The sequence below is a fragment of the Phocoena sinus genome, chromosome 7, assembly GCF_008692025.1.
Source record: "Phocoena sinus isolate mPhoSin1 chromosome 7, mPhoSin1.pri, whole genome shotgun sequence".
Classification (NCBI taxonomy): domain Eukaryota; kingdom Metazoa; phylum Chordata; class Mammalia; order Artiodactyla; family Phocoenidae; genus Phocoena; species Phocoena sinus.
In genome coordinates this window covers 63125082-63413439 of record NC_045769.1, presented here as the reverse complement: position 1 = coordinate 63413439, position 288358 = coordinate 63125082, and the positions used below count along the sequence as shown (strand labels likewise).

The following is a 288358-nucleotide window of genomic DNA, read 5'->3' as shown; positions in this document are numbered from 1 at the left end:
AACTACTATTTAGCATGCCCTATAACCATAAAATCTTGAACTTTTATTTCTCCCAATTAAAAAAAAATTTGCCCCCAAACATCGATTCCAGTTATTCATTCTGAGGTTCTGGCCATTGCTGCCCCAAATTCCCTGATTTGCCCCCGACTATTTCCAGTGTTGCCTTACTTTTCACCGAAGGTTACTAAAACCTTGGATTTCTATCTTCTTGGCTGTTCTAAAAATTTTGGGTTTCCCAGAAGAGTTACCACTTGAAATCTATTGTCTATTAATGAGGATTATTTTTGGCAGTTTTTCAAAAAGTCAATTAATTGTTGGATAGTGTGTGAGAAATTGTCTGCTGCCCTCCCTACTCCGCTGGCTGAGTGGTTCATGTCTACCTAGTGGAATTTATCAGTTGGGTAGGGTCAGGGGCCAATTACCTTCTCAGATGATGCCATTTAGTGCCATCTTCAGCATTGTAGGACTTGCTTTGGGGAACCTAATCTCAAACCTTGCAGCCCTAATTGGTTACTCTTGAAGAATATTAAGAAACCAACTCATTATGCTGAAAATTGTTGAAGAGAAGAAAAAAATCAAGCGTATATCCTGCCTTTCCTGTATGAGCTGTACATCAAGGAAACTAAAACATGAACGTGGTAATCTTTTTAAGTAGAATAATTCCAGCTAATTATGTACAGTTCAGTGGTATTAAATACATTCACACTGTTGTGAAACCATCACCACCATCCATCCCCATAACTCTTTTCCTGTGGTGAAACTGAAATTCTACACCCATTAAACAATAACTCCCTATTCTCCCCTGCCTCCAGCCCCTGGCCACCACATTTACACTTTCTGTTTTTATAATATAGGTGGAATCACATAGTATTTGTATTTTTGTGACTGGTTTGTTTCACTTAGCATAATGTCCTCAGGGTTCGTCCATGCTGTAGCATATTGCAGAATCTCCTTCCCTTTTAATTAAAAAAAATTTTGTTTATTTTATTATTTTGGGGGGCTGCGTGGGGTCTTAGTTGCGGCACACGGGATCTTCGTTGCAGCATGCGGGATCTTTTGTTGCAGCGCTTGGGTTCGCTGCAGCACGTGGGCTTCTCTCTAGTTGTGGCGCATGGGTTTTCTCATCTCTAGTTGTGGAGTGCAGGTTCCAGAGCACGTGTGCTCTGTAGTTTGCAGCACGCAGACTCTAGTTGAGGCGTGCGGGCTCAGCAGTTGTGGTGCACGGGCTTAGCTGCCCCGTGGCATGTGGGACCTTAGTTCCCCGACCAGGGATTGAACCCACGTCCCCTGCATTGCAGGACGGATTCTTTACCACTGGACTACCAAGGAAGTCCCTCCTTCCTTTTCAATGTGAATTCCATTGTATGTATTGGAATCTATCCCGTTGCCTGTATATTACACATTTTGCCTATCCATTCATCAGTGAGTGGAAACTTGGGTTGCTTCCTTGTTTTAACTATTGTGGATAATGCTGCTATTAACATGAATGTACTATCTGGATTTTTTAAGTGGCTATTTTACGTCTTGACTTTTTAAAAAAGTTGGATACATTTGGATAGCCATTCTAGGACTAGTCATGGTAACAATCTTCTCAATAAATGATGCTAGAGCTATTAACTTTCTATCCATATAGAAAAAAAGGAACTTGGTCATGTACCTTATACTATATTTCAAAATTAACTTGAGATGAATGGCAGAACTAAATGTGAAAATAATACAATAAATTTCTAAAAGAAGTCAGGGGAGAATATTGTCATGACTTTGGAGTAGGCAATAATTTCTTAAATATAAAAAGCAATAATCATCCAAAGACATCAATAGGAGAGTGAAAAAGCAAGCCATGGCCTGGGGGAGGATATTCACAATACATATATCTGACATAGGATTTGTATCTAGATTATGTAAAGAACTCCTAAAAATCAATTTTAAAAACGGGCAAAACACGTGATAGGCCCTTCACAAAGGAGGATGTCCAAATGGAAAGTAAGCATATAAAAAGTGCTCAATATCAGAAATCATCAAGGAGATGCAAATTAAAGGCACAATGTGATATCACCACACCATCATTAGAATGGTCAAAATTAAAAAGAATGTAAGGGGAATTCCCTGGTGGTCCAGTGGTTAGGACTCTGAGATTTCATTGCCAAGGGCCTGGGTTCAATCCCTGGTCAGGGAATTAAGATCCCACGTGCTGTGCAGCACAGCCAAAAAAGTAAAGTAAAATAAAAAGAATGATAGGATGTTGTCTAGGATGTTTAGCAGTTACATTGCTGGTGCAAGTGAAAAATGATCTGACCACTTTAGAAAGCTATTTGGCAGTTCATAGTAAAGCTAAACACATGTCTGCCCTGTGACTCAGTAATTTCACTCTTAACTATACACCTACAAAAATGAGTGTATTTCATTTTGTTCACACAGAATGTATCTACTGAAAGACATGCACAAGAGTGTTCAGAGAAGCCTATTCATAACAGCCAAATGTCCATCAACAGAAGAATAGGTAAGTCAACTGTGGTACAAACATATACGACATATATATTTACTACATGATTCCAGTTACATGACCTTCTAGAACAGGCAAAGCTAATCTATCCTGGTTACTTTTAAGGAGGCTATTGACTGGAAGAGGGAACTTTCTGGAGTCCTGAAAATGTTCTCTATCTCAGTCTGCGTGGTGGTTACAAAGTAGTGTTCATTTGTGAAACTTCATTAAGCCATACACTTAAAATTCATGCACTTCACTGTTTGTATGTTATAATTCAATGTTTAAAGTTTTTTTTTTTAAAGTTTATCCCCCAAAGACTCCTTCTTTTCCCTTTATGTGTCACAAATATTTTATTTTAGACAAAGTCTTAGTACAGAACCTGTGCTGTTTTATGAATTTCCACTTGTTGTCGCCTATAAAAGGTCTGCTTATACTTTACGTATATACCAACCTGTTCACTGGGTCAAATGTGGCAAATTGACCCAAGAAAATTTGGTTACTCACAATTATTAGATAATTGGGGGGAATATTAGAGGCCTCCAGTTGTCAGATATAGGATTGGGCTCTAGGTTTCCCCTCAAGAACCTCATGCTCAGGTGATCTGTTACAATGAAGGCAGGTCTCAGACAAGATTCTGTCATACATTTGAATATCTATTAGCAGGAAGACAAAAAACCGGTCCTACAACCCATTCCCAAAGCTCAGGGAGACACTGAATTTCTGGCTTTTAGGCACTCTGACATTCATCTTACACACACACAAAAATAGAAAAGTCTAGCACAAGCCAAGCAGCCTCAGAGTGGTGCTCTCGGCCTGGAGCTTTGATTTATTTGAGTATTCTGCCACTTAGTGACAGATCTGTTGCCTAACTGTGACCAAAAATCTAGCAATATTGCTTTTATTTATTTATTTTTAAATCTCGTTTAATGGTAAGTCCATTCTAGGAGGCCATCAGGGCTGGTATGACACTCTAGGCTGTCAGGGACTTGGCTCCCTTCTATTGCTGCTTTGCCATACCTATGGTGTTGCCTTCATTTTCTTGGTCCAATTTTGCTCATGACCACATCCACACCTAGCTAGTGGGAAAAGAACAAACTCAGTCTCTTTAAGAACGACCTAGAAATTGCACACATCACTTTTCCATCTCATTGACCAGACATGGTCTTATTTAGCTGAAAGGGAGACTGGAAAAAATGCAGTTTTAATCTCTGATTGGCCATGCGTTTGGTTAAAAATCAGGAGTGATATTATTATTTATTTATTTATTTATGGCTGTGTTGGGTCTTCGTTTCTGTGCGAGGGCTTTCCCTAGTTGTGGCAAGGGGGGGCCACTCTTCATCGCGGTGCGCAGGCCTTTCACTATCGCGGCCTCTATTGCGGAGCACAGGCTCCAGATGCGCAGGCTCAGTAATTGTGGCTCACGGGCCCAGTTGCTCTGCAGCATGTGGGATCCTCCCAGACCAGGGCGCGAACCCGCGTCCCCTGCATTGTCAGGCAGACTCCCAACCACTGCGCCACCAGGGAAGCCCAGGGGTGATATTATTACAGAGGAAGGGGAGAGCCAATACTGGGGGATAAGTAACAGTCTCTGCCGTAATGACAAAATTGGTCAGGCTGCAACCCTTCTCAGAAGAATTTACTCAGTTGATTATTTCTTCCTTGAAACATCCTCCCCCTTTAGTTTCTATGGCACCATGTTTTCCTAGTACCTCTCAGGCTGTGCTTATTCTAGTTCCTGTACATGCTTCTCTTCCTTTATCCAGTATCCAAAAAGTTGGAATGCTAGAGGGTTCAGTCTTGGGCCCTCTTATCTTCACTGTCTGTACTCTCTCTAGGAGAGCTCATCTAATGCCATGGCTTTAAATGTCTCCTATATGCTAATAACTCCAAAATTTGTATCTCCAACCCTGACTTCTCCCCTAAGTTCCAAACTCATTTACCAACTGTCCACTTGACATCTCTACCTGGATGGCTAACAAGTATTTCAAACTAAATGTCTAACTAAGCTAGAATAATGCCATTATCCTAATTGTTCTTAATATTGGAGGAAGGGCAGCAATAACCATCTCTTAGTATTTAGAAATGTAAGGGGATTTTTCACTGCCACAGTGGCTAGGGGTGCTACTTATATTTCTTCTAAAACTTTTTTTTTTTTTTACTCAGCATCATGTTTGTGAATTTCATCAGTGTTAATGCATGCAGTTTTGGTTTATTTGTTTTCATCATTGTATAGTTTATTATTTCATTGTTTAATTACACCGCAATTTAGTTACCCATTCTTTTTTGATGGACATTTAATGGATTTCCAATTCTTTGCATTTATATACTATGCTGCTATGAATATTCTTGAACATGTCTTCTTATGCACAGATGTAAAAATTTCCCTAGAATATACTTTTAGGAGTAGACTTTGGGGCCACCAGCTATGCATATCATAAACTTTAGCAGATATTACCAAGTTGCTCTCTAAAATAGTTCTACTAAATCTACACTCAAAGAGAAGGTCTTTTAGTATATTATCCTACAAAGTTATGTTATTAAAGAGATGGACATCAGCATGAGAGAGAGTCTTCTTGATGCTTCATCTGAAAAAAGAACCTTCCTGGTATGCAGCCAGGAATCCATTTTCCCTAAAGGGTGGTGGCTGCATGGAGCTTGGCTCCTAGAAGAGAGACAGAGACAGAGACAGAGATAGAGACAGAGACAGAGAAAGAAAAGGAGAAGAAAAGAAAGAGAAAGTAAAGGATCAGGGACCTGACAGGAACACTAAATGTTTTGCAGTAAGTGGTTTCTGGTAACAGACTGTATCTGTGGTTCTACCCAGACATTGTGCAGGCATAAAAGGAGCAGGGTCATTTGTTTAGGTGTCACTGTCTCTAGGCAGAGTCTGGGTCTTTTCATTCCCACTGTCAAGCTCCACACCGGGACATTAGAAGGCATGTAGTAAATACTATGCTGAACAGCTGAGTGGGCATACGCTGACATGCATATGATTTGCCCTGTTAAATACCTATATTCTCACTGACTTGATCAAAAAGTGAATTAAGTTTTTATTTTGTCTGGTACAAAGTAGAGACTAGATAAATATTTGTTGAGTGGATAAAAGAGAACATGATTCATTTGAATTTAAACTACCTCAGCATAACTCTATTAATTTTTTCTCATTGGCTTAACGTTATGTCTGGATTGAACCTATAACTGAATTTTTTTCCAAATAAATTCATTTGATCTGTTTTGGGACTGCCAAAAAACTCTGAAATCACTTAATAGGCTATTTCACCAATACCATTTTAAATTTTCAAGAAAACTCAGGGGAAAATAAAAGATTGCCTCACCACAAGAAAAACCTCCTTTAAGTGACTAAAACTATTGTGCAAAAAGTATACTAATAGAAAAGGGCTCTTGGGAATTCCCTGGAGGTCCAGTGGTTAGGACTCCGCGCTTTCACTGCCGTTGGCCCGGGATTCAATCCCTGGTGGGGGAATTAAAATTAAAAAAAAAAAGAAGGCGTCTCTAGCAGACCAACAGGCTTCTGCACTAGATGGCCTTTCAGTTTTTTAAAATGACGTTTTTTGTTTGTTTTAAATTAATATATGCTGCTCCTCTTCCTATATGCCACGCACAGTTCCCAGCAAGGTACATATGTTGTATCACATTTAATGCTCACGACAACGGTACGAGGTATAAGATACTTAGCATTGGCCCAATTTTATATGTGAGGGATTGAGAAGTTGAGTAACTTGCCCAAGATCACACAGCCTGTAAACTGGAGAGCCGTTATTTGAATGCAGGCAGTCTGGTTTCAGAATTCCAGCTCTTTTTTTTTTTTGGCGGGGCTGCGGATCGTGCGGGATCTTACCTGGACCAGGGATCCAACCGCGTGCCCCCTGCAGTGGGAGCGCAGGGTCTTAATCACTGGACCGCCAGGGAAGTCCTCAGAGTTCCAGCTCTTAAACGATCTACTGTATTGTTTTCTCAACTCTAAGATTCCATGAATTTTTCACTTTTTAAAAATTTTACTTGTCATTTTTTTGAGGGGGAACTATTACGGATAATTAAAACAATTTTTTTTAAAGTATAATCTGAAAAAAAAGTCAACCACTTCATGTGAATGGACAGCCTAAGGAAGGGCTGGAAATACAAGTTCTGTCCAAAAATACTTAAAAATAAATATTTAACGTAATATCCTCCAAGGTCCCGCTGGCCATTTCAACCCAAACTCCTCGAACTGAGGGCGGGACTTCTCCGGCCTTGGGAGCCCGCGGCCGCAGCGCATGCTCAGAGCGCGGAGCCGGCTCGGGCCGCCCGAAGCCCCGCCCACCCTGGCCGCAAGGGCTGCCGGGACAACCCCCATCTTCTTTAGGCGCGTTGGGCAAGCTGGCGGCGCTAGGGATAGGAGACGTCGGTGTCGTTGTTAGTGACCCTCTGGCGCGTCTCTGTGGGACCGGGCACTTGAAGGTGAGGAACTCCAGGCGGCTAAAAAGAAGGTACAAAAGGGTCTGCTTTGCGTGGTGCGCGACGGCGCGTTCCCTTTCCTTGCTGCCTCACGCTGGTTGCGTGCGCTCCTCGCCTTCCTCGCGTTCGGGGCGAGCGCCTCGTGGGCCGCAGCCGGAGGCGGCGCGCTGGGCTGGGGAGTGAGGGGCGCGGGCAGCCGCGAGGTGGGGAGCCGGCCTCTGCGTTCCTCACAGGAGCTAGGGTTCCCCCGCACGTGGTTGGGGCACAGGCGACCGAGGGGTTGCTTTGGGACGGGCTGTGGCGGGTTCTTTGGACCCAGGCTGCCCGCATCCCCACTGCGTCTTTAAGGTTTCGTACCTCCACCGCTTTCCAGTGTCGCCGAAAGCGGATGTTTCTGTCAGACTGTGTATGTTTCTGGAGAGGTCGACGTGGGTTAAACGCCGAAGTGTTCCTTGGATCGTGTGGGACAGATTGGAGGCCGGGGAATCGGGGCCGCAGGTGTTCCCCTGGCGTCACTCTCTTGGGTTTTAATGGTCCTCATTCACTCACATCAAGGCTTCTGAGAGAAATTGGAAAGTGAGGGTAATATTTCACTTCTAGTTGTATGTACATTCTGAGAAAGTATCTCATGAAGTTCCAAAATTGGGTAGGCCAAAGAACTCTTACAAAGACTAAATAGGTCTTTTATCTCACCCTTTGTTTTATAGGGGGCCCTAGATCACAGTAATAACTTAGGAATTATGATCGACAGCCAAAGCGTAAGATTGGCCAAATTTTGTAGTGAGATGTTGCACCATAGGAGAGCTTCCAGTGTGCATCCAGGTTGTATTGCATAGCAATTAAAAATTGTAAAGCCATGCCTCCAAGAAGTGTACCAGTCATAGTTCATCGCTAGAGTTAATTAATGGCAGATATATCCTTGATGAATTCTTTTAAATATACTGTTGTACACGGTGTTTGGATGGTTTTAACGGAGCACTAGAAGCAAGTAATTTGAAGTCAGGAGACTTTGTTATCCCTAGCAAACCAACTTCACAGCTTTATTTTTTCCTACAATGCTATTGTCAGGGATGTGAAACAGGAAACTGGCTGTAAGGTTAATCAATGTATTAGTGAATTAGTAGGCATACGCCCAGTTTAATGTTGTATTAGTGTCCTCAGGTTCTCAAATGATCATTTTCCTATGTTCCTTACCATTAGCATTTATTTACTCTAACCCTGACTGTATGTAGTGTTTGAATTTTTTTTACCTTAAAGTTTTGATACATAATCTTGTTGATAACAAGTTTTTGGTAAGTCAGCTATGACTAATTGTAAACGAAATTCGGCCCACACCAAACAAGACTGAGATCCACAGTAATATACTGACAGATGATGATCTACTTAAACCTGGTAATGATTGGTAAGTGGTTGAATGGAGTTTTTTCCCTCAAAGCTTTCTAGATCAGCTAAATGAAGATAACCACTCACTTTGTTATAGAAGATGGAACAGTGATTTACTGGAAGGGGTGTGGATTATCCATAGATTTTCATCACTAATTTCAAAGTTTTCTTTTGTTGAAATTTGAGAATTGAGTAGAGAAATTGAACCCATGAAATTAAAAATTACTGATTTTTAGGAAAACAGTGGGATATTGATAATTTTAGAACATTCTTTTAATGGTCTTGAGTTTTACGTAAAAAGTAAATAACTTTTTTATGCCAATTTGGGAAATTTTACAGATAGCCAGAATGGCAGAAAATGGTGGTAATGAAAAAATGGCTGCTCTGGAGGCCAAAATCTGTCATCAAATAGAGGTATGATTCCTGTGGTATTACACTGCAAAACCAGGCTCTTTGAGAGGAAATTTAGGGCCTCAAAAAAAATACAGATAGACCATTTAATTTCAGTATATTGACCTATTGAACTTTTGGTTTGTCTTTGATTCTTGGAGTTAGATAAACATACAGTAGTATACAGTTTTATATTGGTGGAGCCTGTTTCTGAAACCCAAGAACAAAGACATTTCAAAAGGTAACACTATAGTGTTAGTTAACTTTTTTCTCCTAGTCTGTAAAGCGAGGATAATAGTGTACCCTCCTCATAAGGTGGTTGTGAGGGTTACATTAGTTCACAAAATGTAAAACATTTGGAATAGTGCCTAGCACATAGTAAAATAATTTTTAAAATCCTTTGTAAAATACCTTCCCTGTTAAATAGCACTTTATTCTTGCAGGTCCTAGTAGTTTTTCCTGCCCAATTAGGTGTTCTCAGCCATTGTAACTTTTTAAAGGTGTTTTTTTGTTTTTTGGGTTTTTCTGTTTTTGGTAGTTTTTTTTTTTTTTTTTTTTTTGATGTGACCATTTTTAAAGTCTTTATTGAATTTGTTACAATATTCTGTTTTATGTTTTGGTTTTTTTGGCCGTGAGGCATGTGGGATCTTAGCTGGAACCTGCAGCCCCTACATTGAAAGACGAAGTCTTAACCACTGGACTACCAGGGAAGTCTCAGCCGTTGTAACTTTTAAGAGTATCTGTTTTCTCTTAACATTTTTTTTGAATTTAGGTATTGTATTTAAGTTGGTGCTTTACAGTATCAGTAATGGCTACATGGGAAATTATCTCTTAATTTATGTTTTATATTCTTAATGAGGAACTTCAGATCATATTGTTTGGTGTTTTTTTTGCAACTCTCAGAACTTTTTCAAAGTTGCACTTCTCTGTTATTTTAAATTTCCTGTGTTACAGCTTTTTTTTTTTTATTAATTTCTTTATAATTGTGAAGAAAACTGTATATAGAAAAAGTTAATAATGTCCCACAACCTGCCACCTCTCAAATCTCACCCTCTTGAGGTAATCAAGGTTAAAAGCCTGATAAATACCTTTTCACAAATTGGTCAGTGCTCACAGTAACATAATTTTTTCCCTTTTCCCCCCACCAAACATAGGATGCATTATGGGGGAGTAGTTTTGTATCATCAGTAATTTACACTGTCCCCTATTTGATATGTAGGACATATCCAATTTTTTAGCTGTAGTAATTCTACGATGAATATCTTTATATATAAATGTTACTAAACATGTTTATTGATTTCTCTAAGATAAAATTCCTAGAGGGAGATGTACTGCCTCAAGGGTTATACATGTTTTTTTAGAACTTTTGATTTTTTTTTTTTTTTTTTTGCGGTATGCGGGCCTCTCACTGTTGTGGCCTCTCCTGTTGCGGAGCACAGGCTCCGGATGTGCAGACTCAGCGGCCATGGCTCACAGGCCCAGCCTCTCCACAGCATGTGGGATCTTCCCAGACCGGGGCACGAACCCGTGTCCCCTGCATCGGCAGGCGGACTCTCAACCACTGGAAGGAAGCCCCCAGAACTTTTGATTTTTGATACTTACTGCCAGTTAACATCTCTACCTGCATGACCATTTCTCTGTGTTCAGGCCAATACTGGGTATTCTTGTCTTTAGAGTTTTGGCTAAATGCTTTTCATTGCTTTAAATTGCATTTATTTGGTTAATAGTGAGCTTGAACTTTTTAATGTTTATAGTACATTTTTATTTTTAGTAATTAAAAAAAAATGTCCTTTACTGGGACTTCCCTGGCAAACAAGTGGTTAAGACTCCATGCTTCCAATGCAGGGGGCACAGGTTCCATCCCTGGTTGGGGAACTAAGATCCTGCATGCAGTGTGGTGTGGCCAAAACAAAAGTGTCCTTTACTCATTTTTCTATTAGGGTTTTCAGAGGTTTTTTTTCTTCTTTGTTGATTTATAAGAAGTATTAATAAGCTTTTGTGTTTGTCTTTTACTTTTTATGCTACTTTTGGCATTCCAAGTAGTCACACCTGGGTTTTTTCATGTACACTTTTTTCTTTGTTTTTATACTAAGGAAGGGTGCCTCTGTGCTTAAATTAGGTAAATACTCACCCAATTTTTTTTAACATCTTTATTGGAGTATAATTGCTTTACAATGGTGTGTTAGTTTCTGCTGTATAACAAAGTGAATCAGCTATACATATACATATATCCCCATATCCCCTCCCTCTTGCGTCTCCCTCCCACCGTCCCTATCCCACCCCTCTAGCTGGTCACAAAGCACTGAGCTGATCTCCCTGTGCTATGCAGCTGCTTCCCACTAGCTAGCTGTTTTACATTTGGTAGTGTATATATGTCCATGCCACTCTCACTTCGTCCCAGCTTACCTAATTTTTTAACTTTTAAATTTTTCTATTTTTTTAAAAATTAGAGTGATTAATCAGATTATTCTAGTTTCTTAAATTTAACAATCTGTTCTTTTCACACTGACTTGAAATAAGAGGCTTTTCATATACCAAATCCTTAAATATGTTTTTGTTTTAAGGCTTTCTAATCTATTGTCACATCTGCTAAATATATTGTTTCAATAATTATTTTTAGTTTTATCTTTCTGTTAATATGTATTATAAATATTACAGTGTATTTAAGAGAAAATGTTTATTGCCAGTTTTTTTTTTTTTTTTATGCGTTACGCGGGCCTCTCACTGTTGTGGCCTCTCCCGTTGCGGAGGACAGGCTCCGGACGCGCAGGCTCAGCGGCCATGGCTCACGGGCCCAGCCGCTCCGCGGCATGTGGGATCCTCCCGGACCGGGGCACGAACCCGTGTCCCCTGCATCGGCAGGCGGACTCTCAACCACTGCGCCACCAGGGAAGCCCGCCAGTTTTTTTTTTTTTTTAAATATTTATTTATTTTGGCTGTGCCGGGTCTTAGTTGTGGCATGGGGACTTCTTAGTTGTGGCAACGACCAGGGATTGAACCTGGCCCCCCTGCATGGGGAGCGTGGAGTCTTACCCACTGACCACCAGGGAAGTCCCACCAGTTAAGTTTTGACATGTATTTTTAAGACTAGGACTTGGTGATGTAATGGTAATTTTTTATACTCAATATTATACAGTGCTCTGCAACATACTGTAATTATCTTGCAGTATTATTTTGGTGACTTCAATTTGCCACGCGACAAATTTTTAAAGGAACAGATCAAACTGGATGAAGGCTGGGTACCTTTGGAGATAATGATAAAATTTAATAGGTAAAAACCTTTTTTAAATTATAAGATTTTCTGCTAACAGCAAGTGCTACTACTAAGTTTTACAATGCTTTTATATATTTTTTTTTGCAGGTTAAACCGTCTAACAACAGACTTTAATGTAATAGTAGAAGCATTGAGCAAATCAAAGGCAGAACTTATGGAAATAAGTGAAGATAAAACTAAAATTAGAAGATCTCCAAGCAAACCCCTCCCTGAAGTGACTGATGAGTATAAAAATGATGTAAAAAACAGATCTGTTTATATTGTAAGTGGGCCTTTAATGCATTTAATTGTATCTTAAATTTATTTAGAAAGCACATAGGGTGGATAAGAATAAGGGCTCAGGAATCATAGCTTCACCACTTACTGTATATCCTTGGGCAATATTCTTAGCCTCTGTAAGCTTTATCTTCATAAATGGGGATAATATTTTTTACCTTATAGAACTGTTGTGAGAATTAAATGAAAAAACCCATATAACATTGGACAAAATCTTTTGACATACATATTGTAAGTACCCAGTGCACATCAACTGTTCTTACTTATCAACAGCTAAACTTGTTAGCTGTTTTCTTTAGCACATTAATTTTTAAGTAGATTTTTTTATTCTGCAAAAATTCAGACATACAGAAGTAGATTGAATATATAATGTACCATTATCCAACTTCAACAGTTACTAACGTGATTAATCTTGTCTTATCTTTGGCCTATCTGGATTATTTTGAAGTGAATCCCAGATAAATGAGTCACTTCTATTGCACTGGTCAACAATGGCTCTTAACCAGAGCTATTAAACATTTAAGAGACAGAGAAAGAGAGATATATATATCCTCGCTTCATTTCAAGACAAAATAAATCAGAATTTCTGACAAATCGTTTACTTGAGTTGTCATTTGTACATTTCTTCCTACTCTTCACAGAAAGGCTTCCCAATTGATGCAACCCTTGATGACATAAAAGAATGGTTGGAAGATAAAGGTCAGGTACTAAATATTCAGATGAGAAGAACATTGCACAAAGCATTTAAGGTATGGTTGTATGATGTAACAGATATTTTCTAGTAGAAAAATAATTGGGATGTAACTTTAAAAAAAACCCCAACTTTTCTTCCACTTCTAATAGGGATCAATATTTGCTGTATTTGATACCATTGAATCTGCTAAGAAGTTTGTTGAGACCACTGGCCAGAAGTACAAAGACACAGACCTGCTAATACTTTTCAAGTAAGTCAACTTGCTGATGTTTTTTTTTTTGGCCACTTAGTTGTCTGGAATTGACACACTGGGGTAAGGAGTATAGCATAACATTCCCTACAGTAAGATCAGTATTTTTAGTATCCTTAGGCATCCTTTGAGAAATGCTTGAAGTTTGCTCACTGGAACTACTAGTCCTTTGAGACTATAAGGAAGTGTTAGGACCTTTTCAAGCACGTAATAAGGGAGGTTAAGTTTTAGTACTTATTTTGCATGTGAAACTTATAGTTAAACTTGATGATAAAATCTGAGCTTTTGGTGTGGTTAGAGAATAAATCACTGTACAATTTTTTTATCTATTCTCGTAATCTATATATGCCTGTATTTTTATACAGTACAAAGGATTATTTAATAGAGATTTGAATCACATTCTTGGTGTGTGTGTGTGCGCACCTGTGTGTGTGTCTAAAAATTAGGACAAACCAGGACATTTTCATGATATGGTTGTGGGGCCATAATCCCCTACTTTTGCATTGCACAGTCTTCTAAATGCTGTATACTAAATCTGATGGACTTAGAGATGCACAGTGATAAATCATGCTGTCAATTAAACTCTCAAAGATTTTTTTAACTTGTGATTTTCATAACTGCTCTTATTCTTGGGTCTCGGATTTCAGAATTTTTGCTTTTGTGAAATTAACACTAAAAAACTATGAAGCAAATTAGTTGCATAACTTTTGGTATATTTTCTTTTTTCTATACATGAAAAATGAAAATCAGCATGAGATTCTTAGCGAATATAGGGTTTCTTTTTTGTGGTGATGAAAATGTTCTGAAATTCATTAGTAGTGATGATGTACAATTCTTAATATACTAAAAGTCATTGAATTATATGCTTTAAAAGAATGAATTTTATGGCATGTGAATTCTTTCTTAGTAAAGCTGTTATTTTAAAAAATAATGTATTTTGAACTTATAGGTAATTTTGTTGATAGAGAGTGTAACATTCATTCTTGTGTGATGTCTTAAATCATTCAATATAATTTGCAGTCCTCTTTGTTCTCATGAACTTATTAGCCTTTATATTTTGTGTCCTTCAGGGAAGATTACTTTGCAAAAAAAAATGAAGAAAGAAAGCAAAATAAAATCGAAGCTAAATTACGAGCTAAACAGTAAGTATGTTGAGCTAATCATAACATTTTAGTTCCTTAAAGCTTTGACAGGTAAAGTTATTGGTTCTGGGAGGTGAGGCTGATGATGAGCTCTGAAATGAGTACAGTAGGCCTTTCTTTTGCTAATGAAACATTGAGGTCTTAAGCTGCCTTGATAATCTTGGGGCCACATTGTGTTGCACTCTAGCATCAGACAGTCAGAAAGCCTAAGGACTGGCTTTGGTTATTAAGTAGTTTAGTCATCATGCTTAAGGTTAACTTTATCAGGGTTTAATTTTCTCATACATGAAGTAAATGGAAATGTTCTAATGATATTTTTACTTGTAGAGAGCAAGAAGAAAAACAAAAGTTAGCAGAAAATGCTGAAATGGTACGTATATATTACTAAGAAATCTGTAATTCAAATTTAGGAGAATAAAAAACCTGGGGACTTTTTAAAGAACATATGTAAGCAAGTCTACAGTTGTCATAGCACTTAAGTATTAGCCAAATATTGCCTAAAATTATTACTTATTCAGCGCAGTAAGATTTATATAATAACTATTATTTGCTGGAGAAGTTAAAATCAGAAGCCATTGTAGAACAAAGGATGATAAAGGAAAATGCACCAACTACTTAAACTATTTAAACTTATACTACTTCAAAATAGCATTTTAGTTTCTAGCTTATTCCTTGTATGTGTGTGTGTGTGTGTGTGTGTGTGTGTATATATATATATATATATATGTATGTATAGAGAGAGAGGGAGGGAGGTATATGCCATTTCTGGTTTGTGGTTGCTTTTAAGAAACTTATCACCTTATATATTTTTATAGAAATCTCTAGAAGAAAAGATTGGCTGCTTGCTGAAATTCTCGGGGGACTTAGATGATCAGACGTGTAGAGAAGATTTGCATATCCTTTTCTCAAATCATGGTGAAATAAAATGGATAGACTTTGTCAGAGGAGCCAAAGAGGTTTGGAAATATTCATATGCTCTTAACCACTCAGTTTAAAAATTCATAGAAACTTATCTTTTAGAAGATGACATTAGTAGAAGAAAGCAAATTTTTGTTAGTATGTTTATGAAAATAGTTTCTACTTGGTTATTTACTTTGTTTTATTATTGCTGTAACTGGATGTGATGTCTGATATTTTCTGAATTGTGCTATAAATAACTGTTGGAATTAGTGACTTCAAGTTTTTTAATAACTTCCTGATGTTCAGTAAAATTCCCTGGCCTTTGTTTTCCGTCTTTGGTGTAGGGAATAATTCTGTTTAAAGAAAAAGCTAAGGAAGCACTGGATAAAGCAAAAGATGCAAATAATGATAACCTACAATTAAGGAACAAAGAGGTCACGTGGGAAGTACTAGAAGGAGATGTGGAAAAAGAAGCATTGAAAAAAATAATAGAAGATCAACAAGAATCCCTAAACAAATGGAAGTCAAAAGGTCATTAATTCTGATTTTCTTTGACTATTTAACTCATTTGCTTGGGTAAAAATTTTAATTGGTGGTAAAAGACATTGACGAGAGGTTTAAAACATTACGGATTTCTCAATTTTGTCTCTACAGGTCGCAGATTTAAAGGAAAAGGAAAGGGAAATAAAGCTGCCCAGGTTGGGTCTGCTAAAGGAAAAGTACAGTTTCAGGGCAAGAAAACTAAATTTGACAGTGATGATGAACATGATGAAAATGGTGCATCTAGTAAGTTTTTTTAAGTCCTTTGGTACTTTGATGAGAAATTATTTGTGGGAGAGAACAGCAATGTGGTTTTACAACTTCTGTGTAAGTGATGTTCTCAAGATTGTGATTGACCCTGGTTATGCTATTTTACATGTGGAAAAGATGTTGGGAAGCTAAGTTTAGAGAGCCAGGTCCATACTAAAGGAAAAGCGTTTTCTCATTGGTGTAGGAAAGTTGTTGCTAATCTGTTTAAACAATTATTTTTTATAGTTATGCTTAGTATTAAGAGTAATGCTTACAGTGAACTTAATGAAAATTAATTGTCATTGTATAGGACCAGTGAAAAGAGCAAGAGAAGAAACAGACAAAGAAGAAGAACCTGCATCAAAACAACAGAAAACAGAAAATGGTGCCGGAGACCAGTAATTTAGTAAACATTTTTTATTCATTTTAATTAGATTTTAAGCTGCTTTTGTCTCTGGAGGCTTTTAAAAAGAAAACCGAATTAGGTCCACTTCAATGTCCACCTGTAAGAAAGGAAAACTTTTTTGTTGTTTAACTTGTCTTTTTTTGTGGTTGTTATTGTTATCAAAATGAGTATTTTTTTATGTATAATTCTGTTTGTGTTCTTTCAGATTATTCAAATATCAAAAGAAACATCCTTCCACTAAATTGCCTTTGTAATATGAGAGTGTATTAGTACAAAGTAATAAAATGTATACTGCATAAAAATAAAATTAGTTTATTTTTTATTTTTGTGCTCAAAGTATTTGAGAATTTATCTTAAACCAGCATATTGGCTTTTGTGGTTATAGGCCCATCCCAGAGTTAAGTATTTATCTTCTAGGCTGGCTTTCTGTATTCACTCAAACAACTTGATAACATTAGAAATATTTACTTACTGTGAAGTTTTTCAGTACTGAATGTAGATAAACTAGAATCAAGAGACTTACTGATTTTCTTTTATGAAACTTGTATGATGCCGGCAGGTCATATCGTAGCTCTACAAAACAAAAGCCACCTAAGGGTAAAAATTATACTTCCAAACATTTACCACCCTTGACTTAAAAAAAAAAAAAAAAAAGAAAAAAATTAAGGAAGTACTAAATGCTGATAAGCCAGACATTTCAGAGCTGTCACTTAATTTATCCAGGACTGATTTGATATATTCCCACAATAAGCCATGGCAAACAGCCTGGCATTTGTTTTGGTCATTTATATCAAAATTTGAGATTATGGGGAAGAGTATAGAAGGTTAACAAGTGGTCACAGTGTATCCCATGAAAATATGATAGTATCTTCCTATTTTTAATTTCCTAAATAATCTATAGCTACCAATTGCACAACAACCATGCTTATTTTAAAAATTTCTGGTTTGGATTTTAGTAATGGTAGTAAGTAGCTAATTATTTTCCTACTGAGCTCTCAAATGAAAAACCACTTTTCATATTCTTTTCTTCTAAAGGATAATGTCGGTTCTCAAAACTTAGCACTGATCAACTTTAGAGGGATGGCAGTAAGTCTACCTACCTATGCTTCATATTTTGCAACAAATTCTAACTAAATCACAGCTTTCAACTTTTAATGTGCAATCAGATCACCTTCAAATCAAATCAAATCCTGTTCAAATGCAGATTATAATTCAGTAGGTCTGGGTGCAGCCTGAAATTCTTCAAGTCTGACAAGCTCCCAAGGGATGTCAATGCTGATGGTCCACATTTGAGGACCACACTTGGAGTAGCAAGGCTCTGGCCTGGTGTGCTACTACTGGAACTATTCTAAGGTCTGCATGTTGCATATTATAATACCTTAAACTAGGTAAGGAGTGACAATACTGAATATACTAGGAAGACAGACTTTTACACATTACATTACTAATTATTATGAAGGCAATAGATCTAGTTATGTGGTTAACACTATTAGTACTAATCCAGTCAGTTTATTATTGTGTAAAATAATTTCCCCCTTATTGTACTCTTATTTCAGGCTTTTCAGAATTACTTGGATTATAGTTAGCTTCTAGTTACATGCTTTTCCCATTCTGATGTTTGTGAATATTATCCAGTTTACTAATAAAAATGTATCAAACATGATTTACATCATGTGGCTGATGATATTCTATCCCCCACTAAAAAAATTAAAAGCTTCATGTTATTTGACTCCAGGGACAATTAGAAAGTTGAAATAGAAGGGTAATCCAGGCATAATCTGGTGGTATTTTCCAGGAATGAATTTCAAACTAAGGCCTGACAAACTCTAAGCCCAAGCTCTTAAGTCACTGTGATGATTATAAGGTTCTGTCTGAGCCTGGAAAGAACAAATACTTGGGTGCCATTAAAAATTTTCAGTAAAATGCATAAATTGGGACAGTCTTGGGCAAACATTGATACCCTGCCTTTACTCCGTTTCCAACCCACTACCAACCACACACATTTTGCCACACTAAAATACATGTTCTACAATATCTTTTCTCAGCACATGTAAAAATTCTGGTTAGTCTAATGCCTGTTGGCCTTCTTAGATAATTAGGGTTGAGATTTGTTTATGAGAAACATAATTGTCTTACCTGCAATAATATCTATCTTGATTTTCCATTCTGCAGCTTTCTTTTGAATATGCTGAACATAAAATAACATTTTAATGTGAGCTGATCTTTAAAGTTTTTTAAAAATTGCTTTTTACTAATACTTGATTTTCAAGCTTTTAAAATTTCATTAGAATTTAATTTAAATTAGAATTTTCATTAAAATTTTTTCAACTGGATGAATATTTTGAAAATACAAAACCAAGCCATTTAATGATCTGAGCCAAATTACATAATTAAAGTCAAGTAATAAAGCTATTATTTCAGAAGTGCATCAAAGTAAATAATGTACTCATGGTTTCTGCAGCGTTATTTCATCAATATATACAGGTATCCTAGAAACCATTCAGCAGAGATCTATGTCCATGAGCAATTCAGTGGCAGTATGGTACAGAGGTTAAGGACATGGTTTCTGGAACCAGACAGCCTGCATTTGAACTGAAGCTCTATTAGCTATGTAACCCTGAGCAAATTACGCATTTTTTGTGTGCCTCAGTTCCCTCATCCGTTAAATGAGGATGATAATGATATCTCATCAGATTGTTGCAGAATGTGAAAAGTGCTTTGAACTGTGGTGGCATACAGAGCAAGTACTAAATGTTAGCTATTTATAGGTCTAAGAATTTTGAACCACTTCATAAAATTTTTGATTACTAATTTGTTATAAAAATTGCTTTATGAATTAAAATATATACACAACACTCCAACATTAATAAAAATGGGAAAAAAAGTTGCCCATAATCCCCTAAGTAAATTTTATGCATAATTTTCTAGAACTACCATAGTAGAGATAGCAATATTTGGTATAAGCATTTTGTTCATGTTGGTAGTGTTCACAGTACTCAAACTGATTGATAAAATACTCAATTATCCGTATGTTTGAGGTTCAAATATTTCCATTATAAACAACACTGACAATATGTTTGTGCTTGTAGTCTGTTCTTGTATTTAATAAATAATCCCAGTTCTGGGCATATTTTTCCCCCTACTTTGAGATCTAAAATTTCTGTATAAGGATACAGACTTTAATACAAATAATATTGTAATTTAATGGAATACTAGGATCTTGGTAAATTTTTGAGAAATAAAGTATGATGACATTTCTTTGCTATCTGAGCCCTAAGATTAGTGAAAGAGGTTTTAGATGTTAGATTATACAATGGAATGTGGTTGGTTCTGGCAGAGATGTCAAAGAATAAATGGGGTAAGCTTGGGATAAACACTGAAAGAACAGTGCCTGGCCTACCTACTTTGCTTTAACTATAAGCCAAGAACTAAATTCTCACAATGCCTAATGAAAGAAGATATGGCAACAGCCGTTAAGAGTCATCCAGATTATTAACATATCTGCCAAGATACGCTTATATTTTACCTAAGTATTTCTATCAAAAAATTCTATCAAATGCACCTCTATTATGAATAGAGGGCCAAGCACTTTTAAAAGACAACGGTCTACAGTTAAGGGGTCTGAGGTAAGCTTCAATAACAGTGTTACTAGTTACATAGAATACTTAAAACAAGCAAAATTATCACAAAGCTTAGAGCAGATGTATCTACAGCATAAACTAAGGACTGTCTTAGTATTAGAAGTTCATTCATTATCATACCTCCTTCACAGTATGCACAATACACACCAGATTAATTTCTCAAATTATTTAGTTGCTGTGCTAATGGAAATACTTCTACACTGCCAAAATAAAAATGGACTTAAGTAAATATTTGCTTAAAATTCTATTAAGCGGATCCAGGACAATGCTGATACTGCTGCCTCCTGGTGGTGGAACATGGCAATACCAAACTGAAGATGGGAGTTCCTTGACTACAGGAATTCATTCAATTAATTAGACTTTGCTGCTTAACTGCACTTTTTATTGGCATATTTTACTTGGTTTGCATGAACTGTATATCAGTAATATAAAATTTATGTTATGCCAAACTGCAGAAGAGTTCATAGCAGGCCTGACTGCTTATCCTTAGAAAGGTCTACATGTTAACTTTGGCCTTTGGCTAGCGTATGGGAACTTAGATTTTGGGAGAGTTTCCACTCCCCAACCCTTAATAATAGTGGCTCACTGTGCTTAAAATGTTTATGGTGACTACCTGTTTTGTTACTGGGAGTCTGGAATTTGGGTATGTGCCAGGCAGGGGGTGCCTATGTGATGAGTACCCAATAAACACCCTTGGCACCAAGATTCCAGTGACCTTCCCTGGGTGACAACATTTCACATGCCTTGTCACAAAACTTCTTTGCTGGAAGAATTAAGTGCATCCTGTATGACTTCACTGGGAGAGAACTCTAGAAGCTTGCACCTGGTTTCTCCTGGACTGTGACCAATGCACCTTTCCCTTTGCTAAGTTTGCTCTGTATCCTTTAGCTATAATAAATCCCAGTCAAGAGTATGATGATATGCTCAGTCCTATGAGACTTCCTTGTGAATCATCAAACCTGAAGATGATCTTGGGGACTTCCTCAACACAGGCTTTTTAGATACCAATCATTCCTGGTGTTTGTTTTCACTTACTGAATGGGGATTTATTTACCAGTAAAGTCATGTTGTGTTCTGCTCCTTACCTGCAGGTACCACTACTAATTGTTTAACAGTATACAGGCATACCTCAGAGATATTACAGGTTTGGTTCCCGACCACCGCAATAAAGTGAATATCACAAGAGTGAGTCACCTGAATTTTTTCTTTCCCAGTGCATATAAGGGTTCTGTTTACACTATACTGTAGTCTATTAAGTGTGCAATACTTTATTGCTAAATAATGCCAAAACAATTATAATAGTAATATCAAAGATTACAGATCACCGTAGCAAATATAATAAAAAAGTTGGGAATACTGCAAGAATTACCAAAACATGACACAGACACAAAGTGAGCAAATGCTATTGGAAAGATGGTGCTGACAGACTTGCTTGATGCAGGGTTGCCACAAACCTTCAATTTGTAAAAAATGCATTATCTACACAATGCAATAAAGCAAATGGCAATAAAACAAGGTATGCCTGTATATATTTTTAGCTATGTAATTTGATATATTTTTAAAGGTTAGTAGATTACCATATATTCATAATTTGTTTCCAGCTGAATTCAAGTACACTGCATTTATACAAATAAAATATTTTTCCTACAAAACTACTTTAAAATCTCTTAATACGTGTCTGATTTAAAATAACAGCTAACATGACAATTGCCAGACACTTATTTAAGTGCTTTATAAATATTAACTCATTTAATCCTCACACCAACCCTGCAAAGTATAAGGTGCTCTTAGTTCCTCATGATGTAAGAGTATAGGTGAGTGTAGGTGACGAAAATGAACTCAAGTACCTTGACCAAGAGAAGACAGCTGGGAAGCAGCCGAGTTCAGATTTGAATCTAGGTAGGCTGGCTCTATAGTCTGTGTTCTTGATCACTATGTTAAACTGACACTAAAAAAAGGTACCGCACCACCCCCAATTTTCTGGAATACATCCTACACAGCCTTATGTGCTATGTGCTGACAGTGAAGAACAATGGAAGAAGTGGGTTCTGAACTCAGATCAGTTTAGCCTCCCAGGCTCAGTGTTCTGAAAAACCAGGCCACCCTTGCCTCCCTTATGCACACCAGGCCACACCAGGACACTGGGATGCACCAACCAGGGCTTACGCAGGCAAACAAGGACATACTGGAACCACTGTTACACCTACTCCTCTATTCCTGAATTATATAATCACTCTCCTGTTAACAGCTCCTGCCTGAACAAACCTTTGACAAAATAAAGCTAATCACAAATGCTAGCTAGTTAAAGGGAAAATTTATTTTCTAAGTGCCAGATGTTTTAAAAGTTCAGGAGAATTAGATACCCTGGTATTTAGTATTCACAGTAAATCCTTAAAATACTGTCATGAATTTAAAAATAAATGACACAGAATATTGTGATGATTTGAACTTACTTCTCTAGTTGAGGATTTGTGTAAAGAATATACTGCTGTTCTTGCCATTTCCAAAGCAGTCTTCAGAAAGGCCATATCTGTCCCTGTTAAGAGTAGAAAAAGCCCCTATTTACATTATATACCTGTTACCAAAATAGAAGATTAAAGGAATACTAGGTATTTAGAAACATTTTTTTCCAAACTCCAAAATAGCCATTTCAAATTCTGTAACAAGACAGAGTACAAATAACCAAGATATCTAAATATATTTTAAGGTTGATGGAATAAAACCAGAATTATACTGTCCCATTTAAATAAGGCTAAAGTAAAAATTTTAAATATTATATTCCAAATTAACAACTTTCAAAGAGGGCAGAAGCAAACAAAGTAGTAATCAGAATGGTGGGGGCAGGTGGAGGGAGGACTTTTTAAACTATGCATGTCTTTTCCTCTTCTTACTGACTTCTTACCCTCCTTGCCCCCAAAATACATAAAATAAATAGCCACAGTGAATCACTGTTACTTACTGATGGACACATGTTGAAACCTTCAAATGTTGAGACATTAAAAAGAGGTTCTAAAAATATAAAAGCCTTTATGGGATTCATACTCATTCATAAGGGTTAGGTAAATCATTCTAGAAAGCAGATGAAGAATAAGTAATAAGTGGATAAATTTGTTCACTTAGCACAAACTTATGAAAACAAAGATTGAAAAATTCAATTCCCTAGCCATGCATTAAACAAACTGAAATTCAAACTGTAATAACTATACAGGTAAGAGATTGGTTTATTTAATAAACAGTGATAAAATCACTTAACCCAAACAATCAATGAAAAAATGGTTTTTAAAACTTGCTTTTCCACAAAGACACCAGTACACATGATTCTTCTTACTAACCTTTATTATTTTTGGTCCCAAAGGGAGGATTCATAATTACTGTATCAAATGACTTGGACATTCTGTTAGATAATGAGCACACGTCACACTGAACCATGTCAACATTTGTTAACTCAAACTCTTCTACATTCCTACTAAATATTTCCAATGCATCTTCATCTATGTCAAATCCAACACACAACCTATAAATATAAAACACAAAGTGACTACTACTTAAAGCTCCCCAGTCAAAACAACAACAAAACCAAAACCATGTACCTTTTAAACCCAACTGACCAAGTGACAGTGAGTGTTGTCTTTTAACAGCATGATTTCCCAAACTGTCAAGGGTTGGAAACTCAGGTTCATATAAAAGAGGGGCATATGACTTCTGCTGTTACTGTTTTTTGTTGTTGTTGTTTTTTTTTTAGTTTGTTTTGATGTTCTGCCCATTCTAAATGTACTCAGTATTAGATTCTTGCTCCTCTCATCTCACACTATAGAGTCCCATAAATATAAGTCAGTTGATTTTATTTACTCTTCTTATTAAAGCCATCCCATACCCAAATAGTATGTACTGGATCACATACCCTGCTCCCAGCATTGCAGTTCCGATGCTAAGCACTCCACAGCCACATCCTAGATCTGCAACCACTTTATTTTCAATGTCATCATATGTGTTATGAATTGTATAGAGCATACATGCTGAATGATCAAAAAAAAACAGATTAAGGAATAAGTAGGCAAGTTGATGAACAAAATCCAATTTGTGCAAATGACTCTTTGTAAAACAATTTCTTATCTTTCATTATTTAGACCTCCCCTAAATCGTGTTCCAGATTATTAAAAAAATAGTAAGGTATAATAACTTGGTATGTAGTAAGGATAATAACACATACCAGTGGTTCCACCAAACTAGTCTCTGCTGACAATGCCAAAACTTTGAGGTAAAATGAGAAAAATAAGGTCAAAATGTTTTATTTTTTCTCAACCTGTTCAAAACATTGCCATACACATATACATATATCAGTTTTTCTTTGATGTTGAAATTTCACTTTTATGAAAGGATGGTAAGAGTAAATAGGTTTAAAAAATTTCTTTCCTTGGACTTCCCTGGTGGCGCAGTGGTTGAGAGTCTGCCTGCTGATGCAGGGGACGCAGGTTCGTGCCCCGGTCCGGGAAGATCCCACATGCCGCGGAGCGGCTGGGCCCGTGAGCCATGGCCGCTGGGCCTGCACATCTGGAGCGCTCCGCAACGGGAGAGGCCACAGCAGTGAGAGGCCCGTGTACCGCAAAAAAAAAAAAAAAAAAAAGAAAATCTTTCCTTGTCAAAATATAGACCTGGGAACCCTACGTCAGTTTCCAAAATTGTTGTGAAATTTTACTGATCTTTGAAATCTGTAAGTCTGGGAACCACTAATACTGAACAAGCATTAACATTAAAACAGAACTTTTTTTGCAGCAAGTTTGTCACCATAACACAGGTACTGTAAGTTCAAGCTAGAATGGGAAAGGAAAAGACCTATCCACAATATAGCCTTTAGATGCATATGTTCACACATATATATTCATGATCTACAGACACATGTATCTACTAATGAGACCTGATAAGAGAACTATTGAGGAGCAGAACAGAAGCTGCTGAGATGAGAAAGGGATCTTTCAAATACACGAAGGTTGGGGCTATACTGAAGGTTAAGCATGAGTAACTTCACTGATACCTCCCTGTGGATATCTGAACCCACCAAGGGCTGCTGGCCATCACTGATGCCCCAGGATCCAGAGGTTTTATCAAAAACACAATTACAGGGATGTGTCAGGCTGACTGTGCTGTTCTGATTATTGCTGCAGGTGTTAGTGACTTTGAAGCTAGTATCTCAAAGAATTAGCACAACCATGTGTATATTACACACTGGCTTTGAAACAACTGATTGTTATTTGGGGAAAAAGAAAAAAGGATTCCACTAAGAAACCCTGCAGCCAGAAGACATTAAAGAAATCATTATCTAAATTGAGAAAACTGGTCTTACCTCAGACACAATTTTGTGCAATTTTTGGTTGGAATTTTGGTTGGAATTATGACAATATGTAAGTGCAGGTATACTTTTTCCTTGACTTTCTTTGGCAGCTTAGAAACAGAACTATGTTGAAGTTAGGAGGACTCCTCCTTGCAGATGTTCCCAACAAAATTAATTTTCCTAAGACTCCCTCAATGACTTTGGTAATATGTTTATTAAATGTAAATGGTTTTTCCTGTGTTATTTTACTTCCAGTATCAATCTCTCACATCAAGCAACACTGTTGATTCTCTGATCATTTGTTAAAATTGAAATGCATCCTCATCTTTAATATAGCACCTATTATGGATTTGTTAAAACTCAGTCCTTCCACTACCAACTCTAGTAATTCATTTCCAGGGCAGAGTATAACGCGTAGGAATCCTCGTACTGGCAATTCGTTACACCGGGAAATGGATCCTGATTTAGCAAGTATTTACTGAGCTCCTGAGTGGTACCAGGAACTCTTCTAGGCTCTGGGAATTGTGTGTACAAGACCAGCACATTTTTGTCCTCAAGGAGTTAATAGTGTAATAAGATTAACAAACACATTAAAAAGTGTCTGACAGTGTTGAGGGGTATGCAGAAAAACAAACAGTAAAACGATAGAGTGTCTCGTGCTTGGGATGTTTTCAGGTGCAATGTCAAGGAAGTCCCCTCTAACGCAACATGAAATCTTCGAGCAGAATTCCTCTAGACTTTCTCTGTATCCAAATAACTGTTCTATTTTCACAATGGAGTGGGTAGACAGGACTAACCTGCGAGACAAGGGCATGGTCAGCTGCCGCCCTACCTGCAATGTGCGGCCTGGTTGGATACTGTTCTAGAAGGAGCTTGGGCTTTTCGAATCCATCCACTTGTTGCAGGCGACTCTCTAGTTCCTTAAGCCTTAATTTCTTCATGTTTTAAAAAGTGTGCGTTCGCAGGGTTTAACGGCGCTGGATCTGCAGAGAAACCTACTTCACCTGGATCTCCCCGCCAACTCCGATCCCCCGCCCCTTTTTCAGGGCCGCGGGCTGAGGGCCAGGCTGGGAACGCAGGGCGCGAAAGGTACACCCGACTCAGGCGGTTCTCGCTCTCCTCCCCGGGCCAGCGGTGGGCAGAGTCCTCGACCAGCCTTCGGTCCGCCTCCAGGGTACCCCGCGCCGATACTGGACTGGAGTCGCCGAGGGATCCTCATGCCGCGTCTCCGCCCTTCCACAGGCTGCTCTCGCCTCGCCCGGGACCGGAAGCGCCGTCACGCACGCGCACAAGCGTCCGCCATCTAGCGGCCCCACGCCGAGCTGCAACCGCGGGCCCGCGCACGGGTTCCGATGGCAGCCGAGCGCTTCCTTCGCTTCCACAGCGGTGCGGTCGGCACCCGCAGGAAAGCCCGCCTTTCTCGCCCGCAGGGGCCGGCCCCTGCCACCTGTCGCGTGGCCACTACCGTCTAGTGTTTCCTTGAGTACCGTCAGGTCCTTGAAGGAAGTGGGGAGAAAGAGGGTGAAGTTGAGGGTGAAAGTCACGGTCGATTTGTTTTAATGCCCATTGTGGTCCTTTCTGCCTCCTGTCTCCTAAGCTCCCTCTCAAAGAGCAGCAACCTCCACTCACCTTTGCTTTCTTTGCCATTCGCATGCCCTACTTTGTTTCCCTCTTTTTAGGTCAACTGTGTCACTTACCTCAGCTCTTACAGCGTGGTGATGTCCGAGAAGCCCAAGCAAGAGAGAGTATAGATTAAGGAATGGGAAGTGGTGTCAAATGCTGGAAAGAAGTTAGAAGCTTTCATAGAGTAGGAGCAGAAGCTGAGTTGTCGCGGTTGGAGAACTAAATGGAAGTTAACTAAATGGAAGTTAAGGAATTAGAAAGAGTAAATGGGAACAATTCTTAAGAAAAGTGGCTAAGAGGAGTCAGAATGGCTGATGCTTAGTAAGGTTGGGGGAAGTTTTTTATTTATCTTTTAACTGATAGAAGGATTTGTGAACATACCTAAATTCAGACAGAATAGAGGTAGTTGAAAGGCAGGGGTTCAAAACGCAAGAAAGAGGATATTGGATGGAGTTAGCATCCTGAGAAGGAATGATCCAGTGCTTAAGTGAAAGGATTGCCCTCAATTTGGGGAATGGACCCTTCTTTTCATTATCAAAGGAAGGGGAAAAAAAGGAGTGGATGGGTGAGGATGAAGTAGAGTGGTGTCTGAGGCTGCTACGTCCTATGAAAAACAGAATTCAAAGTTATTTGTTATGAGGATTAAATGAGTTAGTACATGTAAAGTTCTTAGCGCATGAAGTTAGTACATAAAGTTCTTTGTCACATAACAAATGCCCAGTAAATGTTTGGTGGTGGTGGTATCCGTTGAGAGGAAGGAGCTAGAGTGAGCAGTTTGAGCTAAATGGATGATCCAGACTAGCCGAGTATATGGAAGGACAGTTGACCCATCTGAGGCAAAGGCTTTTTTTTTTTTTTGAGGTAATTGTAGATTCATACATAATCGTAAAAAACAGCACAGAGATACTGTGTATCTTTTACCCCGTTTCCCCTAACAATAACATTTTGCAGAACTGTAGTACAGTATCACAACCAGTATATTGACAAATACAGTCAAGACAACATTTCCATCACCTTGAAGATCATTCATGTTGCACTTTTGTAGCCACACCCACTTCACTCCAGCTCCCCCACTCCCTGTTTAACTCCTAGCAACTACTAATCTAGTCTCCATTTTTAGGATCTTGTCATTTCAAGAATTTGATATAAATGGAAGTATACAGTATATAAACTTTGGGGACTGGCTTTTTTTTTACTCAACATAATTTTCTGGAGATCCAAGTTGTGTGTATCAATAGTTTGTTCCTTTTTACTGCTATGGTATGGATGTACCAGTTTGTTTAACTGGTAGAAGATAGATATTGAAGAATATCTGGGTTGCCTCAGCTTTTTGTCTATTACAAATAAAGTTGCTATGGAAACTTCTGTAAAATTTTTGTGTGAACATAAGTTTTCGTTTCTCTGGGATAAATGCCTAGGAGGGCAATTGCTCAGTGCAACTGCCCTATGGTAATTGCATGTTTAGTTTTTCAAGAAACTGTCAAACTGTTTTCCAGAGTGGCTATAACATTTTACATTCCCACCAGTAATATATGAATGATCCAGTTTCTCTGCATCCTAGCCAGCATTTGGTGTTACTACTATTTTTTTTTTTTTTTTTTTTTTTGCTGTACGTGAGCCTCTCACTGTTGTGGCCTCTCCCGTTGCAGAGCACAGGCTCCGGACGTGCAGGCTCACCGGCCATGGCTCACGGGCCTAGCCGCTCCGCAGCATGTGGGATCCTCCCAGACCGGGGCACGAACCCGTGTCCCCTGCGTCGGCAGGCGGCCTCTCAACCACTGCGCCACCAGGGAAGCCCCCGTTACTACTATTTTTAATTTTAGCTATTCATATAGACATGTGGTGATATCTCGTTGTGGTTTTAATTTCCACTTCCTTAATGGCTAATAATGTTGAACATTTTTTTCATGTACTTTGCCATCTGTATATCCATTTTGGTGAAATATCTGTTCATTTCTTTTGCTCATTTTCTAGTTGAATTGTTTGGTGTGTTTTTGTTTTGTTTTGTTTTTTAATGTTATGCTTTGGGATTTCTTTATATATTCTAGATACTAGACCTTTGTCAGATATGTATTTCTCTCAGTTTGCAGCTTGTCTTTTTTTTTTTTTTTTTTTTTTTTTTTTTGCGGTACGTGGGCCTCTCACTGTTGTGGCCTCTCCCGTTGTGGAGCACAGGCTCCGGACGCACAGGCTCAGCGGCCATGGCCCACGGGCCCAGCCGCTCCGCGGCATGTGGGATCCTCCCGGACCCGGGCACGAACTCGCGTCCCCTGCATCGGCAGGCGGACTCTCAACCACTGCGCCACCAGGGAAGCCCTGCAGCTTGTCTTTTAACTTCTTAGAATCTTTTGGAAAACAAAAGTTTTAAATTTTGGTGAGGTCCAATTTATCAAGTTTTCTTTTCATATATAGTGATTTTTTAGAAAATTAATTAACTAATTAATTTTTGGCTGCCTTGGGTCTTCGTTGATGCGTGCGGGCTTTCCCTAGTTGTGGTGAGCGAGGGCTACTCTTCATTGCGGTGCGAAGGCTACTCGTCATTGCGGTGTGCGGGCTTCTCATTGCAGTGGCTTCTCTTGTTGCGGAGCACAGGCTTTAGGCACGTGGGCTTCAGTAGTTGTGGTTCACAGACTCTAGAGCGCAGGCTCAGTAGTTGTGGGCTTAATTGCTCCGCAGCATGTGGGATCTTTCCGGACCAGGGATCAAACCCATGTCCCCTGCATTGTCAGGTCGATTCTTAACCACTGCGCCACCAGGGAAGTCCCTCACATACACTGCTTTTGATGTCAAGCCTAAGAACTCTTTGTCTAATCTCAGAACCAAAAAAGATTTACACCTATGTTTTTATTTCTTGGTAAAGGTTTTATAATTTTCCATTTTCTATTTAATCCATTTTGAGGTATTTTTTTGTATAAAGTGTCATGTTTAGGTAGAGGATTTTGTTCCCTTCGCTATGAATGTCCATTTGCTTCAGCACCATTTGTTTAAAGGGCTATACTTTCTCCATTATTGTTTTTGCACCTTTGTGAAAATTCATTTCAGTGTATTTGTTTGGGTCCATTTCCGGGTTTTCTAGACTGTTCCATTGTTCCGTGTATTCGTACATCCTCCAATACCACACAGTCTTGATTACTGAAGCTATATAATACACCTTGAAATTGGGTAGGCTGATTCTTCCCACTTTCTTCTTCTTTTTTAAAAAACTTTTTAATGATTTTTTTGATGTGGGCCATTTTTTGAAAGTCTTTATTGAATTTGTTACAATATAGCTTCTGTTTTGTGTTTTGTTTTTTTGGCTGTGAGGCATGTGGGATCTTAGATCGCTAACCAGGGATCGAACCCACACCCCCTGCATTGAAAGGCGAAGTATCAACCACTGGACTTCCAGAGAAGTCCTTATTTTTCTTTTTATAAAGTATTTTAGCTATTCTAATTCCTTTGCCTTTCCATATAGATTTTATTTTATTTTTTAATAGTTAATTAATTAATTGGTTGTTCCGGGTCTCAGTTGCGGCTCACGGGCTCCTTAGTTCCAGCTTGCTGGCTCCTTAGTTGTGGCTCCAGGGCTCCTTAGTTGCGCACGCCGTCTCCTTAGCTCTGGCATGTGAACTCTCGGTTGCGGCATGCATGTGGGATCTAGTTCCCCAACCAGGGATTGAACCCAGACCCCCTGCACTGGGACCGTGGAATCCCAACCTCTGCACCACCAGGGAAGTCCCTCCATATAGATTTTAGAGTAGTATTGTCTATATTACAGAAAATGTTCTTGGTATTTTAATAGGAATTAGGTTAAATCTGCATTTCAGTTTGTGAAGAATTGATATGTTAACAACATTGAATCTTCCAGTCCATGAACACAGTCTCTTTTCATTTATTTAAGCCTTTGATTTATTTCATCATTGTTTTGTAGTTTTCTGCATATGTGTTCTACATATTTTGTTAGACGTACACCTAAGTATTTAATTTTTATTTTGCACAAGTGTAAGTGGTATTGCGTCTAAAATTTTGTTGTCCGTGTGTTCATTGCTGATATATAGAAATATTGGGTTGGCCAAAGAGTTCAGTTTTTTCTATAAGATGGCGCTAGTATCTCTTAGTTGTCTTTAACTTCATTCAAAGTTTTGTTTTTGAATTTTGTTAGATTGCATTGTGACAGCTGTCATATCAGCATGCATTTTTAAAAAAACTTATCAAAATTGGTGAATTTTTGTGTAGCCATTTTAATATTGAAGATGGAAGAAAAAAAGCAACATTTTCGGCATATTATGCTTTATTAATTCAAGAGAGGTAAAAACGCAACTAAAACACAAAAAAAGATTTGTGCAGTGTATGGAGAAGGTGCTGTGACTGAATGTGTCAAAAGTGGTTTGCCAAGTTTCATGCTGGAGATTTCTCACTGGATTATGCTACACGGTCGGGTAGACTAGTTGAAGTTGATAGCGATCAAATCGAGACATTAATTGAGAACAATCAACGTTACACCACACGGGAGATAGCCGACATACTCAAAATACCCAAATCGAGAGTTGAAAATCATTAGCACTAGCTTGGTTATGTTAATCGCTTTGATGTTTGGTTTCCACATAAGTTAAGCAATAAAAACCTTCTTGACCGTATTTCCGCATGCGAGTCTCTACTTAAACGTAACGAAAATGTTACGTTTTTAAAACAAATTGTGACGGGTGATGAAAAGTAGATACTGTACAATAATGTGGAACAGAAGAGATCATGGGGCAAGGAAAATGATCCACCACCAACCACACCAAAGGTCGGTCTTCATCCGAAGAAGGTGAAGTTGTATATATGGTGGGATTGGAAGGGAGTCCTCTATTATGAGCTCCTTCCAGAAAACCAAACGATTAATTCCAAAAAGTACTGCTCCCAGTTAGACCAACTGGAAGCAGCACTAGACGAAAAACATCCAGAATTACAGAAAACGCATAATCTTCCATCAGGATAATGCAAGACTGCATGTTTGTTTGATGACCAGGCAAAAACTATTACAGCTTGTCTGGGAAGTTCTCATTCATCTGCCGTTTTCCTTTTATTCTTTATATTTTTTTCTTTATTTCTTTTTCTTTTTTTTTCCTTTTTTCTTTATTTTTTAAAATTTCTGAGATATACATTTTAAAGTAATAACTAGAATTATGACTTATAGCATTATACCAGAACATATAAGATCTTTAGAAATTTCATGTAATGTCTGAAACATTTATATTAACATATTTCCATACAAATAACCCAAAGAAAGTTTAGTTGTCTTTTGTTTGTTTGTTTGTTTTTTATACTGCAGGTTCTTATTAGTCATAAATTTTACACATCAGTGTATACATGTCAATCCCAATCGCCCAATTCAGCACACCACCATCCCCACCCCACCGTGGTTTTCCCCCCTTGGTGTCCGTACGCTTTCTCTACATCTGTGTCTCAACTTCTGCCCTGCAAACCAGTTCATCTGTACCATTTTTCTAGGTTCCACATACATGCATTAATATACGATATTTGTTTTTCTCTTTCTGACTTACTTCACTCTGTATGACAGTCTCTAGATCCATCCACGTCTCAACAAATGACTCAATTGCGTTCCTTTTTATGGCTGAGTAATATTCCATTGTATATATGTACCACAACTTCTTTATCCATTCGTCTGTCAATGGGCATTTAGGTTGCTTCCATGACCTGGCAATAGTAAATAGTGCTGCAATGAACATTGGGGTGCATGTGTCTTTTTGAATTATGGTTTTCTCTGGGTATATGCCCAGTAGTGGGATTGCTGGATCATATGGTAATTCTATTTTTAGTTTTTTAAGGAACCTCCATGCTGTTCTCCATAGGGGCTGTATCAATTTACATTCCCACCAACAGTGCAAGAGGGTTCCCTTTTCTCCACACCCTCTCCAGCATTTGTTTTTTGTAGATTTTCTGATGATGCCCATTCTAACTGGTGTGAGGTGATACCTCATTGTAGTTTTGATTTGCGTTTCTCTAATAATTAGTGATGTTGAGCAGCTTTTCATGTGCTTCTTGGCCATCTGTATGTCTTCTTTGGAGAAATGTCTATTTAGATCTTCTGCCCATTTTTGGATTAGGTTGTTTGTTTCTTTAATATTGAGCTGCATGAGCTGTTTATATATTTTGGAGATTAATCCTTTATCTGTTGATTCATTTGCAAATATTTTCTCCCATTCTGAGGGTTGTCTTTTCCTCTTATTTATGGTTTCCTTTGCTGTGGAAAAGCTTTGAAGTTTCATTAGGTCTCAGTTGTTTATTTTTGTTTTTATTTCCATTACTCTAGGAGGTGGATCAAAAAAGATCTTACTGTGGGCTTCCCTGGTGGCACAGTGGTTGAGAGTCTGCCTGCTGATGCAGGGGACATGGGTTTGTGCCCCAGTCCGGGAGGATCCCACATGCCGCTGAGCAGCTGGGCCCATGAGCCATGGCTGCTGAGCCTGCGCATCTGGAGCCTGTGCTCTGCAACAGGAGAGGCCACAGCAGTGAGAGGCCCACGTATCACACACACAAAAAAGATCTTGCTGTGATTTATGTCAAAGTGTTCTTCCTATGTTTTCCTCTAAGAGTTTTATAGTGTCCGGTCTTACATTTAGGCCTCGAATCCATTTTGAGTTTATTTTTGTGTATGGTGTTAGGGAGTGTTCTAATTTCATTCTTTTACATGTAGCTGTCCAGTTTTCCCAGCACCACTTATTGAAGAGACTGTCTTTTCTCCATTGTATATCTTTGCATCCTTTGTCATAGATTAGTTGACCATAGGTGCATGGGTTTATCGCTGGGCTTTCTATCTTGTTCCACTGACCTATGTTTCTGTTTTTGTGCCAGTACCATTTTGTTTTAATGACTGTAGCTTTGTAGTATAGTCTGAAGTCAGGGAGTCTGATTCCCCCAGCTCCGTTTTTTCCCCTCAAGACTGCTTTGGCTATTCGGGGTCTTTTGTGTCTCCATACAAATTTTAAGATGATTTGTTCTAGTTCCATAAAAAGTGCCATTGGTCATTTGATAGGAATTGCATTGAATCTGTAGATTGCTTTGGGAAGTGTAGTCATTTTCACAATATTGATTCTTCCAATCCAAGAACATGGTATATCTCTCCATCTGTTGGTATCATCTTTAATTTCTTTCATCAGTGTCTTATAGTTTTCTGCATACAGGTCTTTTGTATCCCTAGGTAGGTTTATTCCTAGGTATTTTATTCATTTTGTTGCAATGGTAAATGGGAGTGTTCCCATAATTTCTCTTTCAGATTTTTCATCATTAGTATATAGGAATGCAAGAGATTTCTGTGCATTAATTTTGTATCCTGCAACTTTACCAAATTCATTGATTAGCTCTAGTAGTTTTCTGGTGGCATTTTTAGGATTCTGTATGTATAGTATCATGTCATCTGCAAACAGTGACAGTTTTACTTCTTCTTTTCCTATTTGTATTCCTTTTATTTCTTTTTTTTTCTGTACGTGGGCCTCTCACTGTTGGGGCCTCTCCCGTTGCGGAGCACAGGCTCTGGACATGCAGGCTCAGCAGCCATGGCTCATGGGCCTAGCTGCTCTGCATCATGTGGGATCCTCCCGACTGGGGCACGAACCCGTGTCCCCTGCATCGGCAGGTGGACTCTCAACCACTGTGCCACCAGGGAAGCCCCCTTTTATTTCTTTTTCTTCTCTGATTGCTGTGGCTAGGACTTCCAAAACTATGTTGAATAATAGTGGTGAGAGTGGACATCCTTGTCTTGTTCCTGATCTTAGAGGAAGTGCTTTCAGTTTTTCACCATTGAGAATGATGTTTGCTGTGGGTTTGTCATATATGGCCTTTATTATGTTGAGGTAGTTTCCCTCTATGCCCACTTTCTGGAGAGTTTTTATCATAAATGGGTAAAAACAGTGGTTAGATGCCACGAAGTAAATGGCAATGCCTTAACTGTATGCGTGTTGTTAGGCCCGAAGGCCTCTTCCATCCTTGTCAAGGGGAGTGCTAACCTTCTGTCCTTTCATACAACACCATCTGCCGTTTTCACCAGACCTTGCACCTTCGGATTTCCATTTATTTCGGTCTTTACAAAGTTCTCTTAACAGAAAAAATTTCAGTTCCCTGGAATATTGTATAAGACACCTGGAACAGTTCTTTGCTCAAAGAGATAAAAGGTTTTGGAAAGATGGAGTTATGAAGTTGCCTGAAAAATGGCAGAAGGTAGTGGAACAAAACGGTGAGTACGTTGTTCAATAAGTTCTTGTTGACAATGAAAAATGTGGGTTTTATTTTTATTTAAAAACCAAAGGAAATTTTTGGCCGACCCAATATAATAGATTTTTGTGTTTATCTTGTATCCTGCAATCTTACTATACTCACTTGCTCTGGGAACTTTTTGTTTTGTTTTGTTTTGCTTTTGGTAGGTTCCTTGTAATTTTCTATGTAGAAAATCATGTCATCTCTAACTAGGGACAAATTCATTTTTTCCTTTCTCATCTACATGCCTTACATTTCCTTTGCTTGCCTTACTGCACTGACTAGCACTTCTAGTGTTATGTTGAACATCTAGAGATGAGAGTGGACATCTTTGCCTTACTTCCAGTTTGGCAGGGAGAGCATTCATTCTTTCACCACTAAGTATAGCATTAGCTGTAGGTTTTTTGTAGATGTTTATCATCAAGCTGAGGAAGTTCTCCTCTATTCCTTGTTTTCTGAGAGTTTTGATCATGAATGGGTATTAAACTTTATGAAAGGCTTTTTCTACATCAATTGATATGATCATGTGATTTTTTTTTTTCATCTTTATCCTTTAATATGGTGGATTACATTGATTGATTTTCAAGTATTGAACCAGACTTGCATTCCTGGATGAAATCCTACTTGGTCAGGATGTAAAATTCTTTTTATACATTGTTGAATTCTATTTTCTAATATTTTATTAAAGATATTTGCATCTATATTTATGATTACTATTTGTAATTTTCATTTTTTGTACTGGCTTTGTTTGGTTTCAGTAGCAGGGTAATACTAGCTTCATAAAGTGAATGGAATATGTTCCCTTCTATTACTTTTTCTGGAAGAGATTGCATAGAATTAGTGTTAATTCTTCTTTAACTGTTTGGTAAAATTCTCAAGTGAAACTATCTGGGCCTGGAAATGAGGGAGTGTTAACTTACGGATTTAATTTCCTTATTAGCTATAGCGTTATTCAAATTATCTATTTCGTATTAGATTGTAGTAATTTCTATTTTTCAAGGAATTGGTTCATTTTATCTAAATTGTGAAATCTATGTTTGTAAAGTTGTTTATTAAGATTTCCTTATTATCCTTCAAGAGCTATAGTGATATCCCATGTTATATTCCTTATTATTGTCAAATGGGGATGGAAGTGTCATCTCCCTATGTGGTCTCCACTAAAAATGGGATTGGGAGGAGCAGGGGATGGGGACCTTGGCACAACCTGAGTAAGGTGGAAGTCTAGGCTCCCCACTTGGCCTTTACTAGTGTGGATGTGGCTGGGACCACAGTGTTTTCTGTGGTGTTTGGCTGGAATAGAGTGATTATTGTCTGAAAGTTTTCCTTCTTGATAGACTGCTCTTTTTGTCTGCATCTATTGGTGTTTATGAATTGCTGGATTCTTCAGCTCCAAATCTGGACTATATGAGACCAAAAGAACACTCAGGGAACTTACCCACTGTGTTCTTCCTTTGACCTTAGGGCCCGAGCCAGTCTGCCTTTTTCTCTCCCCTTTCAGAGTTTTTTCATGTTTGTTTTATATATAATGTCCAGGGTTTTCAGTTGTACTCAGGGGTGAATAAAGAAAAGTACATCTACTCTCTCTTCCTGGAAGCAGAAATATTATAGGCCATATATGTATATTTTTAATTGAGGTCAAATTTGTCACTTGAAAGTATAAAATTCAGTGATTTTTAAGTAGATTTACAAGGTTGTATTACCAACAGCACTAATTCTAGAACATTTTCATCATTCCAGAAAGAAGCACCACACCCATTAGTAATACTCCCAATTCCTCCTCTTCCCCTAGCACCTGGCAATCACTAATCTGCTTTCTGTTTCTATGAATTTGCCTGTTCCAAACATTTCATGCAAATGAAGTCATATGCATCCTTTTGTTTCTGGCTTCATCATTTAGCACGTCTTCAAGGTCCATCCATGTTGTAGCATGTATCAGAATTTTGCTCCATTTTATGTCTGCATAATATTTCATTGTGTGGATATACCACTTTTGTGTATCCATTAATCAGTTGATAGACATTTAGGTTGTTTTGACTTTTTGGCTATTATGAATAACACTGCTATGAACATTAATGCACAAGTTTTGGCATGAATATGTCTTCACTTCTCTAGACTATATATCTGGGAGTGGAATTGCTGGGTCATATGTTAATTTTATGTTTAACTTTTTGAGGAACACCGAACTTTTCCACAGTGGCTGCACTGCATTACCTTTCTACAAGCAATGTATGAGGATTCCAATTTTTTCTGTATTGTCAACAACACGTGTTTTCTATTTGTTAAATTATAGCCATCTTAGCAGGTGTGAAGTGGTATTTGCATTTTCCTGATGACTGGTGATATTGAGCTTTTTTTTCATATCCTTCTTGGCAATTTGTGTATCTTTTTCAAATAAATGACTATCCAAATCCTTTGCCCATTTAAAAATTGTATTATTATTGTTTTTATTGTTGAGTTGTAAGAGTTTTTTGCATATTCTGGATACTAGATCCTTATCTGATAGATGGTTTGCAAATATTTTCTCACACTCTGTGGGTTGTGTTTTACCTTTCCCTTAACATGCAAAAGTTTAAAATTTTGATGATATCGAATCTATTTTTAAGTGTTATTTCTAAGAAACTGTTGCCCAATTCAAGGTATGAAAATTTACACCTATGTGTTCTAAGAGTTTTATAGTTCTAGCTCTTTCATTTAGATCTTTGATCTTGAGTAGACTTTTTAATATAGTATGATGTAGAGATACACATTTATTCTTTTGTATGTGGATATCCAGTTAACTAAACACAGCTTATTGAAAAGACTATGTTGTCTCCCATTGAGTGATCTTGGCAGCCTTGTAGAAATCAATTGAACATAGATGTATGAGTTTATTTCTAGACTCCCACTTATATTTCATGATCTATATGTGTCTCCTTATGTCAATACCACATTGTCTTTATTACTATAGCTTTGTAGTGAGTTTTGAAATGGGAAGTATTAGTCCTTCAACTTTGTTCTTCCTTTTCAAGATTGTCTCAACTCTCTGGATCGCTTGCATTTCCATATGAATATTAAGACAAATTGGTAAATTTCTGCCAAAAACACCCTCAAAACAAAACAGTTGGGACTCTGACAGGAGTTGCAATGAATCTGTAGATCAATTAATAATATTAAATCTTCCAATCTATAAACATGGGATGCCTTTCAATCTTTAAGACTTTCTTTAATTTCTTTTGACAATATTTTATAGTTTTAAGTGTATGTCTTGTACTTTTTTGTTAAATTCATTACTAAGTACTTTATCCTTTTTGATGCTATTGTAAATTGAATTGTTTTCTTAATTTTATTTTCAGATCATTCGTTGCTAGTGTATAGAAATACAATTGATTTTTGTTATTGGTCCTGCAACTTTTCGGAACTCATTAGCTCTAATTGTGTGTATGTGTATTTCTTAGTATATAATGCTTAGTATATAATTTCTATATATAATGCCCTGTCATCTGCAAATAGGAATAGTTTTACTTCTTTATTTTCAATCTTGATTTTTCCCCCCTTGTCTAATTACTCTGGGTGGAACCTCTAATACAATATTAATAACAGTGGTGAAAGTAGGCTTTCTTCATCTTAGAGGGAAAACTTTCAGTCTTTCACTATTAAGCATGGTGTTAGCTGTGGGTTTTTCACAGATGCTCTTTTATCAGGTTGAAGAAATTTCTTCAAAGGCAATAGCTCTAATGCACCATTCTGTAAAGTTATATATTTTTTCTCCTGAAATATTGAGGCAGGGGCAAGGGAGGCCTTAAAGTTGAACAGATTCAGGATAGTAGTTTTGACAACAGAAGCATGAGGGGTGAGAGTGTGGGTGGAACTGGCAGGACATTGTTTGTGGTGATGGACCAGGGAGTACGTGGCTAGATGGAGAAAAAAGGGACAAGGAAGGGGATGAAATTGAGGGAGACAGTAATATAGGGGTAAGGACTTAATCAAGTTAATAATAGTTTTTGGTTTTGGTTTTTTTTTTTTTTTTTTTTTTTGCGGTACGCGGGCCTCTCACTGCTGTGGCCTCTCCCGTTGCGGAGCACAGGCTCCGGACGCGCAGGCTCAGCGGCCATGGCTCACGGGCCCAGCCGCTCCGCGGCAGGTGGGATCTTCCCGGACCGGGGCACGAACCCGCATCCCCTGCATCGGCAGGTGGACTCTCAACCACTGCGCCACCAGAGAAGCCCAGTAATAGTTTTAATGGAAGAAAAGGAGTAAGAGATCTAGAATAATAGAGGTTGAGTTCAAATAAGGGAATATTGAGGTTTAATATTTGTAAATAGCACATGGGGCTGGAGACAGGAACAGTGATTGACTGGAAAGAGAATGAGGGATCTTTTTTTTTTTTATTTTATTTTATTTTTGGCTGTGTTGGGTCTTTGCTGCTGTGCACAGGCTTTCTTTAGTTGCGGCGAGCAGGGGCTATTCTTCGTTGCGGTGCGTGTGCTTCTCATTGCGGTGGCTTTTCTTGTCTTGTTGTAGAGCACAGGCTCTAGGCACATGGGCTCAGTAGTTGTGGCTTGTGGGCTCTAGAGCGCAGGTTCAGTAGTTGTGGCACACGGGCTTCGTTGCTCCACTGCATGTGGGATCTTCCTGGACCAGGACTCTGACCTGTGTCTCCTGCATTGGCAGGTGGATTCTTAACCACTGAGCCATGAGGGAAGCCCGAGGGATCTTTTTTAAGATGATGAAAATGTTCTAAAACTGGATTTTGGTGATGTTTGCACATCTCTTTAAATTTACTTAAAATAATTTGAATGTTTAAAAAAGTTAGTCACTAAAATGTGGGTACAAAATACATTAATATGTGAATCAGTTCTAAGAAATGACAAAGCTGAGGGTGAGTCCATGAGAATGGGTGGCTGCAGGGGAGTAGAGGGAGAAGATCAGTGTCCGGTATATTATCTGCACAGACGTTGAACTCTCCATAGTGGTGACAAGATCTTGAGATGTAGAAGAAAGCTGCTTTTCTATTGCTGACTTTAAAAAAGTATAGGAGCAAGATTGATTTGTACAGGACATTGATAAAGAGGATTAAAGAGTAATTTAAATGGATACCACAAGACTTAACAAGCAAATACTTTCCCCACACCAACAGGAGACCCGTTCGCTTAAAATTTATTTGATGGAATAGTAAAATCTGCCATTGGTTCTATGTAATAGACACTTTTTTAATGGTAACTGGGAGCTACATAGATGTGTAACTCCTTCCGCTAGACAGTTAATAATTTACTTGAGGAAACCAAAGATAAATCTTTGAAAAGTTTAGCAGCAACTATTACCATCTATTAGAGTGGCTAAAATAAAATAGGAGGAAAAAGAGAAAACTCACAATACCAAGTGCTGGAGAAAATACAGAACACCTGGAATTCTCACACATTGCGTATAGGAATGCAAAATGACTTCCTTGGAAAATAGTTTGGCAGTTTCTTATAAAGTTAAACATACACTTATCATGACTCAGAATTTCACTTGTGGGTATTTACCTCAGAGAAATGAAGACACATGTTCACGTAGACACCTGTATATAGATGTTTATAACAGCTTAATTCAAAATTGGAAAAAAGGGGTCTTCCCTGGTGGCACAGTGGTTGAGAGTCCGCCTGCCGATGCAGGGGACACGGGTTCGTGCCCTGGTCCAGGAGGATCCCACATGCCGCGGAGCGGCTGAGCCTGTGAGCCTGCGCGTCCGGAGCCTGTGCTCCGCAACGGGAGAGGCCACAGCAGTGAGAGGCCCACGTACAGCACAAAAAAAAAAAAAAAAAGGAAAAAAAATGAATCTAAATGTTCACCGACTGGTGAATGGATAAATTTTCAAAAATATTTGGTTGCGTTGGGTCTTAGTTGCAGCACGTGGGATCTAGTTCCCTGATCAGGGATTGAACCTGGGCCCCCTCCATTGGGAGTGCAGAGTCTTAGCCACTGGACCACCAGGGAAATCCCTGAATGGACAATTTGTGGTACATCCATACATACCATAGAATACTGCTCATCAGTTAAGAAAATTAATTACTGATAAATGCAACAATGTGGGTGAATTTCAAAAGCATTACATTCAGTGAAAGAAGCCAAAATGATACAAATGAACATATTTACAAAACAGAAACAGACTCACAGACTTAGAGAATGAATTTATGGTTACAGGGTGGGGGGGTGGAGCGGTGCTGAGGGGAGAGAGGTAGGGAGGGATAGATTGGGAGTTTAGGATTGACATGTACACACTGCTATATTTAAAACAGAAAACCAACAAGTACCTACTGTATAGCACAGGGAACTCTGCTCAATACTCTGTAATAACCTAAATGGGAAAAGAATTTGAAAAAGAATAGATAACATGTATATGTATAAATGAATCACGTTGCTGTACACCTGAAACTAAAACAACATTGTTAATCAACTATGCTCCAATATAAAATAAAAACTTTAAAAAAAAGTAAAAGAAGCCAAACTCAAAAAGCTACATATTGTATAATTTCATGTATATGATGCTCTGAAAAGGCAAAACTATCAGAAGTGAATGCAGATCAGTGGATGCCAGGGACTGGCTTTGGGAGGGCTTGACTATAAAAGGGATATGAAGAAACTTTTGAGGATGATGGACTTTGGTGATTATATGGGTATTCATTTGCCAAAATTCATAGAATGTAACTAAAAAGGGTAAATTTTACTACATGTAAATTATACACTAATAAACTTAATTTTACAAAAAAGTTTATGACAATATCTAACCTGTTATTTATACATTATTCTTAGAGTTTTCAAACTTTTGGGTGTCAGGACAGTTTTATACTCTTTCAAGTTATTAAGGATCTCAAAAAATATTTTGTTTATATGGGTTGTATATGCTGATATATCTATTTACTGATATATTTATATTACTGGAAATTAATACTGAGAAAGTAAAAAAAAATTTTTTTTGGCTGCACTGCACAGCATGTGGGCTCTTAGTTCTCTGACCAGGGATTGGACCCTGGCCCTTGGCAGTGAAAGTGTGACGTCCTAACCACTGGACCACCAGGGAATCCCCAATAACTCTGTTTTTCAAAACAAAAAATATTAGTGAGAAGAGAAGCCTTGTTTTATAATCTCTGTAATATGTGTCTTAATAGAATGCAGTTGGATTCTCATATCTGTTTTTGCATTCAATTTGCTGTGATAGGTTGTTTTGGTTGAAGTACTTGAAGAAAATTCAGCCTGACAAAGATATTTAGTTGGAGAAACCAGGAGTATTTTCATTGCCTATTCAGATGATTGTAGATATTCCTCTTTGTTGTGACACAATTTGAAAGAGGTAACTTCTTGAGGTTTAGTTGTGGAAACCTTAGCCGTATCGAGGAACTTATACTAGTAAGTTTCAATCCGTTAGTCTTTCTTGGACTTTGAATAGATTTTTTTACTCACACCCAATTTAGTAACATGTATCAATCATTTGGAAAATATTGGTTCACTGAATTTTCCAAGTCTTCTGACATGTTTTTTTATACAATATCAAAAAATCTCATTTATTAATATCACCACTGATCTCCCCAGAAAAAAATTTTTAAGTGTTAGAAACACTGTCAAGCTCATGGTGGTGTATACAAATTTTCCAAAATATTAAATTTTGCTTGAAATTCTTTTCATTGGCAAAAAATACTTCCAGGTGTTTTCTATGAAAGTAAAGGCTTACTTCATCCATTTCAGAAAATGGCTGTCAAATACCAAGTCTGAATAACCATAGTTAGTCTGTCAATCATATTTGCAAGTAAAATTGTGTGATTACTATCCAGAACATGTAAAGAATTCCTACAACGCAATAACAAAATGACAAACAAGCCAATTCAAAAATGGGCAAAGGATGTGAGTAGACATTTCTCCAAAGAAAGTATATAATAGGCCAATAGGCACGTGAAAGGATGTTCAACATCATTTGTCATTAGGGAAATATATATCAAAACCACAATAAGCTCACACACACGTTAGGATGGCTATTATCAATAGAAAATAACAAGTGTTGGCAAGGATATGGACAAATTGGATTTCTTATGCAATGCTGGTGGGACTGTAAAACAGTACAGCTGCTGTGGACACCAATTAACTTCTCATAAAGTTAAACATAGTGTCATTATAAGATCCAGCAATCACACTTCTAGATATATACCCCAAAGAATTGAAAGCAGGAACCCAAACAGACACTTATACACCAATGTTCATTTTAGCATTATGCTCAATAGCCAGAAGGTGGAAACAACACAAGTGTGAATAATAGATGAATGGATAAACAAAATGTGGTGTACATATAATGGAATATTATTTAGCCATAAGAAAGAGTGAAATTTGGATACTTGCTACAACTTGAATGAACCTTGAAAACATGCCAAATGAAAAAAAGCCAGACACAAAATGTCAGCTATTGTGTGATTTTGCTTCTGTGAAATATCTAGAATAGGCAAATTCATAGAGACAGAAAGTAGAATAGAGGTACTGGGGGGCTAGGGAAAGAGGGAAATGGGGAGTTATTGTTTAACAGGTACAAAGTTTTTTTTGGGCTGATGAAAAAGTTCTGGAGGTGGGTGGTGATAGTTGCTCAACATTGTAAATGTACTTAATACCACCTAATTATGCACTTAAGGTGATTAAAATAGTGTTATGTGTATTTTGCCACAATTTTTAAAAAAAATTTGAAATTGAAATATAGTTGACTTATAATATTGTGTAAGTTTTAGGTGTACAGCACAGAGATTCATATATATATATATATATAAATTATTTATTTAGTTATTCTTTTTCAGATCCTTTTCCCTTATAGGTTATTACATAATATTGAGTATAGTTCCCTGTGCTATACAGTAGGTCCTTGTTGGTTATCTATTTTATACATAGTAGTGTGTATATGTTAATCCCAGCCTCCTAATTTATCCCTCCCCTACCCCCCTTTCCCTTCAGTAACCATTAGTTTGTTTTCTGTGTCTGTGAGTCTCTTTCTGTTTTGCAGATAAGTTCATTTGCATGTTATGTATATTTTGCCACATTTTTTTTTTTTTAAAGCTGCTGGTTCAGCTTACAGCATTGCACATGTGCTGTTTCCTGGAGACTATGAGGATATTTCAGTATGCAATAAAAGTGCTTTATGTGAAATCACTAAGTCATTGAGAATTTTAAGATGCATCCTCATGGATCAAAATGTAATCAAATTAATGTTTTTTGCTGCCTTATTGAGGCCATTTTAAATGGAAGCTGGCTTGTTTTTCTGCAAATATTTAACAGAGACAAATGTAATGTCAACTAGATAGTTTAGTGCCATTGCCTTGATTCATATTAAGTTACAGTTTTGTCCATCGTTGGCTTTTGCAACATCAGTGCAAATGTCAATGCAGTTGTTCCAGGATACACCATGAGGTTCAAGAAAGTTATTCAATACTCAGAGTGTTTCAACATAGAATGTGTTTACTGTCTAACATTCACATTGAAGATCCTGTTTGATGATTATATGGCACTGAATCTGCTCAAATACGAGGAAAATAGCAGGTCTAGCCATGTTTGTAGATTTAATCTCCCCCTTTTAAGCCAAAGAGTCATTCTTAAATGTTAAGTCTTCTATTTTAGAAAACAATATTAATTCTAACTTCTTAAAAGCAACAGTTTTAGATAAAATAAAAAATTTAGAAATGTTTTCAAGTTTGAAAAATTGTGAAAAATGAGAACAAATAGTACTAACGTTTTTTTTGTTTGCATAGGTGCAATAAATTAATAATTTCAAAATAACAATTTAGTCCATGATAATGAGATTGCAGAGACTATAGCAGAAATAACTGAATAAAGCCAGCAAGAATATGATAGAAGTACTGAGGAAAAACTTAATATCTGAAAATACACATTTAAATTCTAATCCTACTACCTCAGAGAATTCTAAAAAACATAAGAATACAAAGAACACATTTCATGGCCAGAATGATGACATCATCATATATCCTGTAGCATCTGGAAAATTCCACTGTATGCTCCTGAAATAATGAGAGTTTAAAAAGCAAATAATGTATTATTACTATTCTGAATATAATCTTGACTTCCTGCAAGGGTCTCGGTCCCCTCAAGAGTCTGCACTCCATATTTTGAGAATTGATTAGTAAATTTTCAAATATTGAATGTTTGGAATTTGTAAGATACTGTGTTAAGTTCTGGAAAATATTTAATTAAGACATGCTTCCTGGGACTTCTCTGGTGGTCCAGTGGGTAAGACTCCACGCTCCCAATGCAGGGGGCTGGGGTTCAATCCCTGGTTGGGGAACTAGATCCTGCATGCATGCCACAGCGGAAGATCCCGAGTGCCGCAGCTAAGACATGGCACAGCCTAAAAAAAAAAAAAAAAAGACATGCTTCCTGGTTCTCAAGAAACTCAAGTTACATTATCAAATCATATTTGATGAACTGCCCAAGTCAGTGTGATTGGACAAGTAGTGTGAATTGTCCAAACACAGTTCAATTGTGCTAGGGGCCCGGGGCATAACCTCAGGGACTCTTATAGTAGAAAGCCTCCTGATCATTACCCAAACATCCTTCTATGAATATTTATCTCAGGCTTTGTTCTACATATCCTAGTTGCTTCCTTTTCTCTTTCTACACTACTTCAATAATTTAATATTCTTTCCTTTTTCTCTTTTTAGGGAATTCTACCTGCTTTCTGTAGCAGGCAAAAATATGTGTTCTAAGTATATTTATGCATGTGTTCTGCAGGGGCACATTGGAGATAGGAACTCTTTTTGAATTTTCACTCTGACTCTTGATCATATTGTGTTGTTGTCAGGAAATGACCTTTATAGTCTCTCCTTTATATGTGTGAAAGAGAGGCAAAGAGGCTCACTGAAATTTAAATATGAACTATTCTAATATTTCTAATATTAGAAAGTATGTTTCCTAATATTTCAATTTAAGTAAATTCATAATCACATTTAACTTTCAAATTTGGGATGTTTCTTTCTCTCTCTCTCTCTTTTTTTTTTTTTGGCTGCACCACGCAGCATGCAGGATTTTAGTTCCCTGACTACAGATCGAACCTGTGTCCCCTGCAGTGGAAGCACAGAGTCTTAACCACTAGACAGCCAGGGAAGTCCCTGGAATGTTTCTTATTCAGTGCTGAAGACTCATTTACTTATTCATAAGTTATTAAGTGCAAAATATGTATCTTCCTCACCAGTAGTACTAATTAAAAAACTTTGTTGACATATAACATATATAAACACAAATTATAAATGAATAGCTCACTGAACAAGTGAATATAGTGAACAAATCTGTATAACTACCATCAAGAGATAGAAGAGGGGCTTCCCTCATGGTGCAGTGGTTAAGAATCCGCCTGCCAATGCAGGGGACACGGGTTCGAGCCCTAGTCCGGGAAGATCCCACATGCCACAGAGTAACTAAGCCCGTGCGCCACAACTACTGAGCCCACGTGCCACAACTACTGAAGCCCGCACGCATAGAGCCTGTGCTCTGCAGCAAGAGAAGCCCCCGCAATGAGGAGCCCGCGCACTGCAATGAAGAGAAGCCCCCGCTAGCCACAACTAGAGAAAGCCCGCGCGCAGCAACAAAGATGTAATCCAGCCAAAAATAAATAAATAAATAAATTTACTTATTTAAAAAAAAAAGAAGACATAGAAGAGAAGAGATTGAATACTATCAACACCTAGAAACATCCCCCTCAGGTTCCCCTCCAATCACTCCCCCGCCCCACTCTTCGAAAGTAATCACTCTCCTGACTTCTAACATCATAGATTAATTTTGCCTTTTTAAAAATTTTATACAAGTGAAATCATACTCACTATGTCAGATTTCTTTTGCTCAGCATTGTGTCTGTAAGATTCATCCATGTTTGCTCATTTTCATTGTATAGTGGTTCATTATATGAATATACTATATTTATTCTACTGTTTATGGATATTTAGTTTCAGTTTTTAAAATTAAGATATAGTTTACATAAAATGCACAAATCTTATGTACAGTTTGATGAAATGCGAATAACAAATGTACCATGTAAACAACACCCCAATTAAGATACAGTTCCATTCATCACAGTAATTTCCCTTCTGTTCCTACCAGTCAATTACTGCCATCCCACAGGCAACCACTGATCTGATTTTGATCATCATAGCTTACTTTTGCCTATTATAAAACTTCATATAAATGGAATCATGCAAACATACTCTTTTGTGTTTGCTTTATTTCACTTAGTGTAGGGTTTTTGAGCTTCACCCTTAATGTACGTCATTCATTCCCCTTCATCGCTGAGCAGTATCCACTGTATGAATATACCACAATTTGTTTATACCTTCATCTGTTGATGGATATTTGGATTGTTTCTACTTTTTGGCTAATATAAATAACATTACTATGAATATTCTTGTATAATTTTTTTTCTGGATATATATCTTTTTGTTTCCCTTAAGTGTAATTTTAGGATCATAGAGTAGGTGTTTAACTTTATAAGAAACTGCTGAACTTTTTTCGAAAGTGGCTGAACCATTTTGCACTCCTTCTGGCACTAATTGATAGTTTTAGGTACTCCACATTTTCACCAATATTTGGTATTATTAGTCTTTTAAATTTAAGCCATCCTGTTGAATGTATAGTACACTCAATATGGTTTTAGTTAGCAATTTTCTGATTACTAATTTCACATGTTTATTTGCCATCTAGATATCTTCTTTTATGAAATGTCCATTGAAGTTGCTTGTCCAATTTTCTATTGGGATGATTCATTTCCTTTTTTTTTTTTTCAATTTTTAGTTATTTTCCTTTTTTAAAAAATTTAATTTATTTATTTATGGCTGTGTTGGGTCTTCGTTTCTGTGTGAGGGCTTTCTCTAGTTGTGGCAAGCGGGGGCCACTCTTCATCGCGGTGCACAGACCTCTCATTATCGCGGCCTCTCTTGTTGCGGAGCACAGGCTCCAGACGCGCAGGCTCAGTAATTGTGGCTCACGGGCCCAGTTGCTCCGCGGCATGTGGGATTTTCCCAGACGAGGGCTCGAACCCATGTCCCCTGCACTGGCAGGCAGATTCTCAACCACTGCGCCACCAGGGAAGCCCTCATTTCCTTTTTGATTGGTAGGAATTCAATATATATTCTAGAGGAACATCCTTTTTGGGTCAGACGTTGCAAATATTCTCTCCTACTCTTTAGCTTGCCTTTTTACTTTTTATTAACAGCTTTCTTGAGACATAATTTACACGCCATACGATTCACCAATTTAAAGTGTACAATTCAATAGTTTTTGGTATATTATTAATTTTTTTAAATTATGGTAAAATATATATAACAAAAATTGCCATTTTTACTATTCTTAGGGTAAAATTCAGTGGCAATAATTATGTTCATAATATTCAACCATCACTACTATCTGTTTCCAAACTTTTTCATCATCCCAAACAGAAACTCTATAACTCTTTTTTTTCCTGTTTTTTTCTTTTTTTTAACTCTTAATGGTGTCGTTTAATGAACAGAAAGTTACAATATTGTGACCATTTTGTTAGTAAGCCTTTTCTTTTGTGGTTAGTACTTTTTGTGTCCATTAAAAAAATGTTTTCTCACTCCAAGATCAGAAGTAATAATTGTAGCAACAGTAATAATGTATTTATAGATTAGGTTACAATTCATAATATGCTTCCATCAGTCTGTAAATTCCATGTCAGGAGCATTGTATTCTGTGTGAATGGTGCCCCCTGGAGTTGTGCCATGCCAGACCATGCCATGGACCATGTCTGTTTTGTTCACAGTGCTATCCTCAGCTCTTGCAGAGAGCAACTTAGTAGGGGTTCAATAAATATGAGTTTAATTAATTTGTTGCATGAATAAGGCAGTGGGTGAAAATCTTCTAGTCTTTAGTAGAGATGCACAGATGGAAAATTTCCTCTGTTTAAAAAAAAGGAAGGGGGGAGAAAATTAGGTTAGGACAACTTGTAACAGTACTAAATGATAATAAAAAAGTTCCCAGAGCATTGTTAAGCATTTATAACCTTGGAAAAGTTGCACAGACCAGTCTGTAGAGGAGCTAATATAGGTCAAGTCCTTTAGGTACTGTCATGCTTTTTTCCCCCAAATATTTGTAAAGCACGAGTTGAGAAACTTACTAAAAATGTCCTTGTTTTAATATTAAACAAATGAGAGAATCACAGTAAGTATAGTTGCAAGGTCTTAAATGACTCAGTTTTGAAAGAAGGAAGGAAGGAGAGGGAGGGAGAGAGGAGGGAAAGGGAGAAAGAGTGGGAGGAAGAGAGGAGAAAGAGAGACAGGCACACATAGGAACAATGAATGAATTCTCTTCCAGGGTTCTTTCTTATGTTTTGAAGGCCATGAATTGAAGGATATCATTGCTACTTGTAAACTTGGGATAATAATAATTACCTCTCAGGGTTGTCATGAATCTTAAATGTGATCATCTGGCAGAATTCCTTGTACATAGTAGGAACAATGTTTCTTATGGTGTGAATTTCAACAGTTGCCATTAGAACTGGTGAGCTTGCTGTGTACATAGGTTTGGTGCGTATTTGGAGGCCAGGCAGAAATTCAGCAGTTAATACAGTTGTAGGTATCTTGTATGTTTATGTTCCCAGCAGGTATTTCCTCCTCTTCCTTCTGGTGATAGAGGTGGCCTGGGCCTTGAGCTGGGCCAGTCAGAATTCTTCCCCAGGGTTTTAAGTGGATCTGGCAGAGAACAGACCCTTTTTCTCTGTTGTGGGGTTGTGGAGATGTGACCTGGAGCTGGGGACAATGGAGCCAATGCTCACTGAAAGCAAAGGTGGAGATGCATCCAGGTTCACCTCTCCCTTCCCCTAGTTGTTTATATGATCTAATATGATCCTCTTTTTGGCTTAAGCTAAGTCAGGTTTTTGTCTCTTGAAACCAAGGGAGTCCAGATAAATACAAAAACAACTTTGGAGGGAATTCCCTGGCATCCCAGTGGTCAGGGCTCTGTGCTTCCACTGCAGGAGGCATGGGTTTGATCCCTGGTGGGGAACTAAGATCCCACATGCCATGCAGCCAAAAACAAAAAGCAAAAACAAAAAACACCAACTTTGGAGAGTTTACATTCATTTATAAGTTCTCTGATAAGGGTCTCTAATTTTGGAAGCAATTATGTTATTTATCATTTATAGCTTTTACCTTTTCTGTGTGTGCTTTATTTCAATTTGAAAAGCCAATTTAGAAATATCACAAGATTCCTATTCACATAAATTAAGATGCAGTACATAAATGCACATAATGTTTTAGATGGTATTTTGTGGCTTTCTTTAACAGCAGTATGTTGTATTATTATTTATTCAATGTCTTCCATAGAGTAACAGAATGATTCAATGTAATTTTGTGAGGTATAGCCTTTAAATGTATTTAAATGGGTGCAGTTGAATTTCAATCTGGATTTCCCTCATGGAAATGTGATCATTGAAGGAATTCCCCATGACACAGCACGGTGACTTGAGAGGTAATTTAGAAGAAGAGTTTTTATATTACACTAATGAGTTGAAAGAAAAATGTCAGACTTTCTGGATTCAAATGATACAAGCCCCAGACATCCTAGGAGAGGCTAAGATTTGAGAGCCTGTCATGTTGATTTTGAAAGCTAAAGCAGTAATATAGTTTCTACCTAGACAGATATTTGATGATTTCACTCATCTCAAATAGCAAGTATATTAATTATTATTATTAACTGTCTTATTACAGTATAATTTCATACCATAAAATTCACCTGTTTTTAGAGTAGAAATAAATGATTTTTAGTAAATTTACATAGTTGTGCAACCATCACCACATTCCATCTTTAGAACATTCCTATCAGCCTAAAAGGATCTCTGTGCTCATTTGCAGGCACTCCCTGTTCTCAACCCCCAGCTTCAAACAACTGCTAATTTATTTTGTGTCTCTATAAATGTACCTTTTCTGGACAGTTCGGATAAATGGAATAATACAATATACACTTTTTTGTGTGTCTGACTTCTTTCACTGACATAACATTTTTGAAATTCACCCATGTTGTAGCATGCATCAGTACTTCATTTCTTTTTATTGTTAAATAGTATAGCATTATATGAATATGCCACATTTTGTTTATCCATTTACAAATTGATAGACCCTTGGATCACTTCTAGTTTTTGTTTTTGACTATGAATAATACTGCTCTGAATATTCATCTACAAGTCTTTGTGTGGGTATATGTTTTAAATTCTCTTGGGTAGATTCCTAGGGGTGGAATTGTTTAGTTCTACGGTAAATTTATGTTTAACATTTTAAGTACATAGCTGGCAAACTGTTTTCCCAAGAGGCTGTACCATTTTACCTTCCCGTCAATGTTGTGTGAGGGGTCCTGTTTCTCCATATCCTTGCCAACATTTGTTACTGTCTCTCTTTCTGATTATTGCCATTTTAGTGTGTATAGTGGTGTCTCATAGTTTTTTTTTTTTTTTTTTTTTTTTTTTTTTTTTATGCGTTACGCGGGCCTCTCACTGTTGTGGCCTCTCCCGTTGCGGAGGACAGGCTCCGGACGCGCAGGCTCAGCGGCCATGGCTCACGGGCCCAGCCGCACCGCGGCATGTGGGATCTTCCCAGACCGGGGCACGAACCCGTGTCCCCTGCATCGGCAGGCGGACTCTCAACCACTGCGCCACCAGGGAAGCCCTGTCTCATAGTTTTGACTTGCATTTTCTTCATTAAAAAAAATAATTTATGTATTTATTTTTGGCAGCGTAGGGTCTTTGTTGCTGCGCACGGGCTTTCTCTAGTTGCGGTGAGCAGGGGCTACTCTTTGTTGCGGTGCGTGGGCTTCTCATTACGGTGACTTCTCGTGGAGCATGGGCTCTAGGCATGCGGGCTTCAGCACTTGTGGTACGTGGGCTCAGTAGTTGTGGCACACAAACTTAGTTGCTCCGCAGCATGTGGGATCATCCCGGACCAGCGATGGAACCCGTGTCCTCTGCATGGGCAGGCGGATTCTTAACCACTGCGCCACCAGGGAAGTTCCTTGACTTTCATTTTCTTAATGACTAATGATGCTGAGCATGTTTTCTATGTCTATTTGCCGCTTATATATCTTCTTTGGTAAAGTGTCTATTCACATTTTTGGCCCATTTTTCACTTGGGTTATTTCTATTCTTGTTATTACCAGTTATTTTTAATGGTTCTCTGATTTTGAACATATCTGATATCCTCATGGACACAGTTGGTGGGAAATGTGGCAAATGTCCAGATTTCTGTATGTGCACTGCAATGTCTAGGTAACTGAAATAGGGGGTGGCATTTGAAGTATTTTTGTTTGTTTTTGTTACAGAAGAAAAGAGGCACTGGTGACAAGTGGTGGAATTTTGTGGAAATTTGTAGGAATTTCACAGAGCGTGTAGAGACCACTAAGGAATGCTGAAAAGGCTGCATGTGCAGCATGCATCATCGTGGTCAAGCAGAGCAGGCGCCCTTGTTATTCTCCACAGGAAAGCAATCCTGGAGAGATACCAGCACACCTCCCCAACTGCCTGAACCCACAGACACTGATTAGTGAATACACACTAGTTTTACCTTAGTTTGAAATGCTCCTGGATTTTATTTGGTTTATAATTTGGTGATTCATAAAGAGACTTATTGAGCAATATTTGAATTATTTATCACTGTTAAATGATGATTGTGAAATGCTTTACTAATGTAGAGAATCTAGACAATTGATATAGTATGTTTTTGTTATGTTAGGTTCATTTACATCACTGGTTATGGATTGGAAATACTCATTCTACTTCCTTGGATCGCTTCTCCTACAGTTTTTTTCATTCTTGGTTGTCCTCTGCAATGTGTTACTAAGTTACTTTTAATAATACACCCAGCTCTCTGGAGGTGAGCTATAGAAACTTAAAAAGCTGTAGATTTTTAGTTCTGGAAAGATCATTAATGATAATCTTTTTCAAGGTTCAGATTCTGTTAGGTAGGGCAGTGTAACCTCTGGAGATTTTGATACCCTGGGTCTGGGGTGGGGCTCTGGAATTTGTTTTTGTAAGAACTTAAGGTGAGTCTTAGGATCAGGCAGGTTTGGGAAGCATTGATGTGGTAGAAAGAGCAGGACTTTGGATTCAGATGGAGCTGGGTTCTAGTCACATCTCATTTGATTGCCAGCTGTGTGTTTTGGGGACACATAAATCACCTCTGTAAGTTTTAGTTTCCTTACTTCATATGATTATTGAGAGAGTTAAAATAAATAGCATATATAAAGAACGGGGCACATAATAAATATGCAACAAAAATGATCTATTGTAATTATATTCCATTTAACAATAATCAGGCAAATATTTGAACACTTATGGGCAATGATGAAGAAGATTCATTTTTTGCCCTCAAGAAATTTGCCAATTAGTAGTGCAGTGGGGATGAGGTTTTTAGAGCGAAAGCAAAATGTTGTATCATCAAATAAGTTCAGAGCCATTTTTTTTGTGTGTGTGTGCGCAGCAATGCCATATTATTAGTGAAAGATTAAAAATAATTTCAATTCAATATTAGAGAAATGGTTTCATAAATTCAGGCACATCTATACAAGGTAAAAATACATGGTCACTGTAAATTATCTATTTGTAGTCTTTGTTTATCCCACTTCATGCAGATATTCACAAGTTTTGCTGAAGAAATGTTCATGTGTTTCCTGCCCTGTATCTGCTAGAGATGGTACATACAGTACAGTACCCATGCACTGTCTCACCTTTCTAAAGTTTAATAAGCTCTGAGTTCTAAAATGCACGTGGACCCAAGGGTTTCATACTGAGGAATTAAGGATTTCAGACTGAGGAATTATGGACCTATCATTTTCTTGAAGCTTCATAAAGTTTTCTGTAAACACTGCAGCCTGAGTCAGTAGTACTTAGCAGGACTGGAGGGAGGGATGGGCGCCCATGCCAGGTGTAAAGTGAGCCGGAAAGCCGCAGCCAGCTCTTCTCGAACTACTCCTTTACGTAGGCAGCTGTTGGGCCTGGGATCTGGCTCAGGAGGGATGCGCTCTCCTGAGAATGCTCCAGCATCTCCAGGGCCAGCCTCAAGTCCTCGATGAGATGGAGCACCGGGAAGGGGTTCATGTAGGAAGCCGCGGAAGCCAGTGCAGGCTCACAGGTACCATTGCTAATATCCACCCCTGTGTTAGTGCCGGCAATGATCCCGTCCATCTGCCCCAGGGCAGCTTCCAGCACGTGACTCGCATCAGAAGCTATGAGTCTTTTTCCCTGCTTAGTCTCCTCCTTCTCCTACTGGGTGCGGGGATCCTCTCCGGGCAGGTCAGGTGTGCGGGCCTGTCCCGTGTCCCTCCCACCTCCGAACATGAAAGCCGAGAACCAAGCTCTAGGCCACCGACCCACGGACCAACTCAGAGCCATTTTTGAAGAAGGGAAATGAAATGGGCAGACATTGCAAGAACGGGAGTGTGGGGCGACTGTATGGGGTGGAGTAGGGGTGGAACTAGGAACAATAAAGACTACAGGGATAAAGCATCTTTCAGAAAACACTGAAGAGTCCCATTGGTCTCTTTCAAATGGCAAAGAGAGTAGCGCGAGGAGATAATGATAGAAAGATAGGTTGGTGATGGGCATTAACAGAAGATTGAAGGAGTTTTTGACTTTTGTTTCCACTAAAGATTTTGAACAGGAGAGTGATAGTAAGAATATATTTTAATCCTCTAAAAAATGTACTTTAGAAGATTAAACTGGTAATAGCTGTGAGGGTAAGAACTGATACAGGGCGAAAAATTAGGAGGGGTTTTCAATAATAATAGTAATTCAATCGTAATTAAGGGTTTGATAACAGTGGGGATCTACATCTCAGAACGAAATGTAGATGCCTAAAAAACAGCTGAAAGATGCTGTATGTATTCCTGTAGCCCAGGTAAATAGAGGAAAAATGGTCCATATTAAAGATTTTCCATATTAAATAATTTTAAAGTCAGGTCCCTTATTTTAGTGGCTCTCAATTGTAGTTGAGAGCCAAGAGGTCGGAGGAAGAAACAGGAGGTCCGTCCCAAGCGAGAGGGTCGGGAAGCAGGCACCCCAGCGCGAGGGGGCGTGTGCAGGGGCGGGGACACAGGCAGAGGTGCGCGGCAGCCCCGGGATATCGCGAGAGTTGGGAGGGCCGAGCAATCGCAGCAGCCAATTCCCCCACCCTCCCAGGAGGAGCTGCCGGCCCTGGACTCTCCAAATTCTGAGCTCTCATCATGGCGGCGGCGGCGGCGGCGGCGGCTGTCGGGGGTCCGCAGCCACCCCAAGCCGAGATGCCCGCGCCCGGGCTGGCCCTCGACAAGGCGGCCACCGCCGCGCACCTGAAGGCGGCCCTCAGCCGGCCGGACAACCGCGCAGGTGCCGAGGAGCTGCAGGCGCTGCTGGAGCGGGTGCTGAACGCCGAGCGGCCGCTGGCTGCGGCTGCAGACGGCGAGGAGGCGGCGGCGGCCGGCGGCGGGGGCGGTCCGGGGCCGGCCGAGGAGGAGGCCCTGGAGTGGTGTAAGTGCCTTCTGGCGGGCGGCGGAGGCTACGACGAGTTCTGCGCGGCGGTGCGGGCCTACGACCCCGCGGCGCTCTGCGGCCTGGTCTGGACAGCCAACTTCGTGGCCTACCGCTGCCGGACGTGCGGCATCTCTCCCTGCATGTCGCTGTGCGCCGAGTGCTTCCACCAGGGTGACCACACCGGACACGACTTCAACATGTTCCGCAGCCAGGCCGGCGGTGCCTGCGACTGCGGGGACAGCAACGTGATGCGGGAGAGTGGGTGAGTGGAGCTGTTCTCCGGGGCGGGGGGCACCGCGGGAGGCCCAGGCCGAGGTCTGGGGAGGCCTTGGGGAGGGGAGCTTGGAGCCGACCCAGAGCTGTCAAGGGAAAGGAGTGGGGCAGGAGGTTGCAGCCACATGGGGATGGAAGTGACTGAGCTGTCAGCGGCGAAGGGGATGGGGAGGAGGGGGAGAGCGGAGAGCGTATTTAGGGAACAAGGCTGTGACTTTTCGGGGAAGCCAGGGCGAACGAGTGATTGAGAGAAAAGAGCCAGTGCGTGGGGTAGGAGCGGAGAGAAGAGGAGAGGATACTCGGGGAATCTGTTGTCGAGCTGTCAATTGCGTACTTGCTGGGAAAGGCTTTAAAGCTGCCTGTTTCTTGGGAAGAGACTGATGATGTGATTTGGATTGGCTGGGAGAGGGATGATATCGGGGACCGAATTGGGTCGCTGGATGATGCGACTCGGGGAGGTGGTCTTGCAGCTGCAGGGGAGGACAGCTTGTGGAAAGGGACTTCTGAACTGTCAGTGTGTCAGTATGAGGGAAGGAGCTCTTGAGCTGATGGGGGTTGAGGGAGGAGGGAAGGGGAGGGGCCTGTATGAAAAGTGACTGTTGAGCTGTCAGTGGAGTATTTGGTGTGCTGGAATGACATCTAGAATTGAGCTACCGAGCGAGCAGTCAATTATAGAATACCTTCCATACCAGCACAAACAAAACACTGAGCGAATTACGAATCATGTGTTTAGGTCTTCTCCAGTTAAAAGGGCACTTTATGCCCTGACTAATATGTGAACCTCTATCTAAAAGGAAACACTCAAATGCTTTTTCGATAGGAATGATGTACCAGGGTGTTGGGATTTAGGACAAAAGACATTTCAGAGATTGCAGTGAGTTAAAGAGTTGGTGCATGTTGTGTCTTGGCTTGGGACATGATGTCAGTGTCTGGGGAAGTCCCGGGGAAAGAAAAGCTTAGTCAAAGAGAGGAGATTTTGGCTGGTCAGTAGCCAAAAGAATGTTAGCAAATCCAGTTATTCAAGTTTTTCAGTTTTCTGGTCTTATAATTAATGATAGAGTCTAATCCCGTTAGAAATGGTCACTATTTTCTTTGGAGTACTTGTAGGTTACTGTTATTCCAGAATATTTGTATCGACTAGGTACAATCAAGGCTCCTAGGATATTAAAAATGAACAAGACATTGACCTGCCCCTTAAGCCGCTTACACTAGAGTAGAAAATGATAAATTCCTTAAATAGTCTGGGAGTCAGAGAAGGCTCTGTGCAGAGGGAGTAAGAAAAAAGCTTCAGAAAGGAGCTGTTTTGAGCTTGTTAATGACAATAATACTTATAATACTGCTATTGCTAGTAACAACAATAGTAATAATTGCAGCTAACATTTGCCAGCTTAAAGTGTATACCTGACACTTAAAAATACTGTAAAAATTGACAATTGAATAGATATTTGTGTAGCTAAAAAAGCAAAAAAATAAAATAAAAAGATACACAGTTTGAAGTTTCCCTCCCATCCTGTCTCCCATCTGCTCAGTTTCTTCACAGTGTTACTAGTTCCTCTTAGTGCAAAAAGAAACAAGGATGAATATGTATTTTGATATTTCAGCCTCTTTTTTTGCAAAAGGTAACCTATCATGTGCACTGTTGTATACATCTTGAATTTTTCACTTATTTGAGATCTTTCCATGTCAGTAAATCAGTGTACTCACTCTATTAAAAAAAACAATCTGCTGCATAGTGTTTCATGTCATAAATTTGCCATTCTTTATTTAGTCATCACTTTTGATGGACATTTTGGTTTCAGTATGAAATAAAAAACTGGTATACCTCTCTTTGCGTACCTGTGCAAGAATATCAGAGGGATAAATTCTCAAAGTGGGATTTCCAGATTGCCCCCCAGAAGGCTTAGGAGTAAGCAGAACATGTGACTCTCTTTCACACCAGTCTCAACAACAGAGTGCTATTAAAATTTTGGAGTTTTATTCATCTATTTGGAAAATAGTGGTCAAATATTAAAATCTGCTTTACATTAACTCACTTAATCAATAACTCTGAGATTGTTACTGTTATTATCCCCATTGTACAGAAGAGGAAAGTGGGGCACAGAGTTTTAAGAAACTTGCTCAGGATTACACAGGTAGCTGGCTAGGCATGCTGGCTCCAGAGCCTGACAGTTCAGTACTTCTCTCTATTGCCTCTACAAGTAGCATTCCTTTTTTTTTTTTTTAAATTAATTAGTTTATTTTTTGGCTGTGTTGGGTCTTCGTTGCTGCGCACGGGCTTTCTCTAGTTGTAGTGAGCGGGGGCTACTCTTGGTTGCAGTGTGCGGGCTTCTCATTGTAGTGGCTTCTCGTTGCGGAGCATGGGCTCTAGGCGCGCGGATTTCAATAGTTGTGGCACACGGGCTCAGTAGTTGTGGCTCGCGGGCTCTAGAGCACAGGCTCAGTAGTTGTGGCGCATGGGCTTAGTTGCTCCGCGGCATGTGGGATCTTCCTGGACCAGGGCTTGAACCCGTGTCCCCTGCATTGGCAGGCAGATTCTTAACCACTGTGCCACCAGGGAATTCAGTTATTTTTGATTAGTAGTACTGATATAATAAATGTGGCCTATTAACAGGTACACGAATCAAAGGAAGAAAACAACTGAGAATTCATTTGTGGGAAGAGATCACAAAGCCTATAGAAACTGTATTAATAATTGTATGTTGCCACTAATGTAAGTACAGTCATTGTCACAAATGATTAATGGATGGATGAGTTCAAAAAACATAATGGAGAAAAAAAAGAAAAAAAGTAATGGAAAATCTAAACTAATGTCAGACTGGTTTGGGGTTCTGATGTTACGAACCAGAAATTGGAATTTTAAACATTTAGTTTTCAAATTTTGATGCAGAGGATGACCATTTTCATGTTCTATCGTGTATTATTGATTTCTTTTGCCTCCTTATTCTTCCTCACGGATTCTAAACTCCTTAAAAAATAGGAACCTCATCTTGCTATTATTTTTCAAAGGCTCTTGTACTTAGTAGTAAATGTTGAATTAAATTGGATAAAATAGTAGCTGTTATACCTGAAAATTTGCCCTGAGATTACATTGCTTTAGTTATTCAGGGAGTGGCATGGATTATTAAATTTATAGCATCTTTTTTCAGCGTACTTCAGGACTGATTTCTTTTTTAATTTCAAAAGTAATACTTATTGGTTATAACATAAAAGTAGGTGGAAAAGTAAAAAGTAAAAGTTCCTCTTTCCTCCATCCCACACCTCAGTGAGAGATTTCCCTTACTTTTGAGCTTAGTTATACATTTAAAAGATTTTAGTTATAATTTACTCAGCATTTCTAGATGTTGTGTTGTAGGAAGTTTTTAGGTTATTTGATGTGTGACAATGCCAGAAATCAAAGCAGTGAATGTCTGGTTGAACAGTGTTATACTCTTCTGAATCTTGCTTTTTTCCTGTGAACGTACTTATTGGATTCTGTCTCTTACTAGTACACATAGAACCATTTTATTTTCTTTTTTAAAGTTAAATTGTATTCTATTGCATTTTCGTATTTTTGTATTTTACTGTAATTTATTCAGTCAGTTCCCTACTGATAGACATGTAAATTGTTTCCAGTCTTGGGCCTAATATAAGCTTTATTGTAGTCAGTATTCTTGTATACATTTCTTTGTGTATGTGTGAGTATATCTGTGAGGATAAATTATCAGAAGTTATATTATATCTTGGTTAATGGAAATGTGCATTTTAAACTTTGATAGAGCCCTCCAAAGAGATTAATTTACACTCCCACCAACAGTATTTGAATGAGCATGTTTCCACACATCTTGGCCAATGTATATGGTGTTACCAGTTTTTCTGATCTTTGTTTACCTGATAAGTGAAAAGTGATATCTTTTTTATCTATTTTGAAGCAAATCTCAGGTATCTTATAATTCAGTTTATAAATGTTTAAGTATGTATCTCAGTAAAGAGATACAAACCCTGAAAAATAAAACTGAACCCAAATGTCCACTGACAGATGAATGGATAAACAAAATGTGGCATATTCATAAGATGGAATATTATTCAGCCTTTACAAGAAATGAAATTCAGACACATGCTACAAAATGGATGAACCTTAAAAACCTTATGCTAAGTGAAATAAGCCTGACACAATAAGACAAATGTTGTATGATTCTGTTTATATGAAGTACCTGCAATAGTCTCATTCACAGAGACAGAAAGTAGAATGGTGGTTGTCCGGGGCTGGGGGCAAGGGGGAATGGAGAGTTATTGTTTAATGGGTAGAGTTTCAGTTTGGGAAGATAAAACTGTTCTTGAGTTGGATGGTGGTGATGGTTGCACAACAATGTGAATGTTCTTAATACCACTTAAAAATGGTTAAATAATAAATTTTATGTTATATGTATTTTATCACAAAAGAATTACAGTACTGCTACCACAATTATAGTACCTAAAATATTCACAATGATTTTTTAATATCTTCAAATAGCAAGTGAGTATTCAGATTTTCCCACTTGTCTCATAAATGATTTCTTAGGGTTAATTTAGGAGTAGGATGCAAACAATGTCCTAATGTTCTATTTGGTTTTTATTTCTCTTAAGAATCTTAATTTATAGTCTCCCCCTCCCCCTTCTTTTTTCCTTCTTTGCAATTTATTAGTTAAAGAAACCGACATTCTGGGTTTTACTGATTGCATCTCTGTGATATGTAACTTGTTCCTCTGCCCATTATTTCTTGTATACTAGTAGTTGGATCTAGAGTCTTGATCAAATTTTAGGTTCTCTTTTTTTGGGGAGGGGGGCAAGAAAACTTTATCATGGTGTTTTATACTTCCTGTTGAATAATAGCTGGAGCCACAGAATGTCTCCTTGTCTATTCTTTAGTAAATGTTAGGTTGATCAGTGGGTTCAGGTTTGTCAGCCCAATCCATTTGTCATGAAGTTCCCTATCATGTTAAAGATTTTTGCAGCTATCGATTATCATTGTCTAGATCTATTATTTTATTAGGGGCTGCAAAATGGTGATATTCTAATTGTATTATCTTTTCATGTATTAGTGAGTTCTTTGTAGAATACTCTATTATTTTTAATTAATTAATTAATTTGGCTGAGTCTGGTCTCAGCTGCGGCACGTGGGATCCTTCGTTGTGGCCCGGGCTCTTTGTTGACGTGCGGGCTTCTCTCTAGTTGTGGCATGTGGATTTTCTCTCTCTAGTTGTGGCGCACGGGCTCCAGGGCCCATGGGCTCTGTAGTTTGTGGCATGCGGGCACTCTTGTTGCAGTGCGCGAGCTCAGTAGTTGTGGTGTGCGGGCCTAGTTCCCGGACCAGGGATCGAACCCATGTCCCCCACATTGGAAGGCAGATTCTTTACCACTGGACCACCAGGGAAGTCCCTAGAATACGCTATTCTTAAAGTTTCAAGGATCAGCTATACTTTATCTATTTCTCTAGACATGTTTTACAGAGATTTTCTACTACAGAGGGGTGTACTGTGGCCAAGCAAATTTGGGAAACACTTCACGTCGTATCTTCTTGACTGTCTGAAATGTGTAACATCTTAAAGAAATCCTGTAGTAAAGAAATCTGTAACTTTGAATAATCTAAGTTTCATTGGTTAAATCTAGGAAGCTGTTATTTTGAGTCATACCAGTTTGGGAACTTTTGGCCACTTGAATACACTCCCATTACCTTAATGTCAGCATGTCTAAAATTGAATCAATTATATCGCTCTCTAAAATACTTCCATGTAGATTTTCCTTTTTTATTTTCCTATTTATTTATTTTTTATTTTAGTTTTTTTGGCCGTGCTGTGAGGCTTGTGGGATCTTAGTTCCCTGACAAGGGATTGAACCTGGGCCTTTGGCCATGAAAGCACAGTCCTAACCATTGGACTGCTGGAGAATTCCCTTTGTTTCTTTTAAAATTAGTATCATTTTTCCCCCAGTCAGAAATCCCAGCTACTAGTGGCTTAAACCTTGAAGAGATTTACTGTTTTGCATCTCAGGACTAGTTCAGCAGCTTATTAGTGTTATTGGGGACCCAGGCTTTTTATAAACTTTTGTTCCATCACTTAGTTTGTTTACATTTGGTCTTTGTTGTCTCATGTCTGGGGAAAAACAGAGGAATGGATTTTGGGTAGATATCTAATAGTGTCTCCTTGTGTCATTATTGATTCTTCCCTTTCCCTCTCCTTGCATGCTTGGTACCAAGACCTGTTCTTTTGTTTTCTCTTAGATTTGTTCTTTTCATTCTCTGCTGTTACCTTAGGTCAAGCCTTTATCACATCATAACCTATTCCATGATAATTTACTGTTTTCCTGCCTGTAATAATCTCACAGTTCAGTCTAACCTTCACTCATATAAAATTCTGCTTTACATATGTGACTACTTTGCTTAAAATAGCTTCCTTGTGGTCCAGTGGGTAAGTCTCTGTGCTCCCAATGCAGGGGGCCTGGGTTAGATCCCTGGTCAGGGAACTGGATCCCACAAGCATGCCACAACTAAGAAGCCCCCATGCTGCAACTAAAAAGATCCTGCATGCCGCAACTAACAGTCCGCGGGCTGCAACTGAGACCTGGCGCAGCCAAAAAAAAAAAAAAAAAAAAAAGGCTTCCCATTTTTTGTAAGCTAGAGTCTGGCGCCCTTAGCCTGGCATCAGTGTTTTCCACAGCGTGGCCTCTACCTATGTTGCCAACCTTATCATCTCCTTTGCAGTGGCATCCTCTCTTGTTATTTTTTTTTAGCTCACTGTATGTATTCCTGTCCTCAAAGTCTCATGTTGCAAAGTCCAGTGGTGAGTTTTATCTTCACTGTGGAGCTCATGTGTAGGGACAACACTTCTATAGCATAAGTACAGTGTGAAACCATACTGCAGGATTTGATTTTCTGAATTAACAGTTTTTTTTCATTTCTAGTTTATATCGCTACAAGTAACAAACTTTCAATAAAGATTTGATGATGAAGACCTGTGCCATATTTATCTCTTTTATTTATATTCTCTTTGCACATATTCAGAGTTTTAGTATGTTATCTATGTGTTTACATGCATTACTTGTGAAATTTTCTTTCCTATGAATCTGGAATTTTCTCTACAGCAGTATCCATCTAACTCAAGTCACAAATTCAAACAAAAGAGCACAACACTCCTGTTCTGAGAGCTTGGAGGAAGAAGAGTTAAAGAAATCTGTGTTCTCTTTTCTGTGTTCATTGTACTTTTTGTCATTGCTAATTTACTAGAAATAATGTAGACAGATTCTACTTAGTGGAGAAGATTCTCCTTGAGCTGGAAGTGTAGTTTCTAGTCATCTTCATAGTTATGAGGTTTAACTACAACAGAGCAATTTAGAAGTGTTGTTAAATAGTAATTTTTTTCTCATCATTTTTATTTCATATTAAATTCTTTAAAACTATTTTCAACTATGAAACATTTTCAGTATACATAAAAGTATAAAAATAATATAACAAATACCTTTGTACTCACCACTGAGATTAATAGAGGTCAACCTTTCGTCATATTTTCCTTAGAGCTTTTTTCAATCAGAAAAGCAAAGATCATCCTCTTCTCCCTTCCTTCCTCTTTCCCTCCCTAGGGGTTACCATTCTCCTGAAATTCCTGTGTCATATCCATGCATGTTTTACTTTTTTTTTTTTTCGGTACGCGGGCCTCTCACTGTTGTGGCCGCTCCTGTTGCGGAGCACAGGCTCCGGACGTGCAGGCTCAGCGGCCATGGCTCACGGGCCAAGCCGCTTCGCGGCATGTGGGATCCTCCCAGACCGGGGCACGAACCCGCATCCCCTGCATCGGCAGGCGGACTCTCAACCACTGCACCACCAGGGAAGCCCTATGTTTTACTTTTATATTTACTTTTTACATTTACTTAAATGTACTACATTTAAACAATATTTATGTGAAAATTTTACATAAATTATTTTACATTATATGAATCCTTTTGCAGCTTGCCTTTTTTATTTGCCATGTTGCTAAAATAGACTAGTTCATTCATTTCTAACTACTATTAAACATTCTATAGTATGATTAAACCATAGTTTGCTTACCTATTTCTTTGCTGAAGGACAGTTAGATGCTTTACATTTTTCATTGTTTCTAAAAGGGCTGTAGTGAACATCTTTGCATGTGTCTCCTTGTATAGATATACCAGAATGTTTTTAGGAGAGGAATCATTGGATCATAGAGTGTGCATTCTATTCTTCGGCATTACTAGATAGTTAAGAGTTGCCTTCTGTTGGTTTATCCAGTTTACTCCCAATTACACTTCCACTAGGAATTTGAGTTCCTGTTTTTCTACTTACCAAAACTGGTGATATATATATATGTATCTCTCTGTCTCTCTCTCTCTCTATATATAATATTTTGCCAGTCTGTTGGTTATAAACATATTTAAAAATTTTGCATTTCCTGACTGCTAGGTAAAGTTGAACATCTTTTCATTTGTTTTTAGGCCATTTAGTTTCTTCTTTTGTGAACTGCTGGTTCATATTCTTTGCCTGTTTTCTACTGGGTTTTTAAATTTTATTTTACTGAGTCTTAATGTATGCTAGATACTGATCTTTGGATTCCTCACTTCATTGTTTTAGCCTGTGGCTTGTCTTTTCACCTTGTAATATATAATAGTGTTGTAAAAAGCTTGAAATTAAAAATCTAGTTTTACTACTGTAGTTTATATTAGTTGTGTTTTTAAAAAATATTTATATATTTTTTGGCTGCGTTGGGTCTTCGTTGCTGCATGTGGGCTTTCTCTGGTTGTGGCGAGTGGGGGCTACTCTTCGTAGTGGTGTGCAGGCTTCTCTTGTTGCAGAGCATGGGCTCTAGGGATGCGGGCTTCAGTAGTTGCAGCACGCGGGCTCAGTAGTTGTGGTGTGTGGGCTCAGTAGTTGTGGCTCACGGACTCTAGAGCGCAGGCTCAGTAGTTGTGGCATATGGGCTTAGTTGCTCCGTGGCATGAGGAGTTTTCCTGGACCAGGGCTTGAACCCATGTTCCCTGCACTGGCAGGCGGATTCTTAACCACTGCACCACCAGGGAAGTCCTGGAATATATTCTTTAAAGAATCTCAGGAAATCTAACCTGTAATAGTGGAAAGAATTTCCTAGAATGCTGGTTGGCAAGAATATTATAGTTCTGATTTATTCACAGTGATATTTTCATTATCACAGAACTCCATGTAGCTTATCAGTCATCTCTAGAGAACACTCATTTTTTGACCAGGGACCTTTGAAGTTGGTCTTGCTAATTTTCAGTTTAGAATTTGTGAGAACATAACTGTCTATGAGGCCATGTTTTGGTCTCACTTCCCAACATTTGTTATCTTTTAGTCCTTGGGTAAATCACTTAATTTTCCTAGGCTGTAGTTTTTCTCACATGTAAAATGGGGACAGTATTTGACCTGCCTACTTCAATTTTTCTTTTAACTAAATGAGACTAGAAACACATAAATAGAATGGTATTATTCCAATTTTATGTAATTGATTGCCCAGGACTATGAAACATTGGCATGCTATATTAATATTCCATTATACTGGTGATAGAACTGTTAAAAAGCAAAGCCTTTTATCCAAGCATTGGATTGGAATGCTTGACCAAGGCAATTGCATATGATTTTGAAGGCATTTTTTGGAATAGCTTGATTGAGGCATAATTGATTTATAATAAGTTGCACACATTTAAAGTACATTAAGTTTCTCTCTCTATATATATACACATATATATGTATGTATACACACACACACACACACACACACACACACACACACACTTGTAAAACTATCACCACAATCAAGATGGTAAACATAGCAACCACCTGCAAGGTAATCCCTACCTTCTGCCTTTTTTCTTTGCCTCTTCCCCCAGCAACCACTGATCTATATTCTGTTGCTGTAGATTAATTTGCATTTCTAGACCTTTATGTAAGTGGAATATGTGTGTGTGTGTGTGTATGTGCGTATATTTATATTTTGTGATGCTAACACCACATTTATAAATGTAAAAAAATAGTTCACCAAATAACACTCTCTTATGGTGGCTTTTTTTTTTTTTTTTAAATGTTTCCCAAAACCTAAATCAGGGCACCATTTTTAGATAGTCATCAGGAAAATAACAGTGCATAGGAATTCTAGCCTTTCTCAGTGAGAACTTCAGCATCTTGTTTTTACCTTTTAACCCTGAATTATTCAAAAATTAACGCATTATTGCTTCAATTATAGGAGGAAAACACCTTTTCCCATTTCCATTTTTCTTACTTTGTTTTCATGTTTATCAGAGCACCCAAAACATTTTATTATTGATAATACAAATCATCCTCAAAGGCAGGACAAATTAAGTCAGTCTGGTGTGGATATATATACACACACATATATTTGATCTGGTGTCCTTCACTCAGTGTAACTATTTTAGATTCATTCATGTTGTTTTGTGTCAGTAGTTCATTCCTTTATTGCTAAGTAATATTCCACTGTAAGGATATAACACAATTTGTATATCTGTTCATCTGGTGATGAACATTTGAGTAGCTTCCAGTTTTTGGCTATTACAAATTTAGCTGTTACGAACATTCATATTCAAGTTGAGGTTTCTGTATTGATCTTACATCTTGCAACCTCACTAAACTTATTTGGTCTAGTAGCTTTTGATGGATTCCATTAGGTTTTCTATGTAGATGAGCATGTTGACTGTGAATAAAGATTGTTTTACTTCTTCCTTTCAAATCTTAGTGCCTTTCCTTTCTCCCTCCCTCCCTCTCTTTCTCTGTCTCTGTATTTCTTCCTCCCTCCCTCCTCTCTCTCTTTCTTTCTTTCTTTTTCTCTTTCTCTCTCTCCACCTTCCTTCCTTCCTTCCTTCCTTCCTTCCTTTCTTTCTTTCTTTTTCTTTCTTTCTTTTCTCTCTTTCTTTCTCTCTTTCTCTCTCTCTCTCTCTCTACTTCCTCCCTCCCTTCCTGATTGCATGGGGCACAACTTCCAGTAGAGTGTTGAGCAGAAGTGGTGAATGTGTATATCCTTGTCGTGTTCCTGATGCTAGGGGAAAATAAGTCTTTTATCATTAAGTCTGATATTAGCTGTAGGTTTTTTGTAGATGCTATTTATCCAATTGAGTAATTTCTATTCCTAGTTTGCTGAGAGATTTTGTTTTTTTTCCCCCCAATTATCAGCAGTGGGTTGCTGGATTTCGTCAAATGTTTTTTCTGCATCTACTGAGGTAATTGTGTGATTTTTCTTTTTAATCTGTACATATGGTGAATTACATTAAGTAATTTTTTGAGTATTGAACCAGTCTTGCATCCTGGGGTAAACTCTACTTGGTCATGATGTATTACCCTTTTTATATGAGGATTTTTGATATGAGGATTTTTGTATCTATGTTCAAGAGGGATATTGAACTACGGTTTTCTTTTTTAATATCTTTGTCTTATTTTGGTATTAGGGTAAAGCTAGTTTCCTAAAATGAGTTTGGAAGGGTTCCCACCTCTTCTGAATTTTTTTAAGATTTTGTGTAGAATATAATATATTTCTCCCTTAAATGTTGGGCAGAGACTGGCAGTGAAGCAATCTAAGTTTGGAGTATTTATTGTTGGAAGGTTTTTAAGTACAAATTCAATTCCTTTAATGATGTACTACTTATTCAGGTTATGTTTTTGTGTGAGCTTTGGCAGTTCCAATCTTTCAAGGAATTTGACCATTTCATTTAAGTTGTTGAATTTAGGGGCAAAAGGTTGATTGTAATATTTTATTGTTCTATTAGTGTCTGTAGAATATATAATGATATCATCTTTTTCATTCCTGTGTCACTTTTGTTGCTCTTTTTAAGCAACCAGCTTTTGATTTTATTGATTTTCCTGTTTCTTTTCCCATGTGGTTCTCAATTTCAGTGATATGTCCTCTGTATCACCGGTCCCCAACCTTTTTGGCACTAGGGATAGTTTTGTGGAAGACAGTTTCTCCACGGACGGTATCTATTTTTAAAAATATTTTTTCTTGGGAGTTCCCTGGTGCTCCAGTGGTTAGGACTCTGAGCTTCCACTGCAGGGACATGGGTTCGATCCTGGTCAGGAGACTAAGATGCCGCAAACTGTGTGGCGTCGCCAAAAAAACTCAAAAACCAAAACCCAAAAAACAAAGAATGTTTTTCTTTTAAACTATTTGTGTCTTTTTATTTAAAGTCCTTTTCTTGTAGGCAGTTGATCTTGTTGGGCCTATCTTTTTTTATCCAATTTGATAATTTCTGACAGTGGTATTTCGACTACATTTGATATGCTTATTGATATGGTTAGATTTAAGTGTATCATCTTGCTGTTTATTTCCTATTTATCCCATCTACCCTTTGTTTGCTTTTTTCCTCCTTTTTGCCTTCTTTTAAATTATTTTTTATGTTTCCATTTATCTCCTTTGTTGATTAGCTTGTCATTGTTATTTTATTGATTGCCTTACGGTTTATAGTGTACAGTGTATCTTTAACTTATCACAGTCTACCTTCAGTTACATTATACTACTTTATGTATAGTATAAGAATCTTCTAATAGTTTGTTTCTGTTTTTCCTCTCCCAGTTTTTATCTTACTGTTGTCATACATTTTATTTCCACATATATCCTAAACTCATGAATACATTGTTGTTATTTTTATTTAAACAATCAATTTCTGGGCTTCCCTGGTGGCACAGTGGTTGAGAGTCCGCCTGCCGATGCAGGGGACACGGGTTCATGCCCTGGTCCGGGAAGATCCCACATGCCGCGGAGTGGCTAGGCCCGTGAGCCATGGCCGCTGAGCCTGCGTGTCCAGAGCCTGTGCTCCGCAATGGGAGAGGCCACAGCAGTGAGAGGCCCGTGTACCGCAAAAAAAAAAAAAAAAAAAAAAAATTAAAAAATCTATTCTAATTTCTAATAATGATTTAAATGATAATAAAACAATCATACTCATCTAGTTACAATTTCCAGTGTTTTGTTCCTTTGTGTAGGTCCATGTTTCCACCTTATGCGTGAGTGACTTCCTTTAATATATCTTATAGTGCAGGTTTGCTAGTGATGGATTCTTTCTTTTTTTTTTTGGTATGTCTGGAAATGTCTTTATTTTTGCCTTTGTTTTTGAAAGATTCTAAGGATTCTAGTACTTTATGATATACTAGTGTCTTTTTAAAAAATTTTTTTATTTATTTTTGGCTGCATTGGGTCTTCGTTGCTGCACGCAGGCTTTCTCTAGTTGCGGCGAGTGGGGGCTACTCTTGATTGTGGTTGCGGGCTTCTCACGGCGGTGGCTTCCTCTTTTTGCAGAGCATGGGCTCTCGGCTCACAGGCTCAGTAGTTGTGGCACGTGGGCTCAGTAGTTGTGACTCACGGGCTTAGTTGCTCCACAGCACGTGGGATCTTCCTGGACCAGGGCTCCAACCTGTGTCCCCTGCATTGGCAAGCGGATTCTTAACCACTGCGCCACCAGGGAAGCCCACTAGTGTCTTCTTACTTGCATTGTTTCCAAGGAGAAATCTGCTGTCATCCTTTTTTTTTTCTTTTTTGTCTTCTCTGACCTGTCTTCTTCTGTGGCTGCTTTTCACGTTTTCTCTTTATCCCTGCTTTTGAGTAGTTTGATTATGATGTCTCAGTGTAGGGTTTTTTTTGTTTTCTTTTTTTTTGTTCATGTTTTTTGTGCTTGGGCTTGTTGAGCTTCTTGGACTTTGGGTTTATGATTTTAATCAAATTTGGAAAAAAATTTGAACATTATTTTATTTATTTATTTATTTGGCCATGCTGCGCAGCATGTGGGACCTTAGTTCCCCAACCAGGGATCGAAACTGTGCCCCCTGCAGTGGAAACGTGGAGTCTTCACCACTGGACTGCCAGGGAAGTCCCTGAACATTATTTCTTTATATGTTTTTCTACCTTCCTCTACTTTTGGGGACTCTAGTTATATGCATATTAAGCTGCCTGAAGCATAGCTCACTACTGTTCTTTTCATTTTTGGCAGTCTGCTTTTTTCTTGTCTTTTGTTTTTGCTAGTTTCTCTTTCTATGTCTTTAGGTTCACTAATCTTTTCTTCTTCCCTGTCAAATCTGTTAATCCAATCCATTGTATTTTTTATCTCAGACATTGTAGTTTAATCCCTAGAAGTTCAACTTTTTAATATCTTCCATATCTTTACTTAACTTTTGAACATATGGTAGTGTATATATGTTTATTTCTGCGAATCTAACATCTGTGTTAATTTTGGATCATTTCTGATTGATTGTTCTCCTCATCATAGATTGTTTTTTTCTGCTTCTTTATACTCCAGACATTGGATGCCTGTCACTGTGAATTTTACCTTTTTAGGTGCTTGATATTTTTTCTATTTACGAATATTTTTGAACTTTGTTTTGGCATGTAGTTAACTTTTTGGAAACAGTTTGATTCTTTCAAGTTTTGCTTTATCGTTTGTTAGGTGGGTCAGGAGAATTGCTCAGTCTAGGTCTAATTATTTCCCATTACCAAGGAAACACCTTCCCCATTACCAAGGAAAGTACCTAATATCTCATGAATTATGAGTTTTTGCAGGCTGGCTGATGGAAATGACTGTTCTAGGTTCTATATGTGAACATATGCTGTGTTCTAATTTTTTCAATTAAAAAAAAATTTTTTTTTTTCCTGGCCTTGGGTAGTTTTCTCATATTTATGTGCTGATCTATACTCTGGTGAATACTCAGGGATTCCCTGTATAGATTTCTGGAATTATTTCTCTGTGGAATTCTTTTCTGTCTGGAACTCTGTCCTGTTCACTTTAGTGGCATTGATTTTCCTAGACTCTCAGTTCTGCCTCCTCCCTTAACTCAGGAAGCTTGCCTGGCTCCATTTGGTTCTCCTTCCTCGGGTTGTGGCCTTGAAACCCTCAAGGCAGTAAGATTTGACATTTGAAGGGGCTCATTTCATTTGCTTCCCATCTGTTAGAGATCATTGTCTTTCACTGCCTGATGTTCAGTGTCTGAAAAACCACTATTTATGTATTTTATCTGCTTTTCTGGTTGTTTTTGGATGAGGGGATAAATCCAGTATTTGTTACTCTATCTTGGGCTGAGGTACAAAAACACTGACATGCAAAATTTTAAAAAGCCTTTATTCTGATAACAGGTTTTATTTAATTAACTCTTATTATTAAAGTATACTTTTAGAGTAAAGAATAGTATCATTATAATGTTTTTTTACTTTTGAGTTAAATAGTACTTTGCTTGTAAAAAACTGAGGAAAAAATGATATTACCCATCTTTTTTAGAGAATATGTTTTTAAATGGGATGCTTATCTCTAATTATGCACATATTTATAGTACAGTATTATATGCGGTATTCTCATAGCTATATTTACCAGTCACCTAAGTGGACTTTTTTCTGTATATGTGCTCTCAGAAAATCTGTTGGATTTTGCTCTAACTTTGGAAGAGTACCTTTTGCTTTTAGAGAAGAGGGCCCACAACCTGTTAGACGTTTACCCTCATCTGTGTTCACTGCTGGATTTTCCTGAAGACATGTAATGTCAGATTTCTTAATAGTTAAGTTAGGCACTTTGAGCTTGTCATTTATAAGGTTGGTCTGACGTTCATAAGTTAGATAGAATTTGCATGGTATATATCTTTGCTTCCCTTTACTTTTTTTTTTTTTTTTTTTTTTTTTTTTGCTGTACGCGGGCCTCTCACTGCTGTGGTCTCTCCCATTGTGGAGCACAGGCTCCGGACGCGCAGGCTCAGCGGCCATGGTTCACGGGCCCAGCCGCTCTGCGGCATGTGGGATCCTCCCGGACCGGGGCACGAACCCACGTCCCCTGCATCGGCAGGCGGACTCTCAACCACTGCACCACCAGGGAAGCCCTTCCCTTTACTTTTTTTTTTTTTTTTTTTAAATTTTTTATTTATTTATTTTTGGCTGTGTTGGGTCTTCGTTGCTGCACGCGGATTTTCTCTAGTTGTGGCTTGCGGGCTCTAGAGCGCAGGCTCAGTAGTTGTGGCACACAGGCTTAGTTGCTCCGCGGCATGTGGGGTCTTCCCGGACCAGGGCTCGAACCCATGTCCTCTGCAATGGTAGGCGGATTCTCAACCACTGCGCCACCAGGGAAGCCCCCCTTTCCCTTTACTTTTAACTTAAATATATCTTTGTATATTTATATTTAAAGTGCATTTCGTTAAGTAGCTTATTGGTGATCATTTCACAATATACACAAATACCTAATCGTTATACTGAACTCCTGAAACTAATATAATGTTATATGTCAGTAATATCTCAAAGAAAGTGCATTTCTTGTATAGACGATATATTTGGATTTTGCTTTTTGCAAATCACTACGATAATCTCTGTCTTTTAATTGGCATGCTTACACTTCACATTTATTTTAATTCTTGATATGGTTTTATTAACATACACCAGCTTTGTTGTTCTCTATTTTTATTAGATTTTTTTTACCCTTCTCCTCCTCATGATAATTTCTGAGGTAGATATTATTGTCCTCATTTCACGGGGGAGTAATTAATTGGGGTAAGAGTGAGTCTTACTCAATGAATAGTAATTGGCATAGCTGGGATCCAGGTCTTTTGAGTTGGAGTCTGTTGAATAAATCTTGGTTTGAAATGTGAACCACTCTTTTGCTTACTGATTAACCATCTGCGTTAAAACATCTTTTCAGGGACTTCCCTGGTGGCGCAGCGGTTAAGAATCCTCCTGCCAATGCGGGGAATGTGGGTTTGAGCCCTGGTCCAGGAAGATCCCACATGCCGCAGAGCAACTAAGCCTGTGTGCCACAACTACTGAGCCTGTGCTCTAGAGACCGCGTGCCACAACTACTGAAGCCCACGCACCTAGAGCCTGTGCTCCACAACAAGAGAAGCCACCGCAATGAGAGGCCCGTGCACTGCAATGAAGAGTAGCCCCCACTCACTGCAACTAGAGAAATCTGAGTGCAGCAATGAAGACCCAATGCAGCCAAAAACAAACAAACAAATAAATAAATTAAAAAACACCTTTTCAGAGGTGCTCCTATTCCCTATAATTTGCCTTCCATAGTTATTTTTTTCCTGGTAATTATTTATAGTTAGAGGGCAATGTGTTTTAATCTCTTTAGGCCTTAGACTGCCTATTTTTTTAATTAAAAATTTTTTTTATTATTATTTTTTAATATCTATTGGAGTATAATTGCTTTACAATGGTGTTTTAGTTTCTGCTGTATAACAAAGTGAATCAGCTATGCATATATATATAGCCCCATATCCCCTACCTCTTGCGTCTCCCTCCCACCCTCCCTATCCCACCCCTGTAGGTGGTCACAAAGCACCGAACTGATCTCCCTGTGCTAGGCGGCTGCTTCCCACTAGCTATCTCTTACATTTGGTAGTGTATATATGTCCATGCCACTCTCTCACTTCATCCCAGCTTACCCTTCCCCCTCCCCGTGTCCTCAAGTCCATTCTCTATGTCTGTGTCTATTCATGTCCTGCCCCTAGGTTCTTCAGAACCATTTTTTTAAGATTCTATACATATGTGTTAGCATATGGTATTTGTTTTTCTCTTTCTGACTTCACTCTGTATGACAGTCTCTGGGTCCATGCACCTCACTACAAATAGCTCAATTCCATTTCTTTTTATGTCTGAGTAATATGACATTGTATATATGTGCCACATTTTCTTTATCCATTCATCTGTCGATGGACACTTAGGTTGCTTCCATGTCCTGGCTATTGTAAATAGAGCTGCAATGAACATTGTGATACATGACTCTTTTTGAATTATGGTTTTCTCAGGGTATATGCCCAGTAGTGGGATTGCTGGGTCGTATGGTAGTTCTAGTTTTAGTTTTTTAAGGACCCTCTATACTGTTCTCCATAGTGGCTTATTAATTTACATTCCCACCAACAGTGCAAGAGGGCTCCCTTTTCTCCACACCCTCTCCAGCATTTATTGTTTGTAGATTTTTTGTTGATGGCCATTCTGACCGGTGTGAGGTGATACCTCATTGTAGTTTTGAGTTGCATTTCTCTAATGATTAGTGATGTTGAGCATTCTTTCACGTGTTTTTTGGCAATCTGTATATCTTCTTGGGAGAAATGTCTATTTAGGTCTTCTGCCCATTTTTGGATTAGGTTGTTTGTTTTTTTGATAGTTAGCTGCATGAGCTGCTTGTATATTTTCGAGATTAATCCTTTGTCAGTTGCTTGGTTTGCAAATATTTTCTCCCATTCTGAGGGTTGTCTTTTTGTCTTGTTTATGGTTTCCTTTGCTGTGCAAAAGCTTTGAAGTTTCATTAGGTCCCATTTGTTTATTTTTGTTTTTATTTACATTTCTCTAGGAGGTGAGTCAAAAAGGATCTTGCTGTGATTTATGTCATGGAGTGTTCTGCCTGTGTTTTCCTCTAAGAGTTTGATAGTGTCTGGTCTTACATTTAGGTCTTTAATCCATTTTGAGTTTATTTTTGTGTATGGTGTTAGGGAGTGTTGTAATTTCATTCTTTTACATGTAGTTGTCCAGTTTTCCCAGCACCACTTATTGAAGAGGCTAGACTGCCTATTTTTTTATATTATTATTATTTTTAAAAATATTTATTTATGTATTTATTTGTTTGTTTATTTTGGCTGCACCAGGTCTTAGTTGCGGCCCTCGGGATCTTTGTTGTGGCATGTGGGAATTTTTTAGTTGTGGCATGCAGACTCTTATTTGCGGCATGCATGCGGGGTCTAGTTCCCTGACCAGGGATCAAACCTAGTTCCCCTGCATTGGGAGTGCAGAGTCTCACCCACTGGACCACCAGGGAAGTCCCCAGGCTGCCTGTTTTTAAATGCACATGTTGTATTTTAATGCTAGAATGTACCCTAGAGATCATTTACTATCAGCCCTTCATTTTGTAGTTGAGATGTATCTTAGATTTTTTAAGCAGTGATTGAGATCACTGTATTTTAAATACTTTCATAGTCTAAGAGCACTGGCCTCATTGACTAACAGATCAGTGGATTATGGATTAATTTGATTAATGAATAGGTAGACTTGCATTTTTCTATTCCATGGCTATATATCCTTTGGATTCCTCTAGTATATGGAGTTGGTGAACTACTTCCCAGGAATTGGCTGCTTGTTTTTGTAAAAAAGTTTTTTTGAACACACCGCATTCATTTAGTTATATTGTTTATGGCTGCTTTCACTTCACAAAGGCAGAGTTGAGTACTGACAGAAACTGTATGACTCTCAAAGCCTAAAATATTACTATCTGGCCCTTTAAGAAAAAAACGTTGGCTTCTATAATAGAGCTGTGGATTTTTGTGGATCTAAAAATGCCTACTTTAAACCAACTAATTAAAATTATAAGCAAGCCTGTGAATAACTATTAACTTAAATAAGTAACTTGAGATCTCATCCAAACCAAAATACTATGAAAGAATGTAAATTTTCAAGAGATGTGTGTTTGGCTTTAATATTTTCTTTTTTCTTATCATACACTAGTGTAAGCATAACTAAAAATCACTTAGTCACTTGAATTCTGGTTTGAAAGGTGAGAGGGAGGAACTACTTATGGATCCCTGAGAAAATGTTGCTGCCAGAAGCTGAGATAAGGAACCCAGGAGAGGGGAACAGTTTTGGTGAACAGAGATCATAGAGGACTGGAGCTGGGCAAGAGGCAGACAATTTTTGACGACGTTCCATTTTGTCTAGCAAATGACTCACTATCATTGATCAGGGTTTATTGTAAGCTACGAGCACAGTATTTTTGTCAGGTAGGTTACAAAGATGTGCTGGTTCTTAAAATGTAAGTATACTTTTTCCTTTTTTCTCTATAACGGAACTTAGTTTCTTTGAACTCCGCATGAATTTATGTGTGTTGTTTGTGTGTATATATATGTGCAGAGGACGAAGTAAGGAAGAAAGAAAAAGAGGAACCTATTAAATAATTCTGGTCAAAAGATCCCCTGAGATATAGTTTATTTTTTAAACAGTAATAGAAAAAATCCTTTAAGGTAGGTGTTCTTCTTTATCTCTGAGATTATTAACTTAATGTTTTACCATAGTTTTGGTAATTATATTTCTTATCATCTGCTCAATTATCCATCTTGCAGTTAGGTACTCTAAAAGAAAAGAAGTTTAGGTTTTTATAACACTGAAATTTAACACTGGCAATTAAGGTTAACCCTTCTCATTGAGAAAGAGGGAAGTGATGCCTTGCCTTAGGTTTATTTGGAGTAATACTGAATAGGGGTTTTAACTCAGATTCTGAGTATCTGTATAAGTAAGTCAGTGTTTTTTATGTTATCAAATTTACATACACAGGAAAGTATGTATAAAATGTATGTATACAGTATAAAGAATTTTAGTAGAAGGAACACTCATGTACCACTATCTACATTAAGAAATAGATTATTGATAGATATTTTATATTACCTTATTTCTAATAGAAAATGAATTCAAGTTAATCTGAAACTTCAAGGTGATGAAAGTTTTTTTTTTTTTTTTTTTCCTTAAGACCAAAAAAAGCTCTAGAGAGTATTAAGGGATTAAACATTGAGATTAGGAAGAGGTTAGAAAGGGTTAGCCTTAATGCTGGTATTAAAATACTATATATAATAGATTCTTAAAGCAAGAGAATTTCTCATTGTCATTTAATTAGAAGGGCCATGCAACCTAGATTTTCCTCTCTAGCTTTATTGAGGTATAATTGACAAAGTTATATACATTTAAAGTATATAACATGATGATTGTTATATACATGTAACATGATGTATATGTTACAAAATGATTACCACAGTAAGGTTTAGTTAACACATTCATCACCTCATATGGTTACCTTTTTTTCGTGGTAAGAACTAAGATCTACTTTCTTAGCAAATTTCAAGTTATAATACAGTATTGTTAACTGTAGTCACCATGCTGTACATTAGATCGCCAGAGATTATTTATCTTACAACTGGAAGTTTGTACACTGTGACCAACAATCCATTTCCCCCATCCCAAGCCCCTGACAACCACCATTCTACTCTGTTTCTCTGAGTTCACCTTTTTTTAGATTGCACTTACAAGTGAGATCATACAATATTTGTCTTTCTCTGACTTATTTCACTTAGCATAATGCCCCTTAAGTTCATCCATATTGTCACAAATGGCAGGATTTCCCTCTTTTATGGCAGAATAATTTTTTCCATTGTATGTGTATCACATTTTCTTTATCCATCATCTTTTAGCTGACACTGAGTTGTTTCCATGTCTTTGCTGTTGTGACAGTGCTACAGTGGACATGGGGATGCAGATGCTTTTTGAGATAGTGATTTAATTTCCTTCAAATAGATTGAAAAGTGAGGATTGCTGGATCATATGCTAGTTCTATTTTTAATTTTTTGAGGAACCTCATACTGTTTTCCACAATGCTGTACCAATTTACATTCCCACTAACAGTGAACAAGAGTCCTCCCTTCTCCACATCTTCTTCAATACTAGTTCTTTCATGTCTTTTTGAATAAAAGCCATACTACCAGATGTGAGGTGATGCCTCATTGTCATTTTTTTCTTTTTTCAACATCTTTATTGGAGTATAATTGCTTTACAATGTTGTGTTAGTTTCTGCTGTATAACGAAGTGAATCAGCTGTACATATACATATATCCCCATATCTCCTCCCTCTTGCGTCTCCCTCCCACCCTCCCTATCCCACCCCTGTAGGTGGTCACAAAGCACCGAGCTGATCTCCCTGTGCTATGCGGCTGCTTCCCACTGGCTATCTGTTTTACATTTGGTAGTGTATATATGTCCATGCCACTCTCTCACTTCATCCCAGCTTCCCATTCTCCGTGTCCTCAAATCCATTCTCTATGTCTGCATCTTTATTTGTATCCTGCCCGTAGATTCTTCAGAACCATTTTTTTTTTTTTAGATTCCATGTATATGTGTTAGCATACGGTATTTGTTTTCCTCTTTCTGACTTACTTCACTCTGTTTGACAGACTGTAGGTCCACCTCACTACAAATAACTCAATTTCATTTCTTTTTTATTTAAATTTATTTTTGCTGTGTTGGGTCTTCGTTTCTGTGCGAGGGCTTTCTCTAGCTGTGGCAAGCAGGGGCCACTCTTCATTGCGGTGCGCGGGCCTCTCCCTATCACGGCCTCTCTTGTTGCGGAGCATAGACTCCAGACGCGCAGGCTCAGTAGTTGTGGCTCACGGGCCTAGTTGCTCTGCGGCATGTGGGATCCTCCCAGATCAGGGCTCGAACCCGTGTCCCCTGCATTAGCAGGCAGATTCTCAACCACTGTGCCACTAAGGAAGCCCCAATTTCATTTCTTTTTATGGCTAATATTCCATTGTATGTATGTGTCACATCTTCTTTATTCATTTAGTTGTCAGTGGACACTTAGGTTGCTTCCATGTCCTGGCTATTGTAAATAGAGCTGCAATGAACATTGTGATACATGACTCTTTTTGAATTATGGTTTTCTCAGGGTATATGCCCAGTAGTGGGATTGCTGGGTCGTATGGTAGTTCTAGTTTTAGTTTTTTAAGGACCCTCTATACTGTTCTCCATAGTGGCTGTATCAATTTACATTCCCACCAACAGTGCAGGAGGGTTCCCTTTTCTCCACACCCTCTCCAGCCTTTATTGTTTGTAGGTTTTTTGATGATGGCCATTCTGACAGGTGTGAGGTGATAACCTCATTGTAGTTCTGATTTACATTTCTCTAAAGATTAGTGGTGTTGAGCATCCTTTCATGTGTTTGTTGGCAATCTGTATATCTTCTTTGGAGAAATGTCTATTTAGGTCTTCTGCCCATTTTTGGATTGGGTTGTTTGTTTTGATATTGAGCTGCACAAGCTACTTGTAAATTTTGGAGATTAATCCTTTGTCAGTTGCTTCATTTGCAAATATTTTCTCCCATTCTGAGTGTTGTCTTTTCATCTTGTTCATGGTTTCCTTTGCTGTGCAAAAGCTTTTAAGGTTCATTGGGTCCCATTTGTTTATTTTTGTTTTTATTTCCATTTCTCTAGGAGGTGGGTGCAAAAGGAGCTTGCTGTGATTTATGTCATGGAGTGTTCTGCCTATGTTTTCCTCTAAGAGTTTCATAGTGTCTGGCCTTACATTTAGGTCTTTAATCCATTTTGAGTTTATTTTTGTGTATGGTGTTAGGGAGTGTTCTAATTTCATTCTTATGCCTGTAGATGTCCAGTTTTCCCAGCACCACTTATTGAAGAGGCTGTCTTTTCTCCATGATATACTCTTGCCTCCTTTATCAAAAATAAGGTGACCATATGTGTGTGGGTTTATCTCTGGGCTTTCTATCCTGTTCCATTGATCTATATTTCTGTTTTTGTGCCAGTACCATACTGTGTTGATTACTGCATCTTTGTAGTATAGTCTGAAGTCTGGCAGCCTGATTCGTCCAGGTCCGTTTTTCCTTCTCAAGGTTGCTTTGGCTATTCGGGGTCTTTTGTGTTTCCATACAAATTGTGAATTTTTTTGTTCTAGTTCTGTGAAAAATGCCATTGGCAGTTTGATGGGTATTGCATTGAATCTGCAGATTGCTTTGGGTAGTATAGTCATTTTCACAGTGTTGATTCTTCTAATCCAAGAACATGGTATATCTCTCCATCTGTTTCTATCATCTTTAATTTCTTTCTTCAGTGCCTTATAGTTTTCTGCATACAGGTCTTTTTTCTCCTTAGGTAGGTTTACTCCTAGGTATTTTATTCTTTTTGTTGCTGTGATAAATGGGAGCATTTCCTTAATTTCTCTTTCAGATTTTTCATCATTAGTGTATAGGAATGCAAGAGATTTCTGTGCATTAATTTTGTATCCTGCTGCTTTACCAAATTCATTGATTAGCTCTAGTAGTTTTCTGGTAGCCTCTTTAGGCTTCTCTATGTATAGTATTGTGTCATCTGCAAACAGTGACAGCTTTACTTCTTCTTTTCTGATTTGGATTCCTTGTTTTGCTTTTTCTTCTCTTATTGCTGTGGTTAAAACTTCCAAAACTATGTTAAATAATAGTGGTGAGAGTGGACAATCTTGTCTTCTTCATGATCTTAGAGGAAATGGTTTCAGTTTTTCACCATTGAGAACGATGTTGGCTGTGGGTTTTTCATGTATGGGCTTTATTACGTTGAGGCAAGTTCCCTCTATGCCTACTTTCTGGAGGGTTTTTATCATAAATGGGTATTGAATTTAATTGAAAGCTTTTCTGCATCTATTGAGATGATCATATGGTTTTTATTCTTCAGTTTGTTAATATGGTGTATCACATTGATTGATTTGCATATATTGAAGAATCCTTGCATTCCTAGGATAAACCCCACTTCATCATGGTGTATGATCCTTTTAGTGTGCTGTTGGATTCTGTTTGATAGTATTTTGTTGAGGATTTTTACATCTATGTTCATCAGTGATATTGGCCTGTTGTTTCCTTTCTTTGTGACATCTTTGTCTGGTTTTGGTGTCAGGGTGATGGTGACTTCGTAGAATGTTTTTGGGAGTGTTCCTCCCTCTGCTATATTTTGGAAGAGTTTGAGAAGGATAGGTGTTAGTTCTTCTCTAAACGTTTGATAGAATTCACCTGTGAAGCCATCTGGTCCTGGGCTTTTGTTTGTTGGAAGATTTTTAATCACAGTCTCAATTTCAGTGCTTGTGATTGGTCTGTTTATATTTTCTGTTTCTTCCTGGTTCAGTCTCAGAAGGTTGTGCTTTTCTAAGAATTTGTCCATTTCTTCCAGGTTGTCTACTTTATTGGCATAGAATTGCTTGTAGTAATGTCTCATGATCCTTTGTATTTCTGTAGTGTCAGTTGTTACTTCTCCTTTTTCATTTCTAATTCTATTGATTTGAGTCTTCTCCCTTTTCTTCTTGATGAGTCTGGCTAATGGTTTATCAATTTTGTTTATCTTCTCAAAGAACCAGCTTTTAGTTTTATTGATCTTTGCTATTGTTTCCTTTATTTCTTTTTCATTGATTGCTGATCTGATCTTTAAGATTTCTTTCCTTCTGCTAACTTTGGTTTTTTTTTTTTTGTTCTTTCTCTAATTGCTTTAGGTGTAAGGTTAGGTTGTTTGTTTGAGATGTTTCTTGTTTCTTGAGGTAGTATTGTATTGCTATAAACTTCCCTCTTAGAACTGCTTTTGCTCCATCCCTTCAATTTTGGGTCGTTGTGTTTTCATTGTCATTTGTTTCTAGGTATTTTTTGATTTCCTCTTTGATTTCTTCAGTGATCTCTTGGTTATTTAGTAGTGTATTGTGTAGCGTCCACGTGTTTGTATTTTTTACAGATTTTTTTCCAGTGAATATTATCTAGTCTCATAGCGTTGTGGTCAAGAAAAGATACTTGATATGATTTCAATTTTCTTAAATTTACCAAGGGTTGAATTGCACCACAAGATACGATCTATCCTGGAAAATGTTCCATGAGCACTTGAGAAGAAAGTGTATTTTGTTGTTTCTGGATGGAATGTCCTATAAATATCAATTAAGTCCATCTTGTTTAATGTATCATTTAAAACTTCTGTTTCCTTATTTATTTTCATTTTGGATGATCTGTCCATTGGTGGAAGTAGGGTGTTTAAGTCACCTACTATGATTGTGTTACTGTTGATTTCCCCTTTTATGGCTGTTAGCATTTGCCTTATGTATTGAGGTGCTCGTATGTTGAGTGCATAAATATTTACAATTGTTATATCTTCTTTTTGGATTGATCCCTTGATCATTATGTAGTGTCCTTGTTTGTCTCTAGTAATAGTCTTTATTTTAAAGTGTATTTCGTATGTTATGAGAATTGCTACTACAGCTTTCTTTTGATTTCCATTTGCATGGAATATCTTCTTTTATCCCCTCACTTTCAGTCTGTATGTGTCCCTAGGTCTGAAGTGGGTCTCTTGTATACAGCATATATACAGGTCTTGTTTTTGTATCCCTTCAGCCAGTCTGTGTCTTTAGGTGGGAGCATTTAATCCATTTACATTTAAGGTAGTTATCGATATGTATGTTTGTATTACCATTTTCTTAATTGTTTTGGGTTTGTTATTGTAGTTCTTTTCCTTCTCTTGTGTTTCCTGCCTAGAGAAGTTCCTTTAGCATTTGTTTTAAAGCTGGTTTGGTGGTGCTGAATTCCTTTAGCTTTTGCTTATCTGTAAAGGTTATCGAATCTGAATGATAACCTTGCTGGGTAGAGTAATCTTGGTTGTAGGTTTTTCCCTTTCATCACTTTGAATATGTCCAGCACTTGCTTCTGGCTTTCAGAGTTTCTGTGGAAATATTAGCTGTTAACCTTATGGGGATTCCCTTCTATGTTATTTGTTTTTCCCTTGCTGTTTTTTTTTTTTTTTTGCGGTACGTGGGCCTCTCACTATTATGGCCTCTCCCGTTGCGGAGCACAGGCTCTGGATGCGCAGGCTCAGCGGCCATGTCTCACAGGCCCAGCTGCTCCGTGGCATGTGGAATCTTCCCGGACCCGGGCACGAACCTGTATCCTGTGCATCGGCAGGCGGACTCTCAACCACTGCGCCACCAGGGAACCCCCGCCCATTTTCTAATTGGGTTGTTTGGTTTTTTGGTATTGAGCTGTATGAGCTGTTTGTATATTTTGGAGATTAATCCTTTGTCTGTTGTTTCATTTGCAAATATTTTTTTCCATTCTGAAGGTTGTCTTTTCATCTTGTTTATGGTTTCCTTTGCTGTGCAAAAGCTTTTAAGTTTCATTAGGTCCCATTTGTTTATTTTTGTTTTTATTTTCATTACTCTAGGAGGTGGGTCAAAAAAGATCTTGCTGTGGTTTATGTCAAAGAGTGTTTTTTCTGTGTTTTCCTTTAAGAGTTTTATAGTGTCTGGTCTTACATTAAGTCTTTAATCCATTTGGGGTTTATTTTTGTGTATGGTGTTACGTAGTGCTCTCACAAGTAATGAACGTAGAACTGTAATTAAAAATCTTCCAAGAAACAAAAGTCCAGGACTAGATGGCTTCATAGGCGAATTCTATCAAACCTTTAGAGAAGGGCTAACACCAGACCTTCTCAAACTCTTCCAAAAAATTGCAGAGGGAGGAATACTTCCAAATTCATTCTATGAAGCCACCATCACCCTGATACCAAAACCAGAAAAAGATATCACAAAAAAAGAAAATTATAGACCAATATCATTGATGAACATAGATGTAAAAATCCTGAACAAAATACTAGCAAACAGAATCCAACAACATATTAAAAAGGTCATATACCATGATCAAGTGGGATTTATCCCAGGGATGCAAGGATTCTTCAGTATACCCAAATCAATCGTTGTGATACACCGTGTTAATAAATTAAGGAATAAAAAGTATATGATCATCTCAATAGATGTAGGAAAAGCTTTTGACAAAATTCAACACCCATTTATGATAAAAACTCTCCAGAAAATCAGCATAAAGGGAACCTACCTCAACATAATAAAGGCCATATATGACCAACCCACAGCAAACATCATACTCAGTGGTAAAGAGCTGAAAGCATTTCCACCAAGATCAGGAGGAACAAGACAAGGATGTCCACTCTCACCACTCTTATTCAACATAGTTTTGGAAGTCCTAGCCACAGCAATCAGAGAAGAAAAAGAAATAAAAGGAATAAAATTGGAAAAGAAGAAGTAAAACTGTTATTGTTTTCAGAAGACATGATACTGTACATAGAAAATCCTAAAGGTGCTACCAGAAAACTACTAGAGCTAATCAATGAATTTGGAATGTTGCAGGATACAAAATTAATGCACAGAAATCTCTTGCATTTCTATACACTGACAACGAAAGATCAGAACGAGAAATTAAGGAAACAATCCCTTTTACCATTGCAACAAAGAGAATAAAATACCTAGGAATAAACCTACCTAAGGAGGTGAAAGGCTTGTACTCAGAAAACTATAAAACACTGATGAAAGAAATCAAAGATGACAAAAAGATAGAGAAATATACCATGTTCTTGGATTGGAAGAATCAATATTGTGAAAATGACTATACTACCCAAAGCAATTACAGATTCAGTGCAATCCCTATCAGACTACCAATGGCATTTTTCACAGAATTAGAACAAAAAAATTTTGCAGTTTGTATGGAAGCACAAAAGACCCCAAATAATCAAACCAATCCTGAGAAAGAAAAAAGGAACTGGGGGAATATTTCAGCCCACTTTTTCCTGGCTTGTGAGATTTCTGTTGAGAAATCCACTTGTAGATTTATGGGGGCTCCCTTGTGTGATGATTCACTTTCCTCTTGCAGCTTTCAAATTTCTCTCTCTGTCTTTGACTTTTGATAACTTAGTTATAATGTGTGTCAATGAGCCCTTTTTGGACTAAACCTGTTTAGGGACTTCAGGGCCTCAGGAATCTTGATGTCCATTTATTTCCCCAATTGGGGAAGTTTTCAGCCATTTTATCTTTGAGGAAACTTTTGATCCCCTTCTCTCTTCTCTTTTTGTGATTCCCATAATCCATATATTGATTCTTTAAAAAACTTTTTAATTTATTTTTTAATTTATGGCTGTGCCAGGTCTTAGTTGCGGTGTACAGGATATTCGTTGTGGCATGTGGGATTTTTAGTTGCAGCATGTGGGTTCTTAGGTGTGGCATGTGGACTTCTTAGTTGTGGCACGTGAAATCTTAATTGTTACATGCATGCAGGATCTAGTTCCCCAACCAGGGATTGAGCCCGGGCCTCCTGCACTGTGAGCGCAGAGTCCTACCTGTAACTCGACCACCAGGAAGTCCCCACGTACTGATTCTTTGTTTTCCCGTAAGTCCTTTTGGCTTTCCTCATTCGTTCTCATTTCTTTTTCTTTTTGCTCATCTGACTGGATAATTTCAATTTACTTGTCTTTGAGTTCACTGATTCTTTCTTCTGCTTGGTTGAAGTCTCCTGTTGAAGTTTTGTGTTAAATTTTTTAGTTCAGTCATTATATTCGTCAGCTCTAGGATTTCTGTTTATTTTTTAAAGTGGTTTCCATATCTTTTACACTTGTTTTATTCATGTATTTTCACCCTATTTTCAGTTATCTGTGTTTTCTTATAGTTCACAAAACTTCTTTAGGAGTATTATTTTGAACTCTTTGTTGTTCAATTCATAGATCTCCATTTCTTCAGGGTCAGTTATTGGAGCTTTATTAATTTTTTTTGGTGGTTTCAGGTTTAGTTGATTTCTTTGTGATCCTTCTGTCCTTGTGTTGGCATCTGTGCATTTGAGGAAGTGGTCTTCTTAGGTTCACTTTGTCAGGGAGAGACCTCCAGTCAGCCCAGTTTGGGATTCTGAATGGGCCAACTGGTAGTGTACACTAGCAGGCAGCATTTGCTTTCAGCATGTCTAGTGAGGTGGGGCCACTGCCCATGCTTTGAGGTTGGAGTGGCCTGCTGGCTTGGTTCCATAGTTGGATGAATCTACTGGTTAGGCTCCCTGGGTGGGTGGGGCTGCTGGCTTGGATCCATGGTCAAGTGGGGCCACTGTCCAGGCTCCATAATCACCTCTGGTTGTGCAGGGTCACACACTGGGTTCCCTGGCTGGGTGGTGTAGCTGTTTGGACTCTGTGATTGGGTGGGGTCGCAGGCTGGGTTCTTAATCACCGCTGGTTGGGTGGGTCCCAAGGCTGTGCTCCCTGGCCAGATGTCGGTCGTTGGGTCAGATTTTTTGAATTAGCCCTGATTTTGATATTCTCTTTGATTGTTTCTTCAAACCATTGAAAGCTAAGGGAATTACAATATTTCATTATTTTGGCTAGCCTACATCTTCCAGCTTATCTCTTTTATCTGGACACCATATGAGAATTCTTTCTTTGACTGTGGTTTGAGAAAATGTCTTCATAGATATGGTGGAAAAGAGTTCCAGATTAGAAATTAGGCAGTCCTGACTCTAATCTCCCATGGATTATTGGGTCAAATGGATGTGCATTTATACTTTTGGTAGTCCTCATATTTGGTATGTTAATTTGCACTCTTTCCAACAGTACAATCAGAATATCCGTCACTTTATTACCTGGTCAGGACAATATATCATCAAACTTTTGGTCTTTGCAAATATGATAGGTTCAAAAAAGTTGTCCCAATGTAGTTTTTTTTCGTTTTTGGTCCATGTGTTATTCACAGGTGTGTTATTTAATTTCCAAATTTGGGGAACTTTTTTAGGTATGTCCGTTACTGATTTCCAGTTTAATGTGTGGTCTGAGAGCATACTTTATGTAATGTCAGTTTAAAATGCTTCAATTCCACAAAGTTGATAAGATCCATATATCCTTTTTTTTGATATTTTCTGCTTGTCGGTATTGCCGTAAATCTCTGGTCTGGTCTAATTTCAGTTCCAGTGATAAGACTGGATCCATTGTGTGTTTAGGCAGTCATGTCTTATTGAGGGAGTGTAGTAGTCTACTCACTGCCATAACATATTACCACAGCCTTGGGGGCTTAAACAACAGAAATTTATTTCTGGAGGCTGGATCAAGGTGCTAGCGGGTTTGGTTTCTCCCGAGGCCTCTCTCCTTGGCCTGCAGATGACCACCTTCTCTCTGTATACCTGGTGTCTCTTTCTCTTCTTATAAGGACACCAGTCCTATTGGACTACGGCCCCACCCTGTGATTTCATTTAATTACCTTCTCAAAGGTCCTGTTTCCAAATACAGTCACACTGGGAATTAGGACTTAAATGTATGAATGTTAGGAGGCCTCAACTGAGTTCTTAATAACAGGAGGGGCATGGAGAGTGGGTATATGCATTGGAAATATTTGTCTTGTGCTAATCCTATGCAATGTAGTCAATGTATATGTTGATAAATGTATACAATGATTATTTGGAAATACTATCTGTATGTTTAAGTTAATTATATAATTCTGATTCGATAATATGTTTCCTTCTTAAAAATCTAAAATGAAATGAGATATTTTATGAGCAGTGGAATGAGCGTCCAGCTGTTGTAGGGCGTAGTGTTCTGTTAGGTCTAATTGGTTGATAGTATTTTTAGTAGTTATCTATTTCTGTGTAACGAATCACTCCCAAACTGAGCAGCTTAAAATGACAAACATTATTTTATACTTTCTGTATGCCAAGGATTCTGAAGTGGCTTAGGTGTGTGGTTATGGCATAGTGTCTCTTAAGAGGTTGTAGTCAAGATCTTGGCGGGGGTTACAGTCTTCTGAAGGCTTCTTGGGATGGGAGGATCCACTTCTAAGATGGGTCACCCACATGGCTGTTAATAGGAGGGTCAGTTTCTCAAAATGTGGGCTTATCATAGGGCTGCTTATTAGACTTACTTTCATTTTTTGTGCAGGTGTGATGACAATGAATTTTCCTAAATTTTTTCTGAAAAGTTTTTATTTCTTCTCAGTTTAGAAAGTTATTTTGTGTTAAGAATTCTGGATTTGCAGATTTGTTTTCTTTTAGCACTTTAAATGTGTCTCTCTGTTGTGTTCTGGATTGTGTGATTTCTGATGAAAAGTCTGCTATCTTTTGTATCTTGGTTGCTCTGTACATAATGGATCGTTTTCTGGTTGCTTTGAAGATTTTCTTGTTGTCACTGGTTTCAGCAATTTGATTATGATATGACTTGGTATGGCTTAAAAAAAAGTGTCTTATGCTTGGGGTTTGATAAGTTCTTACATGTGTGATTTTATGGTTTTCAACAAATTTGGAAAAATTTCAATTTTTCAAAAAAATTTGGAAAAAACATTCTTCACATGTTTGTTCTGTCTCATCTTCTCCCCTTTTTGGGATTCCAATATAATGCAATATTGCTTGTTATTATCCCACACCTCACAAAGACTCTGTTCTTTTTCTCAGTCTCCATGCTTTATTTTGTATAGTTTCTTATTGCTTCGTCAGTAAACTACTGATCTTTTCTTTCTTGTGTCTAATCTACTGTTATCCCATCAGGTATATATTTTTTGTTTCTAATGTTGTATTTTTCATCTGTAGAAGTTTGATATGGGTCTTATTTATTTATTATCATGGTGTAAGGTGTGAGGAGATTCTCCCCTGCCACCCCCAAACTGGCTGGTTATTCATTTATCTCAGTACCATTTCTCTGAATGAGCCATGTTTCCTCATAGATTTGAAATCTGCCTTTGTCATAAATTAAATTCCACATATATTTGATTCTGTTTGTGGACTCACAGTAATTAATCTGTCCATTGATAACATCTTTTCATGTACCATTACCACATTGTTTTCTTTCTGCCTTCAAGCATTCAATTTATAATTTATTTATTATCTTAAAAGTTAAATACATTGATGTCTTTAATTTTGCTTTCAAATCTTCTGATCTTATATGCCTTCTCTAATTGAATTTAGAACTTTTAGTTTTCATAAATATTTTACTTTTACTTTTCTAGTACTTTAGGCCCCAATAAGTAATATTAAACTTACATAGATGGAATTTAAAATGTTTCCTTTTGTTTCTTAACTATTCATGTAATCTAACAATTTTAGACATGAGATGAATCTGTACCTTAATCAAGCCATACATATTAAAGATGTAGAAATGTATATCTAGAGAAATGGTGTAAGTACACATATAGGTGAATTTCTGTCCCAACTTCCACTTGGTTTACTTTATAGTTTATTTAATTGCATTTATCATTAATGTCTACTCTCTAGAATGTAAGCTCCCTAAAAGCTAGATAACAAGACTTTTTTTTAAACACTTTTTTCTTTTTTAAAAAAAAATTTATTTATTTATTCATTCATTCATTCTGTGCCAGGTCTTAGTTGTGGCACGTGGGATCTTAGTTGTGGCATGCGGACTTCTTAGTTGTGGCATGTGGGCTTCTTAGTTGCAGCATGTGGACTCTTAGTTGTAGCATGCATGTGGGATCTAGTTCCCTGACCAGGGATTGAACCCCGGGCCCCCTGCATTGGGAGCGTGGAGTCTTACCCACCGGACCACCAGGGAAGTTCCAACAACACTGTTTTGATTATTTTAACTTCAAAATAAGTTAATACCTGATAAAACTATTCTACTTTCATTACACTTATTTTACAGAATTTTCTTAGCTATTCTTAATTTTCTGTTGGAACTTCAGAATCATCTTGTTTGTTCCTTACTGATATTTTTTCTGAGGTCATATTAAATACATAGATTAGTTAGATACAATATATCTTTACAATATGCCTTTTGTGATCTTCAGGAGTCTTTTAACAATTTTATTGGTTAGGTGTGTCATTTAGTGTTTCTGATACTTCCCTATCTGTAAAATGAAGAGAAGAGAATATTTCAGGGGCTTTTTTTGTTTAATATAAATGTATTTATTTGTTTTTATTTTTGGCTGTGTTGGGTCTTCGTTGCTGCACATGGGCTTTCTCTAGTTGAGGCAAGCAGGGGCTACTATTCGTTGCGGTGCGTGGGCTTCTCATTGCAGAGCATGAGTTGTAGAGTGCAGGCTCAGTAGTTGTGGTGCATGGTCTTAGTCGCTCCGCGGCATGTGGGATCTTCCCAGGCCAGGGATCGAACCCACATCCCCTGCATTGGCAGGTGGATTCTTTTTTTTTTTTTTTTTTTTGCGCTATGCGGGCCTCTCACTGTTTGCGGAGCACAGGCTCCGGACGCGCAGGCTCAGCAGCCATGGCTCACGGGCCAGCCACTCCGCGGCATGTGGGATCTTCCCGGACCGGGGCACGAACCCGTGTCCCCTGCATCGGCAGGCGGACTCTCAACCACTGCGCCACCAGGGAAGCCCCAGGCAGGTGGATTCTTAACCACTGCGCCACCAGGGAAGCCACTGTTTCAGGGGCTTTTAATTTGGGACGTATAACTCTCCAGAGATCTCTATGAATTACCTTAAATTATATGCAAAATCATGTATTTGTATGTAATTTGTGCTAAGTTGGGAATGTAATGTACATGCCACAGTCTAATTTTTAGGGGAGCTTATTTCAGATGATTCTCTAATTTTTGAAATGTGTGGTTGAGTTATTTGAGTTGGCTTCTCCTTGCCTTTCTGCCCCCAACCAAGTCTCAGTAATTTGGAAATGGATGACCAGAATGCTCTGGTCGTTTTTCTTTCCTCCCTTCTCTGTTCTTCTCATCCTATCCCTTTCCCACCTGTCCTATTCTGCCTGCTCTCTTTTTCTCAGCATACAAGAACTCTGCTTTTAGTCATTTAAATTTGGTATCAGTGGAATCAACAAGGAGGGTTTCTGGAATGCTGGTAATATTATGTGGCTTGGTCTGATTGGTGCCTACATGGGTGTGTTCAGTTTGTGACACTTCATTGAGCTGCACACTTACCTTTTGAGCAATCTTCTGTCAGTTATATGTCAATGAAAAATTTTTAAAAAGTTGAGGTAAAATTAAATTTGGAGAGATTATTTTATCAACTGTTTCTATACTTCTATTTGACCATTCTATTTATTTCCATAACATCCTGTTTCTTTAAGAAATATTTAGCCTTCTTACTCATTCAAAACCATTGGATTCCTTGAAGAAAATATCTGTGACCTGTGAACTGCAAATGCAAACACATTACTTCCTGCCATTTTTCCTTTGGAACCATACCAGTTGTCTAAAAAGCCCTTTTTCTGTTCGCTTGGGGAGAGATCTTTAGTACCTGATTATATGCGGTTGCATTTGTCATACCTCTTGACAATATGTTCTACCCACAGAGCTTTGCATGCCTAGCGTAGCTTCTTCATTTCATTTGGTCTGTAGCCCAAATATCACCTCTTCAGAAAGGCTTTCCCTGACAAACCGAATTTAAAGGCACCTAATGGCTGCGTTCTATAAATCATGCTGTGATATTATTTTTGTAGAGCATATTTTTCATATTTATATTTTTGTTTCTCCTCTGCCCTGCCCTCTTTCCCTCCCCCCTCCCCCCTCCTCCAGTAGAAAGTTACCTCCATGAGAGCAAGGCCTCTATTCCTAAGGCCTAAGTGCCAGGCATATAGTGGTTCTTAAAAACATATTTGAAAATCTGGGATTATTAAATGGGTTTCTGTTTTTCCTTTAATTGGACGCCCTTGAAATCATTTTTGGAGTTCTACTATTAGATTAAATCTTTGTTTCACCAAGCCTTTATTGAGCACTTGCTATGTAATATGTAAGATGCTTTAGTTCCCCACACTATTTTCTCAGCGTGAAATACAAAAACCAGTTTTGTCGATCTTATAGTATCTTATAGTTACTCTTGTAAACTCAGTCCCTAGGTTGCTTAGACCATTCTTTTTTTTTTTTTTTTTTTTTTTAAATTTATTTATTTATTTTTGGCTGCATTGGGTCTTCGTTGCTGTGCACGGGCTTTCTCTAGTTGCAGTGAGTAGGGGCTACCCTTCTTTTGGGGGGGGTACGCGGGCCTCTCACTGTTGTGGCCCCTTCCATTGCGAAGCACAGGCTCCGGACGCGCAGGCTCAGCGGCCATGGCTCACGGGCCCAGCCACTCCGTGGCATGTGGGATCTTCCCGGACCGGGGCACGAACCCGTGTCCCCTGCATCGGCAGGCGGACTCTCAACCACTGCGCCACCAGGGAAGCCCTAGACCATTCTTGCTGCTCCTTCAGCTTAGTTGCAGGTTGAATTGTCACTCCTTGAACCCACTACACATTGTTCAAATGTTCTTCACTCTCTGTCCAGTAGCTCTTTTTGAATTAATTTCTTTCCTACACAGAAAGTGTCTAAGAGAGCTTTCTGTGCCCTCCTTTATCTAATCTTTTCTCTCTTCCTGCTTTTTCATTGTATCCTTTAGTCTTTGTGCCCCAGTATGTTTTCCCTTTCTTCTCTTTTGGCATTCCTTTTATCCTTTTTCTTTCCTTCACATTCATGCTTGTAAGCACTTCAGTTAAATTATCTTAGATCACCACAGGTTTCACAGAGCCGATTCTTTTTTTTTTAATCTTTAAAGGTTTTTAAAATAGAGTAGGATTTTAAACATTTCTTTGATTTTACTTAGATTTTGTGTACCCCATCTGAAAGAAGTTCTTAAGTTTCTATTTCCCTTTTAAATAGAGATTTGGACTTTAAGGTGTAATACTTTCTAATTTTTTTCATTATATGATAAATATGAAAATGATATTTGGATGGGACACACATACAACTGAGGAGGCTGCCCAGACCCTCCTGGTCTGTCAGCCTGAGGACTGATGAAATCCATGTCTCTACACTGTAATCTATTGACCTCATGATGTTTGGAAGCTCTGTCTAAAGAGTAGATAGACTTCAGTAGTATGTGAACACTTGGTTTTATTTTTTTTGGTTGTGTATATTTTTCTTTTTTTAAAAATTTATTTATTTATTCATTCATTCGTTCTGCACCAGGTCTTGGTTGTGGCACTTGGGATCTTCATTGCAGCATGCAGCCTTCTTAGTTGTGGCATGCAGACTCTTAGTTGAGGCATGCGGACTTCTTACTTGGGGCATGCGGACTTCTTAGTTGTGGCATGCATGCAGGATCTAGTTCCCTGACCAGGTATCGAACCTGGGCCCCCTGCATTGGAAGTGCAGAGTCGTACCCACTGGACCATCTGTGTATATTTTTCTTAAAAAGAAAGAGTTATAACTTTCATTAGATTCTCAAAGGTGTCCATGAGTCAAAAAAGGTTAAGAGTTAATGTTCAAACTGTGGAACTAAAGTCACATGAATGGCATAACTTATTGTTTTTGGAGTAAATTTTTTTTGTTTTGATTACACAGTTTTACATATATTTGCCATGCAAAATTCAAACATTGTAGGTAGAATTAATGTAGAAAGTAAAAGTATGCTATAACCCGCTTTCAGTTAATTTCCACAAAATTTGGTGTACATTTCTCTAAATATTTTTCTCCTTACATATATTAATATTTTTTTCTATTCTTTCTCCAAAATATATGTGTGTGTGTATATATATGTGTGTGTGTGTGTGTGTGTATATATATATATATATATATATGCTATGTAATTCTTTTCTCACTTATTTTGGATATAATTCTATTTCAGTACTTGTTGATCTCCCTCATTCTTTTTAATAAATGCAAAGTATTTTATTGATCTACTCTAATTTGGTTAATCTTTATTCTGTTACTGAACACTTGAGTTGTTTCTAACTTTTTTGCATTGCAAACTGTGGTACAGTGAATATATCTGTAGATATATCTTGCAAATTTAGGATTATTTCTGTATAATAAATTACTAGAAATAGAAATGCTAAGCTAGGGTTATGAACACATTAAGTTTTAGTAGATATTGTCAAAATGACACCCAAAACTGGATCTATTTACGCTTCCATGTGTATGATAACAAATTTCTGAACATGCTTTCCAACAGTGAATTAGTAAAGTGAATTTTCCCTAACCTGCAAGATGAAAAAACATGTTTGTGTTACCAAAAATATCAACCCTGCACAAAGGTAGAGACAGCAGAACATTCAACCTCCATATACCCATCATTGGACTCAATGTTTATCAAGATTTTTGCCACATTTGCCCTTTTTTCTCTTTTGCTAAAGTATTTTCAAACAAATCCCAAACATTGTGTGACAATGAAATAGAACAATGTGTGACAATATGAATATTTCCTTTCTTTCAAAAAATTTTTAATTTTTTAGTACAGAAGATTTCAGACAGATATAAAAGCAGTGAGTATAACCCAACTGATACGACATTTTATTAGGAAAAAACTCCTTTGGTGCTATTTATTTATTTATTTTCTTGGCTGTGTTGGGTCTTCTCTAGTGTAGTGAGCAGGGGCTACTCTTTGTTGCGGGGCGTGGGCTTCTCATTGTGGTGGTTTCTCTTGTTGCAGAGCACGGGCTCTAGGCTCGTGGGCTTCAGTAGTTGTGGCACATGGGCTCAGTAGTTGTAGCTCGCGGGCTCTAGAGTGCAGGCTCAGTAGTTGTGGCACATGGGCTTAGTTGCTCCATGGCATGTAGGATCTTCCTGGACCAGGGCTCGAACCTATGTCACCTGCATTGGCAGGCGGGTTCTTAACCACTGCGCCACCAGGGAAGTCCCGTTTGGTGATGTTTTTTAAGGACCAATTAAAACTACATCCTTTTGATTTGGTGCCTTAAAAATCTGAAGGGAGTGGTATTTTTCTGGCTTTGATATTGCCCCACATTCTGCTTAATGAGTGTAATATAAGAAAACCCCTTATCAGTCTCCCAGTTTCTACAATTAACAACTCAAGCTGGGCTTGGTATACTCCCAGTTACTTCCTTCACCCAACCAGGTTATTCTGAAGCAAGTCCCATACATTGTAGCATTTTATTCATAAATATTTATATAGATACATGTAAAAGACAAGACTTTCCTATTCAGTGATAACCACAATGTTGTTATCATACCTACACAAGATAATTCCTTAATATTATCAAATATCCACACTTTCTTACGTAATCACAGTGCCATTATCTTACCTAATAAAATCATCTAACGAACTAGTACCTAGTTCTTAATTGGACTTCCCCTATTGTCTAAAAAATGCCTGTTTCAAGTTGGTTTGTTAGAATCAGTGAACACATAGTTATTGGGTTTCTCAGGCCTCTTTAATAAGTGATCCTTCTACCTCCTTTTTCTCCCTGCCACTGACAGTTTGCAGAAACGGAGTCAGTTGTCCTGTATGATGGTCTACATTCATGATTTGTCTATTTATTTATTTTTGTGGTGTCATTTAACTTGTTCCTTTATCTCTTATGTTTCCTATAAATGGAAGTTAGCTCTAGAGACTTGGTGTCATTCAAGGTCAACTTGTTTGGTAAAAACTCTTTGTAAATGGTGCTCTGTACTTCACAAGCATCATAGCATCTGATTTTTTCTCACTTCTAATTAAACTGAGATTGATAAGGATGTAACAGTCTGATCTCTAAGTGGAAAATTTCCCCTCAAGCCTTCCTTTAATGGCTCCATTGCATGGGTCAGTTATTTTAGTAGGTATCACAAAATGGTGATTCTCTATTTATTCATTTTTTATTTTAATAAACTTCATTTCTTTGATTTGATTATTAGAGAACTTGAGCATCTTTTCATATGTTTCTTAGCCATTCACTTTTTTGGTGAATTGTTTATGACTTTGGCTGATTTTTCTATTGAATTATTTTCTTTTTTAATCCATTTTTCTAGAGTCAAAAATCATAGATATTAATCTTTCATCTGTTTTATCTATTGTAAATATTTTTTGGTAACACAATAATTGTTTTCTGCATAGAAACTTTTGATTTATGTAGCCAATTTTTATCTTTCTTTTATGACTTTTGGTTTCAAATCTTACTTATTAGACTTCTGTTCTTTGAGATAATATAGGGGAATAGTTTATTTTCTTCCTAGTAATTTTTTTCACATTTGTTTTTTGATCTGTATGGAATATATAATAGTTTGTATATGGTGTAAGGTAAGGATCAAATTTGTCTCCTGCATGGAATCAATTGTCCTATAGCAATTTATTGAAAGTCTTCTACCCCCCCCCCCGCCCCCCACATTGATTAACATAGTCATTACATAGTCTATTTCTAGACTCCATTGTGGTCCATTGATGTTATCACATTACCACAGATTTTACTTTAATTTAAAAAAATCTTTATTGGAGTATAGTTGATTTACAATGTTGTGTTAGTTTCTGCTGTACAGCAAAGTGAATCAGTTATACATATACATATATCTACTCTTTTTTAGATTATCTTCCCATATAGGTCATTATAGAGAGATTACTACAGATCTTAAATTATATTAGCTTTATACTATGTTTTAAAGTCTAGGTCATTGTCATTAAGTTTTTCTTAAGTTTTATTTATTTATTTTTAACATATATATTCTTCCATTTGAACTTTAGAATTAGTTTGTGATTAGTCCCATTGGGATTTAAATCTAATGTCATTAAGTTTGGTGGAAGTGACATTTTTTAGAAAAATAAAAGTTTTTTCCATTTGGGAATGTAGTTTTTCTCTATTCAGATCTCTTACGTTTTTCAGCTAAAATAGTTTCTCCACCCATCGTAATAAGTTTCTTCTAGGTATGTTGTATGTTTAGTGTGGTTATTTTGTGTTTGGTCACAAAATACCTTATTTGTGACTATTTGGATTGTGAACATAGGATAGTTTATTTCATTTTTGCTCAAATATTCCAACCATACTTTAAAATAAGTATAAATAAGATTAGAAGGAATGTGCATACTTAAGTGTATAAACTTTTCAAATAAACTTTAAGTATTGATATTACTTATCTATTCATTAATGCAATAAGTTCGAAACAGTTAAGGAATAGAAAATGCAAATTCTTGGGAATGATCAGTTTGTACTTAATGGTTTATAAAGGGTAAAAGTAATAAAGTAATACTTGCAAGTAATAAATTGTAGTTAAAAAATATAAACTCTGTAATGAGATTTTGTTTTTGTATTCTAATTGGAATCTAACTAGAATGGTCTTTTATTAGGAAGAAATCTTCCTAAGTGCCAATTTTTATTTAAAGACCAATTAAAACTATATTCTTTTAACTTGGTGCCTTAAAAATCATAAAAGAGATGGGGCTTCCCTGGTGGCGCAGTGGTTGAGAGTCCGCCTGCCAATGCAGGGGACACGGGTTCATGACCCAGTCCGGGAAGATCCCGCATGCCGCGGAGCGGCTGGGCCTGTGAGCCATGGCCACTGAGCCTGCGTGTCTGGAGCCTGTGCTCCGCAACGGGAGAGGCCACGGCGGTGACAGGCCCGCGTATCACAAAAAAAAAAAAAAAAAAAAAAAAAAAAAATCATAAAAGAGTAATACATTGGCTTTGATATTGGCCCACATTCTGTTTATGGATATTGTAAATAGAAGTAATAGATTCTTAGCAGATTCGACATCGCCATTAATTCTTTTCTTTTTCATATTACAGGTTTTGCAAAAGGCATCAAATTAAATCAAGTTCAAATATTCCCTGTGTCCCCAAAGACTTACTGATGATGTCTGAATTTGTTCTTCCAAGATTTATTTTTTGTCTTATTCAGTACTTAAGAGAAGGCTATAATGAACCAGGTATGTTTAATCCATTTTTCATTAGTACTCTTTTTAAGTTCTCAGCAAAGTTTAGCACTAATAATGAAGTGAGTTTTTTCAGATACCATTTTTTTGCTTAACATTTTTTATGTGATGACTATGAAATACAGAGACTAAATAAAAACACACTAAATATCAATTATATAACCTCATTGATACTTGTAGTAGGCACAGTTTGGCAGTCTCTGCTGCTGGGATCGTAAATGTTTCTGATCAAACTTATTTGGCCTTTTGCAGATGAGGAAATAATTATTTTATGGGGTTAAAGTGACTTTATTTGTGATTCTGTTATAATAGAGCATAATTAAGAAGTCCTGGAAATGTTTGACTTTAACTTAGATTTTTAGAAGATAAAAATTTCACCAGTATCTTTCTCTCCCCCTCTCTCCCCCTCTTTTTTGTAGAGGTCTATACATTTTTATTCCCCTCCATATATAATAACTTATGAGAGGGTCAAATTGCTCACTCCCATATTACCGGTAGAATGCATGGGCGTAAGGATCCTAATAGTATTGAAAAGAGAAAAGAAACATGCAAATTACAGATATTCTTCTTACCTTTTAAGATTTAGTCACAATCTTGATTAATATGCATTAGTTAAATATTTGTATTTAGATAACATTTATTAAAGTTCTCAGTCTGACATTGTGAATTACAGATATCAATTAGTGGTATGAAACAAATTTATTAACTTTTTATGATGTCTTTTACCTTTTTAGTGATACTTGGATTTTTATCATTTAAGGGACTGCATTTGCATTACTTTTAGAGCTTTTAAATTATTTAATTCTATAAATCTTAAATCCAATTTGAAACTATGGCACACATGTTTATCTTCTATTTTCCATCCTAAAAGTGTGAAGAAATATGTATCTTCATCATTTCTAGAACTATCATGTTATTTGCATTGTGAGCGAATACTTATAGTTCTTCACTTTTACATTTTAAGCAAAATATACAATCTTTTGTCAAGTACTTCTGTTCCTCTCAGAGTATGTCTTAAAATATAGAAAGAAATATTATTTTGATTTAGTCCCAAACTGCTTTCTCTTTGGAATGAAGGAAGTGGAGACCAGCTGGGTTATTGAAATTGCCTTCCATTTTATTTCTCATATGCTAGTTAACAGATTTTTTGGATGTTTACATTTTGTACTACAAGTGTCCTATTTTAGAAAAGTAATAGGTAGAAATCATTTATTATGAGAACCATAAAGCTTACAGTTAGTTTAATCAAAGAGTAATTCATACGAGTGTATTATATTTATTTTTTCCTTGGTGACATTTAGCAGTTCTAAGTGGTAGATGACATACATACATAGCTTTGATAATTATGTTACCATTATCTGAAAACATAAAGGAATGAATGGAAGTACTTTTTTTGTCTTAAGATGAGTTTCATGAACTTAGGTTCATGAAGTTTCCCTCTGTATATTACCACTTGTGCTCAGCATTAATTTCTTCTGTGTATGCAAAATCTCTGCATTACTTTCTGCAGAGATCACTGTTTAAAATTAAAGAAAGGACTTGAAATCATCTAATCTGAGATATGGAAGCTCAGATAATCTTGTGGTTTGACAGTTGCCTTGAATTCCATTTGCCATTTCACCCTACCATCCTTAGACCAGTGTCAGAGCTTGTGTTTGAGCCCTTGGAAATCAAGAACAAATGCTAATTAAATATCTACTATGTTACTACATAAGTCATTGGGGAGAATATAAAGAAGAATAATATATGGTATTGGTTTTCTACTGAAAAAGTAAGGTTTTTTGGCTTGGATTCCATGACTCAGAGTTATCTAGAATTTCATTCACAGGTTATCTTTGAACTAGGTTGTGAGTTCCTTGGGGGTAGGAACTATGTCTTATTTAGTTCTGCTTCTCAGTGCTTGTCATGTAGTAGATACTGAATAAATATTGAATGAACTTGATGACCCCTTTCCTGGGCACACAGGCCCCCTGTTAGCTTCGTTATATGTATTCTTCTTTTAACCAGTTATGGCTAAGCTCTAAATCTCTCTATTCACTTCTTCCTTTTAGACCTCAGTTTCTCTAAAACATCTTTTTTTCTTTTCCTCTTAAATATTCTTTTTTAGTTGCTGTCCAGGTTTCTTCTCTCCCCCTCTACCAGCATATCTTGCCTGGTATTTTAAAATTGTTTTAGTAAAAAATCCATATTTTTCATTTTAGTTGCTTTGACCTCTAGCTAATATGAATCTGTATTTTTGGAATATGATAATGGATGGGTTATTTGCTACAAAGGTTTAAATTTAGAGCTGACATAATTTTGTCCTAATATTCTTATACTATCTCGATATATTTCATTTGTCCTGTTTTATTTTAGAGAGTGATCTTAACTTTTTTCTTAAACACTGTTTATTTAATTTTGAGATGATCTTATGATTACATATATATCTGGAAGTTTAGGACCCTAAATTGAATGCTTCTTACACAAATTAAGTGCTTAATACCTTATGAAGTCATCTCTTTTCCCCATCAGTCTTTTCTCAGAGGACTGACTTCCTAAACAAGTCTATCCTAGGCTGGGTGCTTGGTGGGCTCCTGCTTTCTAAAGAGAATTCTTATATTAACTTTTTGATTATAAAATACTTTCATCTAAGTCATCGTAATTTTAAAGAATAAAATATTGTTCTTAGCAAAATATTTTAAAGTTGATTATATTTTTTTTAGCAGCTGATGTACCATCAGAAAAAGACCTTAACAAAGTCCTTCAGCTTTTGGAACCTCAAATTTCCTTTTTAGAAGATCTAACTAAAATGGGAGGAGCAATGCGGTCTGTCCTTACTCAGGTTTTGACAAACCAACAAAGCTACAAAGATCTGACTTCTGGTGAGTAAAATTTAGAAGAGAAGAAAGTTAAAATTTACTTATATTACTAAAATAATTTAAAAGTTGTGTATTTTAGAACTTAAAAGTAAAATGTAGATTTTTTTAATAGAATGCTAAAGCTGGAAGTTATTAAGAATACTTCTTAGTTTATGGATGAAGAAATTGAACCCCAGAAAAATTAAATGACCAGTTTAAGACCTCACAACTACCTGATTTTAGAGTTGGGACTAGAACCCAGGTTTCCTAAATTTGGTGTGACATATTCGTAATTATATTCCACTTCCCCTTTTCCAAACAATAACAGCAACCACTTTTGTGTCTTCATTTTTGTTATTCTAAACATTTGTGTCGTGTGGCCTAGGATTTTATAGTGATGTAGAATTTAAGTTATTAAACTTGGAATTATTAAGTATATTTGTACTGTTATATAAAATAATTTCGTTTTTAAACCTTTAGTTCAAATTTATAGTATGGTAAATATATCAATTATTTAAAAATCTTATAAATAGTTTAAATAGTGTTCTTTATGCTGGCTCATGAGCAGCATGTTTTGAAAATTGAAGTATACCTTCTTTCTTTAGAGTGGTGAAGTTTTTATGTGTACTGTTAACCATGTATTATTTAGAGATAGTCTTATCTGATGTATTTATTTCTTTAGTGAGTACTCATTAAGCACCCACTGTGTGCTTGGCTTTGGGCTAGGTATTAGAGCTTGGAGTAGGGAAGGTACGTAGTAAGCCAGGTACTCCTATCTCTGCCCTTATAAAGCTTATGGTCTAGTGAGTGAGATGACATTAACAAAGTCTCCAAACCAAAATATTGTGTAAGTATAAACTGTAGTAAATAACTGTGAAGGGATAGGACAAGTGTGTATAAAAGGGAGACCTGATTTCACTGATGGAGGAGGTGGGAGAGCTTCACTGAGGAAGTGACATTTGAAGTAAAACATTGAGAGAAAGTCATTTAGCTAGAGGATGTGGCGAGTTGGGTGGTAATGGGGTGGAATTAGATTCTGGGTAGAGAACGTTTTCTGCTTCTGACTACTGGACTAGCCCTTATGTCAATAACATAAAACTGGAAAAAATGTGAGGCAGTTGTTTTCAGACATTAGACAGCAGGCAGCACAAGACTGTAAACCTTTGGGAGAAAGGAAAAGCATGAGATGAGCCTCACAATTCTCTGAATCTCTGTCTGGGGATAACTTCCTGACTGTAGTATAGAGGGCTGGCATTGAAGCAGGGCGTGGTGGTCCAGCTGAGTTAAGGAGGCAGAGGTCACAGTTTAGGGCAGCTGAAGCAGTTGGAAACTGGAATCTTTGGGGCAGAATAGCAAGAGTTTGTGGGGTAGATGTATGAGGGACCCCTAGAAGTGCTTGGCTGAGAACTGAGATACACATGTACAGGATGAGACTACCTAAGGCTTATTAGAGAGTGCTGTGGGGTTACTGCTATGGGGTTAAAAACAGCTTTTAAAGATAAAGGTTAGGCAGTGTTGGGAGACATTGGAGTATCAGTGCAACCAGACTAGAGAGACCTTACCAATACCCTAGGCATCAAGTTGACACACCAGAAGACTACACCTGAGAGTAGGTTCTACTCTAGATCAGCCTTAATGGAGCCTAGAACCCTGACAGAGTTTGGAGATTATTCCTGTCAATTTACAGGGCTTTTTTAAGAATCTCAGGCTTTCTATAAATCTGCCCCTTACAAAGTATAAAACCAAGTATTTATGAGTTCTAGGTGATCAGACTGTTTATTGAATGTCTTGTGGAATTAAAATTAATACTCTTCAAAGGAAGGTAACAGAATCCAGAATCTTTGATAACATGTCATTAGAATGTCCAAGAAAAAGGACAGTAATAGAAATTGACCTTGAAATGGCCTAGATATTAGATTTAGCAGATAAAGACATTAAAGCAACTATTATAAATATGTTGAAGAAATTAAAGGAAAATATGTTCAAATAAGTAAAGGAAAATATGGTGTTAGTGAGTGAAGAGATCAGGAATCTTAGTGAAGAAATGTAAACAATAACAAAAAAATTCTAGAACTGACAATTACTGTAGAATGCAATTGACAAGTTCACTGGATGGACTTAGCAGCAGTTTGGAGAGGATAGAAGAAAGACTTAGTGAATTTGAAGACAGATTAATACATTATTCAATCTAGAGAACAGAGAGAAAACACAACAGAGCCTCAGGGACCTGTTAGATAGAATCAGATGACCTAATGTACATGTAATTGGACTCCCAGGAGGACAGGAGAGTGGGAATGGGGCAGAAAAAAAATTTGAAAAAATCATGACTAAAATTCCCCAAATTGGATGAAAAACATTGATTTATAGATTCAAGATGCTTACTGAACCCCAAACATGATAAATATTTATAAAGAACATAACACTTAGGCACCTCCTAGATTCCATGCAGAGGGACCAGTATGTGGAAATATTTAGGGTGAGAGTGAGCTTACTTTTTTAAAAGGGACTAAAAAAGGCTATTGTGGTTGAAATGAAATGAATGTAGGGGGATAGTGGCCCAAGTAAGGCTACCACATTAGGCTAGATCCAGATTAGGTAGGCCCTTGTTAGCTATTTAAGGTTTTATATCTTATCCTGAATGTAGTGGGAAGTCATGGGTATATTTTAATCTGAAGAGTGACATGATCAGATATGTGCTTTAAAAAGATGGCTTGTTATTTTGCCAAGAATAGATGGGAAGGGGCAAGAACAGAAGCTCAAGTGCAGCAGCCTAGGATAAAATGATGGTAACTTGTGTTTGAGTTTTGGTGATGATGCTAGAGAGAGATCAGAATTATACCTGAAGGTCTGTTATTTCTTCAGCCTAGAAAATGGTACTGTAATCAGAAACTATCAACTGTTGGGAAAAAGAACAGCAAGTTGTTCTTAACCATTGTAAGAATGTATTCCTTGAGAATGATTTATGGTAATTGTCTTCTTTTAGTTCTACAATTCTTTTAAATTCTTATTTCTTGAAATTAAAAAACAAAACAACAAAAATCTTTAGCTAACTTGTAGTGATGGAAATTACATTAGGTTTGATTCAGAAGTTTAAAATTTGTAGTCTAGGTTCATTTCTAATCACTGCTTGCTTACTCACTGGTTATTATGTTATCTTTGTAAGCCTCAGTTTCCTCACTTATAAAAATGGTGATAATATGTTCATTTTTCTCAGGCTTGTTGTGAGGGGTTGATGAAGTGTATTTTGTTAGTTAAAAGTATTACAAAAATTTCATCTATTATTATTGAGATAATACATGGCTTTTATTATTCAGGAGACATTTAGTCATTTCTTACATAGGACCCCTAGAAGTCCTTTATTCTTTATAGACTAACTGGTTGTTTTTAGTTTTGGACTTGAATTGAAGGATAGATGTATTCCTATCTGTTTAATCTGTGCTGAAGGTTTTTGTTTGTTTTTTTTTTTTTTTGCGGTACGCGGGCCTCTCACTGTTGTGGCCTCTCCCATTGCGGAGCACAGGCTCCGGACGCACAGGCTCAGCGGCCATGGCTCACGGGCCTAGCCGCGCCGCGGCATGTGGTATCTTCCCGGACCGGGGCACGAACCCGTGTCCTGTGTATCGGCAGGCGGACTCTCAACCACTGCGCCACCAGGGAAGCCCTGTTTTTTGTTTTTTTTTAAACTATCCCAGACAGACATTGGGCAGAGATTTAAAAAGCAAAACTAATCTATTGCAATTATTGAGGCTAGCAAAGAGAGGAAATTGAGAAAAGCTCAGCAAATACTAAAGAAACTCATTTACTATATATTTTTATAATCAGAGAGATTGAAACCTTAATTAAAGATATATAATCTGCTTAAGAGGTGGCAAATGACATGGTAACTTGGCTTTCAGACAGAGAATAATTTTTCCTTTTAAAGAACTTTCAAATGTCAGTATTTTTATTTTGTTGTTATTCTGTTCTCCATAATATATTAAAAAACAAAAGACAAAATTGGCATTAATATGCTCAAATGCTAAAGTGAAAGACCTAGGATTGTTTAATTCTAGGACCTAAACTTCTCAAAATTTTGGAATAAATTTGTTTTAACTGCTGCTTCTGTAGAAATTATACTTTTATCCTTAAATGTGATTATAAAAACATTTTATGCTTGGTAAAACAGAAATTAGTAATCTCAGTTACTGTTTGAAAATTCTACTCAGGCATTATCTTCTCTAGAAAACCTTTCCAAAAACTGCTTTGGGTTAAGTCTGGCTGCATGGTATTATGAGAGCACAGGTTGTTAAACCAGATGGTGAAGTCTGCTACGTAATTGTCATTTACCGTATTATCTGCCTTTCTTTATAGTAATTTTAAGTTCCTTGAAGGCAGGAATCATGTCTTATTAATCTTTGCACCCCCTGTATTTTGTATGTAATCTCTGGCATATTCTAGATACCCAGTTAGTTAGTGGATTTCATTATTTGTTATAAACATGCTGTGCATTCTGAGATTGTTAATGCCAAACATGAGCACAAAAATGTTGTCTGAAGCTATCTTATATTATTCATTCTAGGGTTTCCCCTCCATTAGAATATTCATCTATTTTATATGTGTATACATTAGTTATTGAGATGGCTGTACTTATGTTTTGAATGGAATATTTTTTCTGATTTTAAATTTATTTTAAATATTAGGTCTTGGAGAAAATGCTTATGCAAGGAAAAGTCATGAAAAATACCTTATAGCTTTGAAGAGCTCTGGACTTACATATCCTGAGGATAAACTTGTATATGGTATACAAGAACCATCTGCTGGCACTAGCACTCTGGCAGTTCAAGGTTTGTTTAAATATTTAATTTGAACAATGATAACTTTTCTGTACTAAAACAAAAAACCCTTCAAACATTACTCATTATTGAAGAAATTTAAGTGCTGTGTCATTCTTTGTAAGAAAGTAGTGAAAGTAGTAAAATTGGAAGCAAGAAAGGATAGAGTCATCAAAGAAGATATTTCATTTTTCTTAAGCGAAATTTAGTTAGTTTATCAGAGGTTCTGGTTCTAACTCATGAAAAATGTAGCAGTTGCTATTTAAGAGTAGCCCCAAAGTTTAGTAGTTCAATATTTTAGTAAACCATGGTTTAAAAGTAAAAGAAAGCAATCCTTCTGAAATACCATGTGTAATTATTAAATCTGGGTTTTCACTGGAGATTTCCTATTGAAGTATAAGCCTGTTAGGCTCAAATTTATTGAAGATAAATGTTGATTTCTGCCAAAATAACTGTTAGAATGAGTTGTCTTAACAAAACTTAGTTTTTTGATATTGTTATGTCTCAAAATAATTTTAAAGTAAAGCAATATATAACAATTATGAAGGGCAATCTTTTTTCTCCTTTCCAAAGGTTTTGCAGGTGCAACAGGAACATTGGGACAACTAGATTCTTCAGATGAGGTGAGATTCAACATTTGAAACTTTTTAAAAGTAGAATTTTAAAAGTTTAAGAACTACCGTACAGATTTGTGGGTATTATCTAGTTGGAATTCCTCATTTTATAGACATGGACGCTGAACCCCAGAGTGGAATAACTTAGTCAAGGTCACACAGTTACTTAGTGACAGGACGAGAACTACAACTAGATTTTTACTTCTTGTTTGTAAATTCATTTCTCTTTTCACAGTTTAGAAATGGGAGATAGAAAGACATAGAGATATTTCTCCTATGAAAATATCCCCAAATTTATCCAAGTTGTCATATGCACAATGAAATTGTTGTTAAAAAATTTAGCTAAGTCTAGAATAATTTGCTAGAAGAATGTGAAATGTAGCTTCTTTTCTAATCTCATAATAAGGTTATATCTTATATGTCAAAGGTTATCAAAAAAAGCAATGTACTGGGCAATAGATTGTTAATTTGAAATTTCAACTTTTATAGTGTTTATTAATAATAAATGTTTCTAATAAATTCCTTATAACATTCCTGTATTTTGTTAGTATACAATTTGTAAGCAAATAATTGTTTTTTGACTTATATCTGTTTATAATCTTGGTTTCTATAAAACCTAAATTTCATATTTTTATTGATTTATGTATTTAATGATTGACATTTTAAAAACTAAATCGTTGTTAAACATTTACATGTTTTTCCTTTGAAAACCCATTTTGATTTGATAATATCATATGAACTAAGCCAAATATCCTTCTTTTGAAAACATGATTTCTTTTATGGAAGTCTTATAATTGATCTAATGCCTTATAATTTAAACTTTGTAGTAGTATATTTCCCCTCTAAGAAGGCTCCCACAAAATGCAACATTTTGTGGAGTCTCATTTTGGTCTAACAATTTTATTTCATTTATTATTTTAAAAAATTTTTATTTATTTATTTATTTTTAAAGTCTTTATTGAATTTGTTACAATATTGCTTCTGTTTTATGTTTTGGTTTTTGGCCGCAAGGCGTGTAGGATCTTAGTTCCCCAACCAGGGATTGAACCCACACCCCCTGCATCGGAAGGCGAAGTCTTAACCAACCACTGGACCGCCAGGGAAGTCCCTGGACTAACAATTTTAAAGAGTTTTCAACAAATTGGATAGGCAGTTTATTTATTTATTTGAAATATTTATTTGGTTGCCTTGGGTCTTAGTTCTGGCACGTGGGATCTTTGTTGTGGCATGTAGGATCTTTCATTGTGGCCTGGGCTTGTCTCTAGTTTTGGCGTGTGGGCCCTAGAGAGCGCGGGCTCTGTAGTTGCGGTGTGTGGGCTCAGTAGTTGTGGCATGCAGGCTTAATTGCCCCGTGGCATGTGAGATCTTAGTTCCCCAACCAGGGATCGAACCTGCGTCCCCTGCATTGGAAGGAGGACTCTTTACCACTGGGCCACCAGGGAAGTCCCTAGGTAGTTTAGTATACTGCTTCTGAGTTTTACTCTGGAAGTAGAGTGTCTGGGTTTGAATCTGGCTTCTGTACCAATTAGTAGTGTGACTTTGGATAGGTACCAATTTCTCCATGCCTGAATTTCCTCACCTGTAAAATGGAGGTAATAATAGTACTTAATGCCTGGGGTTATGATGATGATTGAATGAGTTAATATATGGAAGCACTCAGAGCAGTAGTGCCTGGCATATTGTAACACTATATGTATGTTTGTTAAATAAATAAATTAAAATAAAATCATTTAAAAAATTGTATAAATGGTTAGCTATAATTTTTGCTTTTTTGTTTTTTTTAGCTTTAAAGAGTTACTTCTAAGAACACTGCTGCCATAATGACAAATGGGGAAAACTTGCTGATATTTAAAATAGACTTTCAAAAATATATACACTATTGACTAAAACAGTAATAATTTTGTTTTGAAGCTAGGGGAAGCGAGTAATGGGGGTAAGAATGCTAATTTTTCACATGTCGAAGAGGGAAGTGATTAGGTAATAGATAGACATACGATTTTAAATTGGTTGTTCTGCTTTCTTTTTCTTTTTTTTTTTTTTTTTTTTTTTTTCGGTACACGGGCCTCTCACTGCCGTGGCCTCCCGCTGCGGAGCACAGGCTGTGCGTAGTGGGGGGAGGGGCTGGGGGATGGCTTTTGAATTTCTTCTAGAAATAATTTCTCGAGGGATATCAGAGGATTTGAAATAGGGCCTTTCTTTGGTCATTACCATTGCTTTTACTCTGTTCTTTTTAGGTCCTCTCTTCTGTTCACTTCTTTTAGATTCTTTGTTTCAGCAACTTCTGTGTGTAATATAATTTATATAATCATTTGTTTCTTAATTATGATTATGTCTCAGTGTAAATATTGTAGTAAATGCTTTTTGATGGTGACAACTTCAAAATACTTCATTTAAAAAATACTTCATTTCAGTATGTTTTCTCATAAAACACTTTTTATAATAGTAGCTGAGAACACTTTTAGAGTATGTGAATTATATTTAACTTATATATTTAAAAACAGTAAGACTTTCTGATCTTTAAATCATACTTTATAATTAAACTTTTAGTCTATTTAAAATTACTTTTTATAGTTTATATATTTATCACATTTTCCAATTGGATTGAAAATGGGGTCATTTGGACATCTGAAATCTTAAGAATTTGAAGTAGAGTTGTTTAGCTGGAAGTGGATTGAAGGGATATCTATTTTGGTTTTTCTTTTTTTTTTGCGGTACGTGGGCCTCTCACTGCTGTGGCCTCTTCCATTGTGGAGTACAGGCTCTGGACACGCAGGCTCAGTGGCCATGGCTCACGGGCCCGGCCGCTCCACAGCATGTGGGATCCTTCCGGACCGGGGCACGAACCCCTGTCCCCTGCATCGGCAGGTGGACTCCCAACCACTGCGCCACCAGGGAAGCCCTATTTTGGTTTTTCTTTAAGAGAAATTTGAGTTTCAGAGTTAGGCAGATCTGAGTTTGAATATTGCCTCATAATATTGCTGTGCTTTCTGCCAGGTTTTAAACTTCTGAACATCAGTTTCCTCATGAAAAAATGGTGATAATTCTAATGTTAGGATTAAATGGGATAACGTATGGATTACCTATTATGAACCAGATACAAATTAGGCTCCTGATAAATGTTTTCTGTCCTAGTGCTTTATATGTAGAAGGGATTCAAATACTGAAGTTTTGAGCTATCATAGGTCGTATGATAGACATTTCTGCTCATCTTTCCAGAGGAAATAGTTTATTAAAGCATGGTTTAAGAGTGATGAAGTTTAACTTTAAAATTTAAATTAAAAATTTACCCAAATATCACACAAATACATTGTAGTTGTTTTGCCAGTATTCTGAAATATGAATAAACTACAGTTTATCCAAACATTTTTATAATTTCCAATTTTTAATTAAAGATACAATGCTTATATTTCTTTTTGTGCAGATGTGCAAATAGTTCTCTGAGATATGGAATTGCTAGATTACAGGGTAGGCATATCTTAAATTTTATTAGATTTATTTTTCTGATTATAAAAGTCTCACACACATATTTAAAATGAGAAGTATGGAAAAGTACAAAGATAAGACCATTACCCAGGGCCGATCATAAAAGGGTTTTAGTGATAGGAAATTTTCTATTTAAGATTGTGATCATAATTTTTATACAAAAAATTCATTTATGTTTTATTGACTTATGTACTACAAAGTCAAATCTTGAGTTAGAAATCGAAAAGTTGTATATAACAAAACAAAAATGGGAATCAGGAGGAGGCAATTTGCAGGTTTAAAAATTTAATGAATGCTAGAGCTAAAGGAGACCTTAAAGTTCATCTTGCCTAACTCTCTTATAGATGAGGAAGCTGAATTCCAAAGAATTAACTGATTCACCCAGGCAAGTGAATTTTGTCTAGTTAGTAGTGGAGTTGCAAATGGTCGCTAGGTCTCCTCCCTGCTGGTCTTTAGTTTTTTATGTAAAGTATATAAGCCACTGTTCTTCTTATTATTTCTATACAGCAAATTTGTCCTAAACTTTGTGGCTTAAAATTACCATTTTTTGTTTTGCTCACAATTCTTTGACTCAGGAATTTGGGAATGGCAGCCAGGCAGTTCTCACTTGCTTATCTCATGCGATTCCTGTTAGTTGTTGGCTGCAACTGCAGTCATCTGAAGGCTCAGCTGAGATGGAGATTTAAGATGGCTGATGGACAGAGCTGGCAGCTGATGCCGACTGTGCACAGGGAGCTCAGCCTGCATGTGGCTTTTCCAGTATGGTGGTCTCAAGTTGTTGGGACTTCTCATATAGTTATGGCTTCTCCCAGGATGAGTAGCTCAAGAGCAGAAGCTGTGGAGCCTTTTCTGAGCTAGCCTTGGAAGTTACATAGTATCACTTCCACTGCATCCTGTTCCTTGTGAGTTGCTAAGATGGGCTCAGATTTAATGGCAAAGGAGGTAGATCCTGTCTCTCGAAGGGAGGAGTGTCAAAGAATTTGTAAACACGTTTCAAAACTTCCACAAGTGCCATTTGCCATTCTTTTGCCTGGATTCTGTTGATATCCTAGAAATGACTCGTGACATACCAATAATTGAGTATGTATTTTTCCATCTATTTCAGTCGTACTTGTCTGTTGGGAAAAACTATAACATGGTAATGAAATACCACTGTAGCTAGAAATGGCTACTGTAGGGTTTTAACTAAGATCACAAAGTTTTCCTCAAGTATAGTAGTTATTATTGTACCTCAAGAGAGTGAAAGCTTATATTTGAAGTTGTAAGAGTTTTAAAAAAGTTGATCTTTACCTTTGTAAAACAAAAGGAGATATAATAAAATTTTACAGCATTCATTGCAGTTTAAGGAACAAAATATAGTTTTGAATTTAATTAATACTGAAATTATTGAATTTAATTTATACTGAAATTATAAATTTGCATTTAATTTATACTGAAATTATAAAATTAGTGTAACTCTTCTGCTAATCTCGGGGTCTTCTGTTCTGCTTTTATTTCTTAAATGAGAAACATTATTTTAATAGGACCAGTGACCTACATGGAAAAAGCTTCCTTTTGTGCCTAGATATCATGAATAAGAACTAAGTTAATTGAGTTTTAGTGTGATATATTTAGAGGGAAAATATAAGAATTTCCACCCACTCACTTAAAAACTAATGATATTTAAAAAAACTAATGACATTAATATTTTAAATTTGTATTGTACTTCTTTTCAAAGCACTTTTTACATATATAAATGATGAAAATGCAAGCAAATTAAATTTAATAAAGGATGGAATAGATAAAGGAGAAAGTAGATGAAAGGATAAGGTAGATGGAAAGAGTATGATAGAAGAAGAGTATCCAGATACAGATGTTCTTGAACAAATACCTATTTTATGGCATTTAAAAATTTCGTTAAAGCTTTTAAAGCCATTTGCAACTGCAGGCACAAATGATTGTTTGCTTTTAGTATTTATATTTGAAATTTAATGAAGAGCTGAATATGTCTTAAGGATTGGAATTTCTACACCCTTACCTTACAGGCCCATGGGATTATTGAACAAACCCTTTTTGTGATTTCATTCTTATAATTTAACAAATTGTATAAAAAGGAAGACAGGATGAGAAGAGGGCAGTGACATCTCAAAAACTACTATAGAGAGGGACTTGTAACAATTTAAAAAATGTTGTAAGTTAGAATTGGAAGAGATCCTAGGGGTAATCTAGTCCTACCACTTTGTTTTAAAAATGAAGAACCAGGTTTGAAACTCTTAACAGCAGCAAGATTTTTCCTATTTGTAAAGTTTTACTCGAATGTGTATACTATTACTCTCTACTTAATTTTATTCACACAAGTTGTGTCAGGTATTTGTCCCTGCTGTCCCTAGAGTAAGAGAACATTATGTACTCAGCAGGGCTATTTATACACATGACATTCTTCATACTACTATTTCTTACTCTTTTTTTGTGTAGCTAATATGTAATAAGAGTAGAAAATGTTCTTTGTGTTGTATGGAACCAAAAAGAAAAGAAAATAGGAGCACATTATAACTTCATTAAGTATTTTTAAATGTAAATTTGTGTTTATTCATTTTTTGTTTAGATTTATTTATAACCATCACATAATTCAGTTCAGAAGAAAATTATCTCTAGAATTATATGTACATGGGTATAATAGAGAGTTTCTTAGAGAAAATAGGACCTCTTAGATCAAGATAACTTTTCAAGGAAAGATTATATTCACTGTGGCCATTACTGTAGCAATGTCCATTTTTCTCTGTGCAATGACCAGATCATTAATCTCTGTATGAAATCATTTAAAACACTTTCCCCCCTGTGTAACTATAAAAATATGAATGTTCATTGTGGAAAAATTGAAAAACAGAATAAAAAAATAAAAACATTTACTACCTTCAGCTGTGCTATCCAGAGATAACCATTGTTTATTTTGTTTGTTTACCTCTAGTCTTCTGTTTTGCATACTCTTACATAACTGAAAAATAAATACTTAACAAAATAAAATAAGTTACTATGTAGATGTGCTCTCAATATTCTTGCCTTTATTCAAGATAGAATGCAATGAAAAGTTAAAACTAATTTGGTCAAAACTTGCAGCAAAAGCAGGATTATTGAAATTGAAAGCCAGAGTAGCTTTTCATAAATGAATAGGTAAAAGAAAAATACTGTTTTATTTTGAGGTATAAGATTTGGTTTTAATTAGTTAGTTATCATAAATTACATTAAAGGTAAAGGGTGGGGTGGGGAATCACAGAAACTTTTGGTGAGAAGGCCTTAGAAATATCTAATATATTTCTTTTCCAGTTTAGGAATTGATTTTACAACATTCCTGACAATTGGTAACCCTCTCCATAAACACTTCCAGTGGTTGGGAGCTTTACTGAGTTTATGAAGCAACTTGTTCCTTTGTCTGATAGCTCTAATTATTAGGAATCTCTTCTCAATACTGTGTTAAATATTACAATTTTCACACATTTCTTCTTGTTTTCCCCTGTAGAAATATTTTAATTTTTACTCCCATAAGACACCCCTTTAAATTTTTAGCTTTAGTTATTTAGTATTCTCTGCTGCTCATAGCTCTTTCATCTGTTTATTCCCTTTTAAAATCTATGATCTGATTTGGTATAGAGTCATAAGGACATCTTGTCATGAAGCATGTTGTGGCCCAAGGTTTTTTGTTAGCCTTTTAGCAGCTATGCTAGACTGTCGCGAGAGCCCCAGTGGTCAAATGAAATGCCCAGATCCCCCACCCCACCCACCCCTTCAGCTCTCAGACAAGTTTGAGAGCTCCCTCTCAGCTTTGTATTTGTAGAATTGATTTAAAGCAAACAGTCTCATATTACAGTGGCTTACATAAATGTTGTTTCCATTTCATTCTAGTCTCTCAAGATCTCCTTTGGATTTTATTTTTATAACCTTATATGTTAAATGTTCCTTTTAGCTTTGTGTATTCTGTATTAACATTCTCTGAGTATTGTTTTAACCAGCTGTGAATTTACTTGACTTCTTTTTATGGAGCTCACATTTTTTTTTCATCTGTCCAGTAAATTCATCAAAGAAAGAAAGAAAGGTTAATTTGGGTTGAAAAACCATCTGTAAATTTTGCAGGGTAGGAGTTTGAATCTGATTTTTTTTGGGGGGGGGTCTTCTTCTCTCATTTTGGATTTGTATATGTATTTTATGCCTGAAACACACATAGCAATATTGTCTACTTCTGTGCCCAGGAACTAGTTAAGGTTTGGAAAGTGTTTCTGAGGGCTGTACAAATGCTGTCTGGGTTGAGGTTATTTATTTCCTCTTTTGTCCGCTGGACCATCATTTTCTCCCAGGGGTTCTGTACTGTTTTCTCATGGATAAATGGGAAAGAACTATAACTCCCTATCATGAATTTGGGGTGGGTGGGGTCTTGTCATGATAACGGAATTGTTTTCATCTTCCTTAATGCCTGAATATCCCACCACTGGAAGTTATTCCTGTTTGTTAAAAGTTTTGTTCTTTCTCAAAATAAAAAAAATGGGACTTGTAATAGATAACACAGTAATCCATTATCTTGAGCAGATTGTTGTAGTTAGGACTGGCAATCAGAATTAGTATTAAAAACATATTTATTAGCTTAAAGCTATAATTCATTGTCATCGTTGAATAAATAGAAAATTAATATTAGCAAAAAGATGATGAAATTACCTATTACTCTATCACTTAGAGGTGACTTACTGTAAACAAATATATTCTAACAGATTTTATATATAGTATATTTTAATGGCTCCGTGCTATATATATGCTGTTCGGTAACCTGCTGTTCTTACTAATGGTAGTTTTGAACATCTGTAGCAAGGGGTATATTTTAAGAGATTTTATTTGTGTGTATTATCAGTACTTAAATGGTTTCATACTCCATATGCTATTCTTCATAGCATGCCATTTTTTTCTCATTTATAGTAATAGGTTTTGAACGTCTATCTGGTCACAGTGAATATTAGACCTCTAGTATTGTTTTTCTTCATAGGATATAATGTGTGCTATAATTTATTTACCTAATCCCCTGCTCTGCTGTTGGAAACCAAAGATTTTTTTTTTCTATTATAAATAACATTGTGATGAGTATCTATGCATATAGTTCCTATTCACTTGTCTGATTATTTCTTCAGGATAAATTCCTAGAACTGGAATTTCTGTTCCAGTGATAGATATACTTTAACGACTTCTGACATGTGTATTGACAAATTGCCATTCAGGACAATAGTTTTATTATATACTCTCTCAAGCGATGTACAAGAGTACACATTTTCCCACCAGTTTAGATGGAGATAAACTCCCTTCCTAGCTGAGTTTGATATCTATGGTGATGTCAAGCTGATCTTTGTTTCTAGACTTTTGTCATTGTGCCTTTATTCATGGTGTCTTCTTGGAATGACTTTCCTTTGCTTGGCTAATTTTACTTGTCCTTTTAAAGTGTAAGGTTGGGAAATTTATAAAACTTTGTATTGCCATGACTATTGCTTGATCAAGGACACTCTTTTCATAGGAAGTTTGTATTTGAAATTATGAAGTAATCCTAACCTGGAATATAACATTAAAAGTTTTTTTTTTTTTTTCTCTCAGGGCTGGGAGAGCAGTTTCATAAATGGCTGTTAGCTAAAATCTCAAATTTTAGAACCTTCTGGGTCCTGTGGCATAGTTTTACATTCTTATGTCTGTCTTTTATGGCTCCAAATTTCATACTGGTTGAGTTTCTCTAAGAGCAAGGTGAGGGTGGCAGAGGAAGAGGAGAGTGTAGTTTGACTGTCAGTATTACTGCAAGGTAGACCATAGAGGCCTGGCTTTGGTAGGAATTAACAGGGAGAGCATATTGAAGTGCTTAGTAAATGCTGAATGACTGAGCTAAGTAGTGTCTTTGGGTAACCCCAGACTGGTCCTGAGGACTGATGCTGGACTTGGCAGAAACCTGGAGTTAAGTCTGTGGTGCGCAGGCCAAGGAGACTACACCAGTGGGTAGAGCAGCAGCTTAAAGCTGAGGCTTTTCTGCTTTGGAGATTCGATTTAATTGAGCAAGTGTCTGGGAATTTGTACCATGCTTCTAACCTGCCACCAACATAATTGGTTAGCACAACAGACTGTGTGCCAAAATGCTACCACATGTCTTTATAATACCAGTTGGCTCATATATGTTTGGAAATAATAGGAAAAAGGTGTCAGTATAACATGGAAGTTTTGGATTCCTATGCAATCTTTCCTAGCTCAGGAGAGCTGGGATAGTGGGGTAGAATCATATCCTTTAGCTGGAGGGGAAAAAACCATGAGCTATGAAGGCAGCAGGAACCTTTTTAGCAACATTCAAAGTAAATCAGAAATGAGCATCTGTACCCATCGCTCCCTCCCTAAGAGGCACATCGCTATCCTCACTGTTGGTTTCTCTAGTAGCAGGCTGCTTCCTCTGCTCCTCTTCCCTCTGTGTTGTCTCAGCCAGCTAGCTTCCCACCTTTTTGTTGTGGTAGGTTGTTAACATCCTCTGAGACAGCCTCAAATCACTCCAAGATGTTTGCCTGGGCATCCAAATGATCTCCCCAGGTACTGATTATTGCTTCTGTTACTTCTTTAGTTACAAACTTTCTAGGTTACAAAATAGGTTGTGAGTGGTCTGCCCCTCACCCTTTTATTTCCTGTAAGACTTTTTTTTTTAATTAAAAAATTTTTAATTTTATTTATTTATTTCTGGCTGTTGGGTCTTCGTTGCTGTGTGTGGGCTTTCTCTAGTTGAGGCGAGTGGGGGCTACTCTTCATTGCGGTGTGCAGGCTTCTCATTGCGGTGGCTTCTCTTGTTGCAGAGCATGGGCTCTAGGCGCACGGACTTCAGTAGTTGTGGCACACAGGCTCAGTAGTTGTGGCTCGTGGGCTCTAGAGGGCAGGCTCAGTAGTTGTGGCGCATGGGCTTAGTTGCTCCGTGGCATGTGGGATCTTCCCGGACCAGGGCATGAACCTGTGTCCCCTGCATTGGCAGGCGGATTCTTAACCACTGTGCCACCAAGGAAGACCCAGCTTTTTTTTTTTTTTTAAACATCTTTAAAGTGTTTTCTATATTTACATATTCTCTCTTTAAAATTAATTAATTAAGTTTTGGTTGCTTTGGGTCTTCGTTGTTGTGTGCGGGCTTTCTCTAGTTGCAGCGAGTGGGGGCTACTCTTATTTGTGGTGCACAGGCTTCTCATTGCGGTGGCTTCTCTTGTTGCGGAGCACGGGCTCTAGGCACGCAGGCTTCAGTGGTTTGGCATGTGGGCTCAGTAGTTGTGGCTCGTGGGCTTAGTTGCTCCACAGCATGTGGGATCTTCCTGGACATGGCTCAAACCCATGTCCCCTGCATTGGCAGGCAGATTCTTAACCACTGCACCACCAGGGAAGTCTGCCTTGTTGTTTTTCATATGAGGTTTTTTTCAGGAATGGATATATTACATGTGAGCAGAAATGCATGTATTTTCTTCTTGGATTTTTTTCCTAAGCACATTTTAATTTGTTCTAATATTATTTTTTTGACTGTCAACTCCAGCTTCTAATATTCTATGCTTATTTTTCAGAACTTGATCTCTTGAACTCATTTTGTTTGTGTTAGACTCTTCAAAGCCTTTTCTCTATTCATTGTTTTAACCCTCTTCTCCTTCTCCCCTTCCTATGCTAATCTGCTCCCTCCTTGCCTTTAGCTTCTTTGATATTATATTTATAAGGTTAGGAAAATTTTTATTTTGGCATTTTGGGGTATTTAAGAGTCTTTCATTAGAAGCACAGATTAAGTTTAAGAACTCTTATATTTTAATCCTAAGGATTTTCATGATATATTTTAATTATAATGCTAATTTGAAATTTAAAGTTAGCAGCATTAAAATATATTTTATGACAGCAAATACATAAAATCGTTGGTTAATAATATGTAAGCATGCCTGTATTGTATATTTAACATAATTTATAAGCATATTTATATTTACATAAAATGTATAAATTCATGAATAGGACTATAGATAATGCTAATTTTGTTTTTCTCCAGGAGGATCAGGATGGGAGTCAAGGTCTGGGCAAGAGAAAGAGGGTCAAACTAAGCAGTAACACCAAAGGTATTTATATTTTGTTTTTTCCTTGTATAAAAAAATGCTTAATCATTAAGAGCACTTGAAGGGAGAGTAATGTTATTAGATTTGTCTAATATGGAGAAAGTGTTGTTAGAGCGTGATTGTGGGGGGACCTCGAAAGCAAGTAAAACCCTTACTGTTGGGATTTTGTTCATTTGTTTTCTTTATAAAATGAGCAACATCATATTTGAGCCAGAAAAATAGTCTCTTCATTGAATCTTTGATTTGGATGCAGCATATTTGGTGTAAAGCTTTAATTTGATTTAAAGGATGAGCAAGAGGGAGATTTTGGGTGTGTGTGTGAGAAAAAGTAACAAGAGTGAAAGAGAGTGAGAATGAGAATGAATGGCACTTACCACATATTAAGGGCTCAGAAAGGACTCAATACATATTGTTGCAAAGGAAGAAGTAGATATGCCTGTAGTGAGGGAATAGAGTAGTAATGAGTAATATTTATTGAACTTTTTATATATGCTAGACATAGTGCTAATCACATCACATGCATTGTGTCATTTAATTCTCCAAGTAACCATATGAAGCAGGTTTTATTATTATTATTTTATGAATGAGGAAATGGAGGCATGTTAGGTTTAACAGCTAATGAGAAGTAGGTCCTTAATTCAAATCCCAGAGTTTAAATGCTTTATCACTATATTTTCTTGACCCTTCCTAAAAGCTTTTCTAGAGTACTTGTTATTAGTTGGCAGCCTGTGCTCTGGATTTTTGCCATGGATTTCCAAATCTTAACATAGTCTATTTTCTGGGTTAGTATGGTCTGTTAGAAAGTCTCCAGAGGTTAAAATATTATTTTGATGAAAAGATTCTTACTTCTGGTGCTAAGTGTGTCTTGTGGAAAGTTTAGGACTGCTTGGAAGGTGGAGCAAGCAGGCAGTTTCCGTTGAGGCTCATTTTGTAAGTCTGCAAGTCTTTACTTAGTTACTCATGTTGTCACCTTTAACTTACAGACTGTTAGCAAAGGGCATGAAATTTGATTTGCTGGCCAACATGCACATCTTCCCTTTCTTCGTGGCCCAGCAGAGAACCTGTAATGCCTGAAAGAAATTAGAAGTCCATATGGCTAACTGCCCCCTTGACTTACCAGAGTTGTCCGTGTGTTTACCTGAGTTCTTGAGACACATCTGAGTTGGAGGAGATTGTTAGGCATATACTTGAGTTTACGCTTCAGGGATGTTCAGAAAATACCTGTTATGGCATAAGAGGTCATTGTTTTCCTTCAGCCTGGTCAAACTCTGGCTGAAGTTACTTTTTATGCAGCCTTTATGTTGAAGTTGATTTTCTATTATATAAATTCTTTTGCATTTGAGATTGATTGTTTTCTCTTCCTTCCTCTACTGGTAAGAAGTGGTATAGAGATTTAAGACTTGATCAGTTATCATGTTTGGTTTAAGTATGTATGTGGAAGAAGTGGCTTTTTGAAAAAGTTGAAAGTGAGGCTTTTTGAATTAGTAGAACCTCTGTTTTCAAAAAGTAATTGTTGCTTTTGAAAATGTCTGAAGTTCAGGGAGTGGTTTAGTTTTTGTAAGAATTTGATTCAACAGTTTGAAAGTGAGCTGAAAATAAAACATGTAATGATAGGCAAGAGGAGAGGCACTGTGCTAACAAACACATCACTGTCTATTCTCAAAACTGCAATTTTAAGGGTGAAAAGCCTAGGCCTAGAGGGCTTCAGCTAACATGGCCAAGATTATTGAGCTTGTGAGTTGCAGAGGCTGGACTCTGCTGTCTAAATTAAATGCTGTTATACATTTGTACCACATACTGATTCTTCAAAAATCTCTTTTTACAATTTGGCTTGAGTTGTTTAGGCGTTGTAAAGGTCATGGCAATTTTATGAAGATTTTAAAGGTAAATAATCATACATAACTAATGGAAGCATTTCTAACCACATTTCCATAACATAACACGTAATACATATAACACATGCTTTAAATATCTTTGGAAACTGATATCATTTATTTTAAGAATAACAGTGAAGACATTGTGGGTTTTTCTCCCTTCTTTAAAATGTCTGAAGTTAGAAAAATTGGATTGTACATAACTGCAGCATTTTAGTAGAAGCCATAGCTTTTCTGGTGCGTTCAGATTGTTTTATTTATTTAAAACAAAGTTAATGTATCTTTTTTAATGCTTGACATATAATAATTATGGTAGCTTCAGGCTTTTCTTTGGCTAATACAAGCTTGCAGAGAGTTATAACTGAATTTTAGGATAAATACTGCTAGTTTTGTTCAACTTTGTAATTATTTTCAGAAGCTCTTCTCTGTGAGGGTTTTATTTTTTTGGTAGTCTGTGAAATTTTCAGTCATGTTAGTACCAAGTGAATTTTGAGAATTAAATTGGCTTCAGCAATGTGTGCTGTGGATTATATTCTAAGTTTTAATTGTAATCCTTATATTCCTGTCACCTGATTCATTTGGTCCCTAATTTTATTACTTCTTTGGCTTTGAATCTGTCAGCTTGTGCCTTTGAATATATTTTACCTCATTTCTTGCAGGACTGGTTTATGTTTATTTTTAAATCATTGCCATATCCTGGGAATGATCTATTTCAAGAGGAAGAGATTTCTGTTTTACAAGTAGAAAATTCTGAGATTTGGAAAATAAAGAATTATTGTTTCCAATAAAGGGATGTGTAGTGTAATTGTATTTATACTTTTACTCCTACTATATACGGTTTATACTAAAGGCACCACTGAAAGGGAGTTAGGTAGGGGATTAGCAGATACTTTGGTCTCTCTGTAATCTAAATCATAGTGTCTCTAGATTAATGAAATTATTATTCTGAAAATAATGGATTATTAATTATTAATCTAACATGGGGTTAAAGTTACATCTAACTTTAAAGCTGATTCAAGTCTTATTAAACTCAGTGTTTTACAAAAGAATCAAGAGAGTGATTAAATACTGAGTTGTTACTCATTTAGACCCGTTACCTGAGGAGATGTGGTATGAACACATTACTCAATAATAGAAGAACTGTGACACTGGGGTAGGATTGGGGTAAGGTTAATTGAAAAAACTCTGCAGGTTTACCCTGCAAGACTACTTCAACTGTGATATAATTAAGGGCTGTACCTGAGTATTTTGGTTCATGTGATACTGGTTTTTCAAATATCTCATCTAACTCTAGTCTCTGCTTAAGCACTGTCACTGAAACAGTCCATTGATAGTTGACACTTGATGCCCTTATCTTCTTGATGCCCTTATGTGAGCTGATGATCCAGAGCAGTATCCCAAGATAATTTGCTCCAATAAAGATTAATGGAATTTTCTAGTTCATTTTGAGGGGAAGAAATTAGAGAAAGTGAGAGAAAGAGATAGCCAAAGTATTAAAAATATTCAGTTCACACTTTGCTGTACACCTTGAAACTAACACAACATGGTTAATCAACTATACTCCAATGTAAAATAAAAATTTAAAACATTTCAATTCATCATATACCAGTTGAGACCTTTCTGTTGATTAAGCATGGCAAGGAGGCAGAGATAAGCAAGAGACAGCCTAACCCTCAAGGAGTGGTACTTGGCTTTAGAAAATAAACTTTCCAGTAAATAATTTTATCCCCCCCTTTGAATACCTTTATTCAAAAGGGGCATGCATTTCCTGTTTCCTCCATGCATGAAGAGGGCATCTTGAGTCCAGTACAAGTAAGCATATCTAATGTTCTATGTGTTTCCCGGTATGTTCCTACCAGAAGAAAGTAAATGCTTCTGTATACTAGAGTAAGCAATGTACTAGTGATTATCTTCTCTAGTGAAGTTAATATTTCATTTATGAAGGATAATTTTAGAGAAATAAATTATTCATCCATAAAGATTTTTTTCAAAAATAAAAAATTTAGATAACTTTGGAGTTTATGTCCTTAATAGTATGTTTTTAGGTTAAAATTATTATTACTGTTTTAAATTAAGTGCCATGAATATTGTTCTTGTAAGATAATTGTTTTAAATCTTAGTAGAAATTTTAGATAAATGGCTTATGTTTAAGGTCAAGTAATTACGTATTTTTCTAGTAACTGCTTTATATTAAATTATAAGGATTAAGTATTTTATTATTTATATACTGTGGACATTGTAGAAATTTAGCTTGATATTGTTAGCATTATCATTTGAATTATTGAAAGGATAGCCTTAATTTTTAGGTATGTTCAGAAGTTTGAGGTTGATGGGTTATTAATCATGGTAAGGTTTAGTGAGATGAGCAACTTAAATCATTAGGGTGATAAATTTTATTTTTATTATGTAGATCAATCCATAATGGATGTTTTGAAGCATAAAAGTTTCTTAGAAGAACTATTGTTTTGGACCATAAAGTATGAATTTCCCCAGAAGATGGTGACTTTCTTACTCAACATGCTTCCAGATCAAGAGTATAAGGTATCTACATTTTTTCCTTCCTTTCTGAACTTTGCTCCTCTTTCTTCGCCTTTTCAATATTAAATCTTTTTGATATATTTCTCAGCTCTGTTGCCAAAAGAGGGCCTGCACAAAAAGCACAGTATTGTAGATCTGAGTCAGAGCACCATTACAGAGCAGGATTCCTAAGGGTTGCCTTTGTGCATGAAACTTGGTCCAAAGGGATTGCTGGGGGACAAACAAAAACACAGTTGCACAAATAAATATGTAGTTACAAATTGTAGTAAGTTCTCTAAAGGAGAAAGGTACAAGGTGCTATGAGAATGTTTAATGGGGGCAACTGAATTCAGATTGTATGGTTAGGCATGGGAAAAGCATGGAGTTTGTAGCTGCTCTCCATAACTGTTACAGACATAATGGTATTGACTCATGTACACATGTACATAGGTGAAGTCTCTAGTTTCAGAGGGTGTGGACTCACCTGTTACTACCATATGGTTATGGCAAAGTTATATAACCTAGTGTCTGAAAAGACAGTAAATCATGCTATAGTTCTTATGGTTTAGGTAGTAAAGCCTCTTTAGGAGTGACACTTTAATAATGCTGTTGTTTTGTGTCTTTATACCTGCTTAAGAAAACAATAGAGGAAGTGTATATGGTATACAGAAGACAATATTTAGTCAGAATAGTGGTTGGCTTTCAGATCAAATAGGAAAAGATATTATTTCTTTTGGAGTAGTCACATTGACTCACTTATTGTTTAGTTATATAAACAACTCTGTGATGGTTTTCAGGTGAGGCTTTAGATTTTGTTGTTAAAGTTGGTAGCACAGAACAAAGACACATACTTTGACATTAGTGAATTGATATATTTGTGAGCAAAGTGAAGATTTGTATTTTTAGACTATCTTTGTAATTGCTTTAAAACTTTAATAATTTAAAATACATATTGAACATTTTTTTAACCACCAAAGTATTTTGCTAATTTTCCAAAAAAAGGACAAATGTAAGACTACCATCATCACTGAAATTATTTTTCCATTTATCTTGGATATCATCACAAGCTAATCATAACTTAAAAATGCTAGTATAATATGTTGGAAAATGTGTTGTAAAACTTAAACTGTGTTTTTTTTCTTCCTATTTAAAACATTTTACAGGTTGCTTTTACAAAAACTTTTGTTCAGCATTATGCTTTCATTATGAAAACACTGAAGAAAAGTCATGAATCAGACACAATGTCTAACAGAATTGTGCATATTAGTGTTCAGTTGTTCAGCAATGAGGAGCTAGCCAGACAGGTAACAGAAGAATGTCAGCTGCTGGATATTATGGTCACTGTGCTGTTATACATGATGGAAAGTTGCCTTATTAAAAGTGAGCTACAAGGTAAACTCAGAATTATTTTCACTAGTTTTATAAGTATACTTTGTATAACTAATCTTAAAAACTTCCTTTATGCTTAAAAATAGCTTTTAAAAATATTATAAAATAATACGTTTGTTAAAGAAACATTTTTTAAAATTTCAGCAAAATTTAAAGAAAAACTTTAAAATCACCTATAGTTTTGTTATTCACAAATAATATTAACAAATATTTTGGGATATTTTCTGTCTTTTTGTGTGATGTGAGTATATTTATAGATGAGAATATGTACTTTAAAATATGCTATCAAGTGTACACATCAAGAACATGTTCTTTCATGATTGCGGGTAGTAATAGCATACGACTTGACCATTATTTAACCATTTTCTTATTAATTAGATATGTTTCTGTTTTTTTAATCATGAATTTGTTACTGTCAGCTTTAGACATTTTATATGCATATACTTTTATAATTTAAAAGTTGGAATAAATCTTGCCTTTTATATGTTCCTTTAGTGTGATCTTTAATTTTCTTCCTTTATGCCTCCTCAAATTTCCATAACATTTCTAGGAATTCCTCCCATTCTTATTTCTTTGTGGTCTTTCATCTTGACTTCACCTCCTTGTAATAATTTATATTGTTTGAGTATTTGCTCTGTACTAGGCGCTGTGTTAATACTATTTATATGTTGTCTCAATTAAGCTTCTGAACAACTCTCTATCTTTTTTTTTTTTTTTTTGCGGTACGCGGGCCTCTCACTGCTGTGGCCTCTCCCGTTGCGGAGCACAGGCTCCGGACGCGCAGGCTTAGCGGCCATGGCCCACGGGCCCAGTCGCTCCGCGGCATGTGGGATCTTCCCGGACCGGGACACGAACCCGTGTCTCCTGCATTGGCAGGCGGACTCTCAACCATTGCGCCACCAGGGAAGCCCCTGAACAACTCTCTAGATTGGCGTTATTATTATTTCCACTTTCAAGATGAATAAATTGAAGTTTAAAGAAATTAAGTCATTTGCTGTAGATTATATAGTTAGTAGATGACAGAGCCAAGAAGGACTTTATATCTCCTGATGTCAAATCTTTGTTCTTAGCCACAATACAGCCAGGCTGTGTCTTCACTTGTTGGCACTTGGAGCTAAACTTAAAAAGTAACAACAAATAATGCCTCAAATTAAATCTTAGGACCTTTCCATTCTCTGTGGATGGGAGATCTTATACTTGAGACTTGCCTTCTACTGTTGTCTCCTTTTGCATATCAGCTTCTATTTTCTCTTTATACTGATAGTCTGCCTATTCTCAGATGCAATACCATAGCCTGAAAATTTATACAGGACTCAGTGCAGGGCATGATGCCTTATATATGATAATAGCTTGCTAATAATGATGATGGCTACCATCTTTTGAGCACTTACTGTATACCATGCTTTTTTTTTCAGTACTTTATATGTATTATCTAATTTATCAGTAATTCTGGAGAGGAGATGTTGTTTTTTCCATTTTATAGATGAGACATTTCTGGTTTAGGAAGTTGAAAAGTCAGTGATCTATGGTTTTATAGCTGTAAGTGGTAAAGCTAGGTGTCTAACCCATACTCTGACCCACTGCGTAACTCTGCCTTCCCATTGTAGGTATAGTGGGAGAATAATATATTATTTACATTGAACAGTATACCTCTTTACCTTTTTAAAAGAAAAATTAAGAGCTGCTTTGTATTGTACTATTTCTGTCTTTGTGTAGGATGACCTTTTCTTTCTTAGAGATTTGGCTACGTATTATTACTTTCTCTTTTCTTTTTTGAAATAGTGTCTATCATCATTCAGCTATATCAGTGATGTTCTTTTTTTTTTTTTTGCGGTACGCGGGCCTCTCACTGTTGCGGCCTCTCCCATTGTGGAGCACAGGCTCCGGATGCGCAGGCTCAGCGGCCATGGCTCATGGGCCCAGCTGCTCTGCGGCATGTGGGATCTTCCCGGACCGGGGCACGAACCCGCGTCCCCTGCATCGGCAGGCAGACTCTCAACCGCTGCGCCACCAGGGAAGCCCTATCAGTGATGTTCTTATGTGTAGAATTATATAACTAGAAAAGGACTTTTCACAAGTACAGTATTTTTAATTTATAAACTGGAAAACTTTAAAAAAGTTAGAAGTATTTACTCTTTTGAAAAGAATCTTGAGTCTATTTTCCTGACTAAGTGGTTTAGCTATGCTTCTTTTATGTGGTTTGCATTTCAGAGGAGAATGTTTGGGAGGAAGATGTATATGAGTCTGCCTCCCACTTTTTGCTATAGGCATCTTTCCTGAGAGAGTTTTTATGTTCATTTCCTTATCTTCCGGTCACTCATTAACCCACCTCAATCTAGTGTCTGCTTCCGTCATTCTATTGTTGTCTCCAAAATTGTCCATGACTCCGGTAGCCACATGTCCTACTTTCCCCAGAACAGCTCCAAGTTATGCCTGTTATTTTTTTTATTTTTATTTTTTTTGTGGTACGTGGGCCTCTCACTGTTGTGGCTGCTCCCATTGCGGAGCACGGGCTCCGGATGTGCAGGCTTAGCAGCCATGGCTCATGGGCCCAGCCGCTCCGTGGCATGTGGCATCTTCCCAGACCGCGGCACGAACCTGCGTCCCCTGCATCGGCAGGCGGACTCTCAACCACTGCGCCACCAGGGAAGCCCTGCCTGTTATTTTGACATCATTTTTCATACAGTCCTTTTTACTCTCAAAAGTGTCCCTGTTTATATGATAAATTATATGGTCACCCTTTCTATGACTACATGATAAGGAAGCCAGCGGCAACACTTTGGACCTTATCTTGCTTGATTTTCATTATCATTTTACACTGTTGATTCTCTGTTCTTTGTGTGGCATGAAACTATTTTCTACTTGTTCTATCAGTGTTGGTGTTTCTTGGCACTTGGTCTTGCTGTCTCTGTGCTTCTCACTTTTCCCATATTTTCCGAAATCGTATTACATGGTCTTAGTTGCTTTCTACACATACTTCCTTCTTATGCAGTTAGTCTGTCCTGGAAATTCTTACACGAATTGAATTTTCCAAAAGCTAAATAGCTATAAGTAGCATTGCTAAGATCTTTAAATATAAATGTATTTTTTCTAGCAATAAATTACATTATTTCTAAGCCAAGTCTAAAACTATCTTTAGTTCCTGTTCTGTTTTTTTTCCTCTTTCAAAAGTAGCATAACATTTCATGTTACATACTTACTGGTTTTCTAAAAGCACCATATGTTTTCCCTGTTTTTACATGAAGAGTATTGGAATGAGCTTTAAATATATTGAACTAGCTACAGATATTACGCAAGTTCTTTATACTTCTTACTTTGTAATAGCCCCTATCTAGCCTTTGTATACATTGCCATTAGACAATATTTGAAAATTTTGTCTACACTGTTAGTAAATGTAGGAGCTGATACAATGAGAATTCACATGGCCACAGCACAGCTAAAGATTAATAGGAAAAAGCCTCTAGTAGTACGTGCTCCCTTCCTTATACTTTTACTTTGTTGAATTCATTTCTGCACCATACTACTTTGTGATTCCAAATATAACTCATAACTTCCCATATCTCTGAAATTTTACAGTTTGTCTTATGCAACTGTCTGTTTAAAATGGAACTTAAAACCATGTGTTGTGGGACTTCCCTGGTGGCGCAGTGGTTAAGAGTCTGTCTGCCAGTGCAGGGGACACGGGTTTGAGCCCTGGTCAGGGAAGATCCCACATGCCACAGAGCAACTAAGCCCGTGCGCCGCAACTACTGAGCCTGCACTCTAGAGCCTGTGAGCCACAACTGCCGAGCCCTTGTGCCACAACTACTGAAGCCTGCGCACCTAGAGCCCATGCTCTGCAACAAGAGAAGCCACTGCAGTGAGAAGCCTGTGCACCGCAACGAAGAGTAGCCCCCGCTCACTGCAACTAGAGAAAGCCCACACAGCAATGAAGACCCAACACAGCAAAAATAAATAAATTTTTAAAAAATGGTTAACTTAAAAAAAAAAAAAGGAATAAAGTTTAAAAAAAAAAAACAAACCAAACTATGTGTTGCATAACTATAGGAATGTCTGTAGTTGCTAATAATGCCAGATTGATCTTCTGTCCTGCATATCAAATTGTTTATTAAACTATATCCTTTGGATGTCTACAAGCACCTCAGACACTCAGTGTCAGCACCAAAAACCCATTCTATCTCTATCAAGCCTGCTTCTTTTCTATTGCATTTGTGCATATGTGTGTATGTGTATATATGTATGTGTGTATTAGCACTCAAGTCGGTGTGTTGGTACCACTCTAACCATCTACAGAGTTGCCCAACCTAAAAACCTAGGAGTAATTTTTGACTTCTTACTCTTTGTAGAGGTAGTGAACATCACCAGGTCTGTCATTTAAATCCTTCTGAATATCTTAGAATAGCCAGTTCTTTTCATCTCTGCATCTTCATGCCAACACCATAGTTCAAGCCATTGCCATCTTTAGGCCTTCTACTGCTAGTCATCAGCACCCTCCTATATAATCAGTCTCAACACTAAACATCTAGTCATGTCCTCTCTCTTAAAACCCCCTCTGTGGCTTGCCATTCTCTTCACATGAACTGCAGACTCCTGAAGCTGATTTATGAGGCCATCTAGACTCATTTGTGCCACCTATTCTCTGCATTCTTTGTCCCAGTAATTCCATCCTTTTTTATACTGCTTCCTCTACTTAGAACATCATTTCCTCTCCATCCCTAGTTTATTTGGTTAATCCCAATTTCTGCTTCCTTCTGTAAATCTCAGTTAAACATCACTTCCTCAGGAAACTCTTTTCCTTAATTGTAGACCAGCTTATATATGTTCTTAGGACTTCTTGTACTTTTCCTATTACAGACCTTACCACACTCTGTCTTCTTAGATATTAACCTCAGTGGAGAGAGAGAATGTATAAATCTTGATTTTTTTTACTGCTTTATTTTCAGAGCTTACTAGATTACCTGACCCTCAGTAGGAGCTCAGTAAATATTTGTGGATGAGTGAATATCATTTAACACTGATTCATTGCTCTCTCTGTATCTATATTTGGAAAAGTATCAGTTGGATAAAAATAGAAGCTCTAATCATGTTATTTCATAAAAGATTCCAAGGTATTTTTCGCAAGAACAGTAGTACTTAAAGCAGTGTCAGGAAAATAGTGATTTTGATTAATTATTTTCTGCTTATTCATCCTCTGATTTCAATTAAATAGAACAGTGATTCTCAATGTTTTAAAAAATTAAAAAATCCCGGCATCCCTAGGCACTGTCCCATCAGTATCAGCTGCTCACCAACTCACAGTGGCAGTAGTTGTCAGAGAGGACGTTTCTGAATCTCAGATGTGGGTAATTTATAAAAGCTCCCTTACCCCCACTTCCTCATTCAGTTATACCTGTTGTGGGTCCTGTTCTTATGTCTTGTTAAATTTGAGTTGGGTAAAGTAATTTCATGGGCTGAAACCTAAATTTAATTTATGGAAATAAGAAGTGCAGTAGAAGCCCTCTTCACTGATGAGTTTGACTACGAGGTGGTTATTTGAAAAGTTGGTTAAAGTGAGGCATTGTTAAAAAGTGATACATACGTATCTTAAACAGTGGATTTTAACTTAAACCACAGGAATGTATGTTTGTTCTCCAACCTTTTAATTTTGGGCAAAGCAGTTGTAAGGTATGGTTTTCTTTACTGGAGTTCTCCCTCGTCCTTCTTGTATATACCACATCTGTAAAGCAGCATCTGTGATTTTCATTTTCTTTAAAGTAGAGTAAGAACATAAAGATTTTCATGAAGCAGTCTGAGTGTAAAATCCTTCTAGACTTTTGTGATTTTTCTCCTCCAAGATTTTCTTAGGCACTTTTACTGTCTTTCAAAAGCTTATGATCCAGTTTTTGTTATACCTCTATTTATGCATTCATATTTTATCAGATTATGTATTTGTAACTTAAATTTTATAATTACAGTAAAAAGAACAATTAGTATGAACAGAAGCAAAAACAGACTCTGGATAAGCTTATACCTTGGGGCTTGTGTACTAGGGAATAGGCTACAAGCTTTGAGCATTCTGTGTATTATGGGTATTAGTGTGTTTTACAGTGGGAATGGGGGGCTTGTTTGTCCAGTGAATCAGTTAAGCTGGAATAGGTCAACAGAGCTAATGCATACATGCTATAACTTCTAATAGTAAAGTTTTTGTACAAACCTAATCCTCCCCATCTCCTCCTTCCAGCAATGTATTTAAACTTTGAGGATTTTTTTTTAAAGCTTAAGAAATTTATGTGTGTCTTTTGTTGTTTCATTTTTGAAATACCGTGTTAAAAATTGTTTTTACATGTCCTTTGAATAGAAGAAAGCAATTAAATATATATTGTTTAAGTCATACAGATTTTATTGAAAAGATAGAATGAGATTAATCTAGGGATAAAAACATTTTATTGATTAGAACTGAAAATATTGCATTATATCATTAAAATCAAGAAAATAATAAGGTTTTATAAACATGTAACTAAATATCATGTAATATGTTAGACGTGGTAATAATTATTATAATGATGTGCTAGGTGTTATGTTAACATTTCATTTAATTCCCTTAAGATATGTGTCTTTTTCTGTTTTACAGATGAGGAAATTGATTCAGAGCTATGTAATATACCTAAAGCCATATAGTTATTAAATGGCAGGCTGGGGTTTGAATTTAGGTGACTGATTCTAAAATGTATAATCTGTATCATTGGTAAAACTATTTTTTTAAACTAATTTTTTTTGTGTGTGTGTGTGTCTATTTTAGATGAAGAAAACAGTTTACATGTGGTAGTGAATTGTGGAGAAGCATTACTGAAGAATAACACTTATTGGCCTCTTGTCAGTGATTTTATTAATATCCTTTCTCATCAAAGTGTGGCTAAGAGATTTTTGGAGGACCACGGTTTGTTAGTGACATGGATGAACTTTGTATCTTTCTTTCAAGGTATCAATTTCAGATTTTTTCTTAATTTTTTTTTCTTTAGTTTACAAAATGCCTAATGGTTAAACTGTCAAACACTAATTAAGAGGTCATAGCACATCATTCAGTTACATGTGAAATGTCTCATTTTAATTAATTGATATTTGTAAGTATTTTGATAAAGTGTTCATGAAAACATATCAGAGTTATGAAGAAGGTCAAACTATTACATAGGAAATAGGAGTGTAATTTTTAAAAGCATTTGAAAGCATTAATCTAGAAATTTCTAATCTATTCTCCAAGAAAGACTCAATACTTCTGTAAAAATGTCAACCGGCATCAATTAAAATAGTTTTGACTTTATTTAATATATTCAATTATATAAGAAAGAGACAGTTCACAAAATGTTTCTAAGAAAACGTAGTTTATAAAGAATTCCAAAAGGACCAGATTATTTTATTTTTAATAATTTATTAATTTCTATACATATTGTGTCATTATGCCATTTGTGTGCATTAAAATGTGTTTGGTACTTGGAAGTATTTTACTTGATTTTTAACATGGGTGTGTATTTCCATTTGGCAAGGTTTATATCTGTTTTAATTTTCGCAAGGTATGAACTTAAATAAGCGAGAACTAAATGAGCACGTGGAATTTGAATCTCAGACCTACTATGCTGCCTTTGCTGCTGAACTTGAGGCCTGTGCACAGCCAATGTGGGGACTCTTATCACATTGTAAAGTTAGGGTATGTTTTGTTAATTTCTGTGTTTACCTTTAAAATAATTATTTAAGAAAATTATTTGTGAAAACATTGATTTGTTTACTTGTGTGTAATAATATGCAGTGTTTAATTCTGAATTCACCTTTGTGAAAGTTGACCTGAGACAGTTAATTGTTATTCTTAGGCAGGTTAGAATTCATTTATATAAATGAGTTATAATATCATTCCAGCCTTCCCTTATTGTGAATAGTCTTTGGAGCTTTATAAGTCTCCACACTCATCTTTATTATTTCATTTTACCCATTATCAGTTAGTTGCCTAATGTTTCTTGTCTCTCAAGGGATGAGGATAGTCCTCAATAAAGTTTACACTTTTAAGATTCCAAGCACAAAATCAGTATACATTTCATACAACTTACAATTGTTTATAAAAAGAACCTACAGGTACATAGCAACAACATAAATTCTTATAATTGGTTAAGAAATGCTTGCTTATAATTGCATGCATTTATGTCTTTCTGTACAAATATATATTTTACCTTTGCATTTTAAAGTATTCGTTTGATGGGTCTCCAGAATCCTTGGACAGTTTGTTATCTCCTGACCCTACTAAACTAAGGACTTGACTAAGATTTTGCTATATGGATCCCATGAAGTCCAACCTGCTAGCCTGTACCAATAAGCGTGTTGCACAAGATTTTAGAGTGGTCTTGGCTCTGCCTCTTTTGACTTAGGTGACTTGGTCAACTCATTTTAAACTATTTGAACTTCTCAGTCTTTCTCCTTTTCTTTTAAAAAACTAAAGGAAACAAAATAGAAATGGGACAGCAAAGCCTGCTCTTCCTCACAGGGTTATTATGAGACTCTCTTACATATATTCTTTAAATGTATGTGTTACTTTAAGTGGGTTTCTGTTTTCTTTTTTTGTTTTTGAATTTTATTTATTTTTTCTTACAGCAGGTTCTTATTAGTTATCTATTTTATACATATCCTTGTATATATGTCAATCCCAATCTCCCAGTTCATCCCACCACCACCACCCCCTGCCACTTTCCCCCCTTGGTGTCCGAGGATTTCTGTTTTCTCTCATGACTCCAGCTTTCTCTAAATGCAGATGCCTCACAACTCTGTTACAGTCTGGCCAGATTGAAATTCACAACAGCTCTGGTTATTCATGTAGATCTCCTTATAGGTACATGAATTTTCTCAGGTTCCTAAACTATTTAAAAACATTTGTCTGTGCTGTGTTCTTTATGTCATTTTAGGTATGGTGTTTTAAATGATGCAGTTATCCAATATAGAAACCTCCCCTTGCTGTACCAGCTGTGTTCAAGCTATAATCAGATACCATGAATTTTCTCTCATACCAGAAATGTCTCTCTACCACTTCTTTCCACTGTCTTAATTTATTTCTTTTTATTTTTAAAATCTGGGTTGTTTCTTAATTGGTTTTCCTGCCTCTAGATTCTTCCTACTGTAATTTTTCCTAATACCAAAGTTACTGCTAAGCTCTGTGCTTATCTCTCCTTTGCTTAAAAATCATTCAAGTTCTTATGTCTACAGGATAATGTCCATATTTCCTATAGAGGCATTTAAGACATTCCACAATTTGCCCTCAACTTGTTTATCATAATTCACCTTCCTATACTGCCCTCTACCTCCATGCCTTCATTGGATTGATTACCATTCCTCAACATGCAATTCCTTTCTTGATTCCAGTGGTTTTGTTCAAGTTAGTCCCTTTTTTGACAAATGAGCTCATTCTTTCTGCTTAGTCCAGTGCTTCTCTTATATGAGAATCATCTGGGAAGCTTGCAAAATACATGTGCCTGAGTCTCACTGTCAGAGATTTTGGTTTGTTTGATGTGCAGTAGGACTTTGGCAGCGATTCTAACTGGAATGAAGAACAATTAGTTGAGCTCTTCAAAAATTGTACTCATAAGACTCAGCTGATATGTAATCTGCTCATTTAAATTCTTTCATATTTATGATTCCAGTCTCTGTTTTTATAGTACCTCGTTTAATCTCCATTGTAGCATTTATCAAAAAAACTGTCATCTAATATGAGAGTCGTTTGTCCATTCATTCAAAAAAGTATCTATTGAATGCTGTTCTATGCCAGATGCTATCTAGATGCTCGGGTTTTTGGTGTCAAACCAAATAGATGTGGTTTTTGCTCTCATGGAGCAGTCTAATAGGAGAGATAGACATTAAGTAAGTAAGCACACAGGTTTATTTTGTAAGTTTTGTAAGTGTTCTACAGGAAAATATCAGATTGCTGTGAGAGTAATGAGTGTGGAGGCTGGTTACGTTTAAGGATCAGGGGAAGGCCTTTCTGAAGAATGAAAAAGCCAGCTATATGAAGTATAAAAGTGGGGTTAGTGGTGGGAATAGGGGAGATAGTATGGAGTAACCTACCTCCAGTAGGAAAGTGATTAGTCATTTTAAGGAGTTTGTGGCTGGAGCCACAGAACAAGATGGAGTTGGAGAGATAGGCAGGGATTGTATTATTAATGCAGGTTTTTATAGAACATGTTAATGAGCCTTAGATTTAATTTTAAGGAGAAGCCAGTGAATATTTTAAAGTAGGGGTTTAATGGGATCAGATTTACATTTAAAAGATCATTCTGTTTTCTGGAAAGACTGGATTGAGGGGAGCGTGGGGAGCATCATGACTAGTAGCAAATAGACCAATTAAGATGCTGTGATAATAATCTAGGAAATCCAGGTTTGAAATTCAAGGTGCATTTTGGATATTGAAGATGTATTTTGAAGGTAGAACCAAAAGCCTTGGTGATGGATTGTATGTTATTGATGAGTGAAATAGATTTTTGGGTAACTATGTATGGAGATAATTTTACAGAGGTGAAAAGGATCAATAGAAAAGGTTTAGAGAGATCAGAGTTAGTTTTAGATATGTTAAGTTTGAGATGCCTCTGAAACATCCAAGTGGAAATAGTGAATAGTCAGTTGGATATATGAGTTTTGTGCTCAAAAGAGAAATCTGAACTAGGGTTATAAATTTTAGACCCTTGGGAATAAAAATGGCATTTATTGCCAGGGGATGGGGTCACGTCAAATAGGGGGAGAAGAGAAATGGACCTTGAAGAAAAAACGAACATTTAGACATCAGAGAGGGAGAGGAGAAAAACCAGAAGAATGCAACATCATATAAGCCAACAACAGAACAGATGGTGATGTAGGAGGGAGGATTGATACGATGTTGATATGAAAAGGTCAGTATTTTAGGAGGATTATTCTGACAACTGTGGTTAGGATGATTTTGGATTATAAGGCCAGGGCTATGTTTATGTGATAATGAGAAATCATTGTTTTCAGGCAGTAGATTATTTTTCAGTTTTGAAGGCCAGGATTCCAATGTGTTATGGTTTTCTTAATCTAAGAAGCGAAGACAACAGAGAGAAAACGAGCTCATGTTGTTCTGGTAATATCTGAGAGTAGTTTCTTAGCTAAAGGAGCATCTAGTTCCTAGATAAGACGTTCTCTTGATGAGAGCCTACACTATGCCAGACATTATTCTTCACGTTATATTGCTTACATTATGTTCGTATCTAATCTTCATAACATCTCTTATAAAGTAGATAGTATCATCCCTGTCTTTCAGAGGTTAAATAATTTGCCCACATTTACACAGCTGCAAGTGGAAGCTTGAGTTTGAAAACAAATCCATCTGATTTCAGAACCAGTGCTCTTTATCACTTTGCTATAATTGTCTCTTAAGCAAGACTGTCTGGAGCTTTTTAGCAGCAATGTTGTCAGGTTTTAGAAATGTAAACTAGAAGAAAGACTATTATTTTAAGTAAAACAAAGCTATTGCTTTATGTTTATGTCCTCTAATTATAAAATATAAAACTAAAGGATTAGCAATAGAAAAAAGGAACTTCACCTGATAGCTTACTTTCTTTGTCTGATTGCCCCGTATGCTGTTTGGTTCTTGAAAATGCTAAGGGATAGTTAAACAAGTTATACTAGATTAATAACAAATAGCTTGGATAAAGGGATGGCACATTTCTAGAATTTTACTAATTTTTGCTTTCTGAACAGAACAAATAAGCTGTAAAAATCTCCATCTAGTGGCAACTATACGTTACTGCAGGCTTGACAGAAGTTAAGTCTGGCCATGAATCTTTGGAGCACTTAAGTAGTACTTGTCAGATATAGTGCTAGACTGTGGCATAGAGCATTTTATGTACATTATTTCATTTGCTTCTTCATAGCAGTACTAGGAGGTAGGTAGTATTATGCCCATTTTTACGTATGGAGAGACTGAAACTCATAAAATTCAAGTAATTTCCTCAAGGTCATAAAACTAGTAAGTCATGCATACTGAATTTTTGGGGGTGGGTAGGATAGTGATGGGGAGGTGGGAGAGATGATCTGAACATGATTATTAAGTATGCTGTATTTAGGAATGGAATTAATTGGTCACCGTTTTGAAGACTCTTGATATACCTACTTTTCAAATTGTTCTCCAGAAGAGTTTATCAGTTTACACTTGTATAAAGAGGATATAGTGGTGTCCCTTTACTCAAACCTTTGATTAAATAGGAAAACATTTGGTTTTAAATATTTCTTTATACGTGAATTATCTGCAACTTTAGTTTGGTTATGACACATTATTTATGGTAACTTAAAGTGTCATTACATTTTTTTCAGTAAGAGATAGGGAACAGAATGTATAAAATAATATTTTGAGAAGGATAAATCTCATATAGGATAGATTAAAACAGGGTGAGACTGTTGGCAGGGAAACTAGTTAAGTGATATTTTGTCTGAATGATATCAGAAATAGGAGGAAATGTAAGTGAACCTACATGACAGTATTGAGGAAGAATTAACAGGATATGGAGACTGAGCTGGGTGAAGGAGAAGTAAATCTCTGAAAGAAAGGGATGATAATATCTACTTTATAAGAGATGCTATATTAATTAATTAACTAATTAATTTTGGGCCACATCCCTTGGCTTGCAGGATCTTAGTTTCCCCACTAGGGATCAAATCCACACCCTTGGCAGTGAAAGCACAGAGTCTTAACTGCTGGACCACCAGGGAAGTCCCTAGAGATGCTATTTTTAGATATGGATGTGAGGCTTGTAGTTTTTTGTTTTTTTTTGCGGTACGCGGGCCTCTCACTGCCGTGGCCTCTCCCGTTGTGGAGCACAGGCTCCAGATGCGCAGGCTCAGCGGCCATGTGGAACCCAATTTACATCACATAAATTTATTTCACCTTTGACTCATTTCAGGTTAGTTCATTTTCATAACTGTCTCTAGTTGTTACTATTAGTTTGTGAGAGGATGATTCCTTGAAATGACAAATGTGGTTATTTTGAAAATATGTATATTTTACCATTATATATACAATGCACATAACTTTTTATGTCGAAGTTGAACATATACGTGTTTATATACTGTAAATTTATATAAGTTATTATTTTAGGAAACTCAAGAATATACCCGAAATGTTGTGAGATACTGCCTTGAAGCTCTTCAAGACTGGTTTGATGCTATTAACTTCGTAGATGAGGTATGTATGTTTTTGATATATGTAAAAGCATTTAAGAAAAGTGTTAGATCTCATTTAACATTGAAAATAATGACTATCTTTTCATGGGATAAGGGAAAGGTGTTGGAATAAACATAAAATCACTAGGCTTTAAAAAAGGAGAAGTAAGAGACCAGTTGTTTGACACTTAGGAGATTCTACAGTGCATTAACTGTATTTGCTTATTTCCTAGAGAAGGGCATAATTTTTTTAATGTTATTAAATGTATATTTCTCAGGACTTCATTCAGAGAGATAAAAGTGACAGTGCAAATGTGAACAGAATAGGGGAGATTGATGGAAAGGGTATCACAACTTTATTAATTGGTCAGTGTTCTCCTCTGGGCATGAATAAAGATGATTTTTTTTTTAACATCTTTATTGGAGTATAATTGCTTTACAATGGTGTGTTAGTTTCTGCTGTATAACAAAGTAAATTGGCTATACATATACATATATCCCTATATCCCCTCCCTCTTGTGTCTCCCTCCCACCCTCCCTATCCCACCCCTCTAGGTGGTCACAAAGCACGGAGTTGATCTCCCTGTGCTATACGGCTGCTTCCCACTAGCTATCTGTTTTACATTTGGTAGTGTATATATGTCCATGCCACTCTCTCACTTCGTCCCAGCTTACCCTTCCCCCTCCCTGTGTCCTCAAGTCCATTCTCTATGTCTGTGTCTTTATTCCTGTCCTACCCCTAGGTTCTTCAGAACCATTTTTTTTTTTTAGACTCCATTCATATGTGTTAGCATATGGTATTTGTTTTCCTCTTTCTGACTTACTTCACTCTATATGACAGACTCTAGGTCCATCCACAGTAACTCAGTTTCGTTTCCTTTTATGGCTGAGTAAGGATGATTGTTGCTGATAATGAACTGAGAAGAATTAAATAAGGGCCTGCTGTTAATTAGTCAGCCAAGTTTCCTATCAGAAGCCCTTTTTATTCCTCTTATGAAGTGGGGTAAAAATTTGCCAGATGTGGAAGGAGGAGCACTCCTTATCTGATTTCTGAACTCTGGGCAGATGCAACTCCTGGTGTCTTAGGCCGTGGCGTGGAGGGGAGGGGCTTTTATTTATTTCTTTTCCTTAAAAATTTTTTCTTTTACACAATCATAAACTTATTGAAAAGTTGGAAGTGGAGTACAAAGAACTTTCTCTTGAACTATTTGAGAGTTAAGATGTTAACTTGATGCCCATAACTCCCAAATACTTTAGTATCCATTTCCTATAAGCCAGGACATTCTCTCTCTCATACAAACAGAGACAACCATAAAAATTAGGGAATTAACTTTATTGTACTATTACTATGCAAATCTTAAAACTCATTCATGTTTTACAAATTGTCCATTGATTGCCCTTTATAGCAAAAGGATCCTATTTAGAGTCACATGTTGCATTTAGTTATCATGGCTCTAGTCTCCTGGAATGATTTCTCATTCTTTGCCTTTCAGGGCAATAACGTTGTGAAGAATACAGCTCAGTTATTTTTGTAGAACACCCCTCAATTTGGGTTTTCTTATGAGTAGGTTCAGATTATGCATCTTTTGCAGGAATATTACAGAAGTGATGTTGCAGTCTTTTCATTGCACCCTCTTTAGTGGTTTATGATCTTTGTGTCCTATTACTGGTGATCTCTTTGTTCATTTGATTAGGGTGGTACCAGCCAGACTTCTTCACCATAAAGTTACCCTTTTTCTCATCGTAATTAATAAAGTATTTTGTGAGGACTTGCTTTAAAGCTATTTAAATACATCTGTTTTCTCATCTAATTTTTAGTTCATTCACTAATTTTCTGCTGTGGAGATTCATAGTTTCTTTTATTCACTGGGTTATAATCCAACACTACTATTATTTGATGCTCAAATTGTTTCAGATGTGGCCAGTGAGAGCCCCTTCAAGCAGGTTTCTGTGTCCTTTTGACTTGTCCCGTTATTCTTTGAGCGCTTCTCTTCTTAGTGGCTCAACAAGATATTTCAGGCTCACCTTATATTTTCCCTATTCTACCCCTGGAATCAGTCATTTTTTAAAGGATCTTTTGTTACTTTTAGTAGAGAACAGTATTGAGAAAGCGGGATCTGGATGCTTGGTGGGCTCACTGCTATCGAGGTATTAACTGCTCCCAGGCCTTCTCAGTGAACAGAGGTTCAGAATATATGTATGCATTTATGTATATAGATGTACATATCTGCATCTATATTTATTTCTCTATTATATATATTGAAAGCTGTGAGTTCAAACTGCTACTTTATATTCCAGTATAGCACAGGACTTATTCTAGTTTTCTCTAACAGTGAGAAACCTGGCTTCCATTATCCTTAATATATTTATTTCTTTGACCAATCCTCTTATATAGAACCAATTTCTCATATCAATTACCTCCCTTTCCCCTGCATGGATGCCCTCTTCTCCCTGCATTCTGTCCCCCACCCTGCCCTACATATGGACACCCTCCTCGTCCCACTTGGGCTCCAACTCCCCACCTTGGACTACCCTTCTGTGAAGAATCCTTGCCCTGTGTGTGCTTTGAATTCCCACACCAGGCATGTCTTCATTCTGGCTGCCCTCCTCATCCTGCTTTGGCTCTGATGCCCCATACTGGGTCTTTTCCACCCGTGGGTAATCTCCTCACCTTGCTTGAATTTTGATTCCTTATTCCAGGCTGGCGCCCTGTGTCATTGCCCTCTTTACCTCTATCAGGTTCTGGCTTCTCATCCCTGGTCAGTCCCCACTCTCCTCACCCTGATTGGCTCTGACATAGTATACTGGGCTGCCCTGCTGTGTGGATGCCCTGACTCCTTATGCCGGGCCACAGCCCACTTCTGTGTAGATGCTCTTCACCCTGGAAAACCACTGACATTTCCCCCCACCCCGCCCCAACACACACAGTTGTCCTCCTCACCCTGGGCTCTGATATCCCTTTTCAGGCTCCTCACCTATAGATGCCTATTTTGGTTTATTTTGCCTCTTAACACCTCCCCCCCAGTGGCTTTAGGACTGAATTATTTATGAAGGGAAGAGCCTCCTACTGTCTTTAACTCTCATCCTTCCTGCCTCAAACTAATTTATCTTCCATCCCTGATGACTCCTCCTCCAATATTTGTGCCTGTCTTTAGCCTTCAACCTGGCCATTGTGTCCATTTGGATTCTGATTCTGCCTCCACCAAATCACCGATTCTTATCTTGTCTAAATGTTGGTACTTAAGCTTAAGCTTTATTTATATAAATGGTAATGAGTCAGTATTTAAAGAAAACATTCTCCATTCTCCACAGAGCTCCATCCTGCTTTTAACCTGCTTCACTATTTCTTCACCCTGTCAAGGATTAGTCCGTCAGCTGGGGCTTCAGCTGGAGCTTCTCTCAGTCCAATTCTCATTAGTATTTGAAACTTTAGGAGTTATTGTTGAAATGGTGGCATCACTAAGACAACAGGAAGATTGAACTAGGGGAAAATTATCATTACACACAGAGGGTTAGGTAATATTTGACATGAAATTAATCCACGGTTGAACTTGGGGTGGATTTACGGATAGTTAGTATCAAGTAAGGTATACAGATCAGCTTAATTCAAGGAAATAGTGTGTGTGTGTATATATATACACACACATATATTTTTTAATTAATTGTGTTGGGTCTTCATTGCTGCGCGCAGGCTTTCTCTGGTTGTGGTGAGCGGGGGCTACTCTTCATTGTGTTGCATGGGCTTCTCATTGCGGTGGCTTCTCTCATTGCAGAGCACGGGCTCTAGGTGCATGGGCTTCTGTAGTTCTGGTGTGTGGGCTCAGTAGTTGTGGCTCGTGGGCTCTAGAACGCAGGCTCAGTAGTTGTGGCGCACGGGCTTAGTTGCTTCACGGCATGTGGGATCTTGCCGGACCAGGGCTTGAACCCGTGTCCTCTGCATTGGCAGGCAGATTCTTTTTTTTTTTTTTTTTTACATCTTTATTGGAGTATAATTGCTTCACAATGGTGTGTTAGTTTCTGCTTTATAACAAAGTGAATCAGTTATACATATACACATGTTCCCATATCTCTTCCCTCTTGTGTCTCCCTCCCTCCCACCCTCCCTATCCCACCCCTCTAGGTAGTCACAAAGCACCAAGCTGATCTCCCTGTGCTATGCGGCTGCTTCCCACTAGCTATCTATTTTATGTTTGGTAGTGTATATATGTCCATGCCACTCTCTCGCTTTGTCACAGCTTACCCTTCCCCCTCCCCATATCCTCAAGTCCGTGCTCTAGTAGGTCTGTGTCTTTATTCCTGTCTTACCCCTAGGTTCTTCATGACATTTTTTTTTCTTAAATTCCATATATATGTGTTAGCATACGGTATTTGTCTTTCTCTTTCTGACTTACTTTACTCTGTATGACAGACGCTAGGTCCATCCACCTCATTACAAATAGTTCAATTTCATTTCTTTTTATGGCTGAGTAATATTCCATTGTATATATGTGCTACATCTTCTTTATCCATTCATCCAATGATGGACACTTAGGTTGTTTCCATCTGCTGGCTATTGTAAATAGAGCTGCAATGAACATTTTGGTACATGACTCTTTCTGAATTATGGTTTTCTTAGGGTATATGCCCAGTAGTGGGATTGCTGGGTCATATGGTAGTTCTATTTGTAGGTTTTTAAGGAACCTGCATACTCTTCTCCATAGTGGCTGTACCAATTCACATTCCCACCAGCAGTGCGAGAGTGTTCCCTTTTTTCCACACCCTCTCCAGCATTTATTGTTTTTAGATTTTTTGATGATGGCCATTCTGACTGGTGTGAGATGATATCTCATTGTAATTTTTTTTTTTTCTTTTTTGCGGTACGTGGGCCTCTCACTGTTGCGGCGTCTCCTGTTGCGGAGCACAGGCTCCGGACGTGCAGGCCCAGTGACCACAGCTCACGGCACAAACCCGCGTCCCCTGCATCGGCAGGCGGACTCTTAACCACTGTGCCACCAGGGAAGCCCTCATTGTAGTTTTGATTTGCATTTCTCTAATGATTAATGATGTTGAGCATTCTTTCATGTGTTTGTTGAAATGTCTGTTTAGGTCTTCTGCCCATTTTTGGATTGGGTTGTTTGTTTTTTTGTTATTGAGCTGCATGAGCTGGTTGTAAATTTTGGAGATGAATCCTTTGTCAGTTGCTTCATTTGCAAATATTTTCTCCCATTCTGAGGGTTGTCTTTTGGTCTTGTTTATGGTTTCCTTTGCTGTGCAAAAGCTTTGAAGTTTCATTAGGTCCCATTTGTTTATTTTTGTTTTTATTTCCATTTCTCTAGGAGGTGGGTCAAAAAGGATCATGCTGTGATTTATGTCATAGAGTGTTCTTCCTATGTTTTCCTCTAAGAGTTTGATAGTTTCTAGCTTTACATTTAAGTCTTTAATCCATTTTGAGCTTATTTTTGTGTATGGTGTTAGGGAGTGATCTAATCTCACACTTTTACATGTACCTGTCCAGTTTTCCCAGCACCACTTATTGAAGAGGCTGTCCTTTCTCCACTGTACATTCCTGCCTCTTTTATCAAAGATAAGGTGACCATATGTGTGTGGGTTTATCTCTGGGCTTTCTATCCTGTTCAGTTGATCTATATTTCTGTTTTTGTGCCAGTACCATACTGTCTTGATTACTGTAGCTTTGTAGTATAGTCTGAAGTCAGGGAGCCTGGCAGGTGGATTCTTAACCACTGTGCCACCAGGGAAGCCCCAGTATATTTGTTTTTTACACAGAAATATTTTAGGAAGATATTGAATGTTGTAAACAAAATTTTAAAAAATATTTATTTATTTATTTGGCTGCACTGGGTCTTAGTTGCATCATGTGGGATCTTCGTCGTGACATGTGGGATCTTTAGTTGTGTCATGTGGGATCTAGTTCCCTGACCAGGAATCAAACCTGGGCCCCCTGCATTGTGAGTGTGGAGTCTTAACCACTGGACCACCAGGGAAGTCCCGAATGTTGCAAAAATTTATATAGATTTTTAATAGAAAAGACAATAAGTATAGAATTTAAGGAATCAACCAATATATCTTTCACGATGTTTAAAAGTTTCTTCTTTCTTAAAGTGCTTTGATATATTTGTTTCTCAAAACAACCCTGTGAAGTAGGGAAGATGTTATTGTCACTCCCTTTTTTTCAGATGTAAAATGGAGATGCAGAGATATTAAATGACTTGCCTCTAGTTATATAGCAAACTCCTGGTATTTCTGGGTCTAGATCCCATGTCTCTCAACTTCTTGTCTGGTCGTATTTCAACTGTACTGGCTTTGGCAGTGGAAGGAGCTTTAGAGTCAGGCATACCTGAGTGGACACTATGTGATCTTGGTCTTGGACAGTTTTTGGTTTTTTTTTTAAAGCATTGCCGAGTCCATCTTCTCATCTATTTATTTAAGATAATAATATTAGCCAATGAGAATTGACTAAGAGGCACTTATTTCATGTGTGATAAATATTTGTTCTTCTTTCAGCCTTGAGAGTGGAGGTCAGAAGTTATTGCAGTAATCCAGCACAGAATAAGCAAATAATATTTTTTTGAACTGGATTAAGCCAAATCAATCAGTCACTTAGAGACACAGGATGGAATAAATTTTCCCAAAGTACAGGCCATTTAAGAATCCTCAAATACTGAATATCATTTATGAGTATGTAGCAACATATATGAGTATATAGCAGAGTGGTTTGTTTAGAGTCGTCTCTTGTAAGATGGAAGTAGAACATGTGTTCATTCAGCAAATATTTATCGAATGTTCACTGTGTTCTAAACACTGGGGATACAGTGATGAAATGGTGCTTAATTTAAGGAAATGGAAGACAAATAAATGGCTAATTTGATCAGAGGGCTTCTGTAAAGTTGTGACCAGGGTGCTATGGAGGAGAATAGAGTGGAGCATCTGATTTACCCTGAGGGACTCAGGAAAAGCTTCCTAGCAGAAATGTCACTTCAGCAAAGTCTTAAAGGTATGTTAATCCAGTGGGAGCAAGGATGTATATAGTATTTGAGGCAGAGGGAAAGGCATATACAAAGGCAGTACCTATGGTACATGAGTTTATATGACAGGAGATGGGCTGGAGAGGTAAGTCCTGTCTCTCAAGAGTCAGAAGGTTAAAGGAAGTTAAAACTATAGGGAGCCATTAAAAGATGATGAATGGAGAAGTACAAGGTTAAATTAATATTTTCGTAAGACCACCTCCTGGCAATATATCAAGGTTTAAATAGATGTACTAATTAAGGTTCTTTTGAATACAAGGAAAAAAACATTTTTGAGGCAGCCTAATTTAAAGGAGGAATGATTTATTATGAGTACAGAGAGATCTTTCAGGGATCTTATGGCACCTGGACTTCAGGAACTGAGTGGAAAGCTGAACAGGAACTCCTGTCTCTTGCTTTTGCTTTGGCCTTTCTGCCTCATTTTTTCTTCCCTTTCTGTAGATTGGTTTTCTGTGCTTTTTTGCCTATGTGGTTAAATATTACCTTCCTACAGTTGCCTAATATTGCAGTTTCAGCCATACTGCAAGACTCTCTGCAGATGTCTTTAAATCTAGTTCAGTTTTCAAGTGAAGAGAGAACCTCATTGCCCACGATGGGTTAGGTATCTCCTGCCCTGATCCAGTCAGATGTGGCTACTGTACCTTGATTGTCAGGCTCCAGTCCCTGTGTGTGTGCATTTGGAAGGTGGTATAGGAAGGGACATTCTGAGAAATGGGGAAGGTAGTGAACTAGGCAGATACCACAGAAAGTTTCTTACAGAGGGTAAGAATAGAAGCAAAGGCTAGCACTGAAATCTAGGCACTAAAGGTTGAGGGCCTGAGCTAAGGTTAGTTAGGGGCAGTGTGGAAAGAGAGGAGGAAGTAAAGTTAAGAGGTATTTAGAAAATCAGACACACTTTGGTGCCTTATGAAAGGTAGGAGGTTTGAGAGAAGGAAGGAGTCTACATTTCAGATTTGTATTACTGGGAATTTGGAGAAGAAACATTGAGGAGGATTGAGTTTTAGGGCAGAGATGCTGAGTTTGGTTTGGACACAGTGTATTTGTGGTCCCCATGGGACTTAAACGCTTGAATGTAGGGTTTGGAGTTCAGGAGTGAGATTTCTGCTGAGATTTGGGAGTCATCTTGGTTTGGCAATTGAAGCTATGAACTGGATAAAGTCACCTAGAATGAGAAGAGTAGAAAGCTGAGAATGGAATCTGAGGACCACCTCAGTATATATGGAAGGAGTGGAAGAAGAGTTTTTCAAGTGACTAATTTGTGACGTTGGACAAGAGGGGATTATGGAATATAACACTGTAGAAGAATGTGTGTTTAGCATATGCTCAAGCCTTAAAAGACAAGACAGAGTCTATGGCTTAGTAATTAATAGAAATGTGTGTTGGGTACCATGTTCTCTTACTTGATCCTCACAGCCATCCAGCTGCTTATTATCTCCACTTTACAGGTCAGGCAACTTAGACACAGAGAAGTTAAGTAACTTGCTCACAGTTTTACAGCTGTAGGTGGCAGAATCAGGATTTGAACTCCTACAAATCCAGCTTTTAAGAGTCTGCTCTTAACCACTGTTCTTGATGCCTGCCTTCAAAAGAAATGGAAGGAGATTCTGATTTAGCTAGTTAGTATAGTTTATGTTACTAAAATGATTATAGTAATGGAGGGCAAACTTATTTTATTTTTGATTGTGGTAAAACGCACATAAAATAAAATTTACTATCTTATTAACCTTTTTTAAAGTATACAGTTCAGTAGTATATTCACATTGTTGTGCACCCAACCTCCAGAACTTTTTGTTTTGCAAAACTGAAACTCTATACCCAATAAACTCTCCATTTTCCCTTCCCCCCAGCCTCTGACATCATTATACTTCGTGTCTCTATAAGGTACTGTAAGTACCTCATATAAGTGGAATCATCCAGTATATCTATTTTAGTGACTGGCGTATTTCACTTAGCATAATGTCTTGAAGGTTCATCCCTATTGCAGCATGTGTCAGAAATTCCTTCCTTTTTATGGAAGCCAAACGTTTATTTATTAGAACAACTTCCTTTAGACATTTATTCACATGTTGAGGAAGATCTTTTTCTCATATCGGTTTTGGAAAAAACTGTTTCAGGGATGGGGACATATTGCACATCTTTATAACTCTATACTGGTATTTGAGTGTTTGGGGTAAAACTTTTTAACAGGAGAAAACTTTACTAAAAACTTATAGAAGCATTAAAAACAAATAATACAAAAAAAAAAAACAAAAAACAAATAATACCTTTTAATTTTTCTTGTCTGTTTGAGAAGGACAACTGTGTTGTACTTTTTCCCTGTAGTGATAGCGTGACCCATGGGAGTCACAGATTTAAAATACAGTTTTTATAATATTCACAAGGATACCAAAGGTCTTTGATATACACTGTACTAAGCTTTCCTACAGAAACTGTGTGTTCACCACTGATATGGGGAGCATCTCACCCAACTAGGTAAGCCTTTTAACTGCACCTCAGTTTAGGGCTGTAGTCAGAGCCTCTTACCGTTCTGAATATAACAGCGGAGTTCAGGCTAGCTTTTCAGTTCACTGCTTGTTAACTTTAGGAAGTTACTTAAGTTTTTTAAACTTGAATTTCCCTATTTATAAAATGGAATATTCAGTTTCTACCCCGTTGGGTTCTCCTAGGATTAAATTAAGTCTGAATAAAGTGCTTATTAGCACAGTGACGGGCACATAGTAAGTGCTCGGTGAATGTTAGCTGTAATTATTGTTCTTGTTACTATCGTCATGTTTGGTATGCATGCATTTGAAGATTCCCAAGTGGCCTACTGTAAAGGGAAATCTATTCCGTCCCTTGCTCTGGGCTAGATGCTTCAGAGGATTCAACGTTGAGGAGTATACAGTTTCTGCCTTTAAGTAACTTACATTTAAAATGGAATAATTTTATCTACAGTGGGTTTTTAAGGCTATAACTTCTAAAATTGTGCTTTTTTTTTTTTTTTTTTTTTTTGCGGTACGCGGGCCTCTCACTGTTGCGGCCTCTCCCGTTGCGGAGCACAGGCTCTGGACGCGCAGGCTCAGCGACCATGGGTCACAGGCCTAGCCGCTCCGCGGCATGTGAGATCTTCCCAGACCGGGGCACGAACCTGTGTCCCCTGCATCGGCAGGTGGACTCTCGACCACTGCGCCACCAGGGAAGCCCTTAAAATTGTACTTTTTTATTAGAAAGTATAGGGGAATAAATCAAGGTGAAAGTGTGGTTTTAGCATTTTAAAACCTTCTTTGAATGCGGTAAAGGATTCTTTGATTTGTGGATTTTGTTTGTTTATTTCCAGCCAGCACCTAACCAAGTCACTTTTCATCTGCCACTACATCGTTATTATGCTATGTTTTTGAGTAAGGTAAGAGTGTCATTAAACAACTTTGTTTGTTTTTTGAATATTGGGAATTATGTATTGAATTAGTAACATTTTTTATCATAATTTTTAGGCTGTGAAATGTCAAGAACTAGATTTGGATTCTGTTTTACCAGATCAGGAAATGTTAATGAAACTAATGATTCATCCACTCCAAATTCAGGTATGTTTTCAGGCTTGTAAAAGGTTTTGAATTCCTTGGTTAAGTGATTCTTCCTTTATTTTATTTGTATGCCTTTATCATTGTTATTATAGCCAAAATGTTTGAAATTTTAAAAAAAATTTAGTTTTTTGTATTTTTGCCAGATTATATATATATATATATTTTTTAAATGAGATTTACATTTAGTTATAATTTCCCCAGGAATTCTTTTCACTATATTTATTTATGGGGGGGTTTAACATACTACAGCACTGTTTTGGGAGTCAGGAGACCCAGCAAATTCTAGCCTTGGTGCCACCACTATTTTATTATCTATGTTGTTTGGAGTGATTTACCTACTTGATTCTTAGTTTCCCCATCTATAAAGTGAGAGGAGAGAAAAGAGAGAAGATTTAGCCTACATATGCACTGTGGTTTCTTTCATTTCTAACACTGATTTTGTGGACCACCTTTTATATACATTAGAGGGATTTGCACTTCAGTTTATTTTTCCTGGAAATTTTAGATTTGTTAACCATTATTGAACTTTACCTCTGGGAGTTAGGAACAAATAAGAGATGAAGTTATGACTGTGCTTAGTTTTAGTTGATACAGGACATAAATACATGAAGAATTAAATATTAATATAGTAAGAAAATTTATTCTAATCTGATCTGCTCTTGCCAAACTTTAGAAAATGACTAGATTGAAGGTTGAGTTAGGGTGAATTAAAGACATAGATTATATTCATTGATGTTGAACAGTGAACAGTTAGCTTGTTTGATGCTTATTCCTGTGTTTCTTTAAGCATTATGTATTTTTTTTTTTGAAGAGGAAAGAGTTAAATGTAATCGTCAGTGATTCCTCATTAAAGATTTCAGTGAATATTGTTATAAATGTATCCAGGAGTCATCATGGAAAACTAACTCATGTATAAACTCCAGAAGAAGGGACTGTATAAAATATAATGATCATCATAAAATTTAAAATTATATATTTGAATTGAATATCTTAAACATTGGACAGAATGTCAGGCTTATGCTGTGATTAAGTTATAAAATATTTTGAAATGATTGTTTATTGTAACATGATTTTATAAAGGTTGACTTTAGATGACTTCTTTGTCCAATTTACTTAATTTTTGTTTTACTAGGCAAGTCTTGCTGAAATCCATAGCAATATGTGGGTAAGAAATGGTCTGCAAATCAAAGGACAAGCCATGACCTATGTCCAGTCTCATTTCTGTAATTCCATGATTGATCCTGACATTTACCTATTACAGGTAAGCCAACTTGATGGTGCAGATGTTGTACTTTAGAAGTATCTCATTTGTACCTGTGGGATTTTAATTTATAGAGGTGACTAAATGATGACATGGAGAGGTCAGTGCTATTGAAAGAAGAATTTTATTACTTATAATTTCCAAAGGAAGGGGGCATGCCACACTACGCAGGACCAGAGGGGAAGTGTTAGATTTTGGTCAGGAGGCAGAAGGAGGAGTGAGGGGAAATCCTAGACCAGAAGCTTTATTGGGGTTTCCATAGGAACGACAAGGCAGGGCAGGGGAAGTAGTTTAGGATTGGCTAGTTTGAATAATTTTTGTGGGCTCTGGGGCATAAAGGCTATCTGGTACCTGCCTTGGGCAGGGGGCCAGTGGGAATATTGGCTTGGTATGTGAGTTAAATAAAGGGCATGAGGGACTTGCATATGAGAGACTTGCTCCCAGGTAAGCTGTTTACTATCTTTTGGAATTAGCTAGCCTTTAGAAGGGTAGTTTCTCTCCTGGTCTGTAGGGCCCCCCTAGATGCCAGGACATCAGAAGATACAGAAAATAAAAAACATGATTAACACAAGAAGTAAAACTGGGGAAATCCCTGGCAGTCCAGTGGTTAAGACTTGGTGTTTTCCCTGCTGTGGCCCTGGTTCAATCCCTGGTTGGGGGACTAAGATCCTGCAAGCCGCGTGGCGTGGCTGGAAAAAGAAAAAAAGAAGTAAAACTGAATATTGAGAAATAAAGATTGTGGGTTTTATTTTTTGTCTTTTAAAGGTTTGTGCATCTAGACTTGATCCAGATTATTTTATTTCATCTGTCTTTGAAAGGTAAGCATAATTTTATTAAGACAGGTATTAGGAAGTATTTGGAATTTAAACTAATTTTGTTTTAACTTTAAAAAATCTGTCTCAAATATTTTTTTAATAGATTTAAGGTAGTGGATTTGTTGACAATGGCTTCACAACATCAAAACACAGTACTTGATGCAGAGCATGAGAGATCCATGTTAGAAGGCGCTCTTACATTTCTTGTGATTCTTTTGAGTCTTCGTTTGCATTTAGGTAAAAAGCACTAATACAAATACTTGCGTATTAACTATTAACCTCCGTTTCCTCCCCTCTCCTTGTGGTAGTAACTGGCTTATGGAAAAAAAGGAAAGGATGTATTACCGTTGACACTCCTTTTAGAATATCCTTTAAAAAACCCCTTAAGGGAACTGCAAATATCAGGGTAGTTAAACTGCAGGTTATATTGGGGCATTGTATTCTTTGCTCTTTAAATTTGGAAGCATCTCATTTTTGGTATTTACGCTTAATAAATTGTGTGGTAAGTTGTTTCTTTATAATATATAGATATTCAGATTTATTAATTCTATTTTTAATTTTAGGAATGTCTGATGATGAGATTCTCAGAGCAGAGATGGTAGCCCAGCTGTGTATGAATGACAGAACACATAGTTCATTGCTGGACCTCATATCCTTTTAAAAGTTTAATTTTCTGTTAGTTGCAGGATCTAAGTTGTAAGTAATATTCATGGATTAGAGATATATCACTTTTTGATTAAAATGGTTTTTTTTGAAGTTGAAAAATAATATGGAGAAAAACTCCAACTGTTTGTTCAATTCTGTGTTCAAGACCACTGGTAGATTTTTTTGCCTCTGTCGTCTCTCAGGGTACTCTTTTTTTTTTTTTTTTTTTTTCCGGTACACGGGCCTCTCACTGTTGTGGCCTCTCCCGTTGTGGAGCACAGGCTCCGGACGCGCAGGCTCAACGGCCATGGCCCTCGGGCCCAGCCACTCCATGGCATGTGGGATCTTCCTGGACTGGGGCACGAACCTGTGTCCCCTGCATCGGCAGGCGGACTCTCAACCACTGCGCCACCAGGGAAGCCCTCAGGGTACTCTTATTAGACCTTGGTTAGGCATCAGGACTGGTGGCTCTGGGCACCCCAGGATCTGACCTTTAAGGACAGCAATAGTGAAAGGGAGCTGGACACTTGGTGAAAGGCAGCTAGGTCTACTTTATTTCTATAGCCAGGCTGGAATTCATGGTTAAAATTTAGAGGTATATCTTATCATTATTATTACCAGAGCTTTAAACATTCTGAGGATTTTTTTTCTTAGAATTCAGTTTTAAACCAAGAGGTTTTTAAAGGCAAAGACTGTTGTCTACAAACTTTAAAAACTTATGGTTCTCTGTATAAGACTGAGCATACAATGGACACTTTATTATTTTTTGATTTATTGTTTATAAAATTTTAGACAAAGATCATCATGTTATTTTGTGATAAAATTTATTTGTGAATTTTTGACTAAATTTAATTTGTACATTATGATTATGTTTGAAATAATTGGCTAAATTTTGTGAAATAGCTCCTATTAGAAATGCCTATTTGATAACCTTGAAGATTTTCTTAAGCAGCCAACAATTTGATACTGTTTGATGATTTCATTCAGCCATTATATACTGTGTATTAGTGCTGCAAAAGAGCAAAAGCATTCTCTGTAACTTTGAATTTTTAGAAGAATTATGTAGCTTTAATGTGAAACCAAGAGAAAAGAATCTTTGTGGTTTTCTTCTTTTTAAAAAATTTGCTTAGTATCTTTTTCCTTCTTATTTTGAGGATGACATTTTGTGTTTTTGGAAAAATAATCTTTGCTCATAAAAATCTGGGCTGATTTTTAGTATACTGTGTTTGATTTTCTAAGGGAAATTACAACTTTATTTGCAAAAGGATGAAAATGGAGATTAATTTTAAAAGTTATTTTTTCATTTCATGAAACTGTATTGATTTGTTTTGGGGGAAATATACTTCAGAGCTACTTCAGCATGTAATTTATTAGTAGGCTTCTAGATTAAGCTATCTTAATTCACAGTTGATAAAAAGTTATTATTGAACTGTTGTATTATATAGCCCTCTTGTGGCCGACTTTATGTATTACAGCCAATTACTGCATATTTTAGCAAAGGAAGTTAGAAACTAGAATACCTTGGTAAGATTAAGTATCTGACTTTTAGTTATTAATTTTTTTCTTGACACATACATCATATTCCAGAAAATCCAAATCCCAAAAGTGGCATTATTCCAGGAAGCTATAGCTTTGAATCAGTTTTATCAGCTGTAGCTGATTTTAAGGCTCCTGTTTTTGAACCTGGAGGTTCTATGCAACAAGGCATGTATACTCCTAAAGGTATGTTTATATAAATGTGTTTTTTCAAATATCAGTTTTCTGAAGGTTCATTGTGTATATTGAAACAAAATGTTTGCCTTTTATTTGTTCAGCTTTGGTTTTTCCCCTCAACTTTCTTATAGATGTATGTTTGTCTTTTATGGTGTACAGTGATACTGGTTCCATTTATTTACAAACCTATGGTTTATATTACAATAAGACTTCTTAGATGACTCGAAATTATAAAAGGAACTTTATATATGAACTCCAGTTTATTTTTGTAAGTGAATGAACTGTAAATGAACCAGAAATTATGAAGCAAAATATATACTTACAAACATTCTGAATGTATTTGCCCTTTAAATTTGATTTTGAAATAGTTCTCAGTACCCAAATTTTAACTTGAAACAGTTAAAATCTATGTGGAATACTGATAACATTCTCATACATTTTGAACCTGTGTAAATACATAGAAACCTTTTCTGTAAGTGGTTGGTTTTCTAAAGTTTTCCCCCTGGATTTGTAGATGACATGCTTGACAAAAGCCAGAAGTAGGTGGAATCCTGATTCATGGTCTTTTCTTCTTCTCTTTCACATTTTCATTAATCTAAATTAAAATTTTGAAGGAAGTAGCAGTTACATGCTTCTTGCCCCCTTCAGCACTCACTGTCTAAGTGAAAAACTGATGCCCACTTTGTAGTTGTAAATAGCATGTACCATGTTTGGTAAAACACACGAAAATAAACCTTATCATGTGTGATTTTTCAGAGAGTTCACAAAGGTAGCAAGAATAATCCAGAGTCTCTGGTTGGAATGTATTCCATTAAAGAAAAAGCACAGTATTTCTTTATTGTAGAGAACACTTTGTATCTAAAACTTAGATGAGCTTAGAAGTAGAGTGATGTTCTTGTATAATGCAGTGCTTATTAATAAAGTGTGATGTGAGCATAATCTGTGTCACCCATTCGCGGTCCTTATTAAAATACAGGTTCCTATGCCTCAACCCCAATCTGCTCTTATCCAAATCTCTGGGGATTAATTCTGGAAATCTGCTTTTTTACCAAGCTCTAAAGGATGATTGTCACACACAGTTAAGTTTGAGACACTGAGACAGAGCACTGGACATTCGAAGATTAGAATCAAGAAATTGGGTGTCATATTCAGACGCAGTACTGAGTTGTATTAGTAAGTTGTGCGATATTGAGAAAGTCAGTGTTTTATCTTTGGATTTAACTTCTTATTTGTAAAATGAGTGAGTTGGAATAGATGAGTGTTTTTTAAGCTTTTTAAAAAAGTGTTTAAGATAAGCCTTTAGTTTGGGGGAACTAAGCCTTAAGTGAATCTGTTATACAAAAGCAGTAAAAGCAAACCTACTCTTGTTAAAGTGAGTGTGGTTAGTGGACATAGCTTCTCATCTGTTTTACCATCTCCTTGCTCCTAAAGTGGCCCCTGGTAAATCTCTGTTGAAATCCAACTTCTTGGAACACTGAAGCCTCCTGGACCAGTTAGTTAATCACTGAAGTTTTCTTCCATTTCAATGGTTTTATAATTCTGACAAAAACAGATAATAGAATTAATAACAAAGGTTCTGTGGCTTTTTGAAGGCCTATCTTAAGGATCTTAAATCATACTTAAGATAATTTAAGATGGCCTGTTACACGAAATAGGGACAGTTGTTAACATTTTTTTTTTAATGCCAGAAAGTTGAAATTATAGTAGATGTGTAGAGAGATGCTTAAGGTTCAAATGTTAAGAAATGTTAAGAATTCTCATCCTAAGCATGATTATTAGTGAGATCACAGGTTTTATTTGCAATGTGCAATTTCTAGTACACGTTAATGTAGTTATATAGCTATTAACATAAGCTTTGTGCACTTAATACTTAAAATCATCTTGTATACCACCAATTGTACATATACCACACATGGGATAATGGTTCCTAATTGTGGAGAAGGTAAGGAGATCAATTATAGCAAAAGAACAAATGTTTTATAAACCAAAAAGTGTTTATAAACTAAGCTCTTGAAAATCAATGGCTCATTAATTTTTTAATCCAGCTTTCACATTTTTATCTTCGAATACTTTCAGAAATGCTAATGCATTGTGTTTCTTACTTTCTCATCGGCACTTTACAAAAAAAAGTGAGCTAAACTTTTATGGTGAGGCGTTATCACATTATAAAGCTTCTTGCTCACTAGTTCTTGCTGAACTTAAGAGAACATTATAGTGACGAAATAATGTTTTTTGATTTAGAAAAGTGGTCATTGCATCAAGCTTATTAAGGCAAATATATAATCAAATTAAACTTTCCCATCTTTTAAATATAAGATATACTTAAATGTAATTAGTCATTAGAGATTGACTTTATTCCTAAGAAGTCAGTGTTTTGTTTCTACTCTCTTTTGAATAATAGCTGAAGTCTGGGATCATGAGTTTGACCCCGTCATGGTCATTCTTCGAACAGTTTACCGTAGAGACGTGCAGTCTGCAATGGACAGATACACAGCATTGTAAGTACGTTATGTTAGTCAGTAAAATAATGGATATCTTGTGTTTATAGAGAAAAATTTCAGTTTTAACACAAATGTGATATGTTCTCATTAAAATATACTCAATCTTTAGAGGAGAAAATATTTTAAGATTAAAAAAATAATCTGGCTGAGATTTATGTTCTCAAGATCTTGATCCAAGAACCTGACATTAATCTGATAAAAATAAATTTTATAAAACATCACAAATAAATGTAAAAAAATAACAAACTTATTTAGTTGCTCTTTGACCAGGAGAATTCAAAGCTTGGTTTTGTGTTGTTCTACTTTTAAAGCAGTAGAGGAGGCACAAGTTAAGAGACTAAAATTGTCTGATGTCAGAGATGATGGGTAGGTACAAAAAATGTGGTAATATTGCTGTGTTCTTGACAACTGGGAAAACAGCCAAAGTAAAATGAATTTTATTTGTAAATATTTAACAAAGTAGTTAAAACGTTGATAATTGCCAAAAAATTTTGAAGGATATCTTTTTAATGGAGAATTCAGTTTTATATATTATTGTCGTAGACTATTTTTTAATGTATTATTTCCTCCTATTTTTAAACATTAAATAGTTAATCTATTGCTGAACATTATAGGATATCGCCTTTTATTTGTGCTCAGTTTATTTGTGCTTAAACATTTTGAAAACAAGTTTAAGATGATATAAATGTCTTTGATCTTGAGAAAATATTTGTATAACCATCAAAGTGTAAATACAGATATTGGGTGTAATTGAAACTTCCTTTTGCCAAGACTTTGCAGTAATGGATATATGCTGAATTTAAGAACCGTCATAGATATCTCTGAAGAAAGTTTATAGTGTAGAAGTTTAGCATATTCTCCCCTCCCCTCACCCCACCCCAAGAAAGACAAAAACGAAAAACAAAACTTAGTTCAGCATCTCTCTCTACCTTTCTCTAAAACCCGTGGGAACATAGTCTGAGATTCTCCTTTCTTTGCTTTCTTAGCAACCTCTTTTTATGCTTTTCGTGTAGCTTTGTAACTATTTGTTTGCTTTGTAGGTTTTTACTAGATTCTTAGTTCCTTGAGGGAAGATATTTTTGTCTCTGTGTCTCTTTTATATCTTCAGAATCTATCTCAGTGCTGGCATATAAAAAGACATTCAGCATATATTTGTTGAGTAAACACATTTGAGTAGTTCATGCTGAAAAATGAAAACCATATTTGTAGAGCTATTTTTATTAAATTTTCCTCTTTCCTATTTTGCTATTTTGTCTCATAATCTCATTCTCCTCATTTGGCTTTTGAGTTCCTGTACAATGTCTGTATAGTTTCTTAGAAATATGTCTGAATTGCTGTGATGTTTCTTGGCAGTTTAAAAATCTTTGTTTAAAGAAATGTGTATTTAAATAAAAGAATAATAACAGATAACAAATACACTTTAACTTCAGATTAAAAACATTTTCTTATAAAATAATCTCTGAAATTTTATATGCAATATTATATTAATACATTTTGTATATTTAAGGTAAATATATCCGTGAAGAATGTGTTTGTTTCTATGTAAAACTTAAATTTTTTTGAAATTTATTTTGTATATGAAATATAGTATCTTTTTCCTTTATGTGATATCACTTATATGACTGTATAATTGACCGTTTCCGTTCTTAATATAACACAACTGGGAAATAAGCCTAAAGTGTAGGGCTTATTGGCTATTGGTCATTTGCATTTTATTTTAGTTTTAAGGAACAAAAGTGGCAAAACTGATTTACTTAGTGTGATCCTTTTTTATTTCAAGAAGGTAATAGAAAGGCGCTTTGAAAAATTATAGAGAAAAATAATTAGGTAAATTAAAGGTATTGTGTCTTTATTTTTAGCATTAAAAAAATCTTGTTTATTTTTTAACATCTTTGTCGGAGTATAACTGCTTTACAATGGTGTGTTTCTGCTTTATAACAAAGTGAATCAGCTATACGTATACATATATCCCCATATCCACTCCTCTTGCGTCTCCCTCCCACCCTCCCTATCCCACCCCTCTAGGTGGACACAAAGCACCGAACTGATCTCCCTGTGCTATGTGGCTGCTTCCTACTAGCTATCTGTTTTACATTTGGTAGTGTATATATGTCCATGCCACTCTCTCACTTTGTCCGAGCTTACCCTTCCCCCTCCCTGTGTCCTCAGGTCCATTCTCTACGTCTGCGTCTTTATTCCTGTCTTCCCCCTAGGTTCTTCAAAAACATTTTGTTTTCTTGTTTTGTTTTTTAGATTCCATATATATGTGTTAGTAAACGGTATTTGTTTTTCTCTTTCTGACTTCACTCTGTATGACAGATTCTAGGTCCATCCACCTCAGTACAAATAACTCAATTTCGTTTCTTTTTATGGCTGAGTAATATTCCATTGTATATATGTGCCACATCTTTTTTACCCATTCATCTGTCGATGGACACTTAGGTTGCTTCCGTGTCCTGGCTATTGTAAATTGAGCTGCAGTGAACATTGTGGTACATGACTCTTTGAATTATGGTTTTCTCAGGGTATATGCCCAGTAGTGGGATTGCTGGGTCGTATGGTAGTTCCATTTTTAGTTTTTTTTTTTTTTGCTGTACGCGGGCCTCTCATTGTTGTGGCCTCTCCCGTTGTGGAGCACAGGCTCCAGATGCGCAGGCTCAGCGGCCATGACTCATGGGCCCAGCCACTCCACAGCATGTGGGATCTTCCCGGACCGGGGCACAAACCCGTGTCCCCTGCATTGGCAGGCAGAATCTCAACCACTGCGCCACCAGGGAAGCCGTATTTTTAGTATTTTAAGGACCCTCCATACTGTTCTCCACAGTGGCTGTATCAATTTACATTCCCACCAACAGTGCAAGAGGGTTCCCTTTTCTTCACACCCTCTCCAGCATTTATTGTTTGTAGACTTGTTGATGATGGCCATTCTGACTGGTGTGAGGTGATGCCTCATTGTAGTTTTGATTTGCATTTCTCTAATGATTAGTGAGGTTGAGCATCCTTTCATGTGTTGGTTGGCAATCTTCTTTGGAGAAATGTCTATTTAGGTCTTCTGCCCGTTTTTGGATTGGGTTGTTTGTTTTTTCAGTATTGAGCTGCATGAGCTGCTTGTAAATTTTAGAGATTAATCCTTTGTCAGTTGCTTGATTTGCAAATATTTTCTCCCATTCTGAGGGTTTTCTTTACATCTTGTTTATGGTTTCCTTTGCTGTGCAAAAGATTTTAAGTTTCATTAGGTCCCATTTGTTTATTTTTGTTTTTATTTCCATTTCTCTAGGAGGAGGGTCAAGAAGGATCTTGCTGTAATTTGTCATAGAGTATTCTGTCTATGTTTTCCTCTAAGAGTTTTATAGTCTCTGGCCTTACATTTAGGTCTTTAATCCATTTTGAGTTTATTTTTGTGTATCATGTTAGGGAGTGTTCTAATTTCATTCTTTTACGTATAGCTGTCCAGTTTTCCCAGCACCACTTATTGAAGAGGCTGTCTTTTCTCCATTGTACATTCTTGGCCTCCTTTATCAAAAATAAGGTGACCATATGTGTGTGGTTTATCTCTGGGCTTTCTGTCCTGTTCCATTGATCTATATTTCTTTTTTTGTGCCAGTACCATACTGTCCTTATTACTGCAGCTTTGTAGTATAGTCTGAAGTCTGGCAGCCTGATTCGTCCAACTCCGTTTTTCTTTCTCAAGATTGCTTTGGCTGTTCGGGGTCTTTTGTGTTTCCATACAAATTGTGAATTTTTTTGTTCTAGTTCTGTGAAAAATACCATTGGCAGTTTGATAGGGATTGCATTGAATCTGTAGATTGCTTTGGGCAGTAGAGTCATTTTCACAAAGTTGATTCTTCCAATCCAAGAATATGGTATATCTCTCCATCTATTTCTATCATCTTTAATTTCATTCCTCAGTGTATTATAGTTTTCTGCATCCAGTTCTTTTTTCTCCTTAGGTAGGTTTATTCCTAGGTATTTTATTCTTTTTGTTGCTGTGGTAAATGGGAGTGTTTCCTTAATATCTCTTTGAGATTTTTCATCATTAGTGTATAGGAATGCAAGAGATTTCTGTGCATTAATTTTGTATCCTGCTACTTTACCAAATTCATTGATTAGCTCTAGTAGTTTTCTGGTAGCCTCTTTAGGATTTTCTATGTATAGTATCATGTCATCTGCAAACAGTGACAGCTTTACTTCTTCTTTTCCCATTTGGATTCCTTTTATTTCTTTTTCTTCTCTGATTGCTGTGGCTAAAACTTCCAAAACTATGTTAAATAACAGTGGTGAGAGTGGGCAACCTTGTCTTGTTCCTGGTCTAAGTGGAAATGGTATCAGTTTTTCACCATTGAGAATGATGTTGGCTGTGGGTTTGTCATATATGGCCTTTTATTATGTTGATGTAAGTTACCTCTCTGCCTACTTTCTGGAGGGCCTTTATCGTAAATGGGTGTTGAATTTTGTCGAAAGCTTTTACTGCAGCTATTGAGATGATCATACGGTTTTTCTCCTCCAATTTGTTAATTTGGTGTATCACATTGATTGATTTGCATATATTGAAGAATCCTTGCATTCCTAGGATAAACCCCACTTGATCATGTTGTATGATCCTTTTAGTGTGCTGTTGGATTCTGTTTGCTAGTATTTTGTTGAGGATTTTTGCATCTATGTTCGTCAGTGATATTGGCCTGTCGTTTTCTTTTTTTGTTACATCTTTGTCTGGTATTGGTATTAGGGTGATGGCCTCGTAGAATGAGTTTGGGAGTGTTCCTCCCTTTGCTGTATTTTGGAAGAGTTTGAGAAGGATAGGTGTTAGTTCTTCCCTAAATGTGTGATAGAATTCACCTGTGAAGCCATCCGTCCTGGGCTTTTGTTTGTTGGAAGATTTTTAATCACAGTTTCAATTTCAGTGCTTGTGATTGTTTAGATTTTCTATATCTTCCTGGTTCAGTCTTGGAAGGTTGTGCTTTTCTAAGAATTTGTCCATTTCTTCCAGGTTGTCTATTTTATTGGCATAGAGTTGCTTGTAGTAATCTCTCATGATCCTTTGTATTTCTGCAGTGTCAGTTGTTACTTCTCCTTTTTCATTTCTAATTCTATTGATTTGAGTCTTCTCCCTTTTCTTCTTGATGAGTCTGGCTAATGGTTTATCAATTTTGTTTTTCTTCTCAAAGAACCAGCTTTTAGTTTTATTGGCCTTTGCTATTGTTTCCTTTATTTCTTTTTCATTGATTTCTGATCTGATCTTTATGATTTCTTTCCTTCTGCTAACTTTTGGGTTTTTTTTGTTCTTTCTCTGATTGCTTTAGGTGTAAGGTTAGGTTGTTTATTTGAGATGTTTCTTGTTTCTTGAGGTAGGATTGTATTGCTATAAACTTTGCTCTTAGAACTGCTTTTGCTGCATCCCATCAGTTTTGGGTCGTCATGTTTTCATTGTCATTTGTTTCTAGGTATTTTTTGATTTCCTCTTTGATTTCTTCAGTGATTTCTTGGTTACTTAGTAGTGTATTGTTTACTGTCCATGTGTTTGTGGTTTTTTCCTGTAATTGATATCTAGTCTCATAGTGTTGTGTTTGGATAAGATACTTGATACGATTTCAATTTTCTTAAATTTACCAAGGCTTGATTTGTGACCCAAGATATGGTCTATCCTGGAGAATGTTCTGTGCGCACTTGAGAAGAAAGTGTATTCTGTTGTTTTTGGATGGAATGTCCTATAAATATCAATTAAGTCCATCTTGTTTAAAATATCATTTAAAGCTTATGTTTCCTTATTTATTTTCATTTTGGATGATCTGTTCATTGGTAAAAGTGGGGTGTTAATGTCCCCTATGATTGTGTTACTGTCAGTTTCCCCTTTTATGGCTGTTAGCATTTGCATTATGTATTGAGGTGCTCCTATGTTGGAGGCATAAATATTTACAGTTGTTATATCTTCTTCTTGGATTGATCCCTTGATCATTATGTAGAGTCCTTCTTTGTCTCTTGGAATAGTCTTTATTTTAAAGTCTATTTTGTCTGATATGAGAATTGCTACTCCAGCTTTCTTTTGATTTCCATTTGCATGGAATATCTTCTTCCATGCACTCACTTTCAGTGTGTATGTGTCCCTGGGTCTGAAGTGGGTCTCTTGTAGACAGCATATATACAGGTCTTGTTTTTGTATCCCTTCAGCCAGTCTGTGTGTGTCTTTTGGTGGGAGCATTTAATCCATTTACATTTAAGGTAGTTATCGATATGTATGTTCGTATTACCATTTTCTTAATTGTTTTGGTTTTGTTATTGTAGGTCTTTCTCTTCTCTTGTGTTTCCTGCCTAGAGAAGTTCATTTAGCATTTGTTGTAAAACTGGGTTGGTGGTGCTGAATTCTCTTAGCTTTTGCTTGTCTGCAAAGGTTTTAATTTCTCCATCGAATCTGAATGAGATCCTTGCTGGGTAGAGTAATCTTGGTTGTAAGTTTTTCCTTTTCACCACTTTAAATATGTCCTTCCACTCCCTTATGGCTTGCAGAATTTCTGCGGAAAGATCAGCTGTTAACCTTATGGGGATTCCCTTGTATGTTATTTGTTGTTTTTCCCTTGCTGCTTTTAATATGTTTTCTTTGTATTTAATTTTTGACAGTTTGATTAGTATGTGTCTTGGCGTGTTTCTCCTTGGATTTATCCTGTATGGGACTCTCTGTGCTTCCTGTGCTTGATTGACTATTTCCTTTCCCATATTAGGAAAGTTTTCAACTATAATCTCTTCAAATATTTTCTCAGTCCCTTTATTTTTCTCTTCTACTTCTGGGACCCCTATAATTCGAATGTTGGTGCGTTTATTGTTGTCCCAGAGGTCTCTGAGACTGTTCTCAATACTTTTCATTCTTTATTCTGCTCTGCAGTAGTTGTTTCCACTATTTTATCTTCCAGGTCACTTATCTATTCTTCTGCCTCAGTTATTCTGCTGTTGATTCCTTCTAGAGAATTTTAAATTTCATTTATTGTGTTGTTCATCATTGTTTGCTCTTTAGTTCTTCTATGTCCTTGTTAAACGTTTCTTGTATTTTCTCCATTCTGTTTCCAAGATTTTGGATCATCTTTACTATCATTACTCTGAATTCTTTTTCAGGTAGACTGCCTATATCCTCTTCATTCGTTTTGTCTGATAGGTTTTTACCTTGCTCCTTCATCAGCTGTGTGTTTCTGTGTCTTCTCATTTTGCTTAGCTTACTGTGTTTGGGGTCTCCTTTTTGCAGGCTACAGGTTCATAGTTCCCATTGTTTTTAGCTGCCCCCAGTGGCTAAGGTTGGTTCAGTGGGTTGTGTAGGCTTCCTGGTGGAGGGGACTAGTGCGTGTGTTCTGGTGGATGAGGCTGGATCTTGTCTTTCTGGTGGGCAGGACTGTGTCTGGTGGTGTGTTTTGGGGTGTCTTTGACCTTATTATAATTTTAGGCAACCTCTCTGCTGATGGGTGGGGTTGTGTTTCTGTCTTGCTAGCTGTTTGGCATAGGGTGTCCAGCACTGTAGCTTGCTAATCATTAAGTGGAGCTGGTCTTAGCGTTGAGATGGAGATCTCTGGGAGAGCTGTCTCCATTTGAATTTACGTGGAGCCGGGAGGTCTCTGGTGGTCCAGTGTCCTGAACTGCGCTATCTCACCTTAGAGGCTCAGGCCTGACACCCGGCCAGAGCACCAAGACCCTGTCAGCCACGTGGCTCAGAAGAAAAGGGAGAAAAAAAAAGAAAGAAAGAAAAAATAATAAAATTATTAAAATAAAAAAATATGATTAAAAATTAAAAAAATACAAGAGTAATTTTTAAAAAAAAGAAAGAAAGAAGAGAGCAACCAAACCAAAAAACAAATCCACCAATGATATCAAGCACTAAAAACTATACTAAAAAATAAAAACAGAAACAAAAAAATAACAGGCAGACAGAACCCTAGGACAAATGGTAAAAGCAAAGCTATACAAACAAAATCACACAAAGAAGCATACACATACACACTCACAAAAAGAGAAAAAGGAAACAATATCTATCTATATATATATAAAAAAAGAGAGCAACCAAATCAATTAAAAAAACCTACCAGTGATAATAAGCCCTAAATACTAAATTAAGATAAACATAAAATCAGAACCAAATTAGCTGCAGAAAGCAAACCCAAGTCTACAGTTGCTCCCAAATTCCACCACCTCAAGTTTGGGATGATTTGTTGTCTATCCAGGTATTCCACAGATGCAGGGTACTTGAAGTTGATTGTGGAGATTTAATCTGCTGCTCCTGAGGCTGCTGGGAGAAATTTTCCTTTCTCTTCTTTGTTTGCACAGCTCCTGGGGTTCAGCTTTGGATTTGGCCTTGTCTCTGCATGTAGGTTGCCTGAGGGTGTCTATTCCCCCACCCTGACAGGATGGGGTTGAAATAGCAGCTGATTAGGGGGCTCTGGCTCACTCAGGCCACGGGGAGGGAGCGGTACGGAATGCGGGGTGAGCCTGTGGCAGCAGAGGCAGGCGTGACGTTACAACAGCCTGAGGCGCACAGTGTGTTCTCCTGGAGAAGTTATCGCTGGATCTTGGGGACCCTGGCAGTGGCGGGCTGCACAGGCTCCCGGGAGGGGAGGTGTGGTTAGTGACCTGTGCTTGCCCTCAGGCTTCTTGGTGGCTACAGCAGCAGCCTTAGCGTTTCATGCTCGTCTCTCGTGTCCACGCCAATAGCTGTGGCTTGCATCCGTCTCTGGAGCTCATTTAGGTGGTGCTCTAAATCCCCTCTCCTCATGTACCCCGAAACAATGGTCTCTTGCCTCTTAGGCAGGTCCAGACTTTTTCCTGGACTCCCTCCTGGCTAGCTGTGGCACACTAGCCCCCTTCATGCTGTGTTCACACAGCCAACCCCAGTCCTCTCCCTGGGATCTGACCTCTGAAGCAGGAGCCTCAACTCCCAGCCCCCAACCTGTCCCCGCTGGTGAGCAGACCAGCCTCTCAGGCTGGTGAGTGCTGGTTGGCACCGATCCTCTGTGCGGGAATCTCTCTGCTTTGCCCTCTGCACCTCTGTTATTGCACTCCTCTGTGACTCTGACGCTTCCCCCCCCACGCACTCCCCGTCTCTGCCAGTGAAGGAGCTTCCTAGTGTGTGGAAACTTTTCCTCCTTCACAGCTCCCTCCCCTAGATGCAGGTCCCGTCCCTATTCTTTTTGTTGTTGTTGTTTTGTTGTTTTGCGTTACGCGGGCCTCTTACTGTTGTGGCCTCTCCCATTGTGGAGCACATGCTCTGGACGCGCAGGCTCAGCGGCCATGGCTCACGGGCCTAGCCTCTCTGCAGCATGTGGAATCTTCCCGGACCGGGGCACGAACCCGTGTCCCCTGCATCGGCAGGCGGACTCTCAACCACTGCGCCACCAGGGAAGCCCCCGTCCCTATTCTTTTGTCTCTGTTTTTTTCTTTTCTCTTTTTCCCTACCCAGGTACGTGGGGAGTTTCTTGCCTTTGGGGAATTCTGAGGTCTTTTGCCAGCGTTCAGTAGGTGTTCTGTAGGAGCTGTTCCACATGTAGATGTATTTCTGATGTGTTTGTAGGGAGGAAGGTGATCTCCACATCTTACTCTTCCGCCATCTCGAAGGTCCCTCTCTATTTATTTATTTATTTTGGCTGTGCTGGGTCTTTGTTGCTGCGTGCAGGTGTTTTCTTCTTGTGGCAAGCGGGCTACTCTTCGTTGCAGTGTACAGGCTTCTCATTGCAGTGGCTTCTCTTTTTGCAGAGCACGCACTCTAAGTGCGCGGGCTTCAGTAGTTGTGGCACACAGCCTCAGTAGTTGTGGCTCTTGGGCTCTAGAGCATAGGCTCAGTAGTTGTGGCGCATGGGCTTAGTTTCTCCACAGCATGTGGGATCTTCCCGGACTAGGGCTCAAACCCTTATCCCCTGCTTTGGCAGGTGGATTCTTAACCACTTCACCACCAGGGAAGTCCTGCTATTATGTCTTTAGAATCTACCTTGATGCAGGGCACTCTGTAGATAATCAGTAATTGCTAAATGAATGAAAAGTAAGATTCTTAAAATTTTTTTGTGCTGAGAGTTTAAGTGAAAATAAGCCATTTTCATTGTGTGATGTTTAGACCTTTAGAATTTTAGGATCTTATTGCTGGAAAAGCCCTTCAAGATCTCTCCAGCTTCTGTAGAAATGTCTTTGGAGCCATCACTGGAAGAGGGGATTGGGCAACAGCAACAGAAGGCCTAAGAGAGTGGAGGTGGCTCATCCCGTTTTCCTCACTCCCTTCCAAATACCCCTTAATGGGCAATTCAGCTTTTAAAATGAGAAAAACAAAAACAAAAAACAACAAGAACAAAAAACAAACCAACAGTTGGAAAACCATCTATTCAATTCATTGTTATATTTTACATATGGGGACATTGTGGTCCAGAGAAGTTCAGTGAAATACGTTTGTTAATGGCAGTGTTGGAACTGTTGTCTAGACCATTTCCAAAAGACAAATGTGATTTTTATATAGTGGTTACTTTAAATTCAGCTGGAAAGCAAATCTTTTTGAACTGTAATTTCTGATATTTCTGTTGCTTCCCATCTCCCATCTTGAAGGTTAATGGCTGCTGGCCCATGTTTTAAAGTATGATGTATGAGTTTATATATGTCATTTATGTCTCAAGCTAGTCAATAATTGTTGGTTTGAGTCACTTAAAAATTTTTTTTGTTGTCATGTAGCTTTTCATTTGCATTATTTCATTAATGATTTTGAAAAGAGCAGTCAGAATGGTATTACTTGCTGCCTTGAACAAATATATAACCTTTATTTCAGAACACTTTATTAATCTAGGTGCTGCGTATTTAGGGACCTAGTGCTTAAAGCAAACAAAGAAATAAAATAAAAACTAAAAATTGCTTTTCTATGCTAAATGAAATAGAATAATTGAAACATTTAATCATAGGCTATTGAGATTGCTTTGAAGATTATGCTTATATGTAGCCACTATAGTTTTATATAGAAACCAGTTTTTTTTTTTTAAATCAAACTTAATGGCATCCTCTTCTTGAATCATAGATGCAATTCATTTCTTTGGTATGTTGATGGTAATTTTTTTTTTTTTTTTTTTTGAGCAGAGAAAGGTTTATTGCAGGGCTAAGCAAAGAGAACAGGTGGCTTGTGCTGTAAAAAACCCCAAATACCCCCATGGTTTTCAGGGAGAAGTTTTTATAGGCAAAATTTGGGCTGAGGGCTGCAGGGTGTGTGACTTTCTTCTGGTTGGTTGGTGGTGAGGAAACAGGGTGGTGCCCCAGGAATCTTATGCTCAGCCTGAAGTCACCATCCTCCACCTGGGTGGGGTCCCCAGTTCCTGGGTGTATGGCTATTGTCTCCATTCCCTTCACATCCCAGGGACCCTTCTTTTGCTCCATAAAGGTGACCAGGTCTGGCTTAGAGACAGGACCCAAGGAGACCAGGTTTTTATAGTTCTCTAACATCGCATCCCTGTACAATTCCCATTGAGTGCTGTCCAGAAATTCCCACTTATCCTGAGAAAATTCTATGACTACATCCTGGAATGTCAACAGTCCCTGAGAAGCTGCCATTTCCTCCTCTTCTTCGTCTTGTCTGGGTCATTTTCTCATCGATATTACGTTGAGGAATCACATCAGCATCTTGAGGATATGCCTTTGCTCCTAACATACCCACAGGCAGAAGGATCTTGAAATGCTGAAAAGGTCAACTTTTCCTGTCCTTGTCTCAGAAGATATTCAGGAAAAATCATCTCCTATAGGGAGACCAAACTATGAATTCATTCTTTCCTGTTTCTAGGTGTTCTCACCTCATATAGATGTCAGGAAATTCTGCTAACACGGGGTATGTGGGCTGTACTGACTTTCCCCTTCCAAACCCATGTAACAGGAAACCATGTTGCCTCTCCTTGTAATTTATTATTTTTAAGATTTTTCCCCCTCCCTACATGATATTTGTTTCCTCTAAGTTGAGTTTTCTACTGTTCAGTCTGTAGCTTTTATGTTAGTGCATTCTTTGGATGTCTGATAATTCTGGCTGCTTGTGGTGAAGAGCTCTCCATGCCTTGGTGGATCTTTGTAGATTCTGAGCTTTAACATGGTGTGATTTGGGCCGGCAGGTTTGTTGAGAAGCCCTTATGTTAGTCTCTTTAGAACTTCCTTTTTGGTTTTGTCAGATTCCTCAGAGAAGTATTTTCAAATATTGCCTAGAAGGTAATGGTCTGGCTGCCATTATTTTGTAAACTGAATGGAGTCAGAGCCTAAGTGCTCTGAGTCAAAATGCATATGATGACTTTCTTTTTTTCCTCTGTCATTTTTCTCACATTCTACTGGCTCACATTAAGCCTGGTGATGGGGTGGAAATATGTAATGTACCAGCAGTGAGGCACCTTATGTCATATGGCAATGAGCAGGGATGTCCTCCTCTTTTAAGGAAGTGATCCAACAGTTGGTAACAACAATACAGTCTGCCATAGAGAGTGTTCCAAATGCAAGAATAATGGGACTCAAGCAGTTTGGTCTTGGCCATACCTCCTTCTATTGTTTTAGATCAATACCATAGCTTAAGAAAACTTCAGAGACAAAGATTTCTAAGAAGGAATTTGCATAAAGAGGGTGAAATCTCAGTGGCTCTCAAAGGACACCTGGACTTTCTAGGCATACGATGATTTTAATCGCCTATCCTCCTACCCTTAACTGTGCTTGCGTTTTACCTTCTCCAGAGATGAATTCTCTAGCCAGAATTCTGTTCGGGTGGGGGAGAAGCAGTTTTCATCCAGTCCTCATTTTAGCCTCCTATCTCCCCAACTCCAGTTATTGAAGAACCAGATGTTTCCAGTTTCTGAGCCTTTTGAGGATTCTGCAGTGTAATTGGGGTTGATTCTCAGCTGTCCGCATTGCCTTCCTGTGATTTGGCTTTCTTAGGTTTACTAGAGTCAACATGTATCCATTTGCTTTCCAATTGACAAAAGTTTGCATTTTTTTTTTTTTTGGATTTTCTTCATCCTGGTGCTTTTCATCCTTTAAGAAATACCATTACTATATTTTTATTGGAGTTTTGAGTGAAAGTAAAATTAAATATTTATGTTCATTCTGTCATTTTAACTTCAAGTGCTGAATATATAACTCACTTGCATTCTCTGGATTACTGGGTGAGGTTGAGCCTTTAAAAAAAACTTATTAATTTCCCTTTATGATTCTTGGTATGAGATTGGTGTATGGATTATTCTTCGATGATTTTTCTGTTAGATTGCCTAAAGTTTATCAGTTCTAAAGTTTTACTTTTATATTTGGATTTTTAATCCACCTGGAGTTGATTTTTATATGTAGAGTGAAGTAGTGATTTATTATTTTTTTTTTCCCCTACAGAAAACCAGCTCCAGGACTATTTATTGAACAATCCATTCTTTTCTCACTGATTTGTAATGCTAATTCTGTCATATACAATTGATCCTCATTACTTGCAAATTCTATTTTGCAAATTTGGCTACTTGGTAAAATTTGTGTTTATGCCCGAAATCAATACTCAGAGCAATTCCTTGGTTAGTCACAGATCTCGGTGGATATGCAGAGGGCACCTAGGTTGAAGTGGAACAAAGCAAAACTCTACCCTCTTGTTTCAGCTCATACTGTAAACGTGTCCTTTTCATGGTCAATTTAGTGCTATGTTTTTGCATTTTTGTCCTTTGGTGATTTTGTTGTTTAAAATGGTCCCCAAGAGTAGTGCCACAGTGCTGTTTAGTGTTCCGGAGAGCAGGAAGGCTTTGATGTGCCTTACAGAGAAAATTTGTTGTCAGATAAGCTTTGTTCAGGCTGTTATAGTGCTGTTAGCTGTGAGTTCAATGGTAATGAATCAATAATATGATACATCCAGAAAAAGGTAGAGGAAGTTATGATCTGTACCTAAGGCTATTCCAAAAAGTGCTGAAGTAACATATATAGTGTGTGATGAAGCTATGGAATCACTATTTAAATTACATTTTAATCTTGAGTCTATCATCTAATTTTAGTATTGTTTTATTTTTACAGTTTAAAACAGAGTGGAAAATTCCCTGGAAATCCCTGGCCTCCCTATAAGAAAAGGACGCCACTCCATCCCAGCTATAAAGGTCTCATGAGACTTTTGCACTGTAAAACTTTACACATTGTGCTATTCACTCTGCTTTACAAGGTACAGTAGTAATTCAAATAGAAAGACTCAGATTAGAATTTATTACCATAATTTGTAAATAAAAGTGCTAAAGGATAATATTTACATAAAAATATTTATAAAGTAAAATGTATTTATATGTTTAAGATGTGTGAGGATATGTCATAATCACATATATATGAATTGTATTCTTTATGTAATTTCAAATCTAAGTTGAAAATAACAGCTATACCACTTTTTGGGGGAAACTATTCATATTATCAGTTTCAGATAGGAATTTTTTTATGGTTTCTGTGCCACAAGAAGTGAAATATTGTGTGAGTACAGGAAGAATGAAATGAACAGTAGGGACCAAACAACCACCAGAATCCACTAAAATGACAAAACTAACATGGCAGCCATAGGAGCCAGTGACCCTGTGTTTAGGCTTGTTCTCTTGGCTTTCTTCCTCTGATCAGGAATGTGACATGGAGGGATTTGAATGGGCTCCTAAGTGACACCATTAAGGATTTTCTTTCGTTAAATACCTTAGAAACTCAAAAGGTGATGCTTTTACTTTTTTGTTACCTAGAATTTGTTTTATCCTTGGGTCTTCTCACACAGAATGGACTTACTTATTTGGCTAACATTAGTTGTGTACTCAAAAATTGTATACATAATGTCATGGAGTATGTGTATATATATATAACAGGCATATTTATGTTCTAACCTGGATAAGAAATGAAAGACAAACTATACTCATGTTATATAGGTAAAATAACTATAGACATTTATAAAGTAACTAGACACGATAAACATTATACAGTTAGATATAAAAAAACTATTGTTTCTTCTTTCTAATTAGAATTTGAAAAATTAAAAATCAAATTAAAAAAGTAAGCCTATTTGTTAGGCAAATTTACAATGACTACATATGCATTATTTAAATTAAATTTAGTTAAGTAGACACTTTAGTTTTTTTCTTGTTTGCTGTGTAAACAAATATAACTTTTAGATTTCTGTACCCCCTATTCTTTTTAACTCTACCCCATGACCAGTTTTTTGTTTTACTTGTAAAAATTACTCCTGTTAAAATTTTAGACATGCGCCTCAAAAAAACATCTTGAATGGTTTATTTTCATTAATTTCTAAGAGAATTATTCAGTAAAATGATTTAAAATGTTCTTTTTTCATTAAAAAAAGTAGAATATTTTTTCTTACTAAAAAGATATTTGTGGTTTTGATTTTTTACAAATAGATTTTTTTTTGAATGTCTACTTAGTGCCAGATTTTGTTTCAAATACTTTATACACTTATATACATTACTTTGTTTAATTCTAGGAAACTTCCTTATGAGTGAAAGTTCTGTTGTTCTCATTTTTCAGATATGATTTTTAAGTTTTAGAGATTAAATAACTAGTTCAGATAGTGAAGCTAAGTACATATATTGGGTTGGGCAAAAAGTTTCTTTGGGTTTTTCCGTAACATCTTACAGATAATAAATGTCAGTAATTCTTGATTTAAAAATTAAAGAAGCCTACTGCAAATGATTTGTGTCCTTTCAAGTTAAATTTTTTCAACCTTTTTATTTGCTTACTGTAAAAATAATATTTCATCAAAAATAGAAAGGCAATATTGTTATAAGATTATTATGAACAAATTTTTTAAAATCTCAACTTTGTAATAGTTTTCATGACTTTTATGATAATAGAAGAACCTTTAATTGACATTGCATTGGCAGGTCAACTTTCTAAAAATCAGTGTCAGTAAACCATTTCATCTCCTGCCATGTTTAATATTAAAAAACTTTAATATAGAACATGTTGATAAAAATCCCCAGAAACCATTTTTATTTTTTTTTTGTAGTACCTAATAAAGTTTTTTCTTTTCTTAGCCCTTAAGTTACTCATTTGAAGCTGTAAGATGTAATGCCATAGGATTTCAAGCCAAAATTTATTTGATTTTAGCTAGTAATGCTCTATTTATTAAGAGGAGGCAGAGTAGTAATGATAGGCAGTCCTTGGGAGTTTGAAACTGTTCTAGTATTGCTTGTGCTAGCTGAGTGTGTGGCTGAGCCTTGGTTTCCTCCCTGTAAAGTACTGGATTAGAAAACATGACCTTTGTTGCCTCCCAGCCTTCAGTCCCCTCTTACTGTTCTTGCTCCTCCCACTATCCATACCACCTATCTACTATTTATTGAACACCAATTGCTAGATACTGTATGAAGCAAGTTACAGATAGTGATCATGTAATCCTTGCAATAATTCTGGACTACTATTCCAGTTTTAAAGATGAGAAAACTTAAGGCCAGATGTTGCTCAAGGTCAAATAGCTAAGTATATACAGAATTTGTATTAAAAAACAGGTTTTTAAAAGATTTTGAAAGTCTATTCTCCTCACCACTGTGCCACACAAAATATGAATGGAAAAGCCTTCTCAGTAGTCAGAATAAGCATTAGAAAGTCAGTGAACTGAAAGTCTTTATTTTTTAGTCACAATAGATTAGCTCCTAAGTGACTAAGTCCTTTCCAAGCTCCCTCTGCCGTTTGGGCAGTTTCTGCTAGGCTCAGCCTAGACTGGCCTCTTTTTTTGTTCTCTGTAGTCTCATCTGCAGCTGACAATGCCACTCCCCGCAGAAGCTCTTCCTCTTACCCCTTCCATAGTTTGACCAGATGGCTTTTTTTTTTTAAATAATGAAGACAACATGATAGTTGCCAGGCTGTTTTTTTCTTATGGTATTTTATGTGTCTTCTGGTTAATAGTTTGTTGCATCATATTGAATGAGTGATTGGTGTAGGTTAGCCCCAAAGTCCTGCATAAAATGTGTAAGGCTTGCATTGTGTATTCCGTGTATAAGGTCAGATTTATCAGTATTTCCTCAGAGAAGCCTCTCTCCTAACCACTTGCATTTCTTTTTCCTTTCTCACTCATATAAACCACACATTGCATACACATTTACACAACAACACAAAACACTCAGGTTCAGAGCTTTAATTTTAGAGACAGATTTTAAGAATATTAATGTTCCATAAACAATTATTTTGCTCCCAGTTATATGCCAGGTGCTATGCCAAACACATTTGCATGAATTATCCTATTTAACAAACTTATTTATCTGATATCTTTGTCATCAGGAGAAGAGTGTCAGCAACTTAGAATGTAAAATAGTCTTGTTAAATTACTTTATTAGATACTAGTATTTTTATAATAATGGTTTTAGTGGATTATTTAATGTCTTAACCTTTAGGAAATCAGTGAACTAATATCTCTGGATATTGCCTAAAATACTGTGTGATCTTGAGAAGGAACCTGTTTTACGGGTTTTATTTTTGTCTTTTCACCAAGGTATGGCTTTATTCATGTATCTGATTATGAATTTTCTATGTATATGTATATATATGTACATATGCATACATACACGTATATATGTGTATATGTATTTTATGTTACTTTCATCTATAGCATTAAAATATTTTTTGATATTTAAGTGAAATATGTTTTGTGGAAAAAAAGTAATTACAGGGCATCTTTTCCCTTTTTAAAGATTTTGATGGATCATCAAAATCTGTCAGAACATGTACTCTGCATGGTTTTATATCTGATTGAATTAGGACTTGAAAATTCAGCTGAAGAGGAATCAGATGAAGAGGTAAGTAGTTTCTTGTATTTTTAAATGTTGAAGTTATGACATGCCTTAATAAAAGGTTGTATGTCATCTTGAAAGGTATTTATGGATTCATCATACTCAGATGAAAATCTTCCTAAGAACTATTGGAAAAGGCCCTTTTTAATTTTCACGTACATATGTTCTTTGAGAGGTTTCACTAATACATTAAACTCCATTTGTAGAATTATTGAATTTGAAATTCATAATTCATAATATGTAGATGTAAGAAACATGGTTAGTGCACTTTTGGTGTTATGCTAATAGCATTGATTACTGGTAAATAATTGTTATGTTAGGAATTCAGTCTAGAAATTCTAATAATTTGATTAGGGATTAATTTTGAATAGCAAATTGTTTCTGTAAAGGTTTTAAGTTAATGGAGTAAGTATTGTTTTAAGGGAGAATGTTTACTTAAGAATACAAGTTGTTAATCTGTTTCAGGATTTTATTAGTATCACTTCCATAAAAGTAATTGTCACTACAAATTGATTTTATAATTAATTGATATTTTCATCATCCCCTCCCTCCAAAAAGACAGAATACAACACAACATAATAACAGCAAAAAAAAACAAACAAACAAGAAAAAACCAGACAAGTAAAAAGACTAGGCTGTACTTTATATTCTAAGTTGAGTCAACATATATTCTTTCATAATAGATATTAAAAGGTCATTACGATTCCTCTAAGACTAAGTCAGACTTTTGGTTGATTTTTCAGACTTTCTTCTACAGTTAGTCCAAATTAGCATTATTTGACTGTATTATGAGTTATTCCTAATGGTTGATGAATAATATTCTGTACTAAGTATTTCCAAATTGAAAAGTGTATTTTTTTCTGGAGAAGTTTAGCTGACTTCCATTGGACTTACCTATATTAGTACGGAGAAATTTGTTCTAAAATTTTGTGTTTGTATTTGGTTTTATTAGCACTTTGTGATTTGTGAATGAGACTATAAGGGATTCAGGAATATGACAGGCAATAGACTATTATTTGGGCTTGTTACATTTCCATTGTACCTTAGACCAGATTGGCAAGGTTTGATATTCATTATGTTTATGTTTTAGGCATCAGCAAGTGGACCAGAACGTTGTCATGACAGTTGGTTTCCTGGTAGTAACTTAGTATCAAATATGCGACACTTTATAAATTATGTTAGAGTGAGAGTTCCAGAGACTGCTCCAGAAGTGAAGAGAGACTCACCTGCAAGTACCAGCTCTGATAGCTTGGGTTCCTTACAAGTAAGTGTAAAAGAGAGAACAAAAAAAAAGAAAGACTTTGTTATGTTGGGTTGTGTCATTTAGATCATCCTATCATATCCAAAAGAAAAATAAATGTGGTTGTAGATAATTTTAAATTGTCTTTTAATTCCTCTGATATATCTAAGCAACTTTTGCCTCACCCATCTTTTTCCTTTAATCTGCCAGAGTTCACGTCGGCCTAAAGTTCTTCAAAGAGAGGTAGAAGTATATAATATTTGCATTAACTAGCAATATGGCTTTAACTGGAAATGGGGACAAATGCTGAAGTATTTGTGTGTATATGTGTGTGTTTAATTAATATGATTAGATTAAAAAATGTTCAATGTGTGTGTGTTTTTTAAACGCAGTAATTTCGGCTTAATTTTAAAGAAAATTCATATTATTGAACTTAAAAAATAATACTGCATATTTAATAGTGGGTTTTTCTTAGTAGTGTTAGTATTTTGGGCCAATTATAAGCGGCACATTTCAGTCTGTTTATATTTAGCATTGTTACTAACATCTTAAAAGTGAATGTTCCCTAAATCAAAATAAATTTAATCTTTAGTTGCTGGTGGCATGCCCATTCACAGCTTTTTTTTTTTCTCCTATGGCAGTTAATTAACTTTGATAAAATAAGCCCACAAAAATCTTAAACTCCATATATTGTGTATTTGGACGCATTTTGAAAATCAGCTCTCTCATTGCATGTAGCTTAATTAATTTATAGAAAGCAGAAATGAAAAATCTTGATATGACAGGGCAAGTAACTAAATTTAAATACCTCTAATTCCTACAATATAGATTTTTGCAAGTAAAGAACATTGACTCAGACATTTCTTGAAGAGTCCATTTATAGGAACTTTCTTTGTCTTTGACAATACGTTTTTGCTGTGAACACCATAAAGAATTTTGATTAAAATATTGGAATCTATAAGCAGCAGCCTTTGCCTCTAATGCTGATACAGAGTACGTTGAAAAACAGCTTGGATGTTAAAAAAAAAAATAATGTATGTTATAATTTAGCTCATAAAAAGCTCAACTGATTGAAGTATCCTTTCTATGCTTGCTTAAAAAAAATTAATGAAATCCATTAAACTAGCTTGTATCTTAATTAAAAGATGATTTCTAAGAGCCCTAATGCAGTTTGACTGCTTTAGCAGAAAAGGCTAGTTTGAAGATAAATTATTGAGAGAAATAGTTTTAAAAAATCTGTTCAAATAACAAATTGTAGTGATATTTAAATATGAAAGAGATTAGTTTGATTTTTCATCTTTATATTTCACTTTAGTAACTTAAAGCATTTGTGTTAGAATTAATTTTCAAACTTTTGAAGTTCCTTAAAAATGAAATTAATTAGCAGTTCAGATTCATTAATTTGGTAAAAAATTAATTTATAATTTTCTTAAGTGGAAGATATCATGGTCTTCTAGAAGTTGGTAAAGAGTATAGTATTCTTGATGAATGTTGGATAGAATAGCTTTTATTCTTTTAATCTGATGAAGGACTTTGTTTATGATTCCTCTTTAATATGGCTCTAGAAACTACTCAAGCTTTGTCTATTTTCCCTGGTAGGTAGGCCCAGGAGGTTGTAAAACAGGTGTTACTGTGGCTAATCGCCTTTCTCCTCGATCGTTTCCAGGTTGAGGGGGACTAAGTATATTTGAGAGAAGTGAAGAGACAGATTTACTTAAAGAGCAAATCTATTAAATAAATAAATCTTTGGATGAAACTTTGAACATTCCCTTTTGAAAATGTAGTACTAATATGGTTTTAAACTTGACACTTGAATAACTTCTCTTGATTTTTCTTTTTCTTTCTCTTTTGAATGGTAGAATTCTGGTACAGCGCAAGTTTTCAGCTTAGTAGCAGAGCGTAGAAAGAAGTTTCAGGAGATCATCAATCGCAATAGCAGTGAAGCAAATCAGGTGGTTCGTCCTAAAACTTCAAATAAATGGTCTGCACCTGGTTCAGCTCCACAGTTAACTACAGCCATTTTGGAAATTAAAGAAAGCATATTGTCTTTGTTAATTAAACTTCACCACAAACTCTCAGGAAAACAAAACTCCTACTATCCTCCCTGGCTTGATGACATAGAAATTTTAATCCAACCAGATATACCTAAGTATAGTCATGGAGATGGTATAACTGCAGTAGAAAGAATTTTACTAAAAGCTGCATTGCAAAGCAGAATGAACAAACGCATCATTGAAGAGATATGTAGAAAAGTGACCCCTCCTGTACCACCCAAAAAGATCACTGCTGCAGAGAAGAAAACACTGGACAAAGAAGAAAGGTAATTTTTATTTTTAATGCTTTAAACTAATGTATGGTACAGTTGAAGATTTTGTTACCACCCCCCATCCCCACTTTTGGCCATCTGAGGCTAATCACCTGGATGTTTATCAGCTATAATCATAGCTGATTAGTTTGTAAGGTAAATGGAATCAAAGATAGTCAGTGCTTGTGCATTTAGCATGCTTGAGTTATCATTTACATTTAGAATACATATGGTGACAGCCATATGTATTCTAAATGTTAATGTACATGTATGTATTTAAAGGTGAGCTGTAGAGTGCGTAGCTCATTGTTTTGATTAAGGAAACATACTGAAACTTATAAGTTTATTATAAGTTTACAAAGGAGTAGTATAGGAGACCAAACACATATTCTATCAGTGCTATTATTATTAAACATTTTTGGAGGTCTCATACGTCTTTGAGCATCTACGGCACATTTTTGTTTGTTTCCATTTCTTCCTTGATGACAAATTTTTGTCCTTTGAGGATGGGTTTAATTTTTAAAACCTTTTTATTTTGAAGAAATCTCAAACTTACAGAAATGTTTCAAGGATAATACAATGAACTTCCTGGATCATTTCAGAGTAAGTTGCTTTACCCTGGAATACTTTAGTGTGTGTTTTTTAGGAATAAGGTCGTTTTCTTACCTAATCAGAATACACCTTTCAAAATAAGGGAATCAACATTTTATTTAGTACGATAAAATCCTTAGATCCCAAGTTTTGACAGTTGTCCCAGTAATGTGTCTCAGAGCAAAAAGATCCAGTCCAGAATCACTCATTGCATTTTGTTGTCATGTCTCTTTGGTCTCCTTCAGCATGGAATAGTTTCCTCAGTTCTTCCTTTATTTTCTTGACCTTGGCACTTTTGAAGATTATAGAGCAATAGACACTGTAGAATGTCCCTCAACTTGGGCTTGTCTCCTTTCCTATTATGTTTGGATTCCGATGATGCACCTTTGAGAGGAATATCAAGGAAGTGTTGCTGGGGAGTTGCCTGGTGGCCTAGTGGTTAGTATTCCGGGCTTTCACTGCCATGACCCGGGTTCAATCCCTGGTTGGGGAACTAAGATCCTGCAAGTTGCGGTGGCCTGGCCAAAAAAAAAAAAAAAAGGAAGTGTTGCTGTTTTCTTTTGACTGCATCCTATCAGGTGTCACATGATTTTAATTTGTTTAATTACTGGTGATTAACTTTGATCACTTGATTATGAGGGTGTCTGTTAGACTTCTTCACTGTCAAGTTACCCTTAGTAACTTTCCTCTCTTTTTTTTTTCCCCCTTTTTAATTAATATGTAATTTGTGGGGAGATACTTTGAGATGTTGCAATATCCTGTTCTCCATCAACTTTCAGTTTATTCATTTATTTACTTATATCAGTTTGGAGTTATGGATTCCTATTTTATTTTATGGGTTATAATTTCATGCTCATTAATCATTTTGATGCTCAAATTGTTCTAGATTTGACCAGTGGGAGTCCCTTCAAGCTGGTTTCTGTGTTCTTTGGATTTCTCCCCACCATTCTTTGAGCATTTTCAATTATTTTCTGGGCCAAGAAGATAGCCCAGGTTCATCTTGTGTTTGGTATTAGCCATTTCTCCAAAGAGTTCCTTTTAGTAAAGAATCTTATTTAGAAACTACAGTCCATGTGCTCATTCTAATGAGCTCATTCACAGACCCTCTTAGTGGGCAAAAATGTGTGTGTATGGGAGGCGGATAAAGGGAGGGGAGAGAGAGTTATTAAAAACTATGACTGTGAGTTCAACCTGATAATCCCAATTCTAATCCAGCACCATAGGATTTATTATTCTTTTCATAATTGTAACTCTCTCCTCCCATAGTGAGAAACCTGGCCCCTATAATCCTTGATATGTATTAATTTTTGATTACTTCCCTTGTATGTAACCAATTTCTTGTAACTTTCCCCCACACGAATGCCTTCCTGTGCCGGGCCGTTGGGTCTTGACACCCTGTCCTAGGCCACTGTGCCACCTTCCACGTTCAGGAAGGAAAGAGAGTGCAGGAGTGGTTTTTTTTTTTTTTTTTGCTGTACGCCGGCCTCTCACTGTTGTGGCCTCTCCCATTGCGGAGCACAGGCTCCGGACGCGCAGGCCCAGCGGCCACGGCTCACGGACCCAGCTGCTTCGCGGCATGTGGGATCTTCCTGGACCGGGTCACGAACCTGCGTCCCCTGCATTGGCAGGCGGACTCTCAACCACTGCACCACCAGGGAAGCCCAGGAGTGGTTTTTAATTTTTTGAAATGGCTAATGTCATTGGGAGTCCACTTTGATGAGTAGGGTGAGTGATCAACCTGGATAATAATATATTGGCTTAAAATATAAAATATAATATAAAAAATAAGAGTTATATTTATAAAATAGGTAATACAGTGAGTTTTCTTAAGTGGGCCCTAACTTACATTTAAAATAAATGTTAGAAAAGGAGTGTTAAAAATCTCTTGAACTTTATTGGCAAAAATATGTAACTTTTTATGGTAAGCTGGACCACAGTACTTGATTTTATAGATGTTTGTGATTATCTCCACTAAATGGGTCAGAGTGGATGTGTGAATAATCTAAAAATTACCATCAGCATTCCATTCTTCTAAATTCTATATCCTTGAATCATTTCAGATTAATAGCAGAATTCTTTTATGTTTCCCATAGAAATTACTACATAGAGTCTCAGTTTAATAAAATTCTTTTGTAGTATATAGATATAATAAATGGTCACTAAAAGAAACTGCTGTAGTATACTCCATCCATTATGGGTTTTTTTTTCATCCATTATGCTTTTAATGTCCTTTGTATCATGGGCTATGATAAATCCCTTTTTGAGTTTAGTTCAAGTAAAAAGTTTGTCTCTCCCAATGAGTTAATGTATAACTTACCTTTTAACCTTTTTCTTCTTCCTCTCCCTCCTCTCTTGTTTTGAATTACTATATGAACCTTACCTTGCTGGGGGTAGAATTTTATGCTTATTAGTATTTCTAGCATCTTTAAATGTAGGGAAGCCTATCTCCTGTCTTTATTAGTTTACTTTTATTTTCTTATACTTATGTTATAGTCATTTTTTTTCTTTTTCAACTAGCCTCAAATTAAAATGCTCTTTGGAAGTAGATAAGGGATAATTAATAAATAGAATAAAGTGAACTAATCCAAAGGAATATTTATGCTTAGATTTGGAATATAGTTTTATCTTTATCTTGTATTTGAGACTCTTTCATATTCTTTTACTTTAAACAAAATAAACCAAACTTGGAATATTTCCTGGTAGAAACTGGAAAACTTCCTGGCTTTTTGCTATTTCTCTTTTAGGAAGAGACCTGTTTTTAAGGTAACAGTAAATCTGACTATTCTTTTTAAAAATAATTAATAAATAAATTAATTTTTGCTGCATCAGGTCTTAGTTTCGGCACATTGGATCTTTTGTTGTGGTGTGCGGGCTTCTCGCTAGTTGTGGCGTGTGGGTTCCAGAACGCGTGGGCTCAGTTGCTCCCACATGCTAAGGTCCCGCAGCATGTGGGATCTTAGTTCCCCAACCAGGGATCGAACCTGCGTCCCCTGCACTGGAAGGCGGATTCTTAACCACTGGACCACCAGGGAGGTCCCCTAAATCTGACTATTCTTATCTTTTAGATTCTGTTCATAGCTTAACATAATAGTTTCTTCTAGCAATGAGTTTGCTGTTATTTGTACCTGGGGTTAAATTGTGGATTCCTAGCTAAAACTCTTCTTGCTCTTGCTATGAACTGACATATATTTAGGAAATTGTGTTGTTGGACATCCAAATTTTCTATCTACTTTAATTATTATTTCACATTTTAAAGTAAATCGTGGCTTTTATTTTTACCTATTTAAGCCCAATGATTGTCAAACTATTTTAAAGCAGCAGAATCCTTTTAAGGACAATAAAATTTTACCTGAAATTTAATACATAGTACAGAAAATTGGTTGTTCTTAACTGTGTGCGGGGGGCCTTTCGTACATTATATACCCCTGAAAGATAGTAGGTATGTCTTAAGCACGTCTGGTACTTATCACTTTATTTCTGTTTAATCTAGACGACAAAAGGCCAGAGAGAGGCAGCAGAAATTGCTTGCAGAATTTGCTTCACGACAGAAAAGCTTCATGGAAACTGCAATGGATGTTGGTAAGTCAAAATTTATTAGTTTAGAACTCTCATACTTACAGTTACAATTACCTTAGGGATTATCTAGTCCAATCATCCACCAGTTTTTAACATTGCAAACAGATGATTTCTGGTCTTTATTTAAACAATAGAGTGATGGAAGATCAGACCTTTATTATAGACAGTCCATTCTGTTGTTGAGTAGCTACAGTTGTTAGAAAGTTCTTCCTGATGGTAGTAATACAGTATTCTCCTGCTGCTTTCTTCTGTTAAACTGTCCTTTAGATTTGTGAGGTTCATCATTGTGAATTTACTTATTCTGATTTTTTCCTGAGAAATTATTCTAAGATCCTTAAAATAGTTTTCAGATACTTTCCGTGTCTCTTCCTGCTGCCCACCCCTTCACTATTTCTTAAAATCAGATGCACTTCTCACTTCCATTAGGGTTAGCATTAGCATTTGTACAATGAGAGAGGATGCTATTTTCCTGTGTGATGGTAGATTGCTATGAGTAATCTTTTACACACATAGGAAAAATAGATTAAATCTTAATTAATCTCAGGCTTCAGTTAACCAGGATACTCCCTTCCCTGACTATTACTTGCATTTCATTGATTTCTCTCTCTCTCTCTTTTAACTTTTAGACAAAAATGCTGAAAGAAAATACACTGAAGTTGTGCCTTTAGTTAAAATATATACACATATGTGCATTCAGACATGCAAATACAGTCTCATGCACATAAGCACATGTAACTAGAGTTATATATATATATTAACTACTGTTCAATATATAACTAATGTTCACAAGAGGTGTGAAGAGGAGGGTCAGTCCAGATTTAGCATAATGTGTTCTAAACCATCAACAGTAGAGTTTATGTTCAAGACATAACTTTGATGTAAAGTATACTAAATTCTGCTTATTGGATTAACTTGCTATCAGTTGACTTTTTTTTTTTAACATCTTTATTGGAGTATAATTGCTTTACAATAGTGTTTTAGTTTCTGCCTTATAACAAAGTGAATCAGTTATACATATACATATGTCTCCATATCTCTTCCCTCTTGCGTCTCCCTCCCTCCCACCCTCCCTATCCCACCCCTCTAGGTGGTCATAAAGCACCGAGCTGATCTCCCTGTGTTATGCGGCTGCTTCCCACTAGCTATCTATTTTACGTTTGGTTCAGTTGACTTTCTGATAAGAAATATGAGGATTTAGTTCATTGACACTGCTTTCACTTTTTCCATTGTGTTTTCTTTTCCTTCTTTCCAAAAATTAATAATTATTTATATTTTTTGGTTTTTACAGATTAAAGATAATTGTAATAAGTGTTACAATTAAGTGTTCTATTAAGTGTTCTATCTATAGCCAGTTTTTCATATCTCTTCATATAAAATGAACTAATAACCACCCTTAGTTTTCATTTTTCTTTTCCTTATCTCTACCCTCTGCATTTTATTAGTTACTTCTTTTCTTTTAAATTAAGGTTGCCAACATTTTGTTTTGCAGTTGCAGTCAAGTCTTCCATCCAAAGGTTTATTCTATATGTTGAAAAACAGTTAAGATAACTGTTTGAATGTTGTTGAATACAGGGCTAAAAAATAACCTAGTATTCATTTACTTTTTTTTTTTTTGAGTCCACTGGCCTGACTCCTAGTGCACTTTAAGGAGATTGTATTTAGTATATAGCCTCTTTTCTCACAGTCTTGCAATTGCTAAAACCATACCATCCTTTATTCATTTCTGTTTGAGCCATTACTTTGTTATATTGTCTTTTGTTTCTCCTGAAGTTTCCAACTGCCTTTTTTTCGAACTAATATGCCTTTATGATATCCCTATTATTCTGCCCACTCAATCATACTGTCCTTTGCATGGAATTCTATTCCAGTCTGGTCCATTTGCTCTGTAGGCATGCTCTGCAGCCATTACCTTAGGATTTTCCTCTTATCATGTTTATCTGGGGTTTCCTGCATCTTATGTCTTTCTGGGAGTCTTGTTTATTGGAGTGCAGCCTCAAGTGTATTCCCAATAATGCTTGTGCTGGAAGCTAAACTTTCTGATTCTTTAAATTTCCAGATGGAACTCTGGTTTGCTCTCATGCTTGATTGTTAATTTGGATGAACATAAAATTCCCCGTTGATACACATTTTCTGTTACAACTGTTAAAGCAATACTCCCTTGTCTTTTGCCATTAATTTGATAAGAAATATGGTGGTAGTTTGATTCTTATTCATTTGTGGGTGAGCATTTTTTTCCCTTTCCTGTGACACTTTTATAATTGTTTGATCTTTAGAGATCTGAAGTTTTATGATATGTATCTAGGTGGATCTTTTTTCATTCTCCTTAGTACTTAATGGACCTTTTCGGTCTGAAGATTCATGTATCAGAAGCTCTGAGGAAATTTTTTCCTATGATTTTTCTTGATAACTGGTATAGCCATCTTCCAAGATGATCCTCAATGATCCATACCTCTTAGTATTTATGCCCTGTGTAGTCTTCTCTGACATTGTGCCAGAATTGGTAGACATGATCACTGGGATATGGCAGAAGTGATAGTGTGTCATTTCTGAGATTAGGTTATGAAAGATACTATGGCTTCTCTCTTGACGGCTTTTCTTTCTCTTGGATTGCTCATTCTGGGGAAAGCCAACTGCCATGTTGTGAGCAGCCCTATGGAAAGGCCTGTGTGGTTAGGGACTGAGGCCTCTGGCCAACAGTCATGTGAGTGAACTTGGATGTGAAACTGCCAGCCCCATTCAAGTTTTCAGATGAATACTGCCCAGCTGTTAGTTTGATAGCGATCTCATGAGAGATGCTGAGCCAGAACCATCAGCTAAGCTGCTCCCAGGTTCCTGACCCTCAGAAACTGTGTGAGATAATAAATGTTGTTTTAAGCCACTGAATTTTTGGTAATTTGTGAAACAGCAATAGAAAACTATTATAATACTTTTCTCCTTATATTTTCTTTATTCTCTTTTGGTGGGACTCTCACTACTTGGATATTGGATCTCTTGGATTGATCTTTTAATCTTTTATGTCTTGTTTTTTATACATCTTTATTGGAGTATAATTGCTTTGCAATGTTGTGTTAGTTTCTGCTGTACAGCAAAGTGAATCAGCTATATGCATACATACATCCCCATATCCCGTCCCTCTTGCGTCTCCCTCCCACCCTCCCTATCCCACCCCTCTAAGTGGACACAAAGCCCTGAACTGATCTCCCTGTGCTATGTGGCTGCCTCCCACTAGCTATCTGTTTTACATTTGGTAGTATATATATGTCAATGCTACTCTCTCACTACGTCCCAACCTCCCCTTCCCCCTGTGTTCTCAAGTCCATTCTCAACGTCTGCATCTTTATTCCTGCCCTACCACTAGGTTCATCAGTTATGTCTTTTTATATCATGTATTCTTTTTGCTTTACATGCTTAGAGGTTTCTTCTCTTCAATATCTTGGTCTTACTTTGTCTGTAGAATTTTTTCTCAAATCTTTCTGAATGTCTCTCTTTCTCAATTATCCTTTATCCTTCTGAATTACTTAGAAATTTAAGTTAGTCTTTCATGTTGTTAGTTTTCCTCATTTGCCTGATAATCCTTGACTCTCCTGGAAAGGTGGTCTGGGTAGTTAATTTGGGTTTACCCTGCTGAGGTCTAAGTAGGTTTGATGCTAGTAATTCTCTTTAGCGTGATTATGGATGAGGTGTGTCGACTGTCAGACTTAGATTTTGGTGGGAGGACTGCAGACTACTCTGTTTGGGCCCCCAGATGTTAACACTCAGTTAGAAACCCCAGTGCTCTCCAACTGACTTGTTCAGTTCCTCTGGAGAAAGATAGTCTGTTTTTCCTCTGTGAGGTAAATGTCAAATTATCTGAGTGCTCTGTCAGTCAAAGTTGGGGAGGGAATTGGGGTGCTGAGTAGTGAAGTTCTGTATATAGACTTTTGATTAATTACTCTGTTTTCAGAGTCACTTAATACTTATGACTCCTATCCTGTGCCTCACTGACTGATTCTGAGCCCAGAGTTGACATTCTTCTAACGGAGAGATCAATTCTTCCTTTCTGTAAACTTTCTCATAATACATAAGTGGTTGCAGCTTTTATGACTTTCTTTCATTTTCAGCATGTCTCCATCTCCTCCAGTCTTTTGGAAATTTTATTGACATTTCTTATTTGTTGGTTGGTGAAACTCTCTTCCACAACTCCATCCTTTTTCTATATTCTTGGGGAAATATTTCTTTATGTATTTCTCTACTTTTATTTCAGTGGTTTTTTAGAAGGAATGGAGACAAAAGCCTGTGCTCAGTCTGCAATCTTGATTAGATACTTACTTATATTTGTTATTATAATATATAAAGTTAAAATTTCTGTTATTACAGAAACATTAAATTTTTATTATAGAAACTTAGAAAGCACATATAATCAAAAATATGAAAATAATATTATATTTTTACTATCAGATTTCCTAACCTAGGCTGTATCCTTACAAATCTTTTTCTGAGTATATATGTATATAAATGCTTTTTTTTTAAACCAAAATGAGTTAATTTCACACATGCTGTTTATTCTTATGAAAAATTTCAAACATACAGAAAAGCTAAAGGAATAGTATTATAAATTCCCATGTACCACTATAATCCTCCCCTAGTTAACATTTTTCTTTATTTGTTCTTTCCCTCTCTGTCTGTCTCTACTAAATGAAGTAAGTTATAGACATCATGACACTTTACTCCTAAATACTTCAATATACGTGTCCTAGGATTGAGAATATTCTCCTACTCAAGCACAATACATCATATGTAAGAAAATTACTTTTTCTTTCAAAGTAAATAGCTTCAAATACCAACCTGGATATTATGTTAAACAATGAAATCATTGAATTAAGTTTAAAAAATTTAAAATTGTTTACAGATCATTTTGTGCTTCGGTAATTCTACTAAGGGTGTATAGTCAAAAGCTCTGTGTTCTGAAGTCACTTGAGAGCAGTCTTTTTGGGGGAGGTAGTGTAACCAGTTTGATGTACAGTTCGGTTTGTTTGTTTGTTGGCAACCTTAGGAACTAAGAAAAAAAGCTTAGTTAATACTGCTTTCAGAAATTGTTTTTATCTGTTGCCTCCCACTCCCAAGTGAGATAGAACAAAAACAGTTTTCTAAGGAATTGATTAAGCAAAGTATCCAGAGGAGGTTAGGTAGTATTGTCTTGAATAGGAGAGTGGCCACCTCCTTCCCTGAGGAGACTGGAGGGAAGAGGGAAAGAGCGGATGGAGATAGAGGTGAGTTCCATTAGGCGCAGGGGAAGTGGGAAGTTCAGGTGATCACTCAGTTGCTTCAGTTTTCAGGGCTAAGTAAAACGTGAGTTCTGCTGAGTGAAAAGAATGCCACCTGAGGTTTGGAATAGTTGCTAATGAGAGTGGGAGATGTTGCTCACCCAGGCTAAGTATAAAATTTGATAAGCAATGCTTAGGAACCAGTTATGTTCACAATCATATATTTGAATGTCAGTAGTGTGCAAAGTTATTGACTCACTGTCCTAAATCTTACTACTTTTTGGAAGGTTTGATCTTTTTTGGTAGTAGCCAGGGCACAGGAACAACAATTGAGGGATCAGGCAGACATGATTGCTAGCAAACAGAGGCAATTCCCAGAAGCCATCAGGATAATGGGCTCCGCTCTCTCCTAGTCCCGGTTCTTGCATGCTGCAGTGGTGACAGGTGAGGTAGTAATAGATTCATGAGCGTTTGGTTTATTTATGTTGGTTATGGCCATGCCAGTGGGATTCTGGACCATTCAGATTTGCATATTCCTTTTATTTATAACTCACTCCCTTCCCAAAGAGATCTGTTTGACCCCTAGAACCTGTTTGAGATCCCATTTTCATACATCGCTCAAGATAAAAATTACAGTCATATGTCTCACTGCCTCTGATTACTCTGCTCATTTACATCTGATATTATGTATTATAATATTATTAACACATAAAGCAGGGCCCACACCTGAGGTACTATTTAGCAATAATACAGACACAATTTAATCTCAGTCCAGTCCTCTGCTTTATTTGTCAGATACCTTTTGTCTTCTTGCATTATTTCCCATCTGTGTTGTAAATGTAAGCATTCTATAGTTGCTTCTTTCTTATTTTGCCTTTATCTTTGTGTATGAGGGATGTTCTCCCAAGATTTCTAGTCTAGTAACATAACATGTAGAGTATTTTGAATTTATAACATACAGTACTTTACAAGTCCTCTAATCAAATATTTTACATCATTAGGTAAAAATTTAAGGACAAACGCTTTTCTCTCTGAATGCAACAGATTTCTACTCTGTGATTAGTACTCTTATTTATATGTTGATAATGCCTTTTTGTAGTTATCAAATTTTCTATATGAAAAGACTCCCTCTGCAATTCCTTCTGTCTTTGTCTCCTGATTACTATACCCCATTATTTGTTTTTACTAGCCATCTAGGTATAGAAGTCAGGATGTTAGACCTTGATTCATTAAGGCTTATCAGATAGATATGACTGAAATCCAGCATAATTGTTTCAAGTGAGAGTTTAGATGCTTAATATAGAGCAAATTTATTTTGGAAATTATTTTCTTATCTTAAATATACTACATTTAATCGTAGAAGTTATATGGTACAGAAAAACATAAAGAAGGATGAATTTTATCCCTAATCCCACCATCCAAAAGACACGTACATTACAGATGATACTGCGTAGTACAATTTGGTTTCATGTCTTCTTGCTCAACATTTTAGCATAAACATATCCCTATATTATTATTAAAACTCCTGGTAACTATGATTTTTAAAGGCTTTACTTCGTTGGAGAGGTAGCAGGTAGTGGTTATCATCATGGACTCTGGAGCCTTACTGCCAAGTTCATATTGCAGCCACTCCATTGCCTGGAGTAGTTTACTGAACTTCTCTCTACATTGGTTTCCACATAGTTAAAAAGGGATTATTATACTGCCTACCTCATAGGGTTGTTGTGAAGATTGAATGTATTAGTACATTTAAAACACTTAGAGTGCTTGGCACATAATAAGTGTTTATAAGCATTGGCTATTACTACTTTTATTCTATAATTTAATCATCCCATCATAATTGGACTTAAGTTTTACAGTTTTTAAAAATTATTATGAACATTGTATATACAAAACCTTGTCTGTATTTTGGGTCTGGGTCTAAAGGTATGAATTTTGGGGGATGATGATGATGATGATGATATATATTTTTGTATGTTAACTGTGTAACCAAAACTATGCTAAACACATTCTGTATATTGACTTATCTGTCCTGATAGACCCATGAGATAGATGGTAGTATTCCAGATAAAGCTGCCTAAATTTAGGTTAAGAAATTTGTCTGAGATTATACAGTAGTAAATGGTGGAGTATGGGCTGTTAATCAACAAGCTCTTTACTATTTCTTCATATTTGAAGCAAATTGAGCAGAGTTAAGTCCCTCCCCTCCCCTACTCCCCCAAGTTGGTAGCCTGGAGATAGAAAGGGACAGTTATGAGGATAGTTGCAAAATAAGAATTAATAGACTGATGATTGATTGATTGAGGTACAAGGTACAAGATAGAAGGGATATTCAATGTGTTTGGAAAGTGTTATTTATTTATTTTTAAACCAGAATGAAAAGAATACTTCTTTTCCAGTAGCTGAAACAAAAATCCTTGGTGTGTCTCTATTAGTCTAGCCTACTTATAAGGTCAGCCCCACTCCAGTCATATGAATCAAAAGTGGGGGTGATGGTATGATTCTCTAAGCAAAAATTGAGTCCTGCTGTTAGCAGATGGGACAGTAGATACTAGGTAGATAGAAATAGTAGCTGTCCACAGTACCCATCCTTTAAGATTTCGTTTGGAAAGTGGGGTAGTCCAAGCAGGAGCTGGCATAGATCAGGATTTGGTTGACCTCTTATTGTTGTTAGTTGTGGAGGGAGCTGTTTATTTTGCTATTTAATAGTACAGTTTAATTTGAGGTTTATCCTTTTATTTTTTTAATAATTTATATAAGAAAGGGGGTTGGGGATATATATATATTGAGACATAAAAATAGTTACATCCCCAGTGTCCCCTTCTTAGGTAAATGATAACATACTATGTATAATTCTTCTACCTTGCTTTTTTCACTTAACATTATATCCTGGAGAACCCATCATGCAGTGTATAGAGATGTTCTTTATTCTTTTTTCTACCTGTATAGTAGATTCCCCACAATACCACCCCCCCATAGTTTATTCAGATGGTCTTCTATTATTGGACATTTGGGTAATATCCAGTCTTTTGTTATATAAGTTGTACTGCAATGAATATCTTTGTGCATGTATCTTTTTGTATTTTGATAATGTATCTGTAAGATAGATTTCTAGATGTGGGATTGCTGGGTCAAAGGGTAAACACGTGTAATTTTGCTAGATATTGCCAAATTACCCTTACGGGGTTGTACCATTTTGCATTCCCATCAACAATGTGTCATAGTATCAATTTCCCTGCGTACTTGTCATTAGAATATGTTGTCAAACTTTTGTATTTTTGCTTATCTGGTAGGTGAAAAGAAGTGGTATCTGGTCTAATTTTAATGAGCATTTCTCTTATTATGGAAAAGGATGCTGTTTATATCTTTAACTGCTTCTTATTCCCTGACACATCTTTTTGCTGCTTTAGGGTTTGATTCTATCATAAGTTAGCCTCTTTTATATTCTTACATTTGCTTGGAATCAGGCACAGCTGTAGACTTGCTCTGTTTTAGGTAGGACCGATCTACTTGTGACATTGGAATGCATATAGTGCATTAGTCCTATGTATTTATGGCTGTGGCATCTGTTATTATTTTATAAATTATGTAAATTTTGCTGTGTTAACTTGTGAAATTCTTATTCTCTCAACTAAATAGAAACTAATTGAATTTCTTTTCACTTAAATTAGAAAGCAGATCTCATGGATAGAATACTTTTTATGTTGGTTGCTCTGATTGTAAATTTGTTCATTTTTGAGGGATGGTGCTGCATCTGTCATTCAAGTCAGTCATCTGTGATGTGGTATATTTCAAAAAAAAAAAAAAAATACAGCCCATAAATGTATGTTATGTTTTGGTTATTTGTTCCATAAATAAGACCCACTGATACCAATCCAAGACATTAAGAAAAATATGCTTAACATATCATACAAAACTGTATGAAAGCAAAGCTTGTCATCTCTTCCTACCTTCCCATTTAAATCTCACCCCTCCAGGATAAACCATTATAAACAGGCTTTCTTGTTTCACATGAATACATTTTGTTTCTATTTGTTTTTCCTGAAATAAAATTTTACTGTATATAATACTGTACAGTTTGCTTCCTTTTTTTTTTTTTTTTTTTTTTTTTTTTTTAACTTTTGGCCTGCCCAGCGCGGCATGTGGGATCTTAGTTCTCCGACCAGAGATCGAACCTGTGCCCCCTGCATTGGAAGCACGGAGCCTTAACCACTGGACTGCCAGGGCAGTCCCATGCTTCCTTTTTTAAGAAAATTGAAATATAGTTAGTGTACAATATTATGTTAGTTTCAGGTGTACTACATAGTAATTTGATATTTGCATAAATTATGAAATGATCATTTTAAGTCTAGTAACCATCTGCCTCCATACAAAGTTACTACAGTATTATTGACCAGATTCCTTATGCTATATATAACATCCCACTGCCTTATTTATTTTATAACTGAAGGTTTGTGCCTCTTAATCCCCTTCAGCTATTTTACCTCCCACTCCCCACTCCCCTTCCCTCTGGCAACCACCCATTTGTTCTCTGTATCTATGATTCTGTTTCATTTTGTTTTGTTTTTTTACATCCCACTTATGAGGTCATACAGTTATTTGTCTTTCTCTGACTTACTTCACTTTAACACAGTACCTTCTAGATCCATCCATATTGTTGCATATGTCAAGATTTCATTTTTTTATGGCTGAATATTATTCTGTGTGTGTGTGTGTATGTATACTTCTTTATCCATTTCATCTGTCAGTGGACACTTAGGTTGCTTCTGTATCTTGGCTGTTATAAATGCTGCTATGAACATTGGGGTACAGCTTCCTTTTTAAAACACTTAACAATGTATCATGAATATCCCTGCAAATTAGTATCTGGGATCTCTTTTTATCCCAGATATCATTATGCACACATGTGCTTGCATATGTATGCAATGTTATATACACGGGATTAATATAAATATTTTTAATCCATATTATTTTTTTCTCCTTCCATGACCCATGCTTACAGCTTGCTTGGTATATTCTTGTGCTTTCCTCTGTATTTATATAATCATATACAAACATACTACAATTATATGTTCATATCAGGTTTCCCCTCCTTCTCCCCTCTCCCCCTTTCTTTCTTCCTTGATTTTGATCATTGTTTGCTTTACCAAATGGGATCACTTTTTGCTGCTCTCTACCTCAGTAATACCTCCAGGTACTCTCTAGTAGTTCTGATTCAGTAGTACTCAACTTTGTACATTAGAATCATTGTATCCCCCTTAAAATAATATCTGTGTTTGGGATCCACTATAGACTAAAGAAGAGTCTCTGGGAGTGGGGCTCAGACATACGAACCTTTTGAAAGTTCCCAGCTGATTCTTAATGTGCAGCCAGAGTTGAGAACCACTGCTCTAATTTGTTTCTTTTCCTTCCGTTTCTTTATTTGAGGGGAGGGAGGGAAAGCTCATAATAGCCCATAATGAAGTACTTTACTCAGCTACCTCTCTATTATTGGATATTCACTTTGTTTTCAGTTTGTTTTTGATTTTGCTATAACTAACAGTGCTGTGGTAAACAGTCAACATAAGTTTCTGAAATTGGTATTTCACTTTATATATCTACTCTTTGGTAGCCACTAGATGGAGATAAGTGTTTATATAGTTTTAATACTATTAACTAATAATTTTAAAGAACCAGTTACAGTGATGTAAATCTGACATTAACTCAGGGTTTTTTTCCATGTATTGTCAATTAAAGATACAAAAAGTTCTTTCTCCTGAAATTTTTTCGTTTAGGAATGAAACATTTTCCTATAAAGCTAAACTTAGTTTTACCATATGATACAGCCATCATGTTCTGAGGTATTTACCCAACTGGTATAAAAACTTATGTCTACACAGAAATCTGTGTATGAATGTTCATAGCAGCTTTATTCATAATTGCTCAAAACTGGAAATAGTGAAGAAGTCCTTCAGTAGATGAAGGGATAAACAAACTCTGGTACATCCATACTATAGAATACTGTTCAACAATAAAAGGGAATGCTGTATCAAGCTGTGCAAAGATGTAGGTGAATCGTAAATGTGTATGCTTACTGAAAGAAGCCTGTCTGAAAAGGCTACATACTGTATGTTTCCAGTTACATGACATTTTGGAAAAGGCAAGACTATAGAGCCAGTAAACAAATCAGTGGTTGCCAGGGTTTGGGAGTGATAATGGGCTAAATAGGTGAAGCATAGGGGATTTTTTTAGAGCAGTGAAATTATTCTGTATGATACTATAAAGTTAGGTACATAACACTATGCTTTTGTCAAGACCCATAGGACTTTGTAACAGAGTGAATCTTAAGTATGCAAATTAAAAAGTCATTTAGGAGGTTGGAGGTTTCAGGATGGAATACAGAATGTATCAAGAGAATCTAACTGTATATTACAAATGTATGAAACAACTTCATTGAAGGGAATGGGAAAAAGGTGCTTAACTTGGAAATGAGTGGAATTGCTTAAGACTGAAGGCAAAAGGAACTGCACATAAGCGTTGTACTGTAGTTGATAAAGTTTCTGCCATGGTGAATGGGTTAACTGTTCTGAAACCACTGTACATGTATACTGAAATTGAGCACTTACATACAGGCATACCTCATTTTATTGTGCTTTGCTTTATTGCACTTTGTAGATACTGTGTTTTTTTACAGATTGAAAGTTTGTGGCAGCCCTGCGTTGAGCAAGTCTGTTGGTGCCATTTTTCCAACAGCATTTGCTTACTCCGTGTCTCTGTGTCACATTTTGGTAATTCTCACAATATTTCAAACTTTTTCACTATTATAATATTTGTTATGGTGATCTGTGATCAGTGATCTTTGATGTTACTATTGTAATTGTTTTGGGGTGCCACAAATTCACCCATATAAGATGGTGATCTGAATCAGTAAATGTTTTGTGTGTTCTGACTGCTCCACTGACTAGCTATCCCCGTCTCTCTTCCTTTCCTTGAGCCTCCCTATTCCCTGAGGTGCAACAATATTGAAATTAGGCCGATTAATAATCCTACAGTGGACTCTAAGTGTTCAAGTGAAAGGATGAACTGCACGTCTCTCATTTATAATCAAAAGCTAGAAATGATTAAGCTTAGTGAGGAAGGCATGTCGAAAGCCTAGATAAGCCTCTTGTGCCAAACAGTTAGCCAGGTTGTGAATGCAAAGGAAAAGTTCTTGAAGGAAATTAAAAGCGCTACTGCAGGGCTTCCCTGGTGGCGCAGTGGTTGAGAGTCTGCCTGCCGATGCAGGGGACACGGGTTTGTGCCCCGGTCCAGGAAGATCCCACATGCCACGGAGCGGCTGGGCCCGTGAGCCATGGCCGCTGGGCCTGCACGTCCGGAGCCTGTGCTCCACAATGGGAGAGGCCACAACAGTGAGAGGCCCGCGTACTGCAAAAAAAAAAAAAAAAAGTGCTACTGCAGTGAACACACGAATGATAGGAAAGCAAAACTGCCTTATTGCTGATATGGAGAAAGTTTCAGTGGTCTGGATATAAGATCAAACCAGCCACAACATTCCCGTAAGCCAAAGCCTGAGCCAGAGCAAGCCCTTAAGTCTTTTTAATTCTGTGAAAGCTGAGAGAGGTGAGGAAGCTGCAGAAGAAAAGTTTGAAGCTAGCAGAGGTTGTTCATGAGGTTTAAGAAAAGAAGCCATCTCTGTAGCACAAAAATGCAGGGCGAAGCAGCAAGTGCTGATGTAGAAGCTGCAACAAATTAATCAGAGGATCTAGCTAAAATGATTAATGAAGGTGGCTACACTAAATGACAGAGTCTCAGTGTAGGTGAAATAGCCTCATATTGGAAGAAGATGCCATCCAGGATTTTCATAGCTAGAGAGAAGTCAATGCCTAGCTTCATAGCTTCAAAGAACAAGCTGACTCTTCTGTTAGAGGCTGATGCAGCTGGTGACTTTAAGTTGAAGCCAGTGCTCATTTACCATTCCAAAAATCCTAGGGCCCTTAAGAGTCATTCTAAATCTAATCTATAGGTGGAACAACAAAGTCTGAATGACAGCACATCTGTTGACAACATGGCTTACTGACTATTTTAAGTCCATTGTTGAGACCCACTGCTCAGAAAAAAAATATTCCTGTCAAAATATCACTGCTCACTGGCAATGCACCTGGTCACCCAAGAGCTCTGATGAAGATGAATGAGATTATATTGTTTTTCAAGCCTGTAGTATCCATTCTGCAGCCCATGGATCAAGGAGTAATTTCGACTTTCAAGTCTTATTATTTAAGAAATACGTTTCTTTTTTTCTTTTTAAAGCAGTGTCTTTTTTTTTTTTTTTTTTTTTATGCGTTACGCGGGCCTCTCACTGTTGTGGCCTCTCCCGTTGCGGAGGACAGGCTCCGGACGCGCAGGCTCAGCGGCCATGGCTCACGGGCCCAGCCGCTGCGCGGCATGTGGGATCTTCCCGGACCGGGGCACGAACCCGCGTCCCCTGCATCGGCAGGCGGACTCTCAACCACTGCGCCACCAGGGAAGCCCTAAAGCAGTGTCTTTTTAAAAATATATATATTTATTTATTTGGTTGTGCCGGGTCTTAGTTGCATCAGGCAGGCTCCTTAGTTGCAGCTCGCTAGCTTCTTTAGTTGTGGCATGTGTGCTCCTTAATTGTGGCACGCATGTGGGATCTAGTTCCCTGATCAGGGATCAAACCCAGGCCCCCTGCATTGGGAGCACGGAGTCTTAACTGCTGTGCAACCAGGGAAGTCCCAAGAAATACATTTCACAAGGCTATAGGTGCCATAGATAGTGATTCCTCTGATGGAGCTGGGCAAAGTAAATTGAAAACTTCTGTAAAGGATTCAGATGCCATTTAGAACATTCATGATTCATGGGAAGAGGTCAAATATCAACATACATAGGAGTTTGGAATAGGTTCATTCCAGCCCTCATGGATGACTTTGAGGGGTTCAAGACTACAGTGGAGGAAGTAACTACAATGTGGTGGAAATAGCAAGAGAACTAGAATTAGAAGTGGAGTCTGAGGATGTGACTGAATTGCTGCAATCTCACAATAAAACTTGAACAGATGAGGAGTTGCTCCTTACGAATGAGCAAAGAAGGTGCTTTCTTGATGTGGAATCTACTCCTGGTGAAGATGCTGTGAAGATTGTTGAAATGGCAAGAAAGGATTTAGAATATTACATACACTTAGTTGATAAAGCAGTGGTAGGGTTTGAGAGGATTGACTCCAATTATGAAAGAAGTTCTACTCTGGGTAAAATACTATCAAACAGTATTGCGTGCTACAGAGAAATCATTCATGAAAGGATGAGTCAGTCAATATGACAGACTTCACTGGTGTCTTATTTTAAGAAACTGCCACAGCCACCCCAGCCTGTAGCAGCCACCACCCTGCTCAGTCATCAGCTGTCAGTCTTGAGACAAGGCCTTCTGCCAGCAAAAAGATTAGACTTGCTGAAGGCTCATATGATGGTTAGCATTTTTTACCAATAAAGTACTTTTTAATTAAGGTGTGTACGTTGTTTTTTTTAGACATAATGCTATTGCACACTTCATAGACTACAATATAGTATAAACATAACTTTTATATGCACCAGGAAACCAAAAATATTCATGTGACTCACTTTATTGCCATACTTGCTATATTGTCATGGTCTGGACCCGAACCCACAATATCTCTGAGGTATGCCTGTAAATAGATGGCAGATGATTGGAACTTGATTTCTCACTGTTGGAGAGGGAGGTTACAGCTAAGCAAGGGAAGATGCTAGAATGTCCATGTTTTAATGGATTAGAGTTGGAGACATCAGTATGAACTCACATTTAGGTTAATATAGATACAGGTGAAATTACATATGTATAAATATTTATGGGTACGTGCATATACACAAGTTAGTATGCAGACATAGTTTTCCTTCCTGTGTCAGTGGAGAGGGCCTAGAAGTAAAGATACTCCAGTAGAAACAAGCACACCCAGTGCCCCAGATCTTGGTTTCTAATACAGTTCTCCAAAAATATATGAAAAATTAAAATAAAAAGGAAGCAGATCTCCTTGGAGAAATGGTTACTTCTAGAACTGGGGCAGGGAATATGCAAGATGAGCCTGGAGCATCTCATAGCTCTAGGCAGTTAGGAAGTACTAAACACACACACACACACATTGGTGGGTGGGAGGTGGGGCAGTATGTCAGAGGGACTCAGAAGCCGACTGAAAGTACTTCCAAAGGCCAAGTTGGACCAATTTGAACAAGAAAATAAAGTAGTATTGGATTATAACCCTAAGTATAAAATGAATACCTATGAGTTCATACTACCGTAAGTAAAGGATTGAATAAATAAATGAATGAGGGAGAATAGACAAATTTCCCATGCTGAAGAATTCCAAATAATTTATGTAGATTTTCACCCTCAAGGAGGTGGAACATAACTCCCTACTCTTAAAAAAAAAAAAAATTATTTATTTAGGCTGCTCTGGGTCTTAGTTGTGGCACGCAAGACCTTCACTGCAGCATGCCAGCTCTTAATTGCGGCATGCGGACTTCTTAGTTGTGGCATTGGACTCTTTGTTGCTGCATGCATGCGGGATCTAGCTCCCTGACCAGAGATCGAACCCAGGCCCCCTGCCTTGGGAGCATGGAGTCTTACCCACTGGACCACCAGTAAAGTCCCTAACTCTGTACTATTTAAGTGTGGGCTGTGCTTAGCGACTTCCTTCTCAAAAGTACAGTGTGGAAAAGGGGAAAAAGTAACTTTACAGGAGAGAAAGTTGGCAAATACTGCCTAAAGCAGATGATCAAGGTCAATATCAACAGTAATAAATCATGCTGATATTATGCACCCTTGATAGGATGTTGATGAGAATGGTACTTTACCTCAGTGGTCCTCCTCCCTCAAAACCATAACCTCAGACTAACCTTGAGAAAAACATCAGACAAATTACAATTGAGGAATGTTATACAAAATACCTGACCAGTATTCCTCAAAACTGTCAAGGTCATCAAAAACAAGGGAAGTCCGAGAAACCGTCACAGCTAAGAGTAGCCTAAGGAGACATGACAACTAAATGTAATATGGTATCCTGGATGGGATCCTGGAAAAGACATGACAGCAAAATGTAATACGGTATCCCGGATGGGATCCTGGAAAAGACATGACAGCAAAATGTAATACGGTATCCCGGATGGGACCCTGGAAAAGACATGACAGCAAAATGTAATACGGTATCCCGGATGGGATCCTGGAAAAGAAGAATGATACTAGGTAGAAACTAACAAAATCTGAAGAAAATATGGACTTTAATCTATCAATATTATATCAATAAAAATTGCTCAATAATATATCAATATTAGTTCACTGTGACAGTCATATCATGCTAATACAAGATTTAAGGGGAAACTGGGTGTGAGGCATATGAGAACTCTGTAGTAGCTTCAAAACTTTTCTGCAAATCTAAAATTATTTTAAAATGGTATTATTTTTAAAAAGGGAATGAGAAGTTCCTCTCTGTACCAAGTAAAAAAAAAGAAGAGGAAAGCAAGAATGTCGGTAATAAAAATGACGATCAGTTCAGGACAGCACTGTACATCTTTACCAGAATTAATGATACTGCACAGCAGGAGTTTTGCAATAGTGGCAGTTGTCACAGGCTTCTTAGTAGAAAACAGTAAACTCTAGTAGTGTGCTTAGTTTATAAATAGTAACTCACCTGGTAGGTTACTAGCAAATAGTTGTAGTTAAAAATTAAAGTGTATTGTGTGTTCTTAAAACCAAGCATCAATTTATGCAATAAAGAAACTTCTCTGTGCCTACCACTGGGCTGCAGACCACACTTTGCCCTGTGGTAATTATGTATGGCAGTTGACTATTCCTCAGGGAGGCATAATGTTTTCAAACAAAAATGTATTTCCCATGATTCTGAGGGCACTAAATATATCATCCTTCCATCATTTTCCCATTCTTTTCTCTATTCATCCACAAAACTCCATAAACACAAAAACAAAACATGTGCCAAGAACGATCTGATAGTTGGGACTGGCCTGAGCTGGTGGGACAACTTGGCTGTGTTCCAGGTGGGCTCTCTCCTTCTCCAGCAGGCTTCCCCAGACTTACTCTCACGTAAGTGGTATGGTCGAGAGGGAGAGGGAGAGAGATGTTGGGGGAGAGATTTTGAGGGAGAGCTATTGAAAGAGAATATACAAGACCACTTTAGGCCTAGTCTTGGAAAGGCATGTTATTTCTGCCACAATTCTCTTTGTCTAAAGCAAATCAAGGCAGCCCATATACAAAGATTGGGGAATAAATTCTACCTCTTGGGAGAAGTTGCAGAGTTAACCTTGCAAAGATCTTAGATACAGGGAGGAGTGGAGAATTGGGGCCATTTTGCAGTCATTCTAACAGAGTGATTGTAAGTAGAACTTGGCAAATTGAAATAACATTCAGAAGAATCACCTACTTAATTCAGATAGATTCTTGTTTGTTCATGTTAAACCAAACAGGTGAGGTAACTATCACTTCATTAATTTTTTTGCCTTTATTGTAATAATATTAATCACGGTAATTTAAAACAGGCACTTTTGTTTTAAAAGGGAAAGTCAATTTTACACCGAAACACATTTAAAATTTTAATTGTATTGGAAGTCAAAGTAGAATTTTAAGAATTGAAAGGGTTATTAGTAGCAAGAATGCTTTCATTATTAGAATGGCCTCTGGTAGCACTTACATTTATCATCTTTGACTGTTAGTCTCTCAGTTTTGCATCTGCCTCCATTTAGTTTACCTAGAGAAAATCATTGTAATCTCTTCATTGTGTCAATTTGTAGGACACATCCTTTTAGATTTTATTTTGTGTGGAAAATATGTGCAGATGTTGATGTGTACATGTACTTGGCAGAATTAACTATCTTTATTTTAATACTTATTACAGAATATACCCAGTTATGCTGTTCATTTAGTTGGGCATAAAACCTTTTTATTGAAATATAGCATATACATAGAAATGCTCATTTATCATGAGTATAGAGCTATTACACATATAAGTGTGCATGTGTCACGAGTATAGAGCTCTTTGAGCTTTTAAAAACTGAATATCACTGTGTAACCAGCCTCCAGATTGAGAAACAGAACATTAGCAGCATCCCACAAACCCTCTTCTTGTTCTCTGTCACTGTCTTTTCCAAGAGTAGCCAGTATCCTTACTCCTAATCCTATACATTAGTTTTGCCTGTTTTTGTTCTTTATGTAGCCATTTATATCTAATATGCATTCTTTTGAGCCTGACTTCTTCAGAATAGGGTGCTCTTGATATTTTTTCATGTCTTTATCTATAGGTGAGAAACAGTAATTACATTTGGTCATAGTTCCTTTATTTTTATTTATTTATTTATTTATTTATTTATTTATTTATTTATTTATTTATTTATGGCTGTGTTGGGTCTTCGTTTCTGTGTGAGGGCTTTCTCTACTTGCGGCAAGTGGGGGCCACTCTTCATCGCGGTGCGCGGGCCTCTCACTATCGCAGCCTCTCTTTTTGCGGAGCACAGGCTCCAGGCGCGCAGGCTCAGTAGTTGTGGCTCACGGGCCTAGTTGCTCTGCGGCATGTGGGATCTTCCCAGACTAGGGCTCGAACCTGTGTCCCCTGCATTGGCAGGCAGATTCTCAACCACTGTGCCAACAGGGAAGCCCCGGTCATAGGTCCTTTTAAAATCTTAACTAAAAATTTGAAATTGGGTACTGGAATGATAGAATCAATCATAAATTACCAATAATATATTTTAATTCATTGTAGGATTAATGAGTTCTATAAAGCAGTAATTTTCCTCTTTTAAGAAGTAAACTATAATCTTTTTAGTTTCTTGAAGGAAAAAAGGGACATTAGTGTCTGTAATTATTAAAGTTAGAATTAAAAATACTGTGCGTGTAGAAGATTGTAAAGCCTTACTTTTAAAAACTCTAGAAAAGGTAACTTAGCAGTCTCTTTGATAACGCATTTTGGTATTAGGATTTCCTTGAAGTTTTCAAGTTAATTGTACCAAGATATAAAAGAAGGAAAAATATCTTTGTGTGTCAGATAGAATTAATGAAATTCTAGTTCTTTGGCACTTAACGTGAGACTGAATTATTTCATGTCACTTTAATCAGGTATTTCTGTATTTGAACTTGAGAGCGATCAGATACATCCTGTCTTTGAAACTTGAGATCAGTCAGACACATCCCCTCTTTTCTGTACTAAAAATTTTCCCCTAAAAAACAAAGTAATCACATGTCAAATCTTAATGGCCCCTGGTACTTCGTTTGAAATCTTCTTTTCATTTTGACCCATTAATCTTGTTTTCATAGACGTTGAGCTTTCTGGTTTTGATTCTGTTCAAATATTGTTGAATGTTTTTTCTCTGATTTTTTCATTGGCTTCTTTTTAAATTTCCATTAATTTTGAGCATTATCCAAAGTTTTAGGTTTCTTCCCCTTTTCCTCTCAGTCTTAATAAATATCAGATATATGTTTATCTGCATGAATTCTTATTAAAACATATCCTAACTTGACATCTTTCTTTTTCGATTTCTGTCATTTTTAAGCATATTTATTTAAATATGCTTCCATCTTTTAAACATGTCATAAATCATTTCTGCTTCCCTGATCTTCCTAGTCCCCTCTACTCCGACCCCTTTCTTTGCCACTATGGATGTCACTGATCTTCATGAATTTAAGAATTTTTATCTGGAAATGATTATTGACTCAATATTTTATTTCTTGCTGTTAATGACATATCACCAAAAGGTTACTGTTATTTTCTATAATAGTTCTCCTTTATTAATATATATGGTCATATATAAATGTTTTCCCTACATAAATAAATATATATTGATAATTATTATCACCAAGATATAATCATAATAACTACAATTAAAAGAAAGGAGAAATAGTTCGTTGCTCTTTTATCTCCTAATAAATATTGCCATTTCTTTCCAAGGGCTGCCATGTTATTATAAATTTCCCCTCTGAGGTGCCTCAAAGAAAATTAAAGCAAATGATCTCCCCCTTATTTCCTTAAATTATAGTATGAAAAAGAATTTTTTGGATACAAATATCTTTGCGTCTGTGTTTTAAGATTTAATTTTATGTGTGAATGATACAACATCAGAAGTGTATTTAACCATATATTATTTAAAGTCTTTCATTATATCAATTCTTTGCATTTTTTGTCTTTTCCTGAGTATTTTAGCAAGATAATTTCCCCATAGTTTTATTACTATATACATTTGTTGATATTGAAGTTCAAAATTATTTTAGCTTGATTTTTTTTCCCCATAATTTCATCGAAGAGAGATTTTTCTTTTCAGGAATTAAGAGCTGCAACTTTTTCCCCTCAGATTCTCCAGAGAGTGATATTCCTATGGAGATCACCACAGCAGAACCACAAGTTTCTGAGGCAGTGTATGATTGTGTTATTTGTGGACAGAGTGGCCCCTCCTCTGAAGACAGACCTACAGGATTGGTTGTACTGTTACAAGCATCCTCAGGTAAAATCAAAGTAATTTTTTAGTAGGACCATTTTAGAGATGAAGTATTTACAGTAAATTAATAAGTATCTCTGTTAACTAAAAGCTATATTTTTGTTTACATAATAATTATAGATCTATAGCAAGGATCTATTTAGATCTGTTTAGCAGAGATTCTTAATCTGGTTTTATCCCACTTTCCTGGACATGAGTGTTGGAAGAAGCCTTTAAGAGAATGTGTTACACAATCTTTTTCTTTAAAGTGTGATGCAATATAACCAATGCCAGGTGGCCAAAACCTGAGTTCAGCTTTCTTGGCAATTTAATTGATCTAAAATCTAGAAGCATTTTAAGCTCATAAATATTGTCAATTTAAATATTTTAATTATATAAGGCATATTCAGGTAGCTTTGCCCTTATTTCTTGAGCTTAGAAGCATTCGTTCTTTTTTTTTTTTGTGGTACACGGGCCTCTCACTGTTGCGGTCTCTCCTGTTGCTGAGCACAGGCTCCGGACGTGCAGGCTCAGCGGCCATGGCTCACTGGCCCAGCCGCTCCGCGGCATGTGGGATCTTCCCGGACCGGGGCACGAACCCGCGTTCCCTGCATCGGCAGGCAGACTCTCAACCACTGCACCACCAGGGGAGCCCAAAGCATTCGTTCTTGAAACAGCCTGCAGATTGATATGTTTGCCAATCTATAGTTAGAACAATTAAAAAAAAATTGAAAGATTTGTCTGAATGCTCTCTATCCTCTGCCATATCGAAGTATTTTGAGGTAGTGATAACTGTGACACTCCAGTCCTAATGGATGTAATCCTTTTTCCACAGGAGTATGTGTGGAGCAAAGAGAAATAAAAGACTTACATATTTCTCCAGAGCATTTTTTTCTAGGGTGCCATTTCTTGTTAGTCTCTTCTCCAGAACAGTTTCTCCGGACCTTTTTAAAAATTTTGAAGAGTTCGGGTCAGTTCTGCAGACTGTGTCATTTTCTAGATTTATGATTGTTTCCCTATTATTAGATTCGAGTTAAACATTTTTGGCAAGGGCACTATTATGATGATGTTCCCTTCCGTTGCATCACATTAGGAGGCTCATAGTGGCGGTTTGTTCCATTATTGGTGATGCTAACCAAGTTTAATCACTTGGCTGGTATTCTATAGGATGATACATTGAGAGTCTAACATCATACCCTTTTACTTGATGTTCCCTGCCCAAATCAATGAATGTGTTATCTGTTACTGTCATCATTCTTTTTGATTCTCAAGTTTTCTCAAATTTCGCTAGTCAAACCTCCTTTAGGTCCTCATGACCTGCCCCCTCAGTGTTTGAATACCTCCTTACTCTTTATTACACACAACTCCAGGCTCACCTTGCACTTCTCCCCAAGCCTGGACTTAGCTTTTCCTCCAGTGATATCTATTTCCTTTTGGTGAAAAATAGTATATTTAGAAATGAAGTTTATTTGTACTGGTGCGTCATAACTTCTAGGCTTTTTCTCTGGATAGATTTTGGAAACCATCCAGGGTTCATACTCATATTTTGGTATTATTTTAGAAAATAAGTATTGCCATTTGTAAAGCTTTATTTATTCTGTAGAAGCAAACTAGAATATCACTTTTTTTTTAGGTCTTTAAAAATATTGTAATGGTGAAAAACTGAGTGAAGCTTATGGTATAACTCCGCTTTTCTTGGTTTTATAAAGTCTACATGTTGGTTTTTTAATGAGCTCTTATCTCTGTTGTTAATGTAGTTTTGGGGCAGTGCCGTGACAACATTGAGCCAAAAAAGTTGCCTATCACTGAAGAGGAGCAGATTTACCCTTGGGATACATGTGCAGCAGTTCATGACGTGAGGCTCTCATTATTACAGCGTTATTTTAAGGATGTAAGTACCCTTTTTTATTAAATGGTATTTTTGTCTGCAAAATTGATGGTTATTTCTCTCCAGAGTTTTATATCTTTTCTTCAACTTATTCAGTCAAAATATAACTCAGACCTAAGAGCATAATAATTTTGAAGGGGAGATTTAATAAAGGAGAGAAAAAGTAGGGTATCTCTTTCTTACAGTCAGAATAGCGATTCATTTCTAGAAAAAAAGTCTTTTTTGTAAAAAAGCTCTGAACTGATATCTGAACTGGACTGAATCTCTGTTTTGTTTTTGTGAGTGATTGTGAGATTTTATTTCTACATTAATACTTTTGTGTGCTTTCATAATGGTTATTTTGTTTATAAATGGTGTGCTCCCTGGACTGTATACCTCTGGAGGTCTAGGGCCATTTATTCTATTGGTTGTAGTCCCCTCAGGGACTCGCACATGCTTGTGTATTGTGGATGCTTACTGTATTTCAGTTTTGTAACCAGACAGACCATATAGAGCAGAAGAGTTATCAGTGGACACTGATACTGATAATAGAATTAAACTGCATAAATCCTGCTCTCTTCATAGCAAATGCATGCGTTTTATAGAGTTGGTGTGTAGAATTTCAGTCATGTAACATGGTCTGTTTACTAGTGAAATTGGAAGTGTTATATATGAGAGATATGACACAGTAGGGACGGAGCCTGAGCTTTGGAGTCAGACTTAGGGTTGAACTTGGTCTCTGCCACTTTTAACTGAGTGATCTTGGTCAGCTTTTCACTCCCTTTTTATAAAAAGGGATAAGACCACTTACTGTATGAAGTTTTAATAAATATTGAGGTTGTGAAGATTCAGTGTTAAACACAGCACAGTGGTGAGCACATTGTTGAATATAGGTCTTCCTAAAATATAGGTCTCATATTAGTAAATGATTTCCTGCTTTTTTTGACTCTAGCAGATTAAAATAAGACACCTAACAGTTACATAGACAAATGACCTACTATTTTCAGTTTTAAAAGCTAACTGCTTTCATTGAAAAGAAAGATTAATTACATTTTTATAATACATTGCCAAAGAGAGCAGCTTGTTTATTAGCTGCCTACCAACCATTCATTTTAGATCTAACACCCAAATCTGCTTCTGCTTCAAATGGCTCCAAAACATAAAACAGAGATGAGCAGGTCTCTTGTTGTTTTTCTGACGTGGAACAGTGGAAGCTAGCTCACCTGCTGTGAGTATTTGATTTGTGCTGTTGCACATCTTTGAATTGTCTGGGAAGGCATTTTACACTGTGTAATATTTTTAACTTTCAGATGCTCATGAAGAGTCTTGATTTAATATTAGAACTCTGTTTACTATTGTTTAAAGATGATTTGGTCATCTTACATTATAATGTATAAATTTTTTTCCAACATAGAAATAAAATTTAATTGTTCACTCAGTTTTGATGGCTCTCAAATCTTTCATCATATGCTGTCATGTTAGACCTCGTGTGTAATATTGCCCTGGCTTGGCCATCTATTTGCTGCAGACTCTAGAGGGTGAATTCAAGTTCAGGCTGAAATGCTGTTTGACAGAGGCCAAATGAAATTCAAAGAAAATTACTTTAGGAGGAAAAATCCAATAAGCCTGTGTATAGGTAGAAGGGAAGGAATTAGCAGAGAAGAATTTAAAATAGAAAGAGATGAAAGCAATTAACTTTTAAAACAAATTTTAAAAGGGTATGTAGTTTGCTTATATAATCTGGGTCCCTTTTTTATTGTTTATTATATTAAATCCTTGTAAATGTTTAGTCACTTTTTGGGGTTATTCTCATAACCACATTTGTGTACTTTAGAAAGATGTGTGCAGGATGCATCATGGAGACAAGAAACTTTATTTAAGAACCGTGTCCCCACAGCAGATGACACAGGCTTGCGAGGACAGACCAAAATCATGAATTATTTAGGAGATGGATTTCATATGGTTTGGGAACCAATTCTGTGGTGTGAAGGAAAGGGGGTGATGTACAATAACTTTTAGCTTTCTGATTTGGTGACTAAACAGATGTGGAGTTTTTAAACCAAGAGGAAGAGAAAGATTCATAGAGAAAATGAGTTTTTGACACATTGGTTTTATGTTATCTCAGGCACCTCAAATTGGAGATTTCTGGTTGGCAGCTGAACATTTTTATCTGGCACTCAGGCAAGAGACTCAGGCGTGGAGGGTAGTTGAATTTACTGATTAAGTCACTCAGGGAGAATAGTTTTAATAAGAAAATAGCACTAAGAACAGAACCTTAAGGAATTTAAACATTTGAAGGGGCAGACGAAGAAAGAAAAGTCTTAAAAGGAGGCCTAAACCAAATGGTTAAAGAGATTGGAGAAAAACCAAAAGAGAGTAGCATTGTGGAAGCTAGAGGGAAGTAGGTGCTTTAAGGAGGCAGTTGTTAAGGTTAGATATCACAGACAGATCAAGTACCATGTCGAACAGGTAAAATACTCAGTAGCAGTATAGTCTATTATATCTTATGGGGTAGAGAAAGGCTAATTAATAATTATTCTGTTTCATTGTGAGTATAGTTATCTGGAAGCTAAAACTCTGTTCCAAGTTTAAAGATATTGCCTCAGGGCTGTCAAGTCAGGTGTTTCTTTACATCACAAAAATACAAAGCTCACATTAGTATAACAATATGAAATCTTTGAGAGGTTTATGTGGATTTGTTTAGATATGTTTCTACTTCTTTAAAATTAATTGCATTTTGTCCTTTTCTTTCTTTTTTAAGAGTTCTTGTCTCTTGGCAGTATCCATTGGCTGGGAAGGAGGTGTTTATGTACAAACCTGTGGCCACACGTTACATATAGATTGTCATAAATCTTATATGGAATCATTACGGGTAAGTCAATTGAAGCATTTTAAAGGTGTATGTGTCTTTCCAGGTATTAAGTATTTTTACAGTATATACATCCTAATTCATCTTGGGTGATTGTGATTGCCATTCGGACTGTTCAGCCTCACAGTTGTTGACCTCTTCAACTTTAGGGATTTCATTTTTTTTTTTTTTTAAACCCCACATTTGTTTATTTATTTATTTTTGGCCGTGTTGGGTCTTCGTTTCTGTGCGAGGGCTTTCTCTAGTTGTGGCAAGTGGGGGCCACTCTTCATCGCGGTGTGTGGGCCTCTCACTCTCGCGGCCTCTCTTGTTGCAGAGCACAGGCTCCAGACGCGCAGGCTCAGTAGTGGTTCATGGGCCTAGTTGCTACGCGGCACGTGGGATCTTCCCAGACCAGGGCTCGAACCCGTGTCCCCTGCATTGGCAGGCAGATTCTCAACCACTGTGCCACCAGGGAAGCCTGGGATTTCATGTTTTTACTTCACGTTAGCAACTAACTTCCACGGCTATAATTTTAGACTTTGCTACTCCAGCTCAAAAATAGTAAGCTTTAATATCCTACCATATCATTATGTGATTATTCTTCAAAGTCTCTTATTTTTACTCTTATTAGTGTGTTTTACTTCTGACCTCAAGATCTCTAGTCCTTTAGCCCCTTGCATTTTCCTAGTACGCTAGCTCTTTCCTTGCCTCACTTTTTTGTACTGTGCCCATTCTGCTCTTAATACCAGTCATTTAATCCACCTCCTTTGATTTTATACCCAGTCAGCTAGCACTGTTAGAAAAATCATAAAACTAGGTGAACTGGTACCTCCACAAATCTGTGGTTTCTTAGAATAGTGGCTGAGATTGGGGTCATGGACTGTAGATATTACTTACCGATTCATTTACCTGTCTTTGATCAGTTTCCTCTCCTAGTTTCCTTAGCAGCTATTCCAGACCTTTGCCTCCTCTATCCCAGACTCTTTGCCTAAATACCAAGATGCCTTTCCTCTCATCAGATCTGTCTCTTCCTGTGGCACCAAGACAACAGTGGCTGTCTGTCACATACTACCTTAGCTTCCTACCTTGCTTTTCTGTTCCTCAATAAGTGACTGCATCCCAGCCAATCCTTTCTTTTTCACTTTTCAAAAAAAGTTAATTAATTAATTTATTTTTTGGCTGCATTGGGTCTTCGTTGCTGTGTGCGGGCTTTCTCTAGTTGCGGCGAGCAGGGGCTACTCTTAATTGCAGTGTGCAGCTTCTCGTTGCGGTGGCTTCTCTTGTTGCGGAGCATGGTCTCTAGGGTGCACAGGCTTCAGTAGTTGTGGCGCGTGGGCTCAGTAGTTGTGGCTCGTGGGCTCTAGAGCACAGGCTCAGTTGTCGTGGTGCATGGGCTTAGTTGCTCTGCGGCATGTGGGATCTTCCTGGACCAGGGCTTGAACCTGTGTCCCCTGCATTGGCAGGTGGATTCTTAACAACTGCACCACCAGGGAAGTCCCCTCTTTTTTACTTTTGAGGGTAGTATTCCTTTTTCTGTTCAAGAATAATTTTCTGTTTATGCTCTAGTTTTCCTTTCTCCCCATCACCTCAGGGGCCTTGGTCTATCAGTAAGTAACCTCTTTTTCTTCTGTGTCTTCAGTTCTTCTGCCCATTCTGTCTCTTCATTTCAGTTCATAAAGATGCTCACGTCTCTGGCATTCAAAATTCCTTCCCTTGATCTTGCATTCCCATGTAGCTGCAGTCTTTCTTTTTCTCTCAGCTCAGCTTCTTAAAAGCATGGCCTGCCCTATTCCCAGATTCCTGACTCGGAAGCAGAAGAGTTCTCTTTTTCCCTTCCTACTCCTTACCTCGCACATTAAGTCACATAACAAATTCTATTGATTCCATTTCCTAAATCTCACTTGACTACATTCTGCCTACATTATTCCCACTTCTACTTTTTTGCATATGCCTTCATCTTTCATCTTGACTATTGCAATTGCTTATCAGTTTCCTTACTCCAAGTCTGATTTACTCATTATATTGATCTTTCTAAAATGTAAATCTGGTGACATGTTGTTGGCTTAAAAATTCTTTACTGATTTCTTCCTGTTGGGATAAAGTTCACTCTTCCTTGAATGGCATTCAAGGCATTCCATGATCTGGGCTTGCATGTTACTTTAGCTTTGTCTTCCATCAATTCAGCATTAATAAGCTAATTAATAGTTCCTTAAGCACATTATGCATTTTTCATACTTCTGTATTCAGTCAGTCATTCAACAAATATTTATTCAGTGCCTACAGTGTTCCAGGCACTGTGATAGACATTGGGGATACATCCCAATGAGTAAGACAGTTTCTTCCCTCGAGGAATTTACTATGCATTGCGTGAGACAGAAATAAACAAATAGTTGTGGTATAGGTGCTAAGAGTTATGAGGTATGCACAGGGTCTTATTGGGACATCTGCAAGTTCCAGAATTTGATGAAGTAAGGTGCTTGAGTGATAAGAGAGAAGACTGGAGAAGTAATTAGGGGTTATATTGTAAAGGGTCTTGTGGTCCATGTAAGGAATTTGTACTTTAGACAGATTGCGTACAGAGAGCCATTAAAGCCATTTAAGACTCTTAAGCAGAGAGATGACATTCAGAAAGGTTATTGTGGTGGTTCTGTAGATTTTAAGGTGTGAGATTGCAGGAGAATAAGAAAGAATATGGTGATAGCATATATTATTTAGGAGGTAAGAGATGATGGTGGCTTGGGCTTAGTCATGGCAGTGAAGATGGAGATTCGAATTTCTTTTTTTAACATCTTTATTGGAGTATAATCGCTTTACAATGCTGTGTTAGTTTCTGTTTTATAACAAAGTGAATCAGCTATACATATACATATATCACCATATCCCCTCCCTCTTGCGTCTCCCTCCCACCCTCCCTATCCCACCCCTCTAGGTGGTCACAAAGCACAGAGCTGATCTCCCTGTGCTATGCGGCCGCTTCCCACTAGCTATCTATTTTACATTTGGTAGTGTCCATGCCACTGTCTCACTTTGTCACAGCTTACCCTTCCCCCTCCCCGTGTCCTCAAGTCCATTCTCTAGTAGGTCTGCGTCTTTATTCCTGTCCTGCCCCTAGGTTCTTCATAACCTTTTTTTTTTTTTAGATTCCATATATATGTGTTAGCATACAGTATTTGTTTTTCTCTTTCTGACTTACTTCACTCTGTATGACAGTCTCTAGGTCCATTCACCTCACTACAAATAACTCAGTTTTGTTTCTTTTTATGGCTGAGTAATATTCCATTGTATATATGTGCCACATCTTCTTCATTCATCTGTCGATGGACACTTAGGTTGCTTGAAATATATTTAGAGAAGGATTTTCTAGACTTGGTGAGAGATTGCATGTGGAGCGTAAGAGGGAGGAAAGAATTAAGGTAAGAGGTATTGGTGATCACTGAAAGATTTTGATTGGGAATAAGTATCTCACATTAGGTAGATCATACTGGCAATGATATGGTTGGGAAACTATTAAGAGATATTAGCAAAGGGAGTAGAAGGAAGAAAGTGGGTGGAAGGACTGATGGGATTTATTAATCAGATATTTGGGGTGGGAGAAGGCAGCAAGCTGAAGGAGTTGCTCTTGCAGGCGAATGGGGCAGGCACGAGAGGATGGTCAGTGTCCCAGGTCTCGGGCATGTCCCTGGGGCAGACTGCCAAGTGAGGGTCCTTGGCTTTGTTCAGGAAAGAATTCAAGAGTCAGCCGTAATAAAGTGAAAGGGATTTATTCAGGGAAGTACACATTCCATAGGCAGAATGCAGTCCTTCTCAGAGGGTGAGAGCACCCTGGGGTATAGGGGTGGTTAGTTTTCATGGACTGGGAATTTCATAGGCTAGCAAGTGGGAGAATTATTCCAACTACTTTGGGGAAGGGGTGGGGATTTCCAGGAATTGGACCATCGCCCACTTTTTGGCCTTTTATGGTTAGCCTTGGAATTGTCTGGTGCACTGGTGGGTGTGTCATTTAGCATATGCTAATGTATTACAGTGAGCATATAATGAGGCTCAAGGTCTACTGGAAGTCGAATCTTACACCATCTTGGACCTAGTTGGTTCTAACCAGTTTGTCGTATCCTCAACAGCTGTGTCATTCTTTTAAAGGTTGTGCCCTGCCCCCTTTCCTCCTGTCTCACTGCCATGACCCTCCTCTTTCTGAAGTAGGAGGTGTAGCTTTATGTTCCTAGAGTAGAGGGGGCAAAGCTGGGGTAGGTAAAGGGACTTGACGAGTGAGGAGACGGTTTAGAAAAACCACTTTGGAATTGGGTGAAAGAATGCTTCATAGGATGTTGGAGAAAGATTGCCAGGAAGTATTCAGGGCTAAGTTGAGGTGGGAAGCAGTTTGTAGCAAGAAGCTACTTCAGTTTTCTCTAACAGCACGCAGTTTGAATGCCGAATTGGAAGTCATACACTGGATTAATTTTGTATGAAGATTTTGTTTAGGTGTGTATCATAGAAGGACATATGGAGGGAGAACGAGAAGTGTTGACTCGAGAGTTTTTAAAATGATATATCATGGTGTATGGTAGGATAGGAAAGACCGTATAAACTGAGGAAAAAGGGAGGGACTAAAAGAGATAGGAGTTGACAGAATATAAGATGTTTGAATTTAATATTTTCAGATATGGACAATTTTTGGTCATTACAAGATAAGGGTGTGGTCATGGTACGAGGTGCTAGGGTAGAGTGGAGGTCAAAGCCATTGGAGTTGATGAGGTCAAGGAGCTAAGGGACTAAGGTATAAGATTGGTTGTCTACATACATTGAAATTGTGTATGAGGATGGCAGGACTTGGAGTGATGAGGAAAACTGATGTAGGTACCGAAGTCTTCAGATATTAAGGGCAATGAATGACAGTAAAAAGGAAGGAAAAGGGGTGATCTCACTAAATGGCATGAGCCACACTGGGAATGCAAGAGTAATGATCTTGAGCCAGCACTGGAGATGAGAAGGATACTGAGGTTTGAGAGATGTGGGAAAATGAGCAGTGTCTAGTTGAGAGGGCTTCTGGTGATGCTTCAGGAAAGAACCTAGTTCCATCAAGGGTAGGATGAGGACCTAGCATTCTTTAAAATTATGGCTACAGGGAAGCTTATCATAGAATGTCCTTCAACAGCCAGGACCCTTGCCCCAACCTCTTAGTACACTCCTCTTGTATATCTTTAAAACTTACTTCACAAGTCTTCTTTGGGAAGCCTTCTCTGTTGCATTTATCACACTATTGTTATAATTTGTTTCTATTTGCTTTTAAATTGTCAGTACCTTAAATGAAGATGTCTCTTAACTCTTTTTGGTGTCACATGGTGCAGCATTTGACACGTTAGGAGCTTAGCATTTGTTTATAGAATTGGATTTAATAAGACATGGTGTTAGATTTTTAAGGAATTGAAAAAATAAGTGTCACAGAGTTAAAAAAAAAAAAAAAAAAGAATTCAGTTCTTTTGGCCAAAGTACTTGAAATCCAAGATACAGTGAAATGAACACTAAATTAAAGAGTTGGGAAACCTAAGTTCATTCTGACATTGTCATTAACTACCTTTGTAACCATGGGCAAATAAATTCATTTTTTCTTCTTTGTATCCTTTTTTCTCATTATTTTTGTCTTATTAGTAATAATGGTCATATTGTAGCATTCATACATATATTAGTACATTAAAAACATATTTTGAGATAAAGCATTAGGTTAGTGGCAGAATAAGAGAGACCGCTGGAAAAAAGAGTAAGACACTGGTTAGGACTACACAATAGCAGTAGCCTGAAAGAGCAAAATAGATATGGGTGGTGTCAGACAAAAGAAAGGAACAAATATAGCAGCCTGGATTCCTGCCTTAAATCCTGGTTAGTTAGCATGAATTACAATCTCTCATGAGCAAGAGTTTCCTCCTAGGCATATGTGCTTTATGTGTCTCTGTTTCAAAAATTCTCATATTTCTTCCTTCTCCTATCAGGAACATCTGGAGGAGAGGATGTTAAATTAATTCCCCTCCTTATCACCCTTATGTTCTGAGTATTCTAACTAAATCTTGCCCCTATCCGTTAAACCTAAACAAACCCACTGCATCAAGTCCAATCAATTGTGTTCGGCCATTAGACACCTTGGAAGACACATTACAATTTTTTAGGCTTAAATGCTCTCAAAAGCTGTCTATCCTACATCAAATAACATGAGCACTGGGAGAATCTTCCCAGTAGTCACTTATAGGTGAAGAAAACAGGGGCATGGGAAGAGGAAGGTGATTCACTTTAATGTGGCCTGCTTTTTGAGTTATTCTGTATCTTACATCCACATTTCAGATTGATTGCATCATTATTTGAATGTTTCATGCTGAGAGAAGAGTAGGATACTTAAGCAGTTCATTGGTGATGGCTAGTGTTGCATGATTGCCATGATGTAAGAAGTGATTTGATAATCTTCAACAGTTAAATGATTTTATGCTTTTATGACATGTATTAGAGGTCCTTTTTTGTATGGTTCATTTATTTACTATAAAATGTAGTGGTGTTAATTTTGTTTTCTGTAAACGTGTGCATCATATAGCTGTATGTTCGTTTCATCTTTTAGAATGACCAGGTTCTTCAGGGCTTCTCAGTGGACAAAGGAGAATTCACATGTCCTCTCTGCAGGCAGTTTGCTAACAGTGTTCTTCCTTGTTATCCTGGAAGCAATGTCGAAAACAACCTTTGGCAACGTCCTAGTAACAAAAGCATACAAGATCTCATAAAGGAAGTGGAGGAGCTGCAGGGACGTCCGGGAGCTTTCCCAGTAAGCATCAGTGTAAGGCAGAAATATCCTGGTTAACTCAGCTCTGCTTTTCAGCTTTAATTTTTGTTCTACTTCTAAATTACTCTGGACCTTATATATTTAGTAGAAATTGCTTTTAGAGGTTTTACTCTAAAAACAACATTAAAACATTAAAAACATTAAAAACATATTTTAATGTTTTTAATGTTGGTGGTTATTAAAAACAAAAATGAGAGTAACAGAACAAATTATTACTAAAGGCTATGCTTTTCCTTAGTCTAAATTGTTATAGTTTTAATATACATCTTCCAGATCATGAAATATCCTATAAGCTTAGATATGGTTATGTTGAAATATTTAAAAACAAAGTCCAGCATTATATAGATGTATCTTGCAATGTAAAGCATAATCTAATCATTTAAAAATATGCCATTAGGTATATTAAGATGATGTATTTACACACACACATGCAAACTTTCTGTGTGTGTAATTAAAGACTTACACATACATTTGTGTGTATGTGTGTGTGTATTAGAGAGATAAAATATTGTATATATGATCGAACCATAAGTCAGTCTATTTTACTGTGAGATTTGGTCTAAGTGAACCCATCTTTTATCCCATCCAGTAGGATTTATTTGATTTAAATTCTTAAATATTTCACCTTCATTATAGATTTATGTTATGGTCCCTGAGAGGAGTGACAGCAATGCCCAGTATATGCAGTAAATTTATGAAAACTATGAATATCTGACTTTTTCAACAGAAATTCATAGTTTAAAGCTAATCAGAAAGATTCATCTCCTTTTCTGAATTGAAGACTAATTTTTGAGTCTATGTGTTATTTTTTTTCTTTTCGAAATCCAGATTTTTATGTGATTAAAATATGCTTAAAGTAAGGGATATCAATATTAATCTTGAAAAAATGAGCTTAAATGAAAGATTTTTTATAAGCATGGAAACTGTTCTAAGATATTTTAATGACATATACTCATTTGTTTAGAATATAGTTTGTGTGGTTAATTCATGGTTGGATCACAATATAAAATTAGAATAAAAGGTCCCTAAAATAAGAGAAAATACCTCTTGATCTGTTTTATCTTTGTGCACTCAATATATTTATAGTGCATAGCTAATGTACATCTGTTTTGACTTTTAAACCTTAACTTCCTAGTGTGCTCATATGATAAACAATGTAGTGTTAGACTGTTATTAGAGAAAATGAATATACGTAAACTTTATATGTATGTTTGTGTTTTTTACAGTCAGAAAGCAACTTAAGTAAAGAAATGGAATCTGTAATGAAAGATATCAAAAATACCACTCAGAAGAAATATAGAGACTATAGCAAGACTCCAGGCTCACCAGATAATGATTTTCTCTTTATGTATTCTGTTGCTAGGTAGGTATACATAGTATATACTTTTATATTTACTTAATGTTAATAGTTTATTTTATTTCTCATTCATATTTATTTGAAAAAAGTTGCATATTTTTAATGTTGGTTGAAATTATGGCTAGTTTTAGAACCTCCTAAAAGGTCTATAAAAGTAGAGTTTTCCTTCATTTTTCTGAGGAGTTTTTATTTTAATGGAATACTGGTTTAGGTATTATTAAGCATTATAGGATATATGAGGAAAAGTATATTATTAACATTTGGGATAGATGTCTACCTCAAAGCATGTGAGTATTATATATGAAGGGTGTTGTTAAGAAATCACTGTTTAAGCCCTGTCAAAAAAGTGATAATACTAAGAACTAAAACATTGTAATATGTTAAATACTTCTAATTTATAAAAAAAATAAGAACAGTAAGAAGAACTTACTTTGTTTTAAGCTCATGCAAGATCTAGTAATGTCCTAGAAGACTATAGGTGGTTTAGAAAATCAGATAAAGGAGAGGAAACGAGATCAGGCATGTTCTAAACTTCTGTGAGTAGCTACCGGTCTCAAGAAAACAGAGGTAAATGCTTCTCATCTTTCAGATTAGGTAGGAATAGTCTAATCTACTGAGTAGGTGTTCAATACCTAAGAAATAATTCCAAATAGGAATTTTAGAAAACTTAATTGAAGGAAAATGGAGAACTGTAAGAAAAAAAAATAGGAGAGAAGCAGGCACAATTGTAAACACATTCTGCCAGATCTGATATTGTAGACCCCTGGATATCTCTAGAAGCATACTTCGTATTTTGTTCAAGTAGTATTGTAATAGGTAAGATTTAGAGAAATAACGTGACTTGAAGTCATGCAACAAATTAGTGGTAGAGTAGGACTAGAACTCAGATTTCCTGAGCTGAGGTATAGTGTTCTTTCAATTACTGTTCTCCTTTTTCCTCTCCTTAGTTCAGCTTTTATAAGTCATATATACATGAAGTTCATCATGACCATTCTCTCTGCCCCATTCCTGGAACAGAGGGTAACAAAAGAGTGAATGAACTATGTACTCTTTTGAACCCAGGAAAAATGGAACCAGACTTAAGAAAATTGCAGCAAGCAAGTTAGACCTCAAGATAAGGAAACATTAGTTTTTGGTCTAGGAATGCAAGTGCTGGACGTGGATTGATGTAAAAGGATCTAATGGGTTGGGAAGTAACTATCTAGTCTGTGTATTCCTAGGCTATTGTTATTTATCTAGAATGCTTTGGGGGAAGATATAACAGTTAATTTAACATTTTGTCTCTGAAGAGTTACCAATTACATACTTGCAATAAAATATACTTTATGTGAAAACTAAATTGAATATAATTTAATTTTGCTAGGTTTCAAGGTTTCATAAAGTTCTGTACAATATTATGGTAATAATGTAGAAAAGTGACATGGATGTAGACCAACTCAATGCATGTATATACACACTCACATTTATGTCACTTGTGCATTTATGCCTTTGATTTTATTAGGATTGACCTTATAAGAAAATCCTGGTTGAATGGGAATGATCTGTACATGGAATTTTGCTGTAGTATGATAAATCAAATAATTTGATTTAAATTTAGTTTGGTAGACGTTTTGGATTCCTATTTCTTTGTTTAAATATATAAATAATTTATAGAATATATATATAATTTTTAATAGAAATATTTATAGAAAGCTTGCTGTGATAATGGGAAACTTTTTGAATCAACATATTTTTGTTTTTCTCTTTTATATAGAAGCAGGGACAGACGTCAAATGTTATTTACTAAGGGTGTATATAGAGAAGTGGAGAAAATATGCTCTCCCATCCTCCCATCCTTCTCTGATCCTTAGTGGTAAACTCTAAAGCAACAATATAATGATTCCAAAAGTGAAAGTATATAACCTTTAAAAACCTTATCCTTGGTTAAAATTACCCAGGCCATTGCAGTGTTCTCACAGTGAGATTGCATGCCTTCTCTAAGTTTTACTTAATCATTAAAAAGAAACACAAAAAACAAATTGACTCAAAAATTAACAAAAACATGAGTTAAAGGAAAAAAGCATGTGTATTCTATTTGAATAAGATGTAACTTTTTCAAGGTAGGAAACCAGGTCTTTACAGTTATCTTCTGCCTGGCATATAACCTTGTTTCATTAAATACTTATGATTACAGATTATGATCATTTTTATGCCTAAAAGGTAGTCATTGAAGTATTTAGCAGTATTTAAAATGGTTAAGTAAGTAAAATATTTAGAAATAAAATTAATTTCAGTTATTTAACTTTTGAATTAAATGCTGTGATTCTTAAATGTATAGTCCCTTAGAACATGCAAATGTATTTGTATTTGACATTAGTAATTTGAATGGGCTACAACCCTAGTTTCCCAGGACTGAATTTTTCCCAGCTGAATAAGTAATTTTGTTTGCTCTTTGGGGAGCTTAAATTTTTTGATGTTTAGAAACAAAATATTTTTAGTGGGTAACTAGCTGTGTCCTTTAATAATTGATTTTGAGCTATTTTTTAGTTTTTGGTAGGACAATATGTATCTCTTTGTTTTTAATTTTATTTGCAAGGTGAAGCCTTGGAGGATTTTCTGAGGGCAGCAAAGAAGAAATTGTTGGAATGATCTTTTTGTTGCATTAAAATTAATCAAAATTACTATATTCAAGTTTTAATGTATTTCCAAAAAACATTCTATTGCAAATATCAGTCATTCACATGGATTATGGAAAATTAATTTTGGAGAAGAAAGCTTTTTTCACTTCAATGCCAATTCATTATTTCATTATTGAAACAATGAATCACACTAATTTGAGTAATTGATTTCTCCAAAGATTTTGGACCCAAGTTATATATAGCCTAGAGTTATTAGTAAGTAGCACTTAGCCTGTATATGTGAGAAACATGGAAATGGAAAGAAGTTGAAATGTGAGTAACTGAGACGTAGATGGAGAGACATCTTTAAGTCATAAGTGGGTAAACTGTTCAGTAGAGTGAATGCAGCTTGCTTTATACATTAGTTGCATTATAAGTTTAAACTTTATAAACTAATTATGTTTGAAATAAGAAGAATGCTTGCTAAAACACCAAATAATGAATCCTTTTTAAAACTAAAGGAAGGGTCAACAAGATAATGATAATAAACTGCAGGGATTAGAGAATCTTATCACGGGCTACATATCAAAACAAAGAGGTGTTCAGGTCCTGGGAATTGTTTGAACACTTTCCTAGGTACCATCAGGGATATAGAAGCTGCATCTGAAATGGTCACTGGTCTTCAGGAATTTACAGTTTAGTTGGAGAGACAAAACTAATATATATCAATCTGTATAAAACAATATAATTTTTCTAAATATATAAAATATTTAAAAATATAAATATTTTAAAAATACATATATTTTAAATAGATATATCATATTGAGAAAGTGCTATAGAACTTCAAAAGGGAAGATGAGCAAATTGAAATAGAAAGTGTGTAGAAGCACTTCTTTCCTTTTCCAAGAAAAGGGAGTTAGTTCTCCCTAACTCTGGGAGGAGTTAGAGCTTTAGCTGAGTATTCGATAATATAGGCCAGGCCATGGTATGGATGAAGATCTTTTCTTCTCTGAGAAATTAAATTAATTGGTCATCTAGTAGGGGTAGGCTCAGGCCTTGAACCCACACTATACGAGTATGTGTTTGAATCTCTGTGTGTGTGTGTTTATACACGTTTGTTTTTCAAATTATAGCTCTAAAAATATAAGTTAGTGCCAAACAAGGGGTAGAAGGCATACTTGGTCAAGCAAAAAGAAACTGGAGCATAGTTGGAGGAGTTTTTATATGGGTATATCTAAGTGGCCACCATGATAGGCTTTAAGCAATCTTTCTTTCAAATGTAGAGATTTTCTCTTCTCTTTTATTCCCCGTCCAAACTAATTTGAATGTGTTTGTGTTAGAAAATATAGAAAGTTGAGTCTACTTTTCTCCAAGAACAAAAAGGCTTGGAAAACTTCTGCTCCCAATACGTCTTAATTTTTATATCATCCATTCAGGAGGGCAGAAACAGAATATTGTGTTACGATTTTCAACAGTGAGGGAAAAGCAGACATGGGGCATGTGACACATTTGTGTGTTCTTTTCTCTAGCAAGACTTAAAGGGCCAATTTCGTTATAAATTAAATAAGGAGAAGCTGATGACTAGGGCTTCTGACATATTGATTTTTTAAATCCTAGATATTATACGAACCCTTCGGATAGGTAGATTTGTTTTTTTAACTCAGAAGGAATGTTGTACAGGAGATCTTCCAACCATAATCTGAAGTAATGAATTACATTTGGTAGTTTTCTTTCAAGTATTCTTTAAAATCAAATTTCTGGTAACATGTTTATCATCCTTTAAAGTATCTTATTTGATGATTAAATAAATAGACTTGTTATTGTATTTATATTTTAATGAATATTTTTGCAAATTATGCTGAAATAAAAGTTGACATTCTGGTTCTGACGTTCATTTGTAAGAATTATTCGCGTTTCTGGTTAGCTCTTTTAAAAGTACTATCTAGGAAATCTTAGTTTTTATAAGAGAATATAGCCATTAATTTTTTTCTACAGATTAGGCAACAGAAGATTTGTGAAAACAAAATGTATTGATCTCATTTATATTCCCTTGATGAAGGAACACATGCTGGTCTCCGCTCGCTTTCTGTCCACTAATATGAAATCCTTGTCCCTGCTTCCTTGCTGGTAGGTTTTTAGAAGTTCAGTGAGCAATGCAAATCACCTGAGGGTGGAAAATTCCCTTGTCACACAGATGCCCTTATCAGCAGCAACCAGATGGAGCTCTGAGCAGGAACATTATCAATGTTAAATTGCTTTTTCTCCCTCCTGAGTAGAGAGGATTAAAGCATTCCTTTAGAAATGGGTGGCAAATATACAGATTTAGAAATATTAATATTTTTAACAGTTTGCATTTATAAGTAAATATATGAAAATAACATTTCAAAACATTCTGTGTTCAAAATACAAGCAAAACCAGCTCAAAATGTTTTGTTTTAAATAAAATAGGGTTCTGTTCTTTCCTAAATTCACTTGCAAAGTGTAAGCTTGAAATGTTGCCTTTTATTTATTTATTTTTAAGATGGGGGATATCTCACTATTAGTGTCATATATACATATCTTGGATATAAACTAGTTTATTCAGTTTTAGTTGTGGCAAATAAAGGTGTGTTTAAGTTTATTAATACTGTTGAAATAAAAATACACACAGTCACTCAATTTTCATTTATTATTTTGTCAAACTTGATTGGCTATTTTACTGTTACTGCTTTTGAGTAAATCTTTAGATTCTGCATCAATTTGATTTTTGAAATGTCAATTTACTAATTATTGCTACTCTGTAAAGTAATAATCGCTAAATATAATTTCAAATCTATATGAACAATATTGTTGTTTAGCAGTGTTAATAGTTATACAATGTATTTTAATAAAACTGTAATTTTAGAAGTCTATAAAGGAGACTGCTGTTTAATTATATGTGTTGTTTATAGCCACTTTGATGTTAGTGATTTTGTTTCTTAATATTGGTTTCTAGATGCCATCTAAGCTCCAGTGAGTGATAACCATTTCTCTGATAGAAAAATTGGTATGCCCTTGTGTGTTATATGCCAGTAACCATCTAATCAGTGGCTGCCAGAGTACAGATTCTTTCATCAGATTCATATGCGGGTTTTTGAAATGTGTTGCAGTTTTTTTCCTTAAGGCCTAGTTTTTAGTATTTGCCAACATCTAGGATTTTGCAACAATTACACTGTGACGTGTGCAGTTTTGCAGGTATAAATATGAACATATAAGTAAGGATAGATAAACTGTTCCCCTTTTAACTTTCTATATATCAGATAAAATATGATTATTACTGATATTGCATAAACTATAATTTTTCAGATAATAAAGTTGAAGAACTTTAGGTTTATTCAGACATATCAATAAAACAAAAAGTATTACTTCAATCTAATGACTGAGATATTTTTTAATGCTTTGCTTACAGAACCAATTTGGAACTTGAATTAATTCATCGAGGAGGGAATTTATGTTCAGGTGGTGCAAGCACAGCTGGTAAAAGGTCTTGTTTAAGTAAGTCTTAAGCAGTGCTAAATTTTAAAAAATTTCTGATTATTTCATTTTGAAAGCATATATAGGCAAAGTGGTCTTTTGTTGTATTTTCGAATTCTTTTTATGTTTTGTATAATCAATTTTAATAGTGATTATATGCTTTAAATGGTTAATTTTAGAAGAATCATGAACATTTAGCTCTTTCTATACTATGATTAGTCAGTAAATAAATGTCATAGTAATTAATAAGAATTACGTTGGTTCAAAATTAAAACAGTATATTATTCTCAATGATAAAAAATTTTTCTCAAACTTAAATTCTTTTAAAGAATTTTTATGTTGTCTGGACTTAAGAAAATTTTTATAAAGACAATTCATGTCACCTACAGATTTCTATATAAATAGCTGCTATTAATCAGTGAAGGCATTTGTACTGTATTTTGATGTGCACAAATGTATTAAAATTGTAGATGTTTACTTTTATTTACGAATATGCTTTATATTGTAAACTGAGCATGATTCTTCAGTACTTTTTGTAAGAGTATATTTCTGAGAAGTATCATTTGGAACTTAAAGTAGATTTTTCATGAGCATGGTTTTGATGCTATCACTGTGTAGTCATTGTTTAGAGAATTAATGTGACTACTAGGGGTAATATTATTTAATGTCATGTACAGTTAATTATTGGTCCCAAATTAATGGAGTTAAAATATTTCCTAATGTGATTGATATGGGAAATAAAAATTGTTTAAAACATAATGTATTTTTTTTTTTTAAACATCTTTATTGGGGTATAATTGCTTTACAATGGTGTGTTAGTTTCTGCTTTATAACAAAGTGAATCAGCTATACATATACATATGTTCCCATATGTCTTCCCTCTTGCGTCTCCCTCCCTCCCACTCTCCCCATCCCACCCTTCCAGGCTGTCACAAAGCACCGAGCTAATATCCCTGTGCCTTGCGGCTGCTTCCCCCCAGCTATCTACCTTACTACGTTTGTTAGTGTGTATATGTCCATGACTCTCTCTCGCCCTATCAAAACTCACCCCTCCCCCTCCCCATACCCTCAAGTCCGTTCTCCAGTAGGTCTGCGTCTTTATTCCTATCTTACCCCTAGGTTCTTCATGGCATTTTTTTCCCTTAAATTCCATATATATGTGTTAGCATACGGTATTTGTCTTTTTCTTTCTGACTTACTTCACTCTGTATGACAGACTCTAGGTCTATCCATCTCATTACAAATAGCTCAATTTCATTTCTTTTTAAGGCTGAGTAATATTCCATTGTGTATATGTGCCACATCTTCTTTATCCATTCATCCGATGATGGGCGCTTAGGTTGTTTCCATGTCCTGGCTATTGTAAATAGAGCTGCAATGAACATTTTGGTACATGACTCTTTTTGAATTTTGGTTTTCTCAGGGTATATGCCAAGTAGTGGGATTGCTGGGTCATATGGTAATTCTATCTGTAGTTTTTTAAGGAACCTCCATACTGTTCTCCACAGTGGCTGAACCAATTCACATTCCCACCAGCAGTGCAAGAGTGTCCCCTTTTCTCCACACCCTCTCCAGCATTTATTGTTTCTAGATTTTTTGATGATGGCCATTCTGACTGGTGTGAGATGATATCTCATTGTAGTTTTGATTTGCATTTCTCTAATGATTAATGATGTTGAGCATTCTTTCATGTGTTTGTTGGCATTCTGTATATCTTCTTTGGAGAAATGTCTATTTAGGTCTTCTGCCCATTTTTGGATGGGGTTGTTTGTTTTTTTGTTATTGAGCTGCATGAGCTGCTTGTAAATTTTGGAGATTAATCCTTTGTCAGTTGCTTCATTTGCAAATGTTTTCTCCCATTCTGAGGGTTGTCTTTTGGTCTTGGTTATGGTTTCCTTTGCTGTGCAAAAGCTTTGAAGTTTCATTAGGTCCCATTTGTTTATTTTTGTTTTTATTTCCATTACTCTAGGAGGTGGGTCAGAAAGGATCTTGCTGTGATTTATGTCATAGAGTGTTCTTCCTATGTTTTCTTCTAAGAGTTTGATAGTTTCTGGCCTTACATTTAGGTCTTTAATCCATTTTGAGCTTATTTTTGTGTATGGTGTTAGGGAGTGATCTAATCTCATACTTTTACATGTACCTGTCCAGTTTTCCCAGCACCATTTATTGAAGAGGCTGTCCTTTCTCCACTGTACATTCCTGCCTCCTTTATCAAAGATAAGGTGTCCATATGTGCGTGGGTTTATCTCTGGGCTTTCTATCCTGTACCACTGATCTATCTTTCTGTTTTTGTGCCAGTACCATACTGTCTTGATTACTGTTGCTTTGTAATATAGTCTGAAGTCAGGGAGCCTTATTCCTCCAGCTCCTTTTTTCGTTCTCAAGATTGCTTTGGCTATTCGGGGTCTTTTGTGTTTCCATACAAATTGCAAAATTTTTTGTTCTAGTTCTGTGAAAAATGCCAGTGGTAGTTTGATAGGGATTGCATTGAATCTGTAGATTGCTTTGGGTAGTAGAGTCATTTTCACAATGTTGATTCTTCCCATCCAAGAACATGGTATATCTCTCCATCTATTTGTATCATCTTTAATTTCTTTCATCAGTGTCTTATAATTTTCTGCATACAGGTCTTTCGTATCCTTAGGTAGGTTTATTCCTAGATATTTTATTCTTTTTGTTGCAATGGTACATGCGAGTGTTTTCTTGATTTCACTTTCAGATTTTTCATCATTAGTATATAGGAATGCCAGAGATTTCTGTGCATTAATTTTGTATCCTGCTACTTTACCAAATTCATTGATTAGCTCTAGTAGTTTTCTGGTAGCATCTTTAGGATTCTCTATGTATAGTATCATGTCATCTGCAAACAGTGACAGCTTTACTTCTTCTTTTCCGATTTGGATTCCTTTTATTTCCTTTTCTTCTCTGATTGCTGTGGCTAAAACTTCCAAAACTATGTTGAATAAGAGTGGTGAGAGTGGGCAACCTTGTCTTGTTCCTGATCTTAGTGGAAATGCTTTCAGTTTTTCACCATTGAGGATGATGTTTGCTGTGGGCTTGTCATATATGGCTTTTATTATGTTTAGGAAAGTTCCCTCTATGCCTACTTTCTGGAGGGTTTTTATCATAAATGGGTGTTGAATTTTGTCGAAAGCTTTCTCTGCATCTATTGAGATGATCATATGGTTTTTCTCCTTCAATTTGTTAATATGGTTTATCACATTGATAGATTTGCGTATATTGAAGAATCCTTGCATTCCTGGAATAAACCCCACTTGATCATGGTGTATGATCCTTTTAATGTGCTGTTGGATTCTGTTTGCTAGTATTTTGTTGAGGATTTTTGCATCTATGTTCATCAGTGATATTGGCCTGTAGTTTTCTTTCTTTGTGACATCCTTGTCTGGTTTTGGTATCAAGGTGATGGTGGCTTCGTAGAAGGAATTTGGGAGTGTTCCTCCCTCTGCTATATTTTGGAAGAGTTTGAGAAGGATAGGTGTTAGCTCTTCTCTAAACGTTTGATAGAATTCACCTGTGAAGCCATCTGGTCCTGGGCTTTTGTTTGTTGGAAGGTTTTTAATCACAGTTTCAATTTCAGTGCTTGTGATTGGTCTGTTCATATTTTCTATTTCTTCCTGATTCAGTCTTGGCAGGTTGTGCATTTCTAAGAATTTGTCCATTTCTTCCAGATTGTCCATTTTATTGGCATAGAGTTGCTTGTAGTAATCTCTCATGATTTTTTTTATTTCTGCAGTGTCAGTTGTTACTTCTCCTTTTTCATTTCTAATTCTATTGATTTGAGTCTTCTCCCTTTTTTTCTTGATGAGTCTGGCTAGTGGTTTATCTATTTTGTTTATCTTCTCAAAGAACCAGCTTTTAGTTTTATTGATCTTTGCTATTGTTTCCTTCATTTCTTTTTCATTTATTTCTGATCTGATTTTTATGATTTCTTTCCTTCTGCTAGCTTTGGGGTTTTTTTGTTCTTCTTTCTCTAATTGCTTGAGGTGCAAGGTTAGGTTGTTTATTCGAGATGTTTCCTGCTTCTTAAGGTGGGCTTGTATTGCTATAAACTTCCCCCTTAGAACTGCTTTTGCTGCATCCCATAGGTTTTGGGTCGTTGTGTCTCCATTGTCATTTGTTTCTAGGTATTTTTTTATTTCCTCTTTGATTTCTTCAGTGATCACTTCATTATTAAGTAGTGTATTGTTTAGCTTCCATGTGTTTGTATTTTTTAAAGATATTTTCCTGTAATTGATATCTAGTCTCATGGCGTTGTGGTCGGAAAAGATACTTGATACAATTTCAGTTTTCTTAAATTTACCAAGGCTTGATTTGTGACCCAAGATATGATCTATCCTGGAGAATGTTCCATGAGCACTTGAGAAAAATGTGTATTCTGTTGTTTTTGGATGGAGTGTCCTATAAATATCAATTAAGTCCATCTTGTTTAATGTATCATTTAAAGCTTGTGTTTCCTTATTTATTTTCATTTTGGATGATCTGTCCATGGGTGAAAGTGGGGTGTTAAAGTCCCCTACTATGAATGTGTTACTGTCGATCTCCCCTTTTATGGTTGTTAGTATTTGCCTTATGTATTGAGGTGCTCCTATGTTGGGTGCATAAATATTTACAATTGTTATATATTCTTCTTGGATCGATCCCTTGATCATTATGTAGTGTCCTTCTTTGTCCCTTTTAATAGTCCTTATTTTAAAGTCTATTTTGTCTGATATGAGAATTGCTACTCCAGCTTTCTTTTGGTTTCCATTTGCATGGAATATCTTTTTCCATCCCCTTACTTTCAGTCTGTATGTGTCTCTAGTTCTGAAGTGGGTCTCTTGTAGACAGCATATATAAGGGTCTTGTTTTTGTATCCATTCAGCCAATCTGTGTCTTTTGGTGGGAGCATTTAGTCCATTTACATTTAAGGTAATTATCGATATGTATGTTCCTATTTCCATTTTATATATTGTTTTGGGTTCGCTACTATAGGTCATTTCCTTCTCTTGTGTTTCGTGTCTAGAGAAGTTCCTTTAGCATTTGTTGTAAAGCTGGTTTGGTGGTGCTGAACTCTCTCAGCTTTTGCTTGTCTGTAAAGGTTTTAATTTCTCCATCAAATGTGAATGAGATCCTTGCTGGGTAGAGTAGTCTTGGTTGCAGGCTATTCTCCTTCATCACTTTCAGTATGTCCTGCCACTCCCTTCTGGCTTGTAGGGTTTCTGCTGAGAGATCAGCTGTTAACCTTATGGGGATTCCCTTGTGTGTTATTTGTTGTTTTTCCCTTGCTGCTTTTAATATGCTTTCTTTGTATTTAATTTTTGACAGTTTGATTAATATGTGTCTTGGCGTGTTTCTCCTTGTATTTATCCTGTATGGGACCCTCTGTGCTTCCTGGACTTGATTAACTATTTCCTTTCCCATATTAGGGAAGTTTTCAACTATAATCTCTTCAAATATTTTCTCAGTCCCTTTCTTTCTTTCTTCTTCTTCTGGAACCCCTATAATTCGAATGTTGGTGCGTTTCATGTTGTCCCAGAGGTCTCTGAGACTGTCCTCAGTTCTTTTCATTCCTTTTTCTTTATTCTGCTCTGCAGTAGTTATTTCCACTACTTTATCTTCCAGGTCACTTATCCGTTCTTCTGCCTCAGTTATTCTGCTATTGATCCTATCTAGAGTGATTTTAATTTCATTTATTGCATTGTTCATCGTTGCTTGTTTCATCTTTAGTTCTTGTAGGTCCTTGTTAACTGTTTCTTGCATTTTGTCCATTCTACTTCCAAGATTTCGGATCATCCTTACTATCATTATTCTGAATTCTTTTTCAGGTAGATTGCCTATTTCCTCTTCATTTGTTAGGTCTGGTGGGTTTTTATCTTGCTCCTTCATCTGCTGTGTGTTTTTCTGTCTTCTCATTTTGCTTATCTTACTGTGTTTGGGGTCTCCTTTTTGCAGGCTGCACTTTCGTAGTTCCCGTTGTTTTTGATGTCTGTCTCCAGTGGCTAAGGTTGTTTCAGTGGGTTGTGTAGGCTTCCTGGTGGAGGGGACTAGTGCCTGTGTTGTGCTGGATGAGGCTGGATCTTGTCTCTCTAGTGGGCAGGTTCACGTCTGGTGGTGTGTTTTGTGGTGTCTGTGGCCTTATTATGATTTTAGGCAGCCTCTCTGCTAATGGGTGGGGTTGTGTTCCTGTTTTGCTAGTTGTTTGGCATAGGTTGTCCAGCACTGTGGCTTGCTGGTCGTTGAGTGAAGCTGGGTGCTGGTGTTAAGATGGAGGTCTCTGGGATATTTCCACCGTTTAATATTATGTGGAGCTGGGAGGTCTCTTGTTGACCAGTGTCCTGAAGTTGGCTCTCCTACCTCAGAGGCAGAGCCCTGACTCCTGGCTGGAGCACCAAGAGCCTTTCATCCACACAGCTCAGAATAAAAGGGAGAAAAAGTAGGGAGAATTAGTAGAAGTATGAGTAAAGAAAGAAGGAAAGGAGGAAAGGAAGGAAGGAAGAAAGAAGCAAAGAAGGAAAGAAAGGAGGGAGGGAGGGAGGGAGGGAGGAAGGAAGGAAGGAGGGAAAGAAGGAAAAAAGACAGAAAGAAAGATGATACAGTAAAAATAAAATAAAGTATAATATAGTTATTGAATTAAAAAATATTTAGAAAAAAAAAAGAAAAAAAAAAAAAAAGGGACGGATAGAACCTTAGGACAAATGTTGGAAGCAAAGCTATACAGAGAAAATCTTACACAGAAGCATACACATACACCTTCACAAAAAGAGGTAAAGGGGGAAAAATCATAAATCCTGCTCCCTGAGACCACCTCCTCAATTTGGGGTGATTCGTTGTCTAAAGGAGGGAAGGAAGGAAGGAAAGAAAGAAAGAACGAAGGTAAAGTATAATAAAGTTATTACAATTAAACTTAATTATTAAGAAAAAGAATTTTTAAAAAAAAAGTCATGGACGGATAGAGCCCTAGGACAAATGGTGGAAGCAAGAGTATACAGACAGGATCTCACACAGAAGCATACACGTACACATTCACAAAAAGAGGAAAAGGGAAAAAAATCATAGATCTCGCTCCTAAATTCCACCTCTTCAATTTGGGATCATTCCTTGTCTATTCAGGTATTCCACAGATGCAGGGTATATCAAGTTGATTGTGGAGCTTTAATCCGCTGCTTCTGTGGCTGCTGGGAGAGATTTCCCTTTCTCTTCTTTGTTCTCACAGCTCACAGGAGCTCAGCTTTGGATTTGGCCCTGCCTCTGCGTGTAGGTCGCTGGAGGGCGTCTGTTTTTTCGTTCAGACAGGACGGGGTTAAAGGAGCCGCTGATTCGGGGCCACCGGCTCACTCAGGCCGGGGGTTGGGGGATGGGGGTAGGAGGGGCACTACGTGCGGGGCGGGCCTGCGGCTGCAGAGGCAGCGTGACGTTGCGGCAGAGGCCGGCGTGATGTTGCACCAGCCTGAGACCCGCCGTGCGTACTCCCGGGGAAGTTGTCCCTGGATCCCGGGAACCTGGCAGTGGCGGGCTGCAGAGGCTCCGCGGAAGAGGGGTGTGGAGAGTGACCTGTGCTCGCACACAGGCCCCTTGGTGGCGGCAGCAGCAGCCTTAGCGTCTCCCGCCCGTCTCTGGGGTCCGCGGTTTTAGCCCCATAATGTATTTTTTGAAAAATGAATATATTTTCTTAAATGCTAAAAATATTAGTAATTATTTAAAATTATCAATATATATTAGTTTTTCAAAAATATGTGTTATTTTAAGAAGATATATATGTAATTTTGGAATGATTTCAGAGCAAAGGACTGATCAAAAACACCTTGAAATTTCTAACATAAAGATACGAACTTATGTGAAACTTTAACCAAGTTACTTTTAAAATTCTTACTAGTTGTACTAGATTTTGATATTTTATTTTGTGTTATCACTTTGTTCTTGGGAATTTATGGTTTTGGAATTTATTTTTTACTGAGTATTCAGTATTTACTGACCCCTTGATGTATGTACTTAAACCCTATTTGTACCCAGTGATACAGTATGTTTTATAGAAGTTGTTGATAAATAGGAGTTTTAGCTTGTAGTCTGTTTGAATTGGCAGAAACTATAATTTCACTTAGATAAATTATTCTTTCTTGTTAATTTGTTGTTTGGCATTGGCTGATAATATTCCAGAAAGTGTTACGTTAGAAAGTGTTTAGTAAAGGAATTTTAATTTTATGCTAGAAAGCTACTTTTTCCTCCCTCTAAGGTAAATTTAAATTTATACAGAGGCTTGTAAATGATGAACTTAACCAGAATGCTAAAAATAGTAATAAAAGTCTAGCAGCAGCCACTTCAATTATCACCCTCAATTTTAATTTAAATTATTAAATTGATAGTTACTTCCAGACTTTTGTTTCTGTTTATTTTCCCCTTTAGTGAATAAGAGGTTTCAATGTGCCAGTATAGAAGAGATTGTAATGAAGCTTATCCTAAATATAAGTTAATACTGTTTTTCATTTTCTTTTTTTCCTTATCAGTTATGTTAGTTCTTTTTTCCCCCAGCTTTATTGAGGTATGATTGACAAATAAAAAATTTTATATATTTAGGTTGTACATGATTTTTTTGATTTTAGTTTTCATATGATGTATTGTTCAGTTACTTACACATTATTTATCCTAATTATTTATAAAAGAGCTCTATAAATCATGTATGCAGAACGTTATATATTCTATGAAATCCCACTATTTTGCAAGTGTATAAACTTAATGTATTTGTTATTTACTCAAGCCTAACTCAGACCTAATTTAAGTTTAATGCAAGAGCATATTGAAGGTGTTTCATAGAATCTTAGATCAAATATCTCATTTTTTTCATTTTCCAGTAGAACTCTAATGGTATTAGTAAACAAAAATTTCTCTTTTTCTCTAGAGCCTATTCATAAGTCAGTATTTTCCTTTTCCCATTCATTACTTTCTACAGCCTCTTAAATATATCATTTTAAAAATGTCTTTTCTCTTTTTCATAATATTTTGGTGAAAGAGAATGAGAAAATGCTCCACTAATTAATAATGGAAGTTACACTTCTGGAGTAATGTTCCATCACAAATTCCTGATGAAATTGAAGTTTAGTTGAGAAAAAATTTAATAAATTTTGTCTTGAATGGCTTGCGTAATGCCAGATAGATAATTATGGATGGACACACACACACACACACACACACACACACACACACACACACACACAGTGGGGGTGGGGCAGGGCACAAGATTGACCTATTAACAACAATAAAAGCAGAAAATATTACTGGCCAAATTTATACTGAGAAATCAAATTGTCATGGAATAATGCCATTCAGCACTTCCATATTCAAACAAATTTTTGAAGTATTGAGATAAACCGACCAGTATCCAATCAGAGTAAAAGTTCATTCCTAAATATATGTCTGGGAAATTTTCCACAGTAAAAATGAGCAAAATTGATTCACATAGCAGCATACTATGGTATTTTAATAATACCTTACGTTTGTAGTTTTAAAGTTTATAAAGTACTTTCACATAAATTATTTAGTCTTTAGAATGACCATGTTAAATAGGTGTTATCTCTTTTTCTTAGAAAAGGAAGCTGGAGTTCAGAGTGATTGCATTGCCAAGTCATATAGTTGGAAAATGTCAAAGCTTGCAATTGAACCCAGTTCTCTGACATTAAATTCAGTTATGTAAGACATATCTCTTGCCCTTAAGTGTCCCAAAAGATGCAGAACCTTTAAAAACTTTCACCCCTGGGCTTAGTCAAGGATATCCTACTGCACACTATTGCCTTGGAATATTTCCAGGATCTCCCATGCTATCCTTCCTGTTATCTTGCCTATTCTCTTTTGCCAGCCTTTCACTGTGAATTCTATTTTTGTTTTGGGCCACTCCTTCAGACATTTTCTCAAGTCCTCATTCCTTCTTCCTTGGATACCAGTTGGTTCTCCTTTATTTTTCACCAGTTTGCTGGCTGGTTCCCCCTTGCCCCTGGCGTGAGCCATCTCATCAGCTTGCACATGCAGCTCTGCTCCTGATTCCTAGGTCCGAGCTGTAGACCTCTTCTTTATTCGCTGGAAGGTCAGGCATTAAGGACCTTGTATTCAGCAGATAAGACTGATTCTAGATAATTTATTGTAAGATAGAAAGTGTTAAGTTCTAAAGTGGGGTATGGATAAAGTTCTAGAAAATTTGGAGGTTTGGGATCATATCTAGCTTGTAAAATCAGTGAAGCTTTTGGCGGACATGGCATTTGAACAGGGTTTTGAAAGATGAGTGAATTTGGAGTTTTTGTTACAAATTGGTATATATACTGATAAGTACCACCAACTTGGTTAGCAACATATGTAGGACAAAGCAGATGCAAAAATTGAAGGCATAACTTTTTATTAAGAATGTTTTATTAAAGTTACTCAGTTTCTTCATTCAAGTGATTTGAAAATAGACATGGAATGCCATAGATGCCAGTGAAGTTCACAGGCTTTCAGCACTTTTTGCCATGATATTCTTAGTGTATTTCTCAAGCAGAAATTGTTGAAACCAGTGGCTGGGGTGGGGGTGGGAGGAAGAGGTGTCATTGATAAATTATTAATATTGGAGGATAATTTTTAAAAACTTATCTTTAGTTAGATCAACATCTTTCTATATCTTTGAGTCTGAGCTTTCTGCTTATTACTGTAGTTTAACTAAGGAGCCAAAGTTCATATCACAAATGGATTTCATGATTTTATTGAGATAAAAATTAAACTTTAGTCAAGAAAGTTGAGGCAAACCCTTGCTTTGACATTTTCATTTGAGGTGCTTTAACTTAATTTTGACATAATATATGATCTTTTCAAGAAATGATGCACACAGTGGAAAACTGCCCCCTGTGTTTGTTATTCATAGAAAGCAATCCAGCTTAGATGTGTGCATGCAGCATGCAGCTCAAAGTAGTTTTAGTTGCTCAAAGAATGAATTTTTGGAGAATTCAGAGTTAGAGAAAATTATTTTGATGTTAAAATTTCACCCTGCAGTAAGGCTTCATCAAGATACTGTTTAATATCACAAAATTGCTATTAAGTAGTCTAATCTTATTCTTTAACAGTGGTAAAATTCTGATATCCATGGCTTAGTAAGGTCTTTTCAGATTTAAAAAACTATGAATTCTACAAATAGGTTGGATCACAACTTTTGTTCTATTCTTTTTGTTACCCCATAACAAGAAGAAAATTTGGCCACTAATTATTATAGTGGTCAAAGTACATAAATTAATATAAAAATGTAGAAATTGCCTTCAGACTCAACTCTTCATGAGTGGGCAGATAGTTTAATGGCAAGCTTATTTAATCTCATGGATTCTGTTTTTCATAGTATCCAACCAGAGGATTGTTGTAAGAACTCAGTTTTACAATGTATGTTCAAGTCTTCATAGACTGTAAATCTCAACATTACTGTTTCTACTACTTCAATACTACCATCATCAAATTGGGGGTGGGTGAGGAGACCAGAAGCAAGATAAAAGTTTATTTTCAGCCTAGTCTTTTTTTGAAAAAGGCGCTTAACAAACCTTAAGTTTGACCTGTTAAAAGATGGGGTTAGAAGGACAGAATGGGATTTATTCCTGAAGACTGATATAGCTTATTTATTGGGAACAAAATACATTGTTAATTTGGGGTGGCCTGGGTTAGAGGTGTGGTTTAAGATTTTGAGCTAAGAAGAGTGGCTTCAGCTATTCTTTAAAGTTTTTCTGCAGGTCCTGTGGTTTGTGGCCCAGGTAGCTAGGCCTTCCTGTGTTAATGGTGTGGTTATTCTAGGAACTAAGTTCCACAGATAATAATTTCCACTGTCAGGGCGTAGGGGTCCTGAGATCTTGCTTGGCTTAGGGCAGGGCAGCTCCTTTTTCCAGCAGGAGCTGAAAAAAGTTTTCAGGTTCTCACTTGGGAGTTCCCTCCATCTTTCCACAGGTAATTTCTCAGGACTGTGTAGAGGAACCGGGGAAGCTGACTCTGCTGTGAGAGGTGTATATCCACACCAATTATATTAACCCTAGGATAAATGGGTCAGAACCATTTCCTTACTTTGATTGTTAATAAGTTATAGAGAAATTGAAAATGTTTTTTCATGGTAATTTAGAGAGTCATTTGGCTAGTTGAAATTTTTTTCATTGACAAGTATTTAATCAGTGATAACTGCACTGATAGAACTAAAATTTTGAATGATCTGGAAATGCAGACCCAGTTAAGTTTACCTTAGGTAAATTTTAACAGTGGTACAATTTTAGACAGAACCAGTTTATAAAAGTCTTTAGGATAAGTCTTTCCTTTAATATGTATTTCTGTCTTAATAACCAGTATGAGTGTTATACTAAGGAATAATCTGCCTGTTTAGAACTCTTACATGTTTAGAAATGACTGACAGAGATGCAGAATTTCCAACCTGGTACTGAGCTCAGTAAACATCTGTTTCAAAAGCATTTTTGAAAAATATGTTATGAAAAACATATAACAAAAACATATGTAACAACTTTGTGTTCAATTTCCTTAAGTGGATACTCCCCAAGTCATAAAAATTGGCATAACGGTGTTTCGTGTGTGTGTATGGTATTCATAGCCATACGTGTAAAACTCTTAATTTTACAATGAAGTTGGAGTTATGTTTTTATTTTATAGATTTTTTTGGTATAATAGTCTTACTTTAATATTGATACAGGTAGAAGAGGTTGCTAAATCTTACCTTTTTGTTCCAGCTGAGAGTTCTTATATTTAAATCTTTGGTTTTTTTCAACGACAAATCAGTCTTTCAATGGTGTTTTCTGTTTTAGTAATGATATGTTTCTCTTGTGATTAAGTACATTATAATACCTTAGACTTGTCCCAGCTGTAAAGAATTTGATTAGGTATTGCAGAAGATAGAGTTCATTGTCCCAGATGACTTGTCACGGCAACCAACATGGGGAAGAAGATAGTGGGAGCAAGTAAGTCAAGCACTACTTTAGTAGTTAGAGTTGAGAGGTCACTGTCTTTGGGGCAGTGAAATTAGGGCTAGTTAATTGGCCTCTTTCTTGGTTACTAAGCCAATATGTCATTACAGCAGAAAAGGAAGAATATAAATCCATCATGAATTTTAGGCTTATATTATATGATTTAAAAAACTAGGATTGTTGACATATTCATACAGTATTCAGCATGCTTAAAAAAAATCCTATTAAATGTCAAGCACTGTGCTAGCCTGGGAATTACAAAGAGGAAAAGAAACAGTTGTCTTTTTCAGAGAGATTTCACCATCTCATAGGAGAGGAAAATGTGAAAAATAATTGCAGGGCTGTATTAGAAGTGCTAAAATAAAGGTAACTCAAGTGTAGAGAATGTGTTAAGCAAGGGATGATCACATCTGTCTCAGGTGCGGTATTAGAGAAAAATTTACAGAGGAGCACTTGAACTGGCTCTTGAAAGATGAATCAGGTTTGCCTGGAGAACAACAAGGTGCTATTCTAGGCTGAGAGAACATCTTGCAAAGGCAGAGTGAGACAATATGACACATGAGTGAATAGTTGCTAAATAAAGTAAAGGGAGGAAAGAAGGTTAAGTAATAAACCAGAAAAAGAAGATAGGGGTTATCTCATGAAGCACTTTCTATGCCTGTTCTTTCAGTGGTTCACCAACCATTTATGAGATAATATGAATAGATTTATTGTTTACAGGAATTGGAAGGGGGTGAAACAAAAGACATAAAACTGAATGAGGACATTGTTGAGTAATCTAATTGAGAAATGATGTAGGGGTGGAGTAGAGTAGAAGAGGGGTCATAGGAGGCAGAACCAATAGGATTGGTAACCAACTGGCTATGGAGGGCAAGAATGTGGGAGATGACTCCCAAGTTTTTCCTTGGATGTTTGCATGGGCAGTGATGTCATTCACTCAGATGGAATTATAAGAGGAAATGAATATTGGAGCTAGGCTGGGCTATATAATCAATTTAGTTTTGGATATATTGATCTTTGTGGTGCCTGTCAAACATCTGAAGTGCTAGAAAAATTTGTGAATTGTAAACTTACAGGTAGAAGTGGAAGTTGAGCTTATGTGAAGTAGCGTGTGCAGAATGAGAGGGAAAGAGGGCTCAAAGGGATCCCTTTTCCTTTCTTATGGAGAATGCCACCTTTTAGAGTTCAGTAGAGGAAGAAGAACACTTACAAGTAATTGAGAAGAAGCTGGGGGAGAACCAAGGAAGAGTGGTACCAAAAGTTCAGGGGAGGAGAGAGAAGAGGTTAAAAATATATGTTAATATTTTGTATAGAGTGGTAGTTTTATGTGGAGACCTAATGTGTCTAATGTAGTCATAATCTCTAATTTAGCTGTATTATCTCATTTATAAATATTAAATTTATTATTTGGAATTTATCCTTAGAAACCATATATGTATATACATGTATATAAACACACTGTCTACATACTACAGATGTATGCTATTACCATAACTACTATCACTTAAAACAGCCCAGAAAGTTGGTATTATCCCCGTTTTGCAGATAATAAAACTAAGGTAATTTGCCCAAGGACACATGGCTAGTACAGAGCTTGGATTCAAATCCAGGACTTCCTGGGTCCTACTAGGCAGTGGTGCCTGTTTATTGAAATCACAGCACACCTATAAGTTAATGGTGTTTCTCATTTCTAAACCCTTTTATAAACGTAGGTCTAAACTTTAGAACTTTAAAATGTGTCATTCCAAAAAAAGTTATCTATTCCTTTTGCTGTTATTATTCAGAATTTTAATAATGTGCTTTCTTGGTATAATTGCTTTTCAGCTTTTAAAATGTCATGAACATAGTTGGTGTTTAATACATTTTTCTATTATTTTTTAGTCTTTAACTTTTTGATATGATCAAAGGTTCTCTTCATCCTATGTCTGCTACTGTCAGTATGTGTTTAGTATACAAGATTTTTTTTAAAGCCCTGATTCCTTTATTAGAGAATGGTATTTATTTTATTATTATCATTTTTTATTTTTTTGACCATCCCACGCGTCATGCAGGATCTTGGTTCCCCAACCAGGGATCAAACCCGGGCCCTTGGCAGTGAGAGCGCAGTGTCCTAACTACTGGACCGCCAGGGAATTCCCTCAAAGATATTTTTGTTGCTAAATAAATATTAGAGTTCATTCTTACTGATAGGTCTCAGACTAAATTTTTAAAACACAGTGAATTATATAAACATAGTGAAAAGTATTGATTGTTATTTGGCCTATTCTTTTTCCTGTTGAAGTTATCTGCAGTTTCCAGCATCGTTTTTGAAAGGTGGATGTACCTCATTAGATATGTTATCATCCTTCAGTTCTAGTTAAAACCAATACCAAAGACTCTTGTTATTTATTGTATTTATAGCTTTAGAAGATGCTGCAGGGTTACAATCTCAGCTTTTCATAGGAATGGAAAGGGGTGTGTGTGTTACGAAAGGAATTTTATACTTTTCTTTTCATCATAAAAACCCCAAGGAGAACTGGAGTGGTAGAAATAACTAACAAGTAGGAAATCTTGAATTCTGTTCTTAGCTTTTCCAGTAAATATTAGGGTGACCTGGCAAGGTACTTCCTTTCTCTGGACCTATTTCCTTATGTGTAGAATGAGGGAATATAAGAAGATAAAAAAGTTTTCTTCAGCATTTGTATTTCTTTAATTATGGTAAAGCCTTCGAAAGTAGGCAGATTATAACATTACTTTTATGCTGGCCATGGTTTCAGTGCAAAACAGGTTAGTAAAATTGCAATGTCTATGCTTTTGATTAAATCAAAACTTCAAGTTAATTGACCATCTTGAAAGGAGATATTAAAGAGAGCCCTTTGATTCACTTAAAACCTATATACGAAGAATGCAAAACTTCTCAACTTGCATTAATCTTAATATTTTCTGCTAGAGGAATTTATTTTTTTTAAAATACTTTTAGGTTTTAGACACTTTTTTAAAAGTTATAAATTATATACTTCATAAAAAAAGTCTCTTATGTGTAATTGAATTGAAATAAAATTAAAATGACCAATATATTTTTCATCATGTTATTTCTCTGCTAAAAATGTCTCTTGTTCTTAGTGTTACCAATGGAACCAGATTACTAGAAAAACTGAAAATTTGGGAAACTTGTCTCAAAACTGGGGATAACAGTATTACCTACCTGGTAGAATTTTTGTGAAAATAAATTGAGATAATCCATATAAAGTGATTATTAAGCAGTGCTTGGCACTAATAAATACTCAGCTAGTGTTAACCATTAATAGGATGAAGAAATTTTAAGAGGATTTAGACTATACATTGACTTATAGACAGAAGGTGAAGCAGGATCAGGTATTTAGATTCTCCTGTTTGTTATAGAGACACCAGATTGAAACAGTTGTAGGTACAGAGCGTTAGTCCCATTTCCTCTACCCTGCCCCACAGAGTGGAACATTTATTTTGTTCATCTTATAGCTCTTATGTCTTACAAATAACTTCCCCAAACTACTCCCACCACTAATATTACTCCTCCTCCTCATAGTGATGGATCTCAGGTTATTCTAAAGTATAGTTAATTTCTAAGTCAGTTGCTCAGAGAAACAAAACATTGTTTAGTTTTGAATATTTTAATTTAGAGAGTGACAACAATATGTTTGTGTCATTTGGCTTTTTTCTTTCTGGTTTTAAGAATTAGTTTTAATCACATGTCAAAAAAGGTATTATCGGGCTTCCCTGGTGGCGCAGTGGTTGAGAGTCCGCCTGCCGATGCAGGGGACAAGGGTTCGTGCCCCGGGCCGGGGAGATCCCACGTGCCGCGGAGCGGCTGGGCCCGTGAGCCATGGCCGCTGAGCCTGCGCGTCTGGAGCCTGTGCTCCGCAACGGGAGAGGCCACAGCAGTGAGAGGCCCGCGTACTGCAAAAAAAAAAAAAAAAAAAAAAAAAAAAAGGTATTATCTAACATTCTAGAAAGTGAATTTTGATTCATTTTAATTAAAATATTTTGAGAATTAGTGGCAGAATAATTTAGTCCGATCCTTGTCATTTATACCAGAAAATGCACATGTGATATGAAAGCAAAATTTAGGATTTTTTTCCCCAAATAATTAAAAAATTTTAAACAAAATTTTCTTTCTAAATGTCATAGCAGAATTTTGTTGAAAGCTAAGACTGGTAGATTATTGTCATGGTTTAGGTAGAAGAAATGAAAATAGCCAGAATAATCCTCTTAAATAATCTTATTTCCATTATTTTTTCTTCATGTTGAATCAAAAGATGATGAAGTCACAATTAAATCTAATGAATATTTAGGAGAAAATATTAGGTAAAGAAAGATATTCACCTAACAGTGGTTTATATGGAAGTTATTGTCCATATTACTCAGAGTAGGGTATTGAAGATAATAGTGAATTTTGGTTAGGAGATCACAATAGTGAGAAGTACAAGTTACCAAGCCTGAAGCATAAAGCCAAGGAAAAGTAGGTCTCTGACAGGAGAAGAAAACAAACCATTCCTGTATTAAGATTGAGCGTAAGGACAGTCCAAATTCTAGTACAATTTATTTGGATATATATTTCAGAGTTTACCTTAAAAGAGAGCATGAAGTAGTTGGTACTTAAACTTGGTGAATTATAATTATAAGGATAAGAAACATTTCCTTATAAATTAGCTAGAAATTTTGCCTGAATATTGATCTGGACAAATTTTGTGAACCTTCTAATTACCTTTTCTTCAATTTTTTTAGATCAACTGTTCCATGTATTAGCCTTGCACATGCGGCTTTACAGCATTGATTCTGAGTATAATCCTTGGAGAAAGCTCACACAGTTACTAGAAGAGATGAATTCACAGTAAGTATTATTGAAAGATTAAAATCAACTAAAACTGTTTTTGAAAAATAGTTAAGTATAAAAATAGGATTGAAGTTCTTTATAAATATGTGAATTTTCCTTATGAAACTCAGAAATAAAAATTGAAAACAGTTTACTATTATACTTTCTGTACAAATTGCCTAAAAATTCCTACTAAGTGAGAAAGTCTTTTAAAGAATGTCATTGGTTTTTATGCAGACAAAACATTCAGATAGAGGCACAAAATGGCTGGTAGTCTTTCTTTTTATGTCAGAATTGATCAGTGGGTTCAGGTAACCGTAGACTGATCCCGTCATTGTAAAGTTCCCCCATAGCCTTTCACCTAATGATTTTTGAAACCTGTGATTATTCTTGCCTAAATCCAGTATTTCATTAGGTACTGAGAAATAGTGATTTTAAAAAACCACAAAAATTTTCCTTATGATTTATTAGCTAGGTTGTTTTTATAAAGAAAAACTTTCCCAGTATCAGCTGTTTAGTTACCCTGAAACATAGTTTGGCAAGATGAATGCTTAATTCTTCCCTATTTATAAATCTTCAAAGAAATGAGTTGATACCCTAGCAACTTCCAGTGGTGACCGATAAGTTGTGGTTATTATGAGCTCATGGATTTTTATATACTTGATGCGTTTCACTCCATTTCAGACATTCTTTTTTTAAAATTTTTTTTCTTTTTCTTTATTTTTGGCTGCGTTGGGTCTTCGTTGCTGTGCGCGGGCTTTCTCTAGTTGTGGTGAGCAGGGGCTACTCTTTGTTGCAGTGCACAGGCTTCTCATCGCGGTGGCTCCTCTTGTTGCGAAGCATGGGCTCTAGGGCACGCGGGCTTTAGTAGCTGTGGTGTGTGGGCTCGGTAGTTGTGGCTCATGGGCTCTAGAGTGCAGGCTCAGTAGTTGTGGCACACAGGCTTAGTTGCTCCACCGCAACTAAGTGTGGAGCAACTAAGTGTGGGATCTTCCCGGACCAGGGCTCGAACCCGTGTCCCCTGCATTGGCAGGCAGATTCTTAACCACTGTGCCACCAGCGAAGCCCCATTTCAGACATTCTTTTCAATGCAAGTTGCTTCCTTTTAGGTTAGTGAGAATCCCTTTAGGTTGGCTATTGTACTTCAACATGATCAAAGTAGTCTTTGATAATGCCTTTGCTTTCTGACACAGTAAGTTGACCTGGGTTTATTTTGTACATTTTCCACTCTGTACCTGGAATCAGCCATTTCTCCATGTAGTTCCTTTTAATGGGAAGTGGTATTTAGACATCACAGTCTGGGTGCTAAGGGGTATCCATAGCTACTGTGCTATTATTGCTTATAGGCCATTCCAGTGGACAGGATTAGGAAATATTTTTTTAAGGAGAAAGATCTTGAGTTCTTACTGGTGTTTGGAATTTACACGTAAGATTGTAAGGTTATATTTTGTTTCTTAACTTTTTTGTTATTTACATCTTTTTTCTCTTATTCTGGAAATCTTGGTTCCTAGTGATATTAATGACAGCATTACTATTTGCATAACCTACAGTATAACTACAATTCTTTTTTTTAAATACCAATACTAGTACTAATTATAATTTCTTTTTGTCCTTAGAATATATACCACTAGGGATGTACAGACAAAATACTAATTTCTAAGTCATTTGAAGTAACTTTTTCTTGTGTGGTTATGCTATCAGCTTGATTTATAGTTTTAATTTATCTATATATTTTATTTTATTTATCTATATATTTTATAGATTTATTGTTTTCTTTTTTCCTCCTCAATATTTAAAGCAATAGTGCCCAGCTGTAGGATAGAATGTAGGTTTGTATATGCTGGAAAGATCAATAAGATACATTTAAAAAGGGGGGGAGGATAAATTAGAAGTTTGGGATTAACATATACACATTACTGTATATAAAATAGATAATCAACAAGGACCTACTGTATAGCACAGGGAACTCTACTCAGTATTCTGTAATAACCTATATGGGAAAAGAATCTGAAAAAGAATAGATATATGTATAACTGAATCACTTTGCTGTACACCTGAAACTAACACAACATTGAACTATACTCCAATATAAAATTAAAAGTTTTTTAAAAGGCAAAAAAAAGATATATTAATAAAGCAAAATTTTCAAAATCATTGTTATAATTCTATTTTTGTTTAATAATAATAAAACAAACTATGGAATGTTATTAACTCTGAAAAGATTGCCTTTTTTACCTTGATTTTTAAATTTTAATTATGTAAAACGTATTTTTTCCAAAGTAAAAATTATATTATAAAGTAAATTCAGAGATATATGTCTTTCATTTCTGTCCATTTGCATTTCTTTTTGTGAACTCCCTAAATCTAGTTGTTGGTCTTTTTCTTCTTCATTTAAAAAATATGTTTATGGATTGTGGATATTAGTCCTTTGTGTGATAAGTTGCAAATATATTTCACCAGATTGTCTAATGTCTTTTTTGTGTGTGTATGATTTTTTTTGCCATGCAAAATTTTATTTTTAATGTAGTCATATTTATTAATCTTTTTTTTTTAAATTAATTCTGGAACTTGATGCATTTTGACTCAGGTCTTTTTCTGGTTATAAAAGGATTGATTCATTTATTTTTTCTTGTGATGAGAACTTTTAAGATTTACTCTCTTAGCAACTTTCAGATATACAATACAGTGTTACTAACTATAGTCACCATGCTGCTCATCACATCCCTATATGTACATTACATAACTGGAAGTTTGTACCTTTTGAACATCTTCACCCATCCCCATCCTCCATCCCCCACCCCTGTCTATGCAATCACCAGTCTGTTTTTTGTATCTATGAGGAGTTTCTTTGTTTGTTTCTAAGATTCCACATATAAGTGAGATCTTATGGTATTTGTTTTTCTCTGTCTGACTTACTTCACTTAACATAACGCCCTCAGCGTTCATCCATGTTGTCACCAATGGCAGGATTTCCTTTTTTATGGCTGAATAATATTCCATGGTATATATATGCCACAATTTCTTTATCCATTCACTCATTAATGGACATTTAAGTTGTTTCCATGTCTTGGCTATTGTAAATAATGCTGCAGTGAACATGGGGGTGCGTATATCTTTCTGAGTTAGTGTTCTCCTTTCCTTCAGATAAACACCCAGAAGTGGAATTGATAGATCATACAGTAGTTCTGTTTTTTTAATTTTTTGAGGAACCTCCATATTGTTTTTCATAGTGCCTTCACCAATTTACAATCCCACCAGCAGTGCACCAGGGTTTCTTTCCTTTTCTCCCCATCCTTACCAGCACTTGTTTGTTTTCATTTCGATGATAGCCATTCTGACAGGTGTGAGGTGGTATCTCGTTGTTTTGATTTGCATTTCCCTGGTGATTAGTGATGTTGAGCACCTTTTCATGCACTTGGTCATCATCTGTATGTCTTTAGTAAAGTATCTACTCAGATTCTCTGCCCATTTTTTAATTGGATTGTTTTTTGCTATTGAGTTGTATGAGTTCTTTATGTAGTTTGGATATTAACCTTTTATCAGATATATGATTCTTCTATTTCTGTGGCTTCAGTTTTTACAGTTAGAACTCTAATCTATTTGGAGTGTTTCAAAATGTATGGTATAAGGAAGAGATTCAGTCTTATTTTTTGCCATATAGTGATCAAATATCCTACTGCTTTGCCTTCCCTACATAAGTAAATTAAGACATGTATGCGAAGAGAGAGGAGAGAGAGAGAGAGAGAGAGAGATGGAAGAAAAGTTGAGAAAGTGCTTTGCTTACTGATATGGAAAGATCTCCATTCAGATACAATATTAAAAGAAAAACAAATTCAGGAGCACTAAATCTGTACTTTATGCTACCACTTGTATAATCAAGGGGAGATGAGAAATAAATTTGTATTTGCTTGTTAAAATAAAACAAAACAAACCAGATCCATACATATGTGGATATTGGATTTATAGCATAGATGGAACTGTGGAGCAGTTGGGGAAGCACAGTCTTTATAGTGAATGGAGCTGGGTTAGTTGGATATTTATATGAGAAATAATTAATATTGACTCCTACCTCATGCAGAACCTATTCGGATTTTGCCAGTTATTTCAGTAATATCCTGGGAAATGCAAATGCAGTGCAAAGAAAATTCAAGATCGTGTTTGTGTTTAGTGTCATGTCTCTTTAATTTCCTTCAGTGTGAAATCTTTCCTGACTTTGTATTCCATGACATTGACTTTTTTTTTAAGAGCTCAGGCCAATTATTTTGTAGAACCCCTCAGTTTATTTTTGTCCAATATTTCCTTGTGGTTAGATTCAGGTGATCAACTTTTGGCAGAAATATCGCATAAGTAATATTGTGTTCTTTTTCGTGTGTCACATCAGGAGGCACATGCTATTGATTTGTCTTCTTATTAATGTTAATAACTCTGATCATTTGGCTAATGTGGTATCTGCCAAGTTTTTCCACCGTAAAGTTATTATTTCATCCTTTGTAATTACTAATTATCTGGTGGGGGTATACTTTGAGGCTATGAATAAATACCGCTACTTCTCAGAAAAAAAAAAATTGTATGTGTGTGTGTTTGTGTTTGTAGACAAAATTAGTAAGCTTTGAGTATTTTGTATGTTCTGGCTAAGGAAAATAAATCACTTTTCTCGATAGTAGCTAGTAATTTTCTTTCCTGGCTAGACTTGCATACTCAAGGACAGGGATGGTGTGCAGATGAAGTATTAGAATGCCTAACTCTGAGTCTAAGGATACTCAGCAAACAAGAGGTTTCTTAAGTGTAGTATTGGTGAATTAGAAGTTTTAAAGACCAGACAGAGGTACTCTGCTTTCCATATTACTGATTGCTGGGTTGTGTTCTTTTATAGCCCTAGGATTAGTAGGATAGTACTAAATGCTGCGAACAGTTATCCAGTGTTTACATCATGCTACACATTTTTGTGCTTTGCATATATAATCTCATTTAATCATCACCATAACTGTATAAACTAGGTACCATTGTTGTCTCAATTTTTACATACGAGGAACATGAGGCTTAGAAAAGTTAATTAACATGTTCTTTAGGGGCACACAGCTGTGAAGGAGTAGAGCTGATCTGAATCCAAAACCTAAGGAAGCATAGAGTAATAGCTAAAAACTTAGGCTTTAGAATCAGAAAGATTTGGAGAGATCTGAGGAATTTCTGGAAAATCTGGTTGATTTTTTTCCCCTTCTTATTTGCTCTCATTTTTATGGTTCATTAGTTCGCTAACTTGTAATATTACAGTTGATTATGTCATCTGTGTTTCATTTCTGTATAAGAGTTTTAAAAATGGAAATATCTTTTTCTGTATTCTCACTTTTAATCCTTTTACAACATAAAATTCTATGTCTAATGATATAGGTTTCTCATATACACTTTTGTCTAATCCTCATGAAAATTATTTCCTTATTTTCTTTAAATTTCACTGTGTTGATAGTCACTTTGGTTTAAAAAAAAAAATGGGAAAATTAGGCCTATTAAGTCTAACCCACCCATTTCCCCGTATTATCCATGGAATTAATAGTAGTGTACAGTTTTTATAATCTGGATTTTAAAGATTACCTAAAAACTTTGAGATAGAGATAATTATGTATTTTAAAATATTAAGCATTTAACAGATACTTATCACAATGATGATATTAAACCCCACATTAAAAAACTGTGGTTGGGACTTCCCTGGTGACACAGTGGTTAAGAATGCAGGGGACACGGGTTTGAGCCCTGGTCCAGGACAATCCCACATGCCGCAGAGCAGCTAAGCCCATGCGCCACAACTACTGAGCCTGCGCTCTAGAGCCCGTGAGCCACAGCTACTGAAGCCCACGTGCCTAGAGCCCATGCTCTGCAACAAGAGAAGCCAACGCAGTGAGAAGCCTGCACACTTCAAAGTAGCCCCTGCTTGCCACACCTAGAGAAAGCCCGTGTGCAGCAATGAAGATCCAACACACAGCCAAAAATAAATAAATAAATAAATTTATTTTTAAAAAACACCGAAACTGTGGTTGACTTCTCTACAGTGGGGTGTATCCATTCATTCATTCATTCATTCAGAATATGTGCTTACTGTGTGCCAGGAAAGATCCATTCCTGTGTCCTGAGATGATTGTTATTATCTAGTAGCCAACAAGCTCCAGGTTATTGTTTTTGTAAATTTTTCCTGATTATGAAATTGTAGTTATTGTACAATGTTTAAAATGTACAAAAATGTTGAGAAAGAAAATGAAACAATCCAAAATCTCATAACCTACCTGCTATATATAGTTTATTACAATTTAATGAACTCATGAACCATAAAAATGAAACATAATGTCTCATAAAAATGAGAGACATTTCTTTGCAGTCTCTTTTTTCCTCTGTGTGTGTGTGTATATATATACACACACACACGCAGAAATGCCATGTGTAAAATAGATAGCTAGTGGAACATGCTGTAAAGCACAGGAAGCTCGCCTCAGTGCTCTGCGACAACCTAGATGGGTGGGATGTGGGGGAGAGGTGGGAGGGAGGTCCAAGAGGGAGGGGATATGGGTGTACATGGAGCTGATTCACTTCACTGTACAGCAGAAACTAACACAGCATTGTAAAGCAGTTAACACTCCAGTAGTAAATAAATACATAAATACATACATAAATACATAAATAAAAATGGGAAAAAAAGCTGTTTGAATCATATTGTATCAGTTTTAGAATCTGCTTTTTAAAAATAACACCAACCAAATTCCCACATCATTAAAAATTCTTTAAACGATACACCTAATTTATTTATTTACTCCCAATTTAATTTACAGGTGTACAAAAGCTACCACTCGTGTAATCAGTGGAAAACCATTTCTGTGGGAATTTGAATAATAGGTGAAGAAATGGTGTCCCCTCGATTTTTTTCTTTTTAAGAACTTTGGTCATGTAAAGAAGAGATGCCAGAGAGACTTAAGAGACAAGAAATGCTAGGATTCATGGCATTAATGGAAGGTTACCTTTGGAGAGAAAGACAAGTATATTGAAGAGATATTTGTAGAGAATAGAGCCATTCAAAGAGCTGTCACCCTCTGCCAGTTATTTAAGCTTCACAGCAGCAGAGGTTGGTTTACTCACATATGTGTCCAGTGCCTGGCATACAGTTAAGTAATCACTGTATATTTGTTGAGTGATGAAGCCTAATAAAAGATTTGAGCAATTCTTGTTTATCCCAAGTCTAGTCTGAAGTGTAGCTTCAGAATTTAGCCAATTCTGGAAGCTTAAGATTAACTTTTTTCTGACATTAAAAATTAAACCTATGACCAAAAATTGAAGCTTCCAAAGGAGTTTTAAAAATTCTTTTAGCGTGAAAAGAGCTGCTTTATAATATATCCTATGTGTTTTATAGTACTATACATTCCTTAGATTTACTATTTTATCTTTTATAGTGTATTTTAAGTTCTGCTTTGGTTATTATTTTTCTTTGAAACTTTGAAACTGTTAAAAGATTTTATTTGAATTTTATATTAGTCATAAAGTTGAAACAACTTTTAACAAGAGATATTGACCATGCCTTTTCAATGTAACTTATTTGTGAATTGTTTTTTTATAACATGAATATTTCTTCTTTAGTATGAAGTTTGTCATAGCAAGTGTCCTAAGTGCCACCCTATTTGTAGTGAAACTAATTCTCTTAAGCTCCGTTTAATGCTTTGTTTGATTTCTGTAATCTAAGAGATCAGAAAGTTAATCATAAGTTAATATATCCTAAGACCTAATAAATTTTCTATGTAATTTTTTTCATATTAGGCGGAGTCAAGGAAATATGTGAACCTAAAAGGTTTTATTTTTAGGCCAAAAATATGGCTCTAACTTTTTCTTCTGAGATTTCTCAGTTGCTTATGAAAGTTGATTTCTGTTCCATAGACATATATGTGAAATATAAAATTAATTAGAAGGAAGATACAATACTGTCTAAAGTGTATGCACTTTTCTTTTAGGCTGGGAAATGAGGAGCAACAGCCTGAGGTTCCAATTCTTTATCATGATGTTACATCCCTTTTGCTTATCCAGATCTTAATGATGCCACAACCCTTACGCAAAGGTATGTCTTTATAATTTAGATTCTTAGATTATATTGTATATATAATGAATATTCTAAAAATTATAGGCATAAGTATAGCATTCAGTCTGATGGAAATGTTCTGAGGTAAATAGCATTGTAATCATATATATCTAAAGAAGATGACAGTGAAATAGTTTTTTTCCCTTGTAGGTCTATTTTTAGATTTTTAGTCAATAATAAGATAAAGACATGGGGAAATCACTCTTTGTTTTTAAAAAATTAAAATGATACAAAATGTGAAAAATAGAGCAAACTGTCAGCCTTAATGCCTCTACGTTATCTACATGCATACATACATATTTTGATATAGTAGTATCACAGAGTTGTTCAAAATGTGATGACCCATTATTTTTAATTAGTGTTAGTATCATACCAGTATGATATTAACAGAATTAATATTATATTAGAAACACTTTAACTATTGTTCCACAGTTGTATGAGTTCTGTGAGTTCTTTGTATATTTTGGATATTAACCTCTTATTGGATACATTGTTTGCAAATATCTTCTTCCATTCAGTAGGCTACCTTTTTTGTTTTGTTAATTTTTCATGGTAATTTTAGGAAAAGAATAAAGTGTCTGATACTGCCTTCAGATTATGTCCTATTTACTTGTATGATTTTTCACATTTGGGTTTTATTATTTTATATGTACTCTATCTTGTCCTAAAAGAAACTTGGAGCATTTTATGTCACCTTAACTCTAAAACAGTTTATGGAAAAGATACTTTTGCAGACATCTCAATCCTCTTTGTCTTCTTGTTTATCACCTGCACTAAGCCTGGTACTTGTAGGCAAGCCAGTAAATAAATGGATGTTGAATAACTGTATCTCTGCAGGAGATTATAGATTCCCTGGATTACTTTTGCAAAACACAGCACAAATACTGTTGCATAGAGTGCGTACTCACTAAATATTTAATTGTCTGATTTTTGAAAATTTCTTGTGTTTTCATGCCTTACCCACTGAAGAAAATCTGGTTTACTTAGATTTTGTTTATATCATTCCAGAGTCAAGCTGTCTCAGCTTGGCATCAGTATCCTTTGAACTATATTCCTGTTTTAGGATCTTTATTTTGATGAAAAATCAGAAATATGGATAAAGATTTACATGTGATATCTATTTAAAAAGTTGTTTAATTTCATGAGTTATAATGTTGCAAATTTTTAACAATGTTGAATTGCATGCTAACAACAAAATGATGACTTCATCTTCTGAAATAGTGTGATGGGATAGATGTGGCATCTACCTAGTTCAGTCCTCACAGCAATTTAGAATATGAAGTAATAATTTTCATTTGTGATTCTGAGGAGAAATTCACATTTTAAAGAGCCTCAGAGTGGGAGGGAGGGAGACGCAAGAGGGAAGACACATGGGAGCATATGTATATGTATAGCTGATTCACTTTGTTATAAAGCAGAAGCTGACACACTATTGTAAAGCAATTATACCTCAATAAAGATGTTAAAAAAAAAAAAAATAAAGAGCCTCAGGCCAACATTTCTACCTTACCAGACTCTTTATCATATGTGATCCGTAGGGGCAAGCTTTTATTATAGGGCCCTTGAAAGTGCCTTGTCTCCCTACACCCTTCCTTTTTCCTGTCATGCAGTAGCACTATAAAACTTAAAATCTGTACCATTGTTTAAAGTCTGTGTGCTTTTAAGGCATTTAAAATAAATATTGATCTTCCTTTGTTTACCCTCAGGTAGGTTGATTGTGATTTTTGGTTTTTTTAAAAAACAGATTGAGAGTAGATATCCAATTCCTTTTTCTCCTTTTTAAATTTTGATAATTACATGTGAAGGGATTTGCTCTCTGTTGTAACCTTGGAAGACAGCAACCTGTTGACTTAGTATACACCTCAAATGAGTGATTCCTTGTTTTTTCCCTAAGTCCCTAAAATGCATTGATTTCACACATGGCAAGTATTCAGTAAATAAATATTTCTTAAATGAATGAGTGAATGTGAGAACTTAAGCTTAATCTGTGACTTTAAACTTCCAGTTTAAATATTTTTAAAATGATGATAATCAAGGCAAAGTAACAAAAAAAAATTAGTAGTTTGCTACAACAAAAAGCTAAAATTATGCTTAAAAAGTCGTTGTCATTTTTTAATGTATCATTTCTTTTTAATTAAAAATTAATTTATGTAGTTTATAATGAGAAGAAACTAAATGTGAGTGGTATTTCTAGGTCATGTAAATGACTTACTGGTTAAAATCATTTTGTTTTGTGCTTAGTAGACAAATTCTCTAATTTTTAGCATTCTATTAAAACATTGAATCGTCATGAAATACTCTATTTTTAATTTTGATACCGTCCTTTCTTGGTTTTCCTTGTATCTCTTTTTCTGCTCATTTTCAAGGCTCCTTTTCATTCACCTCTTCCTCTTCCCATTCTTTGAGTTGTTGCTTGGTTCCTGACCCCTTCTCAATTTTACCTTCTTTCCTATAGCATCATCTGTACCTATTCTTTGATGATTCCCACATATTCCAGCTCCAGTCTACAGCTCCGTGGTGAGCTGCAGATTTCTACACATGCCTCAAACTCAACATATATAACATTAATTCATTTTCTTCCCATCCAAACTTGCTCTCTTCCTCTGTTTTCCATTTTAGTCAATACTACTACTAGTTACTCTTTGTAGAATGAGAGTCTACCATTATTTTCTACCTCCAAAGCTCTACCAAATGCTGTAATTTCTGTCATCTAAATACTTCTCTAATTCGACCCATTCTTTCCATCAGGCCATCTAATTTGACATATGCTAGAGTACTTTTGCTCTCTGCTAATAGGTGTTCTTGCCTCTAGTCTTGTTTTAGTCCCTTTCTCCTAAGAAGCAGCAGTGAATATTTTAAAATTCAAATCTAATATTATCCCTATCCTGCTTAAAATTACTTCTCATTGCCCAGTCTAGATTCTATAAATCAAATGCTTATAGATATCAAATAAGTAACGTAAATAGTAATATTAATAACAACAGATATTTACTGATTGCCATTGCCAATCACTATTTTAAGCATTTAACTTAATCCCTTTAAAGCAGGTGATATTATCCTCATTTAACAGATGAAAAAATAGAAACAGAGTGTTTAACTAACTTGCCTAAGGTCAGAAGAGTCAATTTAAATCTAGACAATTTGGCTTCATAGCCTAAACTCATTCTTAACAATAATGTTTTTGGTTTGATATAAATGGGAGTTGGGGACTGTGACAAGTTAGAGAATGCATGCTTGGCCGAAGAGGACACTTACTGTTCAGCTCCAGATACCTGTCGTCATGTAAGAATGTGGACCCAGTATTGTCAGATCTTCCTGTTTTTTAAGAGTAAGTGGAAATCTGGACTTTTACGAGAAATATCCGAGTTTTAAATGTCAGTAACTAAAGATAAAACAGGATAAAGACAAACCAAACATCTCTCCAGGCTGCATTCAGACAGATAACCCTCAGTTTGCAACCTTTGGTCTTCGGCATAAAGATTACTTTTCTAGCTTCATGTCTCGTAGATTGCTACTTATAAGTCTAGATACATTGGACAATTTACAATTCTTGTAAGTCTTGGGCTCTTTTTGTGACCCTTGTACAAACAGCTTCCTCTGTCTGGAATCCCCCTTTCCTTGCCTCATTCCATCTTTGCCTTCCTTATTATGGCTTATTTCTCTTCATCACTCAAGACTAACTCTCCTCGTTGGGGCAGGAGGCTTGAATTTTTTTCTGTTCCCTGCCCTTAGTCTATAGTTCCTCCTCCTGTTTGCTCCCATCACACCCTGTACATACATACAGCCATCTGTCTCTCTTACTATCCAGACTCCAAGTCCTTATTGTCTATAACCTGGCATGCGTTAGGTGTTAAGATATTTAGAAATCCATTTAGAACTAGCTTATAAGCACAAAGAAAGAGCACTGATGGACTCACATAACCAAACTGTAGGGATGACCAGAACCATGGCTTCAGATGCTAGCAGGGTTCTTGCCATCTTGGGTCTATCCCTCTCTCTGTGGATCTGCTTCATTCAGCCTTGCCTTAGACAGTCTCTGCCATAGACTAGGAGCATGACCTCTGATATTTCCAGACTCACATCTTTACATCTTCCCTTTGCCTCCAGTTAGAGAAATCCCAGATAGGTACTCTGACTGGCTCAGCTTATATCAAGTTCCCACCCCAACCCATAAACATTAGTAAGAGAAAGCATGTGTGTGTGTATGCATGTGTGCACAGGCACACTACACACACACACACAAACACACAAATTTAAAATTAGGCAAGATTTTCCTTAGGGCATGATTTTTAAGGTGTCATCTGACTAATTTAAGAGTTAGCCAGGTTACAAGGAGGGAGTGTTTCCACTTGAACAGAGACCCAGTAGAAGGATGCCAAATACTTCTTTTAAAAAGGTGAGTCTTGCTGTAATAAACAGACAAAAAAGATTGCAGGGGGCAGGTAATGCTGATAAACCACTGTGCAGAAAAGAGTTAATAAAGAAGGCCTGAGTGCTATCCTTTGAAAGGCCTGCTTCCAAGGTTGGCCCTTGACTGGTATCTGGGAACTTTGATTTTGGGAGAGTTTCCACCATCCCACTGATAAGAATGGCTCTCTGTGCCTAAACTGTACAAACAATGTGGTTTATGCTGAACATACCTGCTTTCTTTCTGGGAATCTAGAACTTTGGAATGTGCTAGGCAGTGGGTACCTATGTGACCTGCTCCCAATAAAAATCTTGGGCAGAGTTTCTTCTTTTTTCTTTTTTTTTTTTTTTTACATCTTTATTGGAGTATAACTGCTTTACAATGGTGTGTTAGTTTCTGCTTTATAACAAAGTGAATCAGTTATACATATACATATATCCCCATATCTCTTCCCTCTTGCGTCTCCCTCCCTCCCACCCTCACTATCCCACCCCTCTAGGTGATACCAAAGCACCAAGCTGATCTCCCTGTGCCATGTGGCTGCTTCCCACTAGCTAGCTATTTTACGTTTGGTAGTGTATATGTATGTCCATGCCACTCTCTCACTTTTTCCCAGCTTACCCTTCCCCCTCCCCATATCCTCAAGTCCATTCTCTAGTAGGTCTGTGCCTTTATTCCTGTCTTTCCCCTAAGTTCTTCATGACATTTTTTTCCCTTAAATTCCATATATATGTGTTAGCATATGGTATTTGTCTTTCTCTTTCTGACTTACTTCACTCTGTATGACAGACTCTAGGTCCATCCCCCTCATTACAAATAGCTCAATTTCGTTTCTTTTTATGGCTGATTAATATTCCATTGTATATATGTGCCACATCTTATTTATCCATTCATCCGATGATGGACACTTAGGTTGTTTCCATGTCCTGGCTATTGTAAATAAAGCTGCAGTGAACGTTTTGGTACATGACCCTTTTTGAATTATGGTTTTCTCAGGGTATATGCCCAGTAGTGGGATTGCTGGGTCGTATGGTATTTCTATTTGTAGTATTTTAAGGAACCTGCATACTGTTCTCCATAGTGGCTGTACCAATTCATATTCCCACCAACAGTGCAAGAGGGTTCCCTTTTCTCCACACCCTCTCCAGCATTTATTGTTTCGGGTTTTCTTTGTTTTGTTTTTACCAGTTTCTCTGTTTCGAGATTTTTTGATGATGGCCATTCTGACTGGTGTGAGATGATATCTCATTGTAGTTTTGATTTGCGTTTCTCTAATGATTAATGATGTTGAGCATTCTTTCATGTATTTGTTGGTAGTCTGTATATCTTCTCTGGAGAAATGTCTGTTTAGGTCTTCTGCCCATTTTTGGATTGGGTTGTTTGTTTTTTTGGTATTGAGCTGCATGAGCTGCTTGTAAATATTGGAGATGAATCCTTTGTCAGTTGCTTCACTTGCAAATATTTTCTCCCATTCTGAGGGTTGTCTTTTCGTCTTGTTTATGGTTTCCTTTGCTGTGTAAAAGCTTTGAAGTTTCATTAGTTCCCATTTGTTTATTTTTGTTTTTATTTCCATTTCTCTAGGAGGTGGGTCAAAAAGGATCATGCTGTGATTTATGTCATAGAGTGTTCTGCCTATGTTTTCCTCTAAGAGTTTGATAGTTTCTGGCCTTACATTTAGGTCTTTAATCCATTTTGAGCTTATTTTTGTGTATGGTGTTAGGGAGTGATCTAATCTCATACTTTTATATGTACCTGTCCAGTTTTCCCAGCACCACTTATTGAAGGGGCTGTCCTTTCTCCACTGTACATTCCTGCCTCCTTTATCAAAGATAAGGTGACCATATGTGCATTGGTTTATCTCTGGGCTTTCTATCCTGTTCCATTAATCTGTATTTCTGTTTTTGTGTCAGTACCGTACTGTCTTGATTACTGTAGCTTTGTAGTATAGTCTGAAGTCATGGAGCCTGATTCCTCCAGCTCCGTTTTTCGTTCTCAAGATTGCTTTGGCTATTCAGGGTCTTTTGTGTTTCCATACAAATTGTGAAATTTTTTGTTCTAGTTCTGTGAAAAATGCTATTGGCAGTTTGATAGGGATTGCATTGAATCTGTAGATTGCTTTGGGTAGTAGAGTCATTTTCACAATGTTGATTCTTCCAATCCAAGAACATGGTATATCTCTCCATCTATTTGTATCATCTTTAATTTCTTTCATCAGTGTCTTATCATTTTCTGCATACAGTTCTTTTGTCTCCTTAGGTAGGTTTATTCCTAGATATTTTATTCTTTTTGTTGCAATGGTAAATGGGAGTGTTTTCTTGATTGCACTTTCAGATTTTTCATCATTAGTGTATAGGAATGCCAGAGATTTCTGTGCATTAATTTTGTATCCTGCTACTGTACCAAATTCATTGATTAGCTCTAGTAGTTTACTGGTAGCTTCTGTAGGATTCTCTATGTATAGTATCATGTCATCTGCAAACAGTGACAGCTGTACTTCTTTTCCGATTTGGATTCCTTTTATTTCCTTTTCTTCTCTGATTGCTGTGGCTAAAACGTCCAGAACTATGTTGAATAAGAGTGGTGAGAGTGGGCAACCTTATCTTGTTCCTGATCTTAGTGGAAATGCTTTCAGTTTTTCACCATTGAGGACAATATTGGCTGTGGGTTTGTCATATATGGCCTTTCTTATGTTGAGGTAGGTTCCCTCTGTGCCTACTTTCTGGAGATTTTTATCATAAATGGGTGTGGAATTTTGTTGAAAGATTTTCCTGCATCTATTGCGATTATCATATGGTTTTCATCCTTCAAATTGTTAATATGGTGTATCACATTGATTGATTTGTGTATATTGAAGAATCCTTGCATTCCTGGGATAAATCCCACTTGATCATGGTGTATGATCCTTTTAATGTGCTGTTGGATTCTGTTTGCTAGTATTTTGTTGAGGATTTTTGCATCTATGTTCTTTAGTGATATTGGCCTGTAGTTTTCTTTCTTTGTGACATCTTTGTCTGGTTTTGGTATCAGGGTGATGGTGGCCTCATAGAATGAGTTTGGGAGTGTTCCTCCCTCTGCTATATTTTGGAAGAGATTGAGAAGGATAGGTGTTAGCTCTTCTCTAAATGTTTGATAGAATTTGCCTGTGAAGCCATCTGGTCCTGGGCTTTTGTTCATTGGAAGATTTTTAATCACAGTTTCAATTTCAGTGCTTGTGATTGCTCTGTTCATATTTTCTATTTCTTCCTGATTCAGTCTTGGCAGGTTGTGCATTTCTAAGAATTTGTCCATTTCTTCCAGGTTGTCCATTTTATTGGCATAGAGTTGCTTGTAGTAATCTCTCATGATCTTTTGTATTTCTGCAGTGTCAGTTGTTACTTCTCCTTTTTCATTTCTAATTCTATTGATTTGAGTCTTCTCCCTTTTTTTCTTGATGAGTCTGGCTAATGGTTTATCAATTTTGTTTATCTTCTCAAAGAACCAGCTTTTAGTTTTATTGATCTTTGCTATCATTTCCTTCATTTCTTTTTCATTGATTTCTGATCTGATCTTTATGATTTCTTTCCTTCTGCTAACTTTTGGGGTTTTTTGTTCTTCTTTCTCTAATTGCTTTAGGTGTAAGGTTAGGTTGTTTATTTGAGATGTTTCCTGTTTCTTAAGGTAGGATTGTATTGCTATAAACTTCCCTCTTAGAACTGCTTTTGCTGCATCCCATAGGTTTTGGGTCGTCATGTCTCCATTGTCATTTGTTTCTGGGTATTTTTGATTTCCTCTTTGATTTCTTCAGTGATCATTTCGTTGTTTTTTTTTTTTTTTTTGCGATACACGGGCCTCTCATTGTTTTGGCCTCTCATGTTGTGGAGCACAGGCTCCAGATGCGCAGGCTCAGCCACCGTGGCTCACAGACTCAGCCACTCTGCGGCATGTGGGATCTTCCCGGACTGTGGCATGAACCCGTGTCTCCTGCCTTGGCAGGCTGACTCTCAACCACTCCACCACCAGGGAAACCCCACTTCGTTATTAAGTAGTGTATTGTTTAGCCTCCATGTGTTTGTATTTTTTACAGATCTTTTCCTGTAATTGATATCTAGTCTCATAGCGTTGTGGTCGGAAAAGTTACTTGATACAATTTCAGTTTTCTTAAATTTACCAAGGCTTGATTTGTGACCCAAGATGTGATCTATCCTGGAGAATATTCCATGAGCACTTTAGAAAAATTTGTATTCTGTTATTTTTGGATGGAATGTCCTATAAATATCAATTAAGTGCATCTTGTGTAATGTATCATTTAAAGCTTGTGTTTCCTTATTTATTTTCATTTTGGATGATCTGTCCATTGGTGAAAGTGGGGTGTTAAAGTCCCCTACTATGAATGTGTTAGTGTTGATTTCCCCTTTTATGGCTGTTAGTATTTGCCTTATGTATTGAGGTGCTCCTATGTTGGGTGCATAAATATTTACAGTTGTTATATCTTCTTCTTGGATTGATCCCCTGATCATTATGTAGTGTCCTTCTTTGTCTCTTCTAATAGTCTTTATTTTAAAGTCAATTTTGTCTGATATGAGAATTGCTACTCCAACTTTGTTTTGGTTTCCATTTGCATGGAATATCTTTTTCCATCCCCTCACTTTCGGTCTGTATGTGTCTCTAGGTCTGAAGTGGGTGTCTTGTAGACAGCATATATATGGGTCTTGTTTTTGTATCCATTCAGCCAGTCTGTGTCTTTTGGTGGGAGCATTTAATCCATTTACATTTAAGGTAATTATCGATATGTATGTTCCTATTCCCATTTTCTTAATTGTTTTGGGTTTGTTATTATAGGTCTTTTCCTTCTCTTGTGTTTCTTGCCTAGAGAAGATCCTTTAGCATTTGTTGTATAAAGCTGGTTTGGTGGTGCTGAACTCTCTCAGCTTTTGCTTGTCTGTAAAGGTTTTAATTTCTCCATCCAATCTGAATGAGATCCTTGCTGGGCAGAGTAATCTTGGTTGTAGGTTTTTCCCTTTCACCACTTTAAATATGTCCTGCCAGTCCCTTCTGGCTTGCAGAGTTTCTGCTGAAAGATCAGCTGTTAACCTTATGGAGATTCCCTTGTGTGTTATTTGTTTTTCCCTTGCTGCTTTTAATATGTTTTCTTTGTATTTAATTTTTGACAGTTTGATTAGTATGTGTCTTGGCGTGTTTCTCCTTGGATTTATCCTGTATGGGACTCTGTGCTTCCTGGACTTGATTAACTATTTCCTTTCCCATATTAGGGAAGTTTTCAACTATAATCTCTTCAAATATTTTCTCAGTCCCTTTCTTTTTCTCTTCTAATTCTGGAATCCCTATAATTCGAATGTTGGTGTGTTTAATGTTGTCCCAGAGGTCTCTGAGACTGTCCTCAATTCTTTTTATATTTTTTTCTTTATTCTGCTCTGCAGTAGTTATTTCCACTATTTTATCTTCCAGGTCACTTATCCGTTCTTCTGCCTCAGTTATTCTGCTATTGATCCCTTCTAGAGTATTTTTAATTTCATTTATTGTGTTCATTGTTGCTTGTTTCATCTTTAGTTCTTCTAGGTCCTTGTTAAATGTTTCTTGCATTTTCTCTATTCTATTTCCAAGATTTTGGATATCTTTACTATCATTATTCTGAATTCTTTTTCAGGTAGACTGCCTATTTCCTCTTCATTTGTTAGGTCTGGTGGGTTTTTATCTTGCTCCTTCATCTGCTGTGTGTTTTTCTGTCTTCTCATTTTGCTTATCTTACTGTGTTTGGGGTCTCCTTTTTGCAGGCTGCAGGTTCATAGTTCCCATTGTTTTTGGTGTCTGTCCCCAGTGGCTAAAGTTGGTTTAGTGGGTTGTGTAGGCTTCCTGGTGGAGAGGACTAGTACGTGTGTTCTGGTGGATGAGGCTGGATCTTGTCTTTCTGGTGGGCAGGTCCACGTCTGGTGGTGTGTTTTGGGATGTCTGTGGACTTATTATGATTTTAGGCAGCCTCTCTGCTAATGGGTGGGGTTGTGTTCCTGTCTTGCTAGTTGTTTGGCATAGGTTGTCTAGCACTGTTGCTTGCTGCTCATTGAGTGAAGCTGGGTGCTGGTGTTGAGATGGAGATCTCTGGGAGATTTTCGCCGTTTGATATTACCTGGAGCTGGGAGGTCTCTTGTGGACCAGTGTTCTGAAGTTGGCTCTCCCACCTCAGAGGCACAGTACTGACTCCTGGCTGCAGCACCAAGAGCCTTTCATCCACACGGCTCAGAATAAAAGGGAGAAAAAGTAGAAAGAAAGAAAGAGGATAGAAGAAAATAAAGTTATTAAAATAAAAAAATAATTATTAAGAAAAAAATTAAACAAAAAACGGACAGATAGAACCCTAGGACAAATGGTGAAAACAAAGCTATACAGACAAAATCTCACACAGAAGCATACACATACACACTCACAAAAAGAGGAAAAGGGGAAAAAATAATAAATCTTGCTCTCAAAATCCACCTCTTCAATTTGGGAAGATTCGTTGTCTATTCAGGTATTCCACAGATGCAGGGTACATCAAGTTGATTGTGGAGATTTAATCCGCTGCTTCTGAGGCTGCTGGGAGAGATTTCCCTTTCTCTTCTTTGTTCTCACAGCCCCCAGTGGCTCAGCTTTGGATTTGGCCCCGCCTCTGCGTGTAGGTCACTGGAGGGCGTCTGTTCTTCGCTCAGACAGAACGGGGTTAAAGGATCCCCTTATCTGGGGGCTCTGGCTCACTCAGGCCGGGGGGAGGTAGGGGTACGGATGCAGGGTGACCCTGCGGCGGCAGAGGCCGGCATGACGTTGCCAGCCTGAGGCGCGCCATGCGTTCTCCCGGGGAAGTTGTCCCTGGATCCTGGGACCCTGGCAGTGTCGGGCTGCACAGGCTCCCCGTAAGGGAGGTGTGGAGAGTGACCTGTGCTCACACACAGGCTTCTTGGTGGCGGCAGCAGCAGCCTTAGCCTCATGCCCATCTCTGGGGTCCGTGGTGTTAGCCACGCCTCGCGCCCGTCTCTGGAGCTCCTTTAAGCAGCGCTCTTAATCCCCTCTCCTCGCGCACCAGGAAACTAAGAGGGAAGAAAAAGTCTCTTGCCTTTTCGTCAGGTCCAGACTTTTTCCCAGACTCCCTCCGGGCTAGCCGTGGTGCACTAACCCCTTCTGGCTGTGTTCACGCCGCCAGTCCTCTCCCTGCGCTCCGGGAAGCCAGAGCCTCAGCTCCCAGCCCCGCCCGCCCCGGCGGGTGAGCAGACAAGCCTCTCGGGCTGGTGAGTGCTGGTCGGCACCGATTCTCTGTGCGGGAATCTCTCCGCTTTGCCCTCTGCACCCCTGTTGCTGTGCTGTCCTCCGCTGCTCTGAAGCTCCCCTGCTCTGCCACCCGCAGTCTCCGTTGGGCAGAGTTTCTTAACGAGCTTCCCTGGTGTATATTTAACATGTACTGTCACAACACATTGCTGGGGGAATTAAGCACATGCTGTGTGACTCTGCAGGGAGAGGACTCTTGAAAGTTTCCTCTGGACTTAACCCAATATGCCTGTTCCTTTTGCTCTTTTACTTTGTTTTTTTGCTGTAATAAATCATAGGACTATATGCTGAGTCTTGTGAGTCTTCCTAGTGAATCATCAAATCCGGAAGTGGTCTTGGGAACCCCCAACACAACTATTTAGGCTGGAATTTATAGGTCTAGGCAAGAAACGATGGAAGCATGGTCCGGGGTGTTGGAACTGACTTGAGTGATATTTTAAAAACATTGATAGGATTTGGTGATTGTTTTAATGTAGGGAGAAAGAGACAGGAAGGTATCAAGGATGTCTACAAGTTTCTGAATTTAGCAACTGATTAAGTGGTGGCAACTATTTACTAGGGGAGTAGCATAATATAATAGAAGGGATAACTGAACTGTGTGGATTCAAGTTCAGACGTGGGTGCTTATTAGCTTTGTTGTCACAGGCACATCTTTTGAAGCTCAATTGTCCAACTGAGCCTGTTAACGAGGATTGAAAGGAGACATTTGAAGAAATTTTCTAAGTTATTAGCTGTATATAAACGTTAATTATGATGACTAAGCTACCATTTATTAAGTACCTAATATGTGCAAGGCATTTTACATATTGTTACTACTGTTTTTGCACTGTTATAGCTTTCATTGAGTTTTAAAATTCAATTAGAGTGCTTAAAATATTGGGATTTTTTTTTTTTACTTTAGAAGTTCTATATTGTATTGTATTATTTTTTATAAGATATATATCAAATTAGAAGCAGATGAAGTGTTGGTTTTAAACACTCAGACTCCCAGACATTTTTATTAAGCACATGATGCCCAGTAAGGGGATTTGCCAAGGGTACACAGTTATTCTGAGGTTGAAACAGAGCATACTTCTCATTCTGCTAAAAGCCTCTTATTGGCATATTGTTTAGATGAATAAAGGGAATTTGATTTCATAATTTCAGATCTGTTGGGCAGAAAATATAATATCATATTGTTATTTTATTACTTAAGTGTTGAACAAAAACCAGTTACACATGCAAGGAAAGTCATGTATTTGTGAAATTATCTTGAGTACAAAATTTCTAGATTCCAAAGAAATAATGATCTTCTCTTTCTCTTGTAGACCATTTCACCTGCATTGTGAAGGTGCTTTTTACCCTATTGTACACGCAAGGTCTTGTGGCACTTTCAGTTAAATGCAATGAGGAAGATAGGTCAGCCTGGAAACACACGGGAGCTCTCAAAAAGGTTAGTGTCTTGTCTGAATTTGTTATTTAGTAGTTAGGTGAATTTATTTAAGTTGGTGATATGAATGAATGAGATTAGATGTTTGAAAGGCAAAACGAGTTATTTTTAATAATTTAAAAAATAGATATATTTACTTTTGGTTGCGTTGGGTCTTCGTTGTGGCGAGCGGGGGCTACTCTTCATTGCAGTGTGTGGGCTTCTCACTGTAGTGGCTTCTCGTTGTGGAGCACAGGCTCTAGGTGCACAGGCTTCAGTAGTTGTGGCTCGTGGGCTCAGTAGTTGTGGCTCTCGGGCTCTAGAGCGCAGGCTCAGTAGTTGTGGCACACGGGCTTAGTTGCTCTGCGGCATGTGGGATCTTCCCGGACCAGGGCTCGAACCTGTGTCCCCTTCATTGGCAGACGGATTCGTAGCCGCTGCACCATCAGGGAAGTCCACAAAATGAGTTATTAACAGTATTTTAATTGGAAATGGAGCACCTTCAGGCTATAAAAGTTAAAAATGTTTTCCTTGCCCAATGAGGTCTTCTGTATCTATCTCTAAATGTTGACCTTTTCCCCTTTGTATCTGGACAGTTTTGTTTTTGCTGCAAGCCTTAAACTTAAAGAAGTTATAAAAATTGTATCAACATAATTAGCAAGTAATAAAATGTATGTAGACTTACCTGTTTTACTTATCTGTCATCTTCTCCTTGCCTCATCCCCAATCACAATCCAAGATCGCTTTTGACTCACCACTTCTAGATTTAAAAATCCTGGCCTTTTCTTAGTTATACCTCTTTAAAAACTACTTTTTTCCCATGTTTAAAAATATATAGATATATAAGTTCTTAGTAAATTTAAAGGCATTCTCTTTCAGTTAAAATTATATGAACAATTTAGAAAAATTCTGCAAGTTTAGTTAAATGTAAGTATTTTCAGTGGCTTGAAAACAAATGGGATACTATGGAACCAAAGTATCCTATGTATACCAAAGTATACTTTGGAACCAACTGTATACTATGGAACCAACTGAGTGAATAGTTTGGCGTAGAGATAGGTGAAATAAGAAGATTACTTCCCTGTTTATTTGGGGAAGTTGGTAAGAAAAAATAATAAGTATAGTGTAAATTGAACCTTTTCTTTGGTTTATAGACTCTTAAAGAAGTTTTAAACCTCATTGAAAAGTTTCTGTTAAAATCATATCTACTTGTATTAAAGGAGAGAAAACCAATTATAGATATTGATACATGAAATGTATTCAATATAACCTTCTCTTTTTTCACTAGTTTAGTCCCAAATCATGATTATGTGTACAGAATTTTAATGTAGTATCGTTATGAAGTTTGTTATATCTTAATTTAGGGATACTGGTTGTTGGCCATTGAACCTGAGTACTAGGCCAAGTTCCTGCCACTAAATAAAGATATTACTTTTTTGTTCAAGACATAAAAACTCTCTGAACCTCAGCCTTGTCATAGGTAAATGAGAAATTAAGAACATATGATTTATAAGGCCCCTCTATTTCTAAAATTCTGTTATTTGAAATAACAAAATGAATTTCTGTCTTTTCCTTCAGTGATTGTTTTCCTCCTTGTTTCTAGTTGTTTTGTGGATAATTTTGCCTTCTGCAATTATCTTTCTTTTTTCTAAATATTCTTTTAGTCTCTCTGAGTACACTCTAATCCGATATTGGGATTGTTTGTATTCAAATCAGGTGTAACAGGTTTCTGTGCTGTGTCATTGTTTAAATGTTTCTTTAGTAAGTTGTCTAACCATGAAAAAGTACACATTTAAAACATTTTCTGATATAGTTTGGGTCTAAATCTATTCATCTGACTGTTCACTAAAATGACACCTACTGACAGAAAATTAGACAATTGTAAATCTATGATGGAAGGAACATGAAGTAATTTAGGTAACTTCTGTCAGTTTTCTTTCTCAATTTGATCGTTGTTAGCTATTTTTAAAAATAATAAAACATTTAATATAAGGCAGATTCTTATCAGAACATAAATTAGAAATTTATAGCCATATAAATTGCTTCAGTGAATGAAAACAAAAAATTATGATATTCTGCAGGTTGGTTTGCCACATTATTAGCTTTTTCTACCATAAATCTAAACATCTAGGTATATAGGATTGTAAATAATAATATTTATGGGGGCTTCCCTGGTGGCACAGTGGTTGAGAGTCCGCCTGCCGATGCAGGGAACACGGGTTCGTGCCCCGGTCCGGGAAGATCCCACATGGCGCAGAGCGGCTGGGCCCGTGAGCCATGGCCGCTGAGCCTGCATGTCCGGAGCCTGTGCTCCGCAACGGGAGAGGCCACAAAAGTGAGAGGCCCGCGGACCGCAAATAAATAAATAAATAAATAATAATATTTATGAATAATGAAATATCACTGTGATTTCTGTAATTATTCTGTATCATTCATTCTTCCTTTAAAAAATTTCCTTCTTCCTTTAGTTCTTCTTTCCTTTAGTTCTTCCCTCCTCTCACTCCCTTCCTTGTTTTCTTTCTTCATTGAGTCTCATTCATTTCATCCTTATAATTCCTTATCCTCAGGTATGATAATTCCAATGAAAACAGATCTAATCTGGTAAAATAAAATACATAGGTACTGTGTTATTTTCAAAGGGATTTTAGAGTTAATTTGATAATGAGGTTTATTTGTTTGGAAAAATCATCATTATAGTTAGTATAAATTGTGATCTTTTGGTGAGTGGAATTTCTGTTAAGAGTTTTTATACCAGGATTTCTTAATCTGGGGTCCTTTCCCTTTGTTTTGTTTTGGGGAGTAGGACCATAGGATCCAGCATATACTCAAAGGGCCTGTCACCCCAAAAAGTTTAAGAAGCACTATAATTTTTTCTTTTTTAAAATAAATTTATTTGTTTATTTTTGACTTTGTTGGGTCTTCGTTGCTGCATGCAGGCTTTCTCTAGTTGCGGTGAGTGGGGACTACTCTTCATTGCAGTGCACGGGCTTCTCACTGTGGTGGCTTCTTTTGCTGCGGAGCACAGGCTCTAGGTGCGCGGGCTTCAGTAGTTGTGGCACACGGGCTCAGTAGCTGTGGCTTGTGGGCTCTAGAGCGTAGGCTCAGTAGTTGTGGCACATGGGCTTAGCTGCTCCGCGGCATGTGGGATCTTCCCGGACCAGGGCTCGAACGCATGTCCCCTGCATCAGCAGGTGGATTCTTAACCACTGTGCTACCAGAGAAGTCCCTAGAAGCACTATAGTTTAGACAAAGCATCTACCCAAAACAGCATCTGTTGCATCTCTCAACTCTTAATTCTTTTCTTTATTTAACTCACATACTTCTGCCACTTCTCCCACAGGATTCTTCTGATCATGATCCTGGGTCTTTCATCCATGGTCTCAGAAATCCTCTTCTTAAGCTTTATTTATTTAAAAAAAAAGAAAAGCTTTACTTCTTAAAGCTTATCTTCTTAGCTTTACCAAGGAGCCTACTCTTTGCTGTATTTAAATATTGCTTATATAAAATATGGTTTTCTAAGACTTCTTATGTATGAAATAAAATTATTTTCTTATCTAATACTCTTCTAATGGGAAGAGTTCTCAATACAAAACAGTGACTACTACATTATATTTGACTTTCTGATCTGATATAGTACCTCCTTTAAGTAAAAAAAAATACTTAAAATGTATCTGATAATAATAATTTAAAAAATAATTATTGCTCAATAACTTGCTTGGGTGATTTGAGTATCATTTGTTTCTTATTGGAGGATATTTCCCCCATAATTTGGAAAGTATTATACTTGAAATACTTTTCTGTTGTTATGCTCTATAAATCTTTTACTCAAAAGAGTATATTGAATTAGGCTTTTAGGCTGTCTTGTATATTTTCACAACTTTAAATATGTCACATTGATTAATAAGCAGCAAAATTGTGGTAATATTTTCTTTTGAATTGCCTATTCAAGAAGTACTCTGATTAAATCAATTCTAAAAACATAACATGTTGCTGTTTTGATATTCAGTGGGATGTTGATTCTTGTAAATTATATGTAACCTGCAGGTCATCATATTTGGCAAGTGATCATCCTGTTGATTAATTAGGCAGGGGTGGGGTGTGTCACATGATACAAGGATAGCAGTTGCTGAGTCAGGGACTTTTTATAGTTTATTCAGGACATGATAACACTACATGGCTGCATGATATGGCAGAAAGCAGAGGAGTAATTTAAAAATAATGCAAAGAACTGATTATTAAAAGAGAGACATCCAGGCAAGTTCCAAGGTCAAAAACTCCATTACCAAAATAAATTCCATCAATTAACCACCAGGTATTATTGCTCAGAGTTTTGTTATGCAAAGGGAGACACAGAAGATATAAAGCATAGTTCCTGACATTTTGGAATTTACAGTCTAGTTGAAGAGAGCACAGTAACATGTGAGAAAGAAAGACAGTATCATCAAACAACAAATTCTGTGGTCCTGACTATTAGGGCCTTAAAAATTCAGGATAAACTTATATCCCATAGTGTTTACTCAGTTCTTATATTTTACTATTTTAAAAATATAGTTAGGGACTTCCCTGGTGGTGCAGTGGTTAAGAATCCTCCTGCCAGTGCAGGGGAAATGGGTTTGAGCCCTGGTCTGGGGAGATCCACATGCCGCGGAGCAACTAAGCCCGTGCGCCACAACTACTGAGCCTGTGCCCTAGAGCCCGCGAGCCACAACTACTGAGCCCGCGAGCCACAACTACTGAAGCCCACGCACCTAGAGCCCATGCTCCGCAACAAGAGAAGCCACCGTGATGAGAAGCCCACACACCGCAACGAAGAGTAGCCCCCACTTGCTGCAACTAGAGAAAGCCCACACGCAGCAACGAAGACCCAGCGCAGCCATAAATAAATAAGTAAACAAACAAATGAATAAATAAATAATAAAAGATAATATAACAAATTTAAAAATTAAAAGTATAGTTAATGAATAAACATCACAACAAACTTATTACTTTAAGATTATACTTCCCTGTAATTCGCAACAACTTTTAATATCTCAGTGAATATAAAAAGTATATTTCTTTATGTGCAAAAACATTATTGAAATAAATTTAAATTTATAAATAGCCATTTTTTTCCTTTCTTATAAAAAGTATAGTCATTAAGCTTAATTAATTTGTAGATTGTTATTTAATGTTTTCTGTAATAAACATATGGTCCTATTTATTTTATTTATTTTTATTTTTTGCGGTACGCGGGCCTCTCACTGTTGTGGCCTCTCCCGTTGCGGAGCACAGGCTCCAGACGCGCAGGCTCAGTGGCCATGGCTCAAGGGCCTAGCCACTCCACGGCATGTGGGATCTTCCCGGACCAGGGCACGAACCCGTGTCCGCTGCATTGGCAGGCAGACTCTCAACCACTGTGCCACCAGGGAAGCCTGGTCCTATTTATTTTTACATTAAGGTGTTTTAACAAATTCTATTCAAGGAATTTGAGTAAAACTATAAAAGAAAAAAATTTGGGGTCCATGTTATGTTTCATGCGTGTATGATTTTATCACTGTAACGAGTATATATATACTTCTATTTTTTGCACACCACTCTATAAACATTTTTTTCTGTAGATCAAATTTGTCATATTTACTGCCTATAAAATATTCTGGTATTGCATAATTTAGGTAACTGCTTCACCTTTTTAAAAAAAATAAATCTATTTATGTATTTATTTTTGGCTGTGTTGGGTCTTCGTTGCTGTGTGTGGGCTCTCTCTAGTTGCGGTGAGCGGGGGCTACTCTTTGTTGCGGTGAGCGGGCTTCTCATCGCAGTGGCTCCTCTTGTTGCGGAGCACGGCCTCTAGGCTCGTGGGCTTCAGTAGTTGTGGCTTGTGGGCTCTAGAGTGCAGACTCAGTAGTTGTGGTGCATGGGCTTAGTTGCTCCACAGCATGTGGGATCTTCCCAGACCAGGGCTTAAGCCCATGTCCACTGCATTGGCAGGTGGATTCTTAACCAGACAAGTCCAATAATTGCTTCACTTCTGTTGGTCATTTCTAATTTTTCACTATTATAATGCTTCAGTGAATGTCATGGGTATAAAGTTCTTCTTTTCTCTTTAGATTATTTCCTTAGGAAGAATTTCCAGGAGTGAGAATTACTGGGACAAAAGATATGATATAGATACGTTCATTTACACATATATTATGTAACTTATATGCTGTCTTTTAAAGAAGTATTGGAATAGCTTTCATCACCTATCCAAATTCATTGTGAATCCAGAGGTGTACTGTTGTACACAGATTTTGAGAAAGTGAAGTTTACATGCTTGAAAAGTAATGAAATCATGATTATACTCTACTCATTAAAAGGTATTCTTTCCAATGTAAATAGTTTTGTAATTTTCAGTGACTAATGGAATTAATTTTTAATTTTTTTCCAGAATACATGTGATGCAGAGAAGTCTTATGAAGTCTTATTGAGCTTTGTGATAAGGGAACTATCTAAAGGAAAGTTATACCATGAAGAAGGAATGCAGGAGTGTGCAACGGTATGTTCTCTATGACCAGATGTAGTGGTTATTTAAAAATTTAGATTTTCTTGCCATTATGAATATTACTGTTTGTTATGTCTATTATAGAACGAATTGTTCTGATTTTCTTTTTTAACTTTAGATTAGCCCTATTGCTTGGTCTCCTGAATCCACGGAAAAATACTTACAGGACTTCTGCTTACATTTCCTCAGAATCACCAGCCTTCTTCAGCACCACCTTTTTGGGGAAGATTTACCTAGCTGCCAGGTATAATTTGTGGTAGAGAGTAGGGAGCCTTTTTTTAAACAATTATCTAATTTAAAAATATATACTGACATATAATACTTATATCTATTATATATCCAGAACTGTCATACAAGTATATGTTAGTCTAACTCAAAGGAATTAATATTTAGAATATTTACTATTATTGTTACTTTTGTATTTGTTAACATCTACCCATTTTTATGGTAATATTACTAATATTTGACATTAGAGGAGTTTTGGATTAGATCTGTGGTAATAAACACCCAGTACTTGAACAGAAGATAGTATTCATATTAATATATTTATCACTAATTGTCATTGGCTTTTACTAGCCTTTTTAAAGGGTGTCATGTTATGTTGGCCAGCAAGCTGGTTGTTTTGAATATCTGATGGCATTTATGTAATTTTAGAATTGCAAAATATTTAATTTGTAGCCAATTAAAACTTGGATGAATGAATTATCACTGGTTTAATCTATTTTGTAAAACTGTGGGTCAGTGTCAGTAGGCAAGAAAGTGACAGAGTAGGAAACCAGAAGGTAAGTAAACCAAACTGTGTTTATAGGATTATGTCCCTGACATTATCTGCCATTCATTTCCAGGGAATTCGATGTGAGAGTTAAGTCACTTATATGTATGGTCTTCGAAGCCTGCATGCGGTATATCAGAATTAAGCTGTTGATGGTTCCTTCTCTCTTAAATAATTGACCATTGCATTAAATAGTTTGGATTGCTTGGTTTTTATCAAGTGATTCAAGATAAACTCTGCACATTTGTCCCCAAAACATTCTATTTAGAATTCTAAGATATTGAACAAATTAAAAATATTCATCCATTAGATAGTTTCTTTCATAGTTATTTATTTTTAAATTTGAACTTAAAAGCATGTTTCCTTCTGGCATGTGAAGCATAGAGAAGGTTAATCAAGCAAAATTTACTACTTCCTTCGTCAGCTTTGCTTTCTTCACATTTAAAAACCAAAGGCTGTGGTTTTTTGTGTTCTTGTTACCTTTGTGTTCTTGTATTCTTGGTTTATTTTGTCATTTGTTTTATTGGAGGGTATTTTTCTCCCATAAATTGAGAAGTACCTGGAAGCAGAAGCTCTTGTATTGAGCACTGAAAATTAGTCCAAGGCTTGGGTGTACAGCGATGCCTATAGTAGAGCACTGGGAATATACTTAGACCAAGGAAGAAATTTATCTATTAGGAGGCATGAAAAGGAATGGTGTGACATAGTGTCAGAAAGACAGGATAAGCGGAAATTGTGGTGGATCTTGAATTTCACATGAAAGGAATTTGGACCACTGAAAGGTTTTTGGACAAAAATGTGACATGATTCAAATTTTATTTCAGCATGAAACCTCATTCCAATATAAGACATTTTGTGAGCTGTGAGGATTAGAGGGACTAGGAACAGGAAAGCCAGTTGGGAAAGGAAATATTAGAAATAGAAGACGATAGGAAGCAATTAAAGATTTCGGAGATGAAATAGTAAGGATTTGACAGCTAGTTGAACATGTAGGAGTCAAGGGAGAAGAAGGAAGCATACTGTACTTGGTTTTTGAGCCTGGGAGATTTGAACCGTTATGGTACAGTTGATGGAGGAGGAATATGGAGCAGTTTTGTGTGGGCCGAGATGAAAATATTTTGCATATATTCAATTTGAGGGGTTGGTTGGATTATTTGAGTTAAGTAGATATATTCACCTGAAGTAAGAAAAGTAAGATTACAACTTTAGATAGAAATTTGCTCTTTTTGTTTAGAGTTCTGTCATCTGTGTAATCTTTTTTTGCTTTTAAGTATATATGTAATACATAAAAATGTATATAATTATAGAAATAAATGAATATATAATATAGAAATAAATATACAGTTAGATATTTGCTTGCTCTTCTACTTTATTCACTTTGGCTTTTTTGTTTCTATTAATCATGATAGTATGCTATAGATGGGTATAATATATGCCTACTTTTAACTTTTGTGGATTTGACATGTTTTTCTTTATGTCACTTTCTTTCATTTGGAGTATTTTGTTTCACCCATTCATATCTCATACTTTTATCCAAAAAATTTTTATTAAAATTTATTCTTTTGCTCCCTTTGATTCTAATTGCAAATCTACTCACTCAGCAGTTTTCCCTTAATGTTTTCTTCCTTATTTCTTGAAGTTAACTCAGGAATTGTTCATTCATAGCCCTTTGTTTCATTTGGGGGAGAAAGGACTAAACATTTATTTGTTCAAAGATATTTACAGAGCAGTTTATAATGGCTGGCTGTTTCTTAACTAGCGTATAAACTAGGTTTTCACTTTACAGTGAGGAAACTGAAGGATGAAGACACATCTAAGCTAGTAAGTCAGTTAGAGGTAGAATTTATCACATTCATCTGATAGTATTTATATTGTTCCCCTTGTTCACTTCTTGAACTGAAATTATCTTTTCAATTTTGAGAGGAAAGATGGAGGTGCAGATGCACGGAATTCAGTTGATCACACTCCTCAGCTTTGGCGTACTAAGTATAGTGCCTCTAATATTATTCTCCCTTTGTTCCCCACATGATATCTTATCCCTTACTTCTCAGAAGTAATGTGTATGTCAATATAAACTGCATATAGTGTTATTTTGTGTTTGTTTAACTTGTATAACTGGTATTGTGCTATAAATCTTGTATCTTTCTTACTTTCTTCGTGCTAAATGTTATATCATTTAGAGCTAATCATGTAGCTCGAGATAATTCTTTCTTATTTCTTCATAGTGGTATTCCAATATATGTGTATTCCATATTTTACTTACTCCTCATTGGTGAACATCTAGGCTGCCTTCAAATCTTTGCTACCATGAAAAAAAATAAACTGCTGCAATGGACCTAATGTTTTGTATACTTTTAAACTTTCTCTGGATTCTATACCTAGCTAGCTATGGGATTGCCTATGTATGTATGGGATACATTCTGCCTCCTTGCCTTCTAACATGGCTGCTCAAGGTTCACATTCCCATTTGCATTGTGTGAAGGTTCTTGTTTTCTACCCTATACTTGCTAGCACTTTTATTATCCAGTGTTCTAATATTTGCCAGTCACATGGGGGTAAAGTATATGCTTATGGTTAATTTACTTTGCATTTCTCTAATATAAATGCAATTGATCATCAGTCCATGTACTTTCTAGACATTTAAATTTTCCTCTGTGTATTTCCTATTCCTATTCTTTGAGCATTTAAAAAAAAATTGGGGTTTCTGTCACTATCTTGCTATTGCTTTGTCAGTTTTGCAGATATCTTTTTTTTTTTTTTTTTTGCGGTATGCAGGCCTCTCACTGCTGTGGCCTCTCCCGTTGCGGAGCACAGGCTCCGGACACGCAGGCTCAGTGGCCATGGCTCACGGGCCCAGCCGCTCCGTGGCATGTGGGATCTTCCCGGACCGGGACACAAACCCGTGTCCCCTGCATCAGCAGGCGGACTCTCAACCACTGCGTCACCAGGGAAGCCCTGCAGATATCTTTTAACAGACTTTGTATTGCCCTTTGTGGAACAGAAATATTTAATTTTAATGTCGTCAGAGCTATCACTTTTTTATTTATGACTTATGCTTTTGGAATCTTATTTTTAAAATCCTTCTCCAGTCTGAGATTATAAAGTTATTTTATATTTTCTTCTCTAATTTTTATAGTTTTGTCTTTACATTTATATTTTTCATTTAATCTGAAGTTTATTTTGTAGTAAGGTATGAAGTAAAGATCTAATTTTTTCTCCATTTGATGAGGCAGTTTTCCTAAGACTATTTACAAAATAATCTATTTATAAAATAACCTGGCTTTTTCATACTAATTTCTTATGCTAACGTGTTTCTGTATTTCTGGGTTCTTTGTTGTATACTACTGACCTATTTGTTCCTATACTAGTAGCACACTCTTAACAATGGTTTTATTATAGACATTATATCTGGCAGGGTGAGTTTCACTTTTTTTTTTCCTTCTAATATCTTTTTGCCAAATGCTTTTTTCTAAAATTTTTTGCTGGTTAGCTATATATGCACCTTTATTCTTATATATAAATGTTATATCAATTCGTAACTATCTTTCCAAACTCCTACAAGCTGTTAGATGAGAACCACTTTGAATTATCGTTTTAAGGCATTGAACATAGTTTTTATGTCCATTTATTCAGGTCTTCTTTTAATATTTTCATAGAATTTTAAAATTGTCATCTTAAAGTCTGGTATTTTTTATAAAGCTAATCTAGAGACTTTATGGTTTTAGTTTCTATTTAAATGATATCTTGTTTTCTGTAACATTCTCTGATTACTCCTTGCTGGTATAAAATAATACTATTGATTTTTGTATGTTCTTGTGACTGAGCACTTGCTGAACTCTCTATTAATTCTAGTAGTTTGCCTGTTGATTCTTTTAGGTATTCTGTGTATCATATCATCTGAAAATAATGACAATATCATCCCTTCCTTTCAAATCTTTATTTCTCTATTGTTGTCTTAATGCATGTCCAGTATTATTTTGAGCAGTGAAAGTAATAGGCAGTATCCTTTTTTGTGCCCTACCCCAAAGAGAATGCTTTTAACGTTTCCTGTGTATGTCTGTTTGTTTTATTGTAAATGGAATCATTTAAAATTACATTTTCCAATATGTTGCTAAAATGGAGAAATCCAGTTGGAATTTTTGAACGTTAATCTTCTATATTTAGCCACCTTGCTAATGAATTCAGTGATTATTTCTAATAGCCAGGACGCTCTTGAGTTTAATAATACGCTTTTTTTTTTTTGATGTTGGGGGTAGGATTTTACTAATTTATTTATTTATTTTTGCTGTGTTGGGTCTTCGTTTCCGTGTGAGGGCTTTCTCTAGTTGTGGCAAGTGGGGGCCACTCTTCATCGCCGTGCGCGGGCTTCTCACTAACGCGGCCTCTCTTGTTGCGGAGCACAGGCTCCAGATGCGCAGGCTCAGTAGTTGTGGCTCACGGGCCTAGTTGCTCCGCGGCATGTGGGATCCTCCCAGACCAGGGCTCGAACCCGTGTCCCCAGCATTAGCAGGCAGATTCTCAACCACTGTGCCACCAGGGAAGCCCAATAATACACTTTTTAAACAAACATTTTGTTATCCATGGGACATCATCAAGAATGGTACCTGGTACATGTTCTGACACAGAAGCCTGCTCTCCACACAAATCTATTAGACTTTCCTTATTTAGTTAAATATCTTAGTCTAACACTATTTCTAGTACCATATTGGGGCTGATTTTAGTAACTCATGTGGTTCTCTTTGTCTTTGCTCCAACTTAATTGCATCTTCTCTTATTTATACTCTAATTCTGGAATTATTAACAGAGGGACTGGAGGTAGTTTTTGAATTCCATAGCATTGTTTGTAAACTGTTTGTGTATTTTTCTTGGAAGAAAATAGTTATCAGTTTATTATAGGTGGATTATCCACCCACCCTCCAAAGTTGAAAAACCACTGCTCTAATATACCTCCTTTAATTCTTTTGTCTTTCTTCTGTCAAAAGTAGTTTCTCTTCGAGTAATAATGATAGCTAGCATTTATTGTACACTGACTACATGCTAAGCATTGTTTTAAGTGCTTTGCATTTAAATTCATTTAAGTTTCACAAAACTATGAGGTAGCTGTTATAATCTTCACTTTACAGACAAGAAAACAGGCACAGAAAGATGAATGACTTGCTCAAGATTCACAGCTAGTAAGTAAAGCTGCCAGAATTCAGGCACATTTAGTCCAGATGCCGGATCTGTACTATTAACATCTGAGCTATGCTGCTGCTTCATACACAAATCAGTTTTTGAGGCGAACATGTTATTTTCTTCTAGTTTTAAGTCTGTAAAAGCCACTATCTTATTGCATATTATACTCTCCTTGATCTCAATATGAATACTCTATAGATATTTCTTAAAGTATAATAATATAATGATTGATTTGTTGATAGTCGAATAGACATACAAGAATAGCAGACAAAATTGAAAACATCTCAAGTGTCCATCAGTGAGAAACAGGTTAAATAAATTGTGGTTTATTCATACAATGGCATACTCTGCAGAAGAAAAAAGAATAGAAAGTTTTCTATGTGCTAATGTGGAAAAATCTCAAAAATATTTTAAGTATCCCAAAGCAAGGTGTGCTTATATTAAATGAAAATAGAGGAAAAATAATGGTACTCATATTTGCTTGTGTGTGTGTATGTATGATACTCTGGAAAAATACGTTAAGAATTATGGTCAGTTCTTACCGAGGAGTTGGGTTAGTGAGTTTGAGGTTTGGATAGAAGGGAAAAAAGAATGGTGGAGAGACTTTTTTAAAAACAGTATCTTTTTATACTTCTAGATTTTAAATAGTGTAAATATACCACTGCAATAATTTATAGAAAAAAAAGTATTTTTTGAACAGTTAATGTATTCACATTTTTTAAAATTCGAGAGGTACAAGAAGATATTCTATGGAAAAAAAATCTCTGTTTACCCCTTTCACTAGCCACTTGATTGCTGCCCAGTTGCTATCAGTTTCCTCTGTATTATTCCAAAGACATTTTATGCATATACAAGAAATATGTGTGTGTGGGGAGGGTGTATTTTTTTTTTCTTTTAGTCCTCTTTTTATACATTGTTCTTCAGCTTGCATTTTTTTTCCCTTAAGAGTGTATCTTGGAGATCATTTCATATTCAATACATGAAGACCTTCCTCATTTTGTCTTACAGTTTCAGAATATTTCATGTATGATGTACCAGGATGTATTTAATTAGTCCCCTATTAATAAACATTTGGGTTATTTCTAGTCCTTTGCTATTTACAAATGATACTGCAATGAATGATAGTATGCAGAAGTTATTTTGCATGTTTTTGATTATAGGATAAATTCTTAGAAGTAGCTGAGTAATATTCCATTGTATATATGTACCACATTGGGAAGCTGCTGTATAGCACAGGGAGCTCGGTTCAGTGCTCTGTGATGACCTAGATGGGTGGGATGGGGGGGGGGCGATGGGAGGGAAGTCCAAGAGGGAGGGGATGTATGTATACATATAGCTGATTCACGTCGTTGTACAGCAGAAACTACCACAACTTTGTAAAGCAGTTATACTCCAAAAAAAAAAAAAGTTTATGCACACACACACAAAAATCCTTAGAAGTGATTTGCTGTTTCAGCATTTGCATACTTTTGTAGTTTTGATGGTTATTGCCAGAGTGCCTTTCATTGAAGTTGTACCAATTATGTTAACACCAGTGATGTGTGAAGGTTTCCCTGTACTTGTGTCTACTTAGTGTGTTATCATACTATTTAACCTTTGCCTCTAGATCTTTGGTCTAGGTAAAATAGCTCAACGTAGAGTTTTTTTTTTTAAGGTTGTTTCAATTTATATTTTTCCTAAGGTTGAGCATTTTCCTTATGCAGAGCCATTTAGTTTTCTTTACTATGACCTACTTGTTACATGCTTCTTTTGAAAATAATTAGGAAATGAAAATGACTGGGAAAATCATTTAGTATCTGATCTTTAAAAAAGTATCTCATGATTTTTTCTTTGTGTAGAATAATCTGCCACTCTCATCTGTTTTGTCCAAGTCAAATGATAGGGAGGAATGAGAAACTTTTCTTTCATTTTTTTCTTCTTTTATAAATTTTTCCTCAGGTTTCTTTCATTTTAGTGACCCACTTTTTGGATTCAACATCTGCTTCACGAGAGGCCAAGTAATCCTGAAGTAGTCTGTGAATCCCAGGGGGGAAAATACATTTATGTAGATCTTTGTTCATTTTTATCCATTGTTGGATATCCTGTCATAAAGAAGATGAAAAAGTATTGCTATTTTCCTACCATTAGTAGTTCCCATTGTCTCAAGTTGTTTTTGTGCCTTACCTTAGAACATAAATGCCCTCTCTCAATAGAGCAGGAAGATATAACAGCTGTAAATATATATGCACAAGACAACAAAACCCCAAATTACTTAAAGCAGAAATTGACAGAATTGAAAGAAGAAATAGACAATCCACAATTATACCTGGAAACGTCAGTGTTTTTTCTTAGTAATCAATAACAAGTAGATAGAAAATCAACAGGGATAAATGAGACCTGAACCATACTCTTAGTCAGCTTGATATAATTGACATCTATAGAATACTCCACCAAACAATATCAGAATGCATATTTTTTACAAGTGCACATGGCCCATTCACCAGAGTGTACCATATGCCAAACCATAAAGCAAGTAGCAATAAATTTAAAAGAATTGAAATCGCAAAACATATTTTCTTACCACACAGAATTAAATTAGAAGTCAGTAAAAGAAAGAAATATATAAATCCCCAAATGTGTGAGAATTAAGCAGCACACTTCTAAATAACTTATGTATCAAAGTAGAAATGACATGGAAATCAGAAAACACGTAAACTGAGTGAAAATGAAAACACAGCATAGCAAAATTGTGAAATGCCCCTAAAATAGTTCTTGGAGAGGTACATACAGCTTCAAATGCTTATATTTAAACAGAGGAAAGGTCTAAAATCATTTTTTTTTTTTTTTGCGGTACGTGGGCCTCTCACTGTTGTGGCCTCTCCCATTGCGGAGCACAGGCTCCGGATGCGCAGGCTCAGCGGCCATGGCTCACGGGCCCAGCCGCTCCACGGCACGCGGGATCTTCCCGGACCCGGGCACGAACCCGTGTCCCCTGCATCGGCAGGCGGACTCTCAACCACTGCGCCACCAGGGAAGCCCAGGTCTAAAATCATTTATCTAAATTGTTACTTTATGAAACTAGAATAAGAGTAAATTAAACCCAAAACAAGTAAAAGAAAGGAAATTACAAAAATCAGAGCAGAAGTCAGTGGATAGTAATGGAGAAACAGTAGAGAAAATCAATTAGTTCAAAATCTGGTTCTTTGCAAAGATCAATAAAATGGATACACCTAAATGTCAGGAGCTCAGCTGAGCTGGGAGAGAAAGAACTGAGCTGCTAGGTACTGGAGTGGCTGATTAAAGCAGGAAGCCACAAATGAAAGAGTTAAACCTTTAATCACTTACTGTGATAGTATAATCAAGAGGCTAAAATCAGAGAAAATGCTGATTCCCCGTTCCATCGCCTTCATAGAATGAAGTACCGGTTAAGGATCAGGTGGATCAGCACAGATGTGGGAATCTGTTAAGGGAGCCGCAGACAGAAGGTTCTTGCAGTGTTATGAGCTCTGAGGTGGAGAGGAGGGTGAAGGGGTAGGGATAGGAGTGGAAAAGTCCTGGGTACTGAGTCAGAGTGGGGAAAAGTTTCTTAGTTTCAGCTTTTTCCCTTCATAAGCTGGCCTTGGCAGAAGTGTCAAAGTGACCCCTGCCCAAGGCCTCAGATAGAGGGGCCTAGGAATAAAGGCGCCAGGCCTGGGAATGTAAATGTGTGAAAGAGCATGACTGGACAGGGGGCCTGAGACCATGATTGCAGATCCCTTCAGAGACTGCAGTGCACTGACTGTGTGCCAAGTCTGGTGGAGGGAGGACAGTTTTCACCATGAGACCTGAAAAGTAAAACCTTTGTAATTATCTGTGGTTAGACCTGAAAAAACACATACAGGTTTTTTGTTGTTTTTTTGTGTGTGTGGTACGCGGGTCTCTCACTGTTGTGGCCTCTCCCGTTGCAGAGCACAGGCTCCGGACGCTCAGGCTCAGCGGCCATGGCTCACGGGCCCAGCCGCTCCGCGGCATGTGGGATCTTCCCAGACCGGGGCACGAACCCGTGTTCGCTGCATCGGCAGGCGGACTCTCAACCACTGCACCACCAGGGAAGCACACATAGGTTTTTAACCAGGAACCAGACTCCTCACTAGATTGATATGGAAAAAAAAAAAAAAGAGAAGATACAAATTACCAATATCAGGAATGAAGGAGGAAACGTTCCTACAGAACCATAAGAGAATATTATGAATAACATTTGCAAACAAATTTGATAACATCGATAAAACGAACAAATTCTTTGAAAGATACAAATTACTAAAACTGACTCATGAAGAAATAGAAAATTTTGAATAGGTCTATATTGAGTAAGGAAATTGATTTAGTTATTAAATGTCTACAATTATTATCCTGCCAAAAAATGAGATCAACAACTTTATAACAACAACGATAACATCATGATGAATTCTATGAAAAATTTAAGGAAGAAATTTTATCAATATTATATAAACTCTTGGCAAACAGAGGAAGAAGGGACACTGCATACTCATTTTATGAGGCCAGTTTTACTAATACCCAGTCCAGGCATCATGAGAAAAGAAAACTACAAACCCATATCTCTCATGAACATAGAAGCAAAAGCCTTAATAAAATATTACCAGTAAAAAGGATAATACACCATGACCAAATGGGTTTATCCTAGGAATGCACATTGGCTCAACAACAATAAAAGATCAATAAACTTAATTCACCATATTAATAGAATACATTTTTTAAAAGCATATGATCATCTCAGTAGCCATTTGACAAAATCTAACACCGTTTCATGGTAAAAAAAAAAAAAACACCAAAAAAAGTATTCATAGAAGGGAAAGTCTGATAAAGGGCACCTATGAGAAACCCATAGCTAACATCATATTTAAAAGTGAAAGATAGAAAGCTTGCCCACAAAGATAAGAAATAAGGCAAGGATGTCTGCCCTCGTCCTGTCTTTTAAGCACTATATTGGAGGTTCTAGAAAGAGCAGTTAGGCAAGAAAAAGAAATAAAAGTCATCCAGATTGGAAAGGAAGAGGGAAAACAATCTCTGTTTGCAAATTAGATGATCTTGTTTGTGGAAAATTGTAAGGAATCTCTCAAAAGCTATTAGAGCTAATAAACGAATTTAGCAGGGTTGTAGGATACATGATAAATGTACAAAAAAAGTCAGTTGTGTTTCTGTGCATTAGCAATGAGCAGTTTGAAAATGAAATTAAGAAAATAGGGTGATGGAAATATTCTGGAATTAGATAGTGGGTGATGGTTGCACAATTTTGTGAATTTACTAAAACTCACTAAATTGTTCATTTTAAAAGGATGAATTTTATGGTATACAAATTATATCTCAAAAAATATATTGAGAAATTATTGTATCCAGAATATATCAGGAACTCAATAATAAAAAAGCAAAAGATACAAAGTGAGCAAAAAGTTTGAATAGGGCACACTTCTCATCAGAATGTATATGAATGACCAACAATACATGAAAAGGTGTTCAACATCATTATTGTTTAGAGTACAAATTAATGTTACAAGTGTTGGTGAGGATCTGGAGTACCTGACACTCTTCAGTCATTTGCTGGTGGGAATGCAAAATGGTATAGTCAAATTTGGAAGAAGTTTGACAGCTTCTTTAAAAAGTTAAGCATACTTACAGTACAACCCCCAAATAAATAGGTGTCTACCAAAATAAATGAAAACTTATGTCCACATAAAGACTTTTATATGAATGTTCATAGCAGACTAATTTGTAGTAGTTAAAAACTGGCAACAACCCAGAATTCCATCAACAAGCAAATGCATGAACAAAATGTGGTGCATTCATTCAGTGGAATACTACTCAGCATTAAAAAGGAATGGACTGCTGATACACGCAATAACACGAATGAATCTAAATATACTGCGCTAAGTGAAAGAGGCCAGGTACAAAAGACTACATACTGTATGATTCCATTTATATGGAATTTTTTAAAACCCCCAAACTGTAATGGCAGATTATAGTTGGCAGAAAGCAGATAAGTGGTTGTTTGGGGCCAGGAGCAGGGGCTGGAATTGATTGCAGAAGAGCACCAAGGAACTTTTTCAGGGGGTGGAATTGTTCTACAACTTTATTGTAGCAGTGGTTGCATGAGTATACATTTTCCAAAATTCATCAGACTTCACTTAAAGTGGGTGAATTTTATGGTATGTAAATTATACCTCAGTAAAGTTAGTTTTTAACACGCCTTATTAATGTATCTATACAAATGGGGGATTTGTGGCCTCATTTCTAGTGATTTAAAAACTTAGCATCTTTTTCAGCCTGCATATCATTTTGCTTTTCCATCTTTATTTCTTTTTTTATTTTGGCTGTGCTGCACAGCTTGTGAGATCTTAGTACCCCAACCAGGGATTGAACCTGGGTCTCAGCAGTGAAAGCGCCAGAGACCTAACCTCTGGACCGTCAGGGAGTTCCCCTTTATTTCTTCTTTATAGCGTATTTCAGAATTTTGTACTTAATCCACACAATTAGTTGTTTTGCAAACAGATGTTTGTTGAATGTCTGCTATGTGCCAAGCACCGGGAGGACAGAGCCCCTACTCCTAGGGACTACTCCCACAGTCTTAGAGGACAGGCTAATTTATTTTTAAAGTAGAAAGTATAAATGTAAGAACTGAAGTGTTTACACAGTATAGACGTACTAATTTTATCTCGGTGGAACTAGGTAGTCTAAGGTGTCATTAAGTGGGGTCAGGAAAGGCTTACCTGAGGAGCTGGAATTTGAAGGATGTTAGGAATTAATTGATCCAGTGGACAGGGGAAAGTAGACTAACTTGCCTCCTAAATGGATTTTCAGTTAAATAAAGAGGGGTAGGGGGTATATTTTGGTGTTTACAAGACTAACAAACTCCTTTAAAAATCAACTTTCAAGATATGAAAGGATCATTGATTCCACTGGTTCTGTTATTACTGAGTAGAGCTTCAGATTACCTGGCAGTTAGAGCTCTCAAGTTTTTAAAAACTCCACCCTCTTTTTAAAACTGACTTTGTTTCACACTCATTCAGGGTCTAGGCAAATGATTTAGCACTGTCTGTTGTGAATTCCATGTTTTCGCTATTGTTCTTTATCCACACTGACAGTCTATGTCTTTTTAACCAAAAGTCACTTTCCCTTTGCCCCAAATTAACATTTGCTTTCATAGAGTAGCTCGGTGCTATAGGCTATATTCATCAGATGTGTGAAAGCACTATTTTTAAAATAAATGTATAAATGAAGCAGATGCTATGGCACTTGGAAGTTAAATTTCAAAGAGAAACATTCTGGGAATATTGGATATAACAGCTCGGAACCTTTTCTCTCTTCTTTGCTCCTCTTACTCCCCTCACTTTATTTAGTTGACTCAGTTAAGAAAGTTTTCTTACTATCCAGAAGTAATTGATGAGAATGACACTTAAAATATCTGTAATGGGAAATGTTCATTATGAAATGTCTTGAGAATTTTCTATTTCATATCTAAAAGGAAGAAGAAGAGTTTTCAGTTCTTTCCAGCTGCCTGGGACTTCTGCCAACATTTTACCAAACAGAACATCCATTCATCAGTGCCTCCTGTCTGGATTGGCCAGTTCCAGCATTTGATATTATATCTCAGTGGTGTTTTGAGATAAATTCATTTACTGAAAGACATGCCGAACAAGGAAAGGTATGTAAAAAGAGTAATACTCACTTGCTATAGTGGTGACATGCTAATAGGTAAGAGAATAATGAATTTAAAATTTCAGGTAATCTAGTCTTGGCAGTATTTATTAAATGAATTATTTTGAAAAAATGGTTTGCTTATATTTATTTATGAGTGTAAAAGCAGAAATGTTTCAGCTAACAAAACTAAGGTATAGTATGTTACTTTTAGTGTGTTTTAGGTCATCAGGTTTTTATTGAATACCTTAAATAGTCATAGCACTAGATTTGGAAGGTACAAAGGAATTTTAAAATAGACAAGGAACTTGTAAGCTTATTGGAAAGAGGACTGTCACATAAAAATTAAAGATTTGGACTTGCACATCTAAAACATCATGTCTTTATAAAATGTGCTGACTCTATGCTGACAGCTCGATGGGTAAAGGTGTTGTGTTGGAGATGAGGGAATTGGAAAGGTGGGGTGCAGGCAGTGGTGGGAGGCTCTTAGTGCCATGGTTTGGTGCTCAGACTTTCTTCTATGTAGAATTACAGTTTTTGAGAAATGGAATAATATGAAAGTAGTGTTTTAGGGAGGTAATTTTTGTGGCTTTTTTAGTAAGTAAAATTGATGTCATGGAGAAAGGGAAACCAGAGATTATTTAGTGGTGAAGAAAATCTGGATTATTGTTTTGATAGCCAGCAGAAATTAGACAGAATGTAACCAATGCAAGAGACGCATTTGAGAAAAATATATAGTCCTTGGTGACCAAGTGTACATGACTTTAAAATCTTGAACTCAAGTCATCAGAAGAGTAGTAACTAGTATACATAGTTCCGATAGGAACCTGCTCCTGCTTAAAAACCACTAACGATGGATGTCCCATTGGCTATGGACAGGACTCTTTACATGGCATTCACCATCTTGCTTGCCTTTCTAACTTCATTTCATACCACTTCCCAGCCACCACCTTGCTTAAACCACGAAAGAATATTTCTTAAGTATGCTATGCATTTTTTAAACATCTGTGCTATTGCTTATTGCTGTTACTTTTATTTAAAGCAATCTTCCTACTGTTTTCCTGTTAATCACCCATGAAGGCTTTGCTAAGATAAATGTTACCTCTTCTATAAAGCTTTATCTGAGAGTCCATCTCCCTCTATTATGTATGATAGTACTTTTGCCACTGTTTCTAATAGTTGCCATGTTTATCACTTCTGTTTGTTTAATGTGTCTGAATGGGGACTCCACAAGGCAAAAATTGTTTCTTGTTTATTCTTGAATCCCTAGTTCCTGGAAAGTGCCTGATATAGACTAGTCACCTAATAAATATTTGTGAAACAATTAAATGGTGGATTAATGTCATTGGGAGAAATAGAACTGATGAAAGGGGAACCGATTTCAGGAAAAACGAGAATTTTAATTTAATGTCAAAGGAACAATAGAAAAATTAGTATTTCAGATGGAGGTTGTCACTAGACTTAATTCTTAAAACATTGAAGTGAATAACAAAGGCAAGGTAAGCATAAATAATAAATGTCTCTGCTTTTGTTCATTTTCTATTGAAATCCTTAAAGAGATATTATCTAATTTTATACTTTTTTTAAAAGGAAAGGAAAATTGAAGAAGTTAATTGAACCTTGTGTACTATGTATAAAAATATTTTCCTATCTAGTAATTGCTTTATTCACAATTATAGCTATAATCTGAAGTTATATTTTGATGTCTGAAAACCTATGAGGAATGTCTTGGAGTAAGAGTTGGGTATTATTGTAGAACCAGGACAGGAGAAAAAGTGATGAGCATACTTAAAATTATTTTGTCTTCATATGTGCCATGGGATAAGCAATAGATAAAAACGAAATCACTTGATAGTATAAGAATAAGCCTACCTTTTTAGATGAATGATTATTGTTGTGAATATTGATAGAAAATAAGAACTTACCATTTAAATATATTTCATCTTTTTGTAACATTGAGTGATAACTATTTGTTTTAGAGTCAGAACAGTAGATATTTATTTATTTATACTTATGCAGAATTTTTATGTTATTTGAATGCACCCCTATCTGACCTGCATCCCTACACTTGTCCCTTCACTCTGTTCTATCTCTAACCTCAACTCTGTCCATTTGTCAACCAGATTTCTTTTTAACCAGCAACTTTAAATTTGAACAGAGAGACTTAGATAAATATAAACAGTGATTGGAGCTGAATAGTGCAACAGCTTCCCTTGAAAGATAGTCTGAATTACTGCTTCTCCTTTCTTGTAACAGCTAAGATTCTTTGATTGCAAACAGTTTGGTTGCAAACCTCTGGTCTGTTTTCTCTGAAGCGCTACTGCTAGATGACTCCATCTCAGCTACTTTCCTTCCCTATATATATGCTCCAAATTCAGATTCCTGGGAGAGAGAATCTGACTGGCCTAATTTGCATCATATGTATACCCCTGTGATGGGGCAGGATCTTGTGATGGGGCAACCCCATCAGATCTGTATGGAGCAGGAAAAGAGGTTATTTTCCAAAATAAGTCATAATGCTGTCAATGTAGGAAGGCAGATGAGGTTGCTAGACAAATTGGAAAAAACGAACACTGGTGGCCCGCTACCTTCACATCTTACCTCCCCAGCACATAGACATCCTTCTTCTCATTCACAGAGTTTCATTTCTTCCCCTGTTTAAAATGATGTAACTGTTCCCTTTACAACCACAGATGGCAGCCACCATTTCCCAAATACCTAACCTGAAGTCACATCCTATAGTTATATCATCAAGCTTCCCTGAATCCAGAGGCTCTGGGAGATGTCCATTCCTTCTGTGATTTATTGTTCTTACACCCCAATGGCCTGGAAATTTTTAATTAGCACCTACTCACCCTGAATTCAGCAGTAGGAGAAAGGAAAAGAGAATGAAAAATATTGCAAAAATATATGCCACAACAAGCAAGAAAATTTTAAATTAGTCATAAAACTGTAGCTAATATACAGTCAAATATATGACTTTCTTCTTTCACCTTCTTTGACCAGCACCTCAACTGGTTGGATTTATTTGAACAAAGATGTGATCCAAACTTTATTCTGAGAGGTCTGAGCTCAGTGATTTGTCCTGTCATGCTTATATAAGACTGTACTAGTTTTGTGTGAAATGTTTACCTTTCAAGCCTGAACGCGCTAGGGGTGGGGGTGGGGTGTATCTCTGAGTTTCAAACATACTGATACCGGAGGTATTTCTATTTTATTTGATGAGGTCACTCCCTCCAGACAATACTGTAAGCCATTCACTTTCTTTTCCGAGTGGTATTAGGGAAGCTAGAGTGGTCAGGTGACATTTCGTTTTTAATTCAGTGGAACTATTATTATGTCCCTTGTTGGCAGATAGCACACAGCCTCCTTACGATAGTACTGAAACCACAGAAGAATCCAGAATAGCAGGGAAACAGAAATTAAAGACCGAATTTTTAGGTCTAATTATGAGAGATGCCACCCTCTGGTTCCCAAACCTGTGCACTCCATCTGTAAGAGAACAGTCAATCACCCTTATGTACTAGTTGCTTTTTTAGGTCGTATACCTCATTCTGTAGGAGCATATACCTCATTCAATAGGTGTTTCCTTCTAGTTGGTACCATCTAAAAATTCATCAGCAAAGTAGTTCATCATTTAAAAGACCAGTGATTTTTTTCAGATGATTGACTATATGTTAAGATCAGTTAATTCCATAGACATCCACCTATTGTGTTACATCTTTCTTTATGAAGAAAATTCTTTGATTAGAGACCATGTGGTGTGTGCTACTGGATAATTTACAACCTAATCTGGATAAGTATCAAGTTCAATGAGGACAAATTGCTGTTCCTTCCACTGATGGAAGGGTTCCATATATAATGAACCCGTTACAGAATATGCAGTCTTTGGAGTCCGGAGTTGGGCACTGAGTATTGGCAAACAGCATATTGTAAGCCCATATATTGTCCTTATCCTCGCTTCCATGGCTGCTTTATCCATGAACATATTGATAAACACTAAGCTGGATACTTATTTATTAGACTGATTTAGATGGATTATGGCTATAAGTAATGTGAGATGATCACCATGTGAATTGCCAGCCTCCATACTGTTTCTTAAGATAATAGATTCATACTGCATTTTATCTGATTTAAGTGTTAATGAAGTAGCATCTAGAAAAAAAATTAATGCTATTTCCAGTATTTTTATATAGCTGCAAAAAATGAACAAAATACCCTGTAGGGAAATTTAACTAATTTGTTTTTTTTTTCACACTTACTGAGAAAATTTATGAAAAGAGTTGTAGCCCCAGCACTTATGGATACAAAAGATCTTAACAGCTTGAGGTGTAAGATTTTTCATCTTCTAGGAATGAAAGATTATAAAGTATTGAAATAGAAATATGAATTACAACCATGATCTTCCCTAAAGAAAAAGCCAATGAATTGTTTGTTTATCTAAGAAAGGTCAAAAACTTGGTTTTGAAAAATGTGTATAACTGTTTAAAATTATGTATTAAGAATATTTAAAAACAAGTACATCTACATATATTTTCCATGCATGCTTAGTTATATTTAATATTTTTCTTTTAAAGTAATAACAAATTTCAGTGTTTTAGGTGCTTAGTCTAAAAACTCACATCATGTTTTAATTGAAAATTACATTAAAATAGAGAATCGTAATTGTTGAAGTACTATTTTAGTCATTTGTAAAATGGAAATGGGAAGAGTGTTAATAAAGAAAATAAGCCACATTCTTGGAGACAGATTTTCTTTTCTTTAAAAAAAAAAGGCCTTTTAAAAAATAAATATTTTGTGTTAGTGACTTAAATACATAGGACTAATGAATATTTTTGAATAATGTTTTAGGCCTTGCTTATCCAAGAGTCAAGATGGAAATTGCCACACCTACTACAGTTGCCTGAAAATTATAACACCATTTTCCAGTACTACCACAGAAAAACCTGTAGTGTCTGCACCAAGGTTCCTAAAGATCCTGCCGTTTGCCTTGTTTGTGGTACTTTTGTATGCCTGAAAGGACTTTGCTGCAAGCAACAAAGTTACTGTGAATGTGTATTGGTAAGCAAGAGTAAATAGTATAAAATTTATGAAAACTCAAATCACATGGAAATGTGGTATATATGGTCAAGCCAGCTCTTCAAATTTAACTACTCTTTGAATTAAATGCACAATACATATAAGGATCTTGTTTTCGTTGTTGTTGTTTTATTTATTTATTTTTTAACATCTTTATTGGGGTATAATTGCTTTACAATGGTGTGTTAGTTTCTGCTTTATAACAAAGTGAATCAGTTATACATATACATATGTTCCCATATCTCTTCCCTCTTGCGTCTCCCTCCCTCCCACCCTCCCTATCCCACCCCTCCAGGCAGTCACAAAGCACCGAGCAGATATCCCTGTGCCATGCGTCTGCTTCCCACTAGCTATCTACCTTACGTTTGTTAGTGTGTACATGTCCATGACTCTCTCTCGCCCTGTCACAGCTCACCCTTCCCCCTCCCCATATCCTCAAGTCTGTTCTCCAGTAGGTCTGTGTCTTTATTCCTGTCTTACCCCTAGGTTCTTCATGACCTTTTTTTTTTCTTCTTGAATTCCATATATATGTGTTAGCATACGGTATTTGTCTTTTTCTTTCTGACTTACTTCACTCTGTATGACAGACTCTAGGTCTATCCACTAGAAGGGTAAAAACAAAAACAATGACAACAACAAAAAAACACCTGGGGTTTTATTTAAGTGGGTAAAACTTTTCCTAAGTGCAGCTTCAGTTCCTCTCCCTAATCCCGCTGCCCTTTAATGGTATATATGTTTAGATGTTGTGCTGTGAAACAGCAGTCATATATGCTGTTGTAGACACTAGCCTCTGAATTAGGTTTAGGTTAGCTCTTAATTGATTTCCTAGGTATTCCTTATCCAGATTCCTCCTCATGTATTGTTAATAAAGTATTAAGAATGAGTTAATAAATTTAACTTAGGTGAAATCTGATTTTAAAACGTTTAAATATTTCTGTATTATTTAGAAGACAAGACATTCTTGATTTTCTTATAAAGTCCATTTGATTATGAAGTTCAGTCATATATTTTTAATTTTTTAGCATTCTCAGAACTGTGGTGCTGGAACAGGGATTTTCCTTTTGATCAATGCATCAGTGATTATCATCATTCGAGGGCATCGCTTCTGTCTCTGGGGTTCTGTGTATTTGGATGCTCATGGAGAGGAAGACCGAGATCTTAGGTTAGATGTGCATGGATATATCCACATGTTTTATTGAAGTTTGGCCAGTAAGAATAATGTACCATTCCTGACTTTGTAATTATAATAATAATTTTTTTTTTATTTCTGGCAGTGATTAATTTAGAACTATTTCTATTTTGGGGGATATTTTCCCCATCATCATGTTAAAGAAATATGAAATAAACCAAATTACTATATGAGATTTTTGCCATAAAGAATCTATTTTTTAAAATGTGTGTGAAATCTTCATTGTATTATATTACTTTTAATACTTTTTTTTCCCTTTTTATTCTAGGCGAGGCAAGCCTCTCTACATTTGTAAAGAAAGATACAAAGTTCTTGAACAACAGTGGATTTCTCATACTTTTGATCACATCAATAAAAGATGGGGTCCACATTACAATGGGCTGTGACTCACCACCTTAGCATTGCATTATATCATTTTCATTAAGAATTTATCAACAATAAGCTTTAACTTAATTTGGGGGATTAACGCTTTTGCTGAGGGAAAGAAAGAAAACATACATTATAAAGCCTTTCCAAAATTAGGTGCTTGGTAATCACATTAATGGTATAATAATTTTTTTTTAAGTATATGGAGAGCATAACAAGTAAGAAGTTAAACCATTCTTTAGTGGTCCTTTTTTTGTTTAAGTCCACAATTAATAAGAAGCACAACTTGTTGACAAAATCATTTAAAAATGATTCTCCCAACAATGCATATCTGCTATTCATTGATATTTAGAGTGGGTGTGATTTATTTAAAGTTTTACTGCTTCTTTATATCTGTGTATTTTAATTTGCATCTGCTAAACGTAATGCATCCTTTCCCTCTGCCATTCTTGTGTTGATTTGAGATTTTTGCTGTATGTAATTAGAAAAAAATGTAAAACATGATTTATGTGAAATACTGTATAGTAAAATTTGGTCTAATAGTAGAACTTTACATTTTTTTCTTATTGTGAGGAATCTGTTAAAAGTTTAAGGCTTTGCTGAAACTTAATTCATTCTCAGGAATTTCATAAATATTCTCCCCAGGTAAATAATTGAAATAGTTGTAAAATAAGTAGATAGCTGCTGTTAATATAATACAGTACATTTTGGGGGACATGTGTGGTTGGGGGAGTCCCTAAAAATCAAAATTTGCCATTTCATTTGGATGAATCACTTGAGGTAGTAACAAACAGATTTTATTATAAAATCAGAAGTTTTAAGAACATATACATGGCAGATTTTGATTCTCTGCATGCCCACCTTTTATTACCAACCAAGTTTTTGTTTAAATGATTGGATTGGAAAAATGCTCTGACTTCCCCACAAATGAAGCATAGTTCTGGAACTTTCCTTATCAGCTCAAGAGGTTCATCTGTATTGTATCTGTGCAGTGTTACCACTGCTATTTCTGCTCGGTTTCCTAAAAGGGAAGAAAAAGAGCTCAGTGGTGATGATCCTCATGAATGAGCTGTACATCTGCATTCTTGTTAGAAGCTGCTGTGAAAAGCAATTTATGTTTGTAGGGTTTTTAAGTCAGTAAGAATGAAAATGATTGAGCTAAAACCCACTCTGTACTTACAGAGGGAAGATGACAGAAAAGCATGTGATATATTGCTACCAAAATTTTTCTTCCAAATGATTCAATAATTTGATGATTATTTAATATATAGTGCTATCAAGCAATTCCTGGTACTTTGGACTTCCATGGCTTGTTATATAAAATTACATTTTTACATGTAAAAATAAACTAAAAAACATCTAATGATAAACTATGAAAATAAAGTCAGATCTGTGTTCTAAAAATTATTGAATGACATGATATTACAGGATATAAAAGTGGACATTAAACGATGGCCTTGCATTAAAACAGAAGAGTAAATATTCAAATATGTTCAAAAAGTCAAAAAATTACCTATAGCTCTACAATAAAAATACAATATGGAAGTAGCTTGCTATTTTTATATACATTTCCAAAATATTAAGTTAACTTTCTGAAAGACTAGAATGATTCTGTTTAATTAAACAGCTGTTCTTTCCAACACGTTGCTACTTTTTTAAATACTGTATCATAAGTTCAGCCTGTCTTATTTTTTGCATCCGTCATTATGGATACCAGACCAGATACTTTTGTTCTTCAGGTGTGGTTGAAGAACAAAATGCTAATTTACATCTCTAGTAAATACTGTTACAGGATTCATGAACTTGAATAATTATACAGTTTGAAACTCTGATGCTATATATACATGGTATAATGTACTCAGACTTTGGTTACTACATATTTAAAATGGAATGTTTTATGGTTGTGCATACGGATGTGAAGTGAAAATATTAGCCTTAACATTAAAATTTGGGTATTTGATAGTGTTTATTTTGATATTGGTGAATTAGTCACCAGTAAAAATTTAAAAAGCACTTGGTTGAAAATTGTACTTGAATTACATACATGCATGCTGCTAAACTAGAACTTTAATTTTTTCCCCATAACTTTTATAAGTCCCATTTATAAACTCACTTTTAAAAATAACAGGTCCAAGTTAGAGTGATGTGTGTATATTATTCAAAAAAATGTACTGGTGTGATACCTTGTATGAATGATCATTTAAATACAGTACATTACTGTAGAAGCTAAATCAATCTTTATAAGCAAGCAGAAATTACAAAATTAGGAATAATCAACATTGTAAGATATGTTAATAAAAACCTACTGTCATTTGGTTTGTGAAAGGTCCTTAAAATGTTTAATTCTTACATGTTTTTCTTTTTTTTCAAAGATATTGACAATAATATGTGTAAGTGAGCATAGATGAAAAGATCAAAGCGTAACATCATAGTTGCTGTAAGGTGGAGTTAATATAAAGGGTTTGGTTTTCCTTTAACCACTTATTTACAGAGCTAGTTCCTGATTCTTCTGTCTTTGTCTCATAACTAATGCAAAGCCTTTGCTAAGTGTTCTTTTAGAATCAGGAAATGGGTGAAGGGAGAGGAAATGGGTTTTTAGAGAAGGAAATGGATGTGCAGATCTGAAGAACACTGCTGTGGTCCTTTCTGCTTTCTGAGAATCCCCAGCTAAACTTAAGAAATCTGAAGGCTTTATGATAATGTTTATTTTGATTGATCTGTATCTTGTTTGAATTGACAGTCTTTGCCCCTACCCCTCCATCCTGTAGCTCACCAGCCAGTTATCAACTAGGAATCCATTTGTGTTCACAAACCATTTTTTCTGTTTTATGTAATTTGATATTGATTTCTGTGACTTAGAAAAGATGCTGACTGAAAGCACTGAAGGCTTGGAGGTAACAGCAGTATTAGAGGAGGTGTGGCCCAAGGGTTTCTGTAACATCTGCAGGATTGTAACTGCTAGCTCTCAGGTTCCTGTTGTTGGCTTGCATTTGAGGTCATGTTGAACAACAACAACAAACAAAACAAAACAACATGGTTTTAACCACTAGAATCAAAACACAAAGACAAGGTGCATTCACTGGTGGTTATGCCTGACACTTGATGGTTAGTGGGAGAGCAGAAGACTTGTGACTGTCTCAGTCCCATTCACACCACGTAGTTCTTTCCTTTAACGTTATGATCTGGCTGGATGATATCAAGCATTGCTTAGTTCATCAGGGATGAGCTGAATGGCAACGTGATCACTTCTCTATTCATGGCACTTCAAACTCCCTTGGTAATGAGGCACATTAACTATGGAAGAGCTATTACCTACCATCCTAGTATACAGTAATCAACTAGCAGTGGAGTGAAGCTAACTTCAACTGATGCAACACAAGAAAAGGCATAATGGGACCTTATGTAGAGCTGCCTTTGTGTGAGTTAAATCAATGTAAAATGCAGCAATACCAAAATGGATGCAGCCAAACCCAAGAGCAGGCTAGAGAAGTAGAGTCAAGAGCACAAATAAAAGCTTGAGGGGAAGAAAAAGGGACAAGAGAAAGGAAAAAAGTCTAGAGCAAAGAGGATTCATATCTGATTACCTCTTATTAGTGCAGAGAAGCAGATAAGAGTTGATAGTGGAACAGGCCTAGTATATGTGGGAGCTTGAGTTAAATGTTTAGACATATGGTAGGAGAGAATAGGCTAGAAATAAAGAGAGGTACCACAGAAGTCATACTGAGAGCCCAGTAGGGTTAGAAGCCATAACATCTAAATGAAAGCAATTAGAAAGGTTCTATGACTTTATAGGGCCCCTGAGATCAACAGGGTTTTTTTCTGATATCTGTTTATATTTACATGGTACATTTTAAGGCAATGGCCATACATAGTAGGAACCATAAAAAAGAGTTAAGTAAAATGTACATCATACACTTATGTATATATATATTTTTACAGAGAGGTAAAAAGGCTTATAAAAAATCAATACGGTGTGTTTTTTAGTATACAGGTAAAGAATGGATTATCTTCTACATGATGATTAGGACCAGATTGAAAAGGGGAAGAGAGGCCGATAGGAAGAAAAGAAAAAAAAAAAAAGTGAAATCCTAGAAGGAAGGGTATTTTAAGAGAGAGAAAGCAGTAAACATTAAGTGCTGTGGAGAGGTTAAGTGACATATAAGCTACAAAAGAATTCATTGTATTTTGGACTAAGTGATATCCTTGATG

General features: G+C 36.5%; 4 protein-coding genes and 2 non-coding genes across 15 annotated transcripts; 2 read left to right on the top strand and 4 right to left on the bottom strand.

Annotated features, from left to right (window-relative positions):
* Nucleotides 1–6829: 6829 nt before the first annotated feature.
* SSB (small RNA binding exonuclease protection factor La) lies at nt 6830–16766 on the top strand. 5 transcript variants are annotated; one of them, XM_032638091.1, is made up of 12 exons: nt 6830–6943; nt 8663–8737; nt 11881–11984; nt 12075–12249; nt 12905–13012; nt 13107–13207; nt 14278–14349; nt 14677–14719; nt 15165–15305; nt 15594–15780; nt 15904–16035; nt 16349–16766. In XM_032638091.1, the coding sequence occupies exons 2-12, from the start codon at nt 8672–8674 to the stop codon at nt 16438–16440; spliced, it is 1221 nt and encodes a 406-aa protein (XP_032493982.1). In that variant the 5' UTR covers nt 6830–6943; nt 8663–8671; the 3' UTR covers nt 16441–16766. The 5 variants fall into 5 exon arrangements, with proteins under 5 accessions (XP_032493982.1, XP_032493984.1, XP_032493986.1 ...); XM_032638093.1 differs by having other exon boundaries at nt 6832–6972; XM_032638095.1 differs by lacking the exon at nt 11881–11984 and having other exon boundaries at nt 6842–6972.
* METTL5 (methyltransferase like 5) lies at nt 16441–26663 on the bottom strand. 4 transcript variants are annotated; one of them, XM_032638096.1, is made up of 7 exons: nt 26247–26663; nt 23987–24101; nt 23418–23599; nt 22539–22621; nt 18581–18632; nt 16968–17017; nt 16441–16541 (listed from the first exon to the last, which is right to left on the bottom strand). In XM_032638096.1, exons 1-7 carry the CDS (start codon nt 26353–26355, stop codon nt 16503–16505), a joined length of 630 nt encoding a protein of 209 aa, XP_032493987.1. In that variant the 5' UTR covers nt 26356–26663; the 3' UTR covers nt 16441–16502. The 4 variants fall into 4 exon arrangements, with proteins under 4 accessions (XP_032493987.1, XP_032493989.1, XP_032493990.1 ...); XM_032638098.1 differs by having other exon boundaries at nt 26419–26551; XM_032638099.1 differs by having other exon boundaries at nt 26212–26351.
* Nucleotides 26664–34921: 8258 nt separating this feature from the next.
* Nucleotides 34922–35047, bottom strand: LOC116757231. The gene has a single exon (XR_004350880.1). It is a non-coding gene; the product is annotated as a U6atac minor spliceosomal RNA (small nuclear RNA).
* Nucleotides 35048–55447: 20400 nt separating this feature from the next.
* UBR3 (ubiquitin protein ligase E3 component n-recognin 3) lies at nt 55448–288106 on the top strand. Of its 3 annotated transcripts, none has more exons than XM_032637364.1 (39): nt 55448–56031; nt 96771–96910; nt 99622–99777; nt 104433–104576; nt 105138–105187; nt 116694–116760; nt 121042–121172; nt 122312–122540; nt 129316–129495; nt 130085–130218; nt 135652–135738; nt 146055–146120; nt 146209–146298; nt 147431–147559; nt 148325–148377; nt 148478–148611; nt 148938–149023; nt 150600–150741; nt 153134–153230; nt 167229–167370; nt 170873–170977; nt 172062–172235; nt 174071–174531; nt 178598–178686; nt 199283–199432; nt 201163–201296; nt 204034–204144; nt 210719–210931; nt 212164–212300; nt 218319–218404; nt 236080–236185; nt 244150–244253; nt 257280–257404; nt 263787–263894; nt 264019–264144; nt 277343–277522; nt 282367–282576; nt 283617–283756; nt 284052–288106. In XM_032637364.1, exons 1-39 carry the CDS (start codon nt 55484–55486, stop codon nt 284167–284169), a joined length of 5682 nt encoding a protein of 1893 aa, XP_032493255.1. In that variant the 5' UTR covers nt 55448–55483; the 3' UTR covers nt 284170–288106. The 3 variants fall into 3 exon arrangements, with proteins under 3 accessions (XP_032493255.1, XP_032493256.1, XP_032493254.1); XM_032637365.1 differs by having other exon boundaries at nt 99619–99777; nt 210719–210919; XM_032637363.1 differs by having other exon boundaries at nt 99619–99777.
* TRNAV-CAC lies at nt 141625–141697 on the bottom strand. Its single transcript has one exon. It is a non-coding gene; the product is annotated as a tRNA-Val (tRNA).
* LOC116756761 (putative protein ZNF720) lies at nt 163348–164774 on the bottom strand. The gene is made up of 2 exons (XM_032637676.1): nt 164510–164774; nt 163348–163496 (listed from the first exon to the last, which is right to left on the bottom strand). Exons 1-2 carry the CDS (start codon nt 164772–164774, stop codon nt 163348–163350), a joined length of 414 nt encoding a protein of 137 aa, XP_032493567.1.
* Nucleotides 288107–288358: the final 252 nt, after the last annotated feature.

Bases quoted from the DNA above. Each gene is read 5' to 3' on its own strand.
- SSB (XM_032638090.1), top strand. From the start codon at position 8,639: ATGCCAATTTGGGAAATTTTACAGATAGCCAGAATGGCAGAAAATGGT. The intron at 15,306-15,593 runs GTTTGGAAATAT...TCTTTGGTGTAG, and splicing joins TTGTCAGAGGAGCCAAAGAG to GGAATAATTCTGTTTAAAGA. The intron at 16,036-16,348 runs GTAAGTTTTTTT...GTCATTGTATAG, and splicing joins TGATGAAAATGGTGCATCTA to GACCAGTGAAAAGAGCAAGA.
- METTL5 (XM_032638096.1), bottom strand. From the start codon at position 26,355: ATGAAGAAATTAAGGCTTAAGGAACTAGAGAGTCGCCTGCAACAAGTG. The intron at 23,600-23,986 runs GTATGTGATCCA...TTATATTTATAG, and splicing joins ACTGCAATGCTGGGAGCAGG to GTTGTGTGTTGGATTTGACA. The intron at 17,018-18,580 runs GTAAGACAATTA...TTTGTTTTGTAG, and splicing joins CAAGATAGATATTATTGCAG to AGCTACGATATGACCTGCCG.
- UBR3 (XM_032637363.1), top strand. From the start codon at position 55,484: ATGGCGGCGGCGGCGGCGGCGGCGGCTGTCGGGGGTCCGCAGCCACCC. The intron at 148,378-148,477 runs GTAAGCATAATT...TTTTTTTAATAG, and splicing joins ATTTCATCTGTCTTTGAAAG to ATTTAAGGTAGTGGATTTGT. The intron at 148,612-148,937 runs GTAAAAAGCACT...TTTTAATTTTAG, and splicing joins GAGTCTTCGTTTGCATTTAG to GAATGTCTGATGATGAGATT.
- LOC116756761 (XM_032637676.1), bottom strand. From the start codon at position 164,774: ATGGCAGCTTCTCAGGGACTGTTGACATTCCAGGATGTAGTCATAGAA. The intron at 163,497-164,509 runs GTGACTTCAGGC...TCATTTTAAAAG, and splicing joins CCCCACCCAGGTGGAGGATG to CTGAATTGCCCATTAAGGGG.